A 251,313-nucleotide genomic window follows, 5' to 3' on the forward strand; every position below is an offset into this window, starting at 1 on the left:
GGACCTATTTTATAGTTATGTTATTATAGAGAACATTTTCTTATGTTTACCTTTACTTAACCACAGCTCTTCTACTATATATATATATATATATCAGAATCAGAATCAGAATCAGAAATGTTTTATTTGCCATGTACAGTTTTGAGGACAGTACAAGGAATTTGACTTGGTGGTTGGTGCACAAAAGCAACAAAAAGAAATAAAAGAAATAAAAACAAAACAACAAAGAACAACCCAGCAACAATAATAATAATAATAATGATAAATATAAAGGATGAGGGATAAATAAAGGATAGATAGAGAATAAAGGATAAATAGGATAAATATAAATATATATATACACACCAGCAGGTATCAAGCTGGTGGAGGTGGTGATCGGGTGTGGGGGGGGGGGGGGGGGGGGGGGGGGGTTTCAGTGGGTGACTTGGGGTGTGTTCATGTGGGTGGTGGCAGAGGGAAAGAAGCTGTTTTTGTGTCTGGAGGTTCTGGTCCTGATGGACCGAAACCTCCTACCAGAAGGGAGAGATTGAAACAGTTTATGACCGGGGTGGGAGGGGTCGGCCACAATCTTTCCTGCACGCCTCAAAATCCTGGAGGCGTACAGGTCCTGGAGGGAGGGCAGATTGCAGCCGATGACCTTCTCTGCAGAGTGGATGATACGCTGCAGTCTGGCCTTGTCCTTGGCCGTAGCTGCAGCGTACCAGATGGTGATGGAGGAGCAGAGGATGGACTGGATGATGGAGCTGTAGAAGTTCACCATCATCTTTGTTGGCAGACTGAACTTCTTCAGCTGCCGCAAAAAGTACATCCTCTGCTGAGCTATATATATATATATATACCCACACACATATTGCCACCTACTGCTTTGACGTTTGAATTTCTTGCCCAATCAGTATCTCAATCTTCTGCTCCTTCCTACAGGTTCGTGATCTGTGCTTCTAGTCAAGATGTGATGTGTCGTCATGGTAACTTTTTCATTTCACAATAACTTGGTATAATTCTGTTAAGATCTAAACTAGTAACAAAATACACGTTTTTTTATAATTGGGTAAGATATTTGGGATTACACTGTTGCATTAACTGGAACTGAATATATTTTGAATTTGAATTACTTTAGTAAAATAATCGGCATAGGGACTTAAACCAACCACCCTCCGGTTTCCAACCCATGTCTCTACGGACTGAGCTACTACCACCCACATTCTCAAGCAACGATTGATATAACACAATGTTGTTATGTTAGTAGTTTTCAGAAATCATATACATTAGCTTTGGAGCGTTTAAGTGTTGCATAAATTCAACTAAGTGTATTTTTATGCATTTATCCATATAAATGCCGTCCCTTGATCTCAGTTGTAATATAGCTACTTTAAATAGTCAGTCTTCAAATTGACTGCTTTGAATGTTAGTGTTTGAGGCTTTTAATTCAATAGTTGGTTTGGCATTTTTCAGACAAGGTCATAATCTTGGAAAATAATAATTGACTAATAACTTAGGAACTAACCTAATATATTTATAAGATTTGTTTTGCATTATGGGTGTATTGCAATGTTGCTTTATATTTCCACTAACCAATGCCGCTGCCCCTCATTGGACAATAAACCTAGAACATGTTTATCCAGGAGTGATTTGATCTTCAGAAATTTAGAAACAAAGTCTGAGCAGAAATCAATCATTTTATTTGGGAAATGACACAAATCAGGATCATAGGTGTCAGTAACCACCAATGCATTATTAAACTCATGCTTAATTCTCTCTTTTTCCTAAAAAACTAAATCAAATCTTTAGATTATGTCCTAGGTGTTTACCACACTACAGAAAAGCAGACACCGCAGGGAATTGAACCCCGTCCCGACAAAGTCAGGAGTGCCACCACCGGAGTCTTTTGCTTTTTGTTGTAGCGATTGGGGAGAAAAGCAAACCCTGGAGGAACAAAAATTTTGTTCCCCAGGAAAAGAAAACCCACCAACACCCAGCGACTAGTTTATTCTGTCTGCGCAGGATTTCTCGCGATCCCGAGGCTGAAACTAGAAGAAGAAAACTGGTTTTCCCGCTCCCAGCACTCCCAACAACACTGAATTGTGCATTTCTCATTCCATCACATCCATTTTGTCAAATCCACCGTACCAGCACCTCTACGCCGTTTCTCTGTGCCACGTGGCAGGACGTTTGGATCAAACCAACAGTCAAGACTTTGTTTAGTTTATGGCTGTAATAGAAAATAAGATAGACACTTTAAGGTGCCCCATCCCCTCCCTTCCACATAAAACCCACAATTGACAAAATTTGTCAAAAAAAAATTTGCATTTTCTTTCCTGATTCAACAACTGAATACTGCAATTGTTCCTCAGTGACGCTCAACACCTATTGACTGCAGTAGTCAGACGTACTACGCCATCCCATGATTCCCTGATGATTAAGTTGCTCGGGTCAGTAAGCAGATACATCTGAAAAGGAGAGAGAAGAGTGTTGCCCCGCCCCAAATACCCCAAACCACACTACAGCAATGTTTTGGCCACAACATTTTGTATTGCATAAAGAATATAATGCAGAGGTGATTGCATGCAACATGTAGTTATACCGAGGCATGGCATGTTTTAGAAAATAAAATCAAGGGAACCAGAATTACTTAACTTAGAACCCATGTGACTGAAGTGATGCAGTATTAAGGAATAAGCTTGCAGCAGCTCTTGTTTAATGACTTGATTCTCAGAGATCCATCACAGGTTAGGCCATCCCAGATGACAAATCGAATTTTAACGCAATGTGACCTGAGAAACCAGAGGGGGAAAGAGAGGATGCACACACAAACACAGAGAGCGGGGCTTCTGCGAAGGACGTCAGGGGTTCGGATTTAAGCTCAAGCGCACAGAGGGGGCTGGTGCTTCATTCAGGGGGGCCACATTCAGATCGGCTGACAGCTTCCACAGATGGTTTTGCATTCATAGGCAGGCGAGATCGAGTGAACAGACGAAAATGATCTGAAACAAAGAGCGATCTACACAACACACCCACCACACAATACTCAAAGATTGGAGTTCTACTCATCTTATGGTTTTGAGATGCAAAGCAAAGGGGCCCCAGGGCCAAAGAGGAATATGCTAGTAAAGCATTGTTACTGATTATTTGAGGTTAACATAAAGCCAGTTCCAAGATGTCATTTTAACTACAACAAAGCAAATGATTTGACAAGTTTAAGTCACATCTTACTACATGCTCCAGGTTAGAGTTGAGGCGTGCTTGAATGGGTCTTGCACTCTGATTTCTGTGAAGAGAAGTGAAGGGATATGCCCACCAAAACCAACCGACAGTACAAGCTACAGCAGCACATTTGCGCTGCTTTTAAAGGCCAAATTAAAGCTGCACCATGCACAGCTTTCCTCAGCAGCCCAAATTTACACTGCTTCACATCCTGCAGTTGCACGATCTGGAGTTTATTACAAGATTAAACCGTCTCCTGTACAGTTGCACAAGGACGAGCAGCTGAGGACTAACTCTTCTGATTCACATATATTAAAGATGACCTGTGTCCTTTAGTTCAAACTGCACGTTGGTTGGATTCAAATGGCTGGATGAATGTTGTCCTAGTCCACCATTCTTCATTTGGACTGTTCTGCAAAACCAGAGGCAAAGAACAAACACCCAGTGCCCCTCCCCACATGATCATAGAACTGACTATTGTTATCCTTACCCAAATGCTTTACAGCAGATAACGTCAGAATCAATGAAATTCCATCAAATCTTACCGTTATCACAAGAGACTTGTAAAAAAGCACAGCAGTGCCATTTACAGTAAGAAAAATCAGGACAAATCAGGAATGCCATCCATTCAAGATTAGCGACCCTTAAAGGGCTCAAAGTTCTCTGCTTTCCAACATCAATATTTGATGGATTGAACTTATCTGCCTTTCATTTACACTTTGAAAAGAAGTCAATGGCCACATCCGTGCTCTACAAAGCTCCAAGCTTTAGTCAAAACCTGAAAAAGCACAAGAAAAGCTCCCCACACAAACCCCCAAAAAAGAACAAATGCATACCGAAACTGTATTCAATCACAACAAGCTATGCATTTATTACACAATAAGAAAATCCTTTACAGATAGTTCACTCTTTGTATTGTAAATACAAGACATGGTAACTAATTGCAAAGGAGTTGTAATGAAGGCATCTAGCCAAACAATGAATGTTGAGGTAAATGAGAACATGTTCAGTGAGCTTACGTGATGCTCGATGCGCAAGGAAACTCGTACATACAATGAGTTAGGAGAGTTCCTGATGGTCTTGGAAAGCGCACAGGACACAGCACACTGAAAGATGCAAAGGAAACAGCTTCTCTCCCACAACACCCCCCCCCCCCCAATACAATGTCACAGTTTAACACAACATTAACAGACAACTGTCATTGTTAGCGTTGAACTACATAGAAATCTTAACTGGGAATAAAACTATTTGAAAATGACAAATACCGCAGGCCTGAGCAGGGGGAAGTCCTTTTGACATGTAGACGATGCCTTGAATGGGTTTTGGAAAGGCGAGTCATCTAACTTAATCTGCAAGAGTTCTTGCTACGTTTGAGGGTGCTATTCTGCATGCCAATGTATCCACTTGAGTCTTGGAGGGCGGGCCTGGATGTTTCCTATCGAAGCCGTTTGTTCTGGGCAACGCGGTGCCGTGAAAGCTAGGAGGAAACTGATTAACGCCCCCATCCCACCCTCAAATATATATATATATGCATGTGACCCATTTACAAGCAAAATGTCAACATGGATTTATTTATACTCTGTGGAGGACTTGTAAATTAATAAATACCAAATACCTTCCTATATCCTGTTAATCAGTGGATGAACAAAACTCCATTGCACTACTTTAAATAAGGAGAGCTGAGCTGAACTTGTACCAAGTGGCTAGCGATGCTGTCGATGATCAGCTTTAGGGGCCAAGCCTGTGGAAAAAAAACTACACAAGCGGTTTTAAATCTCACCCCCCCCCCCACACCCAATCCTTTAATATTTAAACTAAAATTACTATCAAGTTGCCGTTTTGTGCAGAAAAAAAAGATTAGCTAATGTATAGGATAGTTACACCTGCATGTACATTCCATGCATAGATTCACTGCTTGGATCAAGAGGAAATGTAGGTGATCTGTAGCAATGTGGCACAAGGCGTAGTACTGAAGTGTTGCCGTTTACACAAACACCAATGGGCTGCACAGGAGGCCATCCACTCTCACACCCTACTGCTGAAACCTTCCCAGGAAGACCTATCGAACAACAAAGGGGGGTGGCTTTCCCTCTGGCCAGGAACTACTTCTGATTGTAGAGAGCAGAGAAGTCCACAAAGATGTTCCTCTCTCCAGCAAACTACCAAGGTTTTCATCTGAGCAGACACCACACTTAACACCGCGCAATCGGAGGAGCGACCACGGTACAAAACTCTTTACACGGCTTGCCTGAAAAAAGGAAGAGAAAATAGTGCGAGAAATTGTGTTCTGCAAGGTTGTTTTGTTTTTTAAAGTAAGACATGAAGTGCCTGGGAATTTTACAGATACCTCGACCCATTATACAAACCAACAGCACACTTTACACTGAAGTGAAGCTAGAAGACTGAGCCCTGTCCACCCTCTGGCACTGGCTTGCTCGCTCTGGATATGCTGTTGCTGGGGCCACTGTTGCTACGCTGCTGTCACTGGCACCCTCTGGTGTACACTCGCCCATGGCTCCCTCTCCACCATGCCTACTGGCTGGGATCTGGCCCCATCCTGCTGGTCCTCCCACGCCCTCCGGTACAGTCTTGCCTGGCAGGCTTCCTTCAGGTCCTCCCACGCTCTTTGGTCCTCCCGCTGGTCCTCTGATCTTCTAAAAATTACTAAGTCCATTCCTTCTGCGGTAATAACTCAGTTCATTCACCCCCCAACCCAGTTCTTTGATTTAAAAAAAAAAAAATAAAAAAAAAAATTATGTATTGTACACTTCCACCTGAACTTCCACTTAATGTTGAGTCATGACTTAAGATTTTTTTTTTTTTTTTTACAAGTCCTTTGATAAAAAAGAAATAAATTCTTCCACCTGAACTTTCAGTTAATGTTGAGTCAAGACTTTTTTTTTTTTTTTAAACAAAAACTGACCAGTTATAAAAAGTCATTAAAAATGATGCTCATTGTTCATGTTGGTTTAAAATAGCCATTCTGCTCTTAAAAGAGTTAACTTTGTGAAACCACTATTGTGCCTTGTTAAACATGAATTCAAACTATTCATTCTTCAATGTTTGAAAGATGAGTCAACAGCTAAATTCACAAGATTACCAGGAAACTAGATGTAATCCTTAATTAAGATGCAATCATTTTCTAACTTTGCCGATCTGACTTTAACTCTGTCATTCCACTCATTTGCGATATATATAGTTAGCCTCTGACTGCAAATAGCTTCAGCTAACTTGCCTGGTAAAAGAACCAATACGGTATATCAGATACACATTTATATGAAAAAAGACAAAGCCTGAACTTAATTAATTCAGTTATCCTCTTGGAATAATTACTTTAAAGACAAGTCACAGATTTAAATTAGTCTGGCTCTAAAACGTCATCAGTTAACCAAGAACTTTACATATTTAGCTCAACAACAGGATGCTAATTCTTAGCTATGAGTAGCTAGAATGCTAACGCAGCGTTGGCTGTACGCAGGTCAATTACGTCACTCTTCGAATCAACCAATTCGAAAAACCTCTACGTCACTGCTCCGAACAGAGGCCTATCATCATAAAGAACGTATAGTGCCATAATAAAACAAATATGTCGACTATTGTTTAAAAATACAATCATTAAAAAAACACTCCAGCTGATAAGGTATATCCTCAACAACATGGTACTGAGTAACATTAGACGACCATATAAGATATTGAATAAAATAGAGTAAAGTCATACTCGCTAAGCTGGAAGCGGCAATAAAAAGTAAAACTTTTTAAAATAAAAAGGAATCAAGCGTCGCTTACAAAGGTTAACCGTTTGCTCTCTGTCTAGGCCCAATATCAACCGCTGGGCCAAAAATATGAACTCATACCATGATTATCAAAAAGACTGAAACAAAATAAATACTGAAATAGTTTCAAAGTAAACGTACAAGAAAAAACCATTTGACCTGACGAGCCTGACGTTGCAGCTTATGATGTTCAACGCGGTGTGATATTAAAGAGGGTTCTAGGTTCTATTTATACACAAGGGTGAGTCGGCGACTGCAACGTCATATATTCATCCGATAAAGAAAGTAGTCCCCCTATTCTGACGAAAACCGTCAAAAAATGACCTCAATGTTGAAAAATAATCCATATAAGATACACCATCACATTAAAGTATTTAACAGGGATATCAGGGAAGCCTTTTCATCGAAGTAAAACCGTTAGCAGCAGTGTTTTAGTGGAATGTGTATTTTGAAGAAAATAGCTCACACAGATTGATAGTATTAACACAGCAGGTTGTCCAGGAGAATTTCATAAGCAAAGTCTTTGACAGAATCCCTGGCGAAAAAGGACCACATCTTCTTTAACACACACAGAGCAGCAGCGCTGCACCGATCTGACTGGTTGATGCTAACAGTGCAGCTGCCAAAAGGCTCCGCATGGAACTTTGTCTGAGCTCGTTGGTTCCGCTACAGGCAAAAGGACTTATTGTCTTCTTCTTCTTCTTCTTATGTGGTTTATTGGCGGGTCGCAGGTGTATTTTCCGCCACCTACTGTATCGGAGTATGAACCAAAGTTTTATCCTTTTCCTAACTCATAATAATTATCCTTATTCTTCATAAGAATATCTTTAAAAAAAAATTTAAAAAAAAAATATATAAATAAATAAATAAATAAAAAATAAAAATATAAATAAAAAAATAAAAAACTATATTCTTCCCAAAACTTCTGAATCATTAAGGAATTTGATTACCGTTTTCATTATAACTTTATTCAAAACATGACCCACATTAATCTCCATCCCCTGATGGTGTAAATCCTGAAGCATAATTTGTCTTTGTCTTGCATATCTACTACATCTTAGGTGAACATGCTCCACATTCTCTTGGTCGTTGCAATGCTCACACAATCCTGTGTCATGCTTTTTGATGAGATGTAAAGTTTTATTCAGCCCAGTATGTCCTATTCTCAATCTCGTAAAGATCTTCTCTTCCTTGTTACTTCCAGTGGTGCACCTCCTAGAACCCACTGTGCTCTGTATAGCGTATAAATGTCTCCCTGTGTTTGATGAGTCCCAACACGCCTGCCATTTTGCCATGATATTTATTTTAATAAATTATTTTGCCTCTGTCCTTCTAAAAGGTATGTCCATACAAGGGTCATTTGAAGTAAGCGCTTGCTTTGCTAATTTATCTGCTGCTTCATTACCGCTTATCCCTCTATGTGCTGGAATCCATAAAAATTAAATCTTGAAACCTCTCCTATGAAGTAGGTACAAGTTTTCATAAATTTCATTCACCAAATCCTGTCTACGAGAAGACTTGAAATTTTGAATTGCCATTAGAACAGAGCTCGAGTCAGAACATATAATTATTTCTTTCACTTGTGATTCTTCTATCCACTGTAACACTGATGAAATTACCAACATCTCCACTGTAAAAACTGTAAATGGTCTGCGGCCTTCCTTTTCACTGCTACTTGAAGAGCTGGAATCACAAATGCAAACGCTGTACTTCCTAAGTTAGGATCCTTTGACCCATCTATAAACACTGATGTGAGTGAGCTATATGTTGTTCTCAACCGTTCCTCTACCAACACTGCCACATTCCTATTAAACTCTCGTGATTTCTCCTTATTCAAAAAACTAAAATTTACTGAGAATGCTGGAAACAACCACGGAGGGGTAGCAGTCAATGGAACAGTCAAAGAAAAGTGTTTCTGATCTATTTTCATGATCTCCGCATTTTTCTGACCTTTCCATGCAAAACAATCACGTCTTGCCCTCTCACTCTCCCAACAAGGTAATAGTGTTCTTACTGCAGGGTGACGATCTTCAGAATGTCCTTTAAAATTCACCCAATAATGCATTACTAATTGTGTTCTCCTCAAGTGCAAAGGCATCTCGCCCATCTCAACCTGAAGGGCTGAGACTGCAAGTCCTGAAAGCTCCACCACAAATCCTCAATGCACTTGATTGCACTACCTCAAGCTTTTTCAACACACTTACTGTGGCTGAACCATATACACTACTTCCATAATCTAATACTGATCTAATCAGAGCTATATATATCTTCTTTAATGCTGATCTACTTGCCCCCCATTCCTCACGAGAAAGACACCTCATCACATTTAGAATCTTCTTACATTTTGACACAATATGATTTATATGAAAATTCCATGTTTATCCAGAGTCCAACCACATTCCCAAAAACATAAACTCCTTCACTTGTTCCACATCTTGTCCATATATCTTAATATTTGCATCAAATCTATTTTTCTTTGTAAAAAACATTGCTTTAGTTTTCTCCACAGAAAACCGAGACCCCCATGAATAAGACCACTTTTTAACAATATTCATGACCTCTTGCATTTTCATTGTTATGAGACAAATATTTTTCCCTCTTTTCCATAATGCTCCATCATTCGCAAACAGTGACCGTCCAATACTACTATCAACCTGTTCAAAAACATCATTTATCATAATAGAAAAAAGAATTGGACTTATCACAGTGCCTTGGGGAGTACCATTTTCTACAGAATACAGCTCAGACATCGCCGTCCCAACTCTTACCTGAATATGCCTGTCAAACAAGAAATCTTTAATCCAATTAAAAGTTCAACCTAATATACCCATTTCATTTAGCCTAATCAAAAGCCCCTCCCTCCAACCCATGTCATAAGCCTTTTCTACTTCAAAAAAGGTCACATGAATGCAGCTAACATTAAATTATTACTTAAACCAGACAAAAACCTCATGTTACCCTCAAGCTACCATCCCATTTCACTTATTAACACAGACGTAAAAATTATGTCCAAAGCACTCACTTCCAGGTTAGAGAAAGTAGTACATTCAATTATATACCAGACAGGATTTATTAAAAATAGACACTCCACAGACAATGTTAGAAGACTGTTTAATTTGATCAACATGGCACAGAACTCTAAAGAGAAAACAATAATCTTGTCACTTGATGCAGAAAAAGCATTCGATAGAGTCAACTGGTCATTCCTCCTTGCTGGCCTTGGCAAATTTGGCTTTGGAGAATCATTCATACAATGGATCTCCCCCAATACTCTAAACCTAAGGCCCCAGTAACCACAAACAAAATAACATCCCAAAGCTTCAGACTGCAGAGGGGAACCAGACAAGGTTGCCCACAATACCCCTCCCCCACAAATACAATTAAATATCTAGGCTTAAGTATATCACCAAACTTCATTTAATTAATTAAACTAAACCTAGATCCGCTGTTGGATAAAGTCACAGAAGATCTGTGGAGATGGAACAATCTCCCCATCTCACTCCTTGGCAGAATAGGCTCAGTTAAAATGAAAATCTTGCCTAAAATAAACTATCTGTTCTCTATGATCCCACTGAAACCACCAACGCAATGGTTCAAAAGATTAGATTCTGCAATTACAAAATTCTATGCTGGGAATAAAAAACCCAAAATAAGCCTTTCAACCCTTCAAAAAAATAAAAGCAAGGGTGGTTTAGAAGCCCCTAATTTCACACATTATTACTTAGCAAACCAATTTTTATATTTAACAGAATGGCTAAAACCAAAAGAATACCATAACACCTGGCTAGTAATAGAACAGCTAGACTGCAAACATATTAAACTCTCTGATCTCCCTTTTATCACTGCAACCCTCAAACGTCATAACTGCTTTAAAAACCCACTGATTGCCTCCATCCTGACTGCGTGGTGGAAAGCCCTGGACATTACAAATATTCAATTAAAAACTAGCATATTGTCTCCAATCTGGCACAACCCGACTTTAGAAACAGAAAAACACCGCTCTATCTAAAAACATGGGAAGAGAGCGGAATTATTCATCTCCAAGACCTCTTCGAAAATGATAAACTCAGGACATATAACAATCTAACCCAAACATTCAACATAAATAAAAGTAATTTTCTTCAGTACTTACAAGTAACAGAGACAATTACGAAAAATACGGCAATAGATCTAATCACCTTGCAACTGGCCATATATATGAAAAAAATCTCAACAAAAACAAAAAAAACTCTCAAAAATATACAGAGCACTCTCGGACACTAACTCTAATCACTTACCAATCGCTAAATGGGAAGCTGAACTCTCAATCACCACGAACACCGATTTCTGGACAGAAATTTGTTGTAATACTTTTAAGATGACTAAAAATACAAATCTTCAGCTAATTCAATACAAGGTCCTCCACAGATCCCACATTACCCAACAGAAAATGTATAAAATGGGCTTCTCCCCAACAGACATCTGCTCTCAGTGCACCCAGGGAACAGCTGATTCATATTTACATGCCGGATGGCTTTGTTCGCCAGTTCAACAGTTTTGGTTTCTAATCACTGAAAAACTGTCCTCCATTTTGGACTGCAGGGTTCCTCTATCTCCAAATCTATGTCTGTTAGGAGACCTGACTATGCTTAACATTCCAGCAAACCAATCGCAATCCATCCTTGCAGCACTCGCCATAGCAAAAAAAAAAACAATATTAAGTGAATTGAAAAGATAAAAAATCATTAAGCATAAACCAATGGAAAAATCTCCTCATAGAATTTATTTCCATGGAAAAGATGTCTGCTCTCAGAAAAAATAAAACAACCTGCATTGAATCTTGATTTTTCGTTTTTAGCCTGATGATCTAGCCTGCAAGCGACTGCCAGCACCACTCTTTACTAACACACTGATCTAACTGTAGTCCTGGACATCCATGGGCTTGTGGGGTGGCTTTGACCTGGGTGGCTTGAGTGGGTTGCTGGGGTGTTTTGGGTGCCTCTGCGTGGGCGTGCGTCCCTTTCGGGTGCTCTCATGGTCCCTGGGCGGTTTGGTGTTGCTCTCCTGCCCCCTCCGTGCACATCTGGGTGGCCCTTGGGGCTGGTGGCCTGCGTGTTTCTCTGCCACTCTTTCCTCTTGCTTTCTGTCCCCCTGTCTCATCCTCCCCCTCTCCTCTGCCTTCACTCTGCGCCTGCTCTCTCGTTGGGTTTGGCGTGGGATGCTGGTGGGGGGGCCGTGGCCTTCACTTGGGGGGGCTCCATTGGGGAATGGAGAGGCACCATAACAGGGTGGTGGGTAGCTTCACACGTTTGGGCCTGGGATGCGCTGGGTGCTTGGCTGCTTGGGGCTTCCTCGGATGTGTGTGTGGAGGGTGGTGCCTGCCTCTTCGCCTGGGATCTCGGGGGCGTCTGGGGGGCTGCTCGACCGTGGGGGGTGGCCTGGGGCTCCTTGGCCCCCGCTCTTTCTGCTGGCCTGGCTGCATCTGCGGGCCTGGGGTAGTTCCTGGGTTTGCGGTAGCGGTTTTTGCACATATACTGGTCTACGATGCATTGGCACGCCTTGGGATGTGGGATAAAACTCATACTGAGCTTAACTTTAGACACGTTAATCCCAAATATTTGCTTTAGGTATTACCACTCACTCATTCCCCCTGTCCACAGCCACCACCATTATAGCTAAGCTTCACACTTGTCACTATACTGGCTTGATTACTCAACATAATAAGGACAATATGCTCTACAACTTCACATCTTACCCTCACTGTAAAATAATATATTCTTCCCCACCCTTTCTATTTCCTACCTTGAGTAATGATCAGAATTATGAATTTTAACTCATGCTTTTGCAATCATTTCTGCTTTTTCCTCATTAGACACTGTTACCTCACCTTGCATCTTCAAAACTGGATAGTGTTGCTCTTTTCGGATACCCCGCATACTCTATATGGCACCCCACACTTCTCCTACAGGTGTAATTCTGCCAATTTTTTCACAAAACTCTTACCAACTTTGCCTTTTAGCCTTTCAAATAACCCTTCGCACAACAGCCTGAGCCTTTTTATACTTTACCAAGTTGTCATAATTCATAACTCTTCTCAGACGTCTAAATGCTAAATCCCTTTCTTTAACGGCAGCACTACTCTCTTCCATCCACCACGGAACTGATTTTCTTTTTATTTTCCCACTGCTTTTAGGTACGGTCTGCCCTGCCACCTCAATTAATATTTTCCATATCTTACTATCATTAATTTCAATATCATTTTTCAGGTCTACTTGATCAATCTCTCTTTCACTTATATTTCTAAAAATCTCCCATTTAGCTTTAGCAAAAATCCATCTTCCTGCTAAACTGCTCTGTGTCACTATTCCTTCAAACAAAATCCTAGTTATTATAGGGAAATGATCACTGCCCACAGTTGAATCTTCCTCCACCACCCACTCACACACACCAGCCATGTTTCTTGTAACCAAAGTCAAATCAAGGGCAGAGGTATTCCCTGTCCGTACATCAATACGGGTCCCTTTACCATCATTTAAACAGACCAAACTCTTGTCCTCCAACAGCTCTTCCAGCACATTCCCATTAATGTCATTCCTGGTTTCTCCCCACAATGTACTGTGAGCATTAAAATCTCAACATAAAACCACCTTACCATGACCCATTCCTTCCATTTGCAAAAGCTTATCCAGGTCCAACCTTTTACAAGGATTGTAGTAATTAATCACTACAACCTCACCTTCTCTTGTCCAGATTTCCACAGACACATATTCTTGATCCTTTCCCATGCCCAGTTCTCTAAAAGGAACCTCCTCCCTTATAAACGTTGTACATCCCCCACCACCACCTTCACCCCTGTCACTTATATATCCATGGATTTTAAAATCCAACCGAGAACGGAGCAAATCATCATGTGTTTCTTTAGCTCCCGGCCGTTAGCCGACAAACTCCTCGCATTCCATTGTAATAATAAAATCATTTAAAGAATAAAAATGTCATCATGTACATGGCCTCTCTGACCTGGCTTGATAATGCAGGTCTTTGCTTACCTCCCCCAAGTAAGTCCACTCAGGCCCAGATTACACTCTGCAGCTTTAACAATTATTTGAATTCTTTCTGACTTTGATTTCTTATCCACAGCTGAATTTATCGCAGCTGTTATGAAAGTGACTAACTTCTTTAGATCCACCTTCACCACACTTTCCTGATCTGCAGCCTCCGCCATGCACTCTATCCTTAAGTTCCCACTTTCATCTTTTTTAGCTCTTCTGCATAAGTGACTTTCTGATGATCTGTTACCTGCTGAATTTCCTTTTGCTTTTTTAACACCTCACAGCCCCTATGAGCCACACTATGATCCCCGCCACAGTTGCAACACCAGGGTTGCTCCTTACTGCATTCAGAATATATGATCCTCACCACACCGAGCTCATCTGCGCTTCCCTTTACATACCTTTGCTGTGTGGTCATATCTCTGACACTTATGACACCTCATCGGCCCTGGCACATATTCCCGGACATTGTAGCTCAAAAAGCCCACGTATACATTCTTTGGCATCACTATTTCCTCAAATTCCAAAAGCACAGATTCATTATCTCTTCTCTCTCCATCTCAGGTCACTTGCAAACGCCTAGTCTCTTTTATCTTTGCACCCCGTATGTTCGCTTTAACTTCATCCATTGACATTTCAGCAGGGAAAGCCCCATATCACTCCTTTAATCCACCTACTGACCATTCCAACATAACTAGCGCTCACAACCTGACGCTGTTCTGTCACTTTCAGTCCATGTGCACGTTGTGCATCTTTACACACAACCACACAACCAATTGCTCCTCTCTCTTCTCTCTCCCTGCTTTGTTTGTCACCACTTAATCTAATTGTTCTATCGCTATTTCTTGCACTGCTTGACTCACCCTGACTATACTCCATACCATCTTCACTAGTACTGAGTAGTGTTGTGGTAGTCGAGACCCGTCTTGGTCTCGAGACCAAATTTTAAAGGTCTCGGTCTCGTCTCGGACTCGGGATTTTCTCTCAAGACCGTTCTAGACCAGCACTAATTCCTGCTATTTTTAAACTTTTTTATAATGTGATAATAACACGGAGAAGAACGGGATAAAACAATCTTTTATTCATTCTTTAATCCACCCCGTATAATGACCACAACCTTCCTGTGTGTGTGTGTGTGTGTGTGTGTGTGTGTGTGTGTGTGTGTGTGTGTGTGTGTGTGTGGCTACGGTGTCAGTTTGGACCGTGGAGCAGAAGGAGATATGAACTAATCACTGGTAAAAATCTCAGTAAAACTCCAGAAAACAATTACCAGTAATAAATATTATCTCCCTGGTAAAGACAGTAGCTCTAATAACTGGTAAAATGATAAACTGATGATATTACAGCCTGTGAATGCAGTACAGGGGACGCACTTACTCCGCCTCTGGGTCCTAGTGCCTCCCGGACAGTAAAGCCTGTTCTGTTTACAGAGGTCAGTGTGTGTTTAATAAGTCTGTGTGTGTCAGTATGTTTATGCATCTGTCCATCCACTCTTTTCATTATATCCATGTATTTTAAGGCTTTATTACATAGTATCGGCTGTCGTCCGGGCCGCCGCCATCTTGGATTATGTCGTCACCAGCGCGTCATCACCACAAGTTGCATATGCGCAGAATGAGTCAAATAATTGTAAAGAGGTCTTATATTAGTCTATTTTCTTTTTAAAGTGGTGTTTTTTGTGTGTATTTAGACTCCAATTACATTTATGTATATAATATGTTCCCTACAATATAAACAGGTTCACAATATAATTATTTTTTATAGTTTCTGTTTCCACTGTATCCAGAATAATAATAATAATTCTCAACAATAACTATTGATTGATTTGTCACATGACTGTTCCAGGGTTTGAGTTTGTTTTATTTAGTTTCACATCTACCTGTAGCTCTATGTTTTTTAGACTGATGACAACTTGTTTGTAGTTTTATTTCAGAAAGTTTCACTTTTACAGTTACAGCTGGAAACCTTTGTTAATTGAATATCCTAGTTACATTACAGCAACCAAATTAAACTATATCAACTAAGTGAATTAATAAAAATAACCTGTGTAAAGGCTTTTTCAAACTAAAAAAATATCTTGTGAAATCTGTGACCTGTTGACCTGCACAACTCAAAGAATCAGAATCAAGAATCATTATTTCTTAGTAGAAATACTTTTAAACACTTGCTGTACATTCAGCTGACATAAAAATCTTGTTTTCAAATATGTAGAATAATTGTGAATTTATCAGTAGCAGTAGTAGTTTTAATATTTGAGTTACATTTTTGCAGGCACCTTTTTTGTTTGTCAAATGTATTTAAAATAAACAAAAATTAAGAGAGAATGTTATTTAACTGTCGAACTTTGTCATCATTTTATTTATTTATATATTTTTTTGAAATGAAAAAAAAAATGTTTATGGTCTTGGTCTCGGTGCATTCTGGTCTCGGGCAAGTCTTGGTCTAGTAGTGTAATAGTGTAGTGTCTAGTAGTGTAATAGTGTAGTGTAATAGTGTAGTGTCTAGTAGTGTAATAGTGTAGTGTAATAGTGTAGTGTAATAGTGTAGTGTCTAGTAGTGTAATAGTGTAGTGTAATAGTGTAGTGTCTAGTAGTGTAATAGTGTAGTGTAATAGTGTAGTGTCTAGTAGTGTAATAGTGTGGTCTTGAACACAACACTAGTACCTAGATCTTCCCCTACACTCTCCCAATACAGGCTTGCCTACCCGCCACCACCATTGTCGCCTTCTTCCTCTTTTTATTCTTCATTTTTTGAGCCGATCCCTGAATCGTGACACCAGCCAGTGTCAACAGATCCTTGCTTTGCACATCTACCGAGTTTTCTCAGCTATTATTGGAGGATTTGACCATAAGATACACAATTTGCTCACGCAGACCAGCACTCCTTCCGCCACGTTGACCAAAAAGTCCCACTCTCAACACGCGTCCGGACTCTTGGCCAGTTTTAGTCACGTGACTAAGACTAAACATAACCCTAAAAATTGTTGCGATATTGGGTTCTAATAACCTAACCCTAACCGTTTTAATAGCACCAAGAATTGTCTGTACGGCAATTGTACAAATAGACACTTTCTTTAAAAGAAAATTGATTTTCACAGGAATTACACAAATTGTCATTTGTTTTACTCAAGCATTTTGATGACTTCATGAGAGATGATTCAGAGGCCAAGCAGATCACCTTGCTATTTAGAAGAGTAGAGCAGTGGTTCCCAATCTTTTTTGTCCCATGTATCCCCTTTGCATTTTTGTCTAATCATGTGGATCCCCTCTTCATATCAAAAGTACCTTTCCATAATTTCACATACTTTTTCATTGGTGGAACAGCAGGTTCTTCTCAACCGCTAACTGTGTCTCCAACATTGGTTCCCTAAACATTAATTTACACTTTTATAACAATGAGTGGCATTTAAAGTGGATTTAAAAAAAAATTAAATACAATATTAACTTTTATGAAATTACTTTAATAGTAAGTAAATATGACTGCTCCCATATCATTAAAAGTGTAATAAAATGGCCTCTACACTATAAAATAATCCTGTTTCAATAAATTACAAGAAAATATAGTATTTTATTGAGCAATTTTACTCTTAGTTAGTGGTGAATTTATCCAAAAAATTGCCTAAAAAGAAAATAGGAACATTTCCCTTTAAAATAATAATTAAAACTTTCAAGGGTACCCTCTGCAATGGGCTCCTGTACCTCCAGGGGTACACGTACCCCTGTTTGGGAACCACTGGAGTAAAATAACATTGATCCCACAGTGGGGAGTTTACTGTCATTACAGCTCAGATAAAGTGCAAGAAAAAACAAAAGGCAACACAGAATACCCAAAAGACACCTGAAAAATAGTGCAATGAAGGAGATAAAATATGACAAAACAATAAGAGAGGCTATATATAAATATAAAAATAATATAAAAAGTATAAAGAATATATATATTATTATCCTATAAGAATATAACTATATACATATTTACAGACTATGCAAGGAAATATGCCTCAGACTGTTTTGTTGTACAACATGTTTGAACCTATTTTAAAGTTATTATAGAGAACATTTATTATGTTTACCATTAATTCTTTTATATGTTAAATTTGGATTACTTAACCACAGCTCTTCTGTTTTATATATATACACACACACATTGCCACCTATACTGCTTTTATATTTAAATTTCTTGCCCAATCAGTATCTCTATCTTCTGCTCCATTCTACAGGTTCATGATCTGTGCTTCTAGTCAAGCTGTGATATGTCGTCATGGTAACTTTTCAATTTCACAATAACTTGTTTAAACGACCATGACCACAGTCTGGTATCTTTCTGTTAAGATCTAAACTCGTAGCAAGATACACGTGTTTTATAATTGGGTATAAGATATTTCAGATTACACCATAGTTGGTTTGGCATTTTTCAGACAAGGGCATAATCTTGGAAAATAATTGACTAATAACTTAGGAACTAACCTAATTTATTTATAAGATTTGTTTTGCATTATGGGTGTATTGCAATGTAACTTTATATTTCCACTAACCAATGCCGCTGCCCCTCATTGGACAATAAACCTAGAACATGTTTATCCAGGAATGATTTGATCTGCAAAAATGTAGAAACAAAGTCTGAGCAGAAATCAATCATTTTATTTGGGAAATGACACAAATCAGGATCATAGGTGTCAGTAACCACCAATGCATTATTACACTCATGCTTAATTCTCCTCAATTCTCTCTTTTTCCTAAAAAACTAAATCAAATCTTTAGATTATGTCCTAGGTGTTTACCAGACTACAGAAAAGCAGACACCGCAGGGAATTGAACCCCGTCCCGACAAAGTCAGGAGTGCCACCACCGGAGTCTTTTGCTTTTTGTTGTAGCGATTGGGGAGAAAAGCAAACCCTGGAGGAACAAAGATTTTGTTCCCCAGGAAAAGAAAACCCACAAACACCCAGCGACTAGTTTATCCTGTCTGCGCAGGATTTCTCGCGATCCCGAGGCTGAAACTAGAAGAAGAAAACTGGTTTTCCCGCTCCCAGCACTCCCAACAACACTGAATTGTGCATTTCTCATTCCATCACATCCATTTTGTCAAATCCACCGTACCAGCACCTCTAAGCCGTTTCTCTGTGCCACGTGGCAGGACGTTTGGATCAAACCAACAGTCAAGATTTCGCTTAGTTTATGGCTGTAATAGAAAAAAATAGACACTTTAAGGTGCCCCACCCCCTCCCTTCCACATAAAGCCCACAATTGACAAAATTTGCATTTTCTTTCCTGATTCAACAACTGAATACTGAAATTGTTCCTCAGTGACGCTCAACACCTATTGACTGTAGTAATCAGACGTACTACGCCATCCCATGATTCCCTGATGATTAAGTTGCTCGGGTCAGTAAGCAAATACATCTGAAAAGGAGAGAGAAGAGTGTTGCCCCGCCCCAAATACCCCAAACCACACTACAGCAATGTTTTGGCCACAACATTTTGTATTGCATAAAGAATGTAATGCAGAGGTGATTGCATGCAACATGTAGTTATACCGAGGCATGGCATGTTTTAGAAAATAAAATCAAGGGAACCAGAATTACTTAACTTAGAACCCATGTGACTGAAGTGATGCAGTATTAAGGAATAAGCTTGCAGCAGCTCTTGTTTAATGACTTGATTCTCAGAGATCCATCACAGGTTAGGCCATCCCAGATGACAAATCGAATTTTAACGCAATGTGACCTGAGAAACCAGAGGGGGAAAGAGAGGATGCACACACAAACACAGAGAGCGGGGCTTCTGCGAAGGACGTCAGGGGTTCAGATTTAAGCTCAAGCGCACAGAGGGGGCTGGTGCTTCATTCAGGGGGGCCACATTCAGATCGGCTGACAGCTTCCACAGATGGTTTTGCATTCATAGGCAGGCGAGATCGAGTGAACAGACGAAAATGATCTGAAACAAAGAGCGATCTACACAACACACCCACCACACAATACTCAAAGATTGGAGTTCTACTCATCTTATGGTTTTGAGATGCAAAGCAAAGGGGCCCCAGGGCCAAAGAGGAATATGCTAGTAAAGCATTGTTACTGATTATTTGAGGTTAACATAAAGCCAGTTCCAAGATGTCATTGTAACTACAACAAAGCAAATGATTTGACAAGTTTAAGTCACATCTTACTACATGCTCCAGGTTAGAGTTGAGGCGTGCTTGAATGGGTCTTGCACTCTGATTTCTGTGAAGAGAAGTGAAGGGATACGCCCACCAAAACCAACCGACAGTAGAAGCTACAGCAGCACATTTGCGCTGCTTTTAAAGGCCAAATTAAAGCTGCACCATGCACAACTTTCCTCAGCAGCCCAAATTTACACTGCTTCACATCCTGCAGTTGCACGATCCGGAGTTTATTACAAGATTAAACCGTCTCTTGTACAGTTGCACAAGGACGAGCAGCTGAGGACTAACTCTTCTGATTCACATATATTAAAGATGACTGTGTCCTTTAGTTCAAACTGCATGTTGGTTGGATTCAAATGGCTGGATGAATGTTGTCCTAGTTCACCATTCTTCATTTGGACTGTTCTGCAAAACCAGAGGCAAAGAACAAACAACCAGTGCCCCTCCCCACATGATCATAGAACTGACTATTGTTATCCTTACCCAAATGCTTTACAGCAGATAACGTCAGAATCAATGAAATTCATCAAATCTTACCGTTATCACAAGAGACTTGTAAAAAAGCACAGCAGTGCCATTTACAGTAAGAAAAATCAGGACAAATCAGGAATGCCATCCATTCAAGATTAGCGACCCTTAAAGGGCTCAAAGTTCTCTGCTTTCCAACATCAATATTTGATGGATTCAACTTATCTGCCTTTCATTTCCACTTTGAAAAGAAGTCAATGGCCACATCCGTGCTCTACAAAGCTCCAAGCTTTAGTCAAAACCTGAAAAAGCACAAGAAAAGCTCCCCACACAAGCCCCCAAAAAAGAACAAATGCATACCAAAACTGTATTCAATCACAACAAGCTATGCATTTATTACACAATAAGAAAATCCTTTACAGATAGTTCACTCTTTGTATTGTAAATACAAGACATGGTAACTAATTGCAAAGGAGTTGTAATGAAGGCATCTAGCCAAACAATGAATGTTAAGGTAAATGAGAACATGTTCAGTGAGCTTACGTGATGCTCGATGCGCAAGGAAACTCGTACATACAATGAGTGAGGAGAGTTCCTGATGGTCTTGGAAAGCGCACAGGACACAGCACACTGAAAGATGCAAAGGAAACAGCTTCTCTCCCACAACACCCCCCATACAATGTCACAGTTTAACACAACATTAACAGACAACTGTCATTGTTAGCGTTGAACTACATAGAAATCTTAACTGGGAATAAAACTATTTGAAAATGACAAATACCGCAGGCCTGAGCAGGGGGAAGTCCTTTTGACATGTAGACGATGCCTTGAATGGGTTTTGGAAAGGCGAGTCATCTAACTTAATCTGCAAGAGTCAAAAATACACATCCCCCTCCCAACCACACAAAGCAACGTGGAGCCAGTACAGGATCATAATTAATTCAAGTAAAGAGACAAATGATTACCAATTTCCCTGGGACAAAGAGGTTCTTGCTACGTTTGAGGGTGCTATTCTGCATGCCAATGTATCCACTTGAGTCTTGGGGGGCGGGCCTGGATGTTTCCTATCGAAGCCGTTTGTTCTGGGCAACGCGGTGCTGTGAAAGCTAGGAGGAAACTGATTAACGCCCCCATCCCACCCTCAAATATATATATATATGCATGTGACCCATTTACAAGCAAAATGTCAACATGGATTTATTTATACTCTGTGGAGGACTTGTAAATTAATAAATACCAAATACCTTCCTATATCCTGTTAATCAGTGGATGAACAAAACTCCATTGCACTACTTTAAATAAGGAGAGCTGAGCTGAACTTATACCAAGTGGCTAGCGATGCTGTCGATGATCAGCTTTAGGGGCCAAGCCTGTGGAAAGAAAAACTACACAAGCGGTTTTAAATCTCACCCCCCCCCCCCACGCCCAATCCTTTAATATTTAAACTAAAATTACTATCAAGTTGCCGTTTTGTGCAGAAAACAAAGATTAGCTAATGTATAGGATAGTTACACCTGCATGTACATTCCATGCATAGATTCACTGCTTGGATCAAGAGGAAATGTAGGTGATCTGTAGCAATGTGGCGCAGGGCGTAGTACTGAAGTGTTGCCGTTTACACAAACACCAATGGGCTGCACAGGAGGCCATCCACTCTCACACTCCACTGCTGAAACCTTCCCAGGAAGACCTATCGAACAACAAAGGGGGGTGGCTTTCCCTCTGGCCAGGAACTACTTCTGATTGTAGAGAGCAGAGAAGTCCACAAGGATGTTCCTCTCTCCAGCAAACTACAAAGGCTTTCATCCGAGCAGACACCACACTTAACACCGCGCAATCGGAGGAGCGACCACGGTACAAAACTCTTTACACGGCTTGCCTGAAAAAAGGAAGAGAAAATAGTACGAGAAATTGTGTTCTGCAAGGTTGTTTTTTTTTTTTTTTTTAAAGTAAAACATGAAGTGCCTGGGAATTTTACAGATACCTCGACCCATTAAGCAAACCAACAGCACACTTTAAACTGAAGTGAAGCTAGAAGACTGAGCCCTGTCCACCCTCTGGCACTGGCTTGCTCGCTCTGGATATGCTGTTGCTGGGGCCACTGTTGCTACGCTGCCGTCACTGGCACCCTCTGGTGTACACTCGCCCATGGCTCCCTCTCCACCATGCCCACAGGCTGGGATCTGGCCCCATCCTGCTGGTCCTCCCACACCCTCTGGTACAGTCTTGCCTGGCAGGCTTCCTTCAGGTCCTCCCACGCTCTTTGGTCCTCCCGCTGGTCCTCTGATCTTCTAAAAATTACTGTCCATTCCTTCAGCGGTAATAACTCAGTCCATTCACCCACCCAACCCCGATTTTTTTTAAAGTCCTTTGATTTAAAAAAAAAAAAAAAAAAAAAAAAAAAAGTTATATATTGTACACTTCCACCTGAACTTCCACTTAATGTTGAGTCAGGACTTAAAATTTTTTTTTTAATATTGAGTCCAGACTTAGGATTTTCTTTTTTTTTGTTGTTGAATCCGGACTTAGAATTTTTTTTTTTTTTTAAATGTTGAGTCCGGATTTAATATTTATTTATTTATTTATTTTTAAATATTCAGTCCGGAGTTAGGATTTATTTATTTATTTTTTTTAAATGTTGAGTCTGGAATTAGGGTTTTTCTTTTACAAGTCCTTTGATAAAAAAGAAATAAATTCTAAAACGTCATCAGGTAACCAAGAACTTTCCATATTTAGCTCAACAACAGGATGCTAATTCTTAGCTATGAGTAGCTAGAATGCTAACGCAGCGTTGGCTGTACGCAGGTCAATTACGTCACTCTTCGAATCAACCAATTCGAAAAACCTCTAAGTCACTGCACCGAACAGAGGCCTATCATCATAAAGAACGTATAGTGCCATAATAAAACAAATATGTCGACTATTGTTTAAAAATACAATCATTAAAAAAACACTCCAGCTGATAAGGTATATCCTCAACAACATGGTACTGAGTAACATTAGACGACCATATAAGATATTGAATAAAATAGAGTAAAGTCATATTCGCTAAGCTGGAAACGGCAATAAAAAGTAAAACTTTTTAAAATAAAAAGTAATCAAGCGTCGCTTACAAAGGTTAACCGTTTGCTCTCTGTCTAGGCCCAATATCAACCGCTGGGCCAAAAATATGAACTCATACCATGATTATCAAAAAGATTGAAACAAAATAAATACTGAAATAGTTTCAAAGTAAACGTACAAGAAAAAACCATTTGACCTGACGAGCCTGACGTTGCAGCTTATGATGTTCAACGCGGTGTGAGATTAAAGAGGGTTCTAGGTTCTATTTATACACAAGGGTGAGTCGGCGACTGCAACGTCATATATTCATCCGATAAAGAAAGTAGTCCCCCTATTCTGACGAAAACCGTCAAAAAATGACCTCAATGTTGAAAAATAATCCATATAAGATACACCATCACATTAAAGTATTTAACAGGAATATCAGGGAAGCCTTTTCATCGAAGTAAAGCCGTTAGCAGCAGTGTTTTAGTGGAATGTGTATTTTGAAGTAAATAGCTCACACAGATTGATAGTATTAACACAGCAGATTGTCCAGGAGAATTTCATAAGCAAAGTCTTTGACAGAATCCCTGGCGAAAAAGGACCACATCTTCCTTAACACACACAGAGCAGCAGCGCTGCACCGACCTGACTGGTTGATGCTAACAGTGCAGCTGCCAAAAGGCTCCGCATGGAACTTTGTCTGAGCTCGTTGGTTCCGCTACAGGCAAAAGGACTTATTGTCTTCTTCTTCTTATGTGGTTGATTGGCGGGTCGCAGGTGTATGTTCCGCCACCTACTGTATCGGAGTATGAACCAAAGTTTTATCCTTTTCCTAACTCATAATAATTATCCTTATTCTTCATAAGAATATCTTATCTTAAAAAAAATTTAAAAAAATATATATATAAATAAATAAAAAAATAAATATATAAAAAAAAAAATAAAAAACTATATTCTTCCCAAAACTTCTGAATCATTAAGGAATTTGATTACCGTTTTCATTATAACTTTATTCAAAACATGACCCACATTAATCTCCATCCCCTGATGGTGTAAATCCTGAAGCATAATTTGTCTTTGTCTTGCATATCTACTACATCTTAGGTGAACATGCTCCACATTCTCTTGGTCGTTGCAATGCTCACACAACCCTGTATCATGCTTTTTGATGAGATGTAAAGTTTTATTCAGCCCAGTATGTCCTATTCTCAATCTCGTAAAGATCTTCTCTTCCTTGTTACTTCCAGTGGTGCACCTCCTAGAACCCACTGTGCTCTGTATAGCGTATAAATGTCTCCCTGTGTTTGATGAGTCCCAACACGCCTGCCATTTTGCCATGATATTTATTTTAATAAATTATTTTTGCCTCTGTCCTACTAAAAGGTATGTCCATACAAGGGTCATTTGAAGTAAGCGCTTGCTTTGCTCATTTATCTGCTGCTTCATTACCGCTTATCCCTCTATGTGCTGGAATCCATAAAAATTAAATCTTGAAACCTCTCCTATGAAGTCTGTATAAGTTTTCATAAATTTCATTCACCAAATCCTGTCTACGAGAAGACTTGAAATTTTGAATTGCCATTAGAACAGAGCTCGAGTCAGAACAGATTATTATTTCTTTCACTTGTGATTCTTCTATCCACTGTAACACTGATGAAATTACCCATATATCCACTGTAAAAACTGCCAAATGGTCTGCGGCCTTCCTTTTCACTGCTACTTGAAGAGCTGGAATCACAAATGCAAACGCTGTACTTCCTAAGTTAGGATCCTTTGACCCATCTATAAACACTGATGTGAGTGAGCTATATGTTGTTCTCAACCGTTCCTCTACCAACACTGCCACATTCCTATTAAACTCTCGTGATTTCTCCTTACTCAAAAAACTAAAATTTACTGAGAATGCTGGAAACAACCACGGAGGGGTAGCAGTCAATGGAACAGTCAAAGAAAAGTGTTTCTGATCTATTTTCATGATCTCCGCATTTTTCTGACCTTTCCATGCAAAACAATCACGTCTTGCTCTCTCACTCTCCCAACAAGGTAATAGTGTTCTTACTGCAGGGTGACGATCTTCAGAATGTCCTTTAAAATTCACCCAATAATGCATTACTAATTGTGTTCTCCTCAAGTGCAAAGGCATCTCGCCCATCTCAACCTGAAGGGCTGAGACAGCAAGTCCTGAAAGCTCCACCACAAATCCTCAATGCACTTGATTGCACTACCTCAAGCTTTTTCAACACACTTACTGTGGCTGAACCATATACACTACTTCCATCATCTAATACTGATCTAATCAGAGGTATATATATCTTCATTAATGCTGATCTACTTGCCCCCCATTCCTCACTAGAAAGACACCTCATCACATTTAGAATCTTCTTACATTTTGACACAATATGATTTATATGAAAATTCCATGTTTATCCAGAGTCCAACCACATTCCCAAAAACGTAAACTCCTTCACTTGTTCCACATCTTGTCCATATATCTTAATATTTGCATCAAATTTATTTTTCTTTGTAAAAAACATTGCTTTAGTTTTCTCCACAGAAAACCGAGACCCCCATGAATAAGACCACTTTTTAACAATCTTCATGACCTCTCACATTTTCATTGTTATATGACAAATATTTTTCCCTCTTTTCCATAATGCTCCATCATTCGCAAACAGTGACCGTCCAATACTACTATCAACCTGTTCAAAAACATCATTTATCATAATAGAAAAAAGAATTGGACTTATCACAGTGCCTTGGGGAGTACCATTTTCTACAGAATACAGCTCAGACATCGCCGTCCCAACTCTTACCTGAATATGCCTGTCAAACAAGAAATCTTTAATCCAATTAAAAGTTCGACCTAATATACCCATTTCATTTAGCCTAATCATAAGCCCCTCCCTCCAAACCATGTCATAAGCCTTTTCTACTTCAAAAAAGACTGCCATGACTGACTCTCTATTAGATTGTGCTTTCCTTATTTCTGTCTCCAAGTGTCGTGTCTCCCCAGTGTGATGATATTGATGATGGAAAAGGTGTAATGTGGAAAAAGATGATCGTCGATGAAACTGGCTCGCATAATACAAAGTTTATTAACACAAGCAGAATCAAAAGAACAGGGCCGGGATAGGGACCCTGGGAGAACAAAGGAGGTCAAATCATGTTCTCAGGCCACAAACAGGAGAAAGGCAGGACCCCTGTGAGAGCACGAGTGGCCAAAATGTACTCTGAAGCAAGAACAGGAGAGAAGCGCTTATATCTTTCACAAAGTTCTTAGACATCACATGATTACTAAACCACCCTTCTCTGGGACACAAAGACAGGAAGCTACATTTGTCCATTAAGGTGGTAAGACCCTCACCTGACAATGAACAAAGGCCGGAGTTATATAGTTTATGGCCTGAAGCAGGAAATGGGGATAGGATGCTCCAGGGTCCATTGTTACCCTCCCCTTTCTAAATCCAATCTGATATTGAGACAGAATTCCTATGCTTTCAACATAATACACTAACCGATCTGTAATCATCCTTTCCATTATCTTTCCCATATGAGATGTCAAAGCTATTGGTCTATAATTGCTTGGATTAGAAGAATCCTTTCCAGTGCTGGTCAATGCTGGCTCCGCTTTTTTCAGAGTAGTGACAGAGATTAAAAATAAAGGTTATGTAGGAGGTCACATGAATGCAGCTAACATTAAATTATTACTTAAACCAGACAAAAACCCCATGTTACCCTCAAGCTACCATCCCATTTCACTTATTAACACAGACGTAAAAATTATGTCCAAAGCACTCACTTCCAGGTTAGAGAAAGTAGGACATTCAATTATATACCAATTGTGATGGTCACAATTAAGCAATAAAATAAATCAATTTATTTTATTGCAATAACAAAACATGCATTGCTGTCTCATAATGATTGCACTTTTTTTAGTGTTGACCTTTGACAGCATGTGCAGACAAGTGAAAAAAAAAAAAAAAAGAATCCTTTCCTGCTTTTCTAATAGGAACAATAACTGCCTTATTCCATTTTTTTTGGCAAAGAACCTCCCATACTTTGTTATAAAACCCATGATTGTCCTGAGCGCCTTAGGACCCAGATTATTGAGCATGCTATAACAAATATTGTCCTTACCTGGTGAGGAGTCTACAGACCTAGATATTGCCCTCTTTACTTCCTCCATAGTAAAGGGGGCATCCATAACACCTCCACTGTCCTCCCTCCTCACAAGAGCATCAGGGTGCCCTGCTTTAGTCTCCTCTCTTCCTCTTTTACCCATCTCTGTCAAATGATCAGAATTATGAATTTTAACTCATGCTTTTGCAATCATTTCTGCTTTTTCCTCATTAGACACTGTTACCTCACCTTGCATCTTCAAAACTGGATAGTGTTGCTCTTTTCGGATACCCCGCATACTCTATATGGCACCCCACACTTCTCCTACAGGTGTAATTCTGCCAATTTTTTCACAAAACTCCTGCCAACTTTGCCTTTTAGCCTTTCAAATAACCCTTCGCACAACAGCCTGAGCCTTTTTATACTTTACCAAATTTTCATAATTCATAACTCTTCTCAGACGTCTAAATGCTAAATCCCTTTCTTTAACGGCAGCACTACTCTCTTCCATCCACCACGGAACTGATTTTCTTTTTATTTTCTCACTGCTTTTAGGTACGGTCTGCCCTGCCGCCTCAATTAATATTTTCCATATCATACTATCATTAATTTTAATATCATTTTTCAGGTCTACTTGATCAATCTCTCTTTCTCTTATATTTCTAAAAATCTCCCATTTAGCTTTAGCAAAAATCCATCTTCCTGCTAAACTGCTCTGTGTCACTATTCCTTCAAACAAAATCCTAGTTATTATAGGGAAATGATCACTGCCCACAGTTGAATCTTCCTCCACCACCCACTCACACACACCAGCCATGTTTCTTGTAACCAAAGTCAAATCAAGGGCAGAGGTATTCCCTGTCCGTACATCAATACGGGTCCCTTTACCATCATTTAAACAGACCAAACTCTTGTCCTCCAACAGCTCTTCCAGCACATTCCCATTAATGTCATTCCTGGTTTCTCCCCACAATGTACTGTGAGCATTAAAATCTCAACATAACACCACCTTACCATGACCCATTCCTCCCATTTGCAAAAGCTTATCCAGGTCCAACCTTTTACAAGGATTGTAGTAATTAATCACTACAACCTCACCTTCTCTTGTCCAGATTTCCACAGACACATATTCTTGATCCTTTCCCATGCCCAGTTCTCTAAAAGGAACCTCCTCCCTTATAAACGTTGCACATCCCCCACCACCACCTTCACCCATGTCACTTATATATCCATGGATTTTAAAATCCAACCGAGAACGGAGCAAATCATCATGTGTTTCTTTAGCTCCCGGCCGTTAGCCGACAAACTCCTCGCATTCCATTGTAATAATAAAATCATTTAAAGAATAAAAATGTCATCATGTACATGGCCTCTCTGACCTGGCTTGATAATACAGGTCTTTGCTTACCTCCCCCAAGTAAGTCCACTCAGGCCCAGATTACACTCTGCAGCTTTAACAATTATTTGAATTCTTTCTGACTTTGATTTCATATCCACAGCTGAATTTATCGCAGCTGTTATGAAAGTGACTAACTTCTTTAGATCCACCTTCACCACACTTTCCTGATCTGCAGCCTCCGCCATGCACTCTATCCTTAAGTTCCCACTTTCATCTTTTTTAGCTCTTCCTCCACCTTCATTGACCACTTCTGCATGAGTGACTTTCTGATGATCTGTTACCTGCTGAATTTCCTTTTGCTTTTTTAACACCTCACAGCCCCTCTAAGCCACACTATGATCCCCGCCACAGTTGCAACACCAGGGTTGCTCCTTACTGCATTCAGAATATTCATGATCCTCACCACACCGAGCTCATCTGCGCTTCCCTTTACATACCTTTGCTGTGTGGTCATATCTCTGACACTTATGACACCTCATCGGCCCTGGCACATATTCCCGGACATTGTAGCTCAAAAAGCCCACGTATACATTCTTTGGCATCACTATTTCCTCAAATTCCAAAAGCACAGATTCATTATCTCTTCTCTCTCCATCTCAGGTCACTTGCAAACGCCTAGTCTCTTTTATCTTTGCACCCCGTATGTTCGCTTTAACTTTATCCATTGACATTTCAGCAGGGAAAGCCCCATATCACTCCTTTAATCCACCTACTGACCATTCCAACATAACTAGCGCTCACAACCTGACGCTGTTCTGTCACTTTCAGTCCATATGCACGTTGTGCATCTGTACACACAACCACACAACCAATTGCTCCTCTCAATTCTCTCTCCCTGCGTTGTTTGTCACCACTTAATCTAATTGTTCTTTCGCTATTTCTTGCATTGCTTGACTCACCCTGACTATACTCCATACCATCTTCACTAGTACTGAGTAGTGTTGTGGTAGTCGAGACCCGTCTTGGTCTCGAGACCAAATTTTAAAGGTCTCGGTCTCGTCTCGGACTCGGGATTTTCTCTCAAGACCGTTCTAGACCAGCACTAATTCCTGCTATTTTTAAACTTTTTAATAATGTGATAATAACACGGAGAAGAACGGGATAAAACAATCTTTTATTGATTCTTTAATCCACCCCGTATAATGACCACAACCTTCCTGTGTGTGTGTGTGTGTGTGTGTGTGTGTGTGTGTGTGTGTGTGTGTGTGTGTGGCTACGGTGTCAGTTTGGACCGCGGAGCAGAAGGAGATATGAACTAATCACTGGTAAAAAAAAAAATCCCAGTAAAACTCCAGAAAACAATCACCAGTAATAAATATTATCTCTCTGGTAAAGACAGTAGCTCTAACAACTGGTAAAATGATAAACTGATGATATTACAGCCTGTGAATGCAGTACAGGGGACGCACTTACTCCACCTCTGGGTCCTAGTGCCTGCCGACCAGTAAAGCCTGTTCTGTTTACAGAGGTCAGTGTGTGTTTAATAAGTCTGTGTGTGTGTCAGTATGTTTATGCCTCTGTCCATCCACTCTTTTCATTATATCCATGTATTTTAAGGCTTTATTACATAGTATCGGCTGTCGTCCGGGCCGCCGCCATCTTGGATTATCGCGTCATCACCACAAGTTGCATATGCGCAGAATGAGTCAAATAATTGTAAAGAGGTCTTATATTAGTCTATTTTCTTTTTAAAGTGGTGTTTTTTTTTTGTGTATTTAGACTCCAATTACATTTATGTATATAATATGTTCCCTACAATATAAACAGGTTCACAATATAATTATTTTTTATAGTTTCTGTTTCCACTGTATCCAGAATAATAATAATAATTCTCAACAATAACTATTGATTGATTTGTCACATGACTGTTCCAGGGTTTGAGTTTGTTTTATTTAGTTTCACATCTACCTGTAGCTCTATGTTTTTTAGACTGATGACAACTTGTTTGTAGTTTTATTTCAGAAAGTTTCACTTTTACAGTTACAGTTGGAAACCTTTGTTAATTGAATATCCTAGTTACATTACAGTAACCAAATTAAACTATATCAACTAAGTGAATTAATAAAAATAACCTGTGTAAAGGCTTTTTCAAACAAAAAAAATATCTTGTGAAATCTGTGACCTGTTGACCTGCACAACTCAAAGAATCAGAATCAAGAATCATTATTTCTTAGTAGAAATACTTTTAAACACTTGCTGTACATTCAGCTGACATAAAAATCTTGTTTTCAAATATGTAGAATAATTGTGAATTTATCAGTAGCAGTAGTAGTTTTAATATTTTAGTTACATTTTTGCAGGCACCTTTTTTGTTTGTCAAATCTATTTAAAATAAACAAAAATTAAGAGAGAATGTTATTTAACTGTCGAACTTTGTCATCATTTTATTTATTTATATATTTTTTTGAATTGAAAAAAAATGTTTATGGTCTTGGTCTCGGTTTGTCTCGGTCTTGGTCTTGACTCGGTCTCGGCTTCCGAAAGTCTTGGTCTTGTCTTGGTCTCGGTGCATTCTGGTCTCGGGCAAGTCTTGGTCTAGTAGTGTAATAGTGTAGTGTAATAGTGTAGTGTCTAGTAGTGTAATAGTGTAGTGTAATAGTGTAGTGTAATAGTGTAGTGTCTAGTAGTGTAATAGTGTAGTGTAATAGTGTAGTGTCTAGTAGTGTAATAGTGTAGTGTAATAGTGTAGTGTCTAGTAGTGTAATAGTGTGGTGTAATAGTGTAGTGTCTAGTAGTGTAATAGTGTAGTGTAATAGTGTAGTGTAATAGTGTAGTGTCTAGTAGTGTAATAGTGTAGTGTAATAGTGTAGTGTCTAGTAGTGTAATAGTGTAGTGTAATAGTGTAGTGTCTAGTAGTGTAATAGTGTAGTGTAATAGTGTAGTGTAATAGTGTAGTGTCTAGTAGTGTAATAGTGTAGTGTAATAGTGTAGTGTCTAGTAGTGTAATAGTGTAGTGTAATAGTGTAGTGTAATAGTGTAGTGTCTAGTAGTGTAATAGTGTAGTGTAATAGTGTAGTGTCTAGTAGTGTAATAGTGTGGTCTTGAACACAACACTAGTACCTAGATCTTCCCCTACACTCTCCCAATACAGGCTTGCCTACCCGCCACCACCATTGTCGCCTTCTTCCTCTTTTTATTCTTCATTTTTTGAGCCGATCCCTGAATCGTGACACCAGCCAGTGTCAACAGATCCTTGCTTTGCACATCTACCGAGTTTTCTCAGCTATTATTGGAGGATTTGACCATAAGATACACAATTTGCTCACGCAGACCAGCACTCCTTCTGCCACGTTGACCAAAAAGTCCCACTCTCAACACGCGTCCGGACTCTTGGCCAGTTTTAGTCACGTGACTAAGACTAAACATAACCCTAAAAATTGTTGCGATATTGGGTTCTAATAACCTAACCCTAACCGTTTTAATAGCACCAAGAATTGTCTGTACGGCAATTGTACAAATAGACACTTTCTTAAAAAAAAAATTGATTTTCACAGGAATTACACAAATTGTCATTTGTTTTACTCAAGCATTTTGATGACTTCATGAGAGATGATTCAGAGGCCAAGCAGATCACCTTGCTATTTAGAAGAGTAGAGCAGTGGTTCCCAATCTTTTTTGTCCCATGTATCCCCTTTGCATTTTTGTCTAATCATGTGGATCCCCTCTTCATATCAAAAGTACCTTTCCATAATTTCACATACTTTTTCATTGGTGGAACAGCAGGTTCTTCTCAACCGCTAACTGTGTCTCCAACATTGGTTCCCTAAACATTAATTTACACTTTTATAACAATGAGTGGCATTTAAAGTGGATTTAAAAAAAAAAAAAAAAAAAAAATTAAATACAATATTAACTTTTATGAAATTACTTTAATAGTAAGTAAATATGTCTGCTCCCATATCATTAAAAGTGTAATAAAATGGCCTCTACACTATAAAATAAATCTGTTTCAATAAATTACAAGAAAATATAGTATTTTATTGAGCAATTTTACTCTTAGTTTGTGGTGAATTCATCCAAAAAATTGCCTAAAAAGAAAATAGGAACATTTCCCTTTAAAATAATAATTAAAACTTTCAAGGGTACCCTCTGCAATGGGCTCCTGTACCTCCAGGGGTACACGTACCCCTGTTTGGGAACCACTGGAGTAAAATAACATTGATCCCACAGTGGGGAATTTACTGTCATTACAGCTCAGATAAAGTGCAAGAAAAAACAAAAGGCAACACAGAATACCCAAAAGACACCTGAAAAATAGTGCAATGAAGGAGATAAAATATGACAAAACAATAAGAGAGGCTATATATAAATATAAAAATAATATAAAAAGTATAAAAAATATATATATTATTTTCCTATAAGAATATAACTATATACATATTTACAGACTATGCAAGGAAATATGACTCAGACTGTTTTGTTGTACATGTTTGAACCTATTTTAAAGTTATTATAGAGAACATTTATTATGTTTACCATTAATTCTTTCATATGTTAAATTTGGATTACTTAACCACAGCTCTTCTGTTTTATATATATACACACACACATTGCCACCTATACTGCTTTTATATTTAAATTTCTTGCCCAATCAGTATCTCTATCTTCTGCTCCATTCTACAGGTTCATGATCTGTGCTTCTAGTCAAGCTGTGATATGTCGTCATGGTAACTTTTCAATTTCACAATAACTTGTTTAAACGACCATGACCACAGTCTGGTATCTTTCTGTTAAGATCTAAACTAGTAGCAAGATACACGTGTTTTATAATTGGGTATAAGATCTTTCAGATTACACTGTTGCATTAATTGGAACTGAATTTATCAAGTAACAAATTATATAACACAATGTTGTTATGTTAGTAGTTTTCAGAAATCATATACATTAGCTTTGGAGCGTTTAAGTGTTGCATAAATTCAACCAAGTGTATTTTTATGCATTTATCCATATAAATGCCGTCCCTTGATCTCAGTTGTAATATAGCTACTTTAAATAGTCAGTCTTCAAATTGACTGCTTTGAATGTTAGTGTTTGAGGCTTTTAATTCAATAGTTGGTTTGGCATTTTTCAGACAAGGTCATAATCTTGGAAAATATTTATTGACTAATAACTTAGGAACTAACCTAATATATTTATAAGATTTGTTTTGCATTATGGGTGTATTGCAATGTAACTTTATATTTCCACTAACCAATGCCACTGCCCCTCATTGGACAATAAACCTAGAACATGTTTATCCAGGAATGATTTGATCTTCAAAAATGTAGAAACAAAGTCTGAGCAGAAATCAATCATTTTATTTGGGAAATGACACAAATCAGGATCATAGGTGTCAGTAACCACCAATGCATTATTACACTCATGCTTAATTCTCCTCAATTCTCTCTTTTTCCTAAAAAACTAAATCAAATCTTTAGATCATGTCTTAGGTGTTTACCACACTACAGAAAAGCAGACACCGCAGGGAATTGAACCCCGTCCCGACAAAGTCAGGAGTGCCACCACCGGAGTCTTTTGCTTTTTGTTGTAGCGATTGGGGAGAAAAGCAAAACCTAGAGGAACAAAAATTTTGTTCCCCAGGAAAAGAAAACCCACCAACACCCAGCGACTAGTTTATTCTGTCTGCGCAGGATTTCTCGCGATCCCGAGGCTGAAACTAGAAGAAGAAAACTGGTTTTCCCGCTCCCAGCACTCCCAACAACACTGAATTGTGCATTTCTCATTCCATCACATCCATTTTGTCAAATCCACCGTACCAGCACCTCTAAGCCGTTTCTCTGTGCCACGTGGCAGGACGTTTGGATCAAACCAACAGTCAAGATTTCGCTTAGTTTATGGCTGTAATAGAAAAAAATAGACACTTTAAGGTGCCCCACCCCCTCCCTTCCCCATAAAGCCCACAATTGACAAAATTTGCATTTTCTTTCCTGATTCAACAACTGAATACTGAAATTGTTCCTCAGTGACGCTCAACACCTATTGACTGTAGTAGTCAGACGTACTACGCCATCCCATGATTCCCTGATGATTAAGTTGCTCGGGTCAGTAAGCAGATACATCTGAAAAGGAGAGAGAAGAGTGTTGCCCCGCCCCAAATACCCCAAACCACACTACAGCAATGTTTTGGCCACAACATTTTGTATTGCATAAAGAATGTAATGCAGAGGTGATTGCATGCAACATGTAGTTATACCGAGGCATGGCATGTTTTAGAAAATAAAATCAAGGGAACCAGAATTACTTAACTTAGAACCCATGTGACTGAAGTGATGCAGTATTAAGGAATAAGCTTGCAGCAGCTCTTGTTTAATGACTTGATTCTCAGAGATCCATCACAGGTTAGGCCATCCCAGATGACAAATCGAATTTTAACGCAATGTGACCTGAGAAACCAGAGGGGGAAAGAGAGGATGCACACACAAACACAGAGAGCGGGGCTTCTGCGAAGGACGTCAGGGGTTCGGATTTAAGCTCAAGCGCACAGAGGGGGCTGGTGCTTCATTCAGGGGGGCCACATTCAGATCGGCTGACAGCTTCCACAGATGGTTTTGCATTCATAGGCAGGCGAGATCGAGTGAACAGACGAAAATGATCTGAAACAAAGAGCGATCTACACAACACACCCACCACACAATACTCAAAGATTGGAGTTCTACTCATCTTATGGTTTTGAGATGCAAAGCAAAGGGGCCCCAGGGCCAAAGAGGAATATGCTAGTAAAGCATTGTTACTGATTATTTGAGGTTAACATAAAGCCAGTTCCAAGATGTCATTTTAACTACAACAAAGCAAATGATTTGACAAGTTTAAGTCACATCTTACTACATGCTCCAGGTTAGAGTTGAGGCGTGCTTGAATGGGTCTTGCACTCTGATTTCTGTGAAGAGAAGTGAAGGGATACGCCCACCAAAACCAACCGACAGTAGAAGCTACAGCAGCACATTTGCGCTGCTTTTAAAGGCCAAATTAAAGCTGCACCATGCACAACTTTCCTCAGCAGCCCAAATTTACACTGCTTCACATCCTGCAGTTGCACGATCCGGAGTTTATTACAAGATTAAACCGTCTCTTGTACAGTTGCACAAGGACGAGCAGCTGAGGACTAACTCTTCTGATTCACATATATTAAAGATGACTGTGTCCTTTAGTTCAAACTGCATGTTGGTTGGATTCAAATGGCTGGATGAATGTTGTCCTAGTCCACCATTCTTCATTTGGACTTTCTGCAAAACCAGAGGCAAAGAACAAACACCCAGTGCCCCTCCCCACATGATCATAGAACTGACTATTGTTATCCTTACCCAAATGCTTTACAGCAGATAACGTCAGAATCAATGAAATTCCATCAAATCTTACCGTTATCACAAGAGACTTGTAAAAAAGCACAGCAGTGCCATTTACAGTAAGAAAAATCAGGACAAATCAGGAATGCCATCCATTCAAGATTAGCGACCCTTAAAGGGCTCAAAGTTCTCTGCTTTCCAACATCAATATTTGATGGATTGAACTTATCTGCCTTTCATTTCCACTTTGAAAAGAAGTCAATGGCCACATCCGTGCTCTACAAAGCTCCAAGCTTTAGTCAAAACCTGAAAAAGCACAAGAAAAGCTCCCCACACAAGCCCCCAAAAAAGAACAAATGCATACCAAAACTGTATTCAATCACAACAAGCTATGCATTTATTACACAATAAGAAAATCCTTTACAGATAGTTCACTCTTTGTATTGTAAATACAAGACATGGTAACTAATTGCAAAGGAGTTGTAATGAAGGCATCTAGCCAAACAATGAATGTTAAGGTAAATGAGAACATGTTCAGTGAGCTTACGTGATGCTCGATGCGCAAGGAAACTCGTACATACAATGAGTTAGGAGAGTTCCTGATGGTCTTGGAAAGCGCACAGGACACAGCACACTGAAAGATGCAAAGGAAACAGCTTCTCTCCCACAACACCCCTCCCCTCATACAATGTCACAGTTTAACAACATTAACAGACAACTGCCATTGTTAGCGTTGAACTACATAGAAATCTTAACTGGGAATAAAACTATTTGAAAATGACAAATACCGCAGGCCTGAGCAGGGGGAAGTCCTTTTGACATGTAGACGATGCCTTGAATGGGTTTTGGAAAGGCGAGTCATCTAACTTAATCTGCAAGAGTCAAAAATACACATCCCCCTCCCAACCACACAAAGCAACGTGGAGCCAGTACAGGATCATAATTAATTCAAGTAAAGAGACAAATGATTACCAATTTCCCTGGGACAAAGAGGTTCTTGCTACGTTTGAGGGTGCTATTCTGCATGCCAATGTATCCACTTGAGTCTTGGAGGGCGGGCCTGGATGTTTCCTATCGAAGCCGTTTGTTCTGGGCAACGCGGTGCTGTGAAAGCTAGGAGGAAACTGATTAACGCCCCCATCCCACCCTCAAATATATATATATATATATGCATGTGACCCATTTTCAAGCAAAATGTCAACATGGATTTATTTATACTCTGTGGAGGACTTGTAAATTAATAAATACCAAATACCTTCCTATATCCTGTTAATCAGTGGATGAACAAAACTCCATTGCACTACTTTAAATAAGGAGAGCTGAGCTGAACTTGTACCAAGTGGCTAGCGATGCTGTCGATGATCAGCTTTAGGGGCCAAGCCTGTGGAAAGAAAAACTACACAAGCGGTTTTAAATCTCACCCCCCCCCCCCCCCCCCCACGCCCAATCCTTTAATATTTAAACTAAAATTACTATCAAGTTGCCGTTTTGTGCAGAAAACAAAGATTAGCTAATGTATAGGATAGTTACACCTGCATGTACATTCCATGCATAGACTCACTGCTTGGATCAAGAGGAAATGTAGGTGATCTGTAGCAATGTGGCGCAGGGCGTAGTACTGAAGTGTTGCCGTTTACACAAACACCAATGGGCTGCACAGGAGGCCATCCACTCTCACACTCCACTGCTGAAACCTTCCCAGGAAGACCTATCGAACAACAAAGGGGGGTGGCTTTCCCTCTGGCCAGGAACTACTTCTGATTGTAGAGAGCAGAGAAGTCCACAAGGATGTTCCTCTCTCCAGCAAACTACCAAGGCTTTCATCTGAGTAGACACCACACTTATCACCGCGCAATGGGAGGAGCGACCACGGTACAAAACTCTTTACACGGCTTGCCTGAAAAAAGGAAGAGAAAATAGTGCGAGAAATTGTGTTCTGCAAGGTTGTTTTGTTTTTTTAAAGTAAGACATGAAGTGCCTGGGAATTTTACAGATACCTCGACCCATAATACAAACCAACAGCACACTTTAAACTGAAGTGACGCTAGAAGACTGAGCCCTGTCCACCCTCTGGCACTGGCTTGCTCGCTCTGGATATGCTGTTGCTGGGGCCACTGTTGCTACGCTGCTGTCACTCTGGCACCCTCTGGTGTACACTCGCCCATGGCTCCCTCTCCACCATGCCCACTGGTCTTGTTCTGCCTGGCAACACACTCTGGTCTGGCCCCATCCTGCTGGTCCTCCCACGCCCTCTGGTCCTGTCTTGCCTGGCAGGCTTCTTTCAGGTCCTCCCATGCTCTTTGGTCCTCCCGCTGGTCCTCTGATCTTCTAAAAATTACTAAGTCCATTCCTCCTGCGGTAATAACTCAGTCCATTTACACCCCCCAACCCAATCAAAGTCCTTTGATTAACAAAAAAAAAAAAAAGTATATATTGTACACTTCCACCTGAACTTCCTTTTAATGTTGAGTCCAGACTTAAGATTTTTTTTTTTTTTCTTTTTAAATGTTGAGTCTGGATTTAGGATTTTTTTTTTTTTTTTTTTTAATGTTTAGTCTGGATTTAGGATTTTTTTTTTTTTTTTTTTTTTTTTTTTTTTTTTAAATGTTGAGTCCAGACTTAGGATTTTTTTTTTTTTTTTTAAATGTTGAGTCTGGATTTAGGTTTTTTTTTTTTTTTTTTTTTTTTTTAATGTTGAGTCTGGATTTAGGTTTTTTTTTTTTTTTTTTTTTTTTTACAAGTCCTTTGATTAAAAAAAAAAAAAAAATTCTTCCACCTGAACTTTCAGTTTATGTTGAGTCAACACTTAATTTTTTTTTTATTTAAACAAAAACTGACCAGTTATAAAGTCATTAAAAATGATGCTCATTGTTCATGTAGGTTTAAAATAGCCATTCTGCTCTTAAAAGAGTTAACTTCGTGAAACCACTATTGTGCCTTGTTAAACATGAATTCAAACTATTAATAATCTTCAATACTTGAAAGATGAGTAAACAGCTAAATTCACAAGATTACCAGGAAACTAGATGTAATCCTTAATTAAGATGCACTCATTTCCTAACTTTGCCGATCTGACTTTAACTCAGTCATTGCACTCATTTGCGCTATATATAGTTAGCCTCTGACTGCAAATAGCTTCAGCAATCTTGCCTGGTAAAATAAACAATACGGTATATCAGATACACATCTATATGAAAAAAGACAAAGCCTGAACTTAATTAATTCAGTTATCCTCTTGGAATAATTACTTTAAAGACAAGTCACAGATTTAAATTAGTCTGGCTCTAAAACGTCATCAGTTAACCAAGAACTTTCCATATTTAGCTCAACAACAGGATGCTAATTCTTAGCTATGAGTAGCTAGAATGCTAACGCAGCGTTGGCTGTACGCAGGTCAATTACGTCACTCTATTCGAATGAACCAATTCGAAAAACCTCTACGTCACTGCTCCGAACAGAGGCCTATCATCATAAAGAACGTATAGTGCCATAATAAAACAAATATGTCGACTATTGTTTAAAAATACAATCATTAAAAAAACACTCCAGCTGATAAGGTATATCCTCAACAACATATGACTGAGTAACATTAGACGACCATATAATATATTGAATAAAATAGAGTAAAGTCATATTCGCTAAGCTGGAAGCGGTAATAAAAAGTAAAACTTTTTAAAATAAAAAGGAATCAAGTGTCGTTTACAAAGGTTAACCGTTTGCTATCTGTCTAGGCCCAATATCAACCGCTGGGCCAAAAATATGAACTCATACCATGATTATCAAAAAGATTGAAACAAATAAATACTGAAATAGTTGCTCTAATTGTAAAAAGATTCAAGTATTAAAGTAGAAGTACAAGAAAAAACCATTTGACCTGGCGAGCCTGACGTTGCAGCTTATGATGTTCAGCGCGTTGTGAGATGAAAGAGGGTTCTAGGTTCTATTTATACACAAGGGTGAGTCAGCGACTGCAACGTCATATATTCATCCGATAAAGAAAGTAGTCCCCCTATTCTGACGAAAACCGTCAAAAAATGACCTCAATGTTGAAAAATAATCCATATAAGATACACCATCACATTAAAGTATTTAACAGGGATATCAGGGAAGCCTTTTCATCGAAGTAAAGCCGTTAGCAGCAGTGTTTTAGTGGAATGTGTATTTTGAAGAGAGCAGCTCACACAGATTGATAGTATTAACACAGCAGGTTGAAACTGCTTTAGCTCTGCAATTAATCCTTCATATGAACGTAAATAAACTAATTGATGAGCAGTTTTATTGAGGTTTTTATCTTTCTCATGGACAAAACAGCAGACGTCATTGAAAAGCTTCGCGGACTAATCTTCCTCGTAGACAGCAGCACAGGGCTACCAAACCGGTTTAAACTAGAAACTGGGCGACTCCCAGGATCTACTTTCTAAATACTGCTGTGCTGTGACGTGCACGTGTAGAATGTGACTGAAACACAAGGGAAACCAACTAGCGCAACTCAAATATAAACACTAAATGTAAACACACACTCATTATTATGGGATTTCATTAGAGTCATGGTTTACAATGAGGTTTCATAGGTTATTTAGAATTAGATTGAACAGAAAGAAAAAAAAAACATGTTACTTGGTGATGAGTAAAAGGATTGCGGTGATTGACAAGATAGATCAAACTAGAAAGATCCAGAAAAGGCCAGTAAGCATGGCCTCATCTGGTTACATAACCAATGGTGGACTGGAAAATAACCAGTAGGCCACAGGCAGAAAGGCCTAGCTCAAATACAAGTGCTTATTTTTACCAGAAGGGGGCGCAACGTGCGTGCGTGCTCTCAGTCACGTCTCATGTTCTCACCACTGTGGTTTTTGTCAGTGTTGTTTTCACATGCAAAACAACATTCATTCATTTAACTAGGGCAAGTCTGCACATCATCCCTCACGTATGAATAATACAGTAGTGGGAATGTTCTAGATGCTTCTCCTTCCCCTAATTTAATTAACTTCTTTCATATTCTGATGAATAGTAGAATTTTATCAAGGCCCTGGTATAATTAACAGAAAACAACACCTTTTTAACACTAGTGACTTAGATTAGATTGAGTTTAATATTACAGGCTTATTATTACGGCACACATTTTGTGATCTCTCATCTTTACATTTTAATTTCTTTGCTTTGTAAAGTAGTTTACTTTGCAGCCCTTAACACACACACACACACACACACACACACACACACACACACACACACACACACACACACACACACACACACACACACACACACACACACACACACACACACACACACACACAATGTTTATTCTGCTACTGATTATACTAATAATTTAAAAGTAATCAGGAAATGTTCCTAGTTAATTTTTGGGCCATTTTGTTGGACAAATTCACCACAAAATAACAGTACAATTGCTGAAAAAACTACTATATATTCTTGTAAATGATTTAAAGAGGATTATTTTATGCCGTAGAGGTCATTATATCACACTTCTGACAATATGAGACAATAATTAGCTACGTTTTACATAAGAGACTGTATTAACTTACTAATGAAGTAATCACATAAAAGTTGCATTGGTATTTAAAGAAATACAAAAATCCACTTTAAATTCCACTCATTGTTTTTGAAGTTGTAGATTAAGCCAATAGGGAACCAGTGCTTGAGACAAAGTCAGGGGTTTAGGAGAGCCCGCTGTTCCACAAATAAAAAAACATATGAAATTATGGAGAGGGTACTTATACAATGAAGAGTGTCCACATAATTTGACAAAAATGTAAAAACGGTACACAGGGTAAAAAAAAAAGAAGATTGGGAACCACTGCCCTAGACAGTAAATGCAATATCATATAAAAAAAAACCTTTGCACTTTATTAATTTATGAATAAAGAGCTTTATTGTTTTGCTAAAAATGTGATTGCAATTTTCCGTTATTTTTTTATGAGATTTGAAGAATAGTCAATAAATGTCTCTTTTTTTTAAAAAAAGAAAAAAGGTCACACTTTTTTTTTTAAACCCTTTTAGAGGATTTATTTTGTCGTGATGGGGGGCCCTGAGAGTTTTTCATTCTTTAAAGGGGGGTGCAGCAGAAACAGTTTGGGAATCATTAGTTAGGTATTGTAATTTGAAAAAACTGGAAAAAAAAAAAAAAACTGCAGGATTTGGTCGACTTTTATAATAAATTGTTGGGGATTCTGTCTTAGAGTCTGGTTTAGCTCCAACAGAAACATGTATTTTATTACATAGGCTGATATTTTAACATGTGAAATAGATGAAACTGTACTAGTGAATGAAAACAATGAAATCAGCAGAATAGTTGAGCTATTTGTTATATTGCTATACATATTTACATTAAAACACATCACAGCTGAAAGCTCTTCTTTCATAGTTTAAGGATCTGTGAAACATCAGCGTTCATTTCATTGAATGAACATTTTTTTTTTCTGTTTTGTTTCGTTGCCGCTTAACCGGGTCCCGTTTGCAGGGGCAAGATCCTCAGCTGAGAAGCCCAGACTGTCCTCTCCTCAGCCAATTCCACCAGCTCCTTCAGGGGCATCCCATGATTTTCTTACCCCCAATTTCCACTGGATGCAGCTCCGCTGCGGAACGTCACCGCCGCGTCACCGGAGCTGATAGGTTTCCATTTTAGTCTATGTGTTAATTTCCACCTGGTCCCCTGCGGTCCGTGTCAGCTCCTTCCCAGATGCGGTAGTCCGGTGCCCTGCACCAGATATACGCAGGGCTTCTATTTCTGGTGGACACCGGCGCACGAGGCATCAATCAGCACAGAGCAAATTAAGCTAAACAGGAAATTAAGCACGTACTCCGCAATAAAATATCGGGTTACTTTTCAAAATAAAACACTTCAGATTATATTTCAAGTAAATACATCACCAAACGTCATAATGTGTAACAAATTCACATCCACTGTATTGATTCCTCTCATACTGCAACTCACTGTAAAATGCAGCAACTTTGATTTAGTTCATGTTTTACTGGTGCAGTTTTATCTCTTCTCTGTTGGCTGTGGATAAAAAATGTGTCTATGACAAATCCAGAGTCCAACCTTCTTGTTCTCCTTCGTTAGGAACATTGACCTGTTTATCTGTTTATTGTTGCGTTTATAACACTTTCATTTAACTGCGTTCTCGCACGATTATATAAATATTGTGAGAACTGCTCTGTCTCGTGATGTCACAGTCGTTCAAACGGAGAGCACCGCAGCGCACTCCAAACGCAACCGGTGGGGATTACCGGACGGCGGACAGCGGTGAAATACCGGATTGGTGCCGTGGCACAGCGGAGACGTGTCCAGTGGAAACCCCGGGTTAAACTATCTGAGAAATATAGTCCTTACATCATGTCCTAGGTTGTTCACGGGGTCTCCTCCCAGCTGGACATGTTCAGCTCATCTTCCTCCAGGGAAGCGTACATGAGTCATCCTTGTTAGATGCCAGTACTACCTCAGCTGGCTCCGCTCAACTTGGAGGAGCAGCAGCTCTACTCTAAATCTCTTCCAGATGATCAAGCTCCACACATTATCTCTAAGGCTAAAATTGGCCACCCATGCGGAGAAAACCCCATTTTAGTTTCAGTGACTTGTACTTGTGATCCTGTTCTTTTAGTGATTAACTCACGACCACTCTCAATTTTCATTTCTATACATTAAAGCTGATATTCTGAGAAATCTATGTTTATGTATGATTCTTTTGAAATGTGAAAAAATACCTAACTAGTTTTTTACTATGGTCATTCATATACATTAATGTATATAAGTCCCGCCTTTGTTCTATAGACCCCTATACAAATGGAGACGATCGCCGACTGCGGCCAGCCAATAAGCTTCAACTTCCTGTTTTTGAGACTGTCAATCAAAGTGAATGTGGAACTGTGCACTGAAATAACAGCAAGCAGGTAAATATGATTTTGGCTCTTACCTGACCCATAGACCTATATCAATACAACCCGAAGCGACCCTGTTATGTTCCGCGCTGCTGAAAAGTAGAGGCGTAGCTTGTGGTAGATTGCAGAGGCAAGGGGAGGAGGTGGAGCTGTTGAGGGCGGGACATCGAGACGTTTCTCAGAAACTCCGGATAACAGCTTTAACTGGCTACTGCTGCGTTCACACCAGACCCGTAGTAAAAGTTCATGTTGCGCAACTAGCGCAAAAGCAGTCGCTGAGTCCAAAATGTGTTTCCCATTTTTGTATTATAAAAACTCACCAGCCAGACTCCTTTTCTTTCTGCCTTGAAATATGGCGGACATCAGAACTATCACTGCACATTACCTTCTGTGGAAACAGCAAAGCTTCCTGTGGGGGATATCTACTGCAGACTTGGGAGATGAGAGTTGTTGCCAACTACTTTTTAAGTGAGGCCATCAGGGTGTGAGAGGTCTTCACATCATACTTCTCTGCCGAGGGAGCTGTTCCATGCAAGAAAGCTGGCTGACATAGTATCAGCAAAAATGCAACACTGTGCATACTATGTATGGAAACATGGGGAAAAAAACATCTGGATTTCTATTTTTAAATTTTTAACTATCAAGGATTCTTGGATGAAACTTGAAACAATGGACTATTTTCATTTTACCCTACAATTAATGAGAAATGCAGTGTTTTTGTGTTTGTTTTTGTTGTATCATTCAAGTATCCTTTTCAATTCTGAAATGAATGTGTTCTAGAGAATCAACATAGATATATTAATTATATAACCTTGTATGAACATAATATGTAACCGAACCTAAGATGTGAAGAAAGCACACATATACATTTTAAATAGCATGTATTAAATTTAGCAATAAAGCCATTGTCCACATTTCCATTTGTTTTTAATCAATTAATATTGAAAAAAATCATACAATAATCTTATACAAATTGTTTACACTATTGTTAAACTATTTACAATCACCTGGTGGTGGAGGAGGAGGAGGAGGAGAAGTAAGAGTCTGTCTCAGGAGCTACAGAAAAAGCTGTTCTGTTTCATTCTAACTGAGACAGGACTTCCTCTTTTCACCTCTTTTTAGCTCATCAACATAAAACAAAACCAATAAGAATAAAAAAAACACAACAGCTTATCAAGTCACTCGTTGTTATAAAACTGAAATAAGATCATAATGTAATTTGATTAAACATTTAATGAGGTAATGGTACCAGTGACATCACTAATATACCAATCATTACTGTTATTTATAAAAGAATGCAAAACAACTTGTGTCATGCTCAAACAAGATGGTTTTGCTGTTCTTGCTGCTGCAGCTATAAGGGCACCCATAATACAATATATATTATGTATATACACACACACACACACACACACACACACACACACACACACACACACACACACACACACTACACACACACACACACACACACACACACACAACTCACACAGTGATGTAGTGGTTAGCACATCCACCTCACAGCAAGAAGGTCCCAGGTTCAAGCCCTTGGGTGGACACTTGGGTCCTTTCTGTGTGGAGTTTGCATGTTCTACCCGTGCTTCCGTAACTTTTCTACTTACTCCAGTTTCCTCCCACAATCTAAAAACATGACTGTCAGGTTAATTGGAGTCTCTAATTGCCTGTAGGAGTAAGTGTGAGTGGTTGTTTGTCCGTCTGTGTGTGTGTGCTGCCCTGCGATGGACTGGCGCCCTGTCCAGGGTGTACCCCCGCCTAGCACCCAATGAGCAGACCCCGTGACCCTGAAAAAAAGAGCAAACGGCTCTGAAAATGGAGATGGATGGATAAATATAAAATGTCCCAGTCCATTTCAACTAATGACGCGTTTCCACTGGCGGGTATCGGCTCTGCTCTACTGTCTTTTTGCGCATTTTCACTGGGAAAAGTACCGTGGTACCTGCTGCTGCTGCTTTTTTTGGTACCTCCTTTGTTAAGGTTTCAAAAAAAATCAGCCCTGGTCTGAAAAATGTGACATAGGCACAAAGCAGACACTGATTGGGTCAGAGAATATCACAGCGTAGTCATCAACTCATGCACAGAGAGGAAGTATTTGGCCACCATTGAAAAAAAAGTGCAATCTGTGGAGCAGTTTTGCGCGTCAGGTTGGTGCTCAATGGAAACTCTCCAGAAAATCAGTATCGGGTCTTGAAAGCGAGGAGTGCGGAGCCGCGTAGAGCCGATTTAGAGCCGCGTAATTTAGGGATGCGTACAAAATCTAGTGCTCTTATTCAACATTGACTTTTTATGCCCTGCGACCCTGAATAATAGGAACAAGCGGGTCTGAAAATGGATGGATGGATGGATGGATGACTTTTCATGTAACCTGCTCGCACGACAATTTTGCTATGCGTCTGGTGTGAACGCACCATATGTGACTTCCTGACGGCTGCACACTAAGCATGTGTTGTGCAGAGATGAATACAATTTACCTTCAAAATCTGACCATTTAGATGCCAACCAATAAAACTGAATCATTGCACGAAGCCAGTTAAAATCCATAGGCCTGAGGAGGGTTAGCTTGTCAATCGCTTTGATTGGCACAAAAATGGCCTTTATGGAAATACCTTTTGTGGAAAATAAGCAAAGGTAACTATATAGATTATAGATAACAGAGTGGAATTTATCCGCATGGGAAAACTCACTCATATCAATGACGAACACAGCCTCTGCCATAGATTATGATCTGATCAATTCTGTCCTACATGAGGACACATCTCTATCTCTCTCTGTCTGCTGGTTCAATGAGTTGTTACATCAGGAGTGATGCAAAATCAAGCCACTGTTTGGGTGTTCACACATTCCTGCTCACAAAACTGGAGTCACAGTAATCTGCGAGTGAAGGACACAAACTGATTAGGGCCAGCTTTGAGCTGCGCAGTCCTCCTGCAGGGTAAACTTCCTTTTAACCTGTAGATGATCTGCTGGAACTCATAAGAAGGAGCTCATCCAAGAACTAAGGCTAAAGTTGTCTATCTTTGTCATTAGAAAAGTAGTAAAACCCAATTTTAATAAGCTACAAGAAAAGCAGTGCATCAGCCATCTCAGCAACATCAGCATTCCCTCCAAAGGAAGACACGGTGATGGAGAAGTATTTTAAGCCCGTTCACTGCCCATCTGAAACAGATGAGATCAGACCACGAAGAAACCACCACAACCATCATCACAAAGACGCTCAGTCACACAGGTAAGGGGAATTCTTCCTCTCAAACATTTGTTTTTCATAGAATTAAAGACAATCTAAATAGTTACAATTATAATACTTGAAATAGTGAATTAGGGGTAATTTAGTGATTTACTGCGAGGCACCTGCGTGGCCTTGTTTTGCTTGCATGACATTTTTGAGTCTTTCTAGTTGTTAAATAGTTTGATTAGTCTATTAGAGACATTCAATTCTTTGTGTATTTATTGTTATCTATTTATCCAAAAAATCTAAAAAATGATTATAGAAATTCTGATGAAGCCTGAAAAACCTAAAATTCATTGGTTCCAGGAAAACATATCTGATATTCATTGTTTTAATACTACATTGCAATAATAACAAAAAATATATAAATGTTTTCAAAGACAACTGTCATCAAAAGTACACTCCATTAAATAAATAAATAAATAGATAGATAGATAGATAGATAGATAGATAGATAAATAGATAGATAGATAGATAGATAGATAGATAGATAGATAGATAGATAGATAGATAGATAGATAGATTGATAAATAGATAGATAGATAGATAGATAAATAGATAGATTGATAAATAAATAGATAGATAGATAGATAGATAGATAGATAGATAAATAAATAGATAGATAGATAGATAGATAGATAGATAGATAGATAGATAGATATTGATAGATAGATAGTAGATAGATAGATCGATAGATAGATAGTTAGATAGATAGATAAATAAGTCAAAAAAACAACAAACAAAACAAAACAAAACCAAACCAAACAACACAGAACAAACAAAGAAAACTATGAACAAAAGAAACAAAAGGGAGAAAAGCCTAAGTTTAAGGCATATATAGAAGGAAATTGAGGATAAATAAAAAGAGTCACACATCTTTTGATTCAATTATGTAATTGTGTAGTTACTTCGTCTATTTTCAGAGTAAATTTACTCATTTTTTGCAAGTCATCTCTAATTTTGTATGTTATTCATGATATTCATAGTTGTAGTCGGCTTCTATTAATTCAATTCGAATTTTTTTCAGATAAATCCAGAACATTAATGTATCTGATAGAGCCACATCTCTGCATTTTTGTTATTGTTTTCATTTTTTTAAATTTCAGATACCTTATTGTAGTCTGACTGTAGGCTGTCTGTAGGTGTGAGATGGTCATTGTGTCTTTGTGTTCTCGGTGTTGATTAGGCCTACTGTCACACACTTGTCAGCAGGTATGCAAAACTGGAGGACAGTGACCGGGAAAACCATCGATACCACTCACACAGTCACCACCCTCCAGGAAAATTCCTCACCATGGGGCTCCGCAATTCCATTCGTTTCCAGCACAGTGAAGAGGATGAGATACTTTAATGACCATGACACTCCCTTAACTCTGTCCAGGGCCTCTTCCTCTCCCTCTCCAACCTGCTCCTCATCCTCTTCCTCTTCCTCTTGGTACACTGATGCAAGTGTCAATGATCCGTTTTCTCTTCGACAAGCTGAGCGCCCCCAGCATTCATTCTCCTGCTCCAATATACCCGATGTGCGCATAGCTTCAGAAAGGACGACAGCCAGTGAGCCGATTGTCTTTGCCACCATAAAACAAGACAAGAAAGACAGCATCTTGCAGTGAATCACACGCAAGCCCAAAACATCAGAGGAACATGCGATTCCTGCTTTGGATCGAGGTCATAGCCGGAGTGACGAAGGCCCTCTGCAGTCCAATGAGAGGGGAAGAGCGCAGTCCAGGACACACAATAACTCTGGGGTTTTGTACAAATCTTCAAGTTTAAACCGAAACCTGGCTTTCAATGAGGAGGACATGCACCTGAGAGTCTCTGTGGGTCCGAAGAGGGCAGTGTCATCAAGCCAGCTTCCCAGCAAGGGCATCCTCAAGAATAAGGAGCGTGAGACGGACATTCGCAAAGTGAAGTCAATGGAAGTGCTTTCACCAAGAGTTTCCAAAGGACCAGATCAGAGTGGGCAGAAAGGCAAAGGGCCGAGTCCGGCTGAGATCAAGCAGGCAAGAGAAACGTTTGTGCAAGGAAAGAAACAGTTCTCTGCCTTTTTAAATGAAATTACAAAACAGGTCATAAGTCAGTCAGACCTCACAATCTTGGGTGTGAGTAATGAAAAAGCAACTGGGAAGGCTGCCATTGCCCTAAAGAGTGACCCTGTTAAGCCTCAGCTTCCACCCAAGAAACAAAAAGAGGGGACGATAAATATGACACATTCCAAACGATCCGGCAGGCAGGAGAAAAGTGGCAGTAGTTCACGGATGCCTTCAAATAGCCCAACTCCAGACAAACTTATCTCCTATCCAGTGAGGAGCCACCACGGAAGCCCTCCGCCTCATCACTACCCTCACTCTGGAGAACACAACACCCCCCACAGAAAGCCGTAAAGACAGGAGACAGTCACCCACCACTGGTGCCATGGCAGTGGCCCGAGAGGCCAGGTTTGGCTCTCATCTAACAGATGGAACCAGCACCAGTCCTGAGCCAGTTCAGCCAAAACAACGTCCCCACTGCAAACAGACACCCAGCACCTTCTACCCCCAGCAGCAGGGACCCAGGGGGATAAACAGTTCCCCTCCCTCCTCAGCACAGTATGCAGGACAGGGTGTCAGCTCCGAGTCCTCGTCCACAAAATCGGACTCCTCCAGGACCAGAGACACTGGCTCAACAGCCACCAGCCGCAGCTCAGAGCCCATTGGACGGCACCAGTCACATTTTGGGGTACCCTCCACAGCACAGGGGTGAGTCCATAATGACCAACATGAAGGAAGAGAGCAAGATAGCAAAGTGTTAAGGCTGCTCCAAGTCAGGGTTTAGGGATGTTCACTGACCAATCAGTGAAAGTCAAGCCATATTATTACTGATCACTGGATGAATGAGAAACTTGGGTTTTTGTATTGTCATGGAGCACTGTTTCTCATAGATCTATTCTAGACAATATCGCAAAGCACAGTTATCATGAAAAAAACTTTTCTTTATTTAACAAAAACCTCTGCTTATAAAAGTCATGCCTTCATACTGTATCTGTAACTTCTCCTCACTTGGGAGAAAGCTGCAATTCATGTTTCTAAGAGGTTTCGGAGTGTCTTTGTCTATATTTTGTGTTGAACTTTTAAAGCTGCTTAAACAGATAACTCAACAATTTTAACAATTGATCTGATAGTCATCCAAAAGTAGTTTTCTGACAGGGATTTACTCACAAACTAAATGTCGAAGGTAGAAATTACCACTTGAATGTTTGTTTTTGACTCCAGTTTACCATAAACAAACAGGTTGTTGTCAAAGGGTCATGTGACTTTCACTTCCAAAAAGTTTTGCAAAATGCATTGTGGGATTTGGAGTCCCGTAGAACTGTCTCTAACTTCTGATTTCAAGACCCCCCTTTGTCCGACTACAACATTGTGCTCAGAATACTATAAACAACAACTATAGAGCATAATGATGGAATGAATGAGTGACAACACATTTTAAATAATCTCATTTTGTAAATAAGTGGAATGACACTGTATTAAGTGCCTATTGAATAGATTTATTTTTAGAGTCTTGCAGAGGCAGTGGAGATGAGTCATAGGCTGTGTAGGATGTCTGGAATATTACACGTGAATGCTGAGTCATTCCCGAGTAATGCAGATGATCAACTTTGGCTTTAAAGGGGAAACTTTGTATGAAAATACTAAGCAGATCATGTATTATAATTTTTCCTATCTTCACTCAGTGTGTCAATGCAACCACTGCGTGTACCATGAGTCAGCTGCTAGCATAACTTATGTAAGCTAGTTCTCTAATGTCCTGATAAAAATTATATAACACAACTGTTTAACAGAGGCTGGTGGTGGTGCCTCGGTTTGTCAAACTAATTTTAGTCCAGGGGCTGCAGATTATTGGTGGGGAAAAATAAAACAATTTTAAAATCATTGTGCCCTAGTTTTCAATATCAGTTCAATTTACTTGAAAACATTGAGATTTTTTTTCCCACAATTTGCAATTAAAAATGACTGCATTCATGTGATATAAGCAAAAGAAAAATGCAAAATATTGTTGAGTTTAATTAAATTGGTGAATTTGAGATCACTACAATCGGATTATTTGGTACTTTACACAATAATTTATGTTTTCTTGTGTAATTTGTGATACTTTCTCCTGCGGGCCGAAATGGATGCTGTAAAGGGCTGGATTTTGAGTTTGACACGTGTGCTTTATACAGACACACGCCATGAACACACAACCTCACATACTAACAGTCAGTGCAGATTGATTCCAGCAGGTTCTGTTTCCACCACAGCCTTAACACAACTCAATAGATCGTTCAATGGCGTCCTGTCCTCTCAGTAATGGAGTGATGACCCGCCCTGAGGACAGAGTCAGCCTCACACTGACTGTTCCTAGTTGTCCAATGATCTGTGTTTACTTCCACCTTCACTTTACCTCATCTTTTGACAACATGAATTAGAGTTTGTCTGGGACATATACAGACAAAGGGCTTTAATGTGACCATCGCCACCTCTCCCTGTAAACATATAAGCTATTAGGCTACGTATACAAACCAAACCTCATTTCATGATCACATGTATTATGAACCAGAGAGCTGTATTACACCATTGTGATGGGATGGAAAGAGGAGAGTAAACACGAAGAAAGAAAAGAGAGCAATAATCCATACTGTAGATTAGAATATTAGCATAAACTGTAGTGTTAGTTTATGGGTGTCAAACTCATTTTTGTTCAGGGGCCAATTACAGACCACTTTGACCTTAAAGCTGCAGTTTGTAATTTTTTTATGTGATCATTTGGTCAAAAATCCATAATCATCTTTGAGCATATTGTAATCCAAAGTGTTCTGAGTGGACAGGGAATCTATTCTCCTTCTCCTGGACCTTTAAATTAAGTTTAAAAATTTGGGAGTGTGACGTTGAATTTCAGCCAATCAGAGGTCTTTCTACCAACAAGTATGCTCCACAAGTTGTTTTGGGGTGTTACTATTGGCTGCTTGACTGACGCGTTGAGGTACCATTGGTAGTAAAAGTGTAATGATGGACTTCCAAGCAGAAGTCTCCATCGTGGCATTAGACACAACAGTTACATGGCAAATCAACCATAAAAAGTCAGACTGAGGTGGAGAAGAAACAGTTTAAAGCCACAAACATGTTCAGGAGGAATGGACCATTTTGTGTCCTCATGGATCCCCCTGACTGTGCACGGTCAGCCCCACACTTACACTCTGGTGTCAGAGGGAGAGTGATAACAGATGGGATAAAATCATGTGTAAACTTAAGAGAAGCTTATTCAAGGTGAATTCATTTTACAAGTCTTGATGCAGAATAATTGTTGTCAGTCCGCACAGAGCGGCTCAGGCAGCTGGGATTCAGTGTAGCCCCCCATGTGTGCTCTCTGGTGGGAGGAGCTGATGGGGCAGCCGTTGTTCAGGACAGTAACTACATAGTGATACGTACATTCATGTCTCTAAAACACCAGAAAAATCTCCACCAACACAAGATAATGTCCATACATTTTGTCTAGAGTCTCTATTGAGAAAAAAGTCACTAAGAGCGTTCACAAAAAATACCGGTATGGGAGGTTCAGTTCGGTTTCAAAACTGCGCAGAGAGAGGATTCTACAAACTGCAGCTTTAAGTGGTCCACAGATTTTAGGAGGGGAAAAAGAGGAAATTTCAACATTAATGTGACTTGGTTTACCCTTCCCTGTATTAATGATATATAAAATGATAAAGTATGTGAATATATCAGTCCCTACAGGATCTTCACTAAAATGTCCCTGATTTTGGGAATTTGAATACATTTTGTGGAATAATTTGATGAAAATGTGTCAGATTTTGAAAAAAAAATGGAGTTCTTTCAACTATTTGAGATTAAAAGTGACAGCAGTCATGTGATATAAGAAGTGGAAAACAGCTCTGCAAATATTGTGGATTTGAATTTATTTTTGTATTTGGATAGGCTGAGATAGCTACAATTAGTTGGTCATATACAAAATGTTTCATATTTTTTTCCATTATTTTTACTTTCTCTAGCGCACCGAATTCAATGCTCTAAAGGGCTGGATTTCGCTCCCGGGCCTTGAGTTTGATATATATAGAGTTTTAGGTATAAATATTTTTGTCTATAATAAGACTCAACCAGGGCAGGTTAATAACGTGATAACTGGCATATTACGATTGATGTGGTTTAAAATGTGCTGTTTTTTTAGCTATAGCTTACCTATGAAATAATTGGCAAGTGTCTATCATGCTTTGATGATGGAGCGAGCCCATACAAGCATGAGGAGAACATGAAAACTCCACACTGAAAGGTCCAAGGTGCATGCTTGGGTAAAGGCCACCACTGGCACCTTTATTGCTCAGCAGATAAAAGAAGAATGAAAACATCACTGTTTCAAACCAAGATAAATATCTAGATTTTGCCACATCATTTGCTTTAACTATGTTCAGAACTGAAAATAGAGCATTAGAATTTTTACAAAAGTTATTTGTTTTAGTTCAGTGGATGGGAACCACAGAAGGAAATGAAGCTTCTTAAACCTTAAAGCAGATGAGAATTTCTGTTGTTGGGGTCAAAATGTAGAATTCTTTACATAGCGATATAAAGAGCTGTTTGAATGTATTGCAGTTAAAAATAATGTACAAAAAAAGACTCCTAATTAGGGTTGGGCAATATATTGTGATTCAAGATATGGCAATATAGAAAATGACAATATCACCTATATCAAGATATATCTATTTTTTTTAAAACTTGATTTTATTCATACAATCACACAGTACAAATCACATCATATGAGTATTTAAAATTATTCATAAAGTACAGTCAAACAGTGTCCTTTACAATTTTTTAATATTTTGGAGATATATATTTTATAGCTTTTTTCTATTAAAATAGTCATTTTAGAAGTAGCTGCTTTTGCTACTTCTCATAACAGCATAAAAAGCAATGTTAAATGAATTTCTGTGTGCGTCTTAACCCAGACCTTCCCCTAAACAAGCCACACTACAGAACTCACTCACACGTGCTGTCCCTCAGAGGAGAAAAAGCCAGAAGTGGCACCTATTGTGCAGCTTTTTGTTAATAAATGTCCCTGTGTGGCATTTCATCAGCAAATTTTACCAGAATTGTCTTTCTGGTAAGACTTTATTGAGTTAAAAATATCGAGATTAATATCTTTTATCGCCATTTTGAGAAAAATCTCTAGATACGAGTTTCGGTCAGTATCGCCCAGCCCTACTCCAAAGACATAATGAACATGGTGATTAGAGTGTTATTTGTTTTCCTATTTTGGTGCAAGTCCTTGAATTTGTTAACGTATTATTTATGTATTTATTTTTAATAATGCTGTAATATCATTATCTCAGTTAGTGCAAACTTGGCAGAGTAATTGTTTAATATTTGTGATTGAGTAAGGGGCAGGCATTATAAGATTCTGCTTCTTCTGACATGGAATCTAACAATGTTCAAGATTCCTTTACCATGACAGAATAAAATAATTGAAATTAAACTTAACAAAGATGTTGTTGTAGTGTCTCATATGGAGATTTCCCAGCTTGAGCTGGGGATTTTATGTAAATACGAAGTAATAAAGTAAATAACTGTGTTATTCTAATCACACTCCCTAATCATCATTGTATGCATTACTAGCTTTGAAGCAGTGCCAGGGCACTAATAGTGTTTTAATGCCACGTTCTGTAGGTCAACATCTGAAACCTGATTCTGCAACAGTTTCATGTTTAATGAGGCAGTGGAAAAAGTATCTTTGTTTTGGACCTTGTTCAACACATAGAAGCTGGGAGGCCATGTTTGTAACGTCAGGCTCATTCCTATTGAAACGTAATCACCTGATCATCACAAAACCCAGCACACGTTGGCAGTCAGAGCAGCAGCAGCCACACCAACATGGGGCGCAGAATGTAATGCTAATGCATGCTAAAATAAACAGCAACGTTTTTGCAACATTTATCAACAAACCATGTTTGAAAAAAAAAAAAAAAGAACTCGTGAATTTTCTTATGTTACTTTTGACCAGATTTAATGCAATATTTGTGAAATTTTTAAAATTTCTTTTCCTTTAAAAATATGTCAGTGTTAAATATATACCTAAATGTTAAGTATTGAATCTAAATGGTAAATGTTAAATCTAAATGTGAATTTTGAAATCTAACAATCAAATTTAACGTTTAGCATTTACATTTAACATTTATATTTAAATGTAATATTTAAATGTAACATTTTGATTTAGATTTTACATTTAGATCTAAATGTAATATTTAAATGAAACATTTATATATAGATTTATTAGTTAACTTTTTGATTTATATTTAACATTTAGATTTAGATTTAACATTTAGATTTAGATTTAACATTTAGATTTAGCTTTAACATTTAGATTTTTATATATATTTACCTTTTGATTTAGATTTAATGTTGAAGTAAATATCACAAATTTCACAAATATTGCTGTAAATCTGAAAAATTCACATTTATTCATTGTTGCTAAATGTTTATTTTATCAAACTGAACTTTACAATTGGCGCCCCATAGATACATTCTATTTTGTTTCCTGAAAGATCTTATCCACTATTGTTCTGCTTTTTTCCAGGATCATCCGTATGATGCGAACCATCTACGGTAAGTGTCTTTTTGCTCTCCTCTCCATTGATGTTTACACTTTTCTCTGTCTGTTCTCATGAGCTCAACCTTTTAACGGGTCAGTGCTTATTGATCCCTGTAATGAGTGTCCGGTCGGCTACAGCCACTGTTTGAATTTGAATAGAAGTCATCATGGAACATTGTTATGTAATGTGATATGAGATGTGCGTGAAAAAGCTTTTATGTGTCAAATGTGTGATGAGTTGTTGTAGTAGATTATACATGACAGATTTCTGACTGACACCATTACCTTATCAGTTCATTTAGATCAGGGGTTCTCAACTCGTCTCACCCTGGGACCCACATTTTTCCTCGGTCATCAAATCGCGACCCACGTTTTTTTTTTTTTTTTTTTTTTGTTTTTTTAATTCAACCAAAAAAAGTTAGTTTTTTTTTCCAAACACAGCTGTTGAAAACAAGCATACTGTATATAATCTTTTTTAAAACATAAATCTATATATTTTGCTGTGCAACATGCTTTTCACAGCATGTCTGTCAAAAGAAAAAAGTTTATTTCAAAATAAAAGACAAGACAGATATTAAGTTTTTTTTCTTTTTTTTTGGCCAGCTTCCCGTGACACACCTAGTACAGATCAGCGACCCACTTTTGGGTCCAGTTGAGAATCACTGATTTAGATGAAAACCAGTAAACAGAATATAACACTCTTTTCTTTAAAGTGTAAAAAAGGAAAAATGAATCCCAGCATTTGCATGTGCAGTGACCCCGTCCCCTGTTGTTTCTCTGTATCCAGGGCTCTGCAGGAGGAGAACACGGACCTGCAGCAGAACTTAGTGCAGACGGTGGTTTGCATTGAGAGCCTAGAGGCAGAGCTACAGAGAACCAGAGAAGAACTTAGTCATGTTAAAGAAAAATACACAAGGTTGGCCTGCTTCACAGAGTCAATGCATTTAGGATTTCTGCTGTGCACCAATAGAAACTGAGGATCAGATGTAGTGTAGACACATGTCAACAACACCTTCATGTGTTGTATGATGTAACAGAACATATGGGATGGCATGTGCACACATATTGACTGCACAGCGACTAAAAATCTATTCGAATGTATATTTACTCAATTTGTTGCTTTATGTAACAGTTTCTATAGATTCATTGATCGATGGAGCAGCCTATAGAGCATAGATGGGCAACTGTTTCACAGCAGGGCCACAAAACTGTGATAATATCTGATCCAAGGCCCACATGATCAGCATTCATGTCAGCATTAAAACAGGGGGAAATGGTTGATCTTTTCTAGCCTTTTGTGTGTTTTTTGATTCATTATGTGTGTTTTTGTTATTTTTTGTGTTCTTGTTGTGTTTTTTTGTATTTCTCTGTCGTTTTCTGCATTTTTTTTGTGGATTTGTGCCATTTTTCTGTCATTTTCTTGTTTGTGTGTCTTTGGAGCTTTTCTGTAATGTGTCATTGTTTTGTTTGTTTCTGTAGTCATTTTGTTGTTATTTTTGTAGTTTTTATGTACTTTGTGCAATTTGCATTTTTTGGTTTTGATGTTTTGTCAGTTTTTAGCCATGTTGTGCGTTTTTTGGAGTTATTATGTGTGTTTTTTTGTGTTCTTGTAGTTTTGTATATTTTTCTGCCATTTTCTGCATTTTTGGGGTCGATTTGTGCCTTTTTGGGGTCACTTTCTGTATTTGTGTAGTTGTTTTCTGTATTTACTTGTGATTTTGTGCAATTTTGTTAACAGTTTGTGTGCCTTAGGAGCTATTCTGTAATGTATTGTTGTTTTGTGTGTTTTTGTAGTCATTTTGTTTGTTTAAGACAAGTGGTTGTTGTCTTTTTGTGTTTAATGAGTCATTTAGTGCATTTTCCTGTCATTTTTAGCATTTTTGGTAATTATTTGTGCCGTTTTGGCATCACTTTCTGTATTTTTTGTTGTTGTTTTTTGTGTTTTCCTGTCATTTTGTGCAATTTTGGAGCTATTCTGTAATGTTTCATTGTTTTGTGTGTTTTTGCAGTCATTTCATTTAAGTGCTTGTTTTGGGAGTTTATTTTGTGTTTTATTATGGGCTTCACATTCCTTACAACCTTTTGGGGGGATTTCCTTTGGGGGCCTTAAAAAGTTAGACTGAGGGCCATATGTGGCCCCTGGGCTGCCAGTTGCCTATGTCTGCTATGGAGCAGTGATTCCCAAACTGGGGACCCCAAGGGGTACTTGAACACCTCTCAGGAGGTACACAGAAACATTTGTCAGTTTATTTTTTTAAATTATAGATTTTTTTTTTTTTTATTACATACACAGACTTTTTTTCTCATCCATCAAGAATAATTAGTGGCACAACTCTTTAAAACACACCAAAAGGTGAAGTTCAAATTCTAAAAGGAGCAAAACATCAAAAGTAAATAAATAAAAAGGTTAAAATTCAAGGTTAATGTTGAATGAGACTCGAGTAATAATGTGTAACATGAGCTAAGGGGTTACTTGCGATAAGAAATGAAGGCTAAGGGGTACATGGGGCAATAAAGTTTGGGACACACTGCTATAGAGTGTTAAATGATCCCCTTCTTTATATAGTGGGCATCTGTTGTGATCCTTCATGGTTGGTTGGTTCCTGTTATAGTGTTGTGTTATTTATCACAAAGCAACTGCTACTGACCAGCAGCTGCTATAAATGGTCAGTTGTTAAATTTCCACTTGCCTTTAGAAATAAGCGAGCACAGTCTGACTGTACACATAATGACGTGGCTGTATTGTGCTCTGAATGTTTTTTTGCTCTGCAGTCTACAGCAGACACACACAGGGACCAAACAGGCCAACAACCTGCTGGGGGAGCATCTGCACATAGCGGTGAGAAAACAGGAGATATGATTACCAACATGTGCTGATGGACATGAAGCAAAGATGTCATCTGTTAACAGGTGTTGTGATGCATGTGTTTAATGGAATCCTTCTTGTGTTTGCAGTCAGAGAGCCTGAGCAGTGAGAGGAGGTTCCTGTTAAACAGAGTTTCTCAGCTGAACTCAGAGCTGGAGGAAGCACACAGGACCATTGCAGCGTTGCAGAACATTAATGTGAGCAGAATGTCTGCACAGGTTCTCAGAGTTCATGAATCTGGACGATTAAAAATGTTTGTGAACACTTTACTTGAAGTTTTATACAAAAGGCTGACATTACCTATCATTATTATGAATAAGGTGTCATGAAGGCTGCCATTAAGTATCGTTCGTTACTCTAACCCTAACCAGGGCTGGGCTCAATTACATTTTTCAGTTACAATTATGTTTTCAATTATCCATGTTCAATTACGATTACAGTGACCAGCATTTTTTTCCAGTTACAATGAAATTACAATTATTTTTTATACTCAGAAAGTCATTTATAATTACATTCTCAATGACTAAAGTTCAATTAAAATTAATCACAATTATTGAGCCTGAAATAAATAACCTAATAAAAGTTAACTTTCCTCTTGTGTTAGCTTTCTGTTAGCATCTCTTATGCTAGCAGGTCCAAAATCAGCTGTAAAATACATAAAAAACAAATATATATCACATAGTTTTAATATTTTTGCTGTGGGCGTCTGAGCCTTTATTGTGTCAGTATACCCATATATTAATATTTGTTTTAAAATGGTAAAATGTTGGAAAGCTTGATATGAAACATATTCTAATAATTGTTAATTACATATGACATAGAACTGTAACACTGTTTCTCAGTTTTGCATTAAATTATAATTGACAATTTTTATAGAAGTTTTATGGCAATTACAATTACAAAGTCAATTATCTGAACCCAATTACAACTTAATTAGGATTCTGACAGCACCTTTAAAAAAAAAAAAAATTACAATTATAATTAAGCCATAATTGTAATTAATTATCAATTACGCGATTACAATTATAATTGCCCTGAATCCTGACCCTAACATAGCTCCAAAGGTGTCATGATTTAGTGAACAACACTGACAGCCTTCATGACACCTTATTCATAATAGTGACAGTGTCTATATATATATATATATATATATATATATATATATATATATATATATATATATATATATATATATATATATATATATAATGTTACCAAATGTTACAATTATTTCATACAGGAGAGTTTTTATTTTTATTTTCTTAACATTTGAACAACTCCTGGTACATGAACGTTAGTTTTAACACATTCATACAAGTATTAAAATTATGCTGGTTTTTTCTTCATTTAATGTTCTTGCTTTAGAAAAGATGATCATTACCTTTTTTTTCATTTATTTGAAATAAGTAATTTGACTTCTAGTCAACGTGAACCACAGGAAGAGAGATGAACTGAGCAGCTCCAGCAGCCTGAGTTTACTACAATTAAAAGGAGCACAGTGCCCTCTAGTGGACAACAACCTAAACACACCTTAAACATTAAAAACACACTAATACTTTGTACAATTTGATTTAATGTTTGTGTTATTTAGGTGAAATAACTAAACAGGTTAGGTTGAAATATGCATAACCACAGACAATGACCAACTGTAAACTGCACTTTCTTTAGTCTCTGATGGATTCAGATAGCAGAGGTGTAAAGAGTACCAATATATTCTACTTAAGTAGAAGTATTGTTATTTGATTGAAATTGTACTCAAGTACAAGTACAAGTAAGTCAAACTTAAAATATTCAAGTACAAATAAAAATCTTGTAGCTCAATTAAATAGTACTCACAGTAAAAGTTACTACTTACTTTTACCCCTCTCTACATTTATTGTTGTTTCAGTAAACATCTCATGTATAAACTTAAAAAGGAAAAGATATAATCGGAACTTCATTTCTTTTCCACAAAGGTATCAGTATAAAATAAAAGGTTTGTCAAAACGTACAATTCTTTTTTTTTTTTTTTTTTTAATAAAATAACACCAATTTATTCAATTTAAAATAAAAAATAATTGTCAGACTCTAAGTATAGCTACATTCATGAACTATAAAACTGATGTTTTACCTTTAATGTGGATGGTCGACTATGATGTGATGCATTTGATTGTTATCTGGTCATTTTATATATTTTCGTAGTTTCACAATTTCCACTGATCATTAAAAAAAACAAAACAAAAAAACAAACAATAATTTACTCAGTAATGGTTGGGTTTAGATATGTAACTAATTACTTTATTTGTTTTAAAATAAAACATACTTAAGTACAAGTAAAATTACTGATATAGAAAAATAGTCAACAGGTGGATGTGTTTCACCATACACGCAGTTTTTCCAATTTAATTTAAAAAAAATAATAAAATAAAATTAAATAAATAAATAAAAATAATAATATTATAATGTGGATAATATAAAAATATGTTAAGTGCCATAAAATACAGCTACTACAATATGTAAATATGAGTTAATTTTTTGTTCTTTTGAAAAGAAAAAAGCTCCAGTCATGTGACTTTATTGTTCTTCTGTTGCGCAATTCTTCTTCACAATGTAAATGGTGAAGCGACACTGCCCCCAGCAGTTCATGTATAGTACTGCAGTTTATGTATGGCAAAAATAAAGCAGAAAGCTTTATTTTTATCATGATTTTATCATGATTTTACAACATTAATCAGAAACAGAGGATTTTTAATGACAGGGTCAGCCTCACAGAGCTAAAAAAAAAGTAAGAAGAAATCACGGCTGAGCTGCTTTCATGCTTTTTTTTTCCCCCAAGTTTGACAAACTAATTGACTGTGTTTGCTGTGATGGTTGTGTCTTTGAATTGTTTATATGGTTAAAAACTGAATATCATAAGCTTTTAAACGGTGTTTAATACTTGCTGCTGTAGTTGAGAAGCATTTAATCCTCCAGAATCCTTCTGCTGCTCATCAGCAGTGAATCCTCGGCTGTGTCTGAACATTCCCACATATCTCCTTTCCTATCCACTGTTCTTTAACCCCCGGACGTGTTTAAGTGGTGGCCATGATAAAAGAAAGTTTCATTCTTCTGATGAAAGGAGGCGTGGCCGTAGGATTATTTAGTCCCCTAGTGGAAGTGCGTATGATCTTCAAAACAAACCTGATAAGCTTTACCTAATTCCTCTCCTAACACCTTTCCTTATGGAATAGAGGATAGGAAAGGAGATAGGAGGGATTATTCTTACACAGCCGTCTATTAAACAGCAGAGTGGGAACTGTCGCCCCCTGTGGCCACAGATTTTTTTCAGTTTTATTTTATCATCTCTCAATGAACTGTAATGGTAGAATTATATGCACATTATAATTCCGAGCTTATAAAATGTCAATATAGATTCCTATATATGTATATATATGTATAAAGAGAATCAATAATGAAAAAATATACAAATGTAGTATATTCTTTTTCCATTGCTTTTTCTGTTTTGTCAAAAAAAAACAAAAAAAAGAAAAAAACTAATCTGATAACACGGTTTTTAATATACTGTCACAGATTATAGTTACATGTTTTTTGTATACTGATTACGTAACACTGTTACTTGTAATCCGTTACTCCCCGAGCCTGCTAATACAAAGCGACTGCAAGCAGGTATCGTGTAAACAGGCATCAACTAGTCAGCCTGGACAGAAAGACTGTGGGCGGGTCATTACTTTGACATTTCTTTTACCGACCGCTTGAGTCATGAAGAAAAAGCAATGTCAAAACGCAAATGGGAAAGACAAAGACAAAACAGAAAAAGCAATGACAAAATGGAAAAAACAAAAGCAAAATAGAAAAAGAATAGATTACATTTGTATATTTTGTCATTTTTGATTCTCTTTATATTTCCACATCTGTATTATTGATTCTCTTTCTATTTACAACTTTGTATTATTGATTTGCTTTATATTTCCACATGCATTTGCTTTTAATTTTGGCACTCCTGTGATTCCATACTTTTCATCTGTACCCATTTTCCATGCCAGAGCTCTGGAATTAAAAACAACATATAGTTTGGTCTATTTTGAATTTATTTAATCAGACATATAGTGTATGCTCGAAGATTTCCATTACAGAACAAAAGAGGTTTGCATCAATTTTACAGATTTTTAGAGCAACCCAATGCAGCACAAGTTGCCATTTTGACTGAAAAAGCTGCAAAACGATCCTGAATGCTTAAACTCATATAGAACTAAATGGACTAAAAGGCGATAATCATGTCACCAATGACGTCATTTCAACATGGCGGCGAACAAATATGGTGCAAAATAATGCGTTTTGTTAGGCATAGATCTTCTAATAAGGACATTTCAAAGGTTTTCGGCCACATTTGTAAAAACAGTGGAGGATCCCTAAAAGAGCGTGAACAAGTGAGAACATGTATTTTGACATGTATTCATGATATTGGAGATAAAGGTGTTTTAAATGAGGATGATACTAAAACCAGGAAACATCTGGAAACATTTCAGAGACATACCAAGACAGAGTAAATTCTGCCCTGTACTGCATGCACAGGCTGTACTATCACCAAGTTTATCATTGTAGCAGTTGTTGGAGATACTATCTTTACCAGCGAGCAAGATTTATTCCTGGTGATTAGTTCCTGTTGCTCGGAAAAAAACTTGGAAACCAGTTGTATTTTTACTTTTATTATTATTATTTAAAAGGTTTTCTAATTCAGATGTAGCCTACATACTGTATATGTTCATAACAGGAACTATGCACAATAATAAAATCATATTTTTAAATATGCAGTAGGAACTACTCGCCGGTAAATAAAGCTCTATCAAACTCTGGAAAACAGTAACCAGGAATAAAGACATAATTTGCGTCCTGGTAAAGATAGTAGCTTTAACAACTGGTTCAATAATAAACGTGGTGATATTACAGCCTGTGCATGTAGTATGGGTACAGATTTATCTCCAGTAGCCTATGTTTCCAAATGTTTCCGGGGTTTTAGTAACAGCCTTTTAACTATGCGTCGATGCACATTTTTGTAGTGAACATTATCAATTATGTTACTAATCATTTTTGCATTATTGTATATATTACACACATTGTGGTTGGCACAAAAATCGTGACGTTGTAAATATTCAATTCTATTTTTTTTTTGCCCCCCTGGTAACAATCTCAAACTGGGCCTATGTTGTACCACTCTGTATTTGCTTTGTCAATAATATTTCACTTTGTGTCCATCTCAGGTGCCGTGCTTGATAAAGGAGCTGCTGGAGAAGCACTTTGACTCATCAGAGGCCGTGCATAACTTCCTCTCAGCCTCTGTGGCCAATAACCTCTGTGCCGTCCCCACTCCCACCGACAGCCAACCTCTGAGCCACTGGCTGACAGAGTCTGAAGCAGCTCCTCCAAGAGTCACTGCCTTCCTTCCATTCAAACAGCCAACAGCACAAATCGTCACAGCCAAGAGCGAGGCGAGTCGCAGCCCACCCCTGTCTGTGGCTGACATTAGTACAGCCATTTATAACAAAATGGCTGCCAGCTATGCCACTAGGCCACAGCCACTTTATCCACAAAGCCAACAACAGCAACAGCAACTCCCCCTGAGCACTAACCTCCCTCACATCTCACCTAGGGTGACCCACGTGGCTGGTGACTGCTGGGGTGGGAAGGAAGGGTCGAAGGTGACCCTTTTGGAGCAGGATATAAAGGTAAACTCAGTCTCAGCTCAGCAGATCCTTGATGGGTTTCTGCAGCATCTACAGGATCACACAGAGGCAGGGGAAGGGGCAAATAGGCCGGGGGGGGCAGGGGTGGGAACAAACAAGGAAAGTGCTTGACTGAAAACAGAATAACTGTGTATTTAGTGAGAGATGAGTCTATTAGGTGACCTGACCAAATCCCAAATACCTTTATTAAAAAATGGACAAAATCATAGTCCCATGTATAGATTTGTTCAATTAATGTGTCTCATCAATATTGGGGAGATTCAACACCCAAATTGTTGGAGATAAGGTTTATGTTTAGAAGTGATTTAAGTTTTACTTGATGGATTGTGAAATGTATTAGTTAGCAAAGAAATAATGTTGGAAAAAGACCTGAGGCAAGGGTTCCAGGCATGTATGACAAAGTGAAGCTCCTGTTGCGTGTTTCCAGTCTCACATGTAAAGTTTTTTGTTTTACATAATGCAATTTACAATCAGACTAAACCTAGCAATGACAGCATAACTAAATATTTAGTGACAATGAGTTACATTATTGTAAACAGATGGTTTGAAAAAAAAAAAATCAAATTAGAACTAGATTGATTGGTGTGAGAATACAAGCTTGGTTGATTTAGTCAACCAAGCTCAATCCTTACACACAAAAAAATAAATTCTGCTGTCAAGATCATAATCTATTTTTATTAGCTGACTTAAAGAATCCGAGTATCATTCGTTCATTCGTTTTTCATTATGTAACAAAAACATGAAAAACGAAAAAAAAACAAAAAAAAAAAACACTCATTATTTGATATTTGTTTCCAAAACCAAAATGAAAAAAACGAAAATGCCTTGTTTTTAAATTCAAGCTCTTTTTCTTTGGTACAGAAAACGAAAAACGAACACCTTTATTTGTTTTTTCCATTACCGATTTGCCAAGGTACGTGACCTGGAAGTGAAGCGTTACACATTCTGACATATTTTTAGCTCTGCAACACTTAGGAGTCTCTAAATCCTCCGAAATGTCCGTGAGGAGGTTCTGTGCCCAACACCAGCGAAAGCGAAAAGGACACGTTTCGGCTGCACAGTTGGAAGCAACGATCTTGTCATGCCAAACTGCCGTTAGCATAGCCGTTAGCATCGGATGAGAGTACACTTCTAGGTCACGTACTTTGGCCAATCGGTAATATAGAAAACGAATAAAGGTGTTCGTTTTCCATTTTTTGTTTTCTGTACCGAAGCAAAAGAGCTTGAATTTGAAAAACAAGGTGTTTTTCGTTTTTTCATTTTGGTTTTGGAAACAAATATCAAATAATGAGTGTTTTTTTTTTTTTTCATTTTTCATGTTTTTGTTACAAAATGAAAAACAAATGAACAAATGATACACAGATTTTAAAGTGTGAGTACACGCCAAAACCATTTTCTGCTGAATAAGTGATTAGATATGAAATAATGTAGTTTATCGATCCTAGTCCTACTTGCCAGGTTTTCGTCAAAGTATTTCAATTTAACATTTTTAGTTTAAAATGTCCTCTCTGCCCTCTCTGTGTTGAACGCCGGCTATTATAATTTAATTTTGCTATTGGCTGAGAATGGATTCAGTGAGGTTTTGGTTCTCTGTGTTATCATTACCCGTCTCTGTTGACCCCGCCCCTCCTATAAAAGGTGGTAGGAGGGACTTGTGTTTCCTCCTCTGTCAGCCTTCAGTGAGCATTGATTGGCAGTTCAAAGTGGACTACATTTAGCTGTGGTTATACCTGTTGCTCTGTGCTTCTATAAAGAGCTGATTCTGGTCTAATCAAAGTTAATCAAGTTATATGTGTATGTACTGCCACATCTTGTGCGTATCCCCGTCTGTCTCTGTGTGTGCAACAATGTGCGTGTACTCCTTGTCGCAGTGTTTTTAGTTCTTTCAACAATTTGAGATTAAAAAAGAGGGACTGAGAAATCCACAGTTGAATTAGTTGATCATTAACAAAATTTTGGCATGTTTTCTATCATTTTTATTTTCTGGAGCGGGACGTATTTGATGCTCTAAAGGGCCGGATGTGGCCTTGAGTTGGACACATGTGCTGTAGTGTCTGCAGGATTGTGTGTGCGTGGGTGAGCATCACGTCGGGACTGTGAGTGCCTGTAGGAGTAGAGCACAGCTCAAAGGTGCACTGTGCAGCGCTGTGGGGGCGGGGCTGCTGTGACTGAGCAACGTCCATAATCAGCGCATTTTTTAATATCCCCCCTCGTGGCAGGTCAGGTGCAATCTACAATCCGGTTCAGCAACAGTCTTTGTTACTCAGGGTGAAATGCTCCTTCCATTCTGAGAGTAGTCAGTATATTATGTATTCAGAAAAGGAAAAAAGAATCAGAGTTCTTTAACAGCTGGAATCCTGTAAAAACTCAGACCAATCCCTGACATTCGGTCCAAGTGGAAAGAACCAATCAGATGGCTTCATGTCTCGTCTTGCGCACGTCCCCCTCTGTCCCTCCCTTCTCTCTGTGCTGAAGTGCTGAGTCGGCTTTCCTTTGCCCTGTCAGATGAACCTTCAGGTTTGTGTGGGCGTGGCTTTGGACGGAGCACTGGCAGGAGGAGGATGAGGGGGTGGGGCTTAGAGGAGGTGTAACTTTCAAAAGTTGCTAGCTCTCCAACATTGCAGATGTAGCTTTAAACCACAATCTTAAAAAGTGGTCAGTCAGCACCCCTAGTGGTCCCTTAGGTAACCGGTTTGGAGTTTATAATCTTGTTTCCGTATACCTGACTTACTTATTTGGGGATGAGCATCGACCATCAACGACACTGTTCTGGATTGCCTGCTGGATCCCTGACCTGTTGGTTCTGCATCTAGATCTCAGCTTCAGTGGACCGTCTCCACGTGTTACAAGGCTGGCCTGTCTACCTTTGCCCCTCCTGGTGCAGGTCAGGGACTGGTGTGTGGTGTTAGATGCTGGCTTCCTGAGGGTTAGTCCAATCCAAACTCATTTCCTGTTTGGCCACGGGTTCTTCTGTAAAACAACAGTGCAACTAAATCATTGTGGACAAAGATACGAGACTCAGGACATTGCTTCACTATAGGTGCAAAAAAAGTAGCTCATTTCCTCTTTTTAGAAGATGAAGACGAAAAGATAACCATGGGTGTGGGCTGAGACTGATATTGGTGAAGCGTCCAATAAATGTTGTAAAAATGGAAACTTTAAAATTGAACATTTTGAGAAATGACTAATTAAACTTTAGAAATAAATCAATATTAGCCGTAAGGTTTTAAATCTGCTAGTATGCACTGATTAAATTATTAAAGGAAGTAGTGAACTGGACTGTGTTGCACATCATGAATAAAAGCTGGCCAAAGTGGTCTGAAATTTCAGATAAGAAATGGTGCTCATTGGTTTTTATAAAATAGTGTCAGAATGCAGATGTGTGCAGGTTAGGGACACTGATGTTTCATGTTAGCATGACCAGATTTGCTAAAATTTCAGTAAATACTTGAAAGAGTCGAGTGGTGATTAATAATCTGCACCGACTAACATTACAACCCAAGTTTTAGAATAATATGTGATATTAAGGGGCAGTGGTTTTTAAAGGGCAAACTGAAAGGTTCATGGTTTAAATTCCCACATTGTCAATAGACCACTTGCATTATTCACTTCCACTGTGGGCCCTCGAGCTGTGAACACCCGAATGCCTCCTCAGGGATGAAAAAGAAAAATAATTTAATATGTATAAAGATAAAAATAATCAAGCATTTATATTAGAACCGTGAAATAATGGTTTAAACGTGTGATGTAATAGCCATAATTGAGTAAAAACAACAACCTGATGTATAAGATGTTGATTGTGATTGCACTGGAGACATATTTAGCTATGCTGTGAATGTCTAGGATTATTTAAACCTGCCGTCCCTCTCAAATGTTTAGACCTGTAGTGGACAGAAATATTGTATGTCATTGACCTGTATAATTGTAACTACAATATACACATTATATAAAATATTGCATATGTCAGTGCAGTGTGTTATTGTGATGTGTAGTCTGAATGTTTTCATCACAGATACCTGTTGTGTTATTGCCTTCACACTGTCAATAAAGTTAGTTATTTTCAAATCAAAATGGCCCTCATTTATTCAACAAACGTACAGCAGAAAACCGTGCATCTGACTATTTCCACGCAAGCGTCAGCAATTATTTAACCGGAAGCTACAATCAGATCTCATTTAAGTCTGTGTTCATGCTTGCAAAAGTGATTGTGTGGATTTGCGGCGGTGCATCCGTCTGAAAATATTTGTGAAACAAACAGCTGTCATAAGCAGTCACACATTCAGAACAGATTAAAAGCGATTATCACTCTTTAAAAGCAAGGAAGTTATGTGTGCGTGTGTGTGAGTGTGGAGTGAATTTCTCCCCAGGTGTCTGTTCCACCTGAAACTGTTTTTAACAGCTTTCACATAGCCCGTGTGTGCATCCATTATTTTGGACTTATTTGGTGTTGCAAAACGTTCATTTTAGTTTTATTTCGACCGGACAGCACATTCATGTTTACCCAGAAATGAAACCTATTCAGCTTTTGACCTCAGTGTGAGGGGGTGCTAGCGCACCAATTTATTCATCTACAACCTCTAATAATCAGTTGAAGAAGGCCCTCCTCCAGTCCACAAAAGGTCAGTGTTGCAGTGTCTGTTCCACTTGAAACCTTTTTAACAGTTTCCACATGGCCCCAAGGTGTGCATCCATTATTTTGGACTTATATGGTGTTGCAAAACATTTATTTTTCAAAGAACTTCCGGGTCTGTTTTTTCTCACACATTGGGCGTGAGACCACTGATTGTATGTGAGACACACGCAAATTTGAAATAATAATATGCAGATATCTAAAAATAATCTATGGCAAAATTATGTTTTGTTTTTTCTAATGGGTGTGAGTCAGTGACGTGCCGTGAGCACTAGGGTTGGGTAGGCAGGGCGTTGCAAATCAAGACCACCAATGTTGACACCAATGACAATTTTATATGTTTCGGCTGGCAAGTGTTAATTTAACAAAATCAAGATCGTAAAACACCATGAAAGAATCTTAAACAATTATTCAATAGTAGCCTCCATACTCTCCCTACAAGATATATCTCATGACATGGCAGCGCATCTGTTGTTTGTGTTGGAAACACAGAAACATGAAGAAAATGACAACAACAACAACAACAACAACAACTCAGAACATCCTCAGTGAGGCGCATCCACAAAGCCAATCCTTCCTTTTGTTCCATTCACTCTGAAAATACCAACAATTTTCTGACCTTACCTTTGCTGAAGCTCTGGTAACTCAGGTGTTGGTCTCCCATCTTTTAAAAGCTGTAATTTTTCCTCAAAAGAAAGTTTCTTTATCGTCTAGCGCTGTCATCCTGCCTGTAGTGTTATCCCGCTTCTCGTTAGAAAACGTAGCAGCGGCCACTGTGGCTATGCTGTATCGATTCACTAATGCACCGTAAACGTACGTATAGCATTTAGCATAGCACGGTTACGTCAAAAGGCAGCGTAGTGATCTGCCTTTTCACGTAAATGGTTTTCCTATTGAGGAACTTACTGCGCATGCTCAAACACATCCATAGACTGATATGAGGGCCAGAGGCAGAGCAGCAGTGAGTCTTCGGGAGAGGGTGTGGGCGTCACCGTAATGCAGCGCAGTGAGTGAGTGACTTGTGCAGCATCTCTGCCGTACCAGGAGATAGCGGTGTTGAGTCATTTGGGCTATGAAATGCACAAAATGCTGACACTTTCAAACTTATAGGTAGTGTAGGCTATCAGAAATTGAAAAATAAGTTATAATTATATTATAATTAAAACAAATAATCAAAATCAATATTTCATTCATTTCAATTCTCCCTTGGGTAGGCACTGCTTACCCTGCCTACCCTGACTGCACGTCACTGGTGTGACATGGTAATAATTTCTGCACTGTGGTTGGTCAGTTTACTCACTCTCCACTTGAAACTGGGGATGCAACGATACCACTGTTTTCCAAACTGATACAATACCAATACTTCGATCTGGATACTTGCGATCCCGATATTTCTAATGTACTCTCACACACACACACACGCACGCACGCACGCGCGCGCACACACACACACACACACACACACACACACACACACACACACACACACACACACACACGCACACACACAAAATGCGTGACAAATTCAACCCCTAAATAGCAGAATAAAATGGATCACACAGCCTGTTCAAGGAAACAGGGAGAAATGTGTGTGGGTTCATTCTCTTTGGTTTTTAGCGCTTTATCACCCATTAGCAATAAAAACCCTGCCCTATGCTCCTTTAACTGTCCCCCAAAATCAGTGTAGATTTTGCAGCGCAGTCCAGTTGGAGGACAGCACGGTACACTGTGAGCTATTTGCAATCTGCATTTGCCTCCCTGAGATGTTAGACACAATACTAGTGTTCACCTGCATGTACAGGTTTATGCCAAGTCAGAAAGACGCATGCAGCAGCACACAGAGCTCAGCGTTATTATGCTCTGTGCCCAACCAAGGCGCACAGTGCACATTACTGATGTGTACAGTGCTTCTGTTTGTCCTTGTGAGATGGCTGAATTTTTTTTTTATGAGGCTGGGCCACCTTTGAGCATCTTATTTAGCTGGATCAAATTTCCTCATTATTCAGGGCCGTAGTTCACAAGAATTACCCTGCATGAGTGAAGAGATGGAGATAGATAAATAGGGGTGATAGAGCATCTTTTTTGTTGTCACATATGTAGAGCTACATTAAATTAGTTCTCTGCATTCAACCCATCACAGAGGAACAGTGAGCAGCCACAGTTTAGCACCCAGGGAACAGTTAAGGTTAAAGCTGCAGTATGTACATTATTATTTTTTGCATCATTTGGTCAAAAATCTATAATCATATTTGAGCAAATTATAATCCAAAGTCTTCTGAGTGGACATTAAATCTCACCTCCTTCTCCTGGCTCTGTAAATGAGCTTCAGAAATACAGGAGTGTGTCGCTGGACTTCAGCCAATCAGAGATCTTTCTACCAACAAAGCATTCCATGAGCTGTTTTGGGCATTACTATTGGCTGCTCGTCAAAAGTCTATGTGTGCTCACGCTCTTAGAGAGAAAATCCAATGGCAGATGTTCCAGCAGAAGTCTCCATAGCGGCTTTTGGCACAGTGATTACAGGCAAGGCAAGAGGAAGAAAAGGAAGACCGAGGTGGAGAAGCAACAGTTTAAAGGACAAATGTGTTTGGGAGGAACAAACTCCGCCGGGGTTCCTCTGACTTGGTATGTGCAACGAACTGCGCACAATCCGCTTTCAGTGTGGAGTGTCTGTCTGCTCTGATAAGCTGGACTTGCTGCAGTATGGCTGCTTGTGTGTGAGGAAGAGCAGTCAGCCTCTAGTTACTGTCCTTACAACAGCGAGTTATTCATGCTTTCATGTCTCTAAGACATCAGAAAACTCTCCAAGAACACAAGATAAAGTCCCAACATTTGTCACTAGTCTCTATGAAAAAACAGTCGCAAACAATTCCACAGTGTGTGCGATCGCGCAAGTGCTCACAAGAAGACCAGTGAGTTTCGTTCAGGAAGGGATAGGGAGCATGTAGCGTCTCATGATTCTACATACTGCAGCTCTAAGGGACTTGCTCAACATCCCACAGTGATGGCCCAGGTGAGATTCAAACCAGTGACCCTTTGATTACAAGCCTGCCTTCGTAACGGCTAGACCACCACAGCCCAGACGCAACCTCTATGTTTCAAATTTGTGAATTTAATTGTATAAATCAGTGAGGCCAGACATATTTCTGTCCAGATTCAGCTTAATTCAACAGTGTTTGTGGACAGTGTGAGGAGACAATGAGCTTGAGCTGATCTAATGCTATAAGAGCTGCTGTGAGAATGTCTTCAGTTGGTCACAAATACCTGTCATAACAGTTTAATCCTGTTGATCCAACCCTCTACACCGCATTGTACTGATAATCCTTGAGAGGCACACCCTTATGTGCTTTACTCTCACTTTGTTAAGATAAAATACACTGTAAAAACTTAACTGCAGTTGTTTTTTTTTAATTTATAGAAATCAATTCAATTTTATTTATATGGCTCACAATAAAACAAGTAATCTCAAGGCACTCATCACAAAATATAAAGTTATGTTTTCATTTGAACACCCCCCCAAAAAACTTCCATTAGTTTTTCAGCCCTTCATTTGGAACGCCCTACAATAGACTGGAGATAGGCTAGAGCAGAAACCCTTGTGACTCTGAAAAGGAAGGTTAGAAGATTAATATATGAATGAATTATTCTGCAATTCAGTTTCAAGCACACATTGTGTCACAATTTTTTATATCATCATAAGAAAACTTTTGTTTTTCTATCTTTCAGGCCTTTAGTTTATGTATCAATATATAATGATATTTTTACACTGCCCAGGTGTGACATGGGTTACCTTGAAAGACTGTTTGAGAGCTGCCTGAAGTAGTAACAATACTTTGTTAGGTTCAAGTTAAACTGAGAAAGACACTAATGTCACAGTTCCAGCGAGATTCATTTTGTCATCTTATTGAATAATATGTTAAGTTGAGCTTTTGTTTATTCAGACAAGGTTTTTCAGGAAATGTTTCTACTGTCAACCGCCAGTCTTCTGCCAGGGTTCTGCTGATCGCTTTTGATGGTTCCTTTGATGTTTCACTTGACTTCCATGTAATAGTTCCATGAGGAACAAACGTCAGGAGATTAAAAAAATCCTAAAAAACTTATATGAATAAACAAAACCTCTACTAATCATACTATTCAATAAAAAGAAAAAATGAATCTCGCTCACACGTAAGTCAAGTGAAACTTCAAAGGAACTATCAAAGGCAATCAGCAGAACTCCTCCGAGGAAGACTTGCAGCTGACAGTCGAAACATGTCAAGAGATAAAAAGATTCCTGAAAAACCTTGTCTGAACAAACAAAACCTCAACACACTAATGTCATTGATGAACATAAAATGACATACAGCATGTTCTTTCATATTGTTGTTTCAAACTCTCCCTACTCAGAACTCACATTACTCCAGTTCCTCACATCTGTTCTTAAAACAGTTCCATCGTGTGTGGGATGTCTATCCTGGCCTCGGTTGATGGACATCAAGGTAAGGCCACCTGTCACCATAGACCAATAGCTCCTCCCACTCACACTGTGTCCATCAGCATGAGATTGCTGATCAGACACTGGCCTGCTTTTCCATTGGCCCCAGGATTCTAATAGGATCCCAACAACTCTGATGGGGGATTATGGTTCCAAACTCTGAACATCAGCCACTCTCAGTGTCCTCCAGCCATGGGTACAACGCTTTAGGGGGCGCCGCACACATTCAGAGGGTCAAGATCAAAGGAGAACCCCACGTAAGGAGGAAGAAGTCAGAGGTTACAGCTTGAAGGAAAGATTGCTGTGGTGAGGCCAAACTATGGAAACTAGTCATTTCTGAAGAAACACTAAAAGAGGTTTCAATTTTTTTCGTCAATAATTAATCATTATTTATGTCTACTGTGCAGTGCATTATATGTGCTCCTTTTTTTGAAGAAGTTACCTTTCAAGTAAAAGCTTTTGGATTAATCCTCTGAGGTCGACTACAATCATCTGAAGGATCTTATCTGATTATCTCTAATAACTCACCCGGAGCCAAAGGAATGTGACGATCACTAACCCAGCAGCCAGGGTTGGGGTCATTGATTTTTAGTTACAATTATCGCTTCATTATAATTGCAATTGTAATTTTAAACTTCTGTTGATGTTGTAATCGCAATGCAATTGTAATTGAGTTTAGATAATTGACTTTGTAATTGTAATTGTCATAAAAATTCAAGAAAAATTGTTAATTATAATTTAACGTTAAACTGGGGAACCATGAGTTCTATGTACAGTTCTACACATGTGTAGTGAACAATTATTAACATATATGTTTCAGATCAAGCTTTTCTACATTTAGGGATATACTGACACAAAAAAGACTCAGATGCCCACACCACAAATAATAAAAGCTATATTTTCATTGATTAGGAAGCTTAACAAAGTAACCAATAGATGAGAAACAAATGTGATGATAGATGTTTGTTATCAGTGTATTTTACAGCTGATTTCGGTCCCGTTATCATAAGAGATGCTAACAGAAAGCGAACACAAGATGAAGGTTACATTTTATTAGGTTTTTTTATTTTAGGCTCAGTAATTGGGATTCATTGTAATTGAACTTAAGTAAATGAGTATGTAATTGTAATTGAACTTAAGTAATTGAGTATGTAATTGTAATTTACTTTCTGAAGATGAAAAATAATTGTAATTTGATAGTAATTAGAAAAAAAATGCTTGTCAACGTAATCTTAATTGAGTTGTAATTGAACATGGACAATTGAATACGTAATTGTAATTAAAAAATGTAATAGACTCCAACCAACCCAGCAGCACTATCTGTACAACACTAAACCCATTATTTGATGTGTTGGCTTTCTCTCTTTTCTTGCAGCTGGCCACCTCTGGATAGATTGTAAAAAATCCCCTCACCCTTCTTATATCCTGATGTGTTGACCTTTACTTCCTTGTCGTAGTGAACCATGCTGCTGAAGCTAAAGTTCAACCAGCAGAGGCGGGTGCGCCTTGCCCAGGGTCTGTGGCTCCTGTCCTGGACTGCAGTCATGTGTGGGGCCTTCGTCTTTTGTCTGGGGGTTTATCTGAAGATGGAGCTCTTTCGCAGGGCTGAGGTATACAGCAAGAAACTCACACATGCATGCGCACACAAACACACACCACAGAAGTGAGTTGTTGCACATTCATTTTTTCAGTGCAAGTCATTTAAACATGTTTAATCCATGAGAATGAACCAAACACACACAAAATTTAAAGGAGCATAGCGCATAATTTGTGAAAAAATAAACATTCATTTTAAGTCTTTTATGCCAATGGATGATGAAGCGTTCTAAACCAAAGAGAACAAGCTCACACACATTTCTCCCTATATCCATTTTGTTCTGCAATTCCGGGGCCGAAATTCCTTCGCAGTTCTGCAGACGTGACGTCAAATGACACTAATGCGCTTTCTCGACAGCTTGGAGAGGCATCCACTCTGCTGGAAATAAAGAAGAAAAAGAAAAAGAAGACAGCGTGGCTTGGTGAACCAAACGACTGTTTGGTTCCACGGGTGCATGCAGAGGCATGTGCACAGGTCTTGTAGTAAACAGTCACATCAACGGCGAGTAAATACATAACCGTGTCACAGTTGGAGTGCGGATTGAGCTGCATCTTCTCGTCCGAGTCCAACCCAACAATGAAAACCTCATTTTTTCCTCATACAAATGACATATTTACATTTGTTTTAGTGGTAAGCACTGCTTTTAATAACAAACGACTAATAATGTCAACGTCAGATCAGCACATGGGTAACAAGCGAACCTCAAACACAAACGAGCGCAGTGGGAGAGAGACAGTGGATCTGTCTGTTTCATTAATGGATGGTTTCAAAACTGTCCTCCTCTGCTCCATGCTCCTGCCTGCAGCGCTGATCCTGCTCTCACTTCAGCAGCTGCAGCAGAAAAGGAAGAACGCTGCACGCAAAGGACTATACTGTATGTGACTGAACACGACCACCAGTTTTAAATATCTGTCCGAACCCGAACCGTCGAGTACCGTCGGGTCCTGTTGGGCTTTGGTTGGGTATCTATTCTCTAGTCACAGTATCAGCTGCTGTGCTAAAGAGTTAATGTACGCTCTGTGCCAGCTTCGCTGATGGCTGCAGTTACACTAACGGCCGTCGTGTCACTATGGAGTCTTATTCCTTAATCTTGCCCTATGCTCCTGCAAGTGAAAACGCACACAATCATGAATGCTAACTAACTAAACAAGAAACGCTATGTTAAACCTCAAACTGTTTGTTTATACAGTTAGTGCTTGTAGTGAAGTCATGACATTTGCTCGGGTGCATTCCTGATCTTTGGAGTAGAGTTGCTCACAGATTTGAATTGACATTCAGAGGGAGCTGCAGGCTGTGAACAGACGCCATCAAATATTTGCTGATCTAGAATGAGATAATGTCTTTTCTTTTATGCTCGTCGAGGGGCATCTTTGGAGGTTACGGAGATGTCTGCTGGAACCGTTAGCAAGATAGGTTTTCAATTCAATCTCAAATGATATAAACTGATGTTAATCACAGTTAGAACTATATTTTGCATAACTACATACGCTGTTGTGTAATTCTCATCATTTATGTTCTGTTTCATTATGAACAGTACGAGAAGCAATTCCACTTTGCAGCAGGATCATTCTTTCCCATAATCTGAGACCATTAGCTGAACAGATATTACACATTAGGAGATAATGACACTGCTAAAGTCTGAACTGAAGTATTTAAAGGCATTTTCAAAACAACGAAAGAGCTTCAATGGATTCTTGAAGCTGACAGGATGTGGAAAATACCTCAGTTCATAATCAACACCTGCTATAAAAGAGGCAATGAACTTAATTCATCATTATGTCCCCATGTAGTCATTGCAACCAGATGATTAGCGGTTAATTGAATCTTTCACCTGCCAAGGTCATTTTGAAGCAGATGATGGTATGAATGTAGGATTATTAGGTGATAAAGAGGAGATAGAAAACACAGAGTGACCTTATCTCTTATCTTCCACCTTTTGTCCCTGAGGTGATGGATGACTCTGACATCCATGCAGTGCCCAACATCCTGATGATGGTGGGCCTGGCATCCATCGGCACCAACTGGATCGCCAGTCGAATATGCCAGGACTCTTTGGACGAAAGCCGCTTTCCTCGCTGGAGAGTCTTCATGCTAGCCTGGTTTGCTGTAGCTACACTGCTCTGTGTTCTACTGGTGGCTGTGGTGATGCTCAGCTACGCCCTGCAGGGACGCCTGGAGGAGTCCTTAAAGGTGATGATTGGTCTGTGGGTGAAACAATAAGTCATAGTGGAACAGGAGTCACCAACACGGTGCCCGCATGGACCATGTGAGGGGCCCTCAGGGGCTCTAGTCACCAATGAGCTCCGTCTAAAATCTGATTTACTTTCCAGGATTCAAACTCACAAAGATCTATACATATGACAGATGTAGTCAGTACTTAGTAGAGTTAAATACTGCTGATAAAGCAGGGTTCCTACAGCTTTAGTCAAACTAAATGAAAGACTTTTTCAGACTTTTTATTGCCTTTTGAAATTAAATTTCACAGTAAACATAATTGGGGGAAAAATGTCACATCAATTAAATAGAGTGAGGGTAATTTCTTTCTACTGTCTAGTGCGGACGTGCAACTGGCGGCAATGTAAACACACAAAAATACGCAAAAGTACAGTAAAATACACAAAAAAACAGAGTAAAATAATCAAAATCAAATAGAGCGAGAAATCTATAAAACAACATCAAAAATTAAAAACCATTAAGAAAAATCTTGTTGGAAAGGCAGCTTTTGTTAAATTTACATTTTCCCATGTTGTTTGTACATAAAAAAAAACAAACAAAACAGAATGTTACCATTTATTTTGAAATGTGAGACTAATTACAATCATAAAATCATACTTATTGTGTGTTAAAATTTAAGACCTTTTGAAACGTTGATTTAAGACATTTTAATGACAATTTAGGCCCTATTTTTAGATTCATGAATGTAATGCCTTTTAAGACTTTTAAGGATCCACAGGATCCCTGTAAAGTTGTAGTATTAGATTAACCATCTGTAAATGTTCATTTTCACTGAAACATTGTGACAAATGTTTTTCTGGTGTATAATCAGTGGTATGTTATATATAATATGATACAATACGATATACTGTATATAAGATATATTTCTAAAAATGCAAGGTGGATTTTCTACAGGAATTGATGAATATGAAAATTAAACAATTGCATAAACTAGACAATTTCCTTGGGGCGATTGAAGCAGCATTTGATTCTAAGCTTGTGTGTGTGCGTGTGTGTGTGTGGGTGGGTGTGTGTGTGTGGATATGTGTGACACGTCATATCAAGAGCCTGTATGACTGTGCCACGACTTCAGATGAATCATTCGTGCTCAATAGTAACAGGAACGGTGTAACATGATGAATACATGCAGGAGAAGGGCGAGACGGATGGGGGCGTGGCCAGGACGTGTCATGAAAGCATGAAAGCGGACCAAAAGGCAGGGATTGGTCAGAGTTTTTACAGCCTCTACAGAGGTCTGATTCTTTTGGTTCCTTTTTCTGAAAACATAATGTATTGACTAATCTCAGGATGGACGGAACATTTCACTCAGTGTAACAAAAAGTGTTTCTGAACAGGATTACTTTTATTTAGAAAACGGATGACTTTTTTCATTATGTAACATTTGGAAAACTAGAGATTAATGAAAAATGTGGAGTTTAATGCTCTCTTCTATAGTTTTATACAGTTTGATTTATTGAGATTAAAGGTCCAGTATTAGGCTATTTTTCATCAATCTCCAATTGTTCTAAGAACCCCAACAACATAGTATTTGAGGTTTATTTTCACAAACTCCCCTGTTTTCTGGAGTCTTTGCCCTCTAAAAAGTCAATTTCAGACTGCTCCTAAAAACAGGCTGTTTTTGGGCTTTCATGCATATGCATGAGTAGGTGATAAACACTCAGCATGTGTGTTTATCACTGAAGCAACAGTAAATCATGAACAGTCACTTCCCTCTCCTCACCTCTTTCTAACCACAGGATCGGTCCATCTAAGATGATAGTCCATTGTTTTGTCCAACCGCTGCATCGCATTGAGTCACAAACACGTCAGATCGTCCCATAAAGGTGATACAAGGTGGTATAACGGATACTAAAAGTGGAACTGATAGTGAGTGCTCTTCGGTTTATCTAGATACTGGTTATCTATAAACTGAATGTAAATATATTAACTGTGATATTAATTGTAATATCAACATGCCTTCGCTATGTTTGTTTTACCTGTGAGGTAGTTGAGAGGGAGGAGCTCACATTCTTATAGGGTAGGAGGAGCCAGGATTGTCAGGAGGAGGAGTTTTCACCTTATGATTCGTAAGGCGAGAAAAATCCAACTTGTCTGTTTGGAGCTCAATTTTTTTTATAAAATGTGGAATAGCGAAGGTTGTGTTGAAACCCCCCTTCACTGACACAGATGCTTTGCCCACAAAGGGTTTCGGCAGGACTTAAAACCTCCACTGAGAGACTGTGATGTCATTTTGAAAACAAACCTGCTCACCTCATATGACACGTACGGACATCATCTATTTGACAATGTAAGCATTCAGCATTCTGTCTGGCTTTTGCCCTGGAAAATGTAATGAGCCTAGTTTTTCTTCCAACCCGTCTTGTCTTTAGAAAAACTGGTTGGAAGATGCAGCTTTGATAAAAGTGAACACACAACACTTCCCAATCAATAACCTTCTTCACTTCTTTTCTTCTAGGTGGGCCTCAGGAATGGTATCCGCTTCTACAAGGACACTGATGTGCCCGGACGCTGCTTTCAAAAAGAGACCATAGACCGCCTGCAGATGGAGTTCCGCTGCTGTGGAAACAACAATTTCAAAGACTGGTTCGAGGTCCAGTGGGTCAGCAACAGATATCTGGATTTCACCTCCAAAGACGTTAAAGAGTGAGTGAAATATTAATAGGGAAAGCCAGAAAATATACTTAAGGAGGGAGAAAGACATTGGAGCAGTGGGAGAAATAATAGATGAGAAGAACCTGGAGGTGTGTGTGTGGGTGACAGAATTGTAGACTTCACTTCCACAAAGGTCAAATGAAATATTACATAGAAAGGAAACAAAGAAGGCGAGTGACTGATGAGAAGGGCAGAGAGAGAGAGAGTATTAAAAATAGATCTGGCCTTTACTCTGGGAAAGCAACATAAATGGATTGAAAGGTTGTCATTTGAGTTGGACAAAACAAGTTGGTTAAAGATGAAGTGAATGAAGAGCAATCATTAAAGAGAAGGGGTTTGGCATTATGACACCCAGCAGAGGTGATGTGGCCTGAAGTCTCCTTCTTTGTCTCATCTTGACCCATTTCCCTGCTTTCCGTGCAGTCGTGTTCGCAGTAATGTGGATGGCCGCTACCTGTTGGACGGAGTTCCTTTCAGCTGCTGTAACCCCGCCTCCCCTCGGCCATGCCTGCAGAACCAGCTGACAGATAACAGCGCCCACTTCAATTACGACTACCAAACAGAGGAGCTCAACCTGTACAGCCGTGGCTGCAGAGAGGCTCTGATTAACTACTATATGGAACTCATGAATTCAACTGGGCCCGGTGTGCTCTCAGTCATACTAATACAGGTCAGTCACTGAAACACCATGTGGTAACACTTTACTTAATGTTTTATACCCAAGGCTGTCATTAAGTGTCTTTCGCTAAATTATGACACCTTTGGAGCTATTTTTGTGGTGGAATCCAGTGGGGTTGCGTTAGGGTTAGGGTTAGGTAGGGATAGACATGTTCAAAGACACAGGCTACAGAAACCCCATCCACCTCCATATAACAGATTTGTAAGGCTGACGTACGGACAACCTCCAATGCTAATGGTACGGTTACTGAAGTACACGTACGTAGCGTTTTTGGGTTAGGGTTACGTTATAACCCAATATCACAACAATTTTTAGGGTTTGGGTTAGGTTTAGGGTAAAGTTTAGTCTTAGTCGTTCGACCTAAACTGGCCAATGACTGACTTATCACGTGACCTACACTGGCCAAATAGGGGTGCTGAGTATGGATAGAATGTCGTTATATTTGATACAACCGTACAGATAGAAACTGCCTTTTAAAATAGTAAAATCACAATTAAAACCAGGAATTAAAGGGACAAAGTGAAAAAACCTCCAATAAAACAGGTCCAGGACTTAATAAAAGAAGAAAGGGTCTGCAGCTTCCTGTGAGGAAAAATCCAGTAAAAAAAAAAAAAAAATGGATATAAAAGATAAAGTGCTTATATTGAGATGTTCAGGAGGGGGTTGGGGAAGAGTAGGGTTTGGGGGTATCTGGGGAGGGGTTAGTTGTGGGGAAGGGAATGTTAGGGTTAGGGTCAACCCCCGATGCTAACTCGGCAAAAAGAAATGAACTAAGCAGTGCTTTTACATGACCTACTGTTCCTTACTTAGACTTGCCAATGTTTTGTTTTATGAATGTTACAGAATTTTGACAATAAGCCACAAAATTGGCCTTACATTAACTTTCTATTGTACACAAATCAGGAGAAATTGCATCAACTTAAATGTGTTTAGGATTGTGGGAGCACACATTCTTAAAGTCTACTCCACGCGGCTCATGTTATGGTTCATTGCCAGAGGATGTAGTTCTAACAGCAGGCCTCAGGAAATGAAACAACAAGGATGGCACATTGTTTTTTGCTAACTCTACAAAGTGGATCTGTGAATGTGCTGGAGGGGCAGCAGCTGCTGACCTGTTACTGAAAACAATCATAGATATTACTTCAAAGCTAATCATTAAAAATCTATAATTAATATCCATTATCATGGACTTTAACCCACAAGCCACAACCTTATTGCTGAGAATAAGTGTTCGTCCCCCCTAACCCAGGGATGATGGAACATCATCTTCAGGGTAATGGAGAATCAGGGCTGTGCACATCTGTAATTGAGCATCACTTCTCTGCCCTGCAGCCAATCAGACAAGCCGTATCTTCACATGCAGCAGGAGGCTGAGCCAAACATTGTCTGCCTCTTAACCAGCAGTCTGGGCTGTTAGCCACAAACCTGCAGCCAAAAATACACATAAAATGACATGGATAAATGAATTAATGAGTATATAAATTAATAAATGATGTATATCATCACAAATTGCATTTTGGCATTACAACTTTATCATTGTCGTATTGACTATTTGGATTTTAATTGAACAATTCTTATTCAATGACTTTATAGTATGGTTTTTTTTTAATTGTTGTTTTAAATTATTATAATTATTTTAAAGTTGTAGGTATAAAACTAGCTTGAATTTAAATATGACCACAAAAACACTGTCTATGTGAAGTTGTTGTGATCCCCGTTGGACACTGAAGGGATTTTTGAAAAATATGAGTAAAATTAAACAAAATTAAATATGGGGTAAAAAAAATTACTCTTACACTGAAGAAAGACACGTGGAGCAAGATGAGGAAATGATTTAACATCATGGAGAGCAGAAGAAGTAGTCAAAATGTGGAGAAATAAAAAATAAAACCTAGTAACTAGACTTTGGATGATGTTTAAATGGCCAAACTTTTACTGGGAAAAGTCAGTGCAGAATAATGCAGAATATAACTGTCTTATAATGTCTTATAAAGTCTATATAGTAGATAATGACTAGAATGGGAATTATTCACTTTTACTCTGAATGAACTGCATTTATTAAAAAAACTAATAATGATAATGTAACTCTGTAACACAGGATTTGCAGCTTTTTTCTTAATCAAAAGTAAACAAGTTTAGCTAAAAAAAAAAAGGGTTTTCCAAGACAAAAAGTTGAAAATTTAAATATGTTATTATTAATAGGTATTTGATGAAAAGATTTTAAAAAAAGTACTTATTTTTGTTTGTGGTTAGTCTGCCTTATTATACCACTGCTCTATTATCACTACTCTGGTCTTCATAATTGGACATAATTACTCAAAATCAATGCAAAACATTGAATTAATTACAGAAACCACAACAACAACATTACTATTAACAACGCTGATGAATCATGTTAGAAACCACTTTAATGGTGGTTGGGCTTTACATAATCTAAAATTACTGTATTTATATTTTCAATCCAAATACACTGCTACTGTCATCTCTGAACCTGTAAACATACTACTGTACTGACACACACAGTACAATTTCACTTTAACTATTTCTAATAAAACATTAGGTCTAATACTCTGTTTATACCCTTCATCAGTTTGGTTTCCTTCTTCATATTCTAGGAACAGTTATTTGTTCATATTGACATACATAATAAACATGTCTTACAGTAATACTGTCCTTTGTGTTCAGTGAGCATACTACCTACATACTACTATTAATACTTAATTATATAATAATAATCAAAACATTTATTATTATTATTATTATCAGTAATACTGGTAGTATAGCAGCAGTTACAGTAGTTTAATTCCTGATATATGGTACCTACAGCATATGATGAGGTAAAAGACAGTCTATAACAATCTAAGCCTATACAAACATACATTAGTTTTCTATTTATATGCCTCACTACATAATTATGACAAGAAAACTGATTAATTTGCACAAAGTCAGTCCAAAACATTTTGCTGACAGTTTGCTGGTATTTATACAGAACACATTTTGTGAAATGCTTTTGCACCTTCATCCCAGTTTGTTCTTATGCATTTGTATGATGCATTCTTAGTTGATTTGAATTCTGTTCACAAATGTTAAACTGTGTGCTTTATAATCAATAAAATCACAGATTACCTGATTTTTCACAGCAAAAAAACACTGACTTTCAGCAGCAAAATGCACCACAGATTATCTAAATGTTATAATTCACTAATATGGTGGCTTAACTGCTTTCGCCCAATGCACTTTTCTACACAAAGAGGTGTAAAGAGTATTGATATATCCTATTAATTCAAGTACAAGTGAGTCATACATAAATTACTCATGTACAAGTAAAAAGTAGCTCAATTAAATGGTACTCAAAGTAAAAGTCACTAGTTACTTTCACCCCCACCCCCATGTTTATTTTTGGTAATAAATCATGCTACGGTTCCCTAAACATCTCATGTATAAACTTAGAAAGGAAGAGACCAAATCTTGCACGATTGGAACTTAATTTGTTTTCCACAAAGGCATCTGTAATAAATAAAAGCAGCCAAGAGTGGCAAGATAAATTGACAAAAAAGAGGAAACAGGTGGTATGTAATGACAAAAGGGTAGCTTAAATGAGCAAAATGTGACAAACATTAGTGAAAAAGGGCAAAAATGTGCAACAAAAAGAGGTGGAAAAGGAAACAAATGGTATTTATTGTGCAAAAGGTAGCTTGTTTGGATGAAAAGTGGAAACAAATGGTTAAATAATTGGCAAAAATGATATAAAAGTGTAAAAAAAAAAATGGAAAAAAGGGTATTTATTGGCAAAAGGAAACTAAATCTGAAAAAACAAAACAGGGCAAAAATAGGACAAAGGAAGTTGCAAAATGGCCAAAGAAAAAGGTAAAAAGAAAAAACTTTACGCCTTTTAAGGTTTTCTGGGGGAATAATAACTAAAATTAAGATATAAAGAGCCACATGTTGAGTATCACTGACTTAATAACATCTTTATCATATTTTTAGTAAATACATTTATTAGTAAATTGGGAGTTGACGGTTACCCTACGCTTAGAACACCCTCACTTCTAAAATCGCTGCTTCACCATAACCTGTTACTTTCACCTCTGCTTTCCAGTTTAAGGATATAATGGTGGTTATATCTGTCATATCTGGTGTTTATTAATAAGTGATGCATCTTAATTAATGACAGGAAGTTGGTTTCCCTGATGATGTAGATAATATAACCACTCTGTGTAAACACAGATTTCAGATTTACTGTTTGTTTTCTGACCAGATGTCTGTGATTATGAGCCTGAGGTTCCTGCAAACATCTGTGGAGGGAGCCATGGCACTGGAGGACCCTGAGGCCGAGAGTGAAGGATTCCTCTTGGAGAAAGGAGTGAAGGAAACCTTTGAGGATGTCAAAGTGAAGGTTCTAACCATGCTGAAGGCTGCACAGATCAACCCAGAAGCTGCCGCAGCAGCTGAGGAGTCCTGTGGTGGTGCAGATGCAGAGAACGGTGGTGAGAAGACCCCAGTCAAGACCTCCACACCTGCCAGCTAGAGGGAACCATCAGTTGAATATGACACAGCTACAGCTCCCGGACATAACGCCGACACAGGGCAACACGTAGGGGATTTATCTGGAGTCCTGCAAATGTTCCCTCTGTGGAGGAGCTCATCAGCATGTAAACATCTGGGAATCTTTCCTCCAGATGTGTAGAGCTGCCTGCTGCATATAGGAGTGAGCACACTCAATGTAATATGTAATGTTGTTTCAATCTGTGAATAACTGTATGCCAAGTTCCATCATTGATAGGCTGTATAACTCACCTCACTGATGTAGCGTTTCAACTAAAGTGAAACATAATGTATAGGAAATATTTTACAGTGGCGAAGTTATTCATTAAAAGTAGGCATTTTTAATTTGCTTTGTAGTGTTGGCTTTTTTTTTTTTTTTTTGTACATGAATTACAATAAAGGCGTGTTTGAACTGACACTGGGTTATATGAGTACAGCAAGAAAAGATGGATTAAGTGTGTGTGTGTGTGTGTGTGTGTGACAAAGCTGTCATCGTATCTATTCTGACAGCTCTGAAACAATCTGATAATCCCAGTTTAATTAATCCCAGAGCTGCTGAAGCGGCAGTATCAGCACTCAGCCTGGTGACACTTTTACAGCTCACTGACATACAACACACTCAAACACCTTTCTGTATTTGTAGAGAATGTATGGTGAAAACATGCCTGTTGTCTAACCTGATTTAATGGCTCAGTGCTAAAATAAAACACTTTATCAAGCAATTTTATTTTGCTATATATGTTGCATATTCAAACTATTACACATTGTTGGTCATTTCCCTAATGCTGGTGTCTGATACTGTTGCATATACTGTATATACACATGTGAGCGTGACCACTTGGTGGAATGTCATATATTCACTAATAAAGTGACGTCATTCCTGATTAAAGATCATATCTGAGATAACTGTTTACCACTAGAGGGCAGGAATGCACAGGGTTCATTTGACATCACTTGGAATGTGAAAAGTGTGATCTGACATTCTGTCCGTACACAGAGCCCCTGTTTGGCCAGTTTATGTCACGTGATTGGTCATTGGTCAGTTTTGGTCATGTGACTAGGACTAAACCTAACCCTAACCCCTAAAAATCGTTGTGATATTGGGTTATAACATAACCCTAAATCTAATCCTAATCCGCTACTGTATGTACTTGTACATCAGTAACTGTACCATTAGCACCAGGGGTTGTCCGTACAAATAGACACTTTGAAAAAGTGAGTTTAACACATCTGCCCTCAACGTTATGTTAGCATTTAAACCTGTAATGCTCCATGGAAGCATTTGTGTGTGTGTGTGTGTGTGTGTTGACGGTGACATGTGAGGGGTGTGTTTAAACATTGTGGTTTTGCAATGAAACAAAGTGTCAGAAAGAGGAAGCTGCAGACACAAAGACAGAGCCAGAGAGAAACTAAACTCCTTCACATGAATGATGTGTGACTGGTTCCACGTGTAAACCTGGTCCCAGGCTGTCAGCAGCTCAGAGATGGAGACCCACCTGAAGGAGACCATGGAGGACTTCATGGAGAGTGCTTTGGTTCAATGGGTACGTGATGTCATTTCTCCTTCTCACACACAGAGAGCAGAGATGAGGCCTGGGTCACACCTGCAGCAAAGCCCTCGTTATTCCTGACAGAATTACTGATAATATCCGCTTTGTGTTCCTCCATATACACACTTAAATTAGGAGCTGAATAAACAGTAAAAAAAACAAAAGCTGTTGTGAAGAGAAAAGCAGACTTCACTTCTCCTTTTCTGCTGCTTCCTTCTCTTCATGACCATCTCTTACCTCCTGTGTTACTTCCTGTACTGTTTGTGACTTATAATAACACATGGTTACCTACAATGTGTTCAAAACACTGCCGTGGCATCACTAAACTCAGCAGAAGGACATGCTGCACTCACTGTCCATTGGACTTCATGCCTATCTCTGCTAAACCCAGTACAGCCTCGGATTAGAACCCACAACCAGGGTTCGGATCAATTATAATTGTAATTGCATAATTAATAATTAATTACAATTATTGCATAATTAATAATTAATTACAATTATAGCATAATTATAATTGAAATTGCATAATTAATAATTAATTATAATTATAGCATAATTACAATTGAAATTCTCATTTAAAAAATGTCTTTCAGTTGTAATCATAATTTAATTGTAATTGAGTTCAGATAATTGACTTTGTAATTGGAATTCTACGGAATTTCACAAAAATTCTACAAAAACTGTTGATTAAAATTGTATTAAACGCAATCCTGGGGAATCATGTTACAGTTCTATGCCTTACACATATGTATTTAACAATTAATCAAATGTGTGTCATATTAACTTTTCCCACTACCTGTCAGTTCTCTTCAGGATCAACTTACCATTAAAACAAATAATAATCAAGGGGTATACTGACAGAAAAAAGGCTCAGACGCCCACAACAGGAAAATTAATACTAATATTTTAATTGATTAGGAAGCCTAACAAGGTAACCAAGAGATGAGAACCAAATTATATGATATATCATATTATTTTGTGTATATTACAGATATTTTACAGTCAAAACTGACCCGTTTTCATAAGAGATGCTAACAGAAAGCTAACACAAGGGGAAGGTTACAATTTTGGGGTTTATTTATTTCAGGCACAGTAAGTGTGAGTAATTGTATTGACCTGCAGTGTGAACATAGTCATGGACTAGTTTAAGGTTCTCCTTACAAAGATCCATCCAAAACGTGTCCTAGTTAGTTTCGTCATTAGGACTTTCAGCTTTAAAGTTATCACTTTCACGTTTTTATTCATTCTCCCCTCTGAGGTCAAACATTTGGACGCTTGTGTTGTTTTGATTGTCTGTGTGTGTGTGGACTGCTGGCCTTTGCTCCCTGAGTGATTAATTATTATAAAATCCATATTAATAACTTTGGTTTGCTCAAAACAAGATCTGTCTGTTTCTCAGAAACACCGTTCATAATGCACTCTATCTCTGTAGTGCTAGTAATACCTCACAGTCTCATCTAACATGAGTCAATGTCAAGTACAAGCTTTTTTCTTTATGTATTATATGGATATACATAAATATTCCTGTACAATCAAATTATTTTTGCAAGCTTAATACAAATGCTAACCTATAAAGTGAAAAAAGCAGAAAATGTGATTATTAAGTAGAGGATTATATAACTTTTTTTTATTTATTGCAATTGACTGCCAAAAATAAAAACATGGTAGTTTAAAGAAAAATACATAGTGAATATTTCTATTCCCTATTGTTAACTCTTTCACATGTAAACCACTATCAGCTTACGTAATTCACTAAAAAAGTTCACAGTATTCATCCATTTTGGTTTACAAACAGATCAATGTTTTTTGTTATTTAGTTTTTCGGAAAATAGGCAACATTGGATTGTGCTGCAGGCCGGATTTGACCTTTGGTTTGATATGCCTGATATAAAATATACAATTTAAAAAAAAAAAAAAAACATTATATATACACATATTTTGATTTCAGGGTCATGGCAACTGTATTGATATGTGTAGGAATAAGTCAGCTTTCTCTTTTTAATAATTTAGACAACACAAAACACGAAACGAAAAACTGGCATCAGTGCTCTATATTAAACATCCATCAGTATGAAAAAGCATTTTAAAAGGAATGAATATAGATATAAACATTTGTATGTTGATTGAAACTACTGATTAAAGTCGTCAGATAAAACAAACAATAAATAAATAAATAAATAAAAGCTGAGCAGACCGAGGAGTTAAAAAAGATAAACTATTTGAATACATAAAAGTTTCTGATAATTATGTATTATTTTAATAAACTCTAAAATATGCATAACAATTAAACCATATCAGTTTTATTAGAGGTAAACCGGAGTAGACGAGCTGTAGATCTGTGGATGGAGGTAAATGCAGGTGAGTTGCAGTAGTTTTCACTGCTCTCTGTGGATGCTTCAGCTGCTCCAGAGGATTTCAGAGGCACAGCTGTAAAAGTTACTTTGTGTTTTTGGTGATACCAAACTTCCCACACCTCTTTGAAAAAAAAACAACTGTTATAGCCACTGATGAGCCTTTTTGATCTGCTGTGGAAAGTTTAAGTATTTATGGCATCATTTCTAACATCTTGTGTTTTTTTTATCACCATCTTAGGTTACACTTAACTTAAAGTTTTATACATAAAGCTGACATTGTGCTGTCATTATCTGTCATTAGCATGAATAAGGTGTCATGAAGGCTGTCATTAAGTGTCCTTCACTAAATTATGACAACTTTGGAGCTATGTTGGCATTTTTTGGGTTGGGTGGAAGGATCTAGTAGGGTTAGATAGGATAGGGTAGGGTTATGGCATACCTGTCAAGTATCCCGTTTTGGTCGAGAAACTCCCGTATTTTACCCGTCTTTCCCGCCATCTTCCCGTATTATTATTTTTGCGTATATTTCTGTATTTTGATGGAATAATAATTCAAAGATGTATAACTAAACTGAACAGTGTCACTAGCCTCGCGAGAACTTCCACCTGAAATGGCCTGAGTGACAGCTCTCACGAGATTAGTGCCGACAGCGGCAACAAACCCGGAAACAGCTCAGAAAAGAGATGATGGATGAAGACGTTCCGATGAAAAAACTGGTGTAAATACCTTGTAAAATGTGACAGAGTTTATCTTCATAAAGACCATCAGGATGTGACACAGTTACACGTTCTGTTAGATTAATAACTGAGATTTTAACGTTTACCACAGAGGAAGGAACCACGTAAGTCACCATGAAAAATCAGCCAATCACAAGCTCCACAAATATACACTGTTTATAAAGTGTTAAATAATGTAAAGTCTGTAATAAATGTGTCTAATAAGTCATTAGTGAATACCAGAGAACCACATGAGTGAGTATGAGAAATTATAATAAAATATATAATGAAAATAAAACGTTAATGTCTAACTTAAAGACAATGTGAAATTAACAGTAAATATGCAATGTGTTGACTTGTATATAAATTGTAAGTATATTAAATAAACACATGTGCTTCATATACACATTTGTTTTTATTTAGACTGTTTTATAATTCAGTTATTAGGGCTGGGCGATATATCGAGATTCAAGATGTATCGAGTTTTCTATTTTGGCGACATAGAAAACTATAATATTTCATATATATACAGTATATATAATAGCTTATTATGTATCAAAATACTAGTTTTAGGAGTCGCTGCTTTTACTTCTCAGAACAACATGTAAAGCTCAGTTAGATGATTAATGAGTGTCACATATTGATCAGATGTTTGTTAATAAATGTCCCTGTGTAGCATTTAGCATCAGCAAATTTAACCCATAATTGTCTTTCTGGTCAGACTTTATTTAATAAAATTATCTAGATTTATATCATATATCAACATTTTGAGAAAATATATTAATATATGAGTTTTGGTCCATATCACCAGCCCTAGTAGGAATGTTCACAGCATTTCAATGTTAATCAAGGTCAACCAACCAGATTCTAATCACATAATTGTATGTAGTAAGTGGTAGATAAGTGAGTATTTTAGATTTATTGTACATCTATATTAAAATATAAGGGATACTGGAGCTTGGTTGGGCAGGTGGGACGGCTGGTAGTGGGCGCCATAAATTATTTTCAAATCCCAAACTTCACTGGTATGGGTTATGGTTAAGGTTAAGGTAAGGGGTTAGGGTTAAGGGTTAGGGTTTTAAACGACACTTATTGACAGCCTTCATGTCATAATAATGACAGCGTAATGTCAGCCTTTATGTATAAAACTCCAAGTAAAGTGTTACCCCATCTTATCCTATGAGAAAAATCATGCTGATATCTGGTAATAAAAGTGCCAATCAAGGCTTAGTTTGTCCGTAATATTTAATTAACTATTATAATTTTCACTTCCGCCCAGCATCTGGGTTTGCTGAAATCCCAGTGACATCAGTGGAGGAACTCTCATTACACAAGTAACATGTAGGAAGCACACAAAAGTTTGATTTCTGGAGAAGTACACTTTGAAAATGTTACCTTTCATGCTCAGAGTCGCAGCATGAGTTGCAGATAGACATTCTGTTTGAAGGATTCATTCAGCCTCATTGATTTAACCCAATGTGAGTGACAAAGAAGTAGTCAGGAATAGGCTTTACACAATCAGGATTTATTGGCCGATACGATCATATGAGTAGGGTTGGGTACCAAATTCAGGTTCAGTAAACATGGTTGATAACCAGCAATCGAAAGTATGGCTCCGCTTTTAAAAATGAGACGCAGACCAAGCACTTGCAAATAGAATCCATCCAATTTCAGACCCACTTGTTCCTTTTTTCAGGGTTGTGGGGGTCTGCCGGTGCCTATCTCCAGCTCTCAATGGGCATTGGGCGGGGGTACAGCCTGGACAGGGCGACGGATGCAGCACAGGGAGAACATGCAAACTCCTCACAGAAAGGACCCAAGTGTCCAATCCAGGGCTTGAATCTTAGCTATTATATCTTGGCTTTATGAGTATGTAGGTCTCAGCAAAGCTCTGCTAGGCCCTGTGAAAAGGATGACGGAAACACTTTGAGTCATCGTGTCAAAGATCACACTTTAACAGGATGCATACAGCTGGCTCATCGGTGTCGTGCACAAGGGCAATGGTGCAGGTCTGGTATACACTGAGAGACCTTTAACCCTCCCATAATAAATGAAACAAGAGCCTATAACTGTTTCCTAACAGTGCTGAAAGCAGATGAGAATAAACCTCATTTTTAGTGTGTTACGTTAAGGCTTTGTTTATTCTGACAAGGTTTTTTTAATCTCCTGACATGTTTCCACTGTCAACTGCCAGTCTTCCTTTGATGCTTTTATTCAGACAAGGTTTTGAAACCTGAAAAACATTGTCTGAATAAACAAACAATTAAAGCTGATTTCTGAGAGGACGTCTCAATGTCCCGCCCTCAACAGCTTCACTTCCTCCCACTGCCTACCAATCTACCAGAAGCCACGCCTCTACTTTTCTGCACATGCATTGGGTCACATTAATATAGGTCTATGGGTCAAGTAAGAGCCAAAATCATATTTACCTGTTTGCTGTTGTGACGCATGGCCTTGTTTCAGTGCATAGTTTCAAATTCACTTTGATTGACAGTCTCAAAAACAGGAAGTCAAAGCCTATTGGCTGGGCGCACTCTGCGATTGTTTCCATTTGTATAGGGGTCTTTAGAATGAAGGTGGGACTTATATACATTAATATATGAATGACCACAGTAAAAGACTAGTTAGGTATTTTTTTTGCATTTCAAAAGAATCAAACATAAACATAAATTTCTCCAGATATCAGCTTTAAAATATTGTACTATTCAAGAAGAAGACAAAATGAATCTACTCATTTTTAGTTTTCGCTGTGGTCCTCTGTGGCTGCCTGCCACTTTAAAGCCCCCCCCCCCCCACACACACACACACACACACACACACACGCACACACACACACACACACACACACACACAGTAAAACACTGATCCCACCTGTTCAGACAGGTGCTTGGACTCAAGTGTCTTCCTGTTAGAATCTCACATCCTGCTCGCTCCTATCTCATATCTTTCTTCTGTGTCTACGTCTTGGATCACACCTGAAGCTCTTCACACGCAGACACACACACACACACACACACTATGTGTTATAATCTCCCACTGTCTCTCACAGGTCTGGCTGTTTGAGAAAATGATGGAGAGCATGGATGGTGTGGAACTATTCAGCCAGTACATAGAGATGAACTCTATGAGTGCCAAAGACCGCTACCTGAAGCTGACCAATGGGATTTTCCTCAATCAGGTCATGAGAATCATGTGAGAATCCGTTTTTTTTTTAACTTACATTAACGTATAAAATCACCTTCCTTACCTGTTTATCCTGATCCAGATTGCTCTACAGCCATTCCTAGACACCCACGCATGTCATGCACACACTCTTCACGACATGAGTTCTCGCCTTTTTATACTGTCCAGACTTCTACAGTAAATGTAGGAAGGAAAAGCATGAATTAAACATTACATTTTGCAGCAGTTTTTGAAGAATCATGGTTCAATTCTGAGCGTAATTTTCTGCTGCTGACTCTCTAGCATTACAACATTCTCCTGATTCTGATTATGTTCTCCAATTTGATGATGTGACATCATCTGTCTGGTTAAAGTCTTCCACCTCTGAATCATCTGTGAGATAGACGAAGGAAAGATTTTCCTTGCTGTAAGTCAGTGGGGGTTGGTTAAAGGATGATGACACCATTACAACATGCTTTGATGAGCCCTGACCTCAACCCCATCCAGCAGCTCTGGGATGAGCTGGAATTGAGATTGTGGGCCAGTCCTTTTCGACCAACATCAGTGCCTGACCTCATAAATGCTCTACAAATTTAATGAGCACAAATTCCCACAGAAACCATCCAACAACTTATAGAAAGAAGAAGAGTGGAAGCTGTTATAGCTTCAATAGGCAACCACTCTGTGTTAAAGGATATGTCATTTATAACATAGTTGTTACATTGTGTCTGAATACTTTTGTCCATATACATCCAGTAGCTCTCCAACCTTAATATAAACTGAAGACTTAATATATATATATATATGAAAGGCTTAATATATATATGAAAGACTTTATATATATATAAAAGACTTAATATATATATATATATATATATATATATATATATATATACAGTATATAAGACTTAATATATATATATATGAAAGGCTTAATATATATACATGAAAGACTTAATATATAAATATATGATAGACTTAATATATATATATATATATATAAAAGACTTAATCTATATATATATAAGACTTAATATATATATATGAAAGACTTAATATATACTGTATATGAAAGTGTATATATATATATATATATATATATATATATATATATATGTATATATATATATATGAAAGACTTAATATATATATATATATGAAAAACTCGGACGCCATCTTTGTAGTCATTTATATCTTTCGAGACAAAAGTGTAAAGACAGGCAGACACTGTGATTTTTTTAATCGTTGTATCAGCTCCAGCTCAAACTCATGTTCTCACACCTCTTCTGTGTCGAATGACTCTGAGTAAATGGGCTAAAGTTGTAGACAGAGGATGTGAGGGGACTTTCTAGAGAAGTGCTGCACCTCGTTTTGAGAGAAAAGCGGGAAAATGAAAAAAGAGAAGAAAAATAATTAAATAAAATAAATAGATAAATAATAATAAAATAAAAAATTATACCCCCATTTGAGAAACACTGATATAGTGTATGTCGCTTAATGCTGCTGAACCAGCACACAGTGCACTAATCAGGAATAGCACTTAGTTTTACTGATTAAGTGCAGTTAACAGGTTCTCTGTAATTTCTACTGTAACCCATCGGACATTGGGCTGATCTTGGCCCACAGGCAATATTTTTGACAGTGATTTAGAAACTCCAGTCCACCTTATACACATGACGTTGAGAGGAAATCAGTGTAGAAAAGCCCACACAAGCTCAGAATCTAGACTGCAGACAGTGTGTGACACACTTGTCGAACCACCACCCGTCAAATGGTTCTCTTCCTGAACAAAATGGGATTAGCATTGATCACTCCTTCTATAGCCTCACATTTCCTGTAACAACAATTTTATTCTGCATCCAATCCTTGTCTCTGCTGAATGTGTTACCTTTCAAGTTTAAACCGAACAGATAAATCCTTTGTCTTTTTTCCTGCCAAGACAAGATCTGCTGAACAGCTGATTAATTTGGCCTGACCCAAGATACAATATTTCAACATATAATTGCATGCAGATCCTTGCAGCCTGCTTCCCGAGCTCATTAAAATTTTATTCACTCTCTGCTTAAATGCACTGTTGCATAAAAATTTCTCATCTGGAGAGACATGGCACTTGGGTTGTTTGATCAAGCAGCAATAAATATAACACTGTGCTGTTTCTGTGTTACGTCAGAGACCCAAACCTCAAAGTGGAGCAGCTGTATAATGGTGATAGAGACGACCACATGCTTCGAGTACAAAACTTTTCCATTCTGAATCGACACATCAGAGCCTTCTATCAGGTAGGAAATGGTTGAAGTGGGAGGATGAGATTACGTTTTTGAGTCAGACATTACATATTTTTTCCTTTCATTTTCCACATTTTGCAGTTTTGGGTAACTGATACTATGGTGGCTGAGAAACACATTTACAAATACCACAACTCATTCACAAATTATTGCAACACTTTTACAAATGCCACAACAAAGTTACATTTTTGAAAATACAAATAGCAAAACATTTTTTACAAATGTTGAGATAGATTTACAAAGGCATATTGTAATTGTAAAAGTGTTTCCATATTTGTTAATTAGTTTTGACCTTTTGTTAATTTGTTGTGGTCATTTGTAAATGTGTTGCGGTAATTTGTTTGTTAATGTGTTGCGGACATTTGTTAATGTGTTCCGGTCATTCGTAAATGTGTTGCGGTCATTTGTTAATGTGTTGCGGTCATTTGTTCATTTGTTGCGGTCATTTGTTCATTTGTTGCGGTCATTCGTAAATGTGTTGCGGTCATTTGTTAATGTGTTGCGGTCATTTGTTCATTTGTTGTGGTCATTTGTTCATTTGTTGCGGTCATTTGTTCATTTGTTGCAGTCATTTGTTCATTTGTTGCGGTCATTTGTTCATTTGTTGCGGTCATTTGTTCATTTGTTGCGGTCATTCGTAAATGTGTTACGGTCATTTGTTCATTTGTTGCAGTCATTTGTTAATGTGTTGCGGTTGTTAATTTGTTGTGTGAACTCACAATGGAAAAGGAGGGGGAATACTTTCAAAATAAAATACTACGTGTTCAAGATGGATTGACAGTGACAGAGGAAAAACACCTACTTTCTGGGACCTCCAGCGGGCCCCGTTCAGACTCCATATTCGGACTCGGGAAGACCAGACCTTTGCGTTGATACCACGTTTGGTTCAATCCGAGTACTTTAAAAATTGTATTTCACATATAAATAATGTATTTATTAATGGTTGAATCACATGTATGGCAGTAGGGATTGAAGGACAGCAGATTGCGCTGCAGTTATGCAGCGGATCAGTTTCTGAACAGATACACATCCAGTGGAAATCCAGGGTTAAGTGTGCGCGCATGCATGAAGGGGGTGCATTCTACAGCACAACAGGTGCTGTCCTTCATTCCCCACCACCTCCGATTTTGCTGCGTAACTGTTGCAGCAAGGACTCAGAAGATCCCGCTAATTCAGGTGTAATCACACAATAGATATATGTAATTAAACCATGGTTAAGTGCAATATAATTTATATGACTGATATATGGATATTCTTACTTTGTTGAATAATATCTTTGGGAACGCCACCATTTCGAACAATTTACCTTAACACTCTTCTCTGACCACACACGTGTAACATCACACGCCACCTACGTACGCTCACATAGTTACAAATATTGTGATGCTTTACGTTTTTTTTGCAAACAGTAGCTTTCTTTACAGCTTTTGGGATGCAGAGTATTTATGGAAAGGCTCTGTATGCAGAGGAATCAGAAAGGTTGCTTTAAAACAACTACTGCCGTCTTTCTGTTGGCTGAACAAACCTCAAATATTACTTCTTTTAAAATAATATTTCATGCAGTCATCATGTTTACATTATATAATAAAATGTTTCTTCATTGTCAGAGTTAATCCTAAAGAGAGAACAATAAGTAGCCTAGAGAGGATGAGGGTGTTGTTTGGCTGTCAATTACTTTTTTTTTTTTTATTAAGATGTCAATTTATAGAAATACACATTTATACTCTTCAATATTGTATGATAATTTAAAAAGTCAAATCAAATCTAAATTTGGTGAGATGATGACCTAAATTTTCATTACCGTTCTAAATAATGTTTTTATATTTCATTTTTAACTGCTTTTCTCATGTCAGATTTACCCTTAATAAACACATTTTTAAACAATTATTTAAACATGTTTGATTGAAGTACGATTAACTGTTGAGTGTTTGAGTTACTGCATTCTAACTTATGCATTCACTCAAGCAACAATCTCCCCCAAAGCCCGTATTCTCTCTTAGGCAGCTGTGATTGTCTTCTTAGAAGAGGCTCATATTCCCCATAGACACCTGCAGGAGAACTTCTAGCTCCATTGGGGTGAACTAAGTCTCTCTCTTCTGACTCGTTGCCGTGGTAGCTTGTGGTATCTTTGCTCCATTGATGATGGCTTTTTATTGCCCTCGAGTAACTCATAGTTGATTGTCCCACTTCATACCAGTTGTAATGGAACTGGATACTCCAGTTTCCCATCGCGGGGTTTGTTAACTCAGAGTTTATGAATAGACTCAGAATTTGTTGAACCTCCTTTCTGGAATACCCCCCAGAGGTGCAAAAAACAACAACCAAAATAATAACCAACAAACTGACTAACAAAGGAAAATACCGACCAACTGTTGGAGTATTGTATTTTAACGCAGTTCACCAGAGAATTGACTGACCCTACAAAACAAATATAAAACACTCCCATCCCCCGATTGAGACACAAGCTTAAAAACGCATTTGTAGAAAGTGAATTACTTGTTATGAACATTAGCAGCATCACCACATTGTATTCGCCATAACTAAAAAAGGAGAATACTAAAAGATTAAAATGTGACTTCAACTAAATCCGGTTGAGTGAATGAGACGATAATAAAATGTTAAATTCTTGCTAAAATCAACACTGCTTCATTCTCAGGACTTCATCCTGATTTCTTGCCCAGTGTTTTAAACTATTTAGAAAAAAGTAGAGTATTCTCTTCCCAAAACATTATGGCCTCTTTTCCAAGTATCTCTGATATAAAGCACTAGCTTTCTTTGGCTCATTCCAGCACATTTTGAGATGCTACCTTGTTACACTTAGACCTAGAAAGCTGCCATCTTGCACTTCCTAATTAGATATGTCGGGGCAGGAAAACATTTGTCTGTGTCAGACCAAAGTAAACCAGTGGATGCCATGCAAAATACAAATGGCTCATTTGTCACAGGAAACCTGCTTTTCCCCACACAGCCCAACAGGAGTTTGTCTATTAGCATGTTATTTGACTTTTTAGCCTAGCTTTATCATTCCTCTTCTTCACTTACCACATCGATCAGTGTTCATGGGGAACAGACAGCTAGTTGTGTTCTAAAAGCTTCTGATAAAATTTATGTAAATCTTCCCGTCTTTAAATGGCAGGATGTAAAATGGATGCTTTATAGTAAACACCATGAAGCATTTAGCCGCAGAAGCAGGAGATAAAAACCCAAACAGAGGTAGATGTAAAAGCAATATTACCATGCACTTATCAGGTAACAAGAAACAAGACTGTAAAGCGCTGACAATGCTGCAGTTTCTGCATTTTCTGTGCAAACTAAGGGAAACTTCCACTTATTAAACTTGTTTATCTTGAAATCGAACTACTTGAAATTCTCCATAGGCTAAAAAGTTTCTGGGCAATACATTAAACCCTGACTGTTTGCTAGAAAAAGGCTCAGCATCCAAACTCCGATTTTAGTGTTAGAAGCAATGAGGGAATTCGATAGATCGTTCGAACATTTTAGTAAGCGGTTACTAAAATGTGCCAGTTTGACACACTGAAACAGACATTTGGCTGCATCTCAAGGTACAAACATAGCATTTTTACACTTGAACTGCTGCTACAACAAAACAGCGAATACATTGTGAGAGACAGCAAATGGTCCCCTGATTCTATTATTAGCAGAACATTATGTCAAACTAAATAAAAAGCAAAACAAAATTGAAAGCCAGTACCCTATGCGTGCCAACTACACAGCCTAACTTTATAAAGACCCCCACACCCTCCTCCTCTGCCTCACAATGGCTTTGTCCTCACCCGTTGTGTACTGACTGCTGTATTTCTGACTTATTTAGTGAACAATTGTCTGCGTGTAGAGTTAACTGTGAATCACTGAGTCAGAGCTTTACAATTGTTTACTTAAAACCAGAGAAATGTTTAACATCTTTGTGTTAAACAGAAAAGGTTTTGTATCCGCCTCTCAAAATTGTAAACTTGGGCTGCGTTCGAATAGTTCCTCCTATCTCCTTTCCTATGCACTTTTCCTTAACCCCGTGGATGACGTCACAAGGTTAAGGAAAGGATTTAGGAGACTTCCTAAAGGAGTTAGAATGAGGCCATCACATCTGACGGCAGTGAAGGTTAGTGACGTTTGTCGTGGTGAAAAAATCTACACATTTCTGAAAATGGGTTACTAAAAGCGACCGTGGCTAGAGGGGTCGTCTTCTGATTGAGAGGTTGAGGGTTCGATCCCAGTCTACCGCTCTATGTGTCGAAGTTTCCTTGGGCAAAACACTGAATCCTAAGTTGCTTCCAGTGGTTGACTAGCGCCTTGCATGGCAGCTCTGTCCCATTGGTGAGTGAATGGGTGAATGAACTACTTCAGTGTGGGGATAAAGCGCTATATAAACATGCATAACAGTTTCCCTGATATAATCTCAAACATCCCAAAGTTTGAATTTAAATCAAAGAACAGAGGCTACCAGGCAACGAGGAACAAATGTGAAACTAAAAGAACATCACATTGAGAACGGTTGCTCACACTCACCTTCCACTCACAACTCAACATTAATCTGAATGAATAAATAACAAATGCAAACTGAGAATAGGCTGCACAAAAAGGTTACTTTATTGTGTTCATTTTACGAAATCCGTATAACATTCATAGTTAGGATATGGGTTTTAGATTATTTAAACTTGTTCAAGGCATATTATTGCATGCATTGGTTACATACATGACATGCATCCCTTTACAGTCTTTGTGAGTTTCCGTGAACATTCGGATGAGCGGGTCCCTTTAAATGTTGTCGCCACAATGAATTGTGGGGAATTATCTGGTCTCCTTTGGTAAAGGATGCATCAGCATTTCCTAGGCTAAAGGAGGTTATAAAGGAAGCATTCAGCTTCCTTTCCTTAGCTTTTAGACAATTGGAACACTCCTTATCATGGCTACCACTTAAACCCTTCCAGGGGTTAAGGATAAGTGGATAGTAAAGGAGATAGGAGGGACTATTTGAATGAACCTTAGAACTCAATTCTGTGACGTAAACACTAAAGCAGCTTTTAGTATCTGACCGCCTCTTATAATGTTTGATATTTGAGATATTCCTGCTTATAAGTTATTAGCCTCCTTCCAAACAATGAAATGGGATATCTCAATGGGTGTAACATTAACCCAGCTGTTGTTTTTAGTCCACAATAGGAATTAGCTCATTCTGTACCCTTTAAACACCCACACTGGGCAAATACCACAGCTTGTATATTCACAATTACATCAGTGGTTGTGACTTTCCAAGTTAACAACCCAACATACTGTACATGCTTTGCTAAGCTGGAGAACACCAGTGATTGGACTATGTCAGTGAATCTCTAAATGTTTTGGCTCTAGTACCCCCTTTCTCTTATTTATGAATCCATGTCACCCCTTTGTCCGACTACAACATTTTGCTTAGAAACCTATTTAAGGACAACTATAGAGCATAATGATGAATGAATGAGTGATAACACACATTTTAAAGAATCTCATTTTGTAAACAAGTGGAAAGAAACAGTATTTAGTGCAGTGGTTCCCAATCATTTTTGGATCGTTTCTTTGGATATTTTTTGACCCCATTTTGATATCAAGAATTTCTGGCAACCGTAAAGACATTTTTTTTCTAAAATTAGTTATTCCTTATGTTTGAGTTCAGATCATTTATTTTACTGCATTTTAGTCGAACTAGATGCACAAAGTCAACGTACAATTGTTTAAGAGCGTGTTGTTTTAATTTAAATAAAGAATAATACAAATTTTTAAATTTACATTTCTCAGAAATTTCAGGCAACCCCACATGGGGTCCCGACCCCAAGGTTAAAAATGACTTGTGTTAGTGGCTCCTGAATAGATTTATTTCTATAGTATAATTTCCGGTCATATCATGTCTGGGGTGGGACCAAGACTGACACTTTATTTGTTAATTTTCCTCTCTCTCTCTCTCTCTCTCAAGTACCCCCTGTAGTGCCATCGTGTATCCCTAGGGGTACACATACCCCCATTTGAGGAACACTGGACTAAGCTCTACAATCTCATGGAAAACCTGCCCCTTTTCCACTAAATCTCTTGAATGAGAATAACACAGTTGTGATAAATTATTGCTTTTGTGTCCTTGCTCTTTGAGGAGGAAATTGTTATGCAGTTTCTACATATTTATTAACTCACAAAATGCAAGCAATGCTTTTACTGACTCCCAAAAACCAATTTCATGCATTTCTCTCACATCAAAAAAGTTCCTTTGAGTTGTTTTAAAAGGAGATTTTGACTATTGTACAAGCTTCAACCTAGTTTAATTGGCTATTTGTACAAAGCGTAGCCATCAGTCCAAAGACAGGACTCTGAAACTAAAAAAAACTTGAATTGTTAAATAGATGGGCATCGTCTGCATGAATAAGACGATCAAATGGAAAATTTCCATCCTCAGTAGACATGACCCTGTTTATTATTTCGACTAAATAAGGTGAGAAAAGTGGACATGAGTGGAAAGCAGAAATTTTAAAGCTCATTGATTTTAAAAATCAATGGCGGAGCTCTGAGACAGTTTCATATGAATGTGAGACTGAGGTGCCAGTGGCATTTCGAGGAAATGACAGATCTGTCCTCGGAGGGCAGAGCTTCTGTTGTGAACACAGAAAGCATCCCAGAGCAGCAGTCAGGTGGACTGAGTGGGCACATCTCTGCTTGTCACGCTTTGTAAGAACACAAGCCCACAAGGTTTCACTTCCTCAGTGTCAGTGAGTCACTCACATTCCTAACATCTTATTATCACCAGGTCTGCTCCACTGTCACGGTGCATGTTCACTTCTACGTCATTCACAGATGTTAGGCTCAATATTCAGTGTTTATGCTGTCTAAGGGTTGTTGGGAGTGTGTGGCAAACACACACACGAGTGCGTACGTCATTTTATGCTCAAAGCTGGCGTGACAATATTATGGCTTAAAAGAGTTGTATTGTATTTTAATTGACCAAGTAAAATGTTACTCTTGCCCGATCCTTTCGACGCATGCGCAAAATATTTTACGACAGTTTGTGTCCTAATAGTGTACCAAGAATTTACAAATTATTGAAAATTTATGTTTTGAGTTATTTTGTTGTTTTTATTGTATTTTCTGTTTGATTTATGATTGTCAATGTTGTATATTGTGTTTTGATCCATTTTTGGATGACAGTGACATGTTAGTCAGGTATGAACCCAGCAGGTCTCTCAGATCTATGGACACAGGTCAGATAGTGGAGCCCAGAGTTCACAGTAAACATGGTGATGCTGCTTTTAGTTGTTATGCTGCAAAGAAGTGGAACAAACTGCCAGCAGAGCTGAAGTCAGCATCACATGTGAACATTTTTAAATCAAAGTTAAAGGCACTTTTTTTCTCTACTGCATATGATTGAGAGAGAGATTTTTGGTCATGTTGTTGATGTAATGATGATTTTACTGATGATTTTAATTGATTTTACTGATGATTTTAAATGTTCTTATTGATTTAAATGTTCTTATTGATTTTAAACAATTGAATGTTTTATCATGTAAAGCACATTGAGTTGCCTTGAGTATGAAATGCGCTATATAAATAAATTTGCCTTGCCTTGCCTTGCCTTTTGTATACAGTAGTCCCTCATTTATCGCAGGGGTTATGTTTTAAAAATAACCCGCAATAGGCATAATCTGCGAAGTAGTCAGCTTTATTTTTTACAATTATTATACATGTTTTAAGGCTGTAAAACCCCTCACCACACAGACAGAAATTAACATTTCTCTCTTGTTTAAACACTTTCAAGTTCAAACTTTATAGATTTTAAAACATCACACCAGCTTTTTTCACTGGTGGTTTATGTTTGTAAGAGGAGAAAAAGGAGCTCCTCGCTTCAGCAGGCAGTGAAACTCACCCAGTCGGATGTGTCGCAGGTGGGTGAACACAGCATTAGCCAATCAGGACGCAGAACACAATGTGCGTTTATACGCTGTAAAAAAATGTATCCAAAATTGCACTTTAAAGAAAATCCGCGAAACACCGAGGCCACGAAAGGTGAACCGTGTTACAGCGAGGGACTACTGTACATCATCTTGCAGTGGTTTTTCCTTTTTGTCGTTGTTTTAATTTTTTTAAATGAACAAAAACACCACAAAACAGTCACATATGTACATGTGTGTACTATCAAAATATTTAACAAACGTTGTATAGTCGGTTTACATTCAAACATCACGTCCCAGGAGTTCTGTCGTAAAGATTGCGAGTGAAGGAAGTGACAAAGTCTCCGTCCATGCTTTGAAAGGATCGAGCACTGACAATTTCTGTACTTTATTCTACTTGATTACACAAAAACCCACTGCTCAACTCAACATCCGTGTCATTGAGAACAAATGTTAGACGCTGCGGAAAGTTTGATTATCAAAGAAATGTAAAACAGTGACAATGCTTTTTCAGAAAAACATAATGGAAAAAGAAAATCTTCCATCAGTTTTGACACATTTTGTAAGTTTTCTGGGATTAAATGAAGGTTAGTAAAAAAAATAACAACACCCCCCTCCTTCTGACAGTGCAAAGATTTAATACAATACACCTCACCACTGAAAATACTGTGAAATTTGTTTTCTAATAAATTCTCACTAAGCTTAGTTACCCCGTTAGAACATAATAAACTAAGTTAACAGGTTTTACTGGGATCAGCAAGGGTGGAGCCTTTGAGGTTCATCTTGTGGCCCCATGAGTCTGCGGGGGGTTTTGGGTTGTTGGATAGCAACCATGGGACACAGAGAGGATAATTATTGCTGACAAGGGTAAATCTACGTAGCTTGGGTGGCTCTGGTTTGGGCTGTTAATCTGGGGTGCTGTTGTTCAGGGCAGAAAGCCATGACCCTCAGATGGACTAATGTGTCCATGATGTGCTCTGAAAAACCTGATTACCTCCAACAGATGGATGTGTTTCACCATACGCACAGTTTTTGTAAATTAAATACAAATCTTGCCATAAGTGCCATAAAACACAGTGACTACAATACATAAATATGAGTTAATTATCTGTTCTTTTGAAAAGACAAGTTATTTTTTGGCGCTCCAGTCATGTGACTTGGTTGTTCTTCTGTTGCGCAATTCTTCTTCACAATGTAATTGGTGAAGCGACACTGCACACAGCAGTTCATGTATGGTACTGCAGTTCATGTAAAGCAGAAAGCAGCCACCGGCCTGATTTTATCATGAATTTACATTAATCAAAAAATGAGTATTTTTTTTTTATTAATGTTGTATTTTTAAAGACAGGGTCAGCCGTACAGAGCTATAAAAGTAAGAAGAAATCAGGGCTGAGCTGCTTTCATGGCATCGCTTTAAAGGTGGAGTGCTTGTTTATGTCGCCATTTTTTTTTCCAAGTTTGACAAAATAATTGACTGTGTTTGCTGTGATGGTTGTGTCTTAGAATGGTTTATATGGTTAAAAACAGAAGATTATAAGCTTTTAAACGGTATATGATACTTGTGATATGGTGCTGTATTTGAGAAGCATTTAAACCCTGAAGACCGTCAATGAGTGAGAACATGCATTTTGACCTGTATTGACCACACACACACACACACACACACACACGCACGCACACGCACGCACACACACCCACACACACGCACGCACACACACGCACACGCGCACACGCACGCGCACGCACATACACACACACACATTGGGTGAGGACACAAGTGTTAGTGCTAGTTAATGTCAACACAGATCTGGGTCTAATCTATCAAATATCATGTAGTCTGTTCCCTGTATTCATTCTTTTTTGCCACCATTAGTTCCTTTGTCAACCACAAACCGTAGATCTTGATTGATTATTTGGATATTGCTCTAAAACATTCTTTCTCAACAAAGGTGTAATTGTATCTTCCACTCCACTGAATAGAACTACTAATTGCACAACCTGTCTCCAACTTGTTCTAATAGTGCTATTAGTACAACCTGTCTCCGTGTTCTTTGTTTTCTTGCTGTCGTCCTGTTTCTCCTTTAGTTCCCCTGCTTTTACTGCTCTGCTCTACCTGGGCTATTTTAGAAAGGGCTGGAAATACAACAATCACAGCACTATTTAAAACTATATGTAGTAAATACTTTAAGTTTAATAAATCAAAGTTACACTCAACCCTGTGGTCAAGAAGGAACATCATTAATGTCTTCTTTATTTACAGTAAAAAGGTGCCTGCATGCAGGTGGAAAGATATTGTTGTCATTCAGTGGTGTTTGTTGTGGGTTGACATGCACTACAGGACTGGTCAGCTGATGTCCTGTAGCCTCATTCATCAAACATTGTGTGGGATTTACACTAAAAGTGTGTCCGTGCACCAAATTATAAAACTGTGTTAAACTGTACACACTATTTCCATTATGAATCACAGTCCACCCTCACATTTGTACAGGTGAATACACTTTATATCCCACTTTTGACACACACATACACACATTCTATCATAAATGCAAAGGAGCTCATGAATGGTTTTTGCATTTCAACAAATTGCTGACCAATGGCATGTTATGCTCTAATATGGCCAGAAAAGCACAATATGCTAGGGGTGTACCTGTTCTATGGATGATATTAGTTAATTTAGAGCAATTCTGTCTGAAATGATTTATTGACTTGAAATCGATTCAGTAACTTTTTAGCAATAATAATAATTCAAACATCCATCCATTTTCAGACCCGCTTGTTCCTGTTTCAAATAAGTAAACAACATTTAAAAGCAATTGTTTTCACATTTTATTAGAATAAAGTCCAACCAACAACAGTTTAAATTAACATGTTACCTTTTCTGCTCTCATTTCAATACTCAACACATTTAAAAAAAAAAATTAATTATGTTTACCTGACTCTTCTGCTTTGTGTTTTCAACATAATAATAATACAATATTAATATAAAAAATGAAGTGAAACCACACATCTGTTCAGGTTAAATGAACAGTGGTTGAATCTGCTACTTTACATTTTATTTTGATGCATGTGCTGCTGCCTAAAGGGCCTGGTGGTCAATGGTCAGTGTTGGGAACGTTACTTTAAAAAAGTAATTAGTTATAGTTACTCACTACTTGTTCCAAAAAGTAACTGCGTTAGTAACTAAATTACTCTATAATAAAAGTAACTCATTACCAAGGAAAGTAACTATTTGCGTTACTGTTAAAAAAAAAAATGTTGCTCTATGTCAAATAATTCATATTTTTTAGATGCGTGTGTCGTTGTGAGGTGCTTCATTAAGGTTGAGTTGCTTAAAATGGATGTGGACAAAGTCTTCACTCCTGGATATAATGAACACTTCACATACACGTTCTTGTCTTTGACCACAATTAATTTAAAGTAGTGTTTGTATCGCCACCTTAAAAATGACAACTTTTCATTAGATTGTTCCACGCTCACCATCTCTGCTGCTTCATCACATCTGTAGAGTGTGTGTGTGTGTGTGTGTGTCTGTGTCTGTGTGTGTCTGTGTCTGCATGGCGCGTGTGCTGGCACACGTGTAAAAACACTGGCTCTGATTGGCTACCATGGAACATGACGCCGCCTTAGCCAATCATTATCGCTCACCTTGTTTTTAACCCACCTCCTCACTACAGCTGAGGAAGAAGCCTGGGATGCTTTCGGATCACAGTTTATTCAATCAATACATGTAACGCACCACATTTAACGTTCAGTAACGATAACGGCGTTGTAACGGCAGAAAAAGTAATTAGTTAGATTACCCGTTACTGTTATCTAATGCCGTTATTTTAAACGTCGTTATTCCAAACACTGTCAATGGTGGACAGAGTGAGCAACTATCTATCTGTGTTAAAGCTAAAGTGTTTCCACACACTGGACCCCAAACGTAGATTGATCCAGTTCTCGGTCGCTGGCTTCTTTGTTTATGTTTGTGAAGTCACAGAGAGCCAATAGAGTCGGCTGTAACAGCTCATCCATATAAAGTCTGCCGTGCCTAAATCCAATGTGTTATTTCCTTATATTGCTACAATCGATTGATTACCTTTTAAAAAGATTTTAGAACAATATATGTGTCATTTGGAAGGACAGCTTCAATCATGTGCTGATGATGCCACTGTGCACTAAGTGTGTCAGATTGTAAATGGTTTGTATGCACATTTTACGATATAGACCTACATTCATTTGTTCTCACTGAAAACCTTATTACAAACATATGTATTTGCATATATGGCTCACTGAAGGAACTCATCTATAACACAGCAGGGGTGAGAGTATTTATGATTATGTTGATCTATAACTGATATGGGCCGAAGTCAAATTTGACCTGCACACATTGTCACACTACGTTTATTTTTGGATTGGATTGGTTTATTGGTCAGAGTCAGAGCATACATGCATACATACATACATACATACATACATACATGCATACATACATACATACATACATACATACATACATACATACATACATACATACATACATACATACATACATACATACATACATACATACATACATACATACATACATACATACATACATACATACATACATACATACATACATACATGCATGCATACATGCATACATACATACATACAGACATGCATACATACATACATACATACATACATGCATGCATACATGCATACATACATACATACATACATACATACATACATACATACATGCATACATACATACATACATACAGACATGCATACATACATACATACATACATACATACATACATACATGCATGCATGCATGCATGCATACATACATACATACATGCATGCATACATACATACATACATACATACATACATACATACATACATACATACATACATACATACATTCATACATACATACATACATACATACATACATACATACATACATACATACATACATACAGACATACATACATACATACATACATACATACATACATTCATACATGCATACATGCATACATGCATACATACATACATACATACATACAGACATGCATACATACATACATGCATACATACATACATACATACATACATACATACATACATACGTACGTACATACATACATACATACATACATACATACATACATACATTCATACATACATACATACATACATACATACATACATACATACATATTCTTGATACTGACATACAGAATAATGTTTCAGGGGAAAAAATAAATTGTAAATAAATGTTTTTATAAAAAAACTTTTTTTTTTATTTTTTAATATTAACACATTCCTACTAAATTTCAATTCCACACACATTCCATAGCTTAACCCCACAGACAGATATGCAACTACTTTTCATGGTTGTGTTGTGAATGGGCTGTTTCCAGTTTAGATCACCTCTGAGGGGATAACGCCCCTCTCTGTCTTTGAACATATTTTGTAAGAATTTTAGTGCCTTTGATATGATAAATAATAGATTTGTATGTTCATAAAAATCAACGTTGTGCACCATTCTTATGGCACGTAAAGTGTCTTACTTTGGTCAACACCCCAATAAATGTTAAGTTTGTAGATCTTTCTTGGTTCACTTGAGGTTCTCAGTTAAATTTGTGGTTTGATTTTATAAATCTCAAACTTTGCACAGAAAGTGTCGAGCACATCTTTCAGGCTCCGTTTTGTGCGTGTGCAACGGTTTTAAATGAGAGCTCTGATGTGTCTTTTCTTCCTCACTTTTTACATTTGTGTTTTTGTATAGGAAGACCTGCAGCAGTTGATACTGATGCCTCTCCCAAATGTTGCTATTCTTGGTCAGGACCCACTAACAGGTACCAGATAACAACCTGATCCTATCAGGGCTGCGTCTCTGTCATGGGAAAGTGATAAAATTTTCTATAGGAGTCCATATCTATATGTATCTGAGATGCGGGGGAAGGCGATGATGTGGATAATGATGACAGTTAATTCTGTGTTTTCAGAAGCTGCTGTGGAAGAACTGAGGAGACTGCTGCTGCTTCTTCTGGGATGTGCGGTGCAGGTGATCACACACTTACATAACTATTCTGAGCTTAAGGGCTCACACTGTGCTAAAAACAGTCCTTTTATTGTGCTAAATGAGTTGTCTTGTCACTCTTATGGATGTATTATAATTTGATTTGTTTTAAAGAACACATATTATACTGCAGAAATCATTAGTACTGAGAAAATGACTTATGATAACTTAGCTCAGTTTCTGGCGTTAAACATCAGCCTACATATCATTTTAACGATTATTTGAAAAGTGCTTCCTCTTTTTAAATGATCCCAGTGGGCTCAATTCTATCTTCAATCAATCTTCTATCCCTGCTTCACCCAGTAATAGCTTTTCTTATTCTTTAGCAATGTTTCTCAAAATGTTTTCACTGATGCATCGCTTATGAAACATTTTATCCATCATGTACCCAAACCTTCTTTTTAGCACAAAGGAAATAGATTTGTATAGATTTGCAATTAGATTTTCAAATACCCATTTCCAATTACAATTCAATTACAATTACAGTGGCTAGAATTTTTCCCATTTTCTATTATTCTATTTTTTTCTATCCCCTGAAAGTCACAATTCAATTGTAATTACAACACCAACAGATTTATGGAATTACAATTACAATTAGGCCATAAAGGCCTACACAACCCTGGGGTGCGTGTGTGTGTGTGTGTGTGTGTGTGTGTGTATGTGTCTGTGTGTGTCCTGTAATGAACTGCTGACCCTTCTCAGTGTGTTTCTGCACACACGCTTTCACACACACACACACACACACACACACACACACACACACACACACACACACACACACACACACACACACACACACACACACACACACACACACACACACACACACACACACACACACACACACATCTAACTTCCTAACCATTGCACGTTGCAGAGTGAGAGGAAGGAGACTTTCATTCAGCACATCCAGTCTCTGGACATTGAGAGTCAGGCAGCCATTGCCAGCTGCATTCAGCAGGTGAGTCCAGCTTTAATCCTGTGAGATTTTAACCCTTAAATGTAAAAGTTCTTCAGTGGTGGCCCCACAGGGAGGAGGATTTGGTCCTGAGGAGACTTCTCTGAAAGGACTTTTGTTCTTAAATGAGGTTTTGCTCTGAATTCCTCCACTTTCTGACTCGTAGGCCGAGAGTTATAGGAAAAGTGAAAATGAGTCACTTGCCATTCTGTCGGCAGCCTCCTGAGGACCTTTGGGTGCCCCTTGCTGCCACTGTAGGATCAATCTTCCACCCCTCCTGTCCACCTCTGCACCTCCACCTCTGTCCACCTATCCTTCTTTTCTTTTCCATCCCATCTAATAAGGCCTGAGTGTCCCCCGTGACACTGTCTCTGCTTCATAAATCATAGAGGTGACAGGTACACAGACACATTTTAGACCTGTCATCATGAATTGTTGGATAAAGGGACATATAACTGAGATGGAAATATAGTTAATAACATTTTTTGTCAGCATTCAAGGATGTTTAATATTCCCAGCCTTGATAGTGTGTCCCTGATGTTTCATTTTGTGTCTGCGTTCTATGAGGCTCATACATCCTGTGGTGGAAACTGAGAAACTGTCCTTCCTGTAGGTGACTCTGGATCCTCGCGTGGTGCTGCCGCTGCAGTGGGAGGAGCTGATGGAGGCTGAAGGTGCTGACTTACAGCTGGTGTTTGCCTCTATGGCCAAGCAGATCCAAAGCTTGCTCGCTCAGAGGGATACACATCTGGAGGTAGGCAACCATTGTTGGAGGAAATAGTCGCTAAGCGTTCTAGCAAGCTGTGGTTACCTAAAGATGAACAATGGTTTGGCACCAACTGAAGAGTATCATACTGTGTATGTGCAATGTTCAGATTAAAAGCAAATTATTGTGTAAATAAGCAATGTTTAGCCAAGAGAGTCCTGGAAAGGAAACACACAACACACAATGTATGCAGAAAAGGTTTTGATTGGAGTCATCTTTTAGGGAACCTATGATCAACAGTGCACTGTGTCTGCATTCTGACTTTTGTCAAAATGTTGGATTAAAAGAAAGTATTCCTTGTTGCCAAAGAAAACTAAAGTAATCTGCCTTGTTGTTGCTGCATCTGGACATACATTTACTCCTCTATCATCCTCCTCACATTCCTCCTCATCATCATGTCCTCAAAAAAATAAAACGGAAGTTGATCTGGTAGCTGGAGAGGTGCCAGGGCACTTCTCGAGCACTGCCGAGGTGCCTTTGAGCAAGGCATCGAACTCCAACACTGCTTCCTTCATTGTAAAACGACTTTGAGTACCCAGAAAATAATAATAATAATAATAATAATAATGTCTTCCGCTTTTCTTCTATTTAAGCCCCCTATGAAATCAATGCTACATCCATATAGAAATGTAGTTTGTAGTTTGATTTCTCTTAAATGTACACACACATAGTACCATTCTATAGCATACTCAAATAACTATGCTACCCATTTTTTTTGGGGGAAATGCAGCAAATATTAAAAAAAAAAAAAAAAAAACTTAAAAGAAGTTTCCCTCTGGAGCACATGGTTCATGACACCTCGATTTTGCCTCTGTCTCTTTAAGAAACTCCAAACTTGTCTGACGCGCCCATGAACACGCCCCCTTCAGTACTCATACAAACACGTATGGATTTTGTTTACTTCTGTTTTCCTGTGCACTGTATTTTGATCCTTTCTACATTTTTACATCGCTACAATACATTAGAATTAGGAATGAAACGATTCACTCAACTCCCAATACGATTCGATTCACGATACTGAGTTCACGATACGATTCGCTCACGATTTATTTTACAAAATGGGACTGTACATGAATGGCTGAAAAATGTTCCTTTATTTAAACAATGCAATTTCACTAAAAAATAAATCTTGAATGAAATAAATAAATGAATAATACAAATGAAGAAGAAGCCTATTAATTTAAATTCTGGTTCTATAGTAAACAATACAAAACTGCATAATCGTTCTTTTTCTTTTTAAAAGTGCAACTTAAATTGTATTTTGTGCCTTAACAATTGGACTTTTGAAAAAAAAAAAACCAGTCTGCATTGTATATGCGTCATATATTTGTTTGGACCAGCAGAGGGCGCTGGTAACACAGTGGTTGGTTGCCATGCAGATATCTTGCAGTGAAGAAGAGATGCTATGCTAGCAGACAGAGCTAATAGAAAAACATGACTTGTACAGATATTCACGTAATATTACAGATATTCTTTTGGTGCTAAAGGGGTAATGAATCATTTATTAACATATTTGAGAGTAGAAGGCAGCCAGAAAGAAAGTATTAGCAGATTACGCCCGCCGCCAACATCTCTGGATAAAAAAAGTACTGCGATTCAATTTTCACAGCATCGATGTGAACCTTGATACCTATGAATCGATTTTTAACTGCCTTACGATTAATCGTTACATCTCTAATTAGAATGATTTTCAAAGTAAGGAATGCTAAAATACGGACGGATATCCCTGTCACCGACACACACACACACACACACACACACACACACACACACACACACACACACACACACACACACACACACACACACACACACACTTTACTGTGGTGCTGCTGCTGGTGCTATACTCCAGAATAGGGATCGCATTGTCTGTGTATTTATTAATCCACTTTCAAATAAGCTCTTGTTTTAAAGCAGTCATCTGAAAAGTGCCTGGAACAAACGTAGCAGATCTTTTTGGAACGAGGACAGCTTCCAAAGATAAACTCCAACCATTGTTGATGAATTGTTTCATCCAAAAGAGGGCTGTTTTCTTTGCATCCAAAAATACATTTTCTCACTGAAGGCATTTTTAAAAGCTAAAGGCAGGCAGCTACTACGATGAGCAGAGTAAACCAATCAACACGCAGTATTCTCTCAGGTGTTTGCTGTGACCGCAACTGATTTGATGGAGCTGGAAGCGGGGGAGGGTTTTATTTACATTTTTATTTTGTTTTTTATTTTATTGCGTACATTAATGAGTACAGACAACATAAGCCATGGGTTTCTTACAGAAGTATTTAAAAAAAGTAAATGAAAAGGTAAACCTGCGGAGGCTGGTGCCATGGGCCGAACTAAGGAAGAGAACATAGGAGGGGGAGGGGCTCTGCTGTGGAGCGGTGGGCGGTAACTGGACGAAAAGTCTGAGGCGTTTCCAGGAGGTGGGGGCGTTCCTAGGAGGACTCAGGCGTAGCTACACCTAAAATGGCTGCCGTCATAGTTTATAAAGATTACTCAAACATACATGAATGAGCCAAGGCAACACTCCAAGCATGTTCTTTAAAGTGGGAATAGCATAGTAACATGATATAAATCTTGAAAAAGTTGATTTTACACAATACCCCCCCTTTAACAGCGACTGTCAGTTGATGGGGCTGGGCTACCTTGACTTCCGCACCTGCCTGAAGTAACTTAATTCTCAATTTGTAACTGAGATTCCAGCATTCAGTGCTTTTCAAAGTTTTAGGGTGTCAAGGATACTTTTTTCATTGTCTTTCTTCTCTTCACTCTTTATTTGTTTTTGTTATTCTGACTCCAGAGAATAATGGAGCTCTGCCGTGAGCGGGAAGCCCACGCAGATCTAACTATGACACCCCTGGGTGCCCACAGTGAGGATCCGCCACAGGGCCTGGCACTCCAGCTGGCAGACAGCAAGGCCAAACTCAGACGTCTTAAACAACAACTGTGAGTGTTTGTACACATGCAATCATATGTGTGTTTTGGTCTCAGACAGAAATCTATGCAGAACCATTATGAAGTCATGGTAAAGGTCAGTGAGGAAAAGTGCAAATGATTGGGTCTCATTTACTGAGAGCTGAGACATTTCTCAGCAGCAGGTTGGAACCAAATCATGTGCTCACTGCTATAATCCCATTTACACAGTGTAGTAAATGTAGACTTTACCATAAAGGTCACTGTCGGCTAATTATAATGTTTAAATATGTTTTTTACAAGCAAATCTGCATTAAACTTTCACTGGGCAAGTTTATTATAGAGGTTTCAAAACCTGAGGAAAACCAGCTTGCCTCAGAAAAACTGTGTAACTATGTTGTGGTGGACATCGTGTTTTTAGGGAAGATAAGGGTGACCAGATATTGGACTACAAACAGGAGATCCAGACAATGGAGGAGCATTTTAAGAAGCTTCTCAAAGAGGTAAGAAGAACTTTTTCCATGGTTAGGTCGTTGTAATGTTCAGCCTTGTAGGCGGTCGGATCATCAGCATCTTTGCTTTGCAGACTTTGTACATTATTTTATAGAAAGTTGATTCACTCACAACACATAAATCTGCTATTTCACAATGGAAGGTTCCACACATAAAAAAACCTCAAGATGAATTCTAGTAAGGAATGATGTTCAGGGCTTCCTCTCACTGAAGCTTGTAAAGGCTTCGACAGAAGTAAACAAAGGATTTATGATGCATTGTCTTTGTGCATACATTACAAACTCATTCAATATCACCAAAATCATTCAGCTGGTTGCTTCTCTTTCTGAGGGATCATCTGTGGTGCTGGTCTTTCTCCACAATCGATTTATTTACAGAAGTGAAAGTAACAAATTACAAGTACTCACATTACTGTAATTCAGTTGCTTTTATGGGTACTTGTAGTCTTTTGAGTATATTTCTAAATCAGTAATATTACTTATATTTAAGAATGCTTTAAAAGAAGTAATTTGTTACATTTCTACAATCAACGTTACTGAGTAAATTATGTTTTTGTTTTAAAATGATCAGCGGACATTATGAAAGCACAAAAAACGAAATGACCAGACAACACGCCAAAACATCATTGAATGGAGGTTATTTTCTCAGTTTTAGAGTTCATAAATGTAGCTATACTTAGAGCCTGAGAACTGTTTCATTTTTAAATGAATTCATTGGTGTTATTTCATTTAAATAATAATAATAATTTCAGTTCCAATTGTGTAAAATTTGGTCTCTTCCTTTTATATTTATTATCTTATATTTTATACATGAGATGTATGCAAGGAAACCATGACAAGATTTATTACCAAAATTAAACGTAGAGTTGAAAGTCACTCGTAACTTTTACTTTGAGTACTATATAATTGAGCTACTTCTTAGGCCGAGCTACCTGGACTCAAACGCCACTCACTTTGTTCTTCTTCTTGTTCTTCTTCTTGTGTACACTAGTTAAAATCACTACTCCTCTGTTATTTGTGAACTCATCAGGCTGAAATGTGGTAATTATAATCTATGGATGTGTACGCATTGATGCTAAAAGAAAAAGAGAAAGAAAGTCGATTTCTCATTTATTTGCAAGTCAAATATTATGACGGTTATTGGTACTGAATCATTGGCACATTCCAATATGTAAATGGGGCCCATTACCTCATATGTGTCACGGGGGCGCCATTTTTCAAATGACTACTCCTCCATTAGTTCTTGTTAGATCAGAATGGAGTTTGGTATGAATACTCTATGAATAATATGATGAGATGCTCGAAGCCCTTTTTTTAAAATAGGACCCGGGGGCCCACCCCCCATTTCCAGTCATTTCAAAATTTATGGGAACATATATTTTGTTTCAAAGGTAATTAAACGTAGATTACGATTATGCCTCGCACAATTTGATTGGCCCCCCCCCCCCCTTTTTTAGGCAATTTCCATTAAAGTTGTTTTCTCATTTATTTGTGATTTAAATATTGCAACAGATGTATGTGCCCCATTTTTCCAATGGCTTCTCCTCCATTAATGCTCGTTGAATTGTAATTTGACATGGATATTCTATGTGTGGATGTCAAGAAGAAAAGGGTGGGGGACGGTGGCCAACCCTCTTTTCCGGTAGTTTCTAAACATACAGTAGTCGTGTAATATATCGTTTCAAAGGCAATTCAACATAGATTACAATTTTATTTTTTTTACTATGTGGAATGGAGTCATTTCACTGAATTCTCGGGAATGTGCTATTTGTTGCGGAGACGTTCCGCGGGCCCGGCTGTAGTTCAGATCAGAATTTGTTACTTGTACTTGACTATTTTATGTATGACATACTTGTACTTGAGTGCAATTTCAATCAAGTAACTAACAGCACTTCTACTTGAGTAGGATATATCAGTATTCTTCACACCTCTGGTAATGCTGTATGTGTGTGTGTACGCGTAGAACCGCTCCCTGCAGGGTGAGGTGAGAGGGATGCGTGTGCTGAGGGATGAGCTGGACTGTGTCCGAGAGAGAGCAGCACGATCCGAGCAGCTTCAAACTGAACTACAGAGCTGTAAACAAAGACTACGCAGCCTGGAGTTCACACGCACTCAGCTAAAGGTACACACGCACACACACATGCACACGCACACGCACACACACACTCTTTTGTTCTAGAAACAAACAAGCTAATAATTCATGTTCTGAGCCCACATCAAATCCACAGATTACTTGAGTTTTTGCTGCATTCAGAAAAATTCTAGGGAGCAAAGAAGAAGCACAGACATTTATAGTGTGACTATACTGAGAAATGTGCTGAAGGCAAACCAGCTTTACAAACCTGCCGACAATACAGGCAAGGTCACATCATTATTCCGTTTTAAACCTTTCTCCGAGTGGCTATTATTCTTTTGAATTTCATGAAACTACTGCTTAATCTTAAAAGCCATATACTGTATATTTTCTCTTGTGGCCCCGAGTGTTTCAATCAAGTGCAGGTATGAACAACTTCAGAGCTCAAAGACACAGAATGAGATTATATTGTGTGGTGTCACTGGGATTTAAAGCCTGAAGCTCTCTGACAAAGAGCTGAAGTACAGCTTCAGTTATGGAAACTTTAATGCCCAAATGAGATTTATTCGAGGGTGGAGAATAAACTGCTCTTAGGCAGAAAAATGAGCTCATATTCTTAGAAAACCCCCTGTAGTGTCCTCAGATCATCACTTAATGAGTCTGTGGTGACAGGTTCACCTTGATGTTGTTTCTGTGACATCTTCATCACTGTCGCTGAGTTTCTGTCTCACTAACACAGGTTCACGATGAATTGTTCTCGGCTTTAAAAAGAGAAATTACTGCTGAATACATTAATGGAAAATCCTCCCTCTAAGATGTATTGGAAAAGTTTTCTGTTTGGTCTGCATTGCTTTTATAGATAATAGATAAAAGATAATGTATAATACTAAAGGTTCAGTGATTTTATTTCCTTTAAAAGTCATTGTAAAGCAGCCAGGAGGAGGAATACCACCTCGTCTGTGAGAGACAGTGTCCACCATTAAGCTCAAGTCGTAAACAGGTGTTGTGGCAAAACCTGTGACATGAAAAAAATGATGGATCCATTGGCTAGAGTCTACTCCTAAGGGGCTTTTTAATCCTTCTTATGCAGTGCATGGCAGATGCTCCAGGGGCAAGTAAACACAGACCTTAATATATATATTTTATTTTATTTATTTATTTTTTCATTTTTTTGAATACTTTAAAACACAATTAAAATTTACAACAGGTAGGCTATCCTTTAAGTTAGGTTAGGGTAAATTAGGTTCAGTTAAATCAAGTTAGGTTAAGTCACTGTTGCAGGTCAGTGTTTGGTCAAACTTTCACTCTATTGTACATACAGGTTGACATACATCCCAGTTGTTACCCGTTTTGTTTATTTGTTGTGTTCCCAACCTTTTTGTCCAACCCTTTTTTGTGTGTTTTTAAATGCAGCTGCGGGAAACCTATATTTTCTGATGCTTTTGCTGTTTCCCTGTTTTGACTTTGGAGTAGTGCAACATTTTTTGTCAGGCTGTTGGTACAAATTCTTGTGCACATACTTTTTTTCTTCTATAAATTGTTACATTTCCCCCCCACATTTCCCCAGATTTTGTCACGCACTCTTGGTGAATGTGTACAAATGATTTTCTCTTTCTTGTTTGGCGCCCCCTGCAGGAGCAGCAGCAGCTGTGTATGGCGTTGCAGGAAACTAAATCTCTTCTGGAGGAACAACTGGGGGATGCTCGGGGACGATGCTCTTTGCTACGAGAACTGGAGAGGGACAATCTTCTTTTACGTCAAAAGCTCATTGACGTGGAGGCGGTGGGTGGAGTTATTGGGTTGATTCATTTAGTATCATTCCCAAATATTTATTGTATTGTCTTAATGTAGAAAGTTCAGTTTGATTGTTCAATAAGAACACTGTGTTGGGCAAGTTACTTGGAAATAAAAATTTGTTAGTGATTAGTTCTCCTCCAAGGAAATAATCCAGTTACTTTACTGATTACTTACTTTCAAATGCAACTAGATATTTTAATTACTTTACTTTATATAACTAAGTTACTTTAAAAAAAAGAATGTGATGCACAAAATATTAAACAGACATTTCAGCCTAATTCTATTCTTTTGGCATGTTCCACATTAAACATTTAATCAAATGAAACAGTCTCTTTTATAATCTTGTTTTATTCTTTTTTTTTCTTTTACTTATTCTGCATGAAGGTCAACACTACAAGAAGTGCAATCTTTTTAATACAGTAATGCATGTTCTGTTGATGCAATTAAATAAATGAATTTATTTTATTGCATAATTGTGACCATCACCAGCCATCCCTAAGGAAGGGTAAAAAACACTTTATTAAAGGGAGAATATAAAAAGAGACGGCAGTGTTTCACCTCAGTGAGGGGGAAGGGAACAAGGCTGAGGGACGGAGTGGAAAAGAATCGACTGTTTTTAAAAAAAAAAATGTAATTAATGTATAACACTATGCACATTGCATCAAACAAACATGAAACTGAATGCAACAGTTTCTGAATTGAAGAACATTGTTGAACATTTAAACTTATTTACTGCACATTTTTTCACCAAATTTTAATAAAATAACAGAACTCTATTCGATTAACTTATATTTCTGACTTCCTCTGTGGCTGCTTGACAATGTTTTTGGCCGGTATTTTTCCTACAATACATCGGACTGATTCGGAGTCTAAATTGAAATTGGCAACATGTTCTTGGGGTTCAAGCCCTGGGGTGGACACCTGGGTCCTTTCTGTGTGGAGTTTGCATGTTCTCCCCGTGCCACTTGGTTTTCCTCCGCGTACTCCGGCTTCCTCCCACAATCCAAAAACATGACTGTAAGGTTGATTGGAGTCTTTAAATTGCCCATAGAAGTGAATGAGAGAGTGAGTGGTTGTCTGTCGTTGTTGCCCTGCGATGGACTGGCGCCCTGTCCAGGGTGTACCCAATGAGAGCCGGAAATTGGCACCCGCAGACCCCCGCGACCCTGATAAACGGGAATTGGCAGGTTTGAAGATGGATGGATGGAACATGTCCTTGATAATATAGCCAGCGACGAGCTTCATCAGTTCAGCAGCATCAACTCCTGTCACTCTTAAATCTATTTTCAACTGTTTAGCACAAGATTTGCCCTTAGAGTTTGGCTCAGTGGAAGTGGATGTTGATCTTAGGCTTTCTCAGTGACTTTTACATTCTTCTACTAGCTTGCTAGGTGTTTACTTAGACTTGAGGTAGAATTATTTGATGTAGTTACAAGTTTTCTTCCTACGCAGAGTGCACATCAGACGCTAATGTTTTTGTCGTCTTTTACGGAGCCAAACTCGAAGTAATGTAGTTTTTTCTAAGTTGCTTGGACATGTTTCTGCATTTTCGTGTGTTGTTTACCAACGATGTTGCACCACTTACGTCATTGGCTTGAGGCTACGGTGGCCGACTGGGTTATAATGCAAAAAAAACTAAACTACAAAAATTACCGGGTTATAATGCAAAATAAAATGCGAGACGCCCAACAAACAGTAACATGATGTTTGATTTAGTAATGCAGTAACGCAGCCTGCATGCTGCAAAATAACTGTAATCTAGTTATTGTTTCTTCAATTATAATTCCTTACTTTACTCAGGAAAAGTAATCAGATTACAGTAACGCGTTACTTCAACGCGTTACTGCCCATCTAACGTAGTAACACGTTACTGCCCATCTAACGCAGTAACGCGTTACTGCCCATCTAAGCCAGGAACGCGTTACTACCCATCTAACGGAGAAGCGCGTTAATGCCCATCTAACGGAGTAACGCGTTACTGCCCATCTAATGGAGTAACGCGTTACTTCCCATCTAACGGAGTAATGCCTTACTGCCCATCTAACGGAGTAACGCGTTACTGCCCATCTAACGGAGTAAAGTGTTACTGCCCATCTAAAGGAGTAACGCGTTACTGCCCATCTAACGGAGTAACGCGTTACTGCCCATCTAACGGAGTAACGCGTTACTGCCCATCTAATGGAGTAATGCGTTACTGCCCATCTAACGGAGTAACGCGTTACTGCCCATCTAACGGAGTAACGCGTTACTGCCCGTCTAACGGAGTAACGCGTTACTGCCCGTCTAACGCAGTAACGCGTTACTGCCCGTCTAACGCAGTAACGCGTTACTGCCCATCTAACGGAGTAACGCGTTACTGCCCATCTAACGCAGTAACACGTTACTGCCCATCACTAGTTTTACATGTTACAAGCTTTGATGAAGGATCTCCTTGCATGTTGTGGATGATATAAATATGCATCACCTGTGTGTTGGGCTGTAGGAGCGTGACACAGAGAGGCAACGTGTTGATGAGCTGCTGGAGATGAACCTGAACCTGGAGACGGATTTGAGGCAAAACTGCAGCAGAAACAATGTTCCACCTACTGGATTTCAAAACCGTTTCCTTCAAACAGAATTCGACTCAGAAGAAGAGCTGAACCAACTCATTGGTTAGAGCCTATTCGCACTTTGTCATATGAAACATTTTAATTAAATGATAAGAGAAACTACATTGAGGTAATGTGAGCCCACAAGCACTCAATCAAGAAAAGATGACTTTTTAAGGATCTATTTCACTCCCATTTTCTCTGCACTATCTGTTTCTCTCTTTCTTTTTTATCGTAGTTTGACTTTATTCCTTTTTTCCCTCTGTCACAGATCAAAAGCCTTTGAGCGTAGAGGTGGGGGAAGCTTCGACTCTGAGGCTGCTCGGAGCCGAGCAGGAGAACGCAGAGCTGAGGAGACGACTGCAGGATCTCCAGGCCCAGCAGGAGGTCAGGGTAGAGACGTAAAAGGTTTAGTCTTGTGTTTGAACTCAAAGTTGCTCCTCTGGTGTTGTTCATGTATACAAATACAAGGTTTGATGATGGGTCAGTTTACATACCTAAAGTTAATGTTAAGATTGTTTCTGATTCGATCTAAATCTAAGTTGTCTTCAAACCATTATTTTTAAAAACTTTTGGGTTCAGCATTGCAAACACAGTTTCATATTACACATTAAAACTGCAAAAGCATCATTCCTGTTACTGTATTTTCTGGGGTGTAGGCCGCTAATATTCATTAAAGTTACATTTACGGCGGGAAGAAGGTAAATAAAAGATACAATAAGGTTTAAAATGTATTATTATTTTCATTATAATTATCATAAAGTTTCCAAATCACCAAATTTGGTTTGTTCAGGAGCATTTGCAGCTCAGTAATGTAATTATAGATAACTTCAACTTAAGAACTGTTTATTAGGTTAGAGTGCCTACATGGTGAAGCTAGTTTGATATAGGAATTTTGACAGATGTTCATCCTAAAATTGTAATTTTTTAACTAAAGTGCTATGAATGCTTTGAATTTTTAAACCTCTTTGGTGGTTGGTTTGGTACGTAAAATAATATATTAATCAATTTGGTCAAAAATATATAAGCTATTGAGCATTTTCAGCCTCAATCACTTTAGATTGCATGATTGCAGTAATTTTGAATGTGGAACTGTATTGTTGAAAAAACTCAAATTCTTACAAAATCCTTAAATTTTCCTCAAATTTTGACTTAACATTTCCCTTAATTAAATTGAAATTGGTCACAAAATCTAGGAAACTTAAAGTGAAGATCTTGTTGTTGGGACTGATATCGTATGAAACCAAGTGATATCGGTTAAGAAATCGGTTAAGAAATCGGTTAAGAAATCTAAGCATTAAGTGACACGTAATGCTTAGATATGGTTGGTTTCTTACATATTTTGTAATTTATGTATACGTAAAAGTCCTGTGATGGACTGGCGCCCTGTCCAGGGTGTACCCCCGCCCAATGAGAGCCGGAGATTGGCACCGGCAAACCCCCGCGACCCTGAAAATGGGAATTAGCGGGTCTGAAAATGGATGGATGGATGGTATACGTAAAAGTGCTATAGGGCACAATAATGTTGAAATTACTGGTTTTTCACCCATGCCTAAGAGGATCGGGCAGATTCTAAAACCAGTAAGTAGTTGTATTCATTTTTAGCTGCTGATATCTACTGTAGCTTTGAAAAAATATGTTTTGGACACCGACTGCAAAAGGAAGTGCTACAAGTTCATCCTTTTGCTTGCCAGTAACTGTCATTCTTTACTAAATTCTTTTAACAGCTGCTCTAACCATCGCTCCTCAATATTTCGTATTTCTCTAGTGTACGTCATTATTCAAAGCCATATTTAGATTGTTGAGACCTTCGACCCAATCCAGCATTGCAGCTCACTGTGAGATGTTGGATTTTGGTCTTTTGACATCTGACAGTATACAAACACAGTCACATGGACTTACAAAGAGCAACTTGGCACAGGACGATCTGAATTTATGTAGATTACCTCCACTGTGTCGATCTCAGCATGTGTAGATGCACAAATTACTGGAACAGCAGGATTCGTCTAAGAAAGTGCTAAAGGTTACATCTTCTTCACTGCAGGCTGAGTCTCCAGATACAAAGAATGAGCTGACCTGCCTGGAGATGGAGCATCAGGACACGGTCAAAGAGGTGAGCAAATAGAGAGAGCAGGTCAGTTGTTTGCAAATGTCTTAAATCAAGCCTGACTACAACCCTACAATGTCTGTGTTTAAAACACTTTCTTTATAGTGGTGTTACAAAGAAGTGAAACATTCATTAACCCTTTACTGTTGTATCTATGTTTAAAAAAAAAGATTGGGTGAAAACTTTGGTAATATTTGAAGTAAAGGCTGATATTACGCTGTCATTACTATGACATGACACCTGTCAATAGCATGAATAAGGTGTCATGAAGGCTGTCATTAAGTGTTGTTTGTTATCCTAACCCTTACCCTAAAACCTAACCCTAACCCCTAACCATACCTGTCAAGTTTTGAATTTTAAAATAAGGGAAATGTTCTGTCGCCCGCTATGAGCCGTCCCACCCGCACAACCAAGCTCCAGTATCCTTTATATTTTAAGACGTGTGTACAAGAAATCTAAAATACCCTGTGTTAACCACTTACTTAATACAATTAGTTAAATATAATCTGGTAGGCTGACCTTTGTTAACATTGAAATGCTGTGAACATTCCTACTAGGGCTGGTGATATGGGAATAAACTCATATCTCAATATTTTTTTCTCAACATGGTGATATATGATATAAATCTAGATAATTTGATTTCAAATGAAGTCTGACCAGAAAGACAATTCTGGGTTAAATTTGCTGATGCAAAATGTCACATAGGCTCATTTATTAACAAACAGCTGCACAATATGTGCCACTTTTGGCTTTTTCTCCTGTAAGGGACAGCACGTGTGAGTGAGTTCTATAATGTGGCTTGTTATGGGGAAGGTCTGGATTAGGACACACTCATTAATCCATCTAACTGAATTTTACATGTTGTTCTGGGAAGTAAAAGCAGTGACTCCTAAAACTAATATTTTGATACAAAATAAGCTATAAAAGCTATGAAAAATACATATATAATATTGTAGTTTTTGATATCACCAAAATAGAAAACTTGATACATCTTGAATCTTGATAAATCGCTCAGCCCTAATGCCTAAATTATAATACAGCCTAAATGAAAACATAAATTGGTATTATGAAGTACATTTGTTTATTTAATATACTTACAGTTTATATACAATTCAATACAAGTCAACATGTTGCATGTTTACTGTTAATTTCACGTCGCTTATACTTCAACATTTTATCTTATAATTTCTCATGCTCACTCATGTGGTTCTCTGGTATTCACTAATGACTTATTAGTGCTTTTAGTCAAATCAATTTTATTTGTATAAAGCAATTTACAACAAAGTCATCTCAATGCGCTTATCAAAATATAAAATTCATTAGAAATAAGAAAGAAAAAACCCAACAAGATCCACATGAACAAGCATTTAGCCATCTAACAAAATCAACATCATAAACACCATTAAAGAAACATAAACAATTATTTAATATAGCCTCCATACTCTCCCAACAAGATATATCTCGTGACACGGCAGCACATCTGTTGTTTGTGTTGGAAACACAGAAACATGGAGAAAATGACAACAACAACAACTTAAAACAGCCTCAGTGAGGAGCATCCACAAAGTCAATCCTTCCTTTTGTTCCATTCACTGTGAAAAGTATGAAACATGTTCTGATCTTACCTTTGCTGAAGCTCTGGTATCTCAGGGGTTGGTCTCCATCTTTTAAAAACTGTCGTTTTTCCTCAAGAAAAAGTTTCTCTATCATCTCTGGCACTGTCATCCTGCCTGTAGTATTATCCCGCCCACTAGCTAGAGAACGTAGCAGCAGCGGTCACATGGTATCTATTCACTAATGTACTGTGAACTTGCGTATAGCATTTAGCATAGGGCGGTTACGTGCAAAGGCAGCTCTCTACACTGCCTTTGTACGTAAATGGTTGTCATCTTGGGGACCTGACTGCACATGTGCAAACACGTATAATGGGAACGGAGGCAGAAGAGCAACGTGCCTTTGGGAGGGGGCGTGGCCTCCTCTGCCTTACAGCGGAGTTAGACTGTGCAGCTGTTCCAGGAAATAGCGCTGTTTAGTAATTTGGGCTATGAAACGCACAAAATACGGACACTTTCAAACTTATAGGTGCTGTAGGCTATTGGAAATGGAAAAATAAATAATTTATAATTATATTATAATGAAAACAAATAATCAAAATATCAATTCACCCTTGGGTAGGCACTGCCTACCTTGCCTACCCTGATGGTACGTCACTGTTAGGAAACCCAACAAGGTAACCAATAGATAGAGGAAGGTTAACTTTTATTAGGTTATTCATTTGAAGCTCAGTAATTTTGATTTACTGAAATTGAACTTAATTTATTGAAATTGTAATTGTAATTTACTTTCAAAGGATAAAAAAATAATTGTAATTTAATTGCAATTGGAAAAAATGCTTGTAACTGTAATCATAATTGAATTGTAATTGAACATGGGTAATTGAAAATGTAATTGAAGCTGAAAAATGTGACTGACCCCAGCCCTGACAGATAATGACAGCCTTATGGATAAAACTTCAAGTAAAGCATTACCACAACTTTTGATATCATTATTTTTTCCCATGATTATTCTTTCAGTGTCACAACTTGAAGAATGAAAATGCTACTTTAAAACAGCGAGTGGAGCAGCTGCTGACCAAACTCCAGCTTCTGGAGGATGATAGGAAGGAGCAGCAGGTGGAGGAGCTCAACAGGGAGATGATGAAGGGAATAAAGCGCTCTGAATCCTACAGAGGAGTTGGTGTAGGAAGAGTGAGGAACACGCAGGAGAGGGAGAAAAGAGAAGTAATTGGGACACAGCGGGAAGCTGGTGTTGGAGAGGAGGTTCTGCTCACTCAGAGAAGAGAAGGTGAGATTGATGAAGTGGTTCAGATCAAAAAGAGAGGAGAGGCAGAAGGAGGACAAAAAGAAAAGGAGAAGCAGGAGAAGAGAAGCCAGACACAGACAGATGAGTCAGCAGTAATAACAAGCTCAGGGACTCAGAAACAACCAGTGGAAGATACACCAGATACCACAGCCGAGGACCTGCCTGTGTGCGCCCTCTCTGCACCTGATGTGGAGCGTCTGACCAAGCAGCTCCAGGAGGCTCAGGAGGAAGCTGACAGACACACAGCTACAGTTCAGGACCTGAGCTCCAGTCTGGAAGAACAGGGCCGCAAAGCACGGGAGGCCGAGCAGAAGGTGGTGCTGCTGGAGGCCCAACTGCACAATGTGAAGAAAACTGCTGAGAGGCTGGAGAAGGCCAACAGGCAGATTGAGGTACGGATGGACGAATGGATGGATGAATGGATGGATGCATTTAACATTAAAACGACAGAATAAAAATGAATAAATATTTCAAGCATATCTAAATTAAATTACATTTATTAGAATGAATAAAAATAAATAAATGACCAAATAAATCAGGGGTGACAAAGTCATTTTAGTTCAGCAGCCAAATGCGGACCAGTTTGAGCTGAAGTGAGCCACAGATTTTAGGTGGAAAAAGAGAGAAAATTCATCAGCACCTCTATTTATTAATGATTTGGGGAACATTTGGTGGAATCATTAGCTGAAAATTTGCCAGTATTTGGAAAAATTTAGAGTTTTTTCAACAATTTCAGATGAAAGATGACTGCCGTCATGTGATATGAAAACTGGAAATCTGAGTTCTGCCAATATTGTGGATTTTAATTATATTTTTGTATTTGGAGGGGCAAAGATACAATCTACAACTTCCTCATTATTACTTTGTCCAGCAGGCTGAATTTGATGCTCTGAAGCAGTGTTTCTCAAATGGGGCACGTATACCCCTAGGATCACGAGATGGCACTACAGGGGGTACGAGAGAGAGAGAGAGAGAGAGAGAGAGAGAGAGAGAGAGAGAGAGAGAGAGAGAGAGAGAGAGAGAGAGAGAGAGAGAGAGGAAAATTAACAAATGAACTGAAATGCAGTTAAAAAAAAGCATCTGTACTCAAACATCATCAAAAACTAATTCTAGAAAAAAATGTCTTTGGAGTCACCAGAAATTCTTGACATCAAAATGAGGTCATGATCCAAAAAAGGATGGGAACTACTGCATTAAATAGTGTTTCATTCCACTTATTTACAAAATGAGATTCTTTATAATGTGTGTTATCACTCATTCATTCCATCATTATGCTAGTTGTTTTTAAAATAGTAGCAAAATGTTCTAGTCAGGCAAAGGGGGGACTTGGATTGAGAAAAAGAAAAAGGGGGGTACTTGTATGGAAGCCCAAAAGAGTCATAATTAAATATTTTTATTTATTTAATTATGACTCTTTTGGGCTTCCATATACTTGAGCCAAAAATGTTTGTGAACTACTACAGGGCCGCATTTGGCCCCCGGGCCTTGAGTTTGACATGTGAACTAAAGCATCTTCACCTCTTACCGTCATGATGTGGTTGACTAAATAAATAGAGTGATCTATAGTAAAGACAGAGTAAATGAATCATTGTCTTTTCTATCAGGTTCTTAAGTCAGACACACTGTCCATGGAGGAGGAGCTGTGCCGCCTTCGGGGCCAAGCAGAGCTCCACAGAATGCAGACTAACATCATCGCCACCCTGGAGGGAGAGCGAGCTGTGCTGGAGAGAGACAGGGACACGCTCCGCAGCACCGTGGACGCCCTGCGCACCGCCCAGCGCAAGGTAGGACGACACGCACACGCACGCACGCACGCACACACACACACACACACACACACGCACGCACGCACGCACACATGCATGATTAAATGACACCCAACATTTCCTCCAGTCATGCACATGCCACTTCATTTTTTAGGCTAAACAAGGAGAGATCATGAAGTAAATGTACAAATTGAAAAGAAAGAACTTTTGTGATGTTTCAGAAAAACAAGTGAACACATCTGCCTGTATGCATCTTTTATCTCACCGTCACTGAAAACTAAAGCAGAGATACTTTAGCAAGAGCAGGCCTCGGCTGCATTAGGAAATAAATGTTTGTTCTGAGTAATATTATTATTAATAGGGGAGGCACAATTGCATATTGGTTAGCACGTCCGCCTCACAGAAAGAACGTCCTGGGTTCAAGCCCTGGGGTGGACATTTGGGTCCTTCCTGTATGGAGTTTGCATGTTCTCCTCGAGTTGCGTGGGCTTCCTCCCACAGTCCAAAAACACAACTGTGTGGTTGATTGAAGTCTCTAGATTGCCCGTAGGTAATATAAAACAGTCAACTCTTCCATTGTCCTACCCTGAGTCCCTATTCCCTGTTCTTTCCCCCCTTCAGCTAGGTGTAACACTACTTAACACTTTTTACATTCTCCCTTTAATAAAGTTTTTCTTGTACCCTTCCTTAAGGAGGGCTTGTGATGGTCACAATTATTCAATGAAATAAATGCATTCATTTAATTGCAATCATAAAACATGTAGTGCTGTGGCAAAAAGATTGCACTACATGTACGTAGTGCAGACAACGTAAAAATAAAAATAAAAAATGAGGGGTTGTTTGTCTGTGTGTGTGTTGCCCTGTGATGGACTGGCACGCTGTCCAGGGTGTACCTACCCCCCTGCCTAATGACCTATGACAGCTGGAGGTAGGCACCAGATGACCCCCACGACCCAGAAAAAAAGAGCAGAAAATGGATGGATGGATGGATAATAACAGAAATGTATTTATTTGAAGAGCACTTTCAATCAAAGTGCTGCACATCAAATACAACATCCATTAAACATATACAAATAATTATGACACGTAACAGTGTATAAATTAGCTCTGCCTCTAAAACACCAATGGAGGGAGCCAGCCTAATTTCAGCAAAAAAAAAAAAAAAAAAATCACACATTCCCCAACAGTCTTTTTACAGACATTTGGGACGATCAGAAGGCCGGTGTCCTGATCACCATGGCTCACATGGAGTGGAGTGGGTGGAGTCTGTGTCTGCCAATAGACAGGGAAGTGATGCTACCATCCAAATAGATAGATAGTTTAGTTTATTTGAGCAATTCACATTCATAATTTTTATAAAGCACAATATATATCATTAGAAATGAAAGCTCAAAAGGAGTAGGCTGAAGCAAGAAAGCGTATAGGCACCTACCTCATATCATACAGAGTTATTGCAAACTACACACATTGATACATACATTATATTGGTGTTTATGACATAGCATTTGTATTTATTCCAAATATTACAGGGGTACCTACAGTTAGAAAAGAGCTATGGTCCAATGTTATTTGCATATTTCTCCAAAACACTTCTCTTATAATGTATTTTGAATATCTGCAGACTAGTAGCACTTTTTAGGTATTGCCCCAGACCTCCACACAATAGATAATATATGGTAGAATTAGAGAACAATACAAGATGAAGAGAGCTTTTTGGTTCAGCAAATATCTACACCTCCCCATTATAGCAACATTTTTGGCAACTTTACAGACACTATTTATCTGTGATCTCCATTGAACAAATTTAATCACCTTTTACTTGTCCCATTTATTAATTTTCCCGAAAATTTCATCCAAATCTGTTCATACCTTTTCAATGCACTGACAGACAGACACAAACGGTGGGTAAAACATGACCTTAGCGCTCTCTGTTTTCATGGTAACACAGCTCAATGTTGACAGGTAGTCAAAGTAATCCTGAGTTTAACATGTTACTGTGACCGGAGCATGTTAGCTGAGCTTGAGCTGCTTGGCGGAGGTCTGTGCTCTCTGAGTGCTTTTCTAGTTATTTCATGTTTTAGATTACTGAGGGTCTTTCACACACACACACACACACACACACACACACACACACACAACACACACACACACACACACACACCACACAACACACCACACACACACACACACACACACACCACACACACACACACACACACACACACACACACACACACACCACACACACACACTTAAACACGCATACTCAAACTAAGGGAGAACCAGGTCAAGGAGGTGTAGCCACAGCTCTTTCAGAGCATTTCCATCTTTGCACACTTAGTGGAAAGGGAAAAAAATATCGCAGTTTTGTGCAGCAGAAAGTATCAGGACATGAGGGAAAATGCAGTGTAAGGACATCTGAGCTGCTGCATCAGCATGAAAAAATATCACAAAAGGGTTTCATGAAAACCTCCCACACATAAAAACCAATACATAATTCTTCTGCTGATCATATAATGGGCTTTGAATCATTATATGTATTTTAATGAGGAGTAAAGCAGTATTTATGGTGGCAGTGGAGCCAGAAGAGTAGCACACATACACTGTAAAACTATGAGCTCCTACCTGAGGCAGTGGTTGAGGTGGGTGAGTGGCCGGTGTTTGAACCATGACACATCCAAAATAAACTTAAAGGCCAGATTATATGATGTGAATGATTAATAAATGAACGTGTCAAATGATAGGAAAGGCCGTTAGGAATAATATTGGGTAACACTTTACTTGAAGTTTTATACATAAGGCTGACATTACGCTGTCATTATTATGACATGACATCAGTCATTAACATGAATAAGGTGTCAGGAAGGCTGTAATTAAGTGTTGTTCATTACCCTAACCCTTCTGTTAACTGTTAACCCTAAACGCTTACTTTGACCATAACCTTACCCAACCCATAACCCTACCTACCTCCACTAGATCCCTCTGCTTAACCCAAAAAATGCCAACATCGCTCCAAAGGTGTCATAATTTAGCGAATAACACTTAATGACTACCTAATGTGGTGTACAGTACATGCTAGTGTGCAATTTTGAACACAGCCAAAGACACAAGAGTTAACCAAACATGAAACAAGAACTGGAATTGAAACTAAACAATGACTTATACAACTAAAAGAGGACCACAAGGGCTAAACAGAAAATAAACCAAACAAATCCTCACGTTACTCTAGGTGATACATGTCAAAGTAAAGTCCACATGGATGGCAGATGCTGAAGAACTGACATCATGCTACCTCCACATGCCTTTTTCCACTGGGCCATTGTTCAGGCCCATCACCTGTTGACAAGGATCAGCTGCGTTTTCATTACCCTTGGAAATGCACAAAATCTAAATAAAAACTGGTAATGGAAACACTTGAATTTCGAAAAAACACTCAAATATTGCTCAAAAGATTTGTCGCTTTCATAAGGAGGAATTTCAGGCGGTTTGATATTGAAATGTGTCGCAAATACAGAAAGTGATGTACATGGTCACATGATGTGAGGTACCTAGTCACATGACCACTGCTCTCCTAGAAAACATGATGCGGTACAGGTAGACAGAAGAGGAGACCGGGACATATTTTAGGATTATAGTTTAAAATGATTAGTGCCATATTAGATGTGAAACAACAAATAAATACAGAGTGTTATAAGGAGGTTCTGAGAGTCCAACTTCCTGCAGCAAAGTCTCGTGGGATGAAATTTCACGGGAGTTACAAGGCTCCTGTCCAAAACAACCTTCAATGGAAACACATTCAAAGTGCAATTATACTTTGTCGACATTTAGAAATACCGCTTTTATTTTGAACAAATCTGAAATGGAAATCCAGTCTATAATGAGCCATGGATTCTTTCACCCGTCCATCAAAATAAGCTTGGTCTTCTTCTGCAATTTGAGTGACAGCAGTTTACTGGTTGGATCATCTTTTTTTCTAGCTGCAGAGTTGAATTTATCATCCCTCCACTTTATGCCTACTTTTTTTTCAATGTGTTTGGAAGTCTGGAAATATTAATTATGACACTAACTACTTGTTACAGCATATTTCACCACTGCCTCTGGAGATCAATATGATGACATATCAGCTCGTCCGTGTCTCTCCAATTGTGTTAGGCAGAGCTTTCATCCCAACCAATGAGCATCTGAGAGCTCATACAGAGTCAAGTCTATGCACTTCCACCAAAGTGTGTGTTCAAGTGTCCTAGTCAAGGTCACTCCTCAATGAAACGGCAGTGTTTAAACAGTAGCAGTCTGTTTTCTCCACTAAGCCTGTTTAAACACTTGTCAAAGTCATGCAACAATTGTTTGTAAGTGTGTGTCTGAAAGTACAAAATGGGTGGATGATAATAATAGCTAGTGTTGTGGTGGTCAAGACCGGTCTTGGTCTCGAGACCGGTCTCGAGACCAAATTTTAAAGGTCTTGGTCTTGTCTCGGTCTCTGAAGCATTTTGACTCGGTCTTGTCTTGGACTCGGGCAGCCCGGACTCGGGATTTTCCGTCAAGACCGTTCGAGACCAGCACTAATTCCTGCTATTTTTAAACATTTTTATAATGTGATAATAACACGGAGAAGAACGGGATAAAACAATCCTTTATTCATTAATTAATCCACCCCGTATAATGACCACAACCTTCCTTAATGTGACTGAGTGACGTGTGTGACACACTCATACGTGTGTGGCTCCGGTGTCAGTTTGGACCGCGGAGCGCAAGGGAGAAATGAACTAATCACCGGTAAAAATCCCAGTAAAACTCCTGAAAACAATCACCAGTAATAAATATTATCTCTCTGGTAAAGACAGTAGCTCTAACAACTGGTAAAATGATAAACTGATGATATTACAGCCTGTGAATGCTGGATAGGGGACGCACTTACTCTGCCTCTGGGTCCTAGTGCCAGCCGAGCGGTGAAGCCTGTTCCGTTTACCGTGTTTACTGAGGTCCGTGTGTGTTTAATAAGTCCGTGTGTGTTTAATAAGTTTGTGTGTGTTTAATAAGTCCGTGTGTGTTTAATAAGTCCGTGTGTGTCCGTGTGAAAGTCTGCATGTTTATGCCTCTGTCCATCCACTCTTTTCATTATATCCATGTCTTTTAAGGCTTTATTACATAATGTCGGCTGTAGTCCGGGCCGCCGCCATCTTGGTTTATGTCGTCACCAGCGCGTCATCGCCGCAGAGTTGCACTCAAATAATATTAAATATTTTTAAAGTGGTGGTTTTTTTGTGACTTTAGACTCCAATTACATGTATGTATATAATATGTTCCCCACAATATAAACAGGTTCAAAATATAATTATTTTTTATAGTTTCTGTTTCCACTGCATCCAGAATAATAATAATAATTATATATATATAATAACTATTGATTAATTTGTTACATGACTTTTCCAGGGTTTGAGTTTGTTTTATTTAGTTTCACATCTACCTGTAGCTCTATGTTTTTTACACTGCTGACAACTTGTTTTTAGTTTTATTTCAGAAAGTTTCACTTTTACAGTTACAGTTGGAAATCTTTGTGAATTGAATATCCAGTTATATTACAGCAACCAAATTAAACTATATCAACTAAGTGAATTAATAAAAATAACCTGTGTAAAGGCTTTTTCAAACTAAAATCTTATCTTGTGAAATCTGTGACCTGTTAAACCTGAACAACTGAAAGAATCAGAATAAAGAATCATTATTTCTTGGCAGAAATGCTTTTAAGCACTTGCTGTACATTCAGCTGACATAAAAATCTTGTTTTCAAATATGTAGAATAATTGTGAATGTATCAGTAGCAGTAGTAGTTTTAATATTTTAGTTAATTTTTTGCAGGCACCTTTTTTTTGTCCGTCAAATGTATTTAAAATAAACTAAAATTAAAGAGAGATGTTATTTAACTGTTGAACCTTGCCATAATTTTATTTATTTATTTATTTTTTTAAATTGAAAAAAAAAATGTTTATGGTCTTGGTCTTGGTCTTGGTCTCGGTTTGTCTCGGTCTTGGTCTTGACTCGGTCTCGGCTCCCGAAAGTCTTGGTCTTGTCTTGGTCTCGGTGCATGCTGGTCTCGGGCAAGTCTTGGTCTCGGATAGTGCGGTCTTGAACACAACACTAATAATAGCTGATAAATAAACTAAAAGTCCAACATAAGCATTTGAAATTACTGCTGGTTCACCTTTGAGAATGTTTCTAGAACAGCCCGGGAGTCACATGTGGCCCTTGATCTAATTTTGTGAGGCAAAAATACACAAAATAACAAAAGTGCACAGAACAATCACATAAATGCACAAAATGACTTTAAAAACACAAAAAATAAATACAGAAACCAAAACAGGAGAATAATATACATAACAGCAACCAAAATACACAAAATGACTGCTGAAAAAATACCAAATAACAGAAAAACACACAAAAGGATAACGAAATACTCAAAATGACTAACAAAATATCTGAAAAATATACAAAATGGTAACCAAAGTACATAAAATTACCCTTGAAAACATGCAAAGTTACAGAAAAACACACTAAAAGATAACAATATACAAAAAATGTCTATGAAAATATTTGAACAACAGTAATAGATACAAAACCCTTTGTTTTTTCCTGTAATAATGCTCAGATTGGTCATTATTCAAAAATGCTAAATGCTAATGTTTTTGTGGCCATCAGATCAGACAATCACATTTTTGTGGCCCCTGCTGTGCCTAGGTTTGTTCTAGAATAAATCATACAAAGTTGTAAGATGAACACCTTAGAAATTCACTTTAACCTTGCGCACAAACAGATCAGACGAGTGAGAAACTGAAAATTTAACCTGAAGAAAACGCAAGTGAGGATGAAGGTGCTGGCCCGCTCTCACTGCATTAGCCTTGCATTAGCTAGCATTGGTATTAGTATTAACATTGGCTAGCATTAGCATTAGTTAGAATTAGCATTAGCTAGCATGGGCTAGCATTAGCATTAATGATAATAATGATAATACATCAATTTTATATAGCGCTTTTTTGGGAACTCGAAGTCACTTTACATAATTAACAAATAACATTAACATTAGCTGGAATTAGCATTACCTAGCATTAATCAAGCAATAGCGTTAACCCAGCATTAGCTAAGCATTAACCCAGCAATAGCTTAATATTAGCAATAAAGTTGAAAAAGGTTGAAATGGGTTGAACGTATTAGCTGGCCATGTGAAAGGTTGAATGGTTTGTCATTTGTTTGCAATGACTTGAAGGTAAAACCTGGAGCAGCTCCACTCTAGCTTAACCAGCTGTCCACTCCTGCTTCCTCACTAATGATCTATCCTACATCTTTGTCAGAGTGACCAGCTGGAGCTCACCACACAGACTCTCAGAGCAGAGGTGGAGCGTCAGGGCCGCAGTTTGGAGACCTCACGCCGCCGCGAGGAAGAGCTGGAGGCAGAGCTCCGCGAGGCCAACCTAGAGACCCAATCCTTGTCCAGGGCGCGTGACCAGGCCATCCTGGAGGCCACGCGGCTGGAGCAGGAGAAGGAGGTGTGTCAGTGTGAGCTGGACGGCCAGCGTAAGGAGGGCAGGCAGAGAGAGAGGGAAGCAGCCAGGCTGAGGCAGCAGCTGGAGAGCACCACCCTGGCTCTGGAGCACAGCAATCAGAGAACAAGGACTCTGGATGCTGAACACAGGTACGTCAACTCCATTACACACACTTAACCATATTAATCACATTACATTCATCAGAGGAAGCTGATGGGCCACAACGTGAACTTATCCAAAAAGTCAAATCGGTAACACTTTCCTTGAAGTTTTATAAATAAGGCTGACATTATGCTGTCATTAACTCACTCAGTGCCATTGACGAGATAACTCATCATTTCAAATACAAAATACCCCCAGCCTGTGAGCCAGATAGCAAAATAATAGGTGACATGTAGGAGGTAGCAGCACACCTTTGGATGAGAGATCATCCATGCTCAGCAGAGCTACGAGGGAGAGAAGGAAAGGCGTTTATGAGACAGAAAATGGCGCTACATACAGAGTTGACGTTTCCAGCAGCGCACAGCAGTGCACACTCAACCAGAGCATGTGTGAAACTCATGGAGAGTGTGGCGATGGTGAGATAAAACCATAAAAAAAATGGGGAACGTAGTGACACTCTGCATTACGGGAGGAAGAGGAAGTTGCGTGTGTGCAGACTGACGCAAGAGAAAGTTGGAGGAACGCCAAAATACAGTAAGAAATTCATTCAACTCTGACCCAGATAGATAAATAATAATAATTTGGCCATCAAAAGCCCGATCTCAGTGTTTTTTTTTGTGTTTTGTTTTTGTAAGGAAACACTGTTCAGATGTTAGAGTTGTCACTAAAGCAAAAAAAAAAAAGCTTTAAAGTCACTGACAGGGTTTTTTGAGAAAAAGGCTTTTTTGTCAGCTTTTTGCTCTGAAACTGAAACTGAAGATTTGAAGACTTGCTCTATTCAACGGCTGATTACAAAAGAATGAAACGAGCCAGAAACAAATTCTTTTTTTTTTTGATGAAAGTTGAGACTTCAATCTTTCAAAATCCTTCAAAGTCACTAATAGATTTTTTCAGAGTTTTTTTCAGCTTTTTGTCACAAACTGGTGATTTGTGTGAAACTTGCCTCTATTGAACTGCAGATTATAGAAGAATGAAACAAGCTAGAAACAAATTTTTTTTTTTTGATGAAAGTAGAGGGTTCAATCTTTCATGATTTCAGATAGTCATAGTACAAAATATTCTGTGGGTCTTTAAAATCAGTCAAAATGCTCAAAAACGGCTGGCACTGAGGGGGTAGAAAATCTGAAAAAGGCTGGCACTGAATGAGTTAAGTGTCGTTTGCTAATTAATGAAACCTTTGGAGCTATGTTGGCATTTTTGGGTTAGGTGGCAGGATCTAGTGGGGTTGGGTAGGGTTAGGGGTTAGTGTTATGGCACGTTCACACCAATGCGTCAACTGCATCAGGTGTACATAGACAATATATGGTGGACGCTCGACTAGGTAGCGTTAGAGATCCCGCTGCGCATCCCATGCCTCCTGTGCGGCGCGTTTTGAAGCTTTTCGTGCGGCGGACGCTTTAGACGTGTGTCCGACACCTCCAACGTGGCCGACGCTGGAGTTGGGACTGTTGAACTTTTGGGGCATTTCGCGTCGTGTCGACCAATCAGGAGTGTGGGGGCGCGGCCTGTGGTTCTTGCCCTGGCGTATCCGCGTCGGGGGTGGTTGGTCTGCTGGTTGGGTGCGCCGGGCCCCGTGGGCGCTGTACCGGGGGTGGGTCTTTAGGTTGGGGCGTCTTGGGGCGCGTTCTCCTGCCGTCCGCCCGGGAACTGGCTGCCGTTCGGTGTGGCGCCGCGCTGCCTTTGGCGTGGTCTGGGGGGTGCCGCGGGGTGGGTCTCCGGCCATGCTGCTTGGCGCGTCCCTGGGGTCCGCTGTGCCGCGTGCCCGTCTGCGCCATCTACCCTCTCCGGTGGCCCGCCATGTGGACGGACCGGGCACGCACCAGACAGGCCTCCTAAAATGAACACCTCACTTCACTTCCAGCTGGTCTGGCTCACTCACTTGGTGCACCACACACCCATAGCCAACCCTTGGGGGGCTGAATGGTGGGGCTGAGGGTGGAGGGTGCCGCCGCCTGTGCTACTGAGTAGTGGCGTGGGGGCAGCATTGCCACCTCAAATTGCCCTACCAATCCCTCCAATTTTAATCGCACCTCAACACACCACCCCCCGGAGGGTGCGACTACCACTTCCACCCTCTGGGTCTATTTGGACCACATACACTTATATACACAAAGGTTGCACCTCATATATTTACTAAACAAACACATTCATACAGGGGATAGGGAAGTGCCTCTCTGGCTGTCTGACGGTGTGGCTGTCTGGCTGGGCCCCTGGGGGTGGGTGGGGCGGCGGGGGGACTTTTAGCCATAACTGAGGCGCATCACGCTGGCGTTGTCAAAAAATGGTGACCTGGGGGGTTGGGGCGGTGGCGGAGTGCGCTGGTTCCTCGGCTTCTAGGTGCTTTCTCGGATGTGTATGTGGGGGGCGGTGGCTGCCTCTCGGCTTGGTGTCTTGGAGGCGTCTGGGGGGGCTGTTCGGCCGGGGGGGGGGTTGCCTGGGCTCCCTGGCCCCCGCTCTTTCTGCTATTCTGGCTGCGTCTTTGAGACCGGGGCAGCGCTTGGGTTTACAGTGGCAGTATCTTGCACATACATCAGTCTACGATGCACTAGCATGCCTTGGACTGTGGGATAAAACTTGTAGTGGGTTTAACTTTATACACGTCCCAAATACCTGTTTCAGTTATTACCACTCACTCCTTCCCTCTGCCCACAGCCACCACCATTATAGTTAAGCCTCACGCCTACAACTTCACATCTCACTTTACAGTAATCAACTCCTCCCCACCCTTCCATTTCTCTACCTTGAATCGCTCCTCCCTGCTCTCTTCCCCCTCCACCTCCCCCCACCCCCTCACCTAGGTGTAACACTGCCCTCTCTTTTTATATTCTCCCTTTAATAAAGTGTTTCTTACCCTTCCTTAGGGAGAGCTGGTAGTGGTCACAATTATGCAATAAAATAATGCAATTTATTTAATTGCAATAACAAAAAAATAAAAAATAAAATGCATTGCTGTCTAAAAAATATTGCACTTCTTGTAGTGTTGACCTTTGACAGCATGTGCAGACATGTAAAAAAAAAAAATAAATAAGGAGCGTTCCCCATCCGTAACGTATTCAGAATAATGAGAGAAAAAAACACTAACCAGATGCAGAGACAGATGGAAAGGCGATCTTCTGCTGGAATAGAAATGGCGCCGAGGCGCACATTAAGCCAAGCCACTCTCTATGTAGAGCCGATGAACGAGAGTCCGAGGCGGCGTGTTCAGCAAGGAACGCCAAATTTATTCTCCACTCACCACACTCCAAAGCCCTCTAACATCACAGCGCACACACTGAGTCACACCAAAATACATCCGCCCGGAGACACCGCCTTCTCAACACAATAATGTTTTTCACCACTTCACAGTCACTGGGTGAATTATGAACATAACTGATCGCCACAATATCATCCATTGTATGAACCACTGCTTCCTTCCCAACTTGGTTGGCCGCGCGTCCAGAGCTTCTTTGACGCTGGTGACCAGCGTACTGATTCAATGAGCACAAGCGTCCAACTACGGGCGTGAGGCACAATTTTTACGCCCGAAACACATTTGGTGTGAACGTACCATTAGGGGTTTGCAGGGTTGAGGTCAATTACATTTTTCAGTTACAAATACGTTTTCAATTACCCATGTTCAATTACACTTACAGTGACCTGAACTTTTTCCAATCACAATTCAATTACAATAATTTTTGTCCTCAGAAAGTGAATTACAATTTTGTTCTCAATTACTGAAATTAAATTATAATTATTCACAATTACTGAGCCTGAAATAAATAACCTAATAAAAGCTGTAAAATACACTAAAAAAACAAATATCTATCATCTAATTTATTTCCTATCTACTGTATTGCTTACCTTGTTAGGCTTTTTAATCAATGAAAATATAGGTTTTAATATTTTTGGTGTGGGCTTCTGAGCCTTTTTTGTGTATTTTTTCTACCTGGTAAAATGTGGGAAAGCTTCATATGGAACATATTTTGATATTGTTAACTAAATATGTGTAGAACTGTACTTAGAACTGTAATATGGTTCCCCAGTTTTGCATTAAATTATAAATGACAATTTTTAGAGAATTTTCATGGCAATTACAATTACAAAGTAAATCATCTGAACTCAATTACAGTTTTATTACAAATATGACAGCAACAGATTTTTAAAATTACAATTACAAATATGCCATCATTGTAATTAATTACCAATTACGCAATTACAATTTTAATTGACTCTAACCTTGGGGGTTAGGGTAACGAAGGACACTAAATGACAGCCTTCATGACACCTTATTCATGCTAATGACAGGTGTTGTGTCATAATGACAGTGTAATGTCAGCCTTTATGTATAACACTTTAAGTAAAGTTTTAACGTGAGCTGATTATCAATATTTATTCAACCTGTGTGTGTGTGTGTGTGTGTGTGTGTGTGTGTGTGTGTGTGTGTAGACGTATGTGTCAGCAGTTGTGTGAGTCCAAAGAACAGTGCTCTCAGCTGCAGGACCAGGAGAAAGAGCTCAGCACTCAATTAAGCAGCATGAAGGAAAGCAAACAGCAGCTGGAGGAGCAACACGCACAAGTCCAGGCACAGATCAGCTCACTATCCCAGGTTTGTGTGTGTGTGTGTGTGTGTTCGTAGCCACACTAATGAGAAGTTCACCTAATCTCACTTTTGTAACCAAACCCACTCAGCAGGAGGGACTCTTTTACACTCACATTTAGACGTATTCCTCTGGCATTCTATTTAGATTTTTCCTTTTTTAACATGTTTCTGTGTTGCACTGTTAATTCATTTTGTTAACATAGAAAATAAAGACGCTGCTCACAAATTGAAAGATGAAAAGAAGCCCCAGGAACCCAGCAGGGGGAAAAGAAACAGAGCAAAACACAGTATTACTTTGTATTGATAGGCAGAAGCCAAATGTGAGTATTCAATTAGACACGTCTAAAATAGAAACAAAAAGGTTTAGTGGTGGGAGTACAATAAATTAAATTGCCCGTTCAGTCATTGAGTTAGACGATGCAGCATTTAGGCAGAGTTTCCTTAAAACATGTGCTTATCTAAGTATGCATCATGAGACTGTAAAGACTGACGTAGGCTGTGTTTAAAATCTTATACTAACATACTACTATACACTACACACTCAGTGAGTACATACTGTACTATATAATTGAGCATCGCGTTAGTTCAGGCAGGCACGGAAGTCAAGCTCGCCCAGCCCCATCGGCTTGTTTACAACAATGGCGGTTCATGGAGCCTCACAATAGTTCCAGGATGTGAGCAGTTGACTATTGCAGCTATAGAAGCAATGGAGCTAGAGCAGAGTAGACAGTTTGTGATGCAGTTTAGCACTCTAAGATGTTTAAATAATCATATTGGATATTATTGTTATTATTACCAGCGTATCTAAACCCATTAACGTGTGCATTAAAGCACATTAGTGGATTATTATATATATATATATATATATATATATATATATATATATATATATATATATATACATATATATATATATATATATATATATACTGTATATATATATATAAATTGTAAATCAATGCAATTATTGACGACAAATTACAGAAAATCCCAGTTATGTCTCTCAGAATCAATGGATTTGAATTGCCCGCCAATAACTTCCAGGACCTATTTGAGTCTACATGAATCACTTGACGGTGAAGCTTTTCAAACTTCCATTGTTGTAACTCTCTAGTAAACGGCACTGCTGTTAACAACTGACGAGATGCTTTTGTTTTGCAAAGTAAACGGACATGTGCTTTATTTGTTTATTGGGTTAGGTTGGGGTTAGGGTTAGGATTTGGGTTCGGGTTAGGTTACAATCTCAGTACGGAGGTAAACTCAGTCCGTGACACCGGACCCAGGATGATTTTACATTCTGCTTGCAATGCATCATGGGGCGGTTGAGTGTGACTAGTGTGCCCACAGTGCATTGTTAAAAAATGTCCCGACATATTATACATCCAGATATTTCTCACATACTCAATCTTTCCATACTATCTAATGTGAACTCTACATACTCATACATACTCATTATGACGTCAGTCTTAGTATGAGTATTACGTTAGTATGACATGTACAACACAGCCCATGTCTTTATCTGATGAAACAATGTCCTGTCCAGCAGCTTTAATTATTGGTATACTTTATATTTAAATTATGAAACTTCAAATGGCTACACACGGTGATAGCAAACCAAATCATTTTTTCATTTCCTCAAAACAGATAAACCGATAATTAAATCCCATTTTCTTCCCAGTTACAGTTGCTTACATGGGATTGTTTGGAAGAATGGAATTGTTGACTGAAGTGATTGCCAGCTCTACTGCTGCAGTATTGGATTCAAGCTCACAAAGATAAATTCAGATCCCAGATCTAATCAGAGGCTTTAATTTGGACCTGATAAGTTTAAAAAAAAATGTAATTAACCACCTTTAAATGTTTATTTTCACTGAAACATTGCTCAGACTAATGTGTTCAAGTATCGCAGATAGGATTTCATTAAAGATGCTGCAGATGTGGTGTTTAGATTGTGATGTTTTGTTCTAAAAAATAACAATAAAATACAAAATTTATTAAATCAAATAAGAAAGTGAAGTTTAATAAAATCTTACATAATTCTTGCATTGTAAGAACATGTTTGGGTTGGTAAAAGAGCAGTTAATGGTTAGTAAAATAGGAACGTGAGGATTCCCTATGAAAGTGGTGATTTGAAAATTAGACAATGGCATAAATTAAAGAAAAATAAAGTGTTGCATGTTGAAACTAAAGTATTTCTTAGCTTTTTAAGTAGATTATGTTTCCCTCTAATTAAAATGGACGTGAGAAAATGTAGTAATACATCTGTGTATCAAACTGGTAGTCCTACGGATTATTCAGTAACTTTGAAGTAGCTCATGGTTTCAGAAAGGTTGGTGGCCCCTGCAATACATTGATCACTTGGGAACACTTTATTTGAAGTTTTACACATAAGGCTGACATTACGCTGTCATTATTATGACACTTTTTGCTAGACTGACCTTTCGCTACATGGTGACACCTTTTGAGCTATGTTGGCATTTTTTGGTTAGGTGGAGGGATCTATTGGGGTTAGATAGGGTTAGGGTTAGGGTAACGAAGGGTTAGGGCAGTGGTTCTCAAACATTTTTTCAAGTACCCCCTTTGTCTGACTACAATATTTTGCTTAGATCATAATGATGGAATGAATGAATGATCACAATTTTAAAGAATCTAATTTTGTAAATATAAGTGGAAATAAACAGTATTTAGTGCAGTGGTTCCCAACCGTTTTTGGATTATGACCTAATTTTTATATCTGGCAGGGATACAGTTGTCTTAGATTGTCTGTTGTTTTATTTTTAAAGAAAAATTATAATAATTTTTAAAAAAATTCAAAAATCTTCTTACCTTTTTCATAAATTTCAGGCGACCCCACATAAGGGTCCCAACCACAATGAAACAATGTTTTTCTGAATAGTTTTTTATCATTTCTAGTCATGTCATGCCTGGGGTGGGACCAAGACTGACACTTTATTTGTTCATTTTCCTCTCTCTCTCTCTCTCTCTCTCTACCCCCTGTACCCCCTGTAGTGTCATCATGTACCTCATAAACACTGGGTTAGGATAATGAACAACACTTTTTCCTGCTAATGACAGGTATCATGTCATAATATTGACAGCATAATCTCAGCCTTATGTGTCCCGATCACTTTCTTTCTGTGAAACATCTGCTATCAGACACATTTCTGTCAGACCTCATCTTCCTCTTTCTTTTAGGATTTGTCCAGTGAGCAGAGACGTTCCCATAAACTGACTGCTGAGGTGGAACGTCTGAGTCAGAAGCTTCAAAAAGCGGAGGCTGAGCTAAACTCTGCGACCGACTCTCTCGTCCAGTCTAAGGAGAGAATAGAGCTGCTCTCACAGCACCTGAAGACAAACGGCTTTCCTCTGGAGCTGGATAAAAGCTGGGAAAGTGTAGAGCCAGAATGGTCACGTGTGCATGGAAGGCCTCAGGCTGAGGACAGCCATGAGCTCCCACTGACCCCTGGTTACACCACAGCACAGACAGACACAGACACAGACACAGACACAGGGCTGAGGGAGAGGCTGATTGAACTGAAGAAGGAGGTTGGTGCCACTGAAGTTAATCTAATGATTTGTGTGTGTGCATGTGTGGGTGTTTGAGTGTCATTTTCATGCAATCTGTGGGATTCAGTGCAGACTTCTGTGAGAGGAAGATGATCTATAATACGTTGAAAGTCTTGCCCGAGGGATGTTCAGCGGCAACCAGCTCACAGTCGGCCGCATCCCCGAGTGCAGCACTTTATTTCCAGAACTACTGCTTTATCTCTGCTCATCAGTTTTCAAATGTCACCTCGGCTGCTGTTAATCTTCCTTATCTCCTCTGCTGCTCTCACATAAACTCTCACATCAAGTTGTGAGGGGTGAATCAACCCAGGTCGGTTATCTAGTGTCAGCACAGTCAGGATTTAAAGTTTTACATTAGCTTTGAGGTAATTAGATGCAGTTTGCCTTGGGCTTTATCGCATTTCTCTAATGTATGCCTCGGAAAACTTGTCTGAATGTTGGTTTAATGTGAATGCTTTAAGTTAGTGTCTCCTATAGTGTTAGAAACATCTAACACTATAGGAGGTTCTGTGTTTGCTTGCTTGATTGCTTTTTCTACTTCTTTTGTGTTTGTGTGCTGTTCAGTCTGATATTGTCTATTGTCAGTAAATGAAAATAATGCCAGCTATCCAAACATCCTGAACATTAATAATCTAGGTGTAGATCTATACTAAAAAATTGGTTTTTTTAATGTGCAAATAGTCTTGGCATAACCTTTTCAACTCAAGTTAATATAAAATAAACAGTAAAATAAATAAAACAATATTTTTCCATTCAAAGTGCAAAAACTGTCATAGTTAAAACAGACAAAAAACAGACAAAAAATGGAACACCATTAGACAAAAAAAAAAAAAAAAGAAAACCAACAGACTAAAAATCTAGGTTTTTAGACTATCACTTTATTTTTATTCTGTTTTAAGTCAAACAGGTGACCAAAAAACACACTAACATTGGTCAAAAAATGGACTAACAAAAGACTAAAAAGGGCCATAAATCAGACAAAGAATAGACTAAAGACACACCAAAAATAAACTGTAAAAGACACTAAAAACAGACTAAATACAGACCTATATTAGACTGAACATGGACCAACAACAGACCATCAAAAATGCTGAAAACCAACTGAAAAACACAGGAAATATAGACTAACATTAAGCTAAAAAAAAGATTGTAAAGCAGGTAATTAGTCTAAAATTAAAACCAAATCAAGTCTCCATAGTGACATTCTTCAATAAAATATTCCTATCTGTGCATGAACTTTGCATAACATGGTTTCCTTTTAAACTGGAACAGTCTACATAACTCACATTTAAAATATGGATGTCTTCTTTTTAACAACTTGTACAGTGCCCGTCAGAAGTATGTATTCATATAGTGGGAGGAGCTTAAGAAGAGTTGTCAATTATGGTCAATATAATTATTGTTTTTTGTTGCCATTGTAGTGATTCTGGAGTCATTTTCATATTTTTATTGTTGCTTGGTGTATTTTTCTGTAATATATGTCTTTTGCAGTCATTTTATGTGTTTTTGGAGCCTTTTTGTATAATTTTGTGCATTCCTGTTGTTGTTTTGTGTACTTTTTGTATAAATATTGTTTAGTTTTTTGTTTTACGTCATTATGTTTATTATTGTATCATTCAGTTGTTTTTTTGTGCATTGAAAAAAAAATTTAAATAAACATTTTTAAATGACCAAATTACTCCAAAATAACGATGCACAAACCCAGGGTATTTGGAAGCCGTTGACAAAGTTTGAGGTGGAACAGACACCATGTCATTTGCTCCACAAACACACACACACACACACACACACGCACACACACAGACCTTTTTTGCATTATAGATAGATATTAGCATGTCTACATTTTCTAGTCTTTGGCCATCAACTATTTGTTTCCTTCTAACGTTGAAGTAAAACACATGGCAACGTAAACATTGAGTCACACAATCGCTGCTTCAGGAGTGTGTGTTTCTATCGTAGCTGTTTGAGGTACTCACTGGGAAGCTGTGCTTGCAGTCACACACATCACTGTCTTCTGCTCTTTATTTCTTTTCTCACCACAGAAATAGTCCATTCCAGTCGTAATGCTTTGTTTTCCTACCGTTGCCACGCATTGATATAAACAAGAGGAGAAAACATCAGCTCATGCGATGGAACCAAAACGAGCAAAGTTTGGCTTCTAAAAATGAGGTTCTGAATGCTAAACTGAAGGCAAAGCTATTAGTTGCTGTTAAAACAGCTATGACAACCATTGCCTGGGAGTTAGGTAATAGAAATTAATCTAAATGCACAGATATTGTTACTGCCCCTTAGCTGGCTACTCTGGAGGTGAGAAAACCTTCAAAATATTTTCCTTTATGTAATTTGGAGACATTCAAACAGCCATAACTACTTTAAATATTCTTTGATTTCTATGTGTATGACATCATTGGAAAGCTTAGAAACCACACTTTCGGAATCTGTAAATAACTCAAAACATTCCCTGGCCAACTTGTTCATGGTTTCCACATGATGCGTCACAGATAAATAATATTATTTGTTGATAAACAAATAACTATATATACACCCTGATTGGCCCGTAACTTGGAATAAACTAATTGTTTTAACCCCTCGCAGATTGAGTTTGTCACCCCAACCCTCATCGTTTAAATAAAGGAAAACTGTAGGAGGAGTTACACGTACAACGGAATTAATATAATAAACTACAAAAATTGTGAAAAAAACAAATGTTAATATTGATAATGCTTACAATAAAATCAAAGTGATGATGAGTAAGACTCAGAAGGTGGAAAAAGATAAATGAGCTTCTGTAATGTATTCATGTCAGGCACAGAAGGAATTTCATCTCTACATTTATAGATTCAGAGAAATGTCACGTAAAGTTGATGGAGATCACTTTAAAAGGTCAGCTTGAGATTCTGAGCAGGATCAAATATTGATGTATTTTTTTTCAGAGACGTGTGATATCTAAGTTAGCTGAGCCTCTGTTGCTGTACGTGACTGTGGATGCTCAGCTGCTCTGAAATATTTAACGCTGTATTTCTCACTTCCTCAGAACGCAGTGGGTGTTTCAGCACAGGAAGCTCTGCTGACGCGCTTGTCTCAGTCCCAGGACGAGTGTGAGCACCTTAAGGAGCAGCTGGAAGCGCTGCGGCGAAACTCCATCAGCCTGCAGGACTCGTGCACCCAACTGCAAACACTCAACACTCAGCTGCAGGTCTGTCCTTCCCACTCCAAGGAATTGTGACGAGATGTTCATTCAATGATTTGATTGGGCATATACTTGTTAACATTGACCACACACGGACAACAAATCTATGTATTATACCTAATTGTAAATTTCAGAGTGATGTAGCATTTTTATCACAACCTAGTAATAAACCAGAAGTAGCTTTACCCTCATAGAGAAACATTAGAAAACTAATAACAAAGCTGTAAGAGCTGAAATCAAACGTGTAGCCCTCTAATTACAGTATCTAAATATTAAGTGTCTTGCCCATCAATGCACATTTGCATTGTGCTAGCATTAGCATTGCGCTAACATTAGCGCAATGCTAGCACAATGCTAATGTTAGCGCAATGCTAATGCTAGCACAATGCTAATGCTAGCGCATTAAGGCTAAATGTAAATGCTAACGCTAGGTTCATCAAATTTTTTCAAACTTTTCAACATTTTTCAACCTTTTAAAAATATTCCAAATGTTTCAACTTTTTCAACCTTTTCAACTTTTTCAATCTTCTTCCAACTTTTTCAAACTTTACAAACTTTTTCAAACTTTTCAAACTTTTCAACCTTTTCAAACTTTTTCAACCTTTTCAAACTTTTTCAACCTTTTTTTAACCTTTTTCAACCTTTTTTTTTTTTAACCGTTTTCAATCTTTTTTTTTTTAACCGTTTTCAATCTTTTTTAAACTTTTCAACTAACTTTTCAACTAATGCTTCAGCTGTTTGTTCACTTTCAGCTCATACTGGGAATTTACTTATACTAGTATATAAACTGGTTTTAGCAATTGTTGCTATAAGTTATTACAACGTTAAGGCTATTGCTAGGTTACTGCTATGCTAATGTAGTGCGACGGGGGCCAGCACATGCATCCTCACTTGCATTTCTTCAGGAAATGCAAAAATTCTAGTTGGATTTAAATTACTGACTAAATACATTTTCAGTTTTTTCCCTTACACCACGTGTCAAACTCAAGGCCTGGAGGCCAAATCTGGCCTTTTAGATGCTCCAATGACCAAATAATTCAGTTTTGATATCTCCAAAATAACACACAAATCCAATTAAACCCCACAATATTAGCAGGGCTCACATTTCCCCCATGTGTACATCACAGGATGGCAGTCATTTTTCATCTCAAATTGTGAAAATAACTCTCAATTTTCCAAAATACTGCATATTTCTTGAAAATTTCCCAAATTACATAAAAATTGGTCACAAAATCAAATTAATTGAGAGTGAAAATCCTACCGAGACAGATATCTGTCACTTATTGCTTGGATATATTTGTTGACACAATGCAGTGCAAATTCAAGCACAATAGTGATTCAGTTAATCATTTCCCCGCCTAAAACCTGCAGACCACTTAAGATCAAACTACTTTATATTTGGCCCCTGAAAATGCCCTACACTACTTTTGTTGTTGTTGTTGGGCAGCACTATTTACTAAATATTCTTTGTTTTCCATCAGTGTCTAACAAACTGTCATTGTTATTGTTAGCTACATGCTAGCTTATGCTTTGAATCATTTGTTGCTGGTAGGTTAGAATCTCCCGTCATCCTTGGTGGATGATACAATACTAGCTTTAACATCATACTCAATAGAATAGCTGTTTAGAACAATGATGGCCTTTTATTGCTGTTTTGTAACAACATAGGGTGACACTATTGATTGCTTGATATTTTCTTTTAATGCATCCGTAGGTAGAGCAGGCCTCTCTGAGCTCCCAGCATGCAGGGGTGATGGCGCGCTGCAGTGAGAGCGAGGCTCGCTGCGCTGCCCTGGAGGCTGAGGCGAAGGTGATGCTGTGGGAACGGGAGGAGTTATCTACCAGGAAAGAGGTCCTGAGGCGGGACAACGAGCGGTTGAGGGCGCTGAACCAGAGGCAGGAGGTGGAGCTGGAGGAGCTTCTGGAGAAACACTCCAAACTGAGGAGTAATAACCGCAGCCTGGAGGGGCAGCACCGGGAGCTGGAGGCCAGGTGCTGCCACAGATTACACTTTGGAGTTTTGTGATTCATTCTTGTTGAAACACCCACACCTATGCACTGGTGTCTTTTACATCCTATGTGTGTTTTGTTGTTGTTATTGGCGTGAACATTGCTTTTTTTTACAATCTCTAGGTATAAGGAACTGCTTGATGGTAAAACCCAGGTGGAGGAAAGGGAGCAACAGATGAGATTAGAGAGGGAGAAGATGGACGCAGACGCCCAGAGGATGCTGGAGAGAGAGCGAGAGCTGGAGAGGCTGAGGGAAGACAACGAGAGGTAACAAACCCAGACAGCTTCATCAGCTTCAGCTTTATGAGATCAGATCATGCTGTCACACTGCCCATATTCACCTCAGCACAGGGAGCAGCAGAAAGAAAGCCTGAGTGTAAAGCACAGCGAGCAACACAGGAATCACTTTGAATGGAAATGTGCTCCATAATGCAGGGAATGCATTTTTGCTCCTGATTAAAGGGGAGCTGGGGCTCTGTGCATAGAAATCAAAGGGTAAAAAAGAATCTAAGATCAGTATTTGTGCCACTTCTCTACGTGAAGGAGAATGTATAAAAGGACAGAATTAATGTGCTGGTGTTTATTAATGTCCTCATCCCATCAGAGGACAGTTAGAGGTCCAAAGCATCTGAAGGTCCAATATCTTTGACAGCTTCTTATTATATTGAGCTCATTATAGTCTCATTGACGTTATAGTCTCATTTATTTTATTATTATTGATAAATAATGATGATATACCATAGCCTGCTAATTAGCCATAACCCCCATGTTGGTAGTATTGATACAGAAAGGGACACAGGGTAGGAAAGCTATAGACCAGTGGTCACCAACCTTTCTGTGAGCTACTTCATAGGTACTGTATAGTCTGAAGGGCTACCAGTTAGAAAAGCATTTCTATAATACTACATTTTCACTGTTTCACTTTAATTAGAGGGTAAGATAATAATGAAGCTGGTCGTAAATAAAAAAAAGTATGAGATGTTGAGGTTTCAACATGAAACACTTCATGTATTGTAATTTATGCAATTGTTTAATTTTCATTTCATTTAATAGAAAATTGCTATCAAGAGATTAAAAAAAAAAGAAATGGTTCAATTAATCTATTTTTTAATCTCACCTAAAATAGCTGAGAAATTCCCTCAGCTTGAGGTATTTTCTTTTAAATTACATTATTGTGGCAGCTCAGAAGATTGATATATAACAGTGTCTTTATAAAGTCATTTATTGTTTTTATTATACTTGAACAGATGCAGGCGGAGATATTTACATTCCACTGTATTTGAGTCTATTCCCAAGGGATGCTGCCACCTTTAGTTTTGACCATCAGGGATAAATATTGATGTATACTGATGTCAATTTCTAAATAATAGAAAACACAAATGAAAAAAAAGATCAGGACTCTTTTTTGCTCCATTTACACACAACGAGGCATGTGTTTTTATAAGCCAAAATGAACGAGCTGAGAACTTTGGTAGTTTCACTTCTTGTACTGTAGTCTGTGCATCAGTATTATGGGTACAGTATACTATGGGAACTCCAAATGAGAAAAGCTTAAAAAAAAAAAGCAATTAAAGGAGTTATTTTTTTGTTTGCGTGTTATTTTTTCTCACAATGAATTAATCGTAAATAACGTGTTAAAGTGACAGCCCTAGTCAGTGCATTATGTATTCTGAAAAATTAATAAAAATAATCAGACCTCTGTAGCATTCTGTTAAAAACTCTGACCAGTCCCTGCCATTCGATCAGAGTGGAAAGAACCAATCAGATGCCTCCATGTTTGGTCTTGCACATTCCATCCTCACGTGCACACTCATCATTGCATGCTGAATTGGCTGAGTTGGCTTTGCTTTGCCCAGTTTCACTCGTACCTGTTCAGGGTTGTGTGGGCGTGGCTTTGAACGGAGCACTGATCGGAGGGGGAGGAGCTTAGATGAGGCGCTACTATCAAATCTTGCTAACTCTCCAACATTACCAACTATACCTGTTAGGATACCCATACACACATAGGCACCAACATCAGTGATTTATTAACGGCCATCATTAAAATCAATATTTATATGGATTCGCTTGTATTTGCTGCTCTTTATGGGATCCTTTCAGAGAACTTTAGTTGGACAGAAGTCCCTGCTACTGCTACCGTAACATGTGGTGGATAGCAACACTCTGTCACAGCTAAATAGTCTGAATGCTAAATGTAGTCCGGTCTTCTCAGTCCAAGAACATCTATTTTTTTTAATAATTGGAGTTTATTTTTTACATTTTTTTTATTTGACAGGGACAATGTACCTTAATCAACATTACAGTAAATGTACCAGAGTCAGCCTAATGGCTTTTTTTCATCTGCTGTCCCTGGTCAGCTGTTAAAAGTCACATTAAAAACAAAATCTATCAACATTAGTACAGTAAAAAATGTCACATTCTAAAACAGCATAAAAACATTCCTAAAACTGTATAATTCACCTTACTAAAAATGTATCAACAGTTCAATACATATTTTAAATGTAAAAATAAAATAAAATGCAAGAGAACTCATGACCATCAGGGCTGATGATTGCAGATCTCATTACTCAATAATATATGTGGGTGTATCCCTAATATTTACAGGTAATACATTCTTTATTGAGTTCCCTCTTATATTCTAAGGTGTTTTAATGTGAAGGGGCTTTGTTTGTCTTTTTAGTGTTGCAGAATTGTGTCCAAAAAAGGCTCAACAGTTATTTTTTTCTATAAATATAATTGTGATGTTTATCACAAAAACACTGAAGACGAAAAGGGCTTAATAAATATTTGCCAACACATGTGTAGGAGGGTTGATCACTATGACCAGGGTATTTTAAACATACATTGTCAGTATGAGATGTGTGGGCTGTCTCTAAACCCAGTCACTATGTGCTGTGACCTGTCCAGCTTTCACTCTCTGGAGGCTGAAAAAGCCTCCAACACCCACAGCCCCTGATCTTTAGAAAGCAGTACAGATGAAGAAAGATTTCACACTCACTTTTATATTTTACTGCTTTTCTAGTGTTCAGAATTTTCTTGAATAAAAGACTCTTCATGAGCCCTGCATGAAAATATAATTTCATGCTTTTTTTTTTTACATAATGATGAAGACCCCACAAAAGAAACCTGTAATTATTAAATTTCTATTCCCACACATAAAGATCTTCAAATACACTTCTGAACACGATCCGGAAACCAAAAGTTCAAGACCAGAGCCTTGAACAATTCAAATCTTTGCAAAAATCTGACTTTCATCTTTTTTCTCTGTCAGACATTCACTCTGCTATGACCCCCTGATGGTAAAAACATGGCAGGATTTTTGAGCTGAATAATCGTGACCTCTTACAATGTGCATAACTGCTGAGACTGGGAGCAGGGTCGGGCCAGCTGTGGGGCGTTTCAGATGGGCTACAAAACTGCTTTAGTGGGGGTTTCGGTAGCTTTCCACCAACCAATCAGAAAGGGTTTAAAAAAACGTAATTTCCGCTACTTGACTTCCGTCAAAGTCAAGTAGAAGTAAACCTAATCCTAACCTTTTTTGCTGCTGGTCGGATGAAATACCAATCAAGACCAGACGTTAAGTTACAATTCTGAAGTGAATAAGATTTAATTAAATGAAATTGGGGCTTTTGCCTTTATTTGTCAAATATGTAATTACATATATGAAATGTATCCTCTGCATTTAACCCATCCCTGAGGAGCAGTGGGCAGCCATATTGCTGCGCCTGGGGAGCAGTTAAGGGTTGAGGGACTTGCTCAGCATCCCATAGTGATGGCCCGGGTGAAATTTGAACCAGCAATCCTTTGATTATAAGCCCAGCGTCCTTAACCACTAGGTTTCTGTTTTTGAAGGGGGTCTACCCGCTTACAATCTAAAATGCCCCTTTTTGCTGCTCGTCGGATGATATTGGAGACTGGACGCACTAGGAATCATTTTAAATTTCTTTAAATATCCTGAAGGTTGTGTGGAGAAAAGCCCTAATGTTCCCCAATCTTTCCCACATGGATTTTGCAGTGGTCAAAATATGGTAAAAGGAAAGCTGGAAAAGAGCTGAGCACTGTTCAGTGATTGTCTCTTTTACCCTAAGAGCAGCTCTTTTAATGAAGTGGGTAAAAAATTTATTTCTGTATTTTTCTGAAACCCCACGTTTGGTTTGCACACAAATGTTCACATGACCTGAAGGTCACAGAGTTAGTTGTTACTTCCTTCTGATGCTAAATCATGCTTGTACCTGACACCTTTGTGTATGAAGGTGGGGGCCAATTCATGAAGATGTTCAGATAGACGCAGACACAGAGGTATAGAGACACCGATAGAGATGCAGAGAGAACGCAAAGAGACACAGACATGGAGGAACACAGACGTCTTCCTCTATCCTAGGCTTAGTCATCTAAATTTTGCTTATGAATGAACTTCATTGAAATTATATTACTCTTGTCATCTGTCCTTGGAGCTGTTCAATTACAGATCCAGAAGAAGGTAGAGAAAACCTTACAATTTTGGTGCCGCGACCGAATCTTGAGGTTTTTTTAACTCGTGACCCGGATTGGGAAAACCTTACAAATTTGGTCCTGACATGACCTGGATTGGCAAACTCTGAGGGTTACCTGTCATTTGAGAACAAGATGAAACATTGCAACATTGTCCAGAGGCTTATTGACCTGGAGACGATAGTGTGAAGACTAGAAGCAGAGGAGGTAACTGTTGTGGATTAGAAACAACTGTGCAGCTCATTCGAAGCAATGAGAAGCATGAAGTGAGCTCTTTACAAATTGGCTCAGAAAGAGCTATCTGACCCAAGGACGATTGTGTTCATGATGAGAGGCTAATAGGTGTGAGACCTGCCTGGAACACTCTTGGATCTGAACCAAAGAGAACATCCCATCCTACTGAAAGACTTACAGAAAGACCACAGCGTGCTGACACCAGTAGCGGTTGGCCTTACTTGATGACATGGTAAGGAGCATGTCATCAGGAGGAGGTGGCGGCCAAGTAGTGAACATATACAGATAGATGCAGACACAGAGGTATAGAGACATGGATAGAGATGCAGAGAACAGAAAAACATGGAGAAACTCAGACGTTTTTCTACTTAGACTAGAAAACTTTGCTTTTGAATAAACCTCACTGAAATTATACTACTGTTCAATTAAATATCTGGAAGAAGAGAGAAAAAACCGTATACAGGTTTTAACCAGAAGGTAACGCATTTGAATCCACTGTCATTGCAAACAAGAACTTCTTCTCAATGACTTGCCAAGATGAATAAAGTTAAAATCAAACATACAAATGGGTGATTCCACATCATTTCAACACATTTTCAGGAGATCCCATGCATTTTGATCTAAAAAATATCTTAAATTTCAACAAATTGTTTCATGATTTTTTCAATTGGCACACTGTAAATTTTTGCTACTGCTCTACACAAAAAACGGACGATAGTTTTTGGTTTCGATTTCGTTAACGTGAATTTTATAGGGCCCTAAATATTAATGTATGGTTGTCACAAAATCCCATGGCACTCTCGGACCCCCCCCCCCCCAAAAAAAAAAAAAAAAAAAAGATGAATGTTCAGGTTCATGTGTTTTTACTGTGTTTTTACTGGATTTGCTAACTTAAACAACCTGTGGTAAAACATTTACATTAAGACTGCTTGGGGTGGCTCTTGGACATTGTATATGCCGCGTGTAATTAAAAGAATTCCACCACTTGCCATCAAGAGTGAGATCATGGTGTCTGAAAAACCTTAACTGTGGGTATTGAAACTGCACTCGAGAAAAACTTTGTTAAGGCTGAGGCAAAATCAAACGAAGGATTTGCACGTTTGCAGTAATGCTTGGATTCACTTCAAGATGATTTCTCATCGCTCAAAGAACATACAAAGGCGCTCAGGGAGGCTAATGCAAACTTGTTGGCGAGCACTGCAAGCGCCACTACTAAAGTGTCCAATGGCCATGATCACGAGTTATTCCAGGATCCTGTGAAGTTGGAGGAGTTCCTCGAGAGTCACGACGGGGCTCAAGTTGCTCTGATCAATGATCAATGTAACATAAGCAGTCACATTGTCAGCTACCCCAAAGTTCCCAGACACTGGCGACTACAAGAACTAATGTTTTAGTTCCACACTGCCAGTCATGTGACAAAGTTGAAAACACTGCTGATTGAATGAGTGTCACATGACCGTATGTGCAGAACACTGTAGGAGGACAGATGACAGTGACTGGGGGATGATTGTGTTATGAAATGAACTCAACGTATTGAATTCTATTATAATGATGGAGTTTCTATTATGTAATATTTTAAGTTATGACTTAGTTACCATAAATGTAAAGGTAGAGATTACAATGGTTCAAAATGATAAATTGCATTATAATACAAAAATTAACAATAATTGAGAAAGGTGACTTTTGCAAAGCTACCTAAGAAGGGACTAAAACTGGCACATTTAAATGTCCGTAGTCTTAGAAATAAGGTAATTGACATCTCAAATATTCTGTTAGAGGGTAATTTACATTTACTAGGAACTACTGAGACTCATCTGGATTTTACATTTGAAGACTCCTCATATGTACAAAGGTACAGCATTATATGTACAAGGGTACAGCATATACAGGAAAGACAGAAATGCAAGTGGTGGTGCGAGTTGCTATCTATATAGAGGGGCATGTTCCAGTAAAAATAAGAATAGATTTAACAGTACCGAATATTGAAGCATTATGGCTTGAAGTCCATATTCCACATTTAAAGCTGTTATTGGTTTGCTGTTGTTACCGTCCACCCAATGCAAATTCTGCTTACTTGGATGAATTATATTATATATATATATAAATATTATTCTATGCCATGATAGACAATGTATGTGAATGTCAAAATGAATTCTATATTATGGGAGACCTAAATATACTGTAGATTGGAATTCACTGCAGTGTCCTTCAAGGTACAAACTTCACTCTATTACTGAGGCATGTGGTCTAACACAACTTGTGATGCTGTAGAACTGATGGAACTAAAACATCTACTTTGACCATATATTTACAAACTCTGGTGATCTTTGCACTGCAACTATATCAGTCCCAGTAGGCTGTAGTGATCATAACCTAATAGCAATGGGGAGGAAAACCAGGTATCCTAAATACTATGTTGGGAAGAAATGCCAAAACTACTCCATTACTTCTTGAATGAGGGGGTAATTTTATTACAAAACCATTGGACATAACAAATCACTTAAACAAGTATTGTTGTAATAAAATTGATAAACTAAGAGGTGAACTAAAACAAAAGCAGAAGGTTTAATAAGGAACAATATTATGGTAGAAAATAACTGTAATTCTGGGTGTCCAGATAGAAAAAATAATTTTAGAATGTAAAGAGAAACCGTCTGGTGTTGATAATATTGATTCAAAATGATTGAATCTTGTTATAAAAGAGTGAAAATTGTGCCTTTACTAAAAAAAATGCAAATGTTCCATCTGTGGCCAAGCAGTCTCTTACCTGTCCTGAGCAAAACCATGGAGAAGATTGTGTTTGAACAAAATAAAAAAATATTTTTCTGACAACATTCTAAACAGATTTCCAACATACGTACAGAGCAGTTCACTCGGCTGCTACTGCTATGGCTCAGATGACAAATGAATGGTTGATAGCTTTAGACAATACAAGTTTAACAAGAGCTGTATTGTTGGATTTCAGCTCAGCTTTTGATCTTATAGATCATGATCTTCTGCTAAAAAAAATACATTGTTATGGGTTCAGTCCAGCAGCATGACTGTGGCTTAAGAATTATTTATAAAACAGGAGACAAACTGTCTCCGGGACGATGCCCGGTATGCCAGATGGACAGTCCAACCCTGTATTTATTCTGCGCCAGTGGTTCCCATACTGGGGTACGTGAACCCCTAGGGGTACTTAAACACCTCTCTGGAGGTACCCAGAATCATGCCACGTTATTTTTTTTTTAATGGAAGCTTCTCAGATGTAAAAGCAGTTAGCTGTGGTATGCCACAAGGAAGCTGCCTAGGACCACTCATGTTCTCTATGTACACAAATGACTTGCCACTAGTTTTACGAAAGGCAATAAGAGCAAGGATAATGATGACTTGACTATTTATTCATCACAAAGCACGGTTCAAGAACTTCAAATAGTTTTAATGGAAGAATTAAAATCAGTATTGGAGTGGGTCAGAAATAATAAGCTTGTTCTAAATGTTGGCAAAACACATGGTGTGGAATGAACCCAAATTGATGTAAGCGTTGAGCAGGTGTGAGAGACCAGACTTCTTGGTGTTGATACTGACAACGAACTATCTTGGTCTAAACATATTAGTATAGTAGCGTGTAGAATGGGGAAAGGCCTCTCAATGGTTAGATGTTGTCACGTTATCACCCAGTATGACTGCAGATGTTAGAAAAACACTTGTATTGTCGCAGTTAGACTACTGCTCAGAAATTTGGTCATGTGCTACTGTAACGCATATAAAAGCTCTACAGATGGTCCAAAACAGAGCAACTCCATGCAGATTTTTAATGAAATTGACTAGAATTATAATTACAACTAATCTGCCAAATGTTTTTTTACCAAGAGTTATATTTGAGCTCAAATGTCCATCATTATGAAACCAGACATGTTACGGAGGGCAGATTTAAACTACCTAAAGTGAGAACAAACAATGGAAAAAGTACTGTAATGTATAGAACAATGTCTGGTTGGAACACTTTTCCAAGTGACATTATTAATGCAAACAGTAAATACCAATTTAAAATCTTTTTGAAAAGGCATCTTCTCATATACTAACTTTGTGTTTGTGTGTGCGTGTGAGTGTGTGGGGGTTGTAATAAAAAAATAAATTTTATCACTTTGTGGTGCTATGAAAACTGGTGTAAATATTGTTTAATAAGCAGCATGCTGGATTGACTCCAGGAAGAGTAGCTGTATTTATTACAGCTAATGGAGATCAAAATAAATAGAAATAAAAATACAAACACAAAATACTTGCCTCACGGCACACCCATACCTGTTAGGTTTTGGATTTGAAAATAAGGGAAATTTTCTGGCGCCCACTACCAGCCGTCCCACCTGCCCAACCAAGCTACAGTATCCCTTATATTTTAATATGGATGTACAATAAATCTAAAATACTCACTTATCTACCACTTACTAAATACAATTATGTGATTATAATCTGGTTGGTTGACCTTTATTAACATTAAAATGCTGTGAACATTCCTACTAGGGCTGGTGATATGGACCAAAACTCATATCTCAATATATTTTCTCAAAATGGTGATATATGATATAAATCTAGATAATTTTATTAAATAAAGTCTGACCAGAAAGACAATTCTGGGTTAAATTTGCTGATGCTAAATGCTACACAGGGACATTTATTAACAAACAGCTGCACAATATGTGACACTCATTAATCATCTAACTGAGCTTTACATGTTGTTCTGAGAAGTAAAAGCAGCGACTCCCAAAACTAGTGTTTTGATACATAATAAGCTATTATATATATATATATATATATATATATATATATATATATATATATATATATATATATATGAAATATTATAGTTTTCTATATCGCCAAAATAGAAAACTCGATACATCTTGAATCTCAATATATCGCCCAGCCCTAATTCCAGAATTATAAAACAGCCTAAATAAAAACATAAATGTGTATATGAAGCACATGTGTTTATTTAATATACTTACAATTTATATACAAGTCAACACATTGCATATTTACTGTTAATTTCACATTGCTTGTCTTAGATAGATAGTTAGATATTAACATTTTATTTTCATTACATATTTTCATATAATTTTTCATGCTCACTCATGTGGTTCTCTGGTATTCACTAATGACTTATTAGACACATTTGTTACAGACTACATTCTTAGCAGTTTATATTTGTGGAGCTTGTGATTGGCTGATTTTTCATGGTGACTTGCGTCGTTCCTTCCTCTGTGGTAGACGTTAAAATCTCAGTTATTAATCTAACAGAACGTGTAACTGTGTCACATCCTGATGGTCTTTATGAAGATAAACTCTCTGTCACATTTCACAACGTATTTACACGAGTTCTTAGTTTTTTCGCCGGAATGTCTTCATTCATCATCTCTGTTCTGAGTTGTTTCTGGGTTTTTTGCCGCTGTCGGCACTAATCTCCCCAATCAGGCTATTTTAGGAGGCAGTTCTCGCGAGGCTTGTAATGCCGTTCAGTTTAGTGAGGCATCTTTTAATAATTATTACATTAAAATACGGGATATTTACGGGAAAATAATAATACAGGAAGATGGTGGGAAAGAGGGGTAAAATACGGGAGTTTCCCGGCCAAAACGGGATACTTGACAGGTATGGGCACACCGCTTGGAAACCAGGTGACGCTGTTTAATTAGACAGAAGAGGAGGAGGAGCTGGGGTGGGGGTGGATTACGAGGCGTTTCCAAACAAAGTGTGTGGAAGTAGGCGTGTTGCAGTTGTTTAAATACAGCGCCGTGACTAACTCTGACCAATGGATGCTGTCAGTTGTTAACAGCTACTGTCAGTTGATGGGGCTGGGGTAGCTTGACTTCCATGCCTGCCTGAACTAATGCAATGCTCAAGCGGTACAAAGTGAAATACTTCCCTGCAGCACGAAAATAATGGGGAAATCGTGTTGCCATGCATGAATAATTACATTTCGTCATTTTTTTGACAGTTGCAGGTTGTGTCTGTGTAGACTCGTATTAAATAGCTCATTTTTGACTGTTGTTGCAGATTGCAGGCCCAGCAGAAGGAGTGGTGTGTGTCCCAGGCAGAGCTACTGGCCCAGGGGTCAGTGCTGAGAGTGGAACTAAGTGGGTTCCAGCTGGAGAAAACTCGGTTGGAAGGGGAGCTCAGTACTCTGAGGGAAACCAACCAGAACTTGGACGTAAACAGCGCCCGGCTCACCAGCCAGTACCAGGTAGGAATCCAACCTGCACCTACTGGAGATAGCCACACCTCTCATCATGATATGTATGATATTAGCTTTAGGCTGATATAATCCAACACTAAATTTCCGATATTATTAATATATAAGGGCGACCTTGGCTCAGTAGGAAAATAGGTCATCCAAAAAGAGGGAAGGGTTGGGGGTTCGAATCCCGCTCTATCCAAGTCATTGTCATTGTGTCATTGGGCAAGGCACTTTACCCACATTGTCTAAAAAAAACAGGGCAAGCGTTGACACTCAGCATGTCTGGGATGAGGAGCAAGTTGTGTGTGGGGAGACTGACGGGGGAGAGACTTGGAGAGATGCTAAAATACAGTAAGCAAACCAATTCAACTCTGACCCAGATAGCAAAATAATAGTTATGTTGCCATCAAAAGCCTGGTCTCAATATTGTTTTTGTAGTTTTATTGAAGGAAACCAATGTTGAGGTGTCACTAAAGCCAAAAAAAAAAGAAAATCTTTCAAAGTCACTAATAGATTTTTTCAGACAGTTTTTTTTCAGCTTTTTGTCACAAACTGGTGATTTGTGTGAAACTTGCCTCCATTCAACTGCGGATTATAGAAGAATGAAACAAGCTAGAAACAAAATTATTATTTCTGATGAAAGTAGAGGGTTCAATCTTTCATGATTTCAGATTGTCATAGTACAAAATATTCTGTGGGTCTTTAAAAATCAGTCAGATAGCTCTAAAACAGCAGGCACTGAGGGAGGTAGAAATTCTGAAAATGGCTGGCATTGAATGAGTTAAGGTGATTTGACCCATTGATGTATTCCACAAATAAACATGATCTGTGCAAAAATAAGAATACCTTTTTAACTTAAGTAATGGAAAAAATGCCATATAACATTTTGATATGTTGTCTTAAACAACCGATGTCACTGCCTCAGTCTTTGTCCAGACTAATTATCCAAGCAGTTAAACGGTTGTAAAAACTCCTCAACAAAAAAGATGTCTTTAATGATGTTTACTGTAATAATACAGAATAAAAATAACTTTTCATTTTGTGCAACAGACATCGCATATAGCATTTGTTATATGTTAACAAGCCTTTTCTCGTATGTCAGACAACATCCAGGAATATTTTTCAGAACTTCTGGTTTTGACAGAAAATGAACCGTATTCCAACAACAGTAAACACTGTAACAACATAAACAAAGTAAATTCAGTAACACAAAGCTTGAGGCAAAACAACAGCACATACTGTATTGGTTTTTAGTTTATGCAAAATCAATACAGATGTCGAGCGATATTACCTTCTATGGTAAATATCGACCAATAATATCAATGGGCTGATATCACCCATCTCCCCAAAAAAACAAACAAAGTGCCTTAAGCTCAATGCATCAGGTCCTTGCTATTCAAGCTGCCCATTAGACATTTACATGCAAAACAGGCTCTAGTGCTTCACCATGGAGACACTCAGATACATGACCCTCTCGAATAAAAACACATTTATCTCAAGCATTATTGGACAATTAAACAAAATTTATTAGAAATTCATAACGGGTTGAAGAGGGTGATTTACATAGTTGCGGTCAGAAAAGGACAGGGATCGTATCCCCGTAGAGGAACTGAGCTCATCTGCGGAATCTGACACTCGTCCAATTTCTGCTGAACACGTCAGGGCAAAGTGATATATGGTTCCAAACAGTGAATGAATACCAAGCAGGTGATGAGGACAGACAATATCTTTTGCTTTTCAGAGTAACGTTTATACTTAACTGTAAATGTTCAAATAAAAGAAAGGGTGTTTGATGAATCAAATCAGGGTATACTGATTTGATTAAAAGGAAATATATAGAGGTTTGTGTGGTTCATTTAGCTAATTAATTAACTTTCAACCTTTGTTTGTCTAATAATGGGGTCACCAACACGGTGCTCGTGGCCACCAGGTAGCCCACATGGACCCTGTGAGGGGCCTTCAGGAGCTCTAGTCACCTACCAGTGAACACCATTTAAACTCACAAAGAGGAACACAAATAAAAGATGTAGTTATTACTTAGTAGTATGATGATGTTTTAGTATTAAAATAACCATCTTTAAATTCACTGAAACGTTGCGACAAATGTTTTCAAGTGCTGCATATCTGATGTATAGGTTGTGGTATGTTATGGCATATATATATATAACATTTAGATTTAACATTAGATTTATCATGTAACATTTAGATATAAGATTAAGCATTTAGATATGATATATAACATTCAGATTTAGATTTAAATGTTTATATTTAACATATAATATTTACATTTTGATTTAGATTTCGATTTAATATTTCGATTTAATATTTAGATTTCGATTTAATATTTAGATTTAGATTTAATATTTAGATTTCGATTTAATATTTAGATTTCGATTTAATATTTAGATATGATATATAACATTTAGATTTTCCAAACATAATCAGTGAAAATATTCTCTTAATAATTAGAAGAGGATCAGCCCAAATTCAACAGTTTTTGTCTGATTGTCTACAGATGACCACTGTCTGCTGTTGTATGTTTCTTTTGGTTTTAATTTCTATTTTGTCTTGAGGTGCTAACATGTTAACTATAGCAGATGATTACAGAGCACTACATTAAAAATAGGTATTTAATCATTAAAGCCCTTGATATTAGTTCATGATATCTAAGTGGCTAAAATAAGTATGGGCACTCTTCACAGCTTTTATACTATAAACAAGTAATAGTTTGCTGCAAGCGCAAACACTTTTGTATTCAAAATAAGGTTTCATGAAGATAATTGCTTTACTTTATAGTTTTTTCATTGTGAATATGTTAAAACTTGATATATGTTCCATGATATAAATAAAGAAATGAATAATTGGCATCACTGATTCTTAATTGTATGCCAAAGACTAACTAAAAAAGTAATGATTAGTTTTCCAAGTTACATGAGGGGATTAAAGAGGACCTCTGCCTTAGTGCGACAACATTAACCTTACAGAGCCTCAGTGGGTGACAACTTTTAAAGTTTTCACGTTGGAAATGGAAAGCTTCAGCAACTAATTGATCCCAGCCAAAATAGATGTGATAAATTAACTTTAACTCCCTAATTAGCCACTTTAAAAGTTTACGATTGGTGAAGTTCTCACCTTTGAACAGCTTTATGTGGGGAAGAATGAGCTAACAAGCTGTTTGTTTATATTTCTGACCCGGCGTCGGCCTTTTTGTCTCACACTTGGAAAGAAATTGAATTCCACACGTATTATTTTAAATGGCAAATTGGTGGAGTAATGAGTGGCTCGTGCTGAATGCTAACTCTTATAAACACAGACAGAAAAGCCGCTCCATATACCGCCTTAAAGAGTCTCATTTGTTACTAAGGTCAATGTTTCTGTGACTAGTTTTTCTTATTCTATAGTGCACTTTGGTGCTGTGATCTGTCTCCCATAGTGATTTTCAGAAACCTGGGTTCTTATTTATGTGTTAATAAAGTACATTACATAATGCTACACAACTCCTTGACTTTGTACAGGGATTAAGCCACCTATTGTGTGACTTTTTAATTTTTTGTATTTTCCTGTAACAGAAAAAAAATATCTGTGTGTGTGTGTGTGTGTGTGTCTGTGTGTGTGTGTGTGTGTGTGTGTGTGTGTGTGTGTGTGTGTGTGGCCGCTAGTATAACGTCCTACCTCTGCCATGTCTTCTTCACAACATAAGAAGCGCACGTTGCACGCTGCGCATGCGTAGAGAAACTGATAAACCATCTCATGAGTTTTCCACACCGTGGTTATCGACCGCGGCGGTTACGACGGTAATTAAAACATAAACGGTAACCGTTGGAAATTTTACCGTGGTACACCATGATTCCGGTAACCGTTCCATCCCCAGTGGGTATGGTGAAGACCACTATGCAAGTGTTAGGAAGTATTCTGATAATAATAATATAACAATCATGTAAATATCAATAACTTGGTATAAAAAATAAGGCCATATAAGGGGGCACCAAAAGAAAATGTGACCTAGGGCGCCAAAGAGGCTAGAGCTGGTACTGGGTTGAAGTACTTTCTGACTCTGTGTCTGTGAAAAGCGCTATACAAATAAAGTTTACTTACTTATGAGATGTTGGATATCTGTCCAATACGATACACACCTGTTCTCTATGAAATGTTTGAATGACTGAATTCACAGTGGTTCTGCCAACATTTGGCTGCACCCTCTGACCAGCCTCAGCTACTGTGAGGCCGTGATTGACAACATGGTCCACAACTGTAGCCCTCATTTCATTAGGAATCAAACTAATACCTAAAAAAAGTTGAAAAAACCAAAACAAAACACTACCCTTCATAAAACTATCGTATATAATTTTACCCAGTTTTTTCCACATCAGATCTTTTCAACAACTTCAGACAAAACCATAGATATTATAATTCTGTATTTTATTACAGCCTTGACTGGGTCAATAACTGATAGAGAAAAAAAAATCCTACTCTTTGAGCTTAGGTAACACAACGGTACCCTTCATAAAATGTCATATATATACAGTGGGGGCAAAAAAGTATTTAGTCAGCTCATGCTGCCATGTTTTCCTATTTGTTTTAATATGGTGATGGTCTTATTAATGGGTGAGACTAAAAATAAATCATCTTTAGCACAAAAAGTAATGAAATGTGTTCATGTATTAGATTTTGTTGTTTATTTCCTTTTTAAATGATGCCACATTTTAAAGGTGATGAGCAGCAGCGCTGAGTATGTGGGTGACAGTGACACCCATAAAAACTGCCAAATCTTCTTACCTCTACTTTTTACACTTGTGTTGAGGTTTTATATAAAATCCTCTGAGATTTTTCCAACATTCAATGTTTATTGTCTAATGTTACAGAGAAATTCCCCTTTTTCTGACATCACTGTACCGTTATATTAATAATCTAGTAGGAATTATACCACTCTTTCATAAAGACTGCCTTTTTCATCTCCTTTAATTTACTGTAAGAGCTCACACTCGTCTTCTACTAACAAATCAACATTAATCCAAAATAAGTGGGATTTTATGAAATTGTTACATTTGAAGGAGAAAAGAAATAAAACTACTGTACATAATGTTGTAGACATACACATGTACAATCATACAAAGCATTCCTAGGTGAATGAAATATGTTGACTGAAACATAATGAGGCTAAAAATGTCTTGAACCACAGAGTCTGTTTTATGTCAGGTATAATCTGATAATATGTCTGCATATCATAAGATATGGGTTTTAGATGATTTAAAGTTGATCAAGGCATATTATTGCATTGGTAACTTACATGCAGTGTTGGGTAAGTTACTTTGTTACAAAAAACTAGTTATTTTCACATTCAGTGCAAATGAAGTCTGTAAGATACATGTAAAATAAATACATGTTTAAAGATAATTGAGGATATTTTTCTGCCTCAGCCTGTTTTGTGTGTTTTTGTTATTTTATGTCTTAATAGTCATTTTGTGTTTGAGTTGTTTATTCTGCGATCTTAGTCGTTTTGTGTTTTGTTGTTTTTATTTACATTATTTATCATGAAATAAGCTAAAACTAAAAGACACTTAAAGAAGTTTGTCCAAAAGTTCAAAAAGGACAAATTCAAAGCTGGGAAGCGGAGCTGCATCCCACAGCAGATACCACAGCAGCAGGATGATGAGCACTATAGGGAGACATTGAAAACAAAGAAATATTCAGTCAGGACATAATCTCGTTTCCAGACTTGTCAATTATATCTTCAGACTCATCAGGGTTTGGTTGTGGTCAGACCATCATAAATCAAAAGAGTTGGAACTGGGAAACTATATCGTCGTTCCCTTCATTTTCCACTGGTTCAAACCCAAATGTATCTTCAACAGACTTGAATGACTCTTTCCTTGAAGCGCTGGAATATTGTTGTCATCACCCCGATGCCATAAAAACAACATTCCACCGCAATTCAGCTGTCCTGAGCAGCAGCGAGGAGTTCACAATCAGGTACAAAGAAGAGGAACTGCTCGGTGAAGGTGGATTTTCACAGGTTTATGCTGGAGAACGTCGTTCCACTTCTACACCTGTGGCCATTAAACATATCCTCAAGAAGGACGTGGAGTATGTGAAAGTGAACTGTCAGGGTAATGTTTATGATGAGATCTTGGAGGTGTTCCTCATGGAGCAGGCGGCCGGTCGTCTCTGCGACGGCAGCTTTGATAAACCCGCCGGGATTGGCCTCATGGACACCTTTCACCTGGACACGGAGGTGATTATCGTCATGGAACGACCACCGGACACAGTGGACGGGCACGATTACTTTTTTGAAGTACAATATATGCCAGAGGACCAGATCAAGGTCATCTTCAAACAGATCATCAACGCCACATTGCTAATGCACAAAAATGGCGTCTTCCACCGGGACTTGAAGCTGGATAACATCCTGGTTAAAAGGAACAAAGGAACTCCTGAGATCAGAGTCATCAACTTCGGCTGTGGGGATTTCGTAGAAAACGAGCCCTTCAGGAAGTTCAATGGAACTCCAGCATATGCACCACCAGAAGTTTATCGTGAGGAAACTTACATGGCTGAGGCTACGACGGTATGGCAAATCGGAGCCATGCTGTATATTTATTGTACCAGGGACCGTTTTCAAACAACGGTGTACATGGAAGAAGACAACGAGGTGCTGGAATATGTATCGATGGAATGCAATGACTTCTTGAGCCAGTGTCTGGCCTTGGACCCAAATCAACGTCCAACCTTAGAGGATCTACTTCTACATCCCTGGCTGGAGTTAACTGGTCCCCACTCGAATGACTCTTTCCTTGAAGTGCTGGAATATTCTTGTCATCACCCTGATGCCATAAAAACAACATTCCACCGCAATTCAGCTGTCCTGAACAGCAGCGAGGAGTTCACAAGCAGGTACAAAGAAGAGGAACTGCTCTGTAAAGGTGGATTTTCACAGGTTTATGCTGGAGAACATCGTTCCACTTCTACCCCTGTGGCCATTAAACATATCCTCAAGAAGGACGTGCAGTATGTGAAAGTGAACTGATTATGTGCTGGAAGATGTATCGAAGGAATGCAATGACTTCTTGAGCCAGTGCCTGGCCTTGGACCCAAAGCAACATCCAACCTTAGAAGATCTACTTCTACATCCCTGGCTGGAGTGAACTGGCCCCCACGAACCTAAAAGTTGTTGACAACATGGCGGACACTGCGGGTGCACCGTAGACTCATTAGTCTGTTGTTTGTAGTCATGCACAGAGAAAACAAGCCGACTGGAACAGAGAACGAGCAAACACTGCACTCAGTGCGTGCTTGTCTGGATATAAAGCGGTGGATTGAGCGGTTGTTGTTCCAATCTGCTCCCCCCTCCCCGACAAAATCGGCGTCCACCGGCAGCCGGGAGTGTGCATGCATTCAGCGTTCAGCAAAGGCGAAATAAAGTTATTCTAATACCATAATCTACGTTACTGGACTTTTAAATGCTTTTCATCCTTATGTATCATTTGATTCTATCCTACCTGTGTCTAACTTAGTGATTTACAACTGACAGCAAGTCTATCCCTCCATGTTAAAGTGTAAAGCACATGTATTCAGTGTTGTATCATATATCATGTAGAACATCATAAATAATAACACTGCTTAATTTGAGATACTTTACTTTCTCATTCTTTAAGTAACAGGAGGTGTGGAACATTTCAAGCTGCATTTTGGATTTCATCAGTTCATGTTTTGGTACTGCAGCAAAAATGAAGCAGAAAGCGGCCGCCGGCCTGATTTTATCATTAATTTACAAAAATAAACGATGTGTCATTCCAATTTTTGGTAGTCAACATTAAAAATGATGTTACTAATAGTTTTTGCAATATTGTATATGTTCCACACATTGTGGTTGGTGTGAATCTGGAGACGTTCTATATATTTAATTAGTCATAAGTATTTAAATTAAAAAGAATACTTGATGAGTCAAACCACCACTAGAAGGAACTTTAAATGTATCTCTTTTTTGTAGCAAAGGTACATTGTTCACTTAAGTCTTCAAGGTGCAGCTATTTCAGTTCAGTTATTTACTTGTTTGTGTTCTGTTTGTTTATGTGAAATATTTTTGTAAAACCCTTTTATCAAAGTGAGAAAAAATGCTAATTTTGCTCATGTTTTCTCCTTTATACATGTGTAAAGTGTCTTTGTCGGTATTAGGGATGTAACGGTGCGAAAATTTCACACCACGGTTATAGTGACCAAAATGATCACGGTTATTGGTATACCGCTGTATTTTTAAAATGTCTTCAAAATGTTGAAAAAACACTGATAAATTGAAATAATTTCACCAAAATGTATATTTAAATAGATTTGTTATATATTAAAGTCTTTACAATAACAACCTGAACAAAACACTGCAAAGTATAAAAACTGTGCAAGATAACCATTAAATACAGTAAATAAAGACTTATCAAAACTGTGCAACATTAAGAATAGTCACATCAAAAATGCAACATTTACAATAACCACAGTTAAAAAATTGTTTTTTTAAAAAATAAATAAATAAATAAATAAAATAAAAAAACAGATCCAAAAAGTGTAGGTGTAATTTCACATTAAGTAAACTTGAATAAGTTTATACCACTACTACCTTTATTTTTTTTTAATGAAATACAGCAAGAAAGTGTCAGACACTCAGTGAAGTCACTGACGGTGAAAAAAAAAAAGAAAAAACATCTCCGACAGGCAGAGACATAACGTTTTCTACCAAACGCCACGTCTGAACGAACCCACGGTTCTGGTTATTAAGTATTAAGTACAAAGTGTGTGTGTGTGTGTGTGTGTGTGTGTGTGTGTGTGTGTGTGTGTGTGTGTGTGTGTGTGTGTGTGTGTGTGTGTGTCACAGCTTAATTAAAGACAAGCCTGTAGTGGGCACGTTAAGGTTCAGTCATCCTATAGACAGTGACAGTGTTGATGGTGTTTTTTCCAATTAAAGTAAAACGTTATTAAGTGATAAAAAAGGCAGCCTGTAGTGCAGGCGAGTGTGTGGGTGGATGAATCTCCTGCTTCGCTGAGCTTGAGGAGTGTCGGCAGCACCTGCGGGAATGGCACACAAATCTGTTTCCTGCTCTGTGGAGAGACTCTGGTATCAAACCGCGGTGGCACCTTGTGATGAAAAAAGATGCTTCATGAGCTTTTGTTTTGTCTTACAATGGCTGCCATGGTGCACTTGTTTTTGATTCCCCATATTGCAGGTGTCAGTGCCAGCATGCAGACACTCCACAAATGGGTTGAGTAGCACTGTGTCTTTGGCTCATTATAAGTTTTTAAATGTGCCACAGAAGTTTGACACGTATTTTATGGTTAGATGTTAACGCCTACTTTTTTATTTATTTATTTTTATTTATTCAGTTCATTTCCGACATGGTTGCATTCACAGAAATTCATTTGACATTCAGAGCAAATTCACATCATTGTTTTTTTTTTTTTTTTTTTTTTTTTTTTTTTTTTTTTTTTTTTTTTTTTCATGCCGGAAAGGGCGACGGAAAAAAGCATTATGCTTATCTAGATCCGTCCCCTAATTTGAACACAGATAATTTTACATCCAACCTCGTTTCTTCCCTTTTTTTTTTTTTTTTTTTTTTTTTTTTGTGATGTGTTCTTGTCTGCAGTCATTGTTCCTGTTGTTACTCCTCATCACAGTCTTTTTCCCCCGTGTTTCCACGAGCTTTCTTTTCCAGTCGTTGTTTACGTTCCTCCAACTCTCCAAACGTGAAGTTCTTCTTCTCTCTGAGAACCTTCGTATCCTCTGAGAGTCGCCTCAGCTTACGATCCATCAGAAAGGCACATGCACAGACACATACCCCCATCATCAGCAGGCCAAAGATCATGACTCCTAGCAAATAGATGTCCTCCACATCCTCCACTTTCAGCTGGGAGAGACAGAGCATCTGGCTTCTCCCTCGTGCGTCCACGACATATCCACAGTGTGTGTGTGTTGATTGATCCACTTTATGTGGATAATTTTTATTTACATGTTGAGCTTTTATTCTGAATTTGTATATTGTATTTTTAATTTGGAAGTCATCCTTGAGATTTGTTTTTGTTACTGTTTTCAGCCAAAAAACTGCATGTTACAGTAAAACACATGGCTATTTAAGCAGCTATTGTTATTGTGAGTCCGTCTCAGGGTCTGTGTTTATCTCAGTAGCAGCAGCAGCAGTCGTTCAAACTCTCACCGCAGTGTTAAGTTTCTAAGTCACTTTCTTCTCCTCCTCTGCTCTTCTAACTACAGGAATAGTGCATTTAAGGTGATAATTATTTGTTTTGTCCAATCGCTGCGTCGCATTGTGTCAAACACATCAGATCAGCGATACAAGGCGATATAGCAGATACTAAAAATGTGTTTGCTCCCAGGTGCTACATCATGGCTGCCCACTGCTCCTCAGGGAGAAGTTAAATGCAGAGAATACATTTTGCATATGTAGCTTTACGTATATGACAATGAAGTATAATATATATTCCTTTTTACTAGAACGACAGGTTACACAGAAGTGCCTTAACTCATATTACTGCGCCGAACCACAACATGCACTGGAAACCACTTGAGCGGAGTACACCTCCGCATGAACAAATAGTGCTTACCAGTGTTGGGCGGTAACGCGAAGTAACACGTTACCGCCCCAAACTTCACTTTTGACAGTGACTAGTACTGTAACGCAATATATTTCTCAAGAAATAACACAGTTACCGTTACAATATGGTGCGTTTGTCAATTACTTTGCTAGCTGCAGTGTACTTCCTGTTTACACTCCTTCGTTAGCAAGAAAGCAATAGTGGACTTTCACAAAAATTTTCAGCAGATTGGGGGTGGAGTCCATGGGTGGAGTTACCAGCAGAGGGGAGGGTATTTTCTTTCCTAATTCAATTTGTGACATCACAAACTTTGAAAATTTTTACACAGACCACAAACAAACGACTGGATGGATTTATTTCATATTTTGTGTGCCGGTGGACACTCAAGTTACCTCATTTGTGTTAAGAAAACAAAAGTGTATTTTTCATAATATATCCCCTTTAAATGTAATAGATTTTGTGACCAATTTGTATTTAATTAAGGGAAATATGTCATAATTTGAGGAAAATTTAAGGATTTTGTAAGATTTTTGAGTTTTTCCTACAGTTAAACATAAAAAAATGATTGCAATCATGCTATATAAGCATTTACACAATAATTCATGTTTTCTTTGTTATTTTTCCTTTCTCCTGCGGGCCGAATTGGATGCTCCAAAGTGCCATGAGTTCGGCACATGTGGATTAATGGAAGGATGAATGAATGGGAGTAAGACCCATGTGTGTTTATGATTCTCGGGGCCTTGTGTGCAGTTGCTGACTCAGCTGAAGGGGAACATGGAGGAGGAGAACCGACACTTAGCGGAGCAGAATCAGAGTTTGCTGAGGGAGAACCGAGCCTTGTTGGAGCAAAGCCTGGAGCGGCGTGACCTGCACTACTCACAGCAGAAGGAGTACCAGTGAGTACATGCACACATGCACCAATGACAGACAGCTGGTTCTTGATGCATTCTTTAAAAAAATCAAACATTTGTCTTCTTCTTCTTCTGCAAACAACCAGTGTATGGCCTACATTTTACATTTTAGGACATCCTCAGATCTCTGGGTGAAGTATTATGCATTTTGTTTTGTTTTTCGTATATCGAAGAAATCAGAAATACACGTGACATCTTCAAAATGTGCTGCTTCGGATACGAGAGTAAGTTGAAAGCTGTTATTTTCTAATTATTTTTAAAGGTTAAGATATATCCATATTTCATTTAACTATGTATTTGTTAATCAAACAATAAGTTGATATATCTTAAATTTAAAAAATAAAAGGAAAGAATGGCTGTTCAACTTACTTGGTCAGGTTTTTTTTCGGTTCCTTCAAAATAAAACGCCATGTTGTGTTTTATAGGCTGTTGAGTCTGATGACTTTTATTTTGAAGCATGTGGCTGAGGTTTTCCTGAGACCTCACTTTGAGACCTGGGGATGTCCTAAAATGTAGACCGTACCATTGCATTCTAAGCTTTTTCATAAATGTTTGCAACCGTGAGAAGGGAATAATTTCACAGTCCAGCAGTGCTCTGTACTCTGCACTCATCCTTTCCTATGACTAATGGACTGCCAGCAGATTAAACCACAACTAATAGTGAACGAGCAGCACAGCTTCACTCTGCAAGTGTAATAAACTTATATTCTCACAAATTACTTCTTATTAAAGAAAACTAAAATGATTAAATTACATTTGCCTGCTCTGCTGTTTTTGAGTGTAGAATTGCAGATAATGTATGTCACTGTCACTGAGCATTTCCCACTTTTTCATCCCTCAAAGCTCCTCAGCAATCTGACATTATTGAAGTGTTTTCACGTAGCATTGTGGCTTCAAATGAAAGATGTTTTTAACATTTTATGTCGAATGATAAACAGCACTGAGGTTATTTTAGCAATGCTCAATAGATGGATTTCAATGTGGACAAACATAAGACACGTGACTGACGTGTGCGTGCATACTCGTTGCAGAAACCATGTACAGGTGAACGATTGCGGGACCCATGCAGCATTCCTGAAAACGAGTGGTTATCCGATGTGTGCCCCTGGCCTGATGGTCAATAGCTAGACATTAATACATATCTGATATAAAAACCCAGTGTATATACGAAATAATTCCTAAAAGCATACAAATCCCGAGACACTTATAACCGCTTGTTATGAACAGGCAGGTAGAACGGCTGCTGTGTTCCTGTTAAAGAAGGTTTTCGTGTATTTCTGCGTATTCTGATCAGTTTAATGGATGAGTTTCCATCTCTACATTAAGTCTCCTCCTCACTGTCCCACATCTGCATATCAGTCCACTTACAGCTTTTTATGGTCACTTTTTACTGGATCAGCATCGATTACGTTGACATGAACGCCACTGAACAAACGTAACATGGATATTTGGCAACTTTATGCTGTTTATTTCTATCATAATCCAGCTGATTTTTACTTTATCCGGAATGTTTCAGCGCTCTCTCTCTGTGTGTGTGTGTGTGTGTGTGTGTGTGTGTGTGTGTGTGTGTGTGTGTGTGTGTGTGTGTGTGTGTGTGTGTGTGTGTGTGTGTGTGTCAGATAAGTCAGCTGTCAGCCTCTGTTTGATTGCACGCAACCATAAGTCTGGTCTATACTTCTGAAAAGGGTGCCCACCAGCCAGTATGTTGTAAACTTTAAGTCCTGAATTGTTGGTACTCCTATTTGTGCAGTCAACAACGCAACACGATGGCATTGTGTTGTTTTTAGTGTGTCGATGCTAGTACAATGCAGTTCTCCGGTTGTTTTGCACCGAGTCTGCGCGCGCATGCACCTAATTTAGAATGTACACGTCACATGAAATGGGTTGATAGAATGCCAGCAATTTCCACCATTTGATACCTACTCAGGTCAACTTGTTGGAACAAACAGAACGTTTAGGCGTCATGTCTGCATAAATCAGAGATAAATAATCCTCTTGGATAAAACTTCTGAAGTAGTTCAGGAAAATTTCTACTAGAACATTAAGATGTCTGAAGGTTAAAGACACCCTGCAGAGTGTGTGAGCTGTGTTTTGATGAGGTCTTTTTTTTCCTTCTTAAAATATCATTTAAAGCCAAATAACACAATAAGGACACGATATGTATTCCTGCAGTTACATGTTTCATCTGACCCTGAGTGAGTGACACCTCTGCATCACAACAAAGCAAAGGAGCTGAGGTGTATTGACTGCTTCACATGTGTAGGAAATTAAATCATCTAAGTTGAACTTTGACTGAGATACTGTACTAGCCTCAGCATTGGGGTCAGAGGGTCTGTCTCCCTCTGTGAAGTGCAAATGTGGACCAAGGGGGGACCCTTTCCCCTTCCTGGCCAAACAAAGGAACAGTAGGATCAAAGAACAGGTTCGTTCCGTTTATCACCTCTTTGTTACATTACGATCAAAAATAAACAATCAGTCAATGTTTACTTGCTAAGTTTTCAAACTCTGGGCTCTGACCTTCTGCGGAGCCCTGGGGATTTTAACACCCCCAAAGGTCACTCAGGATGTTGGAAGAATACCAGCTGTTTGTTTCCCCCTCAAAATGAGATCAAAGAATATGTATTAGTTTGAAAAGTCACAAAAGAAGGATTATTGGAATGGTTCTTGCAGAAATCTAGATTGCAAATATTGTTTGTCCAATGCCACTCTTCAGATAATTCAAGAACCAACAGAATGTTCTCATTCATATAACCCATTGTCAACTACCCTTATCCTCCTACAAGTGTTATTCATTCTATGCAATATACCTCTTCACTTCAAGCTGAGTATAAGATGTCAACAGATGGCTTTAGACATAGCCAGTTATCTCTGTAACTCGACTGTTGGATGTTGATTAACTTGTGAACCCTGAAAGTTTCTTGTTCCTAGGTTGGTACTTCCTCCATTTGTTGAGGTGTGAAAGTTTGTGGCTTTCTTTCTTTGTTCTAAAGCTAAAGCCTTAGACTCCTCCCGTTGGTCTCCGGTTTCCTGTCATATCATATATGCCTTTTTTGGCTGGGATTCTTCAGAGTAAATCTGACCCCGGCTGCTCTCACAGGGCTTCTGCCTCAGCCCTGTTCTTTTGATTCTGCTTGTGTTAATAAACTTTGTATTATTATGCAAGCCAGTTTCATCGACGATCCCTTTTTTCCACACTACATTTTTTTCATCGTTCACATCTCCACCTGGGGAATCCACGACAGAGCTTTAAAGCACAACTTGTCACAAATATAGCAGCACATTGTGACTGAAAAACAATAATTTAGAGTTCAGCTGGGTAACTGATGTTGAATGTGTTTGATAAAGATAAAATCAAGTATACCTGAGCTGGTAGCTTAAACAGGAAGACTGGAGTTTGCTCAGGTTTATCTTGCACTATGATGACTTCTTTCACTGTTGTTATTTCAATTAAATAAAAATCTGCTAAGATGGTAGCTACCTTCTGAATGAGATAATAAAAATAAAAAAATGTTTATTGCAACAGATGGACAATAGGTCAGAGAAACATACAGTATTTGTGCACAACTGTGCACAACACAGTGGCAGCTGGTGCATATTTTTCAAGGGGGGGCGGCGGCGGCGGGGGGGGGAAATAGACATACCTATACACCAAAAACACAGTTTGTGTATCTTTGAAGAAATCAGCAGGAACATTATAGTCACAGAACTGCTTTCAAACTAACCACATGTATTGCAACAGAACCCATAATCAAGCAAGAACAAATGCGGCATATACCAGTGATTCTCAAACTGGTACCACTTTCTCTCATTTCTGAATCTAAGTACCCCTTATGTACCACATTTTGCTCAGAATATTGTGGAAAAAAACATTCTACAGCATAATGATTGAGTGATAACACATTTGAAATAATCTCATTTTGTAAATAAGTGGAAAGAAACAGTATTTAGTGCCTCCTGAATAGATATATTTCTATGTTTTTATCATTTATGGTCATCTCCCTCCTGATGTGGAACCAGGAGAATGATCCTTGTTTTTTCAGTTCATGTTCTAATCAAGATCATTTCATCATCATTTTGTGTGTTTCTGGTGTCATTTTGTGTGTTTGGTTTTATTTCAATTATTCTATCTCAGTGTATTTTTGGTGTCGTTTGGTGGTTTCTTATGTTGTGTCGTTATGTTTGTGCAATTTGTAGCAATCTTGTGTGTTTTTCTCTTATTTAGTGTGTCTTTGTTGTCGTTTTGTGTGTTGCTGTTAATAGTAAGTATTTTTCTGTCTTCATTTTGCCTATTTTGTTGTTGGTTGTCTGTTCTGTTTATTATTCAGTATATTTTTCTCTTATTTGGTGTTTATGTTGTCGTTTTGTGAATTGCTGGTAATATTTAGTATTAATATCATTTTGAACTGTCATTGCCTGATCACGTTAGTTCTCGTAAGCTAAGCAGGTCTGGGCCTGGTTAGTAGTTGGGTGGGAGACCAGTGAGAATTCCAGGAGCCACAGTGGGGGACAGTCACCCCAGTGGTTTCTGTCAATGTGTCCTTGGGCAAGGCACTTCACCCACATCGCATTGTATGAATGAAGTGTGTGAGTGTGTGAGTGAGTGAGTGTTGGTGGTGGTCGGAGGGACCGATGGCGCACTATGGCAGCCTTGCTTCCGTCAGTCTGCCCCAGAGTAGCTGTGGCTACAATAGTAGCTTACCACCACTAAGTTTGGAGTGAAAAAAAAAAAAAAATCTAATACAATATTATTGTTATTATCATAAAAAATAAACATATAAAACACCATATTTTTTATGCTTTTTGTTCATTTTCCTTCTCTCTCTCAGGTACCCCCGTAGTGCCATTGCGTACCCCCAGTGGTGCATGTACCCCAATTTGAGAGACTCTGGTATCTGCAATAGAGTGTTTTTTTTTTAAAGAATTATTCCTCAATTGTGACCTAAGTTGTTCTATACAGTTTGTCTGTGCTTGTGATTGATCTGATGCCGTAATATCCACCTCTGTCACAAGAGTGTGGACGTAGCCAGGCTGAAATCACCTCGCTTAATGTAGCGAGTTGATATCGAGATTTGTAGTACAGCTTCTGTCTGACTGAGAATGTTTGGTTAGGTGAAGCTTGCTAACAGGATATAAGTATCTAGCTTCATAGTATAGGCCCTAAAGGAACAAAATAATGAACAAATGAATGAATAGACAATGGACAAATAAATAGAATTGGTAATGTAAAAATAATCATCTTGTTAGATTAATGATTAAATTATAAATTGTAGCAACGTCTTTTGTAAAAGTACTACAATAAAAGATGCAACGGTGCCCAATGTAAAGAAGTAAAGAACAATTACAACATATAAGGTGCTTTACAACAACAGTATCAGTGTTGAAGTAAGGACACAAGTTTATGGAAATCTGAAATAAAAAGTTTATATTATTCAACCAAAATGTTTGAATTAGTGTGTGAGTGGGTTTGTGTCTGTATGTTGCCCTGCAATGAACTGGCCCTCTGTCCAGGGTGTACCCCCGCCTCACGCCCATTGAGAGCTAGAGATAAGCACCAGCACACCCCCGTGACCCAAGAAACAGAAACAAGCAGGTCAACGCAACGCCATTGTCTCACTCATAACTACACAACGTATTTCTTCAAAATCAGTTGTATGGAAACATCAATTTAGCTCTTTTTTTAAAACTTGATGTTATGCTTCAATTATTCTACTTCTTCCTGGTCTTGTTACGGATCTCATGAATATATAAGAAGCTTCTCACTAAAAAAGGTAAAAAATATTTGTAATTTGTCCCTGCTCACAGCAGAAGTCCCATGTGCTTGGGAATCTGCTGTAGTGTTTGCTTTTTAAGGGTGGAGATTGGGCTAATCCTAACTGTTGTAGGCCTATTTCTACTCTCCCGTTTCTGTAAAAGGTTTTGTAAATAATGATAATGGTGTCTCTAGTGCATCTCTGTCCTGGTTCTCACACTATCTAACCAAAATCAGAGCAAACCCTCTCACAACCACTTCCTGTTACTTAAGGCGTACCCCAGGGATCAATTCTTGGCCCAATCCTCTTCAGCAAATACATCAATAATATAGCAGACTCTTTAGGGAATTCATCCATCCACTTCTATGCTGATGACACAATCCAATACTTGTTTCGCCCATCCCCAGATACAGTTAGTCCAGAGGTCTTTTTCTCGTGGTCCGCGGGCCGTAATAATTTGTGGCCCGCAGGACAGTGTGAAAATGTAATGTTAGTGCGGCACGTGTGTTTTATACTGTATTGTAATGTCGTGACTCGAGCTGTTATCAAAGGTTTATCAGCCTTTAATGGAAGTCTTTAAAACATTATGTACCCCTTATTCTCTGCTTACGCCCGCCCTTCCCCAGCCTCCCAGCCAATCAACACGCAGAACACATGTAAACAAAGACGAACATTGGCAGAAAAAGCTGCACGTAACGATGCCATGGGAAACCACAACACCAGTTAAACATTGAATAAACTAGACACGGAACATAACTCAGTTAAATAGGATCCAGTCTGTTACAATATGAATGGCACTTTACAGCATTGTGTGTTGACTATGTCACCAAGGGAAGCACACCTCCAGTGGAGCCACCCACCTAGCCAGCTCGCACCCACCGTCCCGCTTCCGAGGCTGGGGGCTCATAGGGGACCTACCCGCCTCAATTATAGTCAACGAAGCATTGGTGTTTGCTGGAACGTACAGCTGATTCCATGGGGTTATTATAGAACATTAAAGCCAGTAAATAATGCCTCTGTAGCTGCGTCCTATGGTTTATATCGGCTATAATCGGCTAATGTCCCACTGTCCCAACAGATAGTAAACACCCCACTGGCGATCGCCTTTTTTCCGCTCTCTATCTTGGTACTTTCTACCATCTACAAATGTCACAATGTTCATGTCATCACGAAATACATAAACTTTGAGCGCAAAAAGAAAAGCAATTGCTGCCGAGTGGTTCATTATCCGCATTGTTGTTGCCGGAAGAAAAAGCGCAAATGACGTTCTCCATGCGTCTGGTAGGCTAAACACGTGACTTGAACTTTATTGCTTGAAAAAAAATAAACTTTATTAGGAAAGTGACAGCAGTTAGCTGAAATCAGAAGAAATGTTCATGTTTTCAATGTTGCATTCATGTTCAGGGCAGTTCGTGTTCAGAAGAACCCAAAGAAATTAAAGAATTGTTAGTAAAGACATTTATGAAAATTTATTTTTTTTTTACCAAAGTTTGTGGAATACCTGAAATTAAAGCGAGGGTTGGCGATTTTCTCCAGATACACTTTTTAAGTTTTGGGTTGAAATTTTCTTTATATCCTGACAGAAATTTAGATATTATGTGCACTGAAAAAGGAATGAAGAAAATATGGCAGCTGTAAACCTATAATAACTTCAACTAATGGAAAAAAACAAACCGTTTCTTTTTTTAACCAATCACGTCTCCCTGTCTTCCTGCTCGTTCTCGATCCCTCGCATGCACAAGCTCACACTGAAAGCTCCTCTTCTGCAGCAGCTGTGCACATGCATGTGAGTGAGACGGAGCACAGAAGGCAGGGGGTTAAGGCGGAGCCATCGGGGAGGCTAAATTCAAAGTCATGCTAGCTTTCGACAATTGCCTACCCTACCTTTAAAGAACTGCTAATAATGACGTTTATGAAGATTTCATTTTTTTTGCCAAAGTTTTTTATGGAATACCTGATGTGGCCCAGCCTCACCCAGACTCTGCCTACTGTGGCCCCCAGGTAATTTGAGTTTGAGACCCCTGAGTTAGTCAGAAACTGCAGCTTCATTTTAATAGACTCCAGCACTTCCTCTCCAGACTGCTTCTTTACTTAAACACCTCTAAGACCAAAACCATGTAGTTTGGTAAGAAAGGTCATGTACCCTTAGTAAATAAGTAATGTTTATTTTTATAGCACCTTTCACAGACAGAGGTCACAAAGTGCTTTACATATCTACCCATTCACACTCACATTCACACACCAATGGGACTTAGTATCTTCACCCTTGATGAGACACCTCTAGACCAAGTGACTGATTATAAATATCTCAGAATCTGACTAGACAACACTGTTCTTTTCAACCAACATTGACAAACAGTCCAAGGCTAAATGAAAAATTAGCTTCCTGTACAGAATGTGCTCCTCTTTCACTCCATTCTTCCAATATTTGATCATGACGACATTATCTACAGATTGGCTTGCATGTCATCTCTAAGCCAGCGTTTAAAACTTTTATTACTTACCATTTGAAAGAAAAACACTGCAGTCACCTAGACTGCTAGCTGTTTTGAGTATTTTGCCCCATTGTGTGTGTCTTTATACTGTATTGTATTATATATTGTGTCAGCTTAACCTTCTGTTTAGATTGTCTTGTTTATGTCATTTTAATCTTGTTTTGCTTTTTAGCCCCTTCTCCCTTTCCTTCAAAAGGCCACAGAACTGTGTTCTTAATCTGTCTTTGTCTGGTTAAATTAAGATTAAATAGAAAAAATAAAAAATGTCTTCGAGAGAAAGAGGCGGTTTACAGAGGAGTTTGTATGAGAGACAGAAAGTTAGAGTAGAAGTAAGGGAAGCAGCAGATCTTGAATGTATTATTTTAGTTCAAAATAAGCTTAAAGATAAAGCTATAAGCAAGATAACCAGTATTGTCTTATTCTACATTGTTTTCCTGTTCCCTGTATTGATTTTTATTTTCAAATCGGTCATTATTCTAACGGCTGAGATGATATTCTTCTGATATTGTGGCCCTCGGGTCTGATGATCACATTTTTATGGGCCTCACTGTGATCAAAGTTTTGCATTCCTGCTGTTAACTGTAAACTTCATATAATTCTGTTCATTCTGTGTCCTGCTTCCTGTCTCTTTGTATTATCCATACTGTTGGTTAAAAGCATTGTTGATCAGTAGTGTCCTTTCTGTTCAGCGGGGTCTCATTCTGCATGTAGGTTAATGCAAGGGGTAAAAATTTTTGTTTTTTTTTCCCCAACCTAATTATGCATTGTCCTATCAATAAAATCAAAACAAAAGTAATGGTTGGTAGATAAACCCAGACAAAAGACACACAGGAAAGAATAAAAGCAGCACACAAACTGGCAATCGATGAGAGAGTTTATAATCAGGGAGAGAAGGTTGATGAAAAAAGGTTTGGGTGGAAATTGGACTGAAAACACACACACTGCAGCAAAGATAATCTGGCAAAGAATGGTGAAAATTGCTGGGTGCCAACGTCAAACCGCAGATTACTGAGGAGCAGGTGAACAGTGTTGGAGTAAGATGACTGTGTTCCTAGATGAAGTGGATAGGGAATATAGGTGTGCAAAGTTCCTCAGAAAAACACAAAGGTAGGTTGGATTGGAAAGTGCTGGCTGTGGAAGATGAAGCAAGATTAAAAAAAAAATTACAAGTGGTGCTGAATGGTGTTTGCCTCTGAAGTTAGCTGGAGACTCAAGCAAAAAAGAACAAACATACAATGCAAACTGATCATGTGACCCAAACCAGGATGTTTTTTTTTTTTAAATGCAGGGAAATGCAGCTGTTTATTCCTGCGACTTTGAGGTAAAGCGTTCTCGCTGAGTTCATTTCAGATGCTAATGGTGAGCACTTTAGAGGCTGACGTGAGTACTTAAGGAGTCTCTGTAAATGAGGACATGACCTTCAGTGTCTGTCAGTTTGTGTTTGGCATGTTTATGTATCATTATCCTTTTTTCCTCCTTTTTTAATGGAAGGAAAGGTAAACAGAGAATATAGCATGAACCTGCTTTTAGTACAAAAACAATAATGACTAATGGCTTTCACATAAAGAGTGGGGCTGGTAGTCCAAACTATCACCAGGATACCATTGTTAAAACAATAAATTTATGTGCAATGATTTCAGTCCACTTTTCAGCAGTTACTCCAAAAAAAATCTAGGTATTTACCTGGAAAATATGTTGTTTGTCCATTAAAGTTGATGTGGACCACTTGAAGCCACCAGAGATGAGAAAAAGGAGGATGAACTAATGTACCTGTGCGTACGCAGGTGACTGATGAGAGGCCAATATGAGCATGAAAAGTGCGGGGGCACAAGGGACAGGCAGTGACGGCGACAGCAGGTGGGTTAATGGCTCGCTTTTTCCTTACCAGTCTCTTTTGCTCTACAGCCACAGTCTGGTTCACCTCATACAGCTCAGCATCTCTGTGAACAGCAGAGCGCCAACAGCTTTCTCCCAGTAGTCAGGGTTGATGTCAAACAATTTCAGTGATGCCTTCAAGGTGTCTTTGAAGCGTTTCTTCTATCCTCCCTGTGAGCACTTGCCAAGCCTCTAGTTTGCCGTAGAACAGTTGCTTGGGCATCTGGTCTTCTGGCATGTAAACCACATGTCCTGTCCAGTGCAGCTGTTTCTGCTTCAGGATGGTGAAGATGCTGGGCATGTTTACTCATGCAAGCACCTCAGTGTTGGGAATCCTGTCCTGCCATCGGATGTTGAGCCTTTTCCTGAGGCACATAGTGTGGAAGTGGTTCGTGAGCATAAAGCAGTGTGGGAGGAACCACTGCCCTGTACACCTTCAGCTTTGCTTCAGGGCTAGTACCCTTTCTGTCTTCCAGTTGGTCAAAGGTCACACTGGCTTTTGCGACTCTGGCATTTGTTTCAACGTCTATGGTGGCATTCTGAGACAGTGAGCTGCCAATCCATCAATCAATTGATATCCTTTATTTAACCAGGTAAAAAACTCATTGAGATTTAAAAACCTCTTTTACAATAGTGACCTGGCAAGATGATGTCACGGCAAATTTGTGGTTGACCTCATTTGGAGACATGATTTATTGCTCTGGTTGAGTGATGGAGTCCAGGCGAGGCATTGATGATTTTATAAAAAAAGGTTTATTATAAAACTAAATAAAAAAGAGTACAAAGATGGACAAAATTAGTGACCACCCGGGCGGACGTCCGATGATCGAGTGGCCCACAGTTCTAACTCATCACGTATATTCCCCCTCAGTCCCCCTCCCTCCTCCCCCCAGGAGATAAAGAGGACAAAGGAGGTGAAAGAAGAGAGTGAAAAGAGACAGTTTCTTCATTAGGTCAAAACAACCAGTTCTCTGGTATCTCCTGATTGTTGTGAGTGTTGGAGGTGTGTGCGTGTATGGTGTTTGTGTGTATGAATGGATGTGTATTGGGTGTGTATGTGTGACTATGTGAGTGTGTGTAGGCATGTGAGTGTGTGATGCCTCCGTGTCTGAGGGATAAGATGTGTTTTGGGAAGCTGACCTCGAGAAGAGAGCAGAAAACATGAGACAGCAGAAATGAAAAGTTTCAACTTAAAGCCTTAAAAAGAATAAGGTCTATAAGTAAATATGTTAATAAACATAACTAACAATTTTGCCCTGACAATGGCCACAGCAAAAAACAGAATTATTACAGCAGACACACACACAAAACAAAACAAAATGTGGTCACACCATATTAGAGAGCTAGAGTGAGGTATACATGTTTAGAAATCACAGTTAAAAGATCTGATTGAGCTTATTTCTCTTTCTTGTATAAGTGTCCAGAATCACCCCAGAGTTACAAGATGTGTCAATTGCAAGTCCTTCTGCACATCACTCGAGGTAGACTGGGTAGAAAATGTTAAGGCGCTTTTGCCCAATTCAGTTCTGACTTTCGGGACCTGTATCTGTATGGTGTCTTGAGAGCGCAGGCCATACTGGCTGTTGTTTCTACACATGTGTAAACACAAATATGTTGGTAGAAGTCCAAGAATATATTTATAAATAAAAGTCAATCAGTGACAAAGTCTGTGAACATACAAAGATGAGCAATGTGCGACCGCATATAAGGAACAGTGATGTACACGATAGCTGCAACCAGTAACAAAACGCAAAGCACAGTGATATACAGTATCCAATTTATTTAAAAAGTGAACAGGAGCATACATGAAAAGCAGGTCTTCATAGTCCAACAAAAGTAAAACATTTGTGGTGATCAAATGTTTTCTGACTCGCAATGAGAAACATGATTTGTTTATGAAGAAGAAACCCAATTTCAACTTAATATTGGAGACAAGTTGATCAATATGCAGTTGAAAGCACAAGTTCTCATCAATTAGAATGCCTAAATATTTACAAGATGTGACCATTTCAATCTCAACAACATGAAAAGTTGACAACCTAGGAAGGTGAGATGGAAGCTTCTTGCCATTTGCAAAAAACATGGTCTTTGACTTGTCTGCATTCAGCACTAACTCAAGCTGAGTCAAACGTGACTGAACAATGTTGAAGGCTGACTGCAAGAACTCAAGGCATTTCAAGAAGAAGATGAACAATAAATTACTGGGTCATCAGCAAAAAGTGAGATGCAGCATCAGACAAATTGTCACAAAGATTATTCACATAAATTGTAAACATCAGTGGGCCTAAAATCGAACCTTGAGGAGAAAAAGAATACGACGATCTGGCAGCCTGGACAAACTGTATTCTCTCTGATTAATAATTAGCTAACCAATTTATAGCTTGGTTAGATGAGCCAATCTTGTGGAGTCTATCTGCCAAGATAATATGATTGACTGTGTCAAAAACCTTTGACAAGTCCATGAAAATAGCTGCACAATATTTTTGGCCGTCTAGTACCTTTATGATGTCTCTCACCACCTTTACACCAGCACTTATTGTACTTTGTTACTTACGAAAACCAGACTAACATTGCAAGAGAAGACCATATGTATCTAAGAACATTTAAGCTGTTCACCAACCAACTTTTCCAAAACTTTAGCGAGAACACACAATTTAGAGATAGCAGGGGAAGAGCAGGAGCAGACTTCCATATTCTCGGAATCTTAGTTGTTAAAAGAGTAAGATAAAAAAAAAAAATGATACAGATGTTTTGCTATGAAGTCTCAAAAAGAAAGGATCAAGATTGTCAGAGAACTTGTCAACACTATGTTGCATATCAGCTTCCAAACCAGCATTGGGGGCACAGTCATCAGTCTCTGAAGATGTCTATCATAACCTTGCCTTTTGCTTGAAGCCTCCTCCGGTTGAACAGCTTACCATCTGTATGGTACTTGAAGCTGATACCAACATCACCATTCCTGAAGGCATCTGTCAGCATCACAGAGAACATGAGGCTAAAGAATGACGGTGCCAGGACACAGCATTGGTTCATGCCATTTGAGACTGGAAAATAATGCCTCTGCGGCCTCTCCATTGTCCTGGACTCTTGCCTGCATGCTAATGTGGAGCTGCTTTACCATAGCGATGAACCTCTGTGGACATTTGTATTTGGCCATGATTCTCCAAAGGCCTTCTCTACTCACGGTGTCAGAGGCCTTCGTCAGGTCGACATATGTTGAGAACAGGTCAGAGACTTCTCTTGCAGCTACCATGTAACAAACTTCATGTCTACTGTCCCGCTCGCTTTCTGGAAGTCACACTGGCTGTCAGGCTGAAGTCCCTCGTCAAGGTGATTCAGCAGGATCTTGGCAAGTATCTTGCCTGCAATGAAAAACAAGGATATGGTTGTTGCAGGCCTGACATTTCCCTTCCGTTTGTACAGATGTATGATGGAACTCGAACTCTTGGGGGATCGTTTTTCGCTGCCTCATAAGCAGGAACAACTGGTGGAGCTTTTCAGTCATGACCGTGCCACCTTCCTTGTAGACTTCAGCAGGAATGGAGTCCACTTAAAAATATATACATAGAACCACAAACAGGGATATATTGGTTTTATTGTAATACCCAGTGATCGTTTTTGATTTATTGGCATAAATGAGTACAGATTTAAAGCCAATTAAAAGCCTTGATGTAGTTATTTAATGCACTTGTCAAAAGCACTTAGACTGAATAGCACTGGGAAGTTGATGCAATGTTTATTTTTCTTTTTTCTTGCCAAACCAAAGCAGGAAGAAACAAAGTGCTTTCAAAAAGATGACTGACAGACTTTTTAAAAACTAAACAAGCTCACTATTAAAATACTGTGGATAAAACATAATGCGGGAACTGAAGGATGAGGTCGAGGTGAATATATGACAGCAAATTAAGAATTTAGTCTCTGTTTAGTCAACTGACAAAAGTAAAACAATATTTAGTTTGCAATTTAGCCTCCTGTCTTAGCTTAACACAGAGCGATGACTCTGATTGAATCAGTTAACATTCCACTTTTTCACAGTAATCCACCCTCACCACAAGGGCATTTTTGTCATGTTTTCATTATGTTGATGATGGTGTTGTTTTAGTCTATGGGGCAACACGACCGGCTAACAAACACTGCGACATATTTACACACACTCATCATAAAGACAATTGTTCAACAAAGTGAGCACAGACATTTCAACAATGCATAATATAAAATTAATACAAAATAAAATGTAAATAATACATTTTATTTTAGTGTATAGCCTACATTAAATAATAATTTACAGGCCTATAACTGACTGGGCTCTGAAAGATAGACAAATTAAATATTTTCTCTTGTAAAAACACAAAGTAAATTTAAGTTCTTGAAGAGCAGCTTCTCAGCCTAATCACAGTGAAGAATGTTCCTTTCCTCGTCTAAGAACATGAGCTTCATTACGGAACATTCTCTCACTGGCTCTGATCTCCTTCTCTCTACGTGCATCTGTCCCCAAGCAGGTTCTCTGAATCAGTTGCTGCGTGGATCTTTCCTTGTGCATGCTGCTTTTTCCCCACATTCAAGTAAATACAGTATTTTTCTCTACATTGGTGATGAAGTGTAGAGGGTCAGAATTGATCTTGGTGAAACGTGAGCTGACAGACTTATGCTAATTTAGGCTTCTGACGCAGATGTTTGGAGAGGGCTAAGCATAGCTAGTGTGTCGACATCACTCTGTGCTCCGTCTCTACCTCTGCTTAGAAGTCTGACTACTGAAATACGTCCACACCGTAGACATGTTGGTAATGTGACGTAGTCGCAGTTTTTAGTTGCATTGTTACATCTAAACATCCTGTTTTGTCCGAGTTTTTTTTGATGGCTGACTTTTTGGTGCGTCACTAGATGACATTTTATGATTCATGCCTGCAGCTGATGTGCATGAAGATGAGAGCTTTACCTCTCAGCTGAGAGGTCGAGGTGACATCTGCCACTGTTCCACACATGCATACGACACTGTGCATTACTGCTTTGTATGGAAAAAACAGAAAATTTTGAAAACCTGTTTATGCAGGAGCACACCAGCATTGTGTCTCTGATCTGCAACTGACCCTGCCTGCGAAGTAAAACACCTTTCATGTGCTTTAATTTCTCCTCGTGGCACATTGTGCACCGTGCTGTCCTACAACTGGAAAGGGCTGCAAAATCTCTACACCACCCTTGATTTTAGGGAAAGGGTAGAAAGCAAACGCTAATCTGAGAAATCAAGTGCTCCCAGTTAACTTATAATTGGTCAAAACGAATGAATTACGAGTAGAAATTGATAAAGGGTGATCAGTTATTCTAGGCAGATGTGTGACCATCACAGGCCACCAACATGTGTCTTTATTCTGCTTTACAATGACCAGTCATTTCTTTATTTGTATTTATTTAGAGCAATTTAATACAAACATAAAAGGTTTTAGTATTATGTGTACATAAATGTTTCCATTTGTAGGCTACATGGCTAATGACATAATATGTATTAACATAAATATTGTAGATAACATAGACAAGGCTGATATACATTCATACTGTTGTCTTTTTTGTAACTTTGTGAGAGGTTTTAGGTTGGTTTTGAAGTTGTTACCCAAAACTTCCACACAATAAGAGAGGAATGGTCGTATCAAGGCACAATAATATAAAGAAATTAAATTGGGATTTAGAATTTGTTTAGTTTTGTTAATTACTGATGTGTTATATATGTTAGCTTTTTGTCATGAAATTGTCTGTGTTATTAACCAATGTATTTTATGATCAAATATAATAAATAGGCAGCATGCTAGTGTGGTGATTAACAAACTTACTGCACGAAGGAATCATTTTGTGTGTTTTTGGAGCCTTTTTGTATTTTTTTGCATTTCTGTTGTCATTTTGTGTACTTCATGTATAAATATTGTTTAGTTTTTTGTTTTACATCATTTGTGCATTTTCTGTACAATTATTGTTTTTTGTTGCCTTAAGTAGTGTGATTCTGGAGTCATTTTGTGTAGTTTTTTTGCATTTCTGTTGTCTTTTGTGTAATATTGAGTTTTGTGTATTTTGAGTCATTTTCATATTTTTGTTGTCATTTAGTGTGTGTGTGTGTGTGTGTGTGTGTGTGTCTCCAAATAAGGAACAGTAAAAAAGTATTTTTCCTCAAAGAGAAAACAGAAGTCCACGGGAGCTCTTGCACACACCGGAAGTGAGCTGTGCAGTGAAATAGATATAGATGGTGTGCTAGCACCCCCTCACACTCTGAGGTCAAAAGTTGAATAGATTTCATTTGCTGTGCCGTCCAGAAGTGAAATAAAATTAAAATAATCATTTGGAAATGACCAAATTACTCCAAAATAACAGATGCACACGAGGTATTTGTAAGCCGTCGACAAAGTTTCAGGTCGAACGGGCACTGGGGCTATATCTTTCTGTTGTGTTTTTGTGCATTTTTTGGATAATTATTGTTTTTGTTGCCATTGTAGTGTGATTCAGGAGTCATTTTGTGTATTTTTTGTATAAATATTGTTTTGTTTTTTGTTTTATTTTACTCATTTAGTATATTTTATTATAAAAACTGTCTCTCTCTCTACATCCATCTTGTACAGTGCCCGTTTGAACTAGGCATTCATGTGGGAGCATAAGTACAGTTGTCAATTATGGCCAAATGAGAATATGTTTGAAGGTTGGATGTACAAAGAGTGTACATACTCTGTGCTCTGTAGTGTTATAAAGGGTTTATTTGCAGGTGTAAAGTAAGATTGCGTGTGCGATTTCCCTGGTTGAATTTTATGGGACATCCATCCATCCATCCATCTTCTTCCACTTAGCCGTTTTCGGGTCGCGGGGGCAGCATCCTCAGTAGGGAAGCCCAGACTTCCCTCTCCCCGGCCACTTCCTCCAGCTCTTCCGGGGGGACCCCGAGACGTTCCCAGGCCAGCCGAGAGACATAGTCTCTCCAGCGTGTCCTGGGTCTTCCCCAGGGCCTCCTTCCGGAGGGACGTGCCCTGAAAGCCTCATCTGGCTCTTCTCGATGCAGAGGAGCAGCGACTCTACTTTGAGCCCCTTCCGAATGACTGAGCTTCTCACCCTATCTCTAAGGGAGAGCCCAGCCAGCCTACGGAGGAAACTCATTTCGGGCGCTTGTACCCGTGATCTTGTTCTTTCGGTCATGACCCAAAGTTCATGACCATAGGTGAGGGTTGGAACGTAGACCGACCTGTAAATCGAGAGCTTTGCTTTTTGGCTCAGCTCCCTCTTTACAATGACGGACTGGTGCAGACTCCGCATCACTGCAGACGCCGCACCAATCCGCCTGTCGATCTCTCGCTCCATCCTTCCCTCACTCGTGAACAAGACACCGAGGTACTTGAACTCCTCCACCTGGGGCAGAACCTCATCTCCAACCCGGAGAAGGCACTCCACCTTTTTCCGGTCGAGAACCATGGACTCGGATTTGGAGGTGCTGATTCTCATTCCGGCCGCTTCACACTCGGCTGCAAACCGATCCAGTGAGAGTTGAAGGTCGCGGTATGTTGGAGCCAACAGGACCACGTCATCTGCAAAAAACAGTGATGCAATACTGAGGACCCCGAACCGGACCCCCTCAACGCCCTGACTGCACCTAGAAATTCTGTCCATAAAAGTTATGAACAGAATCGGTGACAAAGGGCAGCCCTGGCGGAGTCCAACCCTCACCGGTAATGATTTCGACTTACTGCCAGCAATGCGAACCAGACTCTGACTCCGGTCCTACAGGGAACGAACAGCTTCTATCAGGAGGTTCGATACCCCATACTCCCGGAGGACCCCCCACAGAAATCCCCGAGGGACATGGTCAAATGCCTTTTCCAGGTCCACAAAACACGTGGACTGGTTGGGCAAATTCCCATGACCCCTCAAGGACCCTGCTGAGGTTGTAGAGCTGGTCCACAGTTCCACGGCCAGGACGAAAACCACATTGCTCCTCCTGAATCCGAGGTTCAACTATCCGGCGGACCCTCCTCTCCAGTACCCCTGAATAGACCTTACCGGGGAGGCTGAGGAGTGTGATCCCTCTATAACTGGAACACACCCTCCGGTCCCCCTTCTTAAAAAGGGGGACCACTACCCCGGTCTGCCAATCCAGAGGCACTGCCCCCGATGTCCATGCGATGTTGCAGAGTCATGTCAGCCATGACAGCCCCACAACATCCAGGGCCTTGAGGAACTCCAGGCGGATCTCATCCACCCCCGGAGCCCTGCCACCTAGGAGCTTTTTAACCACCTTGGCAACCTCAGCCCCAGAGATAGGAGAGCCCACTCTCGGGTCCCCGGGCCCTGCTTCCTGATTGGAAGGCGTGATAGTGGGGTTGAGGAGGTCTTCAAAGTATTCCCCGCACCGATCCACAACGTCTCGAGTCGAGGTCAGCAGAACACCATCCGCACCATACATAGTCTTGACGGTGCACTGCTTCCCCCTCCTGAGACACCGGATGGTGGTCCAGAATCTCTTCAAAGCCGTCCGGAAGTCGTTCTCCATGGCCTCACCAAACTCCTCCCATGTCCGGGGTTTTGCCTCGGCGACCGCCGTGGCTGCACTTGGCCCGTCGGTACCTGTCTGCTGCCTCCGGAGTCCCACAGGCCAAAAAGGCCCCTGTAGGACTCCTTCTTCAGCTTGACGGCATCCCTCACCCCCGGTGTCCACCAACGGGTTCGGGTATTGCCGCCACGACAGGCACCGACTACCTTGCGGCCACAGCACCGATCAGCCGCCTTAGCAACAGAGGCACGGAACATGGCCCACTCAGACACAATGTCCCCCGCCTCCTCCGAGACATGGTTGAAGTTTTCCCGGAGGTGGGAGTTGAAGCTCTTTTTGACGGGAGACTCTGTCAGGCGTTCCCAGCAGACCCTCACTATACGTTTGGGTCTGCCAGGTCTAACCGGCATCCTCCCCCGCCATCGGAGCCAACTCACCACCGGGTGGTGATCAGTTGACAGCTCCGCCCCTCTCTTCACCTGAGTGTCCAAGACATGCGGCCGCAAGTCCGATGACACGACTACGAAGTCGATCATCGAACTGTGGCCAAGGGTGTCCTGGTGCCAAGTGCACATATGGACACCCTTATGCTTGAACATGGTGTTTGTTATGGACAATCTGTGACGAGCACAGAAGTCCAACAACAAAACACCACTCGGGTTCCGATCAGGGGGGCCGTTCCTCCCAATCATGCCCCTCCAGGTCTCACTGCCGCTGCCAACGTGAGCGTTGAAGTCCCCCAGCAGAACGAGGGAATCCCCAGAAGGAGCACTCTCCAGTACTCCTTCTAAGGAATCCAAGAAGGGTGGATACTCCGAGCTGCTGTTTGGCCCATAGGCACAAACAACAGTCAGGATCCGTCCCCCCACCCGAAGGCGGAGGGAGGCTACCCTCTCGCTACTCCAACGTACAGGCACTAAGTCGGGGGGCAAGAAGTATAGCCACCCCGGCCCGGCGCCTCTCACCATTGGCGACTCCAGAGTAGAAGAGAGTCCAACCCCTGTCGAGAAGGCTGGTTCCAGAGCCCTTGTTATGTGTTGAGGTGAGACCGACTATATCTAGTCCGAACTTCTCCACCTCGCACACAAGCTCAGGCTCCTTCCCCACCAGAGAGGTGACATTCCACGTCCCTAATGCTAGCTTCTGTAGCCGGGGATCAGATCGCCAAGGCCCCCGCCCTGGACGATTGCCCGATCCACGCTGCACCGGCCTCATATGATCCCTCCTGAGGGTGGTGGGCCTACGGGAGGGTGGGCCATGTGCATGATAAATGTTTGTTGTTTTTTTATACTAATTTTTATGTATTTTTTTGTTTGATGCATTTTTTGTATAATTATTGCTTTTTGTTGCCATTGTAGTGTAATTCTGGAATCATTGTGTGTTGTTTTGTGCATTTCTATTGTTATTTTGTGTATTTTTGTATAAATATTTAGTTTTGTGTATTTTGAGTCATTTTCATATGTTTGTTGTTGTTTGGTGTATTTTTCTGTATGTATGTGTTTTGGAGTAATTTTGTGTTTTTGGAGCCTTTTTGTATATTTTTATGCATTTCTGTTGTCATTTTGTGTACTTTTTGTATAAAGTTTTAGTTTTTTGTTTCATTTTACTCATTTAGTAGTATAATTTTATTATAAAGTGTGTGTGTGTGTGTGTGTGTGTGCTTGTGTGTGTTTACATTGTAGCTGCTAGCATCTTTCTTAGCACATAGAATAATATAAAAAGAAACACTCACCGTTGCGCAGAACAAACAATAATCATAGTAGACCCATGTTATGGACCCATCCGCTCACACGGATGATACATAATGTTTGTGTCGGCTAACGACCGTCAGCACAGGCACCGCCCACACTCATGGAGATGAAGGAGGAAGTGAAGTCTGTGACCTGAGATTTAAAGTAAGTTTGGAATCACGGGAATAATAATAAAAAAAACCACGAAATATTAACTTAAATGACTTTTAGTGGTACAAAAATCTTTTTAATATTTTTTTTTTAACCCAAACTAATTGCGACACGGTGATGTCATTATAAAATTAACGTTTTGACCATTTTGCTTCACTAAATCACTCCAAAATAACAGATGCACACTCGAGGTATTTGGAACCCGTCGACTAAGTTTCAAGTCGAACTCACACCGCGTCGGTGATATTTGCTCCACACACAGACACACACACATTTGTTTCTTTTATAGATAGATAAGTGCCTCCTTCGTCCTATAGACCCCTATACAAATGGAAACGATCGCAGAGTGCATCCAGCCAATAGGCTTTGACTTCCTGTTTTTGAGTCTGTCAATCAAAGTGAATGGAACTGTGCACGGAAACAAGGCCGCGCGTCACAACAGCAAACAGCTAAATATGATTTTGGCTCTTACCTGACCCATGGACTTATATCAATGCAACCGATGCAACATTGTTATGTTCCACGACGCGCGTGCAGAAAAGTAGAGGCGTGGCTTTTGGTTGATTGGGAGAGGCAGTGGGAAGAAGTGGAGCTGTTTAGGGCGGGACATCGAGACGTTTCTCAGAAACTTGGGATATCAGCTTTAATGTACTCCGACTTCCTCTCACAACCTAAAGACATGTTATATTATCATGCATCAAAAAACAAAATATTAGCACTGAGTATAGCATTAATGTATTTGACATTTTCTGTGAGAAATCCATGTATCAAATCAAAAGTGAAAGTGTGATTTGGAGCATTACACAATGTTAATCAGCTGATTATGTATAAACAGCTATATTTAATAAGAGTTTATTATAAAAATGGATGAATAAAGAGCAAAGTGTGGGATTTACACATCTAAGATAAAGACAGTATAGGAAGAAGGATGAAAGTTCCCAGGATCAGTGAGAGTCAGGACACATGGTCGCTGGTGCAGTGTTTGTGAGTGTGATGTGAATAAGAGAGTGTAGGTGTAGGTTAGTAAAAAGATGTGAACACAGCTCTACCCCAACACGAGAAATAATCACAATAATAGAAACGATGGTAAGCTCAGGCCAGATCACAAAGCATTGGTCACACTTCCACAAGGGAAGCCGTCATCATGCACTGATAAGAAATGCATGAAATAAAGCAAACAAACATTCCCGCTCAGCCTCCTCTCCCTCCTCTCCCTCCTCTCCCTCCTCTCCCTCCTCTCCCTCCTCTTCCTCTCCCTCCTCTTCCTCTCCCTCCTCTCCCTCCTCTTCCTCTCCCTCCTCTCCCTCCTCTTCCTCCTCTCCCTCCTCTCCCTCTTCTGAGGTGCTTTGTTCTCATGCCTCTCATGTCTTCCTACAGGGAAAAGCTGAGCGAGCTCCGTCGGGAGAAGCAGAAGTTGGTGGAGAAGATTATGGATCAGTATAGAATTCTGGATCCCAGCATGCAACCCACGCCCAGCAAGGCCAAGTACATAATTATATTTATCTTTACAGTGAACACTGCACACAGACTCTAATGCACGTGTCAAACTCAAGGCCCGGGGGCCAAATCTGGTCCATTCAAATAGGCCCGCAGATGGCTGAAAATACAGTGTAAATTGCCAAATAATTTAGTTGTGGATATATCAGTAGGGTTGCAAAGGGAAATAAAATAACGGGCAAATTTCCACCGGAACTTAAATTCAGGAATTTTGGCAATATTCATAAAATTTGAACTTTTTTTGAAATTATTCTGGGAATAATTTTAAATCACCGTATCATATCCAAACAGGAATATTGGCATCCATGCAAAAATAATACACTTTATATATTTAATTGTTGGATTCCCAACCTCTGCAGCCCACTTGAGATCAAATGTATCTGTATTTGGCCCCTGAACTAAAAGGAGTTTGACACCCCTGCTCATAGAGCCACACTCTCACACTGAGATATAGTTCTGATCATTTATCTGGTTGTACAAGTACTGTATTCTGTGTGTGTGTGTGTGTGTGTGTGTGTGTGTGTGTGTGCGTGTGCATGTGCGTGTGTGTGAACAGAGGATTCTTACTTAAATAAAAAGAGGACTAATCTCACCATGTAGCATCACAAATAATCTAACCTCAAACACCGAAATAAAAAAAGCACAACACCTTAATCAAAGAAAAGAGGTGGATGATAGGACTACAGGTAAATCTCAAAGACAATCTAAACAAAAAAATGAATAAATCAATGAATAATGCATGGGGGGAAAGAACAACAGTATAGGAAAGGTGAGTCGAAATCTCTCTACATCAATGGATTTCTGTCATGGTGCGTCATCTCCTCTGTCTGCATCTACTTCTTTTATTTCCTCTTCTCTCAGGCAGTTTACATATAGTCCCACAAGGTTCTGTTTAGACATTCAACAGGTGGCTTTGACATAGAATAAAAGCACAAAGTTATATTGAGAATAAAAAGCCCATTGCCAATACAAAACCCCTGTCGTTTCTCCTATTCAACCCCTTATTGTTGTACATTTTCTTTAACTTACAGTTCAAATGAATTACTGAGCCCTGGTCAATAATTATTGAGCCCCAGAAATTGATATTTAGGTTGTTGGTTTCATCTTCCAACTGAGGAAAATGGAAAGATAGTGATGGATGTCAGACATTAAATAGCTCAACAGGAGCAGCAGGCCTTCAAACTATTGACCAAATAATATTTCAGTAGTCTGCTGAGGAAGGGAGCTAGTAACTAATTATGTTAAAGCAAACTGCCCTCTAAATATTCTGAAACCCATCTGTGAATTACTAAAAGTTTGAATCAGGCTGTGCAACAGGAAAAATGTGACACGCATTGGCAAAACATAAGAGAAACAAAGAAAAAGCCTTGAAACCCTTGTTTTCTGAAATAATTGTGAGTTTCTTTTACAAAACATGTTAGTAAAAAGCATTCCGTGCTTCAAAAAACCATATCAACTGTTTTAAAAACTTTGTCTTTGAAAATGGCTTGTTTTACAGAAAATCAGTGTTGTGCTAGTTACTGAAAAAAAGTTACTAGTTACCGTTACTAGTTACTTCAGTTACTATTTTGATTACTTACACCAAAAAGTAATGCGTTACTGTAAAAAGTAACTTTTGAGTTACTTAGAATTAAAGAATGTATTATTCATTTTGGGTAATTTGTGTCCATACAGCTTCATATTAGTGCTGTAATAATGTAAAAATTCAACTATAAATGATGTGCATATAAAGCACATAACAGCTGCTCAAAAATTAAAACAGTAATTTTTCAGCCTTAGCACAGTAATGTAAAGCAAGTTGTGTGTATTCCAGATGCACATTCTGCTGTTGAAAATGCTTATAAAAATAAATGTGGAAAAACTAATTCACAGCATTTTTCTCAGCTACACAATGGTAAACATATCAGTCTAACGAGCTGCTGTTAGCAGTAACTCAGCAGTAGCGACAGGCAACAACATACCGTGCAATAGTTTAGCTGACCTGTCCCTGGATCACAGTCACAGTCTGTTAAAATCCAGCCGCAGTGTTAGCTTAGCTTCACTGATGCATCTTTTGGAGACGAAAATAAGACGCGTATTTCCACTCTGAGAAGCACGTCCCGCTCCCGCATTGACTCGCCATGATTGGCGCACGTGATGTAAACAGAAACACGCTGACAATGCTTCTTCTTCTACTGATAAATATGTAGCGCCACTGTATACAGGAAGTACACTGCAGCTAGCAAAGTAACGGACAAACGCACCATATTGTAATGCTAACGGCGTTATTTCTTTAGACAAATATTGCGTTACAGTACTAGTTACTGTCAAAAGTGACATTCGTTACCGCCCAACACTGCAGAAAATCCACAGCTGTTTATCATACTATCTTTCTTTGGCTATACAAATGTTTTTGTTATTTGTTTGGGCCAATAAACTACAGGGAAACACGTGACTATTTAAGCAAATATTCTGATTCTGGGACAATAAACGCAGGAGGTGTGTATTTCTAACGTAGCAGCAGCGTAATGTCAGCTGGGAGTCGCTTTCTTCGCCTCCTCACACCACAGAAACAATCCATTTCAGCCGTAATCCATTGTTTCCCTTCAGCAGCAGCACATCAAGTCACAAATAAGAAGAGAACACGTCAGCTCATCCGATAAAGACAAAACGAGTGCAGTTCAGCTCCTAAAAATAAACCCATGTTTGTGAATGAACGATGCGCTTTGATCAAACACTAAACTGATATTAATGATGGATGTGAATTGCATTAAAACAGTTAAAACAGCTATTGACAACCATGGCTGGGGGGGTTAGGTTAATGCAAAGTTGGTGGACCGTGGCTCAATGGTAGAGTGGGTCATCCAACAACCAAAGGGTTTGCGTTTTGATCCCGGCGCTATCATTTTGTCCTTGGGCAAGGCACATCATTGGAAAGCTTAGAGACCACCTTTAAAAATCTGTAAATTAACTCTGATCGACTTATTCCTGGTTTTCTCATGACGCAACACATGGACCCTCATTTATCAACCGTTGGTGAGCATATCAGATCTCACGTCAAGTCTGATTCCGTGCACGCAAATCTGAGTGTGGATTTGTGCAGCAGCAAAATATGACTGAGACAGAAAGTATTAAACAAGTCTCAGCTGTCATTTAAACATGAGCAGACACACATTCAGAACAGATCAACACGGATTATTAAAAAAAAACTAAAATTAATTTAAAAAAAAAACTTTATTACTGATTCCAATATTTTGGTTTTCCTTTCACGGAATCCCGTAAAACCCAGCTAATAAACTCTGCTCCACTCCGAGCAGGAGTGCATAGGTTCACCCAGTAAACACAGACATACACTGGACACGCTGCTATGCTCTGTCTTAGAAAATGAAGTGCTGTACGGAAGGAATAGTTTCCTCCGTACAGCACTTCATTGAAAGCCGTACAGAGGAAAACAGGACCTCTTTCATGCTTTTTCATGTAAATAGTTCCTTAAACTTTTACAAATGTGCTGCAGTAATCAATAATGTGTTGAATTGTTGGTGAAATTGGCTGAAGACATCATAAACACAGGCAAGGGACAACATTTAGTCATTTTCAATGTGATATTTATTGCCTAGAGCATGTGAACTGAGGCCAATTTAAACCTCATATCCGTGCGTCTCTCCAAGATTTCTGTTGTGAAGTTGCTCACAGAGCACACAGGGGGGCAGACGTCACCTGCTCGATAGCTGATTCTCTTCCACAGAGCGTTTAAATGCGCTTCTTAAATTCCAGTTTTCACACGTTTAAAAAGCACATCTTTGTTTTGCTCCACCTCAGATGTGAGGATGCCGATTTTAATCTTGGAAAAGCTTCTTTTCTTGTTTGACCTCAGTGGGCGGGGCCTCTGAAGCAGAAAGGTGTAACATGGTAATGTCGCCGCATTTGTTTACACCCGATCATTTGTAAGCTGGAAATGATCAAATGCAAATGTTTTATAAATCACACGTTGGTCCTGTCATACGACCAAATGTGGACTCTGATTTGCATCCGTTTTTACGCAAGGTTGATAAATGACGGCCATGCAGTCTAACAATAAACACAAATATTTTTCTGCTTGTCAAGAGACAAATATGTATTTAGGTACAAGCTCACTGGGGGTTTTAAACTAACAAAAAGACCTGCTGCCATCACATGCACACGTGCTTGTCTGCACAGGAATTCTTAAGAAGTACACTGACTATTCTATTGCACTTAATAAATCCCATCAGCTTGTTTATCCTTACAAGAATGACGATTTTCCGTTCACTATAATTCGTTTTTTTTTTACTTTGAAAACAACCAAGACTGTTGTCAACTGCATCGTTCAAGAAATGTAACAATTGAAAACATATTTTTGTGCCTTGTGCAGAGATGTGCATGACATTTTAATTATGTATTTTCTATAAATATGCTCCTGGTATGCCAAGTGACATTTCCACGCTTTCTGCATATTCTCTAAGAAAACAAGAAGTATAGAAAACAGTGTTCAGAGTCAGTGTATATTTTGGTCATTGAATTTTCCTTCAGAAAAGGAAATCAAAAAACTATTTGTTATTTGATTTCCGTTTTCAAATTGAAAAACTACTATTGAAATTTAAGGCATATCTTCATCAGGGTCAAGAAGGGATGAACAAACATTTAAAAACTGGTTGATTTTCAATTTTTCTTTCTAAAACAAAAAAAATGCCGTTTTTCATAATGGTGAGACTGGAAGTTGTTCTTTTCAAAATAAGAGCACATAGACGCGTACGCCGCAGTTTTTCTGTGGCCAAAATATATGAATTATCTCTATATTTTTCCTGCTTTTTAAAATGTCTTTGGAACGGTACCCTGAAATAATTTTAATCATTGCAAATATATCGCACCAAATTGGGAGTGGAAGGGGTTTGTCAGCATTAATATATACTCTGATACATACAGACACATATACAGTATGTATCGTGTTCAAATATGGGATTTGTCTTTGGAGTGAGATTTGAACTGAAATGAACACAAATACAGAATTAGTAAATTTACATAATTGTAGGTGCATCAGAGCTCACCCCTCTTTGTCCTCACAGGAAATCTAACTGGATAGCCGACAGGATGAAGAAGCTGATCAAACCACGGGGAGGAGGACGAGAGGGACGCATCCTTTACACCGCCGCGGGAAGCGTGGAAAACCTGGCCGACAGCTCAGAATTTACCCCAGACTCACACACACCCCAATCTGGTGAGAACACAAACACACACACACACACACACACACTCAGGAAACTGGTTTGCACAAGAATAATGCGTGCATGCTTAGCCCATCTAGTGAAGCTGCAGGAACACACACAAATCAACTCATGACTACCATGTCATGGGTCGCTCTGATAACGACTCACTGCAGGTGACTTTCTTTGTCGTAGAGATGAGATTTGTCATTTCTGAGCATTGACTTACAGTAGATCAGGGTAAAAAAAGCAGCAGTTGTTTTCAAAGACAGCTTTGAATTTTTTGTATTTTTGACACCTGAAGCAGGTCTCCACCTACCTAATTTCACTTCATTGTGCCTTGTGTTTTCTACTATCCTCTTTTAAAAGCCTGGTTCTCGCACCGTGAGGAAGGCTTTTTTATGTATTAATTTTGTAGTGCTTCAGTCCCAGAGGGATATTTAAGCTCTCAGCGGCTCAGCAGGTGGAAAAAGCTGAAAATCCCTCATTTGCCTTCGACTCCTGTTTTATGTGTTCAGCGTGACATTTTCACCCTGACACTAATCTGTTTCATGGCTGGTTAATGTGACATACAAGGTAATCTGTCAGGATTGCCTTTTCAATGAAGACGCTACTCTTTTATCTGGGAAAGCTTTTAAAGAATAATTTGCATCACACGCTCCTTAAAATTGGAGAAAAATACACACTATAAATGATAGGCAGTGAATTTTAGCACTTTTCCCTTATTTTAAATCCCATTATCTTTATCCCACAATCTTCACTCCAGGATAAAGAAACGCTGTTTGCATTTGAACCCTGTGAAGATGCACCTCGCTCAGCATGCAGCAGGAGGAACAGGATCCTTTGGTTTCATTCTGTGACGTAAATGTTCCTGATCTCATACAAAGAGCTGCTAATGCACTACAGTTACTGTTTTCTTTTTTTTTTTTTTAAATACAAATAAGGATGATAAGAGGAATTAAACACAGTGTGAGCTGCACATAGCCTCGTGTGTGTGTGTGTGTGTGTGTGTGTGTGTGTGCATCTGACATTTTTTTTCTCAAGGAGTACCAAAAGTAAAAAAGTTAGGAGCACATAAAAATTTATTCATAGAAACAAAAATATGCAACTCACATTTTTTTAAATCTTATTTTGATTTGTTATTTTCTTCTCCCTCTGTTAAGTAAACAAACACACCCTGTTTATTGAAGTATCAATTGGATTACAAACCAGATTGATTATCTATTACATTTTTGATCATTGATCTTAATGTAACATCAGTCAGCTGCTGAATTATTTAACTTCTCTTTTGAGTAATAGTAATACAATATACAATAGTATTGTATAGTGTAATTGAAATATCCCAGTTAGGACGACTCGCCTGGTTTGTATTACGATTTGAAAAATCACCAATCTTTGGAAATTTAAGAATTGATTCATAATTCAATAATAAAATAAAAAAAATAAAAAAAAGATTATCAGTGGCGGCCGCATTTGCACAGCCTTCCTTAAGTTAGCTGACTCAATTTGTTTGCTGGTGCGAGTGCCCAGAGCCCTGCGTGGGTTTGGGTTTGGTACATTAGCTTCAGGCTGTAAGCTGCTATCATTCTCTGTAAATAAGCCCAGTTTGGGTGAGGACCACAGTACAGGGGTTATTTGTTGTTTATTATATTTGGGCCTCTACTGTGCTGGCAGCGTGCACGCTCCCTTTCCCAGTATACGGTCTCTATACTCGGGCAATCTACTACTCGGCGCTCAGACGAAGCTGAGGAGTGCTGTGTGATACCGGACAGGCGATGTACGTGCCCCCTACCTCTGCTGAGCTACAACAGCTGTGTTTACTACGAGGAGTGCAACTACGATGGATGGCTCTCATTTCTGCATATGAGATTTGAGATTTGGTATCAAATGTAAAGTGCATTACAAATAAAATTTATTATCATTATTATTAGATGTCTGCACAGGGCTCCCCCTCCTCAGATCAGAGTTCAGGGGCCAAGATGAAGGACAACTCCATGCGCTCTATCATGCACCGAGCCATAGTTACAAATGTAACTATGGTTTTATCAATCCTGAAGGACTGCCAGAGCTCTTTGTCAATCAGAATCCTAATGTGCTGGTGAGAAGATTCTGTTGGAAAGCTCCCTGAAATGACACCTGAAGATATAAGCTTCCTCTGGGTCATCCAGGGGTCACAGGTGACATTTTTGGTATACATATTAGCGCAAAGGGGATTATTCAGAGCTTAAAGCACTGTCTCTGTAGGTCATTCGGGATTCATCGAAGCATTGTTACATTCGTAACTCTTCGTTATCACTCATTCATTCCATCATTATGCTCATTGCAATAGGCGACCGGCCGTTTTTGCTGTGTGATGTTTAGGAAGTTTGGTGCAAATATTAGTGTGAAAGCAGACCAGACCAAATAAAAATGCAACAATGTTGTAGACTCACCGCCTGAACTGCATGAGTCCACCAGATGATATATGGCAAAGCACCCTTATTGTAGCGCTAACACTCCAAGAGTTTCTATTGAGTAAGATGAACACTCCATTTTCCTTTACATTTTTTACCTAGAGCCCATGTAACAAACTCAAGGCCCGGGAAACGAAATTGAGTCTTTCGAGCATCCAATTTGGCTCTGAGAAGAAAGTAAAAAAGACATGGAAACTTTAGTTATTGTGTAAATTATCTAATAACCGAGTTGTAGATATCTCAAATTCACCAATTTAATAAAACTCTACCATATTTTTAGGGGCTTGCATTTTTCCTTTGTTTATATCACATGAAAGTCTTGCAATTTCTCACAAACAATTCCACAAAATTCCTCTAAATTACACAAAAATTGTTAACAAAATCAAGTCAAATGAACTGATTTTGAAAACTAGGGCACAACAATGTTAAAATGTTTCTTTTTTCCCCACCTAAAATCTGCAGCCCACTTGAGATCAAACTGGTCCATATTTGGCCCCTGAACTAAAAGGAGTTTGACACCCCACCACGAGCAAGGATGTCTTCTGTTTTGGTGCTGGGATTTCACCGCAGGGGAGCCACGACTGGCTCTGGAGCCATAGGTTAGTGAACCCTGAAATAGGTAAACACTAACAGGCTCATCATTTACTCATTAGGCCAGTTTAAAGGCTAAGAAAACCTGGAGAACATGCAAACTGCACTAATAATAATAATAATAATAATGCATCAGTTTTATATAGGGCTTTATCATAGACACTCAAAGTCGCTTTACAGAATTAAGGCATTATTCTTTCACTCCACACTTAGTGGTGGTAAACTACTGTTGTAGCCACAGCTGCCCTGGGGCAGACTGACGGAAGCGAGGCTGCCATAGTGCGCCATCGGCCCCTCCGACCACCACCAACACTCACACACTACATTCATACTAGGCAATGTAGGTGAAGTGCCTTGCCCAAGGGCACGATGACAGATCCCACTGGGTGACTGCCACCCCACTGTGGCACCTGGAATTCTCAGTGATCTCCCATCCAACTACTAACAAGGCCCAGACCTGCTTAGCTTCTGAGATCTAATGGGATCGGGCAATGATAGACTGGTGTGTGGGATTAAACAGAATTAATCCCACATTCAGATCATCTATAGCTGTGAGGCAGAACCGAACTATACTGTTCTGAAAAAAGAGTGACTAAAATTCAGTTAGATACCCACATAAATAACATTGTACTTACTTTCTTTACTTTATTTGTTCTTTTGGCTGTAAAAGAGTCTGACATCACATTTCAAGTGTTTGCTTTTGCTCCATTTGTTCAGAAAATCTTCTTCTTTCACCATCTGTCAGTTGTTTGATTGTACTTTGAGTTAAGTCTATGAAAAACAGAGAATATGAAAAATGGATTTTGCAGGATGTCACCCAGTGGGTGACAGCATCAATTAGGAAGAGAAAGTTCAATATATCCTTGAATTGTTTTTTTTGTAAAATTAATAATCAAGCATGTGTAGATAGTTCTGCTCCAGACTTTGGTTTTTGATTTTCTAACTCTTCATGTGAGAACTTTTGCCTTCTTAAGCCTTTCCTCACTTTTAAATCCTGCTCGTTCTGTTTTCTGTCAAACTTGTTTCTTCACATCCCACTCTGTCCATTCTCCATCCATACTTTAGTTCTGAACTGGGATCAGATTTGACTGAAACCCAACAGTTGTTTCAACACACACTGTACAGCAGTAACTAGTGAGAACTCTGTGATTCTGTTTTTCTTTTTCTTTAAGTTTGCATTTTCTCTTCTTTACAAACAGTAACAGAAAGAAAGGTTCGATAATCAGAAACATTTACAAACGACAGTGAAGATTACATTTAATGTGTAATAAGTGCGTGAAGGAGGTCTTTGTCGCACTTTTTCTTGAGGGTATTTAAAATAATAAATAAATACAGTATAAAAATGTCAGTGAGAAAGCTGTATGCTGCACAGTGTTCATTTTGACATGATATGTTGTTTTAGTCTCAGTCACTCATCAAAGAATTGATTTATAGTTAAAATCACATCTTTCATTTTAGTTATCATTTAGTCCGTGGAAGTCAGCCTCGTTTTAAGTCGCATTTTAATCTTTTTCAAAATTTGATCATTTTGTTATAATGTAATACATTTTGTAAAATAAAAATCTTCATGGTTGTAAAAATTCAATTTTAAACATACCTATAACTATGTGTTTAATCATTTAAACTAAGAATGTGCCATATTACCTTTGTTTAATAAAAAAACATGTTTAAGGCCTGTTAGAAAAAGTGTATTACGTAATCATGTTCTTTACAAGTTGTTGTTTATTTTCTGTATATTTGACCAAAGGACTTAAAATCTTAAATCAGATTTAACCATTAATGTTAACACTGGTGCTGGGGAAGCTGAGAGTTTTGTAGCTCAGGCCAAAAAAGTTGTAGAACAAGTAAAAAAAAAATCTGGTAAACACCAGCCATGGAGTGGAGTTAATCACTTGAACTTACATTACAGACAATGATGATTATTGTACAGGGAGGGCTCACACAACTGAATAGGTTACATATTCAGGGTTTAAGTGAAATTAAAATGCTTTTATTCAAATTATTGTTTCAATTTAAATAACCACGGGTTATTTGTGTGGATTAAATTGTTAGCATTATTATTGTTTTTTTGTTTACTCTGGTAGATTTTATAATGAGTCACCTCCATTGTTCACCTCCTTCACAGTGTTGTGTTTTAAATGGCACAGAGTGATTCAGATTCAGATGTTTTGGGATGAACTGCAGGGTTTGGTAGAGGTGTGTGAGGTTAGCACGTCCGTCTCACAGCATGAAGGTCCTGGGTTCAAGCCCTGGGTTGGATACTTGGTTTAAAATAAAAAAAAAAAGCCTTTTTTGTTGTTTTCAGCTGTTTTGTTTCAAAGGCTTAAAAAACACACACACAATGCTATCTGTAATATATATTAGTTTTAAATGATCAAACTATGATAATGGTATGATTTCACTGTTATTGAAGAAGGATGTTTTTTAAAGCAACAGTATGGTTTAATAAAATCACTAAAAGATAAATATCATGTTCCTACGTGAGTAAATGTTTGAGAGAAACTTAGGGACTTTTTATTGATTTTCCTCCATTTAAAGAATAAGAAGATGGACAATTGTTCCCACTGATGCCCTCATGGCTGGCAGAGTTGCCTGGTTGCCATAGCAACTAACCATTGTTAATATTTTGCTGAAGGATAATTAAACCTAAAGAGGACAGAGATCAAACCACTAACCCTGTGATAAGTAGCATCGTAGCTGGGCCACAGTCTCCCTACATTCATTGATGCACCTGTTCATCCTCCTCTCTTTGTTTATTTGTGCTGGAAGAAAAGTTGTAATGATGTTGTTTGTTCCATAAATCACTCGCACAGATTTGTCCCATCTGTGCCACTCAGAGAGAACTGTTGCTCCCAGTAATGCTGAAAATCACCGAGCAGTGGATGTTTTGGTGGATTATAGCCACAACTCAGGCTGACAGAGCTGTGATTCACCAACACTGTGGGTAAACACACAGCTCTGGGTAATAATCACACCCTGTGCTGTTTCAGACCCTCGCAGCGCTCCATCCTCTCCTTCTGCCTCCAGAAAAACTCCATCCCAGGTGGAGCAGGACCCCTCAGCTCCAGGGACTCGCTCGGGCTCCAGGGGCCGCCGTAAACTGGGCTCCCGTCACGGACTGGGACTGGGATTATCCAGAGGAGGATTTGGGCTGTCCCAGTCTTTCAGTCCTGGCGACCATAAGACACATCCACGCCCCAGGCTACGCTCAGGACAGAACTCCTCATCTGTCCTCTGGGAGGGAGAGGGGTGTAAAACAAACGCACCTCAGGGGCCAGACGCATCGTCAGCCAACCAGAATGAGATGGAGGAGGGTGGAGACACAGGTGAGGAGGGGGAAGAGAGGAGGCTGTGACTTCCACCAGGGTTGGGGTCAATTAGAATTGTATTTGTTTAATTGATAATTCAGTACAATTATGGCGTATATTTATAATTGTAATTGTAATTTTAATAAATATGTTGCTGTTGTAATCGTAATTAAATTGTAATCGAGTTTAAATAATGACTGTAATTGTAATTGGCATGAAAAGTTGATAAAAATTGTCAATTATAATTTAACGCAAAATTGGGGAACCATGTTACAGTTCTATGTACAGTTCTACACATATGTAGTTAATAATTATTAAAATATGTTTCATATCAAGCTTTCCCACATTTAAAAAAAAAAATAAAATCTATGTGTATACAGACACAAAAAAGGCTCAGACCAAAAATAGTAAAACCTATATTTATTATTGATTAGGAAGTCTAACTAGGTAACCAATAAATAGGAAATAAATAAGATGTTAGATATTAGTTACACATGTATTTTACAGCTGATTTAGGACCCGTTAGTAATTGTGATTAATTAAACTTGAACTTTGGTAATTGAGAACGTAATTGTAATTGACTTTCTGAGGGGGAAAAAAAACCAATTGTAATTCAATTGTAATTGCAAAAATATGCTGGTCACTGTAATTGTAAGTGAATTGTAATTGAACCTGGGTAATTGGAAACGTAATTGTAACAGAAAAATGTAATTGACCCCAACCCTGACTTCCACTAATGTATTTTGAGAATGTAGTTTTGTGTGTTTGTAAACGTCCACATGCCTTTTTCACTGTGATCCTTCCTGGTTTTCAGACAATCAACACTCAAGTGTCGACACTTTGACAGCACAACAACAACAACAACAACACGCTGCAGACTCACTGCTACGGGATCAGGAATGAATGTTTTATACTGTTTGTATCATTCCTTTGTACTTTTCCATCACCCCTGTAGTATTTTTAAAGGATGAATAAACAACTGGATTCACAGAGAAGAAGGAGGCTGAAGATTGAACTTGATCTGTTTGATGGAGGCATGCCATTGTTTATTCTGTCATTGGCTACGTTAACTGAATTATTACACATACTAATAATAATAATAATAATAATAATAATAATAGTAATAATAATATGTATACACAAACAAAACACCAAAGCAATGAAAAAGAATTGTAAAAAAGTTTAAAAAGAAGATAAAATCAACAAGATGATTGAGTCATCTATAGGTTTAGTCTTAGATATATTTTTGGGGCTGTAATGACAGAAATATCATTGAGTTAAATAAAACAGTTTTTAAAAAAAAATGTAACTGTGATTTAAAAGATTGAGGGACATAAACAAACTTGCAGCTTTCAAAAAAAAAATCTTTTCTTTTTTTTTGGTATTTTCTCATTTGTGTTTTGTGAGATACTGGAGTCATTTTCTGTGTTTTCAAGTCCTTTTTTTGCATTTTCTGTGTTTTGGAATAATTTTGTGTATTTTTTTAAAGATTTTTACATTGTTATTGTCATTTTGTGCATTTTTGTTGTAATATTCTGGATTGTTTGGTCATTTTGTTTCTTCCTAAAATAATGATGTACATTTCATTTGTCATTATGTGTGCTTTTTGATTTATTTTGTGCCCCTGGGCCGCCAGTGACTCTAAAACCTTCAGAGCTTATTAAACAGTTCGAAGTATTTTAGTTTCCTCTCTGACAAACAAGAAGCTAATGTAGAGATTTCATATCTGAGTGGATGTAATCAGGGTTGGGGTCAATTACATTTTTCAGTTACAGTTACGTTTTTTAATGATTGATGTTAAATTACAAGTCAATTAAAATTACAGTTACCAGCATTTTTTCCAATTGCAATTCAATTACAATCATTTTTATGCTCAGAAAGTCAATTCCAATTACATTCTCAATTTCTAAAGTTCAATTAAAATTAATCACAATTACTTAGTCTGAAATAAATAACCAAATAAAAGTTAACCTTCCTCTTGTGTTAGCTTTCTGTTAGCATCTCTTATGATAACGGCTCCTAAATCAGCTGTAAAATACACTAAAAACAAATATCTATCATCTTATTTCTTCTCTATCTATTGGTTAGGCTTCCTAATCAATGAAAAATATAGGTTTTAATATTTTTGTTGTGGGCGTATGAGCTTTTATTTTGTCAGTATGTGCCCGAATTTCAATATTTTGAAAATGGTAAAATGTGGGAAAGCTTTATATGAAATACAGTTTAATAATTATTAACTACATATGTGTAGAACTGTACATAGAACTGTAACATGGTTTCCCAGTTTTGAGTGAAATTATAATTGACAATTTTTATTGAATTTTCATGGCAATTACAATTACAAAGTCAATTATCTGAACTCAATTACAATCTAATCACAATTACGACAGATTTTTAAAGTTACAATTATAATTACACAATAACTGTAATTAATTATCAATTACACAATTACAGTTATTATTGACCCAACCCTGGATGTAATCAGCTTCAGTGTGAAGATGTTGCTGTGATGAAGCAGACTGAAGATAAAAGACTCCAATAAATCTGATATTGAACACTGTGAGGAACACAGGGTGACAGGGTGGAGGAAATGGTAATGGGACAAGTCGGTACCAAGGTGCAGACCTGCCGTCTTCATTCAGCATTTCTACCCTCTGTGTCACTAGGCAGTTCCAGTCAAAAACCCTTTCACAATAGTCTTGAAATACCTGATGGATGTCTGCAGCTGTGAGCATAAAAATCACTTCTCTGAGTTCCAGCTTTAACTTAAAAGAACATAGGGCAGGATTTGAGGGAAACAAACATTCATTTTAAGTTTTTTTTTTTTAATTCTAATGGGTGATGTAGCGCTCTAAACTAAAGAGAATGAGTTCACACACATTTTTCTCTACTGCTTTGCAAAATACAGTTTGTACTGCTGTTCTGGGCATGAATTTCCCGCGCAGTTCTGCAGGTGTGACGTCAAATGACGCTGGTGCACATCCTTGATGGCTTGGAAATAAACCGGAAATAAAGAATAAAGAAGAAGACGGCTTGTAGACTGAAAGAAGACAAGCACAGTGGACTAAACTACTGTCCTACAATAAACAGTCACATGAACGACAAGTAAATAAATAACCGTGTCAGAGTTGGAGTGCGGATCGGGCCACATTTTCTTTTCCGAGTCCGACTCCACAGTGAAAACCTCATTTTTTTCTTAAAGAAATGACATGTTTACATGTGTTTTAGTGGTTAGCACCGATTTTATTAACAACTGTTAACGTCAACATCAGATCAACGCACGGGTAACAAGCAGGGACGACGCTACACCGGGACTAGGGAGCGCTATAGCCCCGTCAAGAATTTGTGTAGCCCCAGTTAAGCTCCTTGAGCATTTTATTTAATATTTAACATTTTTTATTATTAATTTATTGAGTTAAAAAACATTAAAAAGTTCCAGAGTTGCCATTCTGTTCCAATCAAATCCCTGCTTGTACCCGACAATCCTTTATTTATTCTTTAATCCACCCACTATAATGACTGCAACCTTCCTTAATGTGACTGAGTGACGTTTGTGACACACTCACACACACCAGCAGGAGAGAGAGGCGGAGCTAAACATGTCCGCTAACTTGTTGGTTGTGAAATTTGGTTTCACGAACCACAAAGAATACATTTGTAAAAGCACAGCAAAGAGGAAACACTCTGTGGTGTGTAGGTGACCAGCCATGTTAATTCTTGGCAGAAATGCTTTTAAACACTTGCTGTACATTCAGCTGACATAAAAATCTTGTTTTCAAATATGTAGAATAATTGTGAATTTATCAGTAGCAGTAGTAGTTTTTATATTTTAGTAAATTTTTTGCAGGCACCTTTTTTGTCAAATGTATTTAAAATAAACAAAAATTAAAGAGAAAATGTTATTTAACTGTTGAACCTTGTCTTGGTCTCGGCTTGTCTCGGTCTTGGTCTGGACTCGGTCTCGGCTCCTGAAAGTCTTGGTCTCGTCTTGGTCTCGGTGCATTCTGGTCTCGGGTAAGTCTTGGTCTCGGATAGTGTGGTCTTGAATGCAACACTAATCAAAGATGAGGATAATCCATGTGATTGTGCAGAACAAGGAATGTTTCAACAGTGTATTTCTTTATAATTGTCCTCTGCTCCATTCTCCTTGCCCCGTAGATCACTGTTATCACTGTTATACGGTTCAAGTTTTCTTCTGCAGCAGCTACTGTAGCTGCAGAAGGTAGATTAGATTAAAAGTTATTTTAGTAATCAGAAAAAATAGTCTTTGTTGACTCACTTTGAAAATCTTAATTTTTATTATTTAACTCGTATTAGCATGTGTTACCTTCCGACAAAGACGTTTCAATTTGCTCATTTAAAATCATGTGTCCCACTTCTTCACACTAACTTGTCCCGAACTGAAAATGAACTCCCCTGGATAAATGTGGTAATTAGTATCAAGTATCATGCATTTTAGTTCTCCAACTTTTGGTTTAATTTGGTTTGAGTGAAGTAAAAGTGTATAATTGACAAAAATAATTACATAAAATTATTACATTAAAAGTGAATTCTACAACAATGAGTTTAGTAAAAAAACGAAAATGGCGCCAGCATGTACCGGCTGCCGTCTGCTGGAACTTTTGTTTGTAGCCGCACTGATCGGTTTTCTGTGCCAAAACATCGCTGCGCTGATAGTTTACAATCATTTGTTCATTCTTTTTTCATTATGTAACAAAATCATGAAAAACAAAAAAAAACACTCATTATTTGATATTTGTTTACAAAACCAAAATGAAAAAACAAAAAACGCCTTGTTTTTCAAATCCAAGCTCTTCTACTTCGGTACAGAAAACGAAAAACGGAAAACAAACATCTTTATTAATTTTCTCCATTACCGATTTGCCAAAGTACGTGACCTAGAAGTGTACTCTCATCCGACGCTAACGGCTATGCTAACGACAGTTCGGCATGACAAGATCGCTGCTTCCAACTGTGCATCTGAAACGTGTCCTTTTTGCTTTAGCTGGTGTTGGGCACAGAACCTCCTCATGGACATTTAGGAGGATTTAGAGACTCCTAAGTGTTGCAGAGTTAAATATATCTCCGAATGTGTAAAGCTTCACTTCCGGGTCACGTACTTTGTCAAATGGGTAACGGAGAAAACAAATAAAGGTGTTCGTTTTCAGTTTTCCATTTTCTGTACCAAAGCAAAAGAGCTTGAATTTGAAAAACAAGGCGTTTTTTGTTTTTTTCATTTTGGTTTTGGAAACAAATATCAAATGAGTGTTTTTTTCGTTTTTCATGTTTTTGTTACATAATGAAAAACGAATGAACGAATGATACACGGATTGTTTACGACCGTCAGACACTTATTAATCTTAATCGTTCACATGAGGTACGTCTGGGCTTCAACTCTGAGGATCAAACATCCAGACTTCCTCCTCACTTGGCGTCAGTACCTGACTTCCTGTTGCGCTCACCTGTCCTCCGGAGGAAGCGTGCCAAAAAACGGGGTAAACGTGGTGGAGTCCTGTTGAGGATAAAGGTGTTCTGGAGGTCAAACCCTGGGACTGATCCTAGACGCCAGTTAACATATGGATTACGGTGGATTCAGCCCGTGGCTCCAGTGCGTCTGGTCTCCGGCTTGCGTCACCTGCCACTCGAAGCGCCGCTCCGCAGATGCCGTCACCGGCATCTGGGTGTGGATCACGGGTGGCTTCGTCCGCTGCGCCGCAGCTCTACACAGGCCGATGAGGAAGTGACTCTACGCCTCGGCTTGCAGAACACTAGATCGCTAGCCAACAAATCGCACCTCCTGAAGGACCTTTTTATGTCCCGCGGGTTGGATCTGATGTACATTACGGAGACATGGCAACGGGAAGATGACTACGTTCATCTTAATGAGCTGTGCCCTCCGGACTGCTCTGTGTTTGGAACTCCACGGCTTACACAACGTGGAGGAGGATTAGCGCTCGTATAAAGAGACGCTTTCAGCTGCAGACTGTTGGACATGAACACGTTCAACTCCTTCGAGCTCCAGATGTGTAAGGTTGGAAATGAACACTCTTTTTACTGTGTTTTAATTTACCGAACTCCTGGTTCTGCTCGTTTATTCCAAGATGAATTCTCTGAGTTTATGTCATCTATTGTTAAGCTGGAGATTGTATTAATCCTTGGTGATTTTAATCTACATGTTGATAATTCCTCCTGTCCTATGGCAGCTGAGTTGATGTCTCTAATGGACTCTTTTCACTTTGTGCAACATGTGTCAGGTCCAACACACACTAAAGGTCATACTTTAGATTTGGTCTTTTCTTTTGGTTTAATGATTGACCATCTAGGTATTGAAGACTTACAAATAAGTGACCATTGCTGTATCGTATTTAATCTGTCAATCACACTAGTACAGACAATTTCTAATGTGAAAAAGCGGAGACGCATTCTTAATGAAGCAGCATTCAATGGATTTTCTGCCTCTTTTGATCCAACTACATTTGCTAGTTGAGATGATGTTGACACTTTTATGATAAAGTTCAATAGCCATTGTCTGTCTGTTTTGGACACAGTAGGACCAGCTAAAAACACTCCAGGCTTTAATAAGAAACCTTGTCCGTGGATGAATGAAGCTATTTTTAGCTTTAGGAGAAGCTGCCGAAAAGTGGAACAGTTGTGGAAAACCACTAAACTCGAGGAGCACAGACTCCATTTAAAAGAAAAATAATGGAGCTAAATGAATTAATAAAGTGTGCTTATTTCATTAATCTTGTTTTGCAAAATAAGAGAAACCCCAAGGTTTTGTTCAATACTACTGAAAATCTTGTTGCACCCTCACCGTCCCATGTGCCTGTACACACACAGGAGGACTGTAACAATTTTTTAAATTTCTTTGTAAATAAAGTACAAGATATCAGGGCTAGCATCACTCCACCCTTGGTTAGCTTGTGCACTGCATCAGCCCCTGTGAGCTCATGGTCCTCCTTCACTCCTGTCAGCCTACAGGATGTTCAAGTTTTAGTAGGAAAGATGAAACCCTCATCGAGCACTGTAGACATTGTTCTTACTTCTCTGCTTTTAAATGTTTTTGATGTTGCTGGTCCTTCGGTGGTAAAATTGATTAACCTCTCACTTTTATCTGGCTCAGTCCCCAGCTTTTTTGAACATGCGATAATAAACCCCATTCTTAAAAAACCCAATCTTGATCTGGGGGAGCCTATAAACTACCGGCCCATATCTAAACTTCCCTTCATGTCTAAAATCATGGAGAAAATGGTTGCTAAGCAGCTAACATCATACATGGAACAGCATGATATTTATGATAAATATCAATCTGGTTTTAGATCAATCCACTCCACTGAAACTGCTCTTCTGAAAGTTTCTAGTGACGTGATGATGTCCGCTGACTCTGGTCATTACACAGTTTTAGTTTTACTTGATCTGATGCTGCCTTTGATACTGTAGATCACAGTATACTGGTTGATCGACTTAAATCTGAGATGGGGTTTTCTGGTACTGTTCTCCAGTGGTTTACCTCTTACATCAATGGAAGAACCTTTATTGCTGCTATTAACGACGTTATTGTTGTTTTTGATCAGTCCATGTCTTTGAGGGACATTGTCATCAATTGACTAAAAACTGTTTTTACCACCTGAGAAATATCTCTAAAGTGAGGCATCTATTATCAAAATCAGATCTGGAACTGGTCATACACTCATTTATATCATCTCTATCTACTACTGTAATTCTGTTTTTACTTGTTTTAATAAGTCGACCCTAAACAGACTCCAGTTCGTTCAGAACGCTGCTGCCAGACTTTTAACTGGTGCTTCTAGAACATCCCACATCACCCCCATTCTTGCTACTCTGCACTGGCTTCCAGTTAAGTTTCGCATAGAATATAAAACATTAGTTCTCACGTTCCGAGCATTACATGGCCAGGCCCCTAAATATATCTCGGACTTGTTGTGCCCCTACTCATCAGGGCGATGCCTTCAGTCTTCAGGTCAGGGTCTCCTAAAGACCCCAAAAACTAAATTTAAGACCAGAGGAGACCTGGCGTTCCAGGCTGTAGCTCCCAGACTCCCAGAATAACCTGCACCAGTCTCTCAGGGAGCTCAACTGTGTGGACACTTTCAAAAAACTGCTGAAGACTACACTTTACAGTAAAGCTTTCAGTTAACTGGATTTCATTTTTTATTTATCAATTAATGTTGCTGTTCTTATGTTTATGCACTTGTTTTATTATTCTATTGTGTTGCACTTGTACCACAACTCTGTAGAGCACTTTGTGATTTTATCTGCAAAAAGCGCTTTATAAATAAAACTTACTTACTTACTTACTTACTTACTAGTCACAACCAGCTCTAATTAAGTCATATTTTAAAATTAAAATATCACACTTACTGTGACTAGTTGTAAAACTAAAATTCTAATGTCAGGTGTTTGACGTTTAGAAGTGGGCAATAGTAGCTGCTCACCAGCAAGTCTGATTTATTATTAAAAATCAGTACAAAATCCAAAACAACCCCATAGTCACAACAACCACCAATGTAAAAAAAACAAATGCCTGGAACACAGGATCCTTATTATTAAGACAGTTTTAACCTTGCATTAAAGGCTAGCGATAGGGAATTCTAATGGAAAGTTCTATCAAAACTATCAAATATGACACTAGAGGTTTAGTCTGGTAACTTTCTTCAAAAGTCCTTGAAGAGCAGCCAGGAGCAGAGAAACTCATTAGGGAAACCGTCAGTTCCATCTTACTTTCATCCAAGTAGTGCAATATCTCTGTACGAACAACCAGTAAAAGTCAGAGCTTTACATTTAATGCAGAGCTAATGGAGCATATTTACTGTAATTCCAGTGGTGACAGGTAACATGCACTGATAACCAGGGCTTTAAATTAACACCCGCCAACTACGGGTAAAATTTTACTTTGGTCGTTAACATCGTAGCGTTACTAGCCATTTTGGCTGGTGAAGAACGAAACAAATACCTCTGCGTCTGTTTGGAATTGGATCGGCAGCTGCAGAAACGATGCCACAAGTCATTGTTGCCAGATTGGGCTTTTTTTTTCGAAAATAAATTTGAGGGTTTTTGTGTGTGTTTAGACTTAAAAATGTAATGTATATCTGACAACACTGCTGGTTGTACTTATCCAGGGGTCCCCAATCCTGGTCCTCAAGAGCCACTATCCAGCATGTTTTATAGATGTTTCCCTCTTCCAACACACCTGATTGAAATGACCAGGATCGTTCTCAGGCTTCTGCAGAGCTTGATGATGAGTTCATCATTTGAATCAGGTGTGTTGGAAGAGGGAAACATCTAAAACATTCTGGATCGTGGCTCTTGAGGACCAGGATTGGCCACCCCTGTACTAAACCTACATTTCCCACGAACACTAAGTCGTGAAGTGTCATACAACGTAACGTATCATACATACGTGCTTACGTTAGCGTGATTGTTATGGTTTGGTATCGAAACGGCACAAAACAGCCGGAACGGCCGGAAATTCATGATGAATTCTTGAAAATAGGTTGCATTTAATATCGTTTCTTTTGGCTTATTTACAAAATTTGTGTTGTTACTCATGTCATCATTATGCTCTATAGTTGTTCTTAATTAATTTTCTGAGAAAGATGTTGTAATCGGACAAAGGGGGTACTTGGATTCAGAAATAAGACTTGAGCCTTAACATTTTGATAATCACTGGCGTATAGGACACACACACAAAGAAAAGTATCATTTATTCTTTAAGCCTTGTATTGTATGAGCAGTAACATGGCCTGGTCTCAACAGACTCAGAATTATGGAAGTTCATCACAAAGCCAGTGGCAGCACTCTGTAATCCCTGTGTGTGTATCTGTGGATTTTAAGACTGTAACACAGGCTTAGTCTGTGGACATGTGCAGGCTAAACATCATGGCTCAGCAGAACTGAAAAAGCAAAGAACATCTGTTGGAGCTGGACTTTAGGGATTAGAACTTCATGAGTCGAAGGGTTGGTGAGTCAGCAGTGACTACACTAAACACGTTGGTGTTTATTTACATCCTACCTCATACACAACAAACTACTGCAGTGTGCTAATATGTGCCGCCTTTATTGCCAGACCCAGCATGAACCTCTGTTCCACCATGTTGCCATGCGTTGTCCTTCACATCTGCAAATTTAAAATTTAAATCTTGATATGATTTTTTGCAGCAGATGTACACTGCTGTGTAGAAACCAGTGTGAATATCACTGCCCGTTGCTTGTCCCTTCTCATATCTCCTTTTTTCTCATTCAACATGTGTTTTATTTGTGAGATCCATGTAACATGTTGTGGTAGGAAACACTTTTCTGTAGCAGTGCATTGGCAGACATTGTCATGCGATCCTTTAATGCAGAAAACTATATTTCTCTGTATGAATTTCGGACATCAGTGGATGCTATTAGTTTCTCTCCTGAAGGCAAAAAAGGGTGAAGCACATAGTTTGTATAATTTGTTTGTTTGCTCCTCAGTTAATAAATGGAGCAAAGTTCAAAGTCCACAGTTTTTTACTTCTTGTTAGCTGAAGACTGCCATGTTGGGTGATATATGGACTCTAAGCTACATTATGGTTGCTGTGGGTAATTGTTTTCTGGCAATGCAAAGCAAATATATCTTTGTAAACCTACAGTATATACACGAAGGGGCGGATTCACTAAGATTTGAAATAAAGGGTGTAAACCAGGTGTGTCCCTAAATCCTTTAGTGGCACTGTTTCTTTACCTGAAGGGTATTCCATAAAGGAAGATTAACAAACTCTGAGTTTATTCATGAAATCTGGGTCAACATACCCCGCAATGGGAAACTCTGGGTATCTGATTCCATTACAGCTGGTATAAAGTGGATCAATCAACACTAGGTATGTAAACCTTGGGTTACGTACAGTATATGCACGCGCACAATAAAAAGCCATCATCAGTGGAGCAAGGATTGCACAAGCTGCCATGGCAACCACCCGGAAGACAACAATCTATTCACCCCGATGGGTGAAATCAGCCGGCGTTTGAGGAATATGAGCCTGTTCTAAAGGTGTTCACACACAATGACACATCAACGACTATAGTCGCTTAAAATGCCTGTGATTAGTCGTGCTTTTTTGTCACTTCATCACTTCATCATGCCAGAGACCTGACGACCATTTAACAATATGAATAGATTGTGTCTTTGGAGCCGGGGCAGCAGTAGAGGGATGCTGCATAGACAGTGAAGGCCGCTTGACATCGCATCATTTATATTGATTTTTAATGTGTCATCTCAACGTCCAAAAAAGGAAAAGGCTTTTTTCTTTTTTTGGACAAAAAGGATGTTGCAATCATCACCCCACTGATGACTGGGTTTGAAGTGACTTGAAGTGACTTTTTCTCCTTAACATTATCCATAGGTTTGTACCCAGGGAACTTTACTGCAGACGTCAGTAGGCGTTTTAATGTAGATCATCCTCTCAGTGTCTTTCACTAAATGCTCTGCATCCACAGTGTTATAAAGAAAACTACCATTTGCAAAAACAAAACGTAAAGCGGCACATCGTTTGTAATGATGTGAGCATGTCTGTGGTGTGTGATGTTAAATGTGTGTCAGATAAGAGTGTCAGGGTACAATAAAGTGTTCCTTGAAAAGCGTGTTGAGGTGGGCGGAGCCAGGTAGAAACCCAGGGTTTCTTTTAGACAAAACCTGCCAGTGAGCAGGTCCGGTTCATGGAGAATGTTACCATGGTAACATACTCAGAGAAGAACATACCTCGCCTTCAGGAATGGGATACTCAGAGTTTCCCTTATTTGAGCCCAAACATACTCAGAGTTTGAACATAACCCGCTTTCTAAAATACCCCTCTGCTGTAGGTGCGAGTATCTTGACGTGGTTAAATTAGATGAGTACACAGTAGCACAAAATGACATTTGAAGAAGTTAAACTGTGGGCAGATGGACCTCTCTGTCTGCTGCACAAACATTCAATAATGTAGAAAACAAAATAAACAAATAGAAATGTTGTTTAATAAACTTTAAAACCTAATGATATTTCCCCCCTAATTTAATGTGGCTGCTATGCCAGGTCCTGTAACTTTGCTCCTATCAGAAACCGTCCTATTGATGCCATGATCTGAGTTAATGCAGCAACAGAGTCTGTTAATTAGTCTGCACCATTTGAAGATGATCCACTGAGCATTATGCAGCAGGTCTGAGCTCCTGAGCAGCGCTGTGTCACGCACACACTCAGATGTGAACATTGTGCCATTGCTGCGTAAATTGCGCAGCTGCTCAGCTGATTCTGGCCAGATACTAAAAGCGACAGTAGTTTTACGGTCAAAACATGTAGAGGAAGACACGGGAGCTCACTGGAACAGTGTTTACCAAAGCCACATCCATGGAGCTCCTTGCAAAGCATCCTCTGCACCTCAGTTGTCACACTTGGCTGTTTCTCTCCCTCACACTTACTTTACTCTGCATTTTCTTTCAGTGGCTGTTATTATTGACTATTGTTTTTTTGAAATTATTTTCTTATGTCAACATTTATTACAGTGATGATCACAGAGATCATCGCTGTAATAAATGTGTGAGTTTGCACCTTCCTGTAAGTTGCACTATTTTCAGTTACTGAAAACAGTCACCTCATAACCACCACTAAATCTTTAGTGAATCTGCTGCCAAATGTTTAAACCTTAAAGCTGCAGTATGTAAAATAGTGAGATGCCCCAAGCTGCCCCATCCCCTCCTGAACAAACTTACAGGTCTTCTTGTGAACACGCACTCTGCAGAACTCTTTGCAACTGTTTTCTCCACTGTTTTTCTATAATGGCAGCCATCTTGGATTTTAGGGCATTAGAACGCAAAAAAAAAATGGTATCCTATTTTTTTTCTACTGTTTATATCATATTCTAACAGAAAGAGGATAGGTTTTAGTTTTACCAAAAACATACACACATTTTTATTTCATGACAAATGAGCCTATACTAGAAAGCCTCAATCTTGCCACAAAATGTGGTGTGGATTGGCTGATTTTGTGGGTAGGTGAAACAACCTCTTGTAAATGAACTACAGTAGCCCTGATTCCTTTCTTTGCCATTAAAGATGTAGATTTATTCACCCACACAAACTGCTCTTTTGGACACGCTGCTCCCATTAACGCTATCACACTTTGATCTTTGTCAAAGTCACTCCCACTCTAACGCTTTAAACACTTCTGCTTCTAACATGGAAGCTCAGGAAACCTGTTGTTAAACTATTGCCCAATATAGCTTATCCCACAACTTGTGCCATGGTAACCTGTGTTATTCAGCTCACCTGTCATTGAACACCACCATCGCACTGTAAGAACTGCAGAGAATACTTCTAACACAGCTCAGTAGTTCTTCTTTTAGAATATCAGTGAGGGAGTCATGGCAGGTTTGGTGAGGTAAAATGTGGCGTTCACAGTGTGACGCTCAGCTGTCAGCGATAGTGGAGCAGCTGCCGGTGGAAGCAAAAGTAAAAATCTACTAGTTTGTAAAAGTTCAGTGTTTGAAGTGTTTCTCCTTGTTCTACATAAAGCTTCACAGCCTTGACTAAAATATTCTGTGTTCCTGCTGCGCTCCTCTGATCACTCCCTCTTTCAAAGTCTAAAAGCATGACTCTGAAAAGCTTATCACTGATTTTTTTTGAGGGCGATACAAACGCTAAACCTAGCTCATGTTCAGCAGCTTCAATAGATTTGACTCATGCACAGCAGATAATGAACCTGACACAAAATCAACCTACTGAGGAAACATGAAGCTATTGTTTAGGCTTTTCTGACTCATGTTGCCTCGACTCTTTCTTTAAAAAAAAACATTGTAGGCATCCCTTTATTATTCTGTTAGTCATTATCATTGCAGTCAAATTGGGCAAGGCGACGATTAGCAGTTTACTTTCTGTTTACTAGGAATGTCACGGTCACAACGATATCACTGTACCGTGGTATTACACACCTCACACTGTCATCTCTTCAGTTAGCTGTTTTCTTCTTCATAGATAAATCTTCTCTGTCCTGACATTACATCATTCCCAAACAAAGATGAGACGCTAACGTTAGCTTGCCGAGCTACTTTGCTAACTGAGCAGGTTGTGTGGTAACATTCAGCTACTTTTTAATGAAGTTCTTCCTGGTTGAATTATAGCCTGAAAGTTTTGTGTTGAGCAGTTTGCATAAAACTTTGTCAATCTTTAGTATGTCAAGATTGCACAAGTTTGTTTTTTGTTTCTTTTAATTTGAGATGTCATCTCACTGCGTCGTCTCACCGTAGGATAGGATGCCCTGTTTCTGACAACGCAAGAAACACATTCTTACCCTGCTGTTCGGGCTCCAGCTTCGTCTCCATGTAATCCTTACTCTCTATCACTACAGTATATTTGGGTTTTTGAATTTTTACAAATGAGCGGATAAGTTGTTGTGCATGAGTACTGAACGTCACAGTCGAAAGCAGGGGTGTCAAACTCATTTCAGTTCAGGGGCCAAATAAGGAGCAGTTTAAACCCAAGCGAGTCACAGATTTAATGCAGGAAAACAACTTGTTTGAAAATGATTTTGCACCTGTACTGTCGGGGTTCATTATGTTTTGCTTTGTGGTCCTCTTACTGAGAATCTTCGAGTCTGGCCTATTGTGTTAACTCTTGTCTTTGTGTTTCCAGGTCTTCCTGCTCGTGTCTCCATCTCCCAGTGATATCAGTGTGTTTGGGTTGTGAGTTATTAGATGCCTCATGTTTTACACCCAGGTGTGGCCCGTTCCCAATCAGGCCTCCTGCACAATTTAGCTGAGTACTTGGATACAGAACGATTGCTGGCCCAGTGTCAATTCCATTGTTACCCTCCTTTTGTCTTGCTGCGTTTTGTACCCTCTTTTTTGGCTTCCTTGTGCCCTTTTTCTTTTTTGTTTTTTTGTTGCCTTGAGCATTAAAGATGGACTGTGTGTCCAGCGAAGATCAACATTGAGAAGCAGATTTCTCATTGGCAGAGCTTCCTCCATAAGGCCAGATTGGGCTGGATTCAGCCGGAGGAATTTCCGAGGACTCTGGAGCCTCCAAAGTAAAAGCCGGTCAAAAAAGACAGCCCAGCCCTGCCAGGTCCAGGCAATGTTTTCTAAATACCCTAGCTTCCAGGCTAGCGTTCCTGAGTCCCCTAGCTTCCAGGCTAGCGTTCCTGAGTCCCCTAGCTTCCAGGCAAGCGTTCCTGAGTCCCCTAGCTTCCAGGCTAGCGTTCCTGGGTCCCCTAGCTTCTAAGCTAGCATTTCTGAGTCTCCTAGCTTCCAGGCTAGGCCAACATTGCCACCAGTGCCAACTCCTCACACCAGGCCGCCATTGCCGGCTCCCCGCACCAAGCCACCAGAGCCCTCCTCGTCTGTCTCGCCAGAGGTGCCCCCGTCTGTCTCGTTAGAGCTCTTGTCGTCTGGCCTGCCAGAGCTGTCCCTAGTCCTGTCTGGCCTGCTGCCCAGCAAACCTCCAGACCATCACTCCCCAGTCTTGTTTCAGAGAACACTCTGACTGGTCCTTCTGCCACCCTCCCAGTCATGGTTTTGGAACGTTTGGTAGCTGCTCCTTAAGGTGGGGGGGTTATGTCAGGGTCTGTTATGTTTTGCTTGTGTGTAGCACTTGTGGTCCTCTTTGTTTTTCAGAGTCTTTCTTTGGTCTCTTTTTGAGTTAGGCCTCTTGTGTTAACACTTGTCTTTGTGTTCCCAGGTCTTCCTGCTCGTGTCTCCATCTCCCAGTGATGTCAGTGTGTTTGGATTGTGAGTGATTAGCTGCTTTTGCACCCAGGTGTGGTCCGTTCCCAGTCAGGCCTCCTGCGCTCTTTAGCTGACTGCTTGGACACAGAATGGCTGCTGGTACATTGTCAATCTTACTCTCCTTGTGTCCTGCTGTGTTTTTTACCCTGGTTTCCTTGTGCCTTCTTTGGATTTAGTTTTTTTGGTGCCTTGAGCATTAAAGATGTGCAGGTATTATCAACGTGATCCCTGCCTGCTACCTCCATCTGTTTCTGTATGTGGGTCCTGTACCACCACAACAATTTCCAAACAAAAGTGCCAGATTTGAGTTCCAACAGAGCTTCACTTTAAGAAGATCCTGTTGTGATTTTGTGACCATTTTCTTATTAAGGGCAATATTATGTAATTTAAGGAAAATTGAAGGATTTTGTAATAATTTATTTATTTATTTTTTCCAAAGGTTTAAGGGTGCTGTCTGCAACTTTCAGATCCCTCCCTCTCTGCCTCTCTCCTGTCCTGGCTTCATAGTCCCAACGCCAGAGGAACAAACAAGCGTTAGCCCAACCACAACATCACACTGTTGAAAGGATATTGTGCGCACACCAATCTATCCGCATCAGCGTTACAATACAGTAAACACACAGTAGCCCAAACCACCATTGGATCAATGCACAGGCTGCAGTGAAGGCAGCGTGCATGCAAACACATGTACTACGATGTTCTAATGTAACAATTACAAATGAAACATGATGTAAATCAAACAGCGGTAATTAACTTTCAAGCAGAAAAGGCGCTGATTCCTTCTTCTGCTCCTACGGATCACACACTGTAAAAAACCGCTGCTCCAGACACTACCTTGCTATGCCATGAGCACTGCTGTGTTTCAGCTCAGGGGAAGGGGGCAGGGAGAACTGTGATTGACAGCTGTGAGGCTGTCCATGAAACGCAGTCCTGACTCCAATTGGTTCTTTTTGCTCAGTCGTGGTGCATTCTGGCAATTTTACAAATGCAGGAGCAGCAGGCGTGACTCAATGAGCCTGTTTTTTGCTCACAAACTAAATGTGTCCAATAGTTACAGCTTCAGCAAATATGAAAAAAGTAAGAGTTACGAACTGCACCTTTACTGTGAGATCCTACAAATGTTGAGTTTAATTTACACAACGATGGATGTTCCAAAGGCCTGGATTTGGCCCCCGGGCCATGAGTTTGATACATATGGTCTAAAGCAATAACAGTAACTTAGTATTCAAGTTATTTTTGGCTTTTGTTTTGCATCAGAAAGGCGTACCCAGAAAGATCAAACATGCATCAATGTCATAAGTAGGAGAAAGAGCAGTGACAGGATCGGCAGCAGAATGAGGCAGAGCTGCAGGCATTTCTGATATAATGAACATTTGCCATCAAACCAAATAAAAAATTGATATTACAAAGGTGTGACAAAAAGACATGATTAAAATCGATTTCATCTCCAGCTCAGTTTCAGTCAGAGTTAGAATCATCCTGAAGGTAAATTAAATACACAATAACTGCACAGTGTGTGTACATTAAGATAAACACAGAAAAACCCTGCCTTCTGCTTCATATATGATTGGAAGTTATTCTATGTTGTAAGCTTTCATGGGGAATGCAGGCATTGATTTGAGAGCAAATGAGCTGCATTCTTTATGAAGAGTCTTCTTCACAACTTCTTATACTACTGCACCAAATGGTGTCAGTGTAGAGTCAGTCAGTTCTGTGTGAACAGAACTAGATGGACGTCACAGAAGGGGGAAATGAGCTTCCAAATAAGCAGATCTGATAGTTCATCATAGAGATTTAAGCACCCTCTCATAAAACTGGAATCTCCAAATGAGCAACAGCATCTTGGTTTAAATAGAGGATACATTAGCATTTATACAAGAAGGCTTTGACTTCTAAAACCAGGCATGTGCACAAGTGCGAGCTGGAGACCAGAGTGTGGATAACAGCAGCCATCGTCAAACACTCAGTCGGAATTATGATTTGCAAATAACAAATGGATCGCTAATACAATTCATGAATTATGTAGTTGTCATGGCGACATTAATCAAAAAGCAGGCCCCTTCTCGCAGCTCTGAACATTGTGTTTGTGGAATTAGGATGCACGACGGGGGCTGCACACACCGAGCTGCCTGGATAAGCGCAGTGCAAGGCAATAGCGAGATATTGGTTCTGCCAGTCAATCCGAAGCTTATTATGAGTGCATTGCAACAATCACAGCTCCTCAGGCCCACTGACAGGTAATGCCCGTAGACACAATGTGAAGGGCAGGGCTCTTTGCCATCACACCTTAACAATGGCTTTCTTTTCATTATACTTCTATATGTTGAGGGCAGCTGAAGAAGAAACGCTAAGTTATGCAGCACTTTTTTGTGGAAGAATATAGTATGTGTCAGTGTGGTGATACAGAGAGAATAAAAAGACTTTAAATGGAGGGAGAGGAAAGTCTGTAACCAGGTGAGTGATTCGGTTCTAACTGCTTCTGATTCCTCCAGTGATGAATTGATGGATGACTGCTCAGGCTGACTTCATGCCTGGATATCAATAGTCTGCAGCTTAATCAGCGAGCACCCATGGGGTATAAAACTCAACCCTCCTTTTTATGATTTTAGCCTTTCTCTTATTTGTAGTCCTCACTTCTCCGTCTTTATCATTTCCATCACAGTAAAGCTTGAATTTGATTTTCAAACCATGTGAACTTGATCCACATCAGGGGTTCAGCATATGTACTGTATGTCCCTTTTCTCCCCTCTACCCTTCATACCTCACATTCAGGTCTGGCTATCAAGGTTTATTGACAGTGTCAAACTAAAGAGTCTCCAGCGACCAAAAACCTCCCTTAAACCACTTACTTTATGACTGACGACATAATGCTTAAAGGTGCATTAGGGTTTCTTTGGTTTCTGCTTTAAAATAATTCTTAGCTGAGGCCAAATTAAACAGTTGTTAGTGATTTCTCAGTCTTCAGTGTGTGTGTGTGTGTGTGTGTGTGTGTGCGTGTTTGGCCCATTTCAAAACAGGACACCACACATTACTTTGAGTTTATAAAACCGTGTTCTTCTGAGAGCTCGTTGGTAGTTTTCCACCAACTTTGATTGGACAGGTTGGTGTTTTGGATGAATTATCATGCGCTTCATGCATTAGAAGTCAGGGATAGGATCTTTCAGAGGGAAGACAAAGCAGCGAGGAGGAGAAATATGGAGTAAGTGTGTGTACACAGCGGCTGACCCTTGCTACCTCTCTTCCTCACAAAACTGTCAGAATATGCACGCTTTCAGCAGGCTTTTACTCAATGAGGTTAGCCCAGAGGTGAGCGTGTTCATCTATAACTTCCCTCTGTCTGCTTCCAACCATCACTTCTTCCTCTTACTCCCCCCCCTCTCCTTTATTTCATCATCCTCCTCTCCTTCCTCCTCCTCCCTCGTGCACTCCGTTTCTCTCCTCTAGTGTATTAAGGGGCTTTGACGCTCTCAGTAAAAGCTGATTTATTCTCTGGGTGGTATCGATCGGTTTCTGCATTAAAGATTATAATTCATTACCCCGGCCCCTTTTAATACATTAAACACTCAAAATAAAAATAAAACTCTGCCCACCCCCACCAGACATTTGGTGTCCCAAGGGTGCAGGAAAACACTCTTGTCGAGACGTTTGCATCGTCATCCTGGGGCCCAACTTCTACCTGTGTGTGTTTGTGTGCGTTAAAGAGAAAGTCACACACTTTGTTGATACCATATGAAAAATAACAGACAGCGAGGGTGAAACATTGGTTATGATACATGGAGCAGCTGGAACCAGTAACACAATCTATGAGATGACTCAATGCTAGCTCTTGTTTGTTTTGAGGTTTTTATTATGCAGATAAAAAGAAGAGGTCCGAATTGGGCTCAGCTGTTTTAATTTTGGTTTATTCACTAAAATGTGTATGCATCTACTCCAAATGAATGTGTCCTGACTGCTGAGTCACCAGCAGGCTCTTTGATTTCAGGGAAAATCAGCAGGAAGAACACAGAGCATTTGATGATGCCATCTGTTTGGATTTGGGATTAAGAATCAAATTCAGCTAATTCTACTTTTAAAATGCAGTTTGTTATGGACAGTATAAAATGTGTTTTGTTTAAAATCTGTTTGGCTTTCATACTTCTTTTATTCATATTTTTACTCTATTATTTTATTGTGTCTATTTGTATATTACTTGTTGCTGGAATTACCACATCTTCATATTGTGGGACTAACATGCAAAGGTAAAAGTAACAGATTACAAGTACTCACATTACTGTAATTAAGTTGCATTTATGGGCGTGTTTTTGAGTATATTTCTAAATCTGAAATTTTACTTGTACTTAAGTACAATTTAAAAGAAGTAAAGTAATTTCTTACATTCTTTTTTTGTTTTTAATTCTTTATTTTTCTGTATTTTTGTTTGAACAATCACGCAACGTTTACAATGGGTGGCATACAACATAATTTCACAGATACAATAATAAAGTACAGTATATACAGTAGATGCCTGTGGTCCTTACAAGTACTTTTTCTTAAAATAAAACTGGATAAACAGAATATTTCTTTGAGGTTCAATCACCCTCTTTTACATGTAGGTTTCAAAAGTAGTATGACATAAAACAAAAGAAAAAGAAAAGTGTACATAGTTTTATATATCAGCATTTATACCCAAATACAATTAAAAATCAAATTTACCACAGTTATACTCAGCACAATTACAAATTAAACTTAGATGGATTTACAAAAATTCCTTCGATAATCTGAGCATTTTTTTTCTGCTTATTTAATTTCTTACATTTCTACACCCACCCGTTACTGAGTAAATTATTATTTTTTTGTTTTAATGGACGTTGTGAAACTACAAAAAATGAAATGACCAGACAACAATCAAAGGCATCACGTCATAGCCAAACAACCAGATTAAACGTAATGTATAGCACCAAAACAGCATTAAATATCTGCTATTTTCTCAGTTCATAAATGTATCTATACTTATTTAGATCCTGGGTACGACATTCAACTGCAACCACAGGAGAGGTAGAACTCTCCGGGTAGATGGAGCTCATTAGCCTTGTCAGGCAGTTCATTTAGGAGAAGGACACTGATGTATAACCTACGTCCTGAGAACTTCGCTGTCAACGTCTCAGCTTGCGAGGCCATGGCAGATGAACCTAAAGGGCTCAGGCTCGTAGGACACGTCCACATCCGCAACCACTTACTTAGAATTTTTTTCATTTTGAATTGAATTCATTGATGGTATTTTTCAAAAGAATTGTACATTTTGATTAACCTTTTATTTTATACAGATGCTTTTGTAGAAAATAAATAAATTTTTTTTTTTTTTTTTTTTTTTTTTTTTTTTTTTTTTTTTTTTTTTTCTACCTTGTCTGCACATGCTGTCGAAGGTTAACACTACAAGAAGTGCAATCTTTTAACAGCAATGCATATTTTATTATTGCAATTAAATAAATTTATTTATTTCATTGCATAATTGTGACCATCACCAGCCCTCCCTAGGGAAGGGTAAGAAATACTTTATTAAAGGGAGGATGTAAAAAAAGAGAGGGCAGTGTTTACACCAAGGTGAGGGGTTGGAGGGGGGTGGGGAAGTTAACAGGGAAGAGGGATACAAGATAGGATATGGAATGAGTGGGGAATAGTTGTTAGGTTCCAAGTGATGCGATGTGAAATTGTGGTTGTGTATATTGTGCAGTTTGGTGACCAGTGTGCGGTTTAGGAATAATAGTGGTGGCTGTGAACAGAGGAAGAGGTGAGTGGAAATTCCATAAAACAGGTATTTGGGAACAAGGTGTCTAAGGTTGAGCCCAGTATGAGTGTTATCCCACAGCCCAAGGCCAGTGCATACATGACAAATGTATTTCCAAGAACCGCCACTGCAAAACCCACGAGCCGCCCCCGGGCCCGAAGAAGCAGTCAGGCCAGCAGCGAGAGCGGGCAGCCTAAGGGCCCCCGGCGACCACCCCACGGCCAAGCAGCCCCCCGCACGCCCCCAAGGTCCCAAGCCGAGAGGCAGCCATCGCCCCCCCCATACACACCCGAGAGAGCCCCAAGGAGCCAAGGACCCAGCGCACCACGCCACCGATCCCACCCCCAACCCCCAGACCCCCCACCCCACCGACCCCCCCCCCCCCACACACACCCCCGCGCCCAACCCCCCGAGGGGAGGGCCCAGAGAACTCCCTGCCCGAGGCCCCAGCGGAGGAACCGAAGCCCACGCCCAGCAGACGACCAGAGCCGCGCCGAACGGGCAGCCGGCGGGCACCCGCCGGCGAGCCCAGAGCCAGCAGGGGCCCGACCCCAGGCCAGAAGGACCCGGAATGGATGCAGCACCAGGAGCAGCCCGCCCAGGGAGGACGACCACACCCCAAGCCGCATAAGGCACCAGGGGGCCGCTGGGAGTCCCCCCGCCGGCTCCCAGGCACCCCAACCTAGCCCCCCATGGCGCCCCAGATCACCCCCTGCTGATGCCGCCCGCGCCACGAGCTTCAGTTTTTTTTAAAGCCAGGGCCCCCCCCAAGGGCCAAGCCAGACCGCCCCGCCGGGATGTGGCCCCCTGTTCGGGCCCCGACACCCTGCCTCACGGGGCACTGCCCAAGCAGGGGCCGTACCAGTAGGTACGCAAGGGCGCGGCACGCGCCACCCGCCCCGAAAGACCCCCGCCACGACCGGCCCGGCCAGCAGGCCAAGCACCCCGGGCCCCAGGAGCACCCCCCGGGACCAGGACCCCCCAAGGGCAAGCCCCCGGGCCAAGCCCCCCGGGACGCGCCCCCCACCCCGGCCCAGGACCCGGCCACAGCCCAGCAGAACCGCACAGCCCCAGACGGCACAAGGCCAGCAGCCCAGGGCCCGCCGTCCCCCGGACGGCGCAAGCCACGGGGCAGCGCCCCCCGCCGGCCCGCGAGCAACCGGCGACCCCCACCGCGGGGACGGAGGCACCCCAACGGCACACATCAAGTAAGGGACAGCAGCCCCCAGCCAAAGATGCCCCGGACCCACCCACCAGTCCGCAGATGGCAGGACGTACCCACCAGTAGAAAATAAATTAAGTTCCAATTGTGCAAGATTTCATCTCTTCCTATTTAAGTTTACATATGAGATATTTACTGTATGCAAGGAAACCGTGGTAAGATTTATTACCAAAAATAAATGTGAGGGGGAAAGTAACTAGTAACTTTTACTTTGAGTACTATTTAATTGAGCTACTTTTTACTTGAACTTGAGTATCTTATGCATGACTTACTTGTACTTGACTACAATTAAGTAACAGTACTTCTACTTGAGTAGGATATATCAGTACTCTTTACACCTCTGCTGACATGTCATGTGAAGTCTTGTCTTGTTATATCCTGTAATGTACCACCTGCTTCCCCAAAAATGAAGTTCCTGTCAAAGTGACACAATACATGTTTCAGGAAGTTATTATGACAAACACAACTTTTCTGTTTAGACACATTTTGGCTCCAGAGGAGAGAATGAGGCAGAGAAGGCGATGCATATAATTGGCCTAAACTCCCAGACAGAGACGCAGCAGCACAATGAGTTGAAGGCAACACCTTTATTCGACTCCACCAATGGCTGCCTACACAGTGTAGATTCTGAGTATAAAAATCAACCTAAGGATTTGTGTACTGCCGAAGTCCACTCTCATGTTTGTCAATACCTGGCCTCGGTGGAATAGTCGGGATTTGAGAGCACCATGTGTCCCCCTATTGATTCTACCCCAAATGACCGAACTGATTCCCTGCACAAAACAAGATTGCCCTTCCCCATTGTCTTGACAGATTGATTTTGTATCTACGAGGGCTTGAAGAGCAATCCCTCAGATTTGGCCTCCTCACACTGTCACTCTGACAGACAATTTCCCTCTCCACCCTTACCTCATCCTGTCTCTCCTTTTTCTCCTTCCATTAGAGGACTCTTCTACTTCTAAGCTCTAACTTCTCTCCTTCCAGCCTCCCCCCACTCCTGCACCCACTACCTCAACCTCTCCTGACAGGCTTTTAGACAGTAAATCAGAGACATTGATCCAGTGCAGCGCCCAAGTGTCCTGGATTCTGCTAAAGAGCCATTTTCATTTCACAAGCAGTTTACTGGCCCCCGCCCGTAAACATCGCTCTCCTCCCTCTTCTCTCGCTCTCTCCATCACGGCATCATCCATACACATCACCCATCTCACCTAACGGCTGGATCCTTATACACTCTGAGTGCTGCCTTCTGTTTTCCTCCCACTTTTCTTGCTGTTTCTCTCAATTTTCAAGAACACTGAAATCCTTTAAAGCCCTGAAACCTTTACGTAATAAGGACACGCACACGTTTGCACAAGCTCTGCAGGGTGTTTTGATTCTTAGAAGCCTGACTCCAGCACCATCAGGATTCATTTACATTCTAAATTGTTTAACATAAGCACAGCAAGGGAATATGGTGTTATTTTGGTAACTGGTTTTCTCTGCTCAGGCGTAATGCTTCCATTGCTGTGAGACTATAGGTTTTCATTTAGAGGATGGGATCCCGCGTGTGTATGGAAAGCTGCTCTGATTCTTACATCATACATAATGCAAACATCAGAGAGATGACTTTTATCTCTGGGCTCTTAAGAAACAGCTTTACAGGTTGCATCACATTTAGGAGGTGACAGCAAGTTTCTGGTAGAACCTTTGAAGAGGAAACCACTTTCTGTCTGCAGTCTGTACAGGTTTGGCTATGAAATGAGAACACACTTTATGATAATATGATTCTCAGCTCAGGTTTCAATTCTGTATCTGCTGTAGAGGCCAAATAAGAGCAACAGGGTCAAAGGGCCAACAGGCTTCAAAGAGCTACGTGAGCTCTTTGAAACATTTGTGTTTGTTTCAACACTAACAGCATGACCAAGAACAATCATCCTTTGTCGTTTGCAGCATTTTCACGCATTTAGGATAGAGTTTTGATTCTTGGTCCGAGCCCGACCCAAACTTTTTTTTATTTTTATTTTTTGTATCTCTATTACATTATAATTATTTGTAATAAACACAAAAACACTTCTCTATTGTTGTGGTATCATTTCTAAAGTGATTTCTGCAAGTTGTGGGACGGGATATTGACAGCATTGTGTTACGTTTTGTTGTTCAGCGTTCACATTCACTGAATATTATTTGCTGATTTTGCTCATTACTCACTTGCTGCTGGAGCGCAGGAAGCACATATGATTGTGTGCTTCAGTCAGGTCTGCGCTCCACGACCAGGCTCCCCGGTCTGGTCTGCATACTGTAACGGACTGGGTTCTATGTTCTGGTTATGTTCCACTTGTGTGTATTCAGTAATGAACTGATACTGAGATTTCCCATGGCCGAGAAGGCATCACGGTTATAACTAGAATCCTGAACCAAAACCCAATCTTGTAATAAAATATAATTTTTTTTGTGTGAAGACAAAAAAAGGGCTCATTGATCTCACAATTAATATCACAAAACAACCAGTTTAGTCAGGAGTGCTTTAGTCAAAATAAATGAATTATTTACAATAATTGTGCATTAGGATTTATATAGCACTTTGAAACGCTTTACATTGCATGCAATGGTATATTTGGCGGTATGGGTCTGTTCCGGGACCTCCTTACCCTTTCCGCGAGCTCACGTGGAAAGCCGGAGGTATTAAGAGCGCTCCTCCCTTCCCTTCCCTGAGCCCTAGCTAAAGGCTAAAGCAAGGAGAGCGGTTAGCAGAAACCCCCTGGAACAGATCAGAGCAGATGTTAATGACAACAACATGACACCCAGTTAGTTGGATACATACTGACCTGAAGGAGTTGGGAATGTTGCAAGCTAAGGTTCAAGGATTAGGCATGAGGGAATTGTATGACTAAGATAAAGAGCTGATTAAGGAATCTGATTCCATCTATAACAACTACATGATTTCAAATGGCGTTTCAATTTAAAATTTTCCACCTATTTGAGCATCTTTTCAATAAGTTAGGACAAGCAGTGTTTTTTTTTGTAATGGACTATCATATTACAAAAGTGACATATGTTAGCAAAGCTGCACTAAAACAAAGAGACATGTTGGTTGCTATCAGGACTTTGGGTGTGTATCCACACAGTCAGACTGAACACCGTGTTTCTCATGCTCTGACAACACTTCACTTTGCAGGGTTGTGTAAGTAAAACACAAACCTTTCTCCTCCACCAACCTTGTTTTCCTCTACAGAGGCTTTCTTTAAGTGGTTTGTTTTTGAGTTGAGACTTGAAATAAAAGCAAAATGTTACCTGTGGTGAGACATCGTGCTTCTCATTGTGCACCAAATGCAGGTGCATGCTTTGCTGAACACTGACACTTAAGCTGTAAGGCTTATTTTAGGTTGAGTCATCTGAAGAACACAGTGAACTCGACCTGAGGTAAGACCTTATTTAAATGTGTGCAGCACAGATCAGTCAGTTTGTGTGAACATACCTAAAAACAAAGATGCAGAGTTAACCTTTGTGTATAGAGTGATTTGTCAGCTGTTGCCATGGTTACAGGTCGCTAATGTACTTCTTATCCTGAAAACTCTGAAATGTCTAAGTGATTCTATAAATATCAGTTAGAGTGATTACAGAGGGTCATGTTATGTATGAGGCTACTGAAGTCAACCACTGAGCCCTAATCCGACAGCAGAATGAAGGCTTTAAATATTCAAACAAACATCACTGATGGAGTTTTAATCCATGAAAGGTGTTTCTGGATCCAGTCTTTGTATCTCAACAAGGAAAATTATCATTTTTCATCATACTGCTGTTCTCCATGTTGCACAACCTGATCTAATCACATCATTAAAACATCAATTTGTTTTTAGGTGAATCACCATGGTAACTTAGGCTGAACACATAACCTGGTCGGAACCAGGTTATGAAGTGGATAAGATCTGTGTTAGTAGAAAAGACCCGCAGGTGGATAAACACATTCTTCCATGATTAATCAGGAATGATTAACACTGGTGTTAATTATACTATACAAGTCTAATTTAAAAAAAACGGAGAAATCAGAAATAGAGAATTGAGAGAAAGCAGGAATGTAAAGAGTCACTATTGGAGTCAACTTCTTCACTCAGAGCGAAGGATCATTGAGAACCATTTAACTCACACGCACGGTGCACTGCGTGCACTCGAGGCTGCAGACAAAGCGTGATCCAGCCTGTCCGCGTGCGCACTGACGTCTTCAAGTGTTTGGACACCTTTGGGTGGCGTGGTGGTGAATATCAAGGTGAGTTTGTGTTTCAAACACACCTCACCATCTTCATAATTTATGAGGATGGGCGCTCAGTCAGCCCAGCAGCTCTACTGTATATAAAAGTAAAAGTAAAAGTAAAGCCTTCCCCTAGAGGATCACGTTGCCCATATCAAAACCGCCTCTGCACGTAGCCAGGCTAAAATCCCCATCTAAGTCAATGTGTTTATATCCAGCTTTGTAGTACAGCTGTTCTCTGACAGAGAATGTTTCGTTAAGCCCGCTAACGGAGAGATATTCGGACATACTTATCCAGCTTTGTAGTACAGGCCAAAAAGGTTAGAAAAACTAAGCAATCATCAATCTTTGCCAAAGCACAAAAACAGCAAGTAGAGACAAGGTGATATGAAAAAGCTATGCAACACAATCCCTTAAATAAAGAAGAAACATCTCATTTGAAAGGTACAGAGATATAAAGAATGAGGAATATCTTTGTAGTGCATTCATTTGTTTTTTTTTTTTTTTTGTTTTTTTTTTACCTTGTTTGCACATGCTGTCGAAGGTTAACACTACAAGAAGTGCAATCTTTTAACAGCAATGCATATTTTATTATTATTTCATTGCATAATTGTGACCGTCACCAGTCCTCCCTAGGGAAGGGTAAGAAATACTTTATTAAAGGGAGGATGTAAAAGAGAGAGGGCAGTGTTACACCAAGGTGAGGGGTTGGAGGGGAGTGGGGAAGTTAACAGGGAAGAGGGATACAAGATAGGATATAGAATGGGTGGGGAATAGTTGTTAGGTTTTAAGTGATGCGATGTGAAATTGTGGTTGTGCATATTGTGCTTATTGTTGTGTTGTCAAGCCAGTTTGGTGACCAGTGTGTGGTTTAGGAATAATGGTGGTGGCTGTGAACAGAGGAAGAGGTGAGTGGAAATTCCATAAAACAGGTATTTGGGAACAACGTGTCTAAGGTTGAGCCCAGTATGACTGTTATCCCACAGCCCAAGGCCAGTGCATCCATGACAAATGTATTTCCAAGAACCGCCACTGCAAAACCCAAGAGCCGCCCCCGGGCCCGAAGAAGCAGCCAGGCCAGCAGCAAGAGCATTCATTTGGTTTAAGTTGCATCTTACTGTATGTACATGTGGGGCAAGTCCATTAACGTTGCTCGTGAGTTAGAGTTATCTTAGCGGTTCACTGTTAACTAAATAAATATATACAAAACAGGAAACACAGCTCTTTATTACTGCATAAAATGAGTGAAACTCCTCATAAACACTGCTTACCAATGGAAAACCCTGACATATATTGCTTTAGCACACAGAACAGAGGTTAACAAACCATTTAAAGTAGGTCGCTGGAATACATTCTGGCCCTTCCAGTTTTGACAGGAAATTAGCAATATTGAAAGGTCAGTGCGGGAAACCCAAACTCTTACCACCACTAGGTACACTATAAACAAATTTAGTTCAATAACACAAAGCTTGAGGCAGCACAGCACATACTGACACTAATACTGAAAAACCGATACAATTTTCGACCAATTTAAAATTTTTTGGCAAACGTCAGCCCACAATAGAGATGGGCCGATAAACCGCCCATCCCTACTTGTTCTATTTATGTTGCACAGCAATTTTTGATTGTTTCCATTTTAATAGTGCAGACACATGTTTTCTGCTGAGCAGTAAAGGGCACAGACCAAACACCCACAATGACCAAATATGACAGCTCAACAGCTGTTCCAAGACAGCATACATTTAAAGGTGCAGTCAGCAACTCTCAGATCCCTCTCTCCCCCTCCCTCTCAGCTGCTCTCTTGCCCTGCCTCCAAACTTTCCAAAGTCCCTCCTTCAGAGGAGCTAACAAGCTAACGTTAGTCTGACAGCAACATCACAGTAATATAACATGCTCTGTTAAAAGCATATTACTGCAGCGCTTCTCTCTCTCTATGTGCACACACCTCAGCAGCAGCAGCAGCAACAACACAGCGTCACTTACAGCAGCCCACACAGAGGCTGCTGCATGCACATGAAGAACACATGCACTACAGAGTTCTAGTGTAACAATTATAAATCAAACATAATGTAAATCAAGCAGCAATAATTACCTTTCAAGCAGAAACTTTGCTACTCCTCCAGATCATACACTGTAAAAAAGGCGGTGCTCTAGCTTCGGGAAAGGGGCGGGGACTGTGAGCAACAGCTGACAGACAGTCCATCAAACACAATCCTGGCTCTGATTGGTTCTTTTTGCTTGGTCGTGGTGCATTCTGGCAATCTGCCAAAGGCTGCAGGAGCAGCAGGGGGAGGGACTCAATGAGTTTGTTTTTTTCACTCAAACTACAACATGACTGAAAGAAGAGCAAGCAGGTCAGAAAATAGATGGATGGATTTACAATTGTGTGTATTGTGTTTTCAATCAACCCAGTCTCACTCCCATTTCGCCACATAACGACGTTGCTGAATGACACTTAAGTTTTTTTCACCGCAACATTTCAAAATAAGACTTCTAACCCTAAACCTAACCTAACCCTAAACCTAAACCTAACCCTAAACCTAACCTAACCCTAAACCTAAACCTAAACCTAAACCTAAACCTAACCCTAAACCTAACCCTAAACCTAACCTAACCTAACCTAACCTAACCTAACCCTAAACCTAACCCTAACCAAAAGTTATGGGTAAATTTCTCTCTAGAAATATCATAAAAACAATCGTTTCCACGGGCTGACTCCTCTTGAACGTCGATATGTGATGACTTGGGAGTGAGAATGTTTCGTTTCATTGGACAAAGGAATGTGTTTTATTACAGTAACTCATATGAGCTCCTCATGGTCATAGGAAAACAGAAGCAGTTATACCTCAAGTCAATGATAGCAAATGAGAATTTCATTAGCACAGAGTTCTTGACCAAATAATTGTCAGAACGCGTTGACAGAGATTGCAGACTTGTGAAAAACACGTCACTATTACTATTATTATTAACATGATTATTCACTCACGGTTATAAAAGTTAGATTTCAAAGCTGGGTTTGTTATTTTTATGAGATAAAGCTGTTGTTTCCTTGCAGCTTCCCTCATGTGTTTTATGTTGTTTTGACTCATTACTTTTTAATGTGCACTAAGGCTTGATCCCTGTGGTTTATGGTGCTTTTATTTATTGACTGTTTATATGTTGTCTCCCACGTCTGGTGAGCTGAAGATGATTTTCCACCTCAGTGGACAATAAAGCTGGATTCCAGGGTCGTCCAAACATGGTTCTGGAGGACTGCAATCCTCCACATTTAGATGGTTTACATTTCTCCATTGCTGAACGAGATGAAGGTCTTTTAATGCTGCTCAGCAGGAGGTCTGGCTACACCATGGTGCGAAGAAGAAGAAGAAGAAGAAGAAGAAGAAGAAGAAGAAGAAGAAGAAGAAGAAGAAGAAGAAGAAGAAGAAGAAGAAGAAGAAGAAGAAGAAGAAGAAGAAGAAGAAGAAGAAGAAGAAGAAGAAGAAGAAGAAGAAGAAGAAGAAGAAGAAGAAGAAGAAGAAGAAGAACAGGAGGAGGAGTTTGGACATCCACATCCTATTCTACTATAAGTCAGTCAGTAACAAAAACACTAGACCAGGGTTGGGGTCAATTATAATTGTAATCACATAACTGATAATTAATTACAATTATGGCATAATTTGAATTGTAATTGAAAAAAAAAATCTTCATTGTTGTAATAGTAATAGTGTTGTGTTCAAGACCACACTATCCGAGACCAAGACTTGCCCGAGACCAGAATGCACCGAGACCAAGACAAGACCATAAACATTTTTTTTTTTTCAATTTAAAAAAAATATATAAATAAATAAAATTATGACAAGGTTCGATTTGACAAAAAAGGTGCCTGCAAAAAATTAACTAAAATATTAAAACTACTACTGCTACTGATAAATTCACAATTATTCTACATATTTGAAAACAAGATTTTTATGTCAGCTGAATGTACAGTAAGTGTTTAAAAGTATTTCTACTAAGAAATAATGATTCTTGATTCTGATTCTTTGAGTTGTGCAGGTCAACAGGTCACAGAGTTCACAAGATATTTTTTTAGTTTGAAAAATCCTTTACACTGGTTATTTTTATTAATTCATTTAGTTGATATAGTTTAATTTGGTTGCTGTAATATAACTAGGATATTCAATTAACACAGGTTTCCAGCTGTAACTGTAAAAGTGAAACTTTCTGAAATAAAACTACAAACAAGTTGTCATCAGTCTAAAAAACATAGAGCTACAGGTAGATGTGAAACTAAATAAAACAAACTCAAACCCTGGAACAGTCATGTGACAAATTAATCAATAGTTATTGTTGAGAATTATTATTATTATTCTGGATACAGTGGAAACAGAAACTATAAAAAATAATTATATTGTGAACCTGTTTATATTGTAGGGAACATATTATATACATAAATGTAATTGGAGTCTAAAGACACAAAAAAAACACCACTTTAAAAAGAAAATAGACTAATATAAGACCTCTTTACAGTTATTTGACTTATTCTGGCTTGTGCAACTTGTGGTGATGACGCGATGGTGACGACATAAACCAAGATGGCGGCGGCCCGGACGACAGCCGATAGTATTTAATAAAGCCTTAAAATACATGGATATAATGAAAAGAGTGGATGGACAGAGGCATAAACATACTGACACACACAGACTTATTAAACACACACTGACCTCTGTAAACAGAACAGGCTTTACTGGTCGGCAGGCACTAGGACCCAGAGGCGGAGTAAGTGCGTCCCCTGTACTGCATTCACAGGCTGTAATATCATCAGTTTATCATTTTACCAGTTGTTAAAGCTACTAAAAAAGTTTAAAAATAGCAGGAATTAGTGCTGGTCTAGAACGGTCTTGAGAGAAAATCCCGAGTCCGAGACGAGACCGAGACCTTTAAAATTTGGTCTCGAGACCAAGACGGGTCTCGACTACCACAACACTAAATAGTAATTGAATTGTTACTGAGTTCAAATAATTGACTGTAATTGTAATTGTCATGGAAAAACAACTGTCAATTAAAATGTAATTGAACACAAACCTTTTTTAAAACAATATGTTTCTTTTAAACTTTTCCCCCTGCCTGTCACTTCTCTTGATGATCATTTTACCATATATATATATATATATATATATATATATATATATATATATATAACCAACAGATGAATAATCATCAAACTGATCCATTATTATAAGAGATGCTAACAGAAAGCTAACAAGAGGAAGGTTACTTTTATGTAGTTATTTATTAAAGGCTCAGTAATTGGAATTAAATGAATTTGAACTTCTTTAGTAATTGAGAATGTAATTGTTATTGACTTTCAGGGGGGAAATAATAATTGCAATTTTAATTGTGTTTCGAAAAACAAAATGCCGATCACAGTAATATTGAGCATTGAGCTGTAATTGAACATGGATAGTTTTGACAGAATTGTAATTGAAAAATGTAATTGACCCCAACTCTGCAGTGGACTAAACTAAACCCCAGTTACGTTAATAACTGGTGTTGAGTCTAATGTGAGCTGCTCTAAGAGGTGTTTATGACTGTGATAAAAAGTAATGAAATTATTGTGCCTAAAAGTGTCCCTAATCACTAATAACCAAGCAGTTTAAAGCCATTTTACTGAACACGACTCAGCTGGAATTACACCTGAAAACAGTCCCAGTGTCTGTGTCCCCCACGCTGCTGTCAGGTGTTGGAGGCCCTTCAGAGATGTTAGCAGCAGAATCACAGCCATGTAGGCCACTGAAGTCAAGAGAAGGTAGGCTTACAACAAGGAATATTTGGTACAACAACCATCTCTGAAGCCCAACAGAAGGATGCTCTTCAAGGCTCTTTTTCCCTTGACATACATGAAATGAATAATTGTGAAGAAATGACTGAAACTGGGACAAACATTAATGTGTGAACTGCAGCGTTGGGGTCAATTATAATTTTAATCTCATAATTAATAACTAATTACAATTATGGCATAATTATACCTGTAATTGTAAAAAATCTGTTGCTGTCATAATCGTAATCAAATTGTTGAGTTTAGATAATTGACTTTGTCATTGTAATTGTCATGACAATTCTATGAAAATTGTCAATTATAATTTAAAGCAAAACTGGGGAACCATGTTACATGTTTTTATGTACGGTTCTACACATACTGTATTTAGTTAATTATTAAAATATGTTTCCTATCAAGCTTTCCCTCATTTTAACATTTAAAAAAAATAAAATAAATGAAATCGACACAAAAAAAGGGTCAGACTCCCACACCACAAATACTAAAACCTATATTTTTATTATAAAGATGAAGGCTGTCGGTGGGAGGGTCCTTTGAAACGGTTAAAAGATCAATGATCTGGGAGGAGCTCAAAGGAGTTTGGATAGTTCTCTTCCTGGTGGTGTTAAAAGGAAGCAGCTGAAGAAGTGTTTGGGTGGTGTTTCTCCAGACTTATAGCAGTGATGGCATGTTCTTTGTTGTAGCACGTTTTCAGTCTTTGCATGAATGAATCGTCCTCAAGCAGGACAACAAAACCACATCATTGTGTCTGATTTGTCTCGTCTACAAATGATGTCTGAACAACCGAGAAATGATTGTAGTTTCCTCACAAACACACTGACAGAACAGCTGGGTGATCCCAGATGCTGAGATCTTTACCAGACAAACAAACCATCACCTTCCTTCAACAGTTTACACATTTATTTATACTTAGACGAGGTCAGAAGTAAGTGAAACTCTGATAATAAACTGTTTTCAGTCTTTGGTTGTATTTCTCAGCTTTGTAAGGACTGTTATTCATCAATGAGTACTTTTTTACTGTTTGATTACAATTCTGTGTCAATCACTCTCTTATTAGAGACATTTATGAATCATCCATCACTTATATTTGTCATTGGTTCTAAGATGTCATTATTTCAACAGACCACAGTGATGCAGTGTCTGGTACAAATCATTGAATCCCAGTCCCATCCATGGCCACAGTCATGAACAAATCCAACACTTAATGTACATTTGCTATACAGACTACAAACATTTATGAAAGAATGGGTCACTTTCAGACGCTCAGTGAATCCCGGTGTGGTACAGTAATAAGATCCCACCTGTGCAAGAAGTCCAGCTGGGAAATTACCTCATTACTAAATGTTCCACAATCAACTGTTTGTCGTACCGTAACAGAGTGGGAGTGATTGGCAACAACAGCAACTCAGCCATGAAAAACATCACAGAGCGGGGTCAGTAGATGCTGAGGTGCAGAGAGGTCACTAGCTACAGACCTCCAAACTTTATGTGAAGGAGGAAGAAACACTATCTCATGGATGATGTGACAAGAGTTGGATGTATCTAGTCTGCAGCTAGGACCACATGCTGGTATGACCCTTGGCTCAATACTGGAACACTTTAAGGCGGGCATACACTGTGCACTATTTTTCAATCGTTATTCTCAGTTCCAGCTCAAATTGTGCAGAGTCCAAATGTTTACAGAGACACGTCAACAACAACTCTGATGCGTCGCCATTAAAACAGAAGAAGATGAAGAACCCGGAAGTGGATAGACACGAGTGAATCTAAAAAAAAAAGCTTAAAAAAAGACAAGGCTGCGATGTGATGAACCAGGAACTGGCTGGGCAGACGTGGGCAGTACGGTCTGTCAAATCTACCGCGCTCCTACGGTGTTCTCGCATGCGCAGTGTGAGAGTTAGCACTGCTTCAACTGTGAGAAATCCTCATGAGGTGTGACCAGGATTTAGAACAGTTTTGAGTTTCTTACAACCATATGATTTCTGATTGGGAGCTGGTCATGAGGTGTTAATCACTTCTTGTGACCCATGTATACTACACCATGTATACTACACCATGTATACTACACCATTTATACTACACCATGTATACTACACCATGTATACTACACCATGTATACTACACCATGTATACAAAACCATTTATACTACACCATTTATACTACACCATGTATACTACACCATGTATACTACACCATGTATACGACACCATGTATACTACACCATGTATACAAAACCATGTATACTACACATGTATACAACACCCATTGTATACTACACCATGTATACTACACCTGTATACTACACCATGTAGACTACACCATGTATACTACACCATTTATACTAAACCATGTATACGACACCATGTATACTACACCATGTATACTACACCATTTATACTACACCATGTATACTACACCATGTATACTACACCATGTATACTACACCATTTATACTACACCATTTATACTACACCATTTATACTAAACCATGTATACTACACCATGTATACTACACCATGTATACTACACCATGTATACGACACCATTTATACTACACCATTTATACTACACCATTTATACTACACTATGTGTACTACACTATGTTTACTACACCATTTATACTACACCATGTATACTACACCATTTATACTACACCATGTGTACTACACTATGTTTACTACACCATGTGTACTACACTATGTTTACTACACCATGCATACTACACCATGTATACTACACCATGTATACTACACCATGTGTACTACACCATGTATACTACACCATTTATACTACACCATTTATACTACAACATGCATACTGCACCATGTATACTACACCATTTATACTACAACATGCATACTGCACCATGTATACTACACCATTTATACTACAACATGTATACTACACCATGTATACTACACCATGTGTACTACACCATGTATACTACACCATGTATACTACACCATGTATATTGCATCATGTATACAATACCATGTATACTACACCATGTATACTACAACATGTATACTACACCATGTATATTGCATCATGTAACTACAACATGTATACTACACCATGTATACTACACCATGTATACTACACCATGTATACTACACCATGTATACTACAACATGTATACTACACCATGTATATTGCATCATGTAACTACAACATGTATACTACACCATGTATACTACACCATGTATACTGCATCATGTAAACTACAACATGTATACTACACCATGTATACTACACCTTGTATACTACATCATGTATACTACACCATTTATACTACACCATGTATACTACACCATGTATACTACACCATGTATACGACACCATGTATACTACACCATGTATACTACACCATGTATACGACACCATTTATACTACACCATGTATACTACACCATGTATACGACACCATTTATACTACACCATTTATACTACACCATTTATACTACACTATGTGTACTACACTATGTTTACTACACCATTTATACTACACTATGTTTACTACACCATGCATACTACACCATGTATACTACACCATGTGTACTACACCATGTATACTACACCATTTATACTACAACATGTATACTGCACCATGCATACTACACCATTTATACTACAACGTGTACACTACACCATGTATACTACACCATGTATACTACACCATGTGTACTACACCATGTATACTACACCATTTATACTACACCATTTATACTACAACATGTATACTACACTATGTATACTACACCATTTATACTACACCATGTATACTACACCATTTATACTACACCATGTGTACTACACTATGTTTACTACACCATGTATACTACAACATGTATACTACATCATGTAAACTACAACATGTATACTACATCATGTAAACTACAACATGTATACTACAACATGTATACTACACCATCTATACTACAACATGTATACTACATCATGTATACTACACCATCTATCTATACTACACCATCTATCTATACTACAACATGTATATTACATCATGTATACTACACTATGTATACTACACCATGTATACTACAGTATGCACGACACACAATTTAGCCAAGCCTCGGCACAATCCCAAAAATTGACACACAAGTGAAAAAGCGGCTCAAAATGGGCCAAAATTGCAGTGTATGCCCACCATTTGGAGGGTGTGAGACAGTGATAGGAGAGAGAAAAAAACTCAGGAGACATGAGGACAAATAAAAGGGAATAAAGAAATCATGTGGGAAAGAAAACGAGAACAAACACTGAATGTATTTAATTACCGTATTTGCTTTAGTATGTGTACTGGTTATGAATTACTTTGAATGATTTTAGTGAATTACTTGGAATGTTTTTTTACTGTATTTGAATTACTTGGAGTTATTTGATATTATTATTACATATTTGCATTTGAAAATCCACATCTAATAAGCCCTCATTATAAATTGATGAAGATCAAGGTTAAATCAGTATACTTGATCTTTTCAATGATGAGAAAGAAGGAGCTGCAGGTTGAGTGAAGGTAGAGTTAAATTGTGAGTTGAGCTTTCAATGATATGGAGGTGAGGTCATGAGGATACCTGTGGTGAAGACGAGCACGAGCGTAGAAGATGCTGACTTTGGAGAAGGAGAAAAGCTGAGCCAGCAAAAGTGCGGGGTCTACCCAGCCAATGAGAAGATGACAAATGGCCAAAGGGGGTTTGGAGAATTAAGGTCTATAAATATGTCAGGATTTTGGGATTCAAAGTCTTTCTCGTATTCGAGAGGAGAGACCAGGGTATGTTCTTTTCCCTGCAATGAAACTGTTGAAAAGCAGTAACTATGCTTGGACATCAATGATTTTTGTATCAATCTTGACCAGATGGTGATCTTGAAACAGTACATGTAGGTTATTTCTAAAGAGTTGGTTTCATTGCTCGGAGAAGTCTGAACTTTGAGCCAGAGAGAAAATCAGAAGCAATAGACTGCACTGGATTAAGTTCATCCATGTCAATCTTTTTTTTTTTTTTTGTGATCATAACTTTATTTGAATTATTAGGGAGGGAGGAGGGGGGTACAGACATATCCAGAAAAACGGCCGAGCAGCTGCATCCAAGCCTTACATCACCAAGTGCAATGCAACACGTCAGGTGTAGTGGTGTAAAGCACACCAGGACCCTGGACCAGTGGAGACGCTTCTCCACCTAGTAATCTGATGGAAGTGTCTGAATGTGGCAGTTGCTGGGAAAATGATTCATGTCTGACTGGATTTTACCAGGTGTAAAGTTTGGTTGGGTGTGTGTGTGTGTGTGGGGGGGGGGGGGTTATAGTGTGGGCTTGTTTACAACACTTGGGAACTCCCCTTAGTTACAGGGAAATAAATTCTGAAAGCTTCAGTATTGCAAGACATTTTGGACAGTTTCATCATCCCAGGTCCATAGAGACATTATTCTGTAAGTCTGGTGTTGGAGAACTTGTCTGGCCTGCCAAGGGGTCCAGACCTCAACCAGATAGAACACCTTTGGGATGAATTAGAGCAGAGACAGCAAGCCAGGCTTTCTCATCCCACTTCAATCTGACTTCATAAATGCTTTTTTGGAAAAATGGTCAAAATAAACACACTCCTAAAGATTGTGGAAAGCCTTCCTAAAAGTCCTCAAGCTGGAAAATAATGGACTTGATTTATATAGTGCTTTTATTTCTACTGAACGAGTCCCAGAGCACTTTATTCTATCAGCTCATTCGCCCATTCATACCAATGGGACAGAGCTGCCATGCAAGGCACTAGTATACAATGTAAGGGTGGTGATTGATGTATTGTTAAAGGGTAAATGGACTTCACCTATACGGTACAGTGCTTTAGTGTCAAAAAGTTTCACACTTTGAGTAAAATGTACCTGATACAATCACACACCGTGTTTTATGCTCAGTGGAGATACAGGAGACAAACAGAAGGTCTACAAAAATGTGTGACTCTCATTTACTGTCAAAATAGGTTGCCTGTTATATTGCTCTGTCCTGTTATTGTTACCAAGACACATGAGTTGTGAGAAGAAAAAAAAAAACGAGGTGGGAAACCAACTGTGTACCATTTTATTGTTGTTAAGGCCTAAAGAAAATGATTATATTATATTATTGTGAAACAACATGCATGGTATGGATGTTACATCATGTCAGATACTCCTGTCAGTGATTTTGACCATGTAGAAAGTATTCACCAATCATTATTGGTACTTGTTAGCAGAGCTGATTATTCAGTAATGATGTGATAGCAGTAAAGGATTACAGTGTAAAACTATCCAAGGGACATACACTAAGATGTAAAAAAAAGCAGGAGATGAATCCTGAATAGACAAAGTGGTTCAAAATGAATTAGAAATCTATATTTATATCTCCCTGCAACTACTGGAATTTACAGGAAGCCAAACTCGACTTCCCACTTCCCACTGGGTGTATGGTCCACCTGAGTTTGAGTGGTTTTCTTCCTGTCTTTTTGCTGTAGAGGTGGCAGCATGTCTTTAGTTTAAAGGGGACATATCATTCTAAATCCACTTTTTTAGCCTTAAATGCATTTTGTTGTTTATTTAGAGTGTTTAGAAGTACAGAAAAGTTCAAATTAGTCTCTTCAGGTGCTCCGTAGATATCTTTATATTCTGTTTTGGTCATATTTTTCAATCTGTTTAGATTTTTCTATTCTCTACTACGTTTTTTGAACAATAACGTCACAGTATTTGCAGCGGAACTGCCAAATTAGGACATCGACTCCAGGTCCAACACTTTGAGCAATCCGCCATTTTTATTTCTCACGTTTATTTTGTAGTCCAAGCTCAAGGATGCTGAAGTTACGAGAGGATAAATCAAAATGTTTGGTTGTTGGATGTAGTAACCCACACGCTTCATTACACCGTCTCCCAGCATCAGAACCTTTTCAAAGTGCCTGGTTGAGTTTTATTTTTCACGGAAATGTACCCACATCTGTGGGTAAGGTCATTTTTGTGTGCACGAAGCACTTCAAGGATGACTGCTTCATCAACCTCCACCAGTATAAAGAAGGATTTACAGAAAGACTTTGTCTGATTGAGGGTTCAATTCCTTCTATCTTTGGAGACGACGAACAGAGCACTTCGGTAAGCTGTAAATAACGCTAAAAAGTGTGATGATAAGACTGGGTTCATTTGTCTTGATCAATTCATTGTCACTCTTGGTGCCTTTGTAGTGTCAGCCTTAGTTGAAAGTTAGTCAGTCAGTGAACTGTTTGGTGCAGTGTGTTTTTTGCTTGTTGGACTTTTTCTTAATCTTAATTCAACCTGTCCTGTCCCAGAGTCCTGCTCTCGGGTCCTAATCTATCTGCTTTATTCTCTGGTCCTGACTGTGTGTTTTCTGGGCACAGCAGCCATGATTGGGATGGAGCAGCATTCTAACCACTCTCCTGCCTTTAAAGTGAAGTTAAGAGGTGGTGTCCTAGTGGTTAAAAACGCAGGCTTTTTTTTTTTTTTTTATATATATATATATTTTTTTATTGCATTTATCATTTTAACAACATACAAACAACAGAAAAAGGTGGTAACACATACAAATAAACTTAAGACAGATTATAATACAGAGGAGTATTTCAATTAAGTCTATCCAACAGGGAAATAACTGGTTGCCATATTTTTAAAAATAAAATTTCTTTGTTAATTAAGTGGTATCTAATTTTTTCCAGATGGAGCACATTCCCAAGTTCTTTTACCCACATATCAAAGGCTGGAGCTTTGTCCGATTTCCAGCAAAGCAAGAGAACCTTTCTAGCTAGCAGAGTGCACAATGAAATTACATGCTTTTCATTCCTATTGCAAACCCAGTCATGTTCTGTAACACCAAACAGCGCCGTGAGGGGGTTACACGGGACATTTCTGCCCAAAGAGTTTTTCAGAAAAACAAATACAGAGTCCCAAAACACCTGAAGTTTTTGACACTGCAAAAAAACATGTGACAATGTCCCTCGATCACTTGAACATTTAGCACATAAGTCTGATACGTTACTATAAATTTTGTTCAGCTTAGAAGGAGAGAGATGCAGTCTATGTACGACCCTAAACTGAATAAGAACGTGCCTTGCATTAATTGAGCTGTTATAAATATTCTTGATGCAGTCCTGCCACCTTTCCTCTGTAATTTCAATACCTAATTCCTCTTGCCATTGGTCCCTGAAAAGGTAAGATGAAGGACTACTCACACCTAGCAGAACCTTGTAGTATGTAGATATAGCCCCTTTGGTATAAGATTTTACAGCTAATACACTATCTATAGCTGAATGTTGAGGAGCAACCTCACACAGGGGGTTGCTAGTTCTAAGGAAGTGACGCAGCTGTAAAAAGTGAAAAAGGTGGGAATTTGGTATGTCGTGTTTTGTTCTGAGTTGTTCAAAGGATGCTAAATAACCATCAATATAGAGGTCTTTAATAGCCAAAATGCCCCTCTCTCGCCACCTAACAAAGGAAGCATCATCCAAACCAGGGCAAAAAGCATGATTATCACATATTGGAGTGTCTAGGTACATTTTGGGTGCCCTTGTCAACAGCAGGAATTGATTCCAAACTTTCAAAGAGTTTTGAATGATTGGGTTCTTCTTATACACGGTATTCTTAATTTTTGTTGGGCTATTCAGCAAAGCAGGACGGCAAGACCGCTGACAAGACAAATGTTCTATCAGTAACCATGAAGGCTGCTCCGTCAAGTCTATTCCTGGGGTACAGCCACGCCAGAATGAAAAAATATTTAGATGGGCAGCTAAATATTGAAATTTGGTAGACTGAGACCACCATTCATTTTGTCTTTGAAGAGATGCTTTTTAGAAATCCTAGGAACTTTACCTGCCCAAATAAAAGACGATAAAATGGAATCTAACTTCTTAAAGTATAATTGAGGTATACATATTGGGATTGACTGAAATATATATAAGAATCTCGGTAGTACAACCATTTTGATGGCATTTATCCGACCTGCCATCGAAATAGGCAATGTCTTCCAAAATTCTATATTTTTCTCAAGCTGATTAACTTTTTTGTCCCAATTTATTTTAAGTAATTGTGAAATTTTACATGTAATTATAATCCCAAGACATTCAAATTTTTTGGAGGCTAACCTAAACGGGGTTTTATTCAGAAAGTCCAAGTCCACATCTTGTGATAATGGCATAAGCTCGCTTTTTGTCCAGTTTATCATATATCCTGAAAACAATCCAAACTTGTCAATTAGTTTTAGCAAGGGACCGATAGATTTTTTTGGCTTTGAAATAAATAGGACGACATCGTCGGCATATGCAGAAAATTTGTGGTGAATGCCCTCGTGTGTTATTGGCAGTATTTCCTGACTCAATCGTATACGGGCTGCCAGAGGTTCTAAAGCTAAAGCAAATATAAAGGGTGAGATGGGATCACCCTGGCGTGTGCCCCGTGGAGTCGAAAAGTTTCGGATATATTATTATTAGTTATGACAGATGAGGTTGGTTCCCTATATAAAATTCTAATCCACTTAATAAAGGTGTCACCAAATCCAAATCTAGAGAGGACAGAAAACATATATGGCCACTCCACTTGATCGAATGCCTTCTCAGCGTCCAAAGCCATTATCACAGAATCATCAGAGTTCCTATTTGAACTATAAATCAAGTTACACAATCGACGCGTGTTGAAGTAGATGTGTCTTTTAGGAATAAACCCTGTTTGGTCAGGGTGTACAAGTTTTGTGATATGAGGCGGTTTGACAATATTTTAGTTAAAATTTTTGTTTCTACAGCAAGAAGCGAGATTGGTCGATAAGATGAGACAGACAGCAGATCTCTGTCCTTTTTAAGAATTAAGGAGATAACTCCATGATATAATGAAAGTGGTAGCAAGGCCGCAGATTTGCAATGATTAAACATACGGAGGAGGAGAGGAGCCAGAAGCGAATTGTAGACTTTATAAAACTCCGCTCCAAAGCCATCCGGCCCAGGCGCTTTGTTATTTGGAAGTTGGCTAATAACTGACTTTATCTCCTCTAATGTGAAGTCAGCTTCCAAATCAGCTACTGCTCATCAAGACGTGGAAGATTGCATCCTTCAAGAAAGTTGTCAATTACAGATTGATCAGATGAACTCTTTGAACTGTATAGATCCTGGTAAAAGTCCTTAAAGCATGTATTTATCTCCTGTGGGTTTGCCACAGTCTGCCCATTTTTATTATTTATTGATAAAATAGATTGAGATGCCTGTATCTTCCTAAGTGTACGGGCGAGCAACCTATGGGGCTTATCGCCCAACTCAAAGATCTTTTGTTTACACTGAGCAATTTGACGACAGACTTCTTTATTAAGTAATAAATTGTAATCCAATTTTAATTTAGTAATTTTACCCAATATTTCTGTTGTAGGAGAAGACTGATATTCTTGCTCTAGACGGTTTACTTTCAATGCTATATTGCACAGCTGCTTTTCTTGGGTTTTACGTTTAGAAGCGGTAAAAGAGATTACTTGACCTCGAATTACAGCCTTCATACCTTCCCATAAGGTTGAGTCATTCACTTCCCCATTATCGTTCTCTTTAATGTAGTTTAGTATGTGGTGTTCAAATTTCTTAACAAATGATTCATCCTACAGTAATGCTGAATCAAGACGCCAGTTCCTTTTCCTGGCTCTAAAGAGAAAAGTAAGGTCTAATTCTATCGAGACTGGACCATGATCAGAAACTAAGATTGGATGATAAGTGACGTCCCTCATTATTGGAATCAATTTAGAATCTAAGAAAATATAATCAATTCGAGAGTAAGAACCATGAACTGGGGAATAGAAGGAATAGGCTCTGCCTGTAGGAGAAAACAGTCTCCATGAATCCACAATATTCATATTTTTCAGTGCATTTTTAACTACATAACTAGATTTCGAATTCTGAGATTGGTAACATTAGAGCTGTCCAGATTTGGTATCAATTTAAAAACCTTCTGAAAGAACTCTGGGCAATCAAAGTTTGGGCCATACATGTTTACAAAAATAACGGGTAAAGAGTGCAATGTGCCAGTGAGTATCAGGAACCGACCCTCAGAGTCCTCAATAGAGGAGCTCTGATAAAAAGGAATATTTTTCCTAAACAGAATGGCAACCCCTCTTGCCTTAGCGCCAAAGTTAGCATTATATGCCTGCCCCAACCAGTTGGCGCGGAGTATTGATTGTGTTGATCTTTTGGCATGTGTCTCCTGCAAGAATTTGATATCAGGCTGTAAGTGTTTTAAATGAGTAAGCACTTTGGCTCTTTTAACAGGGTTCCCAAGACCCTTCACGTTCCAGCTAACTAGCTTCAAATTAGATTTACCTGCTGTCTGAGGCATAGTGCACAGTATTCAATATATCCGTTAATCTGCTTGAATAGTGCATGTCAGTATTACTCATACATTTATTACCACCAGGAACATGAAAAAACAAAAATAACATAAACCTAAAATTAAACAAAAGCCACCAACCAGAGGAGCTTCCCCAATTGGAGCTCAACTCTAACCCACCTAAAACTAAGAGCATCATATTAGCTTCCTTCTATACAGCACCTCCTACCGCTCCGCATCAGCATAATCAGAGTTAGGCTAACTATTTGTGCAATATTCATACAGTATATACACAGACAAATGCATATATACATACATACACACAAATAGATAGATAGATAAATGATTAACTAACAGAGTAATTTAGCTATTCCTATAATTAAAAATAATGTGCATTTCAAAAAAACTATAAGCTATATGTAGAATTCAATACCATAGTGAGCAGGACGAAGACTTCAGCTCAGTTGCCAGCACGCAGCTTTTGGTCCAGGAACCTCATCACCATGTTTGGCTTGTCAAAAGTGTGCGTGTCCCCATTCAATGTCACTCGGAACCTCGTCGGGTGCACAAAGCCGTAACGCAGGTTGGCCTCCCTGCAACGTTTACGCACCGCGTCGTACTCCCTGCGGCGAGCGAGCTCACCTGCAGACAAATCTGGGAAGATCAGGACTTTTGAGCCGTTGTATTGCAGGGGCCCCTTCTGAGCCGCAAGTCTCACAATGAGCTCGCGGGTTTGAATGTAGTGCAGCCGCACAACAAATGGGCGTGGCCTGTTCTCGTCTACTGGTTTGGGACCCCAGGCTCGATGCGCCCTGTCCAGAAGTATATTTCCCTCGAAGTTGTCGTTTCCCAGAAGGTTGGGGCTAGCATGTTATCAGTAGCCTTCATAGGCAACAGGCTAAAGCGCTCTTCGCCCGGCTTCTCCGTTCTGTCACGTAGTTTTTTTTCGGAAGGCAGCTATTGCCGGCAAAAGGGAAGTTTACAGGTCGATCCTGCAGGAGTTATAAGGCAAAAAGGCAAAGGCTGATGCGGAGCCCCTTCAGAACGAGCTTACTCCATGCACGTGTGATTTGATCAAAAACGCAGGCTTTTTACCAAAAAGTTACAGTTTCAAAACCAAAGTGGACTATCACTGTAGAGACTCCTGAAGCAACAGTTGTAAAAATTACACAAAGCTTGTTGAATTAAAACTATGTTTACCAGTATATGGGTTATAGATTTCCTGTGACCTTAAAAACTGGAGCAAGGAGATCAGATATTGATGGACGGGTTATAGGTGACATTTGCAACTTGAAGGCCAGTTAGTTAGTAGCTAGTAGCTTTTTTGGCATAAATGAAATCTGGTATAATTAACTTTTATCTACTTAGCTCTACAAACTCTTAACAACTTCCATAAGCGTAGCACATCATCCAAGTGAACAGGAAGAGGAATATTTCAATCTATAAAGATTCCACTTTATTGACCAATCCCCTGTTGACTCTGTCATGGCCGTGGTAGCCGTGGTAACTATTGGGTATGGTCTGGAGACAACAGGGGGTGAAATGCGGGAAGGGGGGCCGGGGGGGCTTTGGGCTCGGAGGTGATCCCTGGCCACCTCTGCTACGGCCCTGGAGTCAGCTGAAACATGCACCTCAGCCCTGGTGGTGATGGTGGGACATGGTTGAGCTATGGGGGGGATGGGGGGGTGGGGGGTCACACACGCACACACGCTATGGGGGCTGGATCCATTCTAAATTCATGCGCACCAGTCCAACGAACGTGTAAACAAACGTGTACCCAGTGCCTGCACGTCTGATCTATATTTTCCATTGACTTAGAATGGGTACACGGGCACAATGCACAAGTCTCATCTGCATAATGTGCATACACATTAAAGTGTATGCACACCTACGCCACACCTGGATGTACACCTAACAAACAAATATATCAGTCACACATAGACGCTGGTGTGGCATGAATGAAGCTATAGCGATCAGGTGCCCGAAACATTTTTTACCCGTGCAAGCGTGTACACTCGTGCAGGAATGTAAGTGTGTGTGTGAGTGTGTAACACCATTCAGTCCGGTTACAATATGTGTCATGACACCCGTCCATGAATGATGAATGAATGCCTTTATTGTCATT

At 39.0% G+C, this 251,313-nt stretch overlaps 3 protein-coding genes and 1 long non-coding RNA gene across 5 annotated transcripts; 3 read left to right on the top strand and 1 right to left on the bottom strand.

Annotated features, from left to right (window-relative positions):
- Nucleotides 1-22,572: 22,572 nt before the first annotated feature.
- On the bottom strand, nt 22,573-24,054 carry LOC114470530 (uncharacterized). The gene is made up of 2 exons (XR_003674884.1): nt 23,871-24,054; nt 22,573-22,997 (listed from the first exon to the last, which is right to left on the bottom strand). It is a non-coding gene; the product is annotated as an uncharacterized LOC114470530 (long non-coding RNA).
- Nucleotides 24,055-50,074: 26,020 nt separating this feature from the next.
- Nucleotides 50,075-67,388, top strand: LOC114471546 (uncharacterized). Its single transcript, XM_028460393.1, has 7 exons — nt 50,075-50,362; nt 56,224-56,251; nt 57,025-57,153; nt 59,010-59,076; nt 59,193-59,300; nt 64,341-64,805; nt 67,329-67,388. Exons 1-7 carry the CDS (start codon nt 50,215-50,217, stop codon nt 67,386-67,388), a joined length of 1,005 nt encoding a protein of 334 aa, XP_028316194.1. The 5' UTR covers nt 50,075-50,214.
- Nucleotides 67,389-73,906: 6,518 nt separating this feature from the next.
- Nucleotides 73,907-85,618, top strand: rom1b (retinal outer segment membrane protein 1b). Its single transcript, XM_028460394.1, has 7 exons — nt 73,907-73,931; nt 74,037-74,233; nt 75,385-75,537; nt 77,472-77,714; nt 80,215-80,402; nt 80,835-81,081; nt 85,349-85,618. The coding sequence occupies exons 3-7, from the start codon at nt 75,391-75,393 to the stop codon at nt 85,616-85,618; spliced, it is 1,095 nt and encodes a 364-aa protein (XP_028316195.1). The 5' UTR covers nt 73,907-73,931; nt 74,037-74,233; nt 75,385-75,390.
- A 1,399-nt stretch (nt 85,619-87,017) lies between these two features.
- ccdc88b (coiled-coil domain containing 88B) lies at nt 87,018-206,096 on the top strand. Of its 2 annotated transcripts, XM_028458722.1 has the most exons (28): nt 87,018-87,179; nt 93,305-93,447; nt 95,588-95,696; nt 109,399-109,468; nt 109,619-109,677; nt 110,570-110,653; nt 111,264-111,404; nt 114,214-114,359; nt 114,748-114,829; nt 116,802-116,960; nt 118,548-118,694; nt 121,192-121,360; nt 121,569-121,684; nt 123,342-123,410; nt 125,978-126,658; nt 127,871-128,050; nt 135,376-135,716; nt 140,155-140,314; nt 143,504-143,854; nt 146,910-147,071; nt 148,780-149,057; nt 149,199-149,342; nt 159,840-160,026; nt 171,361-171,506; nt 193,432-193,539; nt 198,612-198,763; nt 204,784-205,119; nt 205,916-206,096. In XM_028458722.1, exons 1-28 carry the CDS (start codon nt 87,120-87,122, stop codon nt 206,002-206,004), a joined length of 4,869 nt encoding a protein of 1,622 aa, XP_028314523.1. In that variant the 5' UTR covers nt 87,018-87,119; the 3' UTR covers nt 206,005-206,096. The 2 variants fall into 2 exon arrangements, with proteins under 2 accessions (XP_028314523.1, XP_028314524.1); XM_028458723.1 differs by lacking the exon at nt 93,305-93,447 and having other exon boundaries at nt 87,043-87,179.
- Nucleotides 206,097-251,313: the final 45,217 nt, after the last annotated feature.

The sequence above is a fragment of the Gouania willdenowi genome, chromosome 10, assembly GCF_900634775.1.
Source record: "Gouania willdenowi chromosome 10, fGouWil2.1, whole genome shotgun sequence".
In the NCBI taxonomy this organism is placed as follows: Eukaryota; Metazoa; Chordata; class Actinopteri; order Blenniiformes; family Gobiesocidae; genus Gouania; species Gouania willdenowi.

Coding starts and splice junctions, on each gene's coding strand:
- rom1b (XM_028460394.1), top strand. CDS start 75,391: ATGCTGCTGAAGCTAAAGTTCAACCAGCAGAGGCGGGTGCGCCTTGCC. Junction 75,538..77,471: donor AGCTCTTTCGCAGGGCTGAG/GTATACAGCAAG, acceptor TTTGTCCCTGAG/GTGATGGATGACTCTGACAT. Junction 77,715..80,214: donor GCCTGGAGGAGTCCTTAAAG/GTGATGATTGGT, acceptor CTTTTCTTCTAG/GTGGGCCTCAGGAATGGTAT.
- ccdc88b (XM_028458722.1), top strand. CDS start 87,120: ATGGAGACCCACCTGAAGGAGACCATGGAGGACTTCATGGAGAGTGCT. Junction 143,855..146,909: donor TGATTGAACTGAAGAAGGAG/GTTGGTGCCACT, acceptor TCACTTCCTCAG/AACGCAGTGGGTGTTTCAGC. Junction 198,764..204,783: donor CTCACACACACCCCAATCTG/GTGAGAACACAA, acceptor GTGCTGTTTCAG/ACCCTCGCAGCGCTCCATCC.
- LOC114471546 (XM_028460393.1), top strand. CDS start 50,215: ATGCAGGACAGGGTGTCAGCTCCGAGTCCTCGTCCACAAAATCGGACT. Junction 59,301..64,340: donor CAGCGTTGCAGAACATTAAT/GTGAGCAGAATG, acceptor TGTCCATCTCAG/GTGCCGTGCTTGATAAAGGA. Junction 64,806..67,328: donor TTTTGGAGCAGGATATAAAG/GTAAACTCAGTC, acceptor TTGCCCTGTCAG/ATGAACCTTCAGGTTTGTGT.